The 288,358-nt window shown below is 47.6% G+C and overlaps 3 protein-coding genes and 1 pseudogene across 3 annotated transcripts; 2 read left to right on the top strand and 2 right to left on the bottom strand.

The window, feature by feature from the left end:
- The first annotated feature begins 73,076 nt into the window (after positions 1-73,076).
- On the top strand, positions 73,077-108,366 carry LOC146209810 (decapping and exoribonuclease protein-like). The gene is made up of 6 exons (XM_084603967.1): positions 73,077-73,636; positions 78,784-79,013; positions 79,079-79,322; positions 84,600-84,735; positions 91,902-91,987; positions 99,081-108,366. The coding sequence occupies exons 1-6, from the start codon at positions 73,227-73,229 to the stop codon at positions 99,199-99,201; spliced, it is 1,227 nt and encodes a 408-aa protein (XP_084460093.1). The 5' UTR covers positions 73,077-73,226; the 3' UTR covers positions 99,202-108,366.
- Positions 108,360-153,053, bottom strand: LOC146209809 (tRNA-splicing ligase complex subunit RTRAF). The gene is made up of 8 exons (XM_084603980.1): positions 152,819-153,053; positions 151,822-151,946; positions 130,163-130,262; positions 117,135-117,224; positions 116,142-116,230; positions 112,566-112,637; positions 111,000-111,048; positions 108,360-108,617 (listed from the first exon to the last, which is right to left on the bottom strand). The coding sequence occupies exons 1-8, from the start codon at positions 152,877-152,879 to the stop codon at positions 108,463-108,465; spliced, it is 741 nt and encodes a 246-aa protein (XP_084460106.1). The 5' UTR covers positions 152,880-153,053; the 3' UTR covers positions 108,360-108,462.
- A 68-nt stretch (positions 153,054-153,121) lies between these two features.
- On the top strand, positions 153,122-255,027 carry LOC146209807 (uncharacterized). Its single transcript, XM_084603954.1, has 10 exons — positions 153,122-153,510; positions 168,853-168,947; positions 170,653-170,821; positions 173,409-173,520; positions 190,515-190,660; positions 195,758-195,893; positions 199,670-199,811; positions 218,009-218,114; positions 245,078-245,179; positions 252,097-255,027. The coding sequence occupies exons 1-10, from the start codon at positions 153,321-153,323 to the stop codon at positions 253,863-253,865; spliced, it is 2,967 nt and encodes a 988-aa protein (XP_084460080.1). The 5' UTR covers positions 153,122-153,320; the 3' UTR covers positions 253,866-255,027.
- LOC146209808 (uncharacterized) lies at positions 204,372-206,144 on the bottom strand (annotated as a pseudogene).
- Positions 255,028-288,358: the final 33,331 nt, after the last annotated feature.

Genomic DNA, 288,358 nt, shown 5'->3' with positions numbered 1-288,358 from the left:
CTCTTGAGACGCGCCCTCCGAGTCCGAACCCTTCCCTCCAACATGTCCAAAGAAGACCATAACGGTCGTCGCCAGGTGCGCGCGGAAGCGTTGAAGCGATGCAATGGTCACCAGCAACACGTGTATTATGTGGACGCTGCCGGCCCATACCACGGGGAAAGTATACGGCTGCAGTTGTACACAACACAAACATGGTTAACGGGCTAACTTTCAAAGCCTACAGCACAACTCAATCAGGGGAGACTGCTATCGCTCTGGCTCTCAGCATTCCCAAGTCAAAACACATCCTCACCGACTCGCGTGGGGCCTGTCGGAACTATAGGCTGGGATGGGCTCCCCCGCTTGCCCGGCGTATACTCCAATCTAACTGCCGATACACAGACCCAACTCCGCATAACCTCCTTTGGGCACCCGGTCACCAAGGACTCAAGGGAAACGAACAGGCCGATCAGGCCGCCCGCGCACTCTCTCCCCGGGCTATCTCCCTGTCCTTGGACGACTACTCCCAGACAATCTGGCCCTTACATTCAAAGACATCACCTATTACTACAAGGAGCACAGGCGCAATCCGGCCCTTTGTAAGGGACTGGATCGCACTGACGAGTGCATCCTCATCAGACATTTTACCAATACTGTTGTGTACCCGGTGGTGCCTAAACATTTCAACCCGTCCTTTGATGGTGCGTGTAAGTACTGTGGGGAGGTGGCTGACACCTTTCACATGGTCTGGGCGGGCCAGTCCAACCCATCCATTCCCCCAACCCCAATCCAACTAGAGAGAACTGGGAGGCGACCCTGCTCGGCTGTCAAGACCTCAAGGCTCAAAAGGGCTTGGTTCAACGGACGCGGGCGGCGTTGCTTGCCAAGGGGCCCCGGAATAGGGGCTCCACCTAGTATTGTGAGGGGAGGAGACCGATATGTCTCTAACCTAAACACCTCCCTATATAACCATTTAATTGTTAATAAATGTTTTATCCACCACCATCGTAAGAGAAGGAAGGACAGTGGGAGTGAAAGTGGAGCTGGGGACGAGGGTGTTGGTGGTAATTTTTCTGCCACAGAATGAAAGGTTGGTTGGTTGGTTTGTGGGGTTTAATGGCCCTAAGTGACTCAGGCTATTAGAGACGCCATAGCGGAGGACTCCAGAACTTTCGACCACCTGGGGCTCTTTAACGTGCGCTGACATCGCACAGCACACGGGTGCCTTGCTTTTCGCCTCCACTTAAAAGCGGCCGCCGAGGCCGGGATTCGATCCCGCGTCTTGGGCGCAGTAGTCGAGCGCCGTAACGACTGCGCCACCCCGGCGGGGTACAAAATGAAAGGAATTATTTCGGGCTGAGGCGAGTTCAGGGTGGCGCCAAACAGCTTCCCTCTAAAATGTAGCTTTTTATGTGTGGATGGCTTCGCATGTGCAGATCAGCGCGGCAGCGTAACCACAACAACGGAGACTTGAAAACGGCTTTTTTGTGTCTTCTGTGACACAGTGTTAGCGTTCCAGGTAACTAAAGCCACAGTGCCAAAGTGCGTTTTAGTTTCTTTTCATCTCGAAACGCCACATCCATTTACCACTTTGTTTTTGCCTAAACAAGGTTTTCACCATTACTGCGTGCAGGATAAAACTAAAAATGCACCGCCGCTGCGTTTTGTAGCTTAGTTATTGTACAACTTTTAATTCCATCGGAAAAGGGCTTCCTCTTCCCCGCGGGAAGACGGGGAGTCGTGCGCCCGCGGATTAGAAGCTGGCAGGTAGCCCTTGGCTTGTTGCGGCCTCTTCCGCCAGATGGACGGTGCGGTGCTGGATCGCAGGGTCCGCGCTTCACAGCAGGGTATCCCAGGCTACCCTACTAGTAATATTTTGTCCTATCCCTGGAGATTGTGGGCACTCCCAAATTATGTGGTCGAGGGTCCCTCTCGCCCCACAGTGTTTGCATAGACCATTGTCCCTGAGGTCTGGTAGCGCGTGAAACGCCCGGACTGGGTTCATGAACGTATTATTTTTGTAGCTGCCTCCACGCGACAGCTTCTCTATTATTTAGTTTGACATCTGGCGGGGGTACCAGTCTACGTCCCAATTTATAATGGTCCATGATTTCCCCGTAACTTTGCAGACGCTCGTCGTATGCCCAGTGTTCGGGGGGCTAGACGGTTACCCAGAAGTAGAGAGCTCGGACTAGCTCGTGAGTCGCCTCGTTACCAGGGACGGCATAATGAGCGGGTGTCCAAATTAACCGAATTTTCCTATTCAGCGTTCTTTGGGTGAGGAATTTCGCTGCCTCCGGCGATATCCTCCCCTTCCCAAAATTTTGAATGGCAGTTTTGCTGTCGCTAATTATGAACTTGGCTTCCGTTCCTACGCAAGCTAGCGCTATCGCAACTTCCTCCGCAGTCTCTATGTTGCGGCCTCTGATGGCTGCCGCTGATACCGGCGCCCCTCGGCCATCGACTACAGAAGCTACCGCCTCACCTGTTCTGCCACTTGCCGCATCATCATAGACTACTTCCTTCACTCCCATGTTTTTGAACCGTCGCTCTAGAGCTTCGGCTCGTTTGGCCCTTCTTTCGACATTAAATTCTGGATGCATATTTCTAAGGAAGGGGGGGACTACCAATTCATTCCTGATTTCACTAATAATTCTGACTTTTTTTTGAGCTCCTCTGTCTGGGTTGAGGCCTACTTTTGCAAGGACTACCCTGCCTGTCTCGGTCGTGCTTAGTTTCTCTAATTGGGAGACTCGCACTGTCTCCGCCAATTCTGCCCACGTGGTATGCACCCGAGTTTCGCGATCACATTATGCGAACCAAACTGGCTCAGCAGATGCGACGAAATGGAGGGAGGCATGAATCTCTCCAAAACGTGGGGCATTCTCCGGCATCTGCTGGACCCAACAAACTCAAAAACTCAATCGGGAATAAGATTGGCAAACATCAGACACGTCTTTGAAGGATATGATGTGGCGTTTAGGAATAATTTAGTAAAAACGTACGTTGCAGACAACCAGCGTTCCCCCCTCCCGAGCTACGGTGGAACTCCTAACGAGGCGCTTGACGCCCCCATCACGGAGGCCGATGTAAGGGCGGAAATTGTAAGACTAAAAACTAAATCAGCCCCGGGCCCCGATGGGATCAACAATAAAATGCTAAGGAATCTGGACGATGACTCTATTAGTCTTCTAACGGAGTTCATTGGAAACGTTTGGAAAACGAGCCAGTTGCCTAATCAATGGAAAACGGCAAACATAATACTAATACCCAAACCGGGAAAACCCCCGCAATTGGAAACTTTAAGACAACTTTCCCTAACCTCATGCGTAGGGAAGTTGCTGGAGCACGTAATACAAACGAGATTAACGGAATTCATGGAGCAAAACAACCTGTGGCCGCACGAAATGGTCGGTTTCCGACCACACTTGTGCACGCAGGACGTAATGCTCCGACTAAAACATGATATCATAGACTCGCGATCGAGAGACGCCAAAGTGATCTGGACCTAGACCTCACCAAGGCCTTCGACAATGTCAGGCACGAGGCTATCCTCGAAGGGATGGAAGTGCTCGGAGTAGGGGAGAAAACTTCATCACCATCATCATCAGCCTGACTATACCCACTGCAGGGCGAAGGCCTCTCCCATATTTCTCCACTTAACCCGGTTCTGTGCTAGCTGCATCCACTTGACCCCTGCGAACTTCTTAACCTCATCCTCCCACCTAACTTTCTGCCGCCCCTGCTACGCTTTCCTTCCCTTGGAATCCAGTTTGTTACCCTAAGCGACCATCGGTCATCCTCTCTTCGCAACATGTCCTGCCCATTTCCATTTCTTCTTCTCAATTTCCACTAGAATGTCGGTAACTTGAGTTATTTCTCTGACCCACTCTGCACGCTTCCTATCTCTTAATGTTGCCCCTACCATTTTTCGTTCCATAGCCCTCTGGGTTGTCCTCAACATAAGTAGAGCTCTCTTGGTTAGCCTCCACGTTTCAGCGCCATAGGTGAGTACAGGTAAGATGCAACTGTTATATACTTTCCTCTTTAGCCATACCGGTAAGCTGCTAGTCATAATCTGCGAGTGCTTGCCAAATGCGCTCCATCCCAATCTTATTCTTCTTGTTATTTCCTTTTCATGGTCCGGATCTGCGGTTACTACCTGTCCTATAAGTAGACATATTCGCCTATTACTTCCAATATTTCGCTACCTAACGTAAACTGCTGGTCCTTCCCGAGGCTGTTGAACATTACCTTAGTCTTCAGCATATTGATTTTCAAGCCTACCTTTCTACTTTTCCTGTCTAGGTCATCAATCATTATTTGCAGTTCAACCCCCGAGTTGCTTAGCAAGGCAATGTCATGTCAGAAAACGTACAACTACATAAAAGACTTCTTATCGGGCAGAAAATCCTGCATGATATTTCAAAATTTAGAATCTCCTTTGATAGAGTTAGGAAGCAAAGGCACGCCGCAGGGCTCAGTGCTATCGCTTTTCTTATTCAACGTGGCAATGAGAGGCGTCCCGGGTAAACTTAACCAACATTCTAAAGCTAGGTCAAAATTGTGTTAGCACACCCTCAATAGCCCTGACTAAACACGAGTTAGAATATTTGAACCAGACGCACAGTAGTTTTAATGTTGATTCCGGGTACACTAGCCTCTAGCGGCTTGGCCTTGGTTGTTTTAGGCATTCTGTTTTTAATGCCCTTTTGGTCTTGTAATGCTCTTAATTGTCCTTTGGTTCTTTTATCGCTCCTAATGCCCCTTTTGTGTTTTTTATCGCTCTTAATGCCCCTTTTGTGTTTTTTTCGCTCTTAATGCCCCCTTTGGCTTTTATCGCTCTTAATGACCCTTTTGGGTTTTGTTTTTTTGATTTAAGTTTACGTATCTTCGGATCGTGCCATCTTTAACTGTTTTGCCTATTGGCCTCCCCCTTTTTCGCTTCTTCATTTTTCATAGCCCTGCCGTTCTGCCTTGCTTTGACCTATATTGTTATCGTGCGCCTTTTAACTTGGCGTTCGGTGGTTTACGCCACGTGCAAACTCAGCAGTTGTTATAAATTCTTTCGCGCCCACTCTTCGTACATATATATTGTGTCACTCTCTAATAAAAAACCAGTTGAAGTCAGCGCTGTGTTGTCCTTCCCTTCCTGTGTCTGTGTTTTGAAGTGCGCTAATTTGCTTTCCAAAACTTAACCAAATCAAGGGGATAAATTTTAGCATGTATGCGGACGATATCAACCTCTGGAATAACCATGGGAGCGATGCGAATACGGAGGAACGCCTGCAAGCAGCGACCGACATCATAGTCGATTACGCGGCGTGCTCCCCGCATAAATCTGAGTTGTTTGTTTATAACCCAAAGTACTTCCGCTGCAAGAATAGCGGGGAGTTTCATATTTAGGTGGAGGGCAAGCCGAAGAGCGAGGGAAAGTCTTGCACCACGCCGGGCAGTCTCGAAGCGAGCGAGCCGCGCGAGATAGCAGCGACGCGGTACGTCCCCGCAACCGCTCCGGTCGCCGAAGACTTGTCTCCCCACTTCTGCGCATGAATGTACATACATACATACATACATACATACATACATACATACATACATACATACATACATACATACATACATACATACATGCATACATACATACATACATACATACATACATACATACATACATACATACATACATACATACATACATACATACATACATACATACATACATACATACATGCATGCATGCATACATACATACATACATACATACATACATACATACATACATACATACATACATACATACATACATACATACAACGGAGCGCCTAGCCCAAGAAAAAAACTTAGGGTCAGTGCCGCCTAGACGAGCTAGCCAAAAGCAAAAATTGGAGGCTTATCAAGGTTAAGCCCAGTGGATGCGAAGCATGTTAAGCAGCTGCCTCAGTGTGGATGGGGCTAAGTAACGGAGACGTGGTTTTAGGTTAATCGTCGTACTTTATTCTTTGCAGCCCGACAAACACACTCTTATGGTCCGTAAATGCATGACTCTTGGTTTGCACGTCACTTACGCATACACGCCCGGCGCAAAGACGCTGGGGCGGTTGCGGGCACAGAGACTGACGCGACGGCGGGCGCGCGCCGCTCCATCCCTGGCGTTACGTCACATATCAGGTGATGCAGCGATGGTGGCGCCGCCGCCGCGTCGCGCGCGACGGTGCGAACCGAAGCGTGGAGGCCTCCGCCGGGCGACGTCCGACGGCGCGATATGAGGCCCCATCTGCAGCCGGTGTGACGTCATCACGTGACGTCACATCATGTGATCTCACTTCAAGGTCAATGATGGCCACCGCCGGGAGGCGACCGACGGCGCGATATGACGCCCCATCTGCAGCCGGTGTGACGTCATCACGTGACGTCATGTCACGTGACCCCACTTCAGGGTCAGTGGTGGCCACCGCCAGGCGTCGCGCGAAGGCCCGAAACCTACATTAATATGCTTCTCATAAAATCGTCACGCGCATCTGCTCGCCCCCTGCCGGCGCGACTCTCCCTTTGCTCCGCATGCCTTGTCACCGTACGGGCACGGCCGCTCGATGAAAGTGCACTAGGTGCGGCCTGCTATGTCGCCCGAAACCGGCGGGAGGCGCCTACTTCCAGTCGCCACCGCCGCGGCGCCACCGTTCGGGGACAGCCACGCGCGGAGAGCTGCGCCTGGCTGCGCTTTGAGGGAGGCGTCGGCGTGGTAGAAGCCTTTTTTTTAAGGATATAAGAGCTCCACTTCACACAATTTGGCAACACGAATTAGTATATACTGTCATGTCTAGTGTGACCATGTCAGCACTTAGAGCTTGCTCGGCAAGGATGTATGCTGGAGTGTACCCCGAAAAACTTATAGTGACGGTGGTTCAAGGCCACTCGATTAGAGAGCTCGCATTACCGTGATGTTGCATTCGGATCCAGTTTGTCACATGAAAATGTGACCCGGCTGTGAACAATTTGAAGCTGTTCAGCTGTCATGGTAGCCTAATGCATAACCACTTAATTAACTATCGCGAATTCCGTGTGTCATTTTCATACCATACATACCATACCATGCCTAATGCTTTCATACACAAATTGATGTCAACCTGTACTAAGCTGCCAGCGCTATCCAATAAAAAAATGTCCTACTATGAGCAACCTCTCTGAAAATGCGACATGTAACCAACCTTTCTATCTCATTCTGACAAATGTTACGGCGGAAATATGAAGGTGTTTATTAGGTTAAATCTAGATGATAACCTGGGATCTTCGACTCAGTTTGGAGACCTTAAACTTTGTACGCCAGAAAGCTATCCGTCATGGCTTCCCGCATTTTGCATGACCGGACAAAGTAAGCGCGCTTGATAGAGCCGGTCTGCCTCAAGGTGCTACGGATACGCGCCGAAAGTTTTTATTACTATTTTTATTGGCTGCTCGCAAACCCATACAATTTTGCTGGTTCGTAATTTTCAATGGAAGAACTCGCATTGAGTATTCTTGTTGTGAAACTCTTAGCTGCGATCACAAGAATGTTCACGCTTCAGAGCGCAACTGCAGCCGAGGTTCAGCAAGCAGCCCAGTACGCTTATTTAATGGCCACACAAAAAAGGAAGAAAATTACCAATCGCAGACGGAAAACCTTTCTTGAGAGAGGTTTATGCCATAGCCATAAACGTCGCTCCACTGTTGAGTTGATATTTCCAGCCCAGCTCGCTATCAGGGGGGGGGGCAGCAGTTCAACAATATCTTGCATAGCGCCTTAGCATGGGCACGATCATTGTTTTTGTAGATTAGCTGCAGGCACTGTGTACAGTGAGAAAACAATGATGAAATCAAAAGTTTACACAGCTTCCTACTTCGCCGGACCTCTTCACACTTCATCATCCTGTTAATGAAGGTGCTCGTAAGCTGACAAAGCTTGATTACTTCCTTTGCGGGGTACATCAAGCCTCCATTGTCCTTGGTTTTCATTAACCTGTAACTGGTCCAGTTGACTCATATTTCCTGCAACAGGCTCTTGCACGACTGACATGTCGCCTCAAAACCATTATCAAATATCACATAAATTGAACAACAACCTGGTAGTGATTAACAAAACTTGGGGTTCTTAAGTCTCCTTGAGGAGCCTCGCTAGAGTGCCCGCACTTTGATACCTGCTTATTCACCGTATCCCGTAATTGCTACCTCCGTCGCATATCATTAGAATGCAGCCTGAAGCCACCGCATTATATGAAATAGTACCCTACACATAGCTATATAAAGCCCCTCCTTACCGAAGCCGTACGAACATGCCCTATAGGAGTATACTGTGCCTGACTTGGGATCTAAGGGCCCCGCTTTCAATAATTCCCATTTCATCCTTACATCTTATTGACTCTCTCTGGTTCGGCAGCTCCTGCCACATTGAACATGTAATGTGTTCTCATTGCGCCAAAGGTGTCTGGCCATATCACCAACTAAAGTCCCTCTTACCAGAGAGGTTGTTTTTCGACTTTCCGCCGACAGAGCGGGCGCCGGATTTTCGGTGGAACGTGGCTTTTCATTTGATCGCATCGGCTCAAACAGTCTTAAGAGTATAAACAAATATTGTATGCACAGGCTCCTTTACTTGCAACGCCACTAAGACTAGCGCGGCAAAATTTAAAACAAATTGCATGCTTATATAAAAAAAATCCTTCGTAGCTCTTTCTGATATGTCCTCGCAACATAACCTGCGAGAAAGGCTTCTGGTGCTACCTCATCGTGTTCATCTGCTTCACAACACATCATTAAAAATCCTAGTTCACTGGCCAGCTACTAAATAGCTTAAACAACGTGACGGGAACACAGGAAAAGAGGGCGACACAACTAGCGCGGTTGTGCCGTCTTCTTCTCCTGTGCTCCCGTCACGTTTTTTGCACGGTTAACCTATAATTAATCACCAACAAGTCAAATCTGCTGTCCCTTGTAGCAAATTGAATGGCAGCTGATAGGGCATTATGCTTCAGCATCTGGACTCTTTAACCTCGGCGCCGCTTTCATTTCAGAGGAAGCGAGTGCATTTCCACTCCTCGCTGCTGTCTACCTGAAGCGAGCTCAGCAGATAAAGTTAGAGTCTCTTAAATATCTCTTAAGCGGAGGACGGCGAAAGCCTAACCTTCTCCTATCATTTGCCTCTCATCGTTTACCACAGTTCGTCATTTCAAGTCGTCGTGTGATACGTTGGTCGTTTCCCAGTCATGATGAGCCTGCCTGCATAGTCATTGTAGCCCTTATCACTCATAACTAAGCAGGTTACTCATTTAGAATCAGCAGTGGTCATAACATGTCGTCGTTTCACATATTGGTCATTTCGTAGTCATTAACAGTAATGATCAGTCATGCCTAGCTATTATAGTCATTACCACACATTGCTAAGTACTTTTACTCATTTCTGATCAATTGCGGTCATTACCTGTCGTAGTTTGATATACTCGTCATTATAAAACATTAATTTAGTCATTATTAACCATTATTAGTCATTAGCATTAGTCACTACCTCTATCATTGTCTATAACTTTTATTGATTACCTATCACCATCAATCAATTTCATTCCTAATTTCCCTCCTTGCAAGTCTGCTTTTGCGACTGACACACCAGTGCACAGATGCGACGCACAGATTACAGGCACAGCTTTTGCACACAGATTTTCGCTCCATGAGCCTAGAACGGCTTTCGCTTTAAAAGACAAACGCATCCCGTCTCAACGTTACCGTGCTTGCACACGCGCACAAAAAAAGTTTGCGTTTACCACGCAGACACGAGGCGAACGCGCCAAGAAAGGATGGAAACCGCGCGCTAGGAGCCGGCGACCCCGACGGCGACGTGTCCCCGAACAGTGGCGCCCTCAGCAGAAATAGCGGGCGCAACTGTAAACTTCCCAAGGACGCGCTTGCCCATTGACGGCGGCACGGCGCAGCCGGCCGCACCCAGTGCGCTTCCATCGAGCGGCCGTGGTACGGGCCTCACTGTCACGATAATGATGATCAGGATCGGAGAGTCGCGCTCTTAAAGGCGAGCGAGCATTTAGGGTGCACGGACCGCTGCCTTGATACATCATAACCCGCGGGGGCGGTACTTATTCAGCCGCGTCATTTAGAAAGCGGTAGATGGGCCCGCATGTTCTCAACACTCGCCGCCTGTCATTTGCATCTCGCGGTCTACCTGCTCGAAATACGTGAGGTGCCGCCGCAAATTGGATTCGTTAAATTTGGGGGACCATTGGTTCATATTTGCAGGTAGCGCCCTTAAACATCGAGGGCACCACTGATCTGGCCATTGTGAAATCAGATTGGATACCAAATTTGAAGTTCGAACTAAGTCAAATTTTGAGGCTCCGGTTGGCCACATTATCGGAGTGGCCACATAAATTTGGTACTCATCACTGACTTTACTATAGCTAAGAATGAATATATTGATTAGTAGTTATCGATTAACTCCCTATCGATCTTATTTTTATGCGAACACCTTCTGAGGAAATAATCTGTATACAGGTACTTTCCGCCCCATGGTCGTATTAATGTCCAAGCGTTAACAGTAACTGTAATAAACAAACCCGAAAATGCGCTGGCACGTCGAGGTGAAGCGCATTTCGTCGGCAGCGAGATAAAATGACTCCAGGCAGCAAAAAAAGTTCAAAACAATAAACACGCTGGTATCTGTGGGCATAAATGTCTCTACTACTGTCTGAATGAAGCAGGTTAAACATGGCGTCATCCGTGAGCGCTCTGCTATCAAGGCAGTGGTCCATGGCGAAAGTAGTGGTCGCGCACTTTAAATACCCGGTTCCCTCGAAGAGCACGACCGTTCGATCACGATTATCATTATCGCGACAGTGACGCCGGGACAGTGACAAGGCATGCGGAGCAAAAGGAGGGTCTCGCCGGCGGGGGTGTGCAGATGCACGGTAAGATTTCCTGCTTTCGGCCGGCTCGGCTAGGCGGCGCTAACCCTCATTTTTTTCTTGGGCTGGGCGCTCCGTTTACTTTTGTCCGCTCCTGTATGTATGTATGTATGTATGTATGTATGTATGTATGTATGTATGTATGTATGTATGTATGTATGTATGTATGTATGTATGTATGTATGTATGTATGTATGTATGTATGTATGTACTATCGTGCGCACAAGTGGGGAGACCACGGCTTCGGCGGCCGGAGCGACTGCGGGGACGCACCGCATCGCTGCTATCTCACGTGGCTCGCTCGTTTCGAGAGTGCCCGGCGTGACGCAAGTTGGCGCTTATCATGCCGCACTAGAAGTTTGTCAGTCATGATAAGCGCCATACCGAGGGAAGCTCTTGCGTCACGACGGGTACTCTTGCAGCGAGCGAGCCGCGCGAGATAGCAGCGACGCGGTGGTGCGTCCCTGCAGCCGCTCCGGCCACAGATGCCGTGGTCTACGCACTTTTGCGCATGATAGTACGTATGCCGCTCCCTGCTATTATCCACCACTCTTCCAAAAGTCCCTAGCTAACCTCTATCACCGAGTCTTTCACGCTTCATTAGTTACAGCTAGACCGCAGGGCCTCGGCTAGGGCAGCTATGTCCGCATCGACATTTAGATGGATACTGCCACACTCCAGTGCAATAAGTTCAACTGTTTCTGGACATCTACTGAATATAGCACAAGTTTCATCTTCTTGAATAAACCTAATTTTGTAGCTTCGTGTTCTGATCTCATCTAGCTTCAAAATGAAGGCCGCTGCTCCTGAGTTGTTATAGAAGGATTCCTTCCTAATCCGAGGTTTCCCATTTTCTACATATGTCTAGGGTCGGCTTCTTTTCCACATATACCGGTTTTTAGCCTCTGTGTTCTTTAACTGTCGTTTATTGTTCTTCCTTTCTCTGTCCTGCCTTCCTAGATACTTACTGGTTAGTTTTCTGGCTCTCTTCCGCAACTGAGAGTCAATGCTATTTCGGTATAAGTATTTAAATACTTTAGCAGTCCACCTATTGTCGTCCATTTTCTTGGGGCGTTCTTCGTATAATATTTGCTCTGAGCCCCTAGTGCATCGAATGACTCCCAGCCCATGTTTACCTGTAATGCTTCGTTTGTAGTTTAGCCGTGGGCTCCAAGTGCTAACACACAAATTTCTTTTATTTCTAACCCCGACTGTACTTCCGGCCTTATGCACAAAACCGCGTTCCCGAAGGTAAGTCCCGGCACCGTTATTCCGTTCCAAATACCTTCAAGTATCTGCTATGCCCCCATATTTCCGTCTGCTTCATCATCGCGGCATCATTTCGTCCCTTCGCCCTGGTGGCCTACTCAAATTTTTTTTTATGTATACCTGTCCTTCGTTTATCCATACCACGAGGTATATATATATATATATATATATATATATATATATATATATATATATATATATATATATATATATATATATATATATATATATATATATATATATATATATATATATATATATATATATATATTGACAGTCTTGGCATATCACTCCCTTCTATTGTAAGCCATCAGTGAAATCGTTGAATAAAATCAGACCCGGCTTAACTGCTCTGAAGGCAAAGCCGATTGCTTCTGCGTCGTATCCACATGTATTAACCAATGCTTGTAAACCTTCCTAACTATTGGCTAATAGAACAATGTCGTCCGCGTGCATTAATCTCGGAAGCGCTTGTTCTACGTCTGTTCCACCTAGACAGAATAAAAAAAAGGTTGCTTATTTGCAGACTCTTTTCCATATTCTTCATAAAAATCACGAACAGCAGTGACAGCGAACATCTTTGCCTCAATCCTTTTCGTACCTCGACAGTATACGTACTTCCTAACATCTCCTATACAATCTCAACTTTGTTATCTCTGTATATTTGCTTTAGTAATTCAGTTATTTCTTTAAAGATGCCTTCAGATTCGGCTATGTTCCCAGCAGTTCCCTCTTTACACTGTCGTATGCACCACTTATGTCCAGAAAGGCTAAATACAGCGATCTTTTTCCGCCCTGCCTACTCTTATGCATTTAGTTATTATGAAAATGCTATCATCTAGGCGCCTACCATTTTTGAACCCGTTCTGCAGTATGTCCAGTACATCTATTCATGCCTGCGCACATTCGCTTCCTGCTCATGCCTCAATTATTTTGCAGCGCCGTCATTAAGTGCAGAAAATGTAACGGTAACGCGCTGATCTCGCCCATTTTCACCGTGAAAAAAAATTAAGTTTGCTATATTATCTTTCTTCACGCGCTTTCGAATGTATGGCACTTTTCGTTTGCTAGATGGTATCGCCATCCCCCTTGTGGCGCCCATTTGCTAAAACCTCGCTGATTATCTGGCGTCACAAATCAGTATGACATAATACATTGCTTTCATGCGTGGTTGGCACACACTGCCCAAAAGTTGCCAGCTGGGAACACACATAAACCTATGGCGCAGGTATTCTGTCAATCTAATATTATATGCTAACTGTTCCAGTCTGCTGGGAGCCGCAGTGGCAGTTAACTAGAAATAAATACCCAATAAATTTGCGCAGGCAATTTTCAGGTGCATTCATATTAACCATAAAAATCCAAAAAGGATGAGATGCGGGCGCATATCTATTCGCACACGAGCATGCAACCGTACGTAACCGATAGCACATTATAAGTGTCAATGCGCGACTGAATACAGGTGTATCTCTTACCAGCCGGCTAGATATTTTACTGAAGCTGATGGTAGATCTTGCAAAATTCAGCTATCAAAATGGGCGCAGAGTATTCTTGCGCGCATGCGACATATTCCTTTGGAATGTAAACACCTGTTAGAATCACGGTCACTGTGACCCTGCGCTTGTTTTGCGGCTAATCAGACAAAATGTGAAACCAATGAGCCATCGTATCCCGCACAAAAGCGTTTTCTTTGATAGCACCAATTTTTCCCGCCCGATTATGTGAACTCACGGTGAATACTTAGGACCTACCTGCACTAAGTCACGACATCTGGGGCAAATAAAGTTGTCTCTCTCTCTCTTGCAGATCTTTTTTTTTTCTCTTCCGGAACACAGAAAGCCGGAGAAAACGCCTTTTCTGACTCATTCCTGTTACCACACCCAAAGGCACTGCAGTCAGGCGTGTCACCATTGTCTCTGTGTACACAAACATTTCTATCTTCATCGACGCACAACCGAAAAAAGAGGGACTTCGCATAGGACGCTTAAGGCCCGTTCACACCTGCGACTAGCAGCGGTCGCGCGACCGTTTTGGTCGAAAAGCGACAGTCGCAAATGGTCGCACCGGTCGAAAAGCGACTGCTGCGGGCCGATCGGGCACTGCTCGAATTTCCAGTCGGGCGACTACTAGTCGCAAACCATTTCACCAATCAACGAGGTCCCAGAAGTAGGTCATGCTGCGCACATTCGTTTGTCATCGCCGGCGGCAAATTGGGAATTGGCGGGAAGACAAGAGAAAATGGAGTACTCGGTCGAGCACCTTCTCAATGCAATTAAAGAATACCCCTACATTTTCAATAAACGGCACCCGGAATTCAAAGGCAGGGAGAAGGATATGGCCTGGGAGGAGATTGGAATTCGGACTATCCGGTAAGTACCATGAACTTTAGAGAAATGAGTTTTTCACTCAGGCTCAACATTTTATATTGACACCGTCTATTCGTCGTCGGCGTTCTCCTCGAAACACGAGAACGCGGCATGCGCACGGGCTTGCCCGAAAAAGCTGAAGTGTCTGGTAAGCGGCTGCTACCGACATTCGCTGTTGTCGCCCAGCAGCCCTCCTAATCCCAAACCTGAGGCAGGTGGCGCAAATAGCGCTAAAAATCCGGGTGAAGGCTGCGTGTGAACTTCTTAGTTGCTGTCTCTTTCGACAATTGTGTGTGTGCGCGTGTTGTTGTTTTTTTTTTTTATTGTTTATTTTTTTTTAGCTGGGACACCAATCTGGTGTCCATCCGTTACAAAGGGACAAGCTAACACTATCATCAAGAGTTTTTCAAGGGCCGTTGTGGTTGTTTCTGTGCCGAGCGCGCTGCAACTGCTCGCGCGGCCGCAGCGCACATCAAAACGGCGACGACGTCCTCCTCCTCACTTGAATCTTCAAACATGATGTTTTGCGGGCAAAATTAGAAATATGCGGGACGAGCGCAAGGAAGGCACAAATGTTTCGCGTCGAAGCAGACGGAAAAAGCGCGCGAACGGCGTCATTCCCAGTGGTTCTCGTTCGGAACGAGAACAGAACGAGAAGGCGACAGTCGCAAGTGTGAACATCGGTAGTAGCGAGCTCCTCTAGTCGCGCGACCTCATCTAGTCGCAAGTGTGAATAGACCATTATTCCGCGCGCACGCTTGGAAGGGATATGGCAACGCGAAGTCACGTGACTCGCATCAGCCAGCAGGTGAGCCGGTGGCGCGCGGAAAAGGAATGCGGTACTCAGAAATGTTCCACTGACGCCATTTATAATCTCTTTGGTACGAACCCGTCTCTCTCTCCCTCTATTATTTTTTTACTCTTTAATTTCTTCTCTGTCCACCAGAGGTAGCGGAGGTGGCTCAGCTATAGAGCCAGTAGCATCAGGCCAGTGGATTTTCTTTTTCTTCCTCATATAGTCGCAAAAACAACCTCCGGAGGAGGCTGCGTTTTCATGGGGGCGAAACAGGGAGACGTCCGTGTGCTTTGCGATGTCAATGCACGCTAGATCATCTAGAAAAAAAGGCCTTTGTGCTCCCTCCGGGACGTCACCCACCTTGACCAGCATATCTAGATTGCGTGGCCTTGACCCTGCTGGCGCTCCCTTGCGAACCTCCTGTGCAAGCTGTAGGAGCGCGGTGTGCGTGTAGTACGGGGCACAGTAAATTGTTTTCGGCTCGCAGTTACTTTCACTGTGGCAAAAAGAAAAAAACCTGCGTTGAATGTGCGTGTTTCTTTTTTCTTATATATATTGGAATCACAAATATTGCGTGATACGTTACACACAGTGCATATGCGATTCAAGCTTCAGGTAAGAAAACGCCGTAGATTTAAAAAAGAAAGAGTATACAAAGGACTTTATTTGAACAATTACAAAATATTTGCAGACGCGTCACAAATTTGGTCATGCACACGCTGGCACACAGAATCCTACTGCAACGTTTTCAGTTTCCTCTTTTGTGCTTTTACTGTCGTCATGCTGGTTCTCAAGCTGTCAGTCTTTATTTGTACGTAGTTCTTTAATAATGGTTTTGCGGCATCGCGCAATATGTTGTGCAGCACCTTGTCGGGATGATGCTGCAGATGTCGATACTACATTATCTGAAAGGAGGTGCTTCGTCAGAACAACAAGCATGTCCCTTTGGTTACCTGCCGCATGAAATCTGGTAGAATTTTCTTTCGTAGTAAGCGAGCTACTGAGCATTACATCGAACAGAACCAGCGTTTAGTTAAACGCATCATACTTTCGGGACGATATGCAGAAACGGACGCCTAAGAGCTGCGCTCTAAAAATCTGTTCTATCTCTGAGAAACACTCGTCGCAAATAATGGACAATACTATTACTAATAACTGCCGGTTAGCGCAAATTTCATGATAACATGAATTTTAATACCGCCATGTATCAGAACTTTAGTACCACGATTATGCTTTGTTAACCCTCAATGATTGCTACGGCATGCTGCAGCAACACTCCTTAGAGTCTCGCAGAGTGCAGATGTCAACTTCGTCGCAATGAATTGCACGCTGCACTTTTGCTCCCATCCGTTGTGAAGCCGTGGCTCAGCCTATCGGCTGAACGCCAGCGTCCCACGGCCGAAAGGCTGCTCCCGGCGAACAAGGCAAATGCCAGCCAGCAACGCGGCTACGACCCGGAAGGCATGACATGGACAACCTTGCCGCAGACCAGCCGAGAGCAAGCCTGCAGTGAAAATGTGATCCGGGCTTTTGAAAAGCGAGCCCAGAAACTCCAAGCCAGAGCGCAAAGGAAGGCCACGTCAGCACACGGAGGCTGCCACGCGCAACCCGACTCAGAACCCGGTGAGCACGCAACCGGAGGCCCAACGCAAGTCAGAGCTGCATGGAAGCCCAAGTTTCTGTGCAGATTCAGACCAGACGACGTGGTGCTAATCATCAAACCACTAACGGCCACAAACCTGAAGAACTTGCAACACGGCGAGTTGAGCCTAGCCCTGACAGCGAGTCGGGGAGGCCGAAGCAGACAATTTTTACTTCACAGTGTCCCCGGACCAAAACCTGATCATCGTGGGCACGTCGAGCATCCATGCGGCAGACAGACTGGTCGGGCGGCGACTTTGCAATCCGAACGCAAGGGCAAGACCTCTACCTGCGTGGACACGTCAAGCAAAGTGAGGACAACGTGGTACACGCAGTCATCACTGTGGCCAATCCGGAGACCACCGAATCCTGCGAGGGAAGGTGGGAAGCTTTCGCGGAGAGAGCAAAATCCTGGAGATCCGAAAGTTCGGCACTTCGAACAAAGCAAGGGTCACCTTCGAAGGGAAGTACAAGCCCAGAGCTGTGCTGTACAACGCGCAAGTTATACCGGTTGCCACTTACCGTCGCACCATATCAGCGTGTAACCTGTGTGGCACGGTGGGACATAGCACAGACACCTGCCCGACACCGAAGCAAGAAAACTGCGGACTCTGCGGAACGCAAGCTCCGTTTGTGGAGGGGTTGCGGGCCCCTCACGAATGCAATCCGAAATGTGCGGTATGTGGCGGCGAACACGCCACGAACTCCAGAGACTGCTCTGCGAATTTCCGAAGGAACGAGCACCAACAATCCAGTAACAAGGACAAGAAAAATATCCCGCCCCCTTCGATTAACATGGAGCCAAATTCTAAACAAAACAATCAAGAGAAGAACTGGGCCAGCATGGTCAAGAACGGGAAGCAGCAGATGAGTGTGGTCGCCCCTCCTTCTCCCAATACTACCTCTCCACCTACACCAAAATTGGTAGATATTGAATTAAGAAAACAGATATCAGCCCTAAAAGCGCAAATAGAGCTGCTAACCAGCAAACTAAAAACTGCACTAGCTAAATTCCAGCCGCCTCAGCAAGAAGAGGCGATGGAAAGCAACGCAGAGACTATCATGGAAAGCAAACTAGAAGTATGATGAAGATACAAGAATCCATTCCCTCCATAGTATAACAACAGATAGCGAAAGCGATGACGGTTCGCAAGTATGCTAACACATGGAAGCCCACGAATCCCATAAATCACAAGATTCGTAGGGTGAGAAGCTGCAGCAGCTCCCCCTCCAGAATAACAATCTCCAGGCACAGCATGGCGGGACGAACTAAGGAGAGTCCTATAATTTAAACACAGTGGAATAGTCGAGGCTTTAAATAAGACTGAGAGAGCGGACCTTAGGATGCACCTTTCCACGTAAGAGCATACTCCGGCAGTGGTGGCCGTACAGGAGCCAGGCGGGAACGCGAGTCTCACAAACTACAAAATGTTCCAACTCGCCCACCTAACATGCATCTTCGTGCATAAAAATTTTACAGCGAATTTAATAGATCTGGAATTACAAGCCAGCTTTTCATACGTGATAGTGACTCTCCTGCCCATAAAAAATGATCAACCGCTCCACATCCTGAACGTGTACTGCCCACCTAAAGCAAAAAATGTAACCTTCTCCACACTCCTGAGTAGGGCTATCAGGGAAGCGGGGCGAGATCCGTTACTAGCGTTAGGAGATTTAAATGCGCAGAGCCTCTCATGGGGCTACAACCGAGAGGGCATACGAGGACGGAAGCTAGTGGAGGCAGCGTCCACATTAGGCCTAACCCTACACACCGACCCGGCGTACCCCACACGAATTGGGAACTCGGAGCAGGGGGACACTTGTCCGGACTTAACTCTTTCAAAAAACGCCAGGCGAGTGGAGTGGACGAATACGGAGGAAACACTCGGTAGCGACCACTGTCTGATCTACATAACGATACGCACTAAACCCCTTACCAGACCGACGGGGCAGACTAGGATGCCGGACTGGGCAAAATTCAGAAAAGAATGTAATATTAGTTCTATCCAGAAGCAGGGATACCAAGCCTGGACCAAACAGCTGCTGACCAGTCTCCGTTCGACGGAAACGCGGGTAAAGCTCTCTGAGGCGGTGACAGATGTGGACACCTACCTCCTCCACCTCTTGGAAGCCAGACGCAGCATGGTTAAAAGATGGCGCAGACAGAAACATAACCGCAAGCTAAAAGCCCGGATCGCGGCGATAACAAAAGAGGCGGCAGAATACGCGGCGCAACTCGCGGACGCTGACTGGGTAGAGAGGTGCAACGCGGCGGCTAGGCAGATGTCTGGCAAAAACACATGGCGTCTCTTCCGAGCTCTCATAGATTCAAACCAGATGCGCACCGAGTTGCAGAAAAACCTGCAGAGAGCAATACACGCATTTCAAGGAAATACGGCCCACCTAGCGCTGAAGCCCCGAGACCAGTACTTGAGCACGACCCAAGACCCAAGGGGAGAAGCTTACAGGTACAGTGGAGATGAAAATGTTGAGCTAGATGAACCTTTTAAACTATACGAGCTCAAGGCAGCCCTAGCGAGAATGAAACGCGGGACCGCGCCAGGAAGGGATGGAATCATGGTAAAACTCCTAGCAAACCTACTAGAGCACGCATACCAATCCCTTCTAGAACACTTCAATCTGGACGGGCGAAGTTTCTCCTCCCACCGAATGGAAGACGGCACTCATAACTTTCATCCCAAAGTCAGGCAAAGCCATAGATACGGAACATCAGGCCCATTTATCTCTCGTCGTGCGTGGCCAAATTGATGGAAACAATGGTCAGACAGACTTTCCGTGTATCTTGAAAACACGAGTCTTCGCCAACTCGATGTATGGCTTCGGGCCAAATAAATCTGCTCAGGACGTTCTGCTACAGCTTAGCAGAGAGATATTAAATCCGATAGAACATCCGAACGGGGATGTTCCGAAGGGAGCCTTCAATAATGTGACGCACGAGGCCATCCTGACACACCTTTCGGAGCCTGGGTGTGGAAAGAACTCGTTCAAGTATACAAAACGCTTCCTCTCAGACATAAAGGCCTACGTGAGGATCCAGAACGCAGACCACGGTCCCTATTAGGCACGAGAGGTACACCACAGGGAGCGGTGCTATCCCCGCTGCTTTTCAACATGGCAATGAAAAATCTCCCGGTCCACCTGGAGAAACTCTCGGGTGTGCAATACGTGCTGTACGCGGACGACATCTCAATATGGGCCACGCGGGGCTCCCTCGAAGAAATGGAGGCCAGCTTGCAGGAGGCAGCCACCGCTGTGAATGAGTACGCGAAAAAAATGCGGCTTTCAGTGCTCACCAAAATAAATCCAAATTCGTCCATATTCGTCCCTCCGAAAAATGCACAGACAAGATAGAATTGCGACTTGGATCAGAACCAATACCCGAGAGAGAGGAAATTAGAGTACTGGGTCTTTTAACTCACCAGCGTAAGCTAGCGACGACCACGCTCGACAATCTAAAAAAGGTGGGAGAGCAGGTGGGCCGAACGGTCCGCAGTCTCAAACAAGAAAGGGGGACTGAGGAGCAAAGATGCTCTACGACTAGCCAATGCCTTTGTAACAAGCAGAATCCTATACTCGACCCCTTATCTCTACCTCAAGAGACAGGACGAGAGCACCATCGAGGTCATCACGCGCAAAATAGCGAAAGCCCTCGACCTCCCTATAACCACGTCGAACCTGAGACTCCAAGGTCTGGGTATGACGAACTCGTTCGAGGAGCTGAGAAGCCCTCCTCACGAGCCAATACACGCGGCTATCGCAGACACCGTCGGGGCGTCGCCTATTAACCCGTCTACACATACAACACACGACTGTAACCGAGGAAAGAGTAAGGTTCCCCAGGAGTGGCGATACGCCCTGCACGTAAAACCACTCCCCACTAATATGTCCAAGGACGACCACGAGGGTAGGCGCATGGCCAGGGCAGAGGCCTTAGCTCATCACTACGAAGGGAAACCCGGAGTGTACTGTGTGGACGCGTCCGGCCCGCACGAAGGCGGGTGGTACACGGCGGCAGTGATCCACGAGTCCAAAACGGTAAACGGGCTCACAAAAGCCCGAAGCGTATTACAGGCAGGGGAGGTCGCCATCGCGTTAGCAGCAACACACTCTGATTCCAAAACAATCATAACGGACTCGCGAGGGGCGTGTAGGAACTTTCAACAGGGCTGAGTCCTGTACCTAGCCTACCGGCTGCTAAAAAACAGCTCGGACCATGCCTACCGACTACTGCAAAACAGCTCGTACGTGAAAAGTCCATCCCGCCGCTTCATAGCCTGGGCTCCGGCCCATTCGGGGCTAGGAGGAAACGAGGCAACAGATGCAGCCGCCAGCGCGCTTTCTAACCGGGCAACCTCGTCTCCTTCCTCCTCAGAAGAATTCACACCAGCCTACACTTTCAGAGAAATTACGCAGCTGTACCAAACCAGACACAATATTTACCCCCACCCGTGTAAAGGGTTACCAAGAGCGGAGGAACGCGTGTTTTTTCGCCTCCTTACGAATACCATGATGTGCCCGGCGTCACTGAAACACTTTGACAGTGCCTTCTCCGGGAAGTATGGGCAAATGTACGGGCAAATGTCACGTACGGGCAAATGTCCTCGGACCTTTTCTACATGGTGTGGGCGTCCCCTCCAACCCTGCCTATGCACCTAACCCAAACACCACCCAGGAGGACTGGGAGGCGACCCTACTCGCCTGCTCCGACCTGAAAGCCCAAAAAGCCTTGGTCAAACGAGCAATGGCGGCAGCGGAAGCCACTGGGGGTGGTCGAAATTACTAGCCCTCCACTACGGCTCCTCTTTCTCTCTTTCTATTTCACTTCCAGATTCCCGCGCCGTAAGGGAAGGGACGAATGTTTGAATTAAGCAGAAAGGGAGAAAGAGGAGCCGTAGTGGAGGGCTACGGAATAATTCCGACTATCTGGGGATCTTTAACGTGCGCTGACATCGCACAGCACACGGACGCCTCTTCGTTTCGCCTCCATCGAAAGGCAGCCGCCAAGGTCGGGTTCGAACCCAGGTATTCCGGCACAGTAGACGGGAGTCTTACCACTGCACCACCCCGAATTTGTCATTACCCAATCTGATATGATTTCCGGGTGCAATGACGACCTACAACAGGTAAAAATTTGGTGGCTGGTTAACCCCCACCGCAAGCAGCGTTGAATTACCATGCCAGCCCCATAGGGCCCGGAACAGCCACCCTTCATCACCTCCCTTCCTCCTGAAAAAATCCACCCAGCTACAGAGGCAATAGCGGGCCCGTGCATTTTCTTTTCCTTCTTCCTACAGCCACAGCAACAACCATCGCCATTTGGAAATAGAAACACACGCTATTTCGGTCCGTTGTCATAGTTGCCTCTGCAGTTGGCGTTGTCTTTACATAGTTGCCTCTGCAGCAACCCATTGTATCCACAAAATGCTCAGGCCGCGCACAAATTCACATTCTAAAATCACGCACGGCATTTTCCACTCAGAACGCAGCACTGCATGCTGGTGCATCCGGCAACACGAGGGGACGCACTGCGGACACGTGTAAGGAGGCGTGTCAGTGCCTGTAGAATACAGAGGTCGTGGCTCGTTTGATGGGTCGAAGGTCAAAGTAGGGTGGCGTCACAGGGGAAGAGAAGGAAAGAGCGCAGGCCTTCGCTAGATCCCCATATGGTCGAAATTACACCGAAGCTCTCCACTACGGCGGCACCCCATTCTCTCCCTCTGCTTCCACCCCCCTGCCCCACCTTCGTCCCTTCCCTTACGGCGCGGCTCGTGTATCCCCGGAGGAAGTTCCACATTCGGTGCCTTTACTTTCTTGTAAACAATTACTATAGTTCGCTGACAGCTTTGGTTGGTTTATAGGGTTTAACGTCCCAGAGCGGCTAGGACCTTGAGACGGCGTTGTGGAGGGCTCTTGAAATTTCGACCACCTGAGGATTTTTACGTTGCACTGATATCGCGCAGCACACGGACGCCTTTCCGTTTCACCCCCAATGAAAGGCAGCCACCGGGGGTCGGGTTTGACGGATGATTTCCAGCCTGATTTCGCGTTTCGCGCGCCATATAAGGCTTTCGCTTTCATCATAGTGCGACGAACTTTCAGAAGCTTCTGTACCTCAAAATCAAGGCGCCCGTGTTCTGTGCGATATCAGTGCACGTTGAAGAACCCCAGGTGGTCAAAATTCCCGGAGTCCTCCACTCCACTACGGCGTCTCTCATAGCCTGAGTTGCTTTGGGACATTAAACCCCGCAAACCAAACCAAACCAAACCTCATGAAAGGCGTTCAGTAGGTGCTGCCGTATTGTTTACAACAGTGAGAAGGCAATATGAGCAATTAATATTTTTGTTTACAGCACCGCCGTAACACCGTGCATAATATGAAACAGCCTATCTGTTTTTATAATTTTTGTCGTCCTACAAACCCCACAAACCAACCAACCAACTTGTCCTACAATAAATCATGAAGGCAAAGGGAGCACCACTATAACTTAGCATCACTAAATGGTTCTTAGATGAGTTGTAATCGCGGTAAAGTGCTCAAGAATAGCGGCACCTAAAGCGCACTCGAACAGATTTTAAGATCAGTGCAGTTGGCAACATTTGATTCTGCATAGACATTAACACTGGTCAGATCAGCTGACCGGCTTCACTCAGTTCGTTTACGTGCATAGGTTCCTTGTGGGAAAGTAGTCAGTAAAAAAATGTACATCTTGAGGGGATAGAATTCCTTCCGGCTTCTACCCCTTCAGACTCAAGCAGAGCATCAATGCCGGAACAGCGGGCACGCCGAGTGAGATGCCAGTGCGTCGCCTGGGCGGCAGCCGAAGGCCTCAGTGAAGGTGGGCAAGTTGCGAAGGGGCAGGTTCACTCGTTCAGCAGCGGGCAGCCGGCGCCGGAGCAGCGTTTCGCGGTGGGCTTGGTTTTGGCCACCGCTACCCCGCAGCTCGCAGTGGTCTAAGGCATAGTAAACAAAGAAGAGCTGCGTTGACGTCATGTGGGCAAGGTTAGCGAACCGCTGGTCCAGCTTCCACACGCGTCCAGGTGCTGACAGCATTCGGAAGGCGTGAAGGCCGAGCTCGAGAGCGAGTGTCTGGTCGAACAGCCAACGGCGCAGCCACACATCCCGGCTGCTGCCCGCCGGAGCCGCCCATTGACGCAACCCGCCTCGGTCCATGCACTCCAGGAGCTTATGAGCATTCTTCTCTGAGCGGTCGCTGAGCTGGAAGCTGGTGTAGTAGGCGGAGTCGGCGTGAAGAACCGGTGCAACGGCTGAGTAGAGCCGCACGGCGACCCGTGCCAGGTGGAAGGCGAACAGACTTCCATTTGCAGGCACAGACCCGTTGATGAGACCAGGCGGAACGTGCAGCACTTGACCCGACGGCAAGTCGAGCGTGGGCCACGTTTCCAGTGCACGCGCCGATCGCCACCAGGATCCGATGGACAAGAGTGGCCGTCGTCGAAAGACCTCGATTAGGGCTGCTATAGGCGTGCGCAGAACACGTACGCCAAGAGCAGCGCAGGGAACGTCATCTGTGCTTCTAGTTACACCAACAAAGAAAGCGGTGTCCAGTTGTAGATGCCTAATCCTCTCGGCTACCACCGATACGGAAATATCATCCAGCCACGGGAGACGGGAGAGGGCGCGTAGAAGCACGGTTTCCAGGTCGGAGATCCAGTGTCTCCGCAGAACAGCCGCCCCAGAATGGCGAAGCGGCACAGTCAGAGCTCGTATAAAGCATCCGGGTGCGACACGATCGAGGGTGCGCAGGCACAGACTCATGGTGTCCGGCTTCTCGGAACGACCAGCGGTTTCTAGGAAAGAGAGCTGTCGCAGAAAGCTTAAGCTTTCAGGAAGAAAGGCGGCGAGCCTCACCAAGGCGCGAAAACCGAGATGGTTGAGAAGAGCAGAGGTCGAGAGGGGACGAAGGGAGGTGGTGAGTGCTCTTGAAAACCTTGAGTGAAGTAAAAGTATGCGTCCGTCCGAGACTAGCCTCTTGTCAGGCTGGTCCGCTGTGCTGGTACGAGTGGCATATGTGATGAGCTTCTGGAAGCTCTCTTCAAGTTCAGATATATTTACTATTTCAGTCACATCGAAGCTTCCTGATTGATACAGCGCTTCCACTATGCCAAACACAGCTGATGAGTCATTCAGAAATTTATCCATATATGAGCCATCGGTAACATCAAAGAGGGACAACGCTTCTTGTAAGGCACCCCGCACAAGTATCCACTCCTCTGCACCAAGATGCCGGAAATGCAAGGGTTCGGGCAAGTCGACGGCAACGATAGCACGCTGGTCATCCCTCGGGTCCCTTGCAAGAAAAACGTCGGCGAGGGCAGCGAGTCCAACGTCACGCAGAAGATCGCCGGCTAAGATCCAGACGTCATCCCGCGGTCTGGACGTGTAACCTGGTAAAGGCCACTCCTCAATTTTCCATCGCTGGAACAGCACGCGCATTTCAGCCACTGATGAAGATGCCAGTGGGCGGTCATTACACGCCTGAAGAAGTGCCTGAATGGGTTTCACATTTTCGGGATTGCTAGTAATGTACTTTATGACTTCAGCCTCCATTTCTCCTTCGAGAATAGTGTCTCGTGACCAGAGTTTATCCGGTCGTGACTTTGCTGCGCTGGTTCCGGGTGACCAGCGCTCGCAAACGTAATGGTAAAAGTTAGAGCAAGGATGCTCAGCATCGTTCAGAAGTGCCTTCAAGTATTCTCCTTCACGTAAGCACGGCTGAGTGTTACACAAATAGGCATTGACTCCAGTGGTAGTGCTTGTCGTAGCAGTGGTAGGCTTTCTGGTCGAATGCTCACCGGGGATCGACTGGATGATAGCTAAGACGACTATTGCCCAAAACGCCACCAGGCAGGCTATAGCACACAGAACACTACTGCCAGAGAAAACTTCAACGGGCTCTGGCAATGCGGTGGAATCCACAGCAGGAGCGGGAACCTCTTTTGGGGCAGGTAGAGGGGTAGATAGTGCCTCTTCTATATGTACAGCTTCCTCAGGGGAAGGGAGAGCTGACAGCTTTTCTGACATGGGTAAGGATAAGGGCGAGATGGCGGCAACGACAGCCGTATCAGAGATGATGTTAGTTGCCTCATAATTGTCCGATTTTTCGTTGGAAACCACTTTGCCATCTGCGAGGGATTCCCGGACAGTCTGTGTGCCGCCTTCTTTCAGCGGCTGGCCCTCAGTTCGAGTGAGAGCTTTAGTCTCGGTCGTATGTATTATGCTTTCCCCGGCAGCAGTTTCAAACTGGGTCGAACTGATTGCCGCGGAGCTCTTCGACGAAGACTTTACATTCACAGCAAAACTTGGTTGTTCGGATACCTGAAGGTCTTCTTGGATCGGCTCGCCAGTTTCTCGCATAACATGTCCATCCTCATCAAGTGTAGAACGTAATAATATGGTTGACAACTTCTCTGCTGCCTGGCTGTCAGCATCGGCAGCTCTTCTGTTCTTTTGCTCAGTGCTGCTGCTCTTCCCTGCGAAAAGGCTTTTTAGTGAGTATGTAGAAAATAATGAACCAGGCGTCGTTGAGTGAGACTGGGAATTGGGGAGGCTGGGAACTTCAGCAGGCTCAGACGGCACTTTGGCGTCACTAATCTTTATTGAGGGCTCGGAGGCTGCCACATCGTCACTGTGGGCTGGGCGGCTGATTTCCGGCTGTGATTTCGCGGTCGTGATTTTAACAGACGACCGCCTTCTAGAAGGTGCGCCAGTGTCTCGTAAGGCTGATCTAACTTGTCTCAATTTAGGCCCTTCTATCTCTTCCTGACTACTACGTGACGCTGAGTGCGGCGACAAGTAAGCAGAATTCCAAGAAAACTGTTTTGTAAACGGTCCTGGGAAGAAGCCACCCGGGATGCTCCGTTTTGATTGTCCGTTTTGATATTCTGAATCGTTCACAAGAACACTCTTCGGCACTTGCTTGCTGACACTGATTTCTGGTGGCAGTTGCTGGGCATCTACTGCAGAACAGCGTCTTCGGTGCCATGGCGGCCGCTGTTCAAGCTTCACTTCGTTTTTCTGCACTTCGTCAATATACACTTGCTCGGCACCCGTGAAATCCTGTACGAAAATCACTTCGCTCTTTGAATCTAATGGCTGCAGGATCAGGCGCACAGGCCTATCTCGAGTTGTATCCATAAATACATTGCTGTTTCTTACCACAGTTTCTTCTAGAGGAGGCCAGACACCTTGAAATTGTTTGCAGCCTCTGCCTGTTCCTTCGGCGTTGAACCCAAAATCACGGCGATTGCTTCCTCTCCAAAGCTCTCCAAGGAGCAACTCCTTCTCGAGGCGTGCAGTTTCCTCCTCTTCCTTAATCTCTTCTAAGCACACAATCTCTTCCAACCGGGATTGTTGGTGAATAGCTATTTCTTCTTCAATGCGTTTGATTCTTTCTTCACTGCGCAGTCTTTCTTGGAGTTGATAGCGACGTTGTGCATACGCATGGCAGCGAACAGCATCACACGCTTTGCAGGACACATTTTTATTCACGCCTTGCCTTCTCCGACCATACGTCAGCGAGGCTGGCATATCCTGGGTGGTAGATGTGCGCAGAGACGTCTGCGTGCATCTGCTAAAGGCTGGTGACATGTGCTCGTAGCACGTGCACAGTTGAAGAAGCGACCTTCGAGACGGCGCAATATGTTTGTGCCTTTTAAGTTCTCCAGCCGCCAGCGATGGCCAGCAACCGTAATTACCAGATCGAGGAGGGCCGTGCGCCGCCAAATGACTATTCGCCCATCGTGGTCGCAAATAAAGCGGCACTCCATCTGCTCTCCTAAACCACCGTGCAGGTGGTGACTTCCATCGTCTGCTACTTTCATTCCTTAGGGCGCCGCCAGTTAATGCCTGAGTATCCATATCTTCTAAGCCAGACTCGCTGGATTCTTCCCCGAACTCTTCCACATAGTTTGAGTGTCGAAGGCGATTAGTGAACTTTGATTTCGTCGTCTCGGCCCCCAGTAGACAAGGCTTAGGACCTCGGCCGGTGTTGACAGCATGGGCAGCTTCCGCATTCTCATCCCGCTTACATGCGCCTGATACAAGCTTGGCGTTCAGACTTCTGTTGGTAGTGTGGAGGGCGTGCGGCGCCGCCGTCATGGGCGTCGGAGGAAATCTTCCTTCGGCCGCACCCGGAGAAGCGTTTGTGTTACCAGAACCTTCTGGCTGACAGGGTCGTTGTCTACATCGTTGTGTGCTGAAAACTGATGATGGCTGTTTTTTCTCGGCAGTGTTTTGAAGCTCCTGGCGAGGATACTGCCTCTCGTCAACGTCAGGCTCAGGAGAAAGGCATGGAGATAAGCTCTGACATACTGAGAGTAGTGATCGACTCTGCACTGGTGCATCAGCCGAATCTGCCTCGGTAACCTTACTCTTGGATACGATAGAGCTCTGACGCCGCTGACCGTACGGCTCTGACTTTAAGCGCGTTGTTGAGTCGCCCCCTACGGCGTGTGCATTTGGGCTAGCTCTCTTTTTGAAAATACGTGAAAGCGGCGAAGCAAGAGCGTCAATAAACAGTCTTCCTGAACCTTTTGTAGTCTTCAGCGATGGCTGTCGTGCTACGGATGCAGAGCGTGACCGCTTTCTCTTGGAGCTTGGGAACGTCTGGGAATCTCCCCGAGGAGTCACGACTGGCTCAAGAAGTGTGACAGTTGGCATCGACCCAGGTGGTGCAGGAACAGGTCGGAATACAGCAGATGCCTTCCTGGTTCTGGCGCCCGGTTGCAAAGCCAAAGGGACTTTCGGTGGCTTCGGTGACGCAGCAGGTGGTCCTGGCGACGCCACGGGATTTCTGAAAGGCAGTTGTACCAACGGCAATGGCGCCCATGGGTACCTGACCATACTGAGGTTTCCGGGAGCGTGCCTTTCTGCAGCATGCCTTTCTGTAGCTCTGGAGTTTTTTGACTGCGTCCAAAACATAACAAGGTCCGTTTAGCTGCGCCGCCCTAGGACTTGTGTTGCACAAACGACATGGCAGAGGCAAAAACGAGCGCAATCGGTTGCTTCTTCTTCTCACCTCTATGCATATTGCATGTTGTTATTGTTGTCCAAATAACTTATGGCACATACCCACAGAGGGGGATCGGCCAAGAATTGGGTAGCAAAGAAGTTTTTTTTTATTTTTTCTTATTTTTATCATTTTTTTATTCTTTAAGCATACTTGCATAAAAAATGATTTGAGGGTAGAGGAAAGGACACAAAACGGGAAATGAGTAAAATATAAAATGAAAAGTGGTAACACTCACGGGAGATTGACACAATTGTAGAACAAGTGATGTTTAAATATTTAGCAAGGCAAACGATTTGAGTCCAGTAAAAAATTTTGCATGGCGGTAAAAACAGACCTGTGACTGTGCCCAAGGATGGTGGCGTCAAATGATAACAGTGTCGGGCTGCTTAAACTAAGGCCAAGCTGTTGCAATTGCCTTTCCATCAACTGTTTTCTCAACGTAGTAAAGCGACGGCAAAACAATAAAAAGTGATCTAATGTTTCTTGTTCACCGCAAAATGCGCAGACGGGAGACAGTGCCAAACCAGACCTGTAAAGATAGATATTTAAAGGTGGGATACGGCATCGCAGCCTTGTTAGAGAAATCTCAAGTTGCCGTGAATGACAATTTTCTATTCCAAGAATAATTTAGATGCATGTAGTCATGTACTCCAGAATTGCATGTACTCCAGAATTGGCGAACTGTCCCCTTCTTCGTTCTTTTTCACGCTGCAAAGGCTTGTAGCTGACATAAAGGTGGCCTATATAGCTGGAAGACGCGCAATTTAAATAACTGCAAACATTGCAGCGAACTCATCTGCGGCACATCCCACGGACACCGTCTCCTTACTCATATCATTGACGAAGCAGATCTTCACTTGCACGTATTGGACCACCTTACAGATTGGACAGAAGTTCTCGTAATGGATCAAAACCCCCATACATACCTGCACCAAAGCGTCTGGCAGGGATCACCGGCAACGCCAAGTATGTGATATACAAGACAAGCACACCGGTATTCGCATTTATATCGATGCCACCCTATACTATGATGACGACACTGACATCAGGTTTACAGCCCCTGCCTGCTAACTGGAGGGCTCGCAACTGCTCGTCACGGGGCACAGGGTCTCAAGGCCTAGCTGGTCCGCAACTGAAGTTGAGTTAACAGCCATCGACGCGGCGCTTCAATTCTGCATCAAGGAAACAAACTGCACCATCCATATTCAAGAGGTTATAAAAGATCTGAACGCTTGTTCGTACAAGACATCAGTGCTACACCGCGTCAAAAGCAGTACCGCTACCTGATGGAGACCTCGCATGTCTCCGTTCGCATTCACTGGACACCTGTAGTTGATTTTCAAGATGAATGATGTGGTGTTCCTGATAGTCCGTTGATCCGGCGACACGTTGCAGGAAACGAACGGAACAACTTTTTCGGGCGCTACGGACACTTTATCGCACAGGTCAAAATCACATTTCGCCTCCGCTAACGCAGTCCGGAGCTTCCTACGCCAATTGTAGTTCGGCAGGCAGTTCTCCTTAGCGCCCCCCCCCCCCCCCCCCCCGCCAAAAAAAAAAAAAAATCTCTTGGTATACTTTTTCAGTATCCTGAGGACTGATTTCGCGGCCAATCGAAAAAGAGCTTTTTCGAGCCAATCAGAATGATAAAGCAACATTCGAAATAGCCAGTGGCAAGTTGGCACCTGCGAGATTGGTCCCCCGCAAGCACCATGTGCCTTCCACGCAGTCATTCGACCTTTCCTTGTGTGGAGATGGCGCACAGATACTCTCTGAAAACCAGGGGCGTGACAAAACAAATTACAAAACACATGACCGCCACTTTCACCAGAAATGTGTACACGTGCAAGGGCACACAGGGCAGCAAGATATACGAGGTTGGTGTCCGGGCTCCGATGGCTGTAAGCAGAGCGGGAAAGGAAGAGAATTTATTACTACCACGCTCATCAACACGAACGCCGTGTGCTGTGGCGCTGTTTCTCTCAACATTAGAACCGACCGAGCGGTGTATGCCTTATTGTTCGCCCGCGTCTAGGAAAGATGGATGGATGGGTAAGGATGAACCCTTTGAATCGGGCGGTGGCTTACAGGCTGTCTAGTTGTGAACAGTAATATAATTTGTACCTAATCTTGCCTTGATTTCAGCCACCAATCAGCTAACCCGCGCTTGGTTATTTCTACCCTTTCAAACTCTATTTTTCATCCACTATCCTTAAACCCCAATGCTTTGGCTAAATGTGCCCCGTTGCCTTGCCCTATATATATATACAGGTGTCACGAAATCTGCGCACATTTTTATCAAGCCGGCGCGGCACCGCATGGACGGTTCCACAATCAGTGTTGCCAATTTAGCGGTTTTCCGGCTAAATTTAGCGGGTTTTTACATTATTTAGCGGGCGAAAGTGTTGTACTGCGGCAGGCGGAATTTTTAGCGGTTTTTAAGCCTTTCTGGCGATTTTCTGGTGGTTTTTGGTAGTTCTATAGATTTTATTTCTGAGCCGTAAACGCGTCTTAAAATTCTAGCCGCGTCTGCGAGAAAACGTCACCATGTGAGCGCATGACGTCGCTGGGATGCCGCTATGCTACAGTGGGCAACATTGGAACACACCATGACTCGATTTCTGCGGCACTTTTGAACCTAATCCTCAAACCTGCAGGGTATATGCTGCTCAGAGTACGAACTGCCACCAAATGTAGTTCAAAAGATTGGCACGATGGAGGCGTACGCTGCCAAAAGCGCAGGAAGCCCACCTGTACCAGGTACCAGCAGTACGAATGGTCAGTCGTTTGCAGATGAAGCATCTTTCCGTGATTGTGTTTGCAGTCAGGCAGGACTCAGCAGTGTCTAGTCAGTACTTTCCGTTTCAGAAACTTAAAAAAATGAATATTTTTTAGAACGTTATTGTATATTATCATGTATGCAGCCTCTAGTCGATAAATAATATATTCAATGGTTTTTAGTCGGAAAAGAAAAAGTGCGTTCTTTTTTTTATATTATTAGTTATATTTGTTTGCAAACTGAAAAATTCAGTTGAATGAACTTTTTGGCACAAAAAATACATTTAGCGGTTTTAGCGGGTTTTGGGAGTTTCTTTTGCGGGTTTTTTTATTTTTGAGTTGGCAACACTGTCCACAATGTTCAAACAAAACCTCCTTCCCCACGCGAGAGAGCGCGTGGCTTTGTACGCGTCGCCGTCATCCTCTTTCTCACCACCCGGCGATGAAGGTGACTCCCCAGTTTGGAAAACGCCAGACGTCTCTAGAACATTCTACGGGTCCTAGCCAATGACGACGCGCGGCTCGACGGGAGGAAAAGGGAACGCTCTAACCAGCGAAGGTAAGTGTGTGTGCGCGCTAGCTTTGGCGCGTGTTAACAGACAGACGCGGCGCGCCCTATTTAAAGAGACCGCGCTGCTTGTGTAGTCAGTCAGTCAGCCAGTGGTTGCAGCGTGCTCGCTAGTGCTTCGGCTGGACTCCCGGGGATCGCCCGCTGCTAGCAAGCACACAGACCTGCGAGGGAGCGACGCTCGTCTTACATGGCGGCCACATCGTGACTCTCGAGGCGTCATACTGCAACAGTGCCCGGTGAACAATTTGGTGTTTGTTTATGTGACTCTCTCGTGTTTGATCTGTTGTAAATCCTCTGTGTTATTGAATACCCCTATAATTGCATGCTTAGCGTTCGTTTTTCTTTGAACCTCTCGTCTGTGCAATTTTAGTGTTTGTGCATTCCTCTGTATCGTCTCTTGCTGTGTATAAAGTTTGTTTTGTTTGTTTCTTCTGGCTCCGACCCTTCCTCTGGCTTGAACCGGCGACCGCTGAGCACCAAACGGCCACCCCCTTCTGTCACTACAAGGTAGTTGAATCCGCCTTTTGCGCGAGTTTCCTGCGCATGGGCGAAGTCGTAGCGGCGACCGATGGAAACACATTGGACGGCGTCGACGGCGTTTCTCGGCGCCGCCAGTGCACGGGGGCTGGCGGCACCGGGCGGCACGGGGACCGTCACATGCTTGGCAAAGCGATGTCAACCATATCTGCCGCGTACGGTTGCCACTCTCTAGGCGTGCCGGGATACAAGACGTTGTTTTTCAGGTTTCCTTCGGCGAGCAGCGACCGAGAACGACGTGAAGCTTGAATTAGGGCCACAAAGCGTCAAGACGTGAATGGCCGGCATTAGCAACCGACTGCGTACTCTCGACTGTGCGAAAAACACTTCGTTACAGGTATGTATGCATCTAAAGGAAATGTACATGATAGTAAGTATCTACTCTAGTTTGCACCAAGCCTGTAACCCACCAGTGATAGCCGCTATGAGCATTTGTTCGGCGCGTGTTTTCTATATGCGACGGAGCCTGATGGCGATGTATTTTGTCGTCTGCTTTCTTTATGTGCGAAGGGGCCGAGTAGCGCAGATATCACAGGTGGCTGTGTGCGCTAGACCGTAATATTTAGCATGTTTTATCGCAACTGCCGCCTGACTGAAAAGAAAAAAAGTAGGCGTTTGTTGTGTAATGCACCGCCGTTCGCGAGCCCAGTTGTCGAGCTGGTGATGAGGCTCGAGAACGGCAGTGCATTAAAACGACGTATCTTTTTTTTCTTGTTAGTCAGGTGGCAGTCACGATAAAACATGCTAAATATTACGGCCTAGCGCACACGGCCGCCTGGGATATCGAAGCTACCTAGCCCTTTCGCACGTAAAAAAAACGACAAAATACATCGCCATCAGGCCCCGGCGCAACTAAAGCAAACACACCGAAGAAATCCTCATTGCAGCTATCGCTGGTGCGTTGCAGGCTGGGCGCAAACTCCAGTATGTACTTTTCATCATGCATATTTCCTTTAGATGCATACCTACCTGTAGTATTTGTGTTTTTGCCTCTCGGAGCATATGACGCACTTGACACTCTTGCAAGACGCACAGTATCTTTTTTTTTACCTTACAGGCTCCCCTTCATGCTCGCCAAAGCATTCGGTTTTTGTTACTTTGGTGTACGCAGTCAGATGCCCTTCGTTAAGGAGCTTGATAATCGCCGTCTTCGTCCAACCGTTCGCAACGGCAAGGAAACCGCCCGGCACAAATGAGTCTCCTGGAGGGTTCATGCTCGGTCACTTGCAGAGTGGATCGCTCTGGACGTAGAACAGCGTTGGTTCCTGACCGAGATGCGCATCCGATATGTAGGAGATGCACATGTGTCACCAAGTCGTTGATTCCGCAGAAATCGCGGCGGAGGCAGAAAGGTTGTGGATCCTTTCACAACAGAATGACCATTCTCTCTGCACCGAACCTTTTCACCACTGCGACCACATCCGTTCTGACACCTGAGGGCAGAAACTGGCTACAGCGCTGAATCATCCGTTGCCGAGCGTTTCCTGCATGTGTGCATTCCGGCCGGGACAATGCCCTTTTCAGGGGGTGTGTATAAGTGCCTCTCTGCCTAGCTTCGTAGATGCACGCTTGTAGATGACGCGAGGAGGAAGCGATGCCCATTGCACCATGCCGGCGCCGCAGTGACCGCATTGTGCTCGGTAACTCAAGACACCCCGCGCATATGCGCCGCTCGTAAGTCACGGAAGACGATTCCACCTAGCTCTGCAGCATCAACAAACCGCTGGTTGCTTTGCCCTTTGTGATCTCTCTCTCTCTGCCTCCGCGCTCTCCTCACTACCGAGAACCTGCACGCTGAGAGGATCTCATTCTGTCAGGTCGAACACGGCCCGCGCTACACGCTCTTAAAATACGAAGATAGTATATGCGTGTGTTATGAGCGGATTGTGAAAACGATAATATTCCCCCATACTGCGTGAACATGATATACTGTAATCACTGTCACTACTTTCCGCCCCGAGGCCAAAAAAAGAGGGGAGCTTTCTCTTTCTACCTGCGTTGCCGTGGCCATTTCGTATGGTGCGCTTTCGCGTCGTCTGCTACACTGGCGTCCAATGTGTTTCTCGCCCGCTCCCGCATGATGGCGCCACATCCTCCCGCAAAAGGCGAATTCCGGCGGAGCTTGCCACGCAGGTCAAGAGCATCTCCTTTGCGACCGGAACGGCTACCCCCACTCATTCTAAGGGTGTCTGGGAGTGTACGCACCGTTAAGGGCGCATCGTTAATAATACCTCCCTAATTATTAGCGGGTGACAATAGGGCGGAACCCTTTACAGGAGATTATTAAGTGCGCAGCCGTTTCCTCATCCTCTCCACACGCACCGCACAGCGTTTCTATTCCTTGGTACTTGACTCGGTATGTCTCAGTCGGCAGTACTCCTCTCCTAGCCTCGAACAACAGTGAGCTGCCCCCGGAATTATAGTAAATGTTTTCTTTGGCTATTTCCTGCCTGAAAGTTTTGTACATTTCCAGTGCTGATTTGGTCTCCATCCCTGTTTTCCACAAACCCCTCTCTGTTTCCTTAACCATTTTTTAACTGGTAATACCTGGCTGGTTCCCTACTGCTGTCCAAATATTTGCTTGCCAATTTTCTTGTCCACCTTCTTCATTTTGTGTCAACATTCCTCATGCAGAGATAGCTGAAGACTTTCCTAGCCCACCACTTTTCTCCTTTTTATCTAAATCGCTGCTCAAACGCTATCTTGCTACCAGTTTTCCTGTTCTCAAATGAACATCATCTAGGTCACCTTGCACACCCTGATTTTGCGTATTCCCGTGAGCTCCCAAAGCAAGCCTACCTACCCCGCACTGCCTAATTTCCAAACCTGCTCGGGCCCGTGATCTCATACACAGGACTGCATTGGCAAAAGTCAAACTAAGAACCATCACGCCTTTTGAAATCCCTCGCACCATTCATACCTAGTGTAATTCCATAGTGCCCTGTTTTTCATGATGGCTACGTTCCTACTACCCTTGGCTGCTACATAATTTTCCATCCTCCGTTAGATATTCAGCTCCATTATTTATCCACACCCCAAGAGTGCTTATCTACTACTTCCAGTAGCTCCCCCTGTATTCTATGTTCGTCGGCCTCATTATCATTAAATATTATGACAGGCGATTTTCATTGCTATCCTGCAGACCTAATTAATCTCCCTGTGTACCGCAGATATCCATCAAGACCTGCAAATCTACCCTCCTGTCAGTCAATAGTACTATATCATCTGCATGCAATACACCTGGTAATGACTGTTGGATAAATTCTCCTTGCTTGAAGAAGGATAAGGTTGAAGCCGAGTCCACTCCTCTCTAGTTTAGCCTCTAATCGTTGCAGATACAGCATGAACAATAAAGGTGACAGAGGACACCCTTGTATAAGCCCCCTCTTTACCTCTACAGATTTCGATACTTTTTTACCATTGTATAAGAATCTGGTTATCTTTATAAATAGCTTTTAAAAGATTGGTTGCTTCACCTTCCAACCTAAAAAGGTCCAGAATTCCCCATTAATCTTCTTGAAGTACACTGTTTTAGGCTCCTTTGACATCTAGAAAAGCTAGTCATAGGCGTCTGCATTCCTTTTCTATTCCCTCAATACACTGTGTCAATGCGACCAGATTGTCCTCTAACCTTCCATGTTTCCGCAAACCATTCTCCCCTAGCACCCCCTCGCTCTCTACTCATCTAACTAAAAGCTAAAAGCATTCGTCACTTTGAAAATTTGCTTGCTGTAACCTCTGAGTGCAAACGGAATATAAAGGATGCAAAGGGACGCTATTTTGAAAAACTTGGCAGAGAAATAAAATTGAATGCCAAGGCTTTCTGGAAGTACATGAAAGGATACGGAGCAGATCCAACGGGAATCAGCGAAATAGTTTTTAATAATGAGGCGTTATTAGATGATACTCAAAAGGCTACTTGCCTGAATAACTACTTCCGGTCGGTATACTTACCAAAGCACAGCTGCAGTCCTTTACATCAAATAAGTGCTGTTCAGGCTATGAAACCAGTAGAGCTATCCGTGAATGGAATCAGATCACTAATAAATAAAATTAACGATAATAAGGCAAGCGGACCAGATGGCATTTCTCCTCGAATTATAAAACGTTGTGCTGAACCTATTTCTCTTTATCTCTATGTAATCTACAACAGGTCTCTATCTTGCGGTGCCCTTCCAGATGATTGGAAAATCGCACACATTGTTCCCATTCATAAGGGGGGGGTCAAAAAAAGAAGTCGCCAACTATAGGCCTATCTCACTTACATCCATACCGTTTATATAAAGAACACATTTTATATAAAGAGATAACACTTATCGGCTAACAACTTACTGGCTTCAGAACAACATGGGTTCCGTAAGGGCTTAACTTGCACGACACAACTTATTGAATTTTATCATGACCTTGTATTCAATCTTGACAAGGGTGGCCAAATCGATTGCGTTTTCCTGGATTTTCATAAGGCATTTGATACTGTTTCGCACCCATTGCTTTTAAGAAAACTTGCTGCATTAAACATTAATCCTACAATACTTGCCTGGATCGAAAGTTATTTATCTTCCCGCCGACAGTGCGTGGTATTAAATGGAATGAAATCTAGTTTTGTAGATATAACATCAGGTGTCCCACAGGGCTCAGTTTTAGGACCACTTTTGTTCTTAGTATATATAAATGACATTTGTTCCGGAATCAATTCCAGTATACGGTTGTTTGCCGATGATTGTGTTTTATATAGACAAATTAGAAATCAAGACGACGTTGCCCAGTTACAAAGTGACTTATGTGTTCTTGAATGGTGTTCTAAATGGAAAATGAAGTTAAATACTAAAAAATGTGTTCATGTTACGTTTTCACGTAAAAAACATAAGTTAGCCTCACAGTATAGCATCAGCGGTATTGTAGTGACACAAAAAGTGGCGCATAAATACTTAGGTGTGACACTTACCGCCGACTGTTCATGGAATACACATGTGGATACCGTAGTTGCAAAAGCCGCCAGGACCTTAAACTTTATACAGCGAAATCTGAAACACGTGCCGCCTTGTTTGAAATCAATAGCCTACTTAACCTACGTTCGACCACTGCTCGAATACGCTTGTGCCGTATGGGATCCTTGGCAAATAACACTCAGCAATAAAATTGAAAACATTCAAAATAGAGCAGCAAGGTTTGTCCTTTGTCGGTACTCGAGAACTGATAGCTGCACCGTCATGAAAAATGAATTAGGATGGGAAACCCTCTCCTCTCGAAGAAGGAAATGAAGACTTAAACTGTTGTACCAAATTTACCACAACAAAACAAGCATTCGAAAGGAAATATACTTACATAGGCCACATTATGTTTCTGCTCGTACAGATCATTGTTTTAAAATTTTGGAATACAGTGCCAGAACTAACATGTATGCCAGTTCCTTTTTTGTTCGATCCCTCAGTGAATGGAATCGGCTTTCAAGTCATCAAGTGTGCTCTATAAATGAAGATGTGTTTTTTTCCACTCTGTAACCCCCCTGCTGTAGTGCCCTCGGGCTAAGCGGGGTATTCATTGAATAAAGAATAAATGCCTGCAGTCTGTCGTTTATAATCTGCATCACTACCCTGTAGACCACTGATGTCACTGTTATGAGACGGTAGTTTTTTATGTCAGCTTTGTCCCCCTTTCTCTTATATATCACAACCATCCTACTTAGTCTCCTTTCATCAGGAGCTTTACCATCCATTAACCTTTTGCTCACCACTTCTCACGCCGTTTCCTTAGATTTGGGCCCAATTTCTTTATTAACATAATAGGAATACCACCTGGGCCTGCTGATATGCTACTTGGTACCCTCTTCTGGGCCCTTTCCCACTCTCTTTGTCCAATTGAAACCATCGCATTAGCCGGTATATCCTCCTCTATTAAGGCACCTATGTCATTTCTTTGTTCCATAAAGTTTTCTGGCATCATTAGCACTTTATGTTCTATTGCTTTTTTCCTTATAACCGGATACATTGAACTGTAACAACAAGCCTCTGCTCTAGACTAGTTTAATAACTAAGGGAATCCAGATGTTGCCAGAATTTCTTAGCCGGCTCGCCCAGAGCGCCGCGGGGATATTTATGTTAGCTCAAGAGCCAAAGGTATACGGTGCGCGCCTTTCCGCCTAATTCTCACTCTCCGGGCCGTAGGCACGCCTGGCTTACGCGGATCTGTCTTTTAAGCAACGTGTGTTCCCCGTAAAACGGCCCTGGGCTTCTCTCGCGGCGGCAACACCTGTCAGCACTTCCTCCGGTCGCACAGGCCAGAGGTCACTGCGGTGTGTACACTTACAGGCCTTCAAGTGGCACGAGCAGCAGATAGGGAGAACGGCCTATCCCTGGGAGCCTTAATTGCTGCGTCTCGCCGCCGTGATGCCTGCTCTGTCTCTAGGCCCGACGACTACTTCGCCAGGGCTCGACCCCGCGCTCCCGGCCAAAGATCTTTTCCTCACGTATTTCATGTTCAACGGCCGCCCGTAGGCGTCCTCATAAAAAAAAAAACCCTAACAACAAAGTTAACAATTACACAGAGAGGAACGGAAGAAGCAAGCCACCTGTTTTGGGGTGCTCCCCTCCCTCCTGCGCAACGGCAACTTAACACCACGCACGAATTGTGCAGCGAACATCTTCCTCGTATTTTAAGCGGTAGAGCTGGGCAAGAGTTTCAGAAGAAAGCTCATCGGCTGGAGACAATATGCCCTGTTTGTGTGTCGCTACAGAGAAAACCGTGTTTGAACCCTGGTTACCTCTCTAAAATCGGGGGATAACGAGGTCGAAGGTCAGAGGTGAATACAATAGCAATTTCCACAATGATGAACAGTGTCCACTCATGTGACCCTGGGTGGCAGAGGATGTACTATGCTATGCATGATCTGCCATTGGGCAGACTGTTCGTATGCTAATTTTCGCAATGAACATTGTCAAGGTCAAGTGTCCGACAGAATTTGTCATCGGATTTGATCGCGTGTAGTGCTTCAGCGTTAAAGTCATAGACTATCACCATCACAAGTAGAGTCAAACCAACTAATAATAATACCGGTCAGGGAAATACAGTAGATCGGATATAACATTCAGACTATGGCATCATTATTACCATCATCATCACCCTGACTATGCCCACTTCAGGGCGATGGCCTCTCCCATATTTCTCCAATTGACCCGATTCTATGCTAGCTACATCCACTTGACCGCTGCGAACTTGTTAACCTCATCCGCCCACCTAGTTTTCTGCCGCCCTCTTCTACGCTTTCCTTCCCTTGGAATCCAGTTTGTTACCCTATGCGACCATCGGTTATCCTCTCTTCGCACTACATATCCTGTCCATGCCCATTTCTCCTTCTTCATTTTTACTAGAATGTCAGTAGCTTGAGTTATTTCACTGACCCCCTCCTGCAAGCTTCCTATCTCTTAATGTTACCCCTACCATTTTTGTTCCATAGCCCTCTGAGAGGTCCTCAACTTAAGTAGAACCCTCCTGGTAGCCTCCGCGTTTCAGCCCCATAGGTGAATACAGGTAAGATGCAACTGTTGTATACTTTCCTCTTGAGCGATACTGGCAAGCTGCCAGTCATAATCTGCGAGTGCCTGCCAAATGCGTTCCATCCCAATATTTTTTTCTTGTTACTTTCTTTTCATGGTCCAGATCTGCGGTTACGGCCTGTCCTAAGTAAACATATTCGCCTACTACTTCCACTGCTTCACTACCTAACGTAAACTTCTGTTCCTTTACGAGGCTGTTGAACATTATCTTAGTCTTCTGCATATTAATTTTCAAGCCTACCTTTCTACTTTTCCTGTCTAGGTCACCAATCATTCTTTGCAGTTCATTTCCTGAGTTACTTAGCAAGGCAATGTCATGATTGAATCGCAGATTACTGAGATATTCTCCGTCTACACTTATCCCTAACTGCTCCCATTCCAAGTCTCTGAATACTTCCTCTAAACAAGCTTGCTGTGAATAGTACTATGGAGATCGTGTCTCCTTGCCTAACACCTTTCTTTATAGGAGTTTTGTTACTTTCTTTATGCAGAATTATGGTTGCTGTGCAGACCCTATATATATATCTTCCAGCACTTTCACGTATGGCTCGCCTACCCCCCGATTTCGCCTGCATAGAGATGGGCATGACGGCTCAACTTATTGAGCGGATAAGAGGGGCTCCACTTACTAAAGTGTGCCGGCTCACTTACATCTGTAGAGGTGAGTCGGTCACTCAGGAGTCGGATATATATATATATATATATATATATATATATATATATATATATATATATATATATATATATATATATAGGAAAGAAGCCAACAGTCGGCGAGGCCAAGGAAAGCGTTGGGGATGGTACTTTTATGTCTTTTTTTTTAATGTTTGCTTAGATAATCACAGAAATTAGTAATGTAATCTGTTTAGGGGAAAGATAATTAAACACAAAGTAGAAGAAAAAACAACGTGCCGATGGTGGGATCCGAACCCACGACCTCCGAATATCGCGTCCGGTGCTCTTCCAACTGAGCTACATCGGCCGCTGTTCCCCCTGCTACTTGCTTGGTTATTTATGTTGTCTGTATACTAACCTTGAGAGTGTTCACCAGCGTCACCCTCAGCCATAGCGGCGGACGTAGAACGTCCTTTGTTACTGCCAGCGTCACGTAGAACGTGATCAAGAGCGAGGGCGAAAGCTGTGCTAGAACCCTCTTACGCTACCTATGGCTTCAAGACTGCCAGAACCGAGACCCCCGTAAGCAACAAGCATATCAATTAAGGGGAAATGAGGGTGCTCATTATAATACATGAAGGAAAGAAGCCAACAGTCGGCGAGGCCAAGGAAAGCGTTGGGGATGGTACTTTTATGTCTTTTTTTTTAATGTTTGCTTAGATAATCACAGAAATTAGTAATGTAATCTGTTTAGGGGAAAGATAATTAAACACAAAGTAGAATAAAAAACAACGTGCCGATGGTGGGATCCGAACCCACGACCTCCGAATATCGCGTCCGGTGCTCTTCCAACTGAGCTACATCGGCCGCTGTTCCCCCTGCTACTTGCTTGGGTATTTATGTTGTCTGTATACTAACCTTGAGAGTGTTCACCAGCGCCACCCTCAGCCATAGCGGCGGACGTAGAACGTCCTTTGTTACCGCCAGCGTCACGTAGAACGTGATCAAGAGCGAGGGCGAAAGCTGTGCTAGAACCCTCTTACGCTACCTATGCTTCAAGACTGCCAGAACCGAGACCCCCGTAAGCAACAAGCAGATCAATTAAGGGGAATATATATATATATATATATATATATATATATATATATATATATATATATATATATATATATATATAATAGTGCTAAAAGGTAAAATCAATTTGGCCCTCACGGGACACAGCAAGCGGTGGCATTTAGCATCAATTTCTGCCGGCGGATGTGTTTGCAGTTGCGGTTTCTGCCTGTAGAGACGACTGAGGAAGGTGCTACGAAAGTACGCGAAACATTCTAACCACTTCGCTCGGCGGACGAGTACGAGTACCGGTCTCCACTCGTCGGCATTAAACGAAACCACAAACCTGCAAAACAAAAAAAAAGTGCAAGCATTAGCAACAGTGCGCCTGCGGTAACCGCGGGAAGATCCGAAGGCAATGGGTTGGTTGTGACACTGACAAGGAAGGGCGGTATAGTTGCTTTGGCGCTTTGCGTCTTGAAAAATTTCACCCGGCTCCGACAGTCAAGGCTCACTGAACGAGAGAGAACCGGCTTTTCAAAAGAACCGCCGTTCCAGCCATCTTGCAGATCTCTATCCATAGAACAAAATCAAAAGAACCACCTCACTCGCTCTTCAAAAGAACGATGCACTCCACTCAAAAGACAGCCGAGGGCGAAGACATTATTGCGAATCTTGCGAGAAAGATGTCACGAAATCGTCGCACATTTTATTAAGCCGGCGCGGCGTGAGGCCCGTGTGCGCCGCATCGAACATTCCACAAGGTTCCAAAAAAGCCTCCTTCCCCGCGCAAGAGAGCGCGTAGCCTTGTACGCGTCGCCGTCACCCTCTTTCTCATCACTCAGCGATGAAGGTGATTCATCAGTCTGGAAAATGCCAGCTGTCTCCAGATCCTTCGGCGGCGCCTGACCAATGACGACGCGCGGCTCGACGGGAGGAGAAGGGAGCGCTTTAACCAGCGAAGCTAAGTATGTGTGCGCGCTAACCTTAGAGCGCCTTAACAGACAGACGCGGCGCGCCCTATTTAACGATGCCACGCCGCTTGTGTAGTCTAAAGTCCCTTAATAATTATCAAGGGGCTTTAGGGTGAGACCGTAGTGAGCGTCATCGCATGCAGTGTTGCTAGCCTAGAGCGAACGTGACGGAGTCTCCCTGGACGTCACGGCCAGCGAATAGAGCCTTGACATCCCGGACCGAGGCGTGACAAGGCTATGAGAGATGCCGTAGTGGAGGGTTCCGAAATTTCGACCACCAAGGGATCGTGGTCGTGGTAATAGTTAAAACTCCTGAATAAACTAAAAGTAGTGAAAACCTTTGAACCTGCCATCTTCTCGCGCGCCACTGAAGGACCGAGCCTACCACTGGCTGCGGCGCCCTGGTCACGTGTTAGAGCGTGCTCTTTTTGCCTCGCCACTGTAGCCTCGCAGCGCACACTGGCGCCGTTATCGGATAGTCCACTTTGCTGACGTGCGGGAACATCTCATCGGGAAGCGTTTCCGTGTCGCGGTGATGCCAAGCGTCTGCTGTGCTTTGGCTACAACAATCGGGGTGGCGGGGAGAAAAAATTTTTCGTAGTTCTTGCACCCCCCCCCCAAAAAAAAAAAAAAGAAAGAAAAGAAACGCTGCTCTCCGAAATGTTTTGGGCCACAGGATTTGCCGGGCAACCTGCGGGAAACTGCGGAATCCGCGCCTTGACGTGGCCCTTCAGTTCTCAAACGTGCGTTTTTTAAATGATTCTGTGCGAAGCGCGAACGACTGAAGCCTGAATAGTTCATTCGCAGGCTATGCGTTGATCGCGGTTTCGGCTCGAATGCTCATGTAATTACGCTGCACCGTTCACGCGGCTCGCCGTTGAAGCTGAGTTTCTACATTGTACGCCTTGCCTGGCGTGTATTCATATGGTTGTTCGATCGCAGGCTCACGCCGAAAGCTGTGTTTCCTGTGTACATCCCCAAGCCAGACAAAAAGATAAACACAGACAATTTCAGACCAATCTCTCTCACGCCCTGCGCCGGTAAGCTCATGGAGACGGTAGTGAGGCAAAGGTTGTCCGATTATTTGGAACAGCACGAGCTGCTGCCGCCCTCTATGTCGGCTTCCGACCACATTTATCAGCGCAGGATGTACGGCTCCAAATCAATAGGGAAGTCATTCATCCCCCTTTCGGGAGTTCAGGAGACAGGGCTATTTTGGCCCTGGTTCTGAAGTGGGCCTTTAACAACGTTAAACACGGTAGAATTCTGAAAAATTTAAACGTCACCAATTGCGGCGAGAAAACATTTAGTTACAGAACAAACTTCTTAGGAAATCGGAAATCTTATATCAGATTGGGCAATGAAAAATTCGGACTAGTCGATATGGGACCCGCGGAACGCCTCAAGGAGCTGCTCTCTCTATAATAAATTGGTTCACAGGAAGGGAAAGGCGCAGTAACTGTCACTCTTGCTCTGTGGACACCCGAACCGCGCCGTAAGGGAAGGGAGGAAGGTGGGAATGAAAGTGGAAAGAGAGAAAGAGGAGCCGTAGTGGAGGGCTACGGAGTAATTTCGACCACCTGGGGATCTTTAACGTGCGCTGACATCGCACAGCACACGGACGCCACTTCGTTTCGCCTCCATCGAAACGCAGCCGCCGAGGCCGGGATTCGATCCCGGGAACTCCGGCACAGTAGTCGGGCGTCTTACCACTGCACCACTCCGCTGCTCTTTAACGTTGCCCTCATATCCCTCCCAGAGAGGATGGCGTACGCCACGCCATCTATGCGGACGACATTACCATCTGGTCGTGCCGGGGCAACCTAGGGCAGATGGAGAGGGCCCTCCAAGAGGCCGCCTCGGTAGTAGAAAACTACTAGAGTGCGATCTGAATAAATCAGAACTTTTGCACACTGCAAAGCATAAAGACCCAGAGCAATACATACACATTTACGTAGACGTCATTCCGATACCAGAGGTGAGCACACATCGGGTCTTGGGATTGCAAATTGATAACCGGGGTAACAATTCCACAGCCCTGAAAACATTGAAGTCCACCTGCGAACAAATTAGTAGGATGATTGGCAGGATATCCGGCAAGCACGGTGGACTTCTTGAAAAAGAAACCGTTCGCCTGGTTCAGGCGTTCGTCGTTAGTCGTGTGGTGTACGTGGCGCCCTACCTCTAGGTGAGGAAGAGTGACCGTGACACGCTCGACTCGATGATTTAGGGCGGCGGTAAAGAATGCTCTAGGATTCCCGGCCAGAGGGTCTACAGAGCGCCTGCTCTAACTTGGGATCCATAACACAATAGCGGAGCTGATTGAGGCCCACAGAACAAGCCAAATTGCTAGGCTATCGGTGACCAGCACCGGCAGGCAAGTCCTCCGAGACCTCAATCTAGGGCTTCTCCCCACCACAGAAAACAGAGTGGACATCCCGGAAGTGTGGAAAAATACTTTGACGGTTAAGCCGCTCCCCAAAAACATGAATTGTGAGTATATATAATCAGGGGAGGCGTGAAGCCAGGGCAAAATTTATACAAAATAACTATGGCAGTACGACAGGCATATATTACGCGGATGCAGCGGGTCCCATCGAGGATGGCATCTGCAACATTGCTGTTGTGCATGAAGGAAAGCAGGGTCTAAGTAAAAACTAACGACGCGCTAATGTTGGAGGAAGTGGCGATTGCACTGGCCGCCACCCACTGCGATGCAGCCTACATAATGGGGGACTCGCAACAGGCCTCTTGAAATTACATGCGGGGTAGGATAGCGCCACTCGCCCGCAAAATATTATTGACACAAAAGAAAAATTCAGGTTCACCTATTAGTAAAAAACAGGTTATATGGGTGCCCGGTCACCAAGGGGTGGAAGGAAACGAGACCTCTCACTCGACTGCCCGAGCGTTCCTCCCCTGGGGTTCCGCTCAATCCTCCGGTTCTATACCGAGGCAACCATACCAATCCTGCACATAACTTATGCGGACATCACAAATTATTTACGCTTCTGCAGGAGGGCACTCCCGGGACCCGCCAAAGGTCTCGACAGATCTGAGGAGTGCCACCTTAGACAGCTCTAAACCGGATGTTTTCTAAATCCCGCAATACTAAAACACATGGACCCGACATTCACGGGTAGGTGCAAATTCTGCGGGCAGTATGCTGACTTATACCACATGGCGTGGGCCTGCTAGCCAAATACAAAACTAAAAGCAATAAAACAGCCAACTAGGGAGGGCTGCACGAGGCGGCCCTGTCACGCTCGGAACTGGAGGCCCAGCGTGTCCTGGTACAGAGAGCTCGGGCAGAGGCGGCGGCCTATGGCGTCCCAGAATAGGGTCTGCCACTCAGCTCCATAACGAAACGTACCTCCCTTCCCAAATCATATAATCGTAAATAAATATTTTCTCCTCCTGTGTTTTCGTAGTTAACACTCCATCATTCATGCCCATCCACATTAGATGTATACGCATTGTCGGGCGCTGTCACAAGCTGCCTCACCTATTATACAGCAGAAGTTGCGGGAGCTTCTGCCTCAGATATAGAGCGAAACTCGCGGGACCACATCGCTCCTCTGAGCACGATTTAACACGCCGATGGGGCAGCGACCGCACGTCCTCGACGCGGGCGCGGCGCAGCAAGCCGAGTGTATAAAATGACAGACCGCAGAGCGGCCGCGAAAGAGGCCCGGAAGACTTGCGGCCTGTCATTTTATACACTCGGCTTGCTGCGCCTCGCCCGCGTCAAGGACGTGTGGTCGCTACCCCATCGGCGTATTGCATCCTGCTCAGAGGAGCGGCGGGGTCCCGTGAGTTTCGCTCTAATCTGGGCAGAAGCTTTCGGAATAGTGCTTCGGAATTCAACCTAGGACATCGGCTAATTATAATCGCAATGGTTTCAATGTCGTTGCTGAAGCCGATTATGCTTTTAAATCTGGTGGATTGGAACTTTCGTTACGCGAATGTAGGTGGTTGTAAACGGATGCACTAAAGAGGAAACACGCTCATTGAGTGAGACCACCTTTAACTAATGACAGTTAAATACGTTCTCTGCTTGCGGCGATTTGACGTTATGATAGTGATGGCTTTTTAAAGCTACACATGAAAAATCGTGGTCTATGTCCTGCACCCCGCCGGGGTGGCGCAGTGGTTAGGGCGCTCGACTACTGTTCCCAAGGACGCGGGATCGAATCCCGGCCTCGGCGGACGCTTCTCGATGGAGGCGAGAAGCAAGGCGCCCGTGTGCTATGCGATGTCAGTGCACGTTAAAGAACCCCAGGGGGGAGTTCCACGCCGACCAAGCTGGAGAGCGGACGTGCAATCGATGGGCTTCATCGACCACGAACGCTTGCGCTCTATTTCGGCCACTGGATTTCGGAAATTTTCTGGAATTCGACTCTATTCAGGAAGCGCTCACCGCGGATTATCAAGACTCCAAGGTGGGCCGATTCTTTCGCACATTTTTGAGGCTTTGAAGAACTTCGCAAGCCACGGGGGACACTAGGCCTAGTTAGGCCTAGGCAAACAAAGGCACCCCCGGCCGTTTAGAATTTCGGCGAAAATGATGGAAACCGTGGAGGGAACGAGCATAGACCCTGCGGAGCAGAAAGAACCTGGCCAGTGGTTTATTACCAAGAAAAGAGGAAAGGCGGTGCCACTTGAGAACGAGGGACGCAGCGTCACCGATGATCAAGGGAGAGAGCGAGCCGCGTCCAAGCTCGCCGGGAAGAGATTGGCAGCAAAGTCGGTTGAAAGGCAATCGATCAAGACACCTGACGGAACTGACAAAATAATTCTCCGCCCACGGGGAGGAGTCAGCCGCCTACTTAAGTATGGCAACATTGAACTTGCGGAGTTGATCGCTCGCACCGCAAATATAAACATCAGAGAGGCCGCGGAAGACACCTTCTCGGTCAACACAAAACGGCAGTCTATCCTCATCGCAACAGACAGCGAAGACCGGAAAAGAAAATACGTCGCACTACGCGTCCTCGAATTCGAGGGCCAGAAAATTGAAATCACGGCGTACGTCGCTATGCCCGAAGACTGCGGTAAGGGGGTGGTACATGACATTCCCCTTCGCATCACCGAGGAAGAAATAGTGCAACGGCTACGCACGATCAAAGGCAACCCCCCCGTGCTAGGAGCCAGGCGCCTGGGCAGGAGCTCAACCACCGTGCTCATACTGTTTGAAAAACCAGAGGTGCCGAGGTGGGTGAAACTCTCACTTACATGGCAAAGATGTGTCTTATACAGAAAGAAATACGAGGTTTGCAACGCATGCGGGCGCCTAGGGCACCGCGAAGATGTCTGCCCAGATCCGAATAACGCTAAGTGCAGAGGATGCGGAGAAGAGCGCCCAGATCAGGGACACACTTGCGAAATAAAATGTCAGCTGTGCGGTAAAGACCATCCGCTTGGCGACAAGAAGTGCAGAGAACTCTACAGGACTCCCTACCAGACCAAAAAACGTCAATGGGAGCAGAAAATTGCCGAACAGCAGCAGCAACAGCAGCAGCTGCAGCACAACGAGCAGCACCAATATCCCAACCCCACACCTGAGAGCGGCCGCAGAGGACGCTCGAAATTCAGAAGAGACCACCGTGACCAACGCGGATATTCTCAAGAAAGGGACGGAGGCTTCCGGGCGCAGAGCGGGGACTTCCCGCAGTTGCAGGACGCCAACCGACGTCACCGATCAAGCTCCCGCAGCAGCAGGGAGCGGTCCGGATCCAAGTCCAGGTCGGGGTCCAAATCCAGAGTCACGGCTAACTCCAGGGACCCAAGGAACCCGTCGGCCACCCAAAAGCGAAGCCCGAGCGGGGACAGTAAAACCGTGAGTTTCAGCAGTGGGGTTCCCCAGGCTAAAGATGAGGAAAACAAAGAAAAAGATAAAGAAATAGAAAAGTTAAGAAAGGAAGTTGCGGAACTGAGGGAGATAATTAAGAAACTCACTCAGGACCAATACCAATCTAAATCACAGCCAAATTCCGGGGCTCCCCCGCCTCCACAGGCTCTCCCCGCAAAACAAGTAGCCAAACCGACACCTCCACCTGCGACGCCAAAGGTGCTAACACCACCCGCGGCGTCAGACACGGAGGAGGACGCTATGATCACTGAACAGTGCAGGCCACCTCCCCCGCAGAAACGAAGAGGCGGGGAAACGGATCCGCTGGCGGCAATAGAGCGTAGACTAGACGCCAAATACGGGGCGAGACTCGAGCGGCTTGAGACAGGCATGACCAATATCATAGGCGCCCTAAACCGAATTCAGGAACAATCTAAACAAACAAACGCGGCTCTTGCTGCTATGGCAGAAAGGCAAACAGTGAGAGAAGAGATACTTGACCAATTCCAACATGGGCAAAACGCAACCAAAGATTAATTCGACGATATGGCAGTGGAACTGCCGAGGATTCCCGCGCAAGCGAGCGTTAGTGCAACAACATCTCGAGCAAATAGTTGAAAAACCTCTAGCCGTAGCCCTACAGGAAACTGGCAAAGGAGTAATTAAATTATCAGGATATCAAGCGTTTGCTAGTGGCCGCGGAGAAAAATCCCGGGTCACTACATTCGTCAAAAGGAACGTAGCGGTGATCGAACATGAAATTAGTTCTCGCGACATTGAGGCGGTTTTCGTTGAAATCATCAGGGGCAGGAAGAAGGAACCCAGTATTTTCGTCCTAAACATATATAGCTCTCCTCAGCAGCGCAAAGTTAGGTTCAAGACATTATTTCGCAAAGCAATGAAGGCAGCCGGAGCTAACCCCCTGCTAATTGTAGGAGACTTCAACGCCTGCCACCAAGAGTGGGGATATAATAGGCAAGATCCGAAGGGCAGACAGTTATGAGAAGATTTTCACGAATTAAACCTCACCCTGCAGACAGACTCTGGCTGCCCGACGAGGGTGGGAAACAGTGTGAGCAAAGACACAACCCCAGACTTAACATTTACCAAAAACATAGAGGAGCTTAGGTGGAACAACACAGAGCTCAACTTTGGAAGCGATCATTACGTCCTCGAAATAACGCTTAAACGGGGAGTCAAAGTAAGACGAGAAAAGATCATCAGGGCAATCGAATGGGAGAAATTCAGACAAATTAGGGAATCTGCCAACATGGACCAAAATATTGAAAATATCGACGATTGGGCAGAAACCCTCATGCACCACGTTAAATCCGCTACCATTACCCTAGAGGGGGACGATGCACCGAAAACAGTCGACAGGAAACTCCTACACATGTGGGAAGCAAAAAGAGGTATGGAAAGACGCCTCCGGTGTCAGAGATGGAACCGAAACCTAAGGCGAAAAATAACCAGGCACAATAAGGAAATTGAGGATTATGCAATTAAACTCTGCGAGGAAAACTGGTGTAACAGGTGCGATGAAATGGAGGGCAACATGAGCCTTTCAAAGACGTGGAGCCTGCTACGATATCTTCTTAATCCCGACAGTTCGAAAACACAGTCAAACACGACAATAGCAAAGGCAAGACACGCGTTCGAGGGGACTGACGCGGAACTAATAACTAAACTCGTAGACACATATGTCGGCGATACAACATCCCTCCCTCTTAGGCAATACGCGGGCCCACCGAACGAGGCCCTCGACGCGCCCATCTCAGAAGCAGAAGTTAGAGCCGAAATCCTTAGCTTAAAGACGCGATCAGCTCCCGGCCCCGATGGAATAACAAATAAAATGCTACGAAACCTAGACGACGCTTCCATAACGGCACTCACCAACTACATGCAAGAAGTATGGAGTAGCGGTCGTCTTCCCCAGCAGTGGAAAACTGCAAACGTTGTGCTAATTTCAAAACCTGGCAAGCCCCCGAAATTGGAAAACCTCAGACCTATTTCTCTAACCTCATCCATTGGAAAGCTTATGGAACGCGTAATCCAAACAAGGCTAACTAATTTCATGGAGAAAAACGACCTGTGGCCGCATGAGATGGTCGGGTTCCGACCGGGCCTGTGCACACAGGATGTAATGCTCCGATTACAACATGACATAATTGACTCGAAATCCAGAGACGCGAAGGTAATTCTAGCACTAGATCTAACAAAAGAATTTGACAACGTAAAACACCAGGCAATTCTCGCGGGACTACAGGAATTAGGAGTCGGCGAGAGGACATATAATTACGTAATGGATTTCCTGACAAACAGGACGTTGAAACTAAAGTTTCAGGACCTAGAATCCCCCACTGTCCACCTGGGAAGTAAAGGAACTCCGCAAGGCTCGGTGCTCTCCCCCTTCCTTTTTAACGTGGTGATGAGAGGCCTTCCTGCTGCCCTTAAAGTCATAAAAGACCTGAAGTTCAGCATTTACGCGGACGGCGTTAATCTCTGGATGAACAACGGCAGCGATGGCAGCATAGAGGAACGCCTACAGGCGGCGGCGGACACCATTGTGTCCTACGCGGCCGAAGGGGTCTTTCGTGCTCTCCGCAAAAATCCGAACTTTTCATATATAATCCAAAATCAATGAGGTGCAAGGGCGACTTTAACGTAGAAATAAAGGTCGACGGCAAACCCGTACCAAGAGTCCAGCAAATCAGAATCCTCGGACTTTTTATTCAAGAGGACGGGTATAATGACGGAACGATAAAAAAACTCACTACCTACGCGACGCAGGTAACAGGAATATTTAGGAGGATTGCATTCAAAGGCAGAGGCCTCAAAGAGAGAAGCCTCTTGAGACTGATGCAGGCGTACATAATAAGTCGAATATGCTATGCCACACCGTTCCTCAACATCAGGACCAATGAAAAAGAAAAGATAGACGCACTCATCAGGCGTTGCGTCAAGAGGGCGCTGGGTCTACCCATCTCCTCTTCTACGGAACGCCTGATAGAAATGGGAGTGCATAATAGCTGGACGGAACTTGCTGAAGCGGTAAGAATCGCCCAACATGAAAGATTAAGTAGGTCGAGCACGGGTCGAACCATCTTAGAATGGGTGGGTCGAAAAATAGATAGGGGCACAGCCGACAAGGTTTTCCTACCACCACAATGTCGCGAGAACATCATTGTCCGTCCTCTCCCCCGCAACATGCACCCAGAATACCACAAGGAGAGACGGGAGAAGAGAGCAGAAGCACTGGTTAAAAGTGCAAAAGAATTCAGAGTAAAAGAAGTTGCCTACGTAGACGCTGCAAGAGGCCTATCAGGGGCGGCAGTCGCCGCGGTAGTCGATGGTAGCGGCGCACCAGTCGTCTCCGCCACCATCCGAAGTAGAAACATAGACACGGCTGAAGAGGTCGCAATAGCGCTCGCTTGCGTCGGAACGAAGGCTAGATTGATCTTTAGCGACAGTAAAACTGCTCTCTGGAATATCGGAAAAGGCAGGGTCTCACAAGAAGCCGCCCGAATTCTAAAAGCTGCAACTAAAATTGATCGCAAAATCACTCTAATTTGGGTCCCAGCACACACGTCCGTCCCCGGCAACGAGGCCCGAGATCTCTACTTCCGGGCAAACGCGGAGCCGCCCGACTGCCAGGCGATGGACGAACGTTTGCAAACCTATAAAGAAATAATCGAAAATTATAGATTAGGAAGACGTCTGATGCCGCCACTGGATCCTAGCTTAAATAATAAAGAGGCCATAGCCTGGCGGCGATTACAAGCCGGAAATTTCCCGAACCCTGTCTGGTTGTTTCAAACCCAGATAGAGGAGAGAAAAAACGATAAATGTAAAGCCTGCGAAGCGAGGGGGACCCTCGACCATATAATTTGGGAATGCCCTAAGTCTCCGGGCGCTAGGGACAACATTAAAAGTAGAGAAGCCTGGGTAACCCTGCTGCGAAGCGACGTCCCCGCTGACCAGCAGAAAGCCGTCCGCCTGGCGGCTGAGGCCGCGAATAACCAATGTATATTCGCCAGTCCTTAGTCGCGGAGGTTCCAGCCCCCGTTCCTCAGGCCTGCGTGCCAGGAGCGGGGAGTAGGGGGCCTCCTAAATCGGTGGAAATTAAAGTTTTAATCAATCAATCAATCAAAGAACCCCAGGTGGTCGAAATTTTCGGAGTCCTCCACTACGGCGTCTCTCATAGCCTGAGTTGCTTTGGGACGTTAAACTCCACAAACCAACCAACCAACATTCCGTGTCCTGCATAAAATGATGTACCAAATCTCTTTTGTCTCTTAAGATAACTTTACTGAAGATTCCGAATTACTCCAATCACTTCCTAAAGAAATCAACGTGTGCACTTTGATAGTGCTGAATGAATGAAATGTTTCATTTTACAGCGCTTGCATTTTTTTTTCGTGCGCATGCTACTGCGATCACAAACGACTAAGTTACTGTGACTGTATACGCTTATGATACGTCACGCATGCCAGTTGTATGATATTGTTACGGACGACAAGGAAGAAGAAGCGAGCAGTGGTGCGGGCAGGAGCGCGAGCGCTCCTGCCCGCGATCACCCACGCATCAGACATCGTACCGGCAAGCCGTTCTATTCTTCCTTCTCCTGCCCGCGATCACCCACGCGGATCACCCACGCATCAGACATCGTACCGGCAAGCCGTTCTATTCTTCCTTCTTCCTCTTCTTCTTCAAGCATCCAGACACGCCCATCATCATGCCATAAATCATTAACATTGCTAAACTTCCTCGTCCACGATCGGGACGATCGCTCGGTGGCCCCGGGTCATGTTACGGACGACAAAGAAGAAGAATCGGGCAGTGGTGCGGGCAGGAGCGCTCGCGCTAGGCCCGCGAACATTCATTAAACGTCATCTACCATCGTCATCGGTCATGTTCTGTCTCCTGTCTTCATCGGCTTGCCGCTTCGTAACAATATGAAGGGCGGTTCTCTTACGAACCATTATTGCATGTGGCGATAAAATCATTGAACCCAAAGAGATGGTTTCGAGCCCAGCCGTGGCAGCAGTGTTCCAATGCAGTCAAAACGCAATGCGCCCGTGTACTGTTTGATGTCAGGTGGCTGACATTATCGAAGATATCTACAAGTGAAAATTATTCTACTGCTAGGCTGTAGCTTCAGGCAAAGCATTGCTATGGTGCCTATTTATAAACCAATCGACTTCATTTTGCATATTTTAATCGCAACTATGCAACGGTGGGCAACGAGGTAATCTTTTCCGGCATTCTACACACACACACACACACGCACGCACGCACGCACGCACGCACACACACACACACACACACACACACACACACACACACACACACACACACACACACACACACACACACACACACACACACACACACACACACACATTAAACGACTGCAGCCATTCTGAGTCTCTTACCATTAGGTTGTGACGTAGCCAAAACAAATCTCCAAGAAACAGACGCATGCGCAACTATGCACCAAATACACCAAGAGACGGAATGAACAAACGCGTCATTGAAATACTAAATTTTGGAAGAGCTACACAGCCAGCGCGGTTAATATAAAAGCGTGCAAGTTGCACATCTGCTATATCTAGTCTCAAGCGTTTTGGAGCCACCTCCTATTGGCACCATTGAATTTTAAATGATGTCGCAAGAGGGCGCGGCTAAAACAAAACACCGAGAGCTTGGCCGTGTCCCCCAAGCCAACCTGTACATCGTAATCAGCGCTTGACTAACAAGTTCAACGCGGATTGGGGCGGTTACTAAAGCAACTGATTATTCATTCTCCCACTCTATAGTCTGCACTCAGCGAAAACCGAGGCAAAAAATGCAATGAACAATTCATTCTACCGCGGCGCCTACTACGCGCCAAAGGGCGAGCGCTGGAAGCGTCTGCTTGCTAAAATCCCTTGATTATTTGAAAGTAGCGACACTCTCCTCCGCGGCGCGCTTTCCTCCTCGATTCTCCTCGCGCGGCGGCGGCGAGCGCTGCGCACGACACGCTTTTTCTCCTTGTCGCCCGCCGGCCGGCCACAGCAGTGAATGAAGCGCGAGCTTTTGGGCCAGGTCTGCGCTCCAGGAGTGCACAAAATTTTTGAAAAATTGCGAGAAAAGCATTGAGAATGCCGAAAGTAACGTTCATGAATTGACTGGCTTCTTCATAGAACTGTTTGAATGGGGAATACTGATAAACAAAGCTTTCAGGCGAGTTCTGTGTGCTGCAGACACTTTTTAAGTCACATGATAAGGTGTTTTACTTTGTGCACCTAATCTAGTACTGCCTCTGACTTTGTGTTTGTTTTTTAGAGTGTGAAAGCTGTCACCGCGGTAAAACTTCGGAAAACAATCCAGGCTGGTGCTTTGAACTTCAAGATCAGAGAAGGTCAAAGCAGGACTTAGTCTATGTCGCTACTGTCAAGCTATCTGTCTAAGCATAGCATATGTCACGTGATCAACCATGAGATTGAATTATTGGTTAATTGTACATGTATTTTGATCTATTACTGGGCCAAAATAATTGATATTTAGTAAATTGCAATTAAAATTTAAATTTTAGCTGCAACATCGAACCGTATACCGTTGGAAAGCTTAGGCCAAGTGTAATGGCACTGTGCTAGTTAGCGATCCGTATTAATCTGCGTTAGTTAATTTTGTTTAAAACCAAAATTTGAGCTGTTCCTTGCCTGTTCCTTGCCGCTTCGAGGCAAGGAAACAGGTTTGCCACGGCTGTCTTGATAAGATGCTGATGGAGGAATTAATTAATGTTATGAGTATGCGGCCACTCACTGACTTCGCGTGTGGTTAAAAAACAGCAGGGTACACTGGGAGAAGTAGTGGGCCCTATTGCCGACACACTGAAGTTCTGGGGCAAGCATGCTGTGGCCTCATGCGCTATGTAAAAGAGCGTAATTTCATTGAACGCAACAATTAAATAAAAAAACAGGGGGCACATAAGTCTTCAACGTGTGGAAATGAGAAAGCATATAACTGCCAATTAATTAAATATCGCTGTCCTATCTAACACTATATCTACTAATGCCGTCAAGTGACCTATCATAACTGTCACTATTCGCAACGAACACTATCACCTCACTATCCGGGCCTAATGCTATCATTTACTATTAATATCCGTAACAATCACCAACATTAGCTATCACTATTCATAACCATCACTATTTAATCTGATGCCGTCCCATGACCCATTGATATACTTCAATTTTCATTTACTTACGTTGTCAGTCATATCTCTATTACCTCATATCTGACGAGACAACTATACATTGACTTTTAATTTTTATACTTTCTTATTTTCTCATAAATGAAGGAGGGAAAAGAGCAGGCTACAGAAATAACTGACTACTATCAGCGCGAGGTTCATGTCTCTGTCGAAGAGGCTTCCTTTGCTTCAGGACAGGTCGGTGAGAGAAAATTGGTGGAACTGCGTTGGGCCTCAGTTTTTTTTTTCGAGTTCGTGTAATATTGGCGGCTCAAACCGGTCTTCAGTGAAATGTAGCTAGAACATAGAGCGATGAGTTAATCACTCAGGCTAGGTGAAAAAAAATCTTCTTGCATACAGTTGAAATGAGTAATATGTTACAGTGCTAAGAATTGTTGCTTGCAAAATATTCCCCTATTTTTACATCATAACTATAATCATTGTTGATTGTTTAAGTTTCGTAAATACAGAAAATTGGTGCAATGATTCCGGCTGATTTGATATCGATGGAAAAACGTTTCTCGCAGTAAATGAGTACGCGGAATCGCGGTTTTAGAGCTCCAGCTTTCAAAGCGAAGGTAGCCTGCCAACGCCTAGTAGTCATGGTCAAAGCGAAGCGTGTGTGACCATATAAACACCTCCTGCACATTGGCCGTATCCCTGATAAAACGAACGCATACATTTTAAGTTTTAACCCACGCGTGCGTCGAAGCATGGCAAGACACATTCAAGAATTGGAAAAAAATGCCGTACGACCTAACTAGTGCAGATTACCCGCAATACCTAGGGTTTACTTGCCAAAGAGTTTTTCAGGGCCAGCATTCATTGCTCGCGAGTAACCGACGCACACTACAAGTACAAGCTCGAAAGACTAGCTCCTCTACAAGCCGAAATTTTGATTTTTAGTGAAGGAGGCCAGGAATCCTAGCATAATCGCGACAAATGCAATCGTGAGACTGTAATTTTCCAGTTATCTCTGACAGCAAAAAGCAGATTATAGTGCCCTATTTCTGACTGTACAGAAGTCGACAGCGTGTTAAAGGACGGAGCCTTGGAGCCTCGCAGAATATTCAGTATGCTGCAGAGGACAAGCTTATTTTTATACAATGAACACGTTGCCGCCGCAAAAATATTGAGGAGCAAGAAGGAATAAAAAAAGCAGCGTCAGGTGACGCGTTATTACGGGGAGTGAGAAAGGCACCTTACGTCGCAAGCAACTCTGTTCTTTCTAGGAATAAACTTCTTTCGACTAATCTTGTGAATCCATTGACTCGTGCGCAAGTTGCCTTGAGGTATCATGAGTACCGCATAACCATCTTCCGGCCGCTTGCTGCAGTTGTACGCGCGACAGCCAAGGTCTATGTACAGCACGGCATAGAGCTTGCACGCTGCAATAAAAGCACAGCGCGCAATATTCGCTCGCCGAGAATAGGAGAAGAATGGTGCGAAGGAAAAAAACACAAGAAAAACGCCGGACGCGCGTTGGTTTCCAAGGGCAACGGCAGGGAGACCAATCGTCGCTCAGGAAATCGGGCGGAGAGCCGGCCTTCAGCGAAGGGGCGCGCAAGGGGCGAGGAGGTAGCATGGCGGCGGCAAAGTTCAATCGTTGGCGTAACTTTCAAAGTATCAAGGGGTTTTACTGCTTGCTATCCCCGACCAAGGTGGCGCCATCGTCGGCGCCCGGGAAGAATAGTGCTCTAAAAATAGCTATTCCTCGCTGATCTCGCCGAAAGAGGGCAGTCCTCATTCCCTAGCTTTATGTACGCTAAGTTTGAAATGTGCCGTGAATCTAGGGGCCCATTAGGATTGATTTCCACACTGGCTTGACCCAGCAGTGGTCGCCGCTACCAGCACCGATGTTGCTCGGGACTCAGGCCTACCCCTCAAAGGTGAGCGACACGACACTTACTCCTCCTCCTCCTTCCCCGACTACCAGTCGAGGGGGTAGCTGCGGCGCGGGGTCAACCGGTTATCCCATCCATGGGACTATCCATCCCTCTTTCCCGCTTCTACGAAGGCCCGTACGCGAAGATGGGCAAGACCGCGAAAAACGAACAGGATGGTCCTTCGATTAAATGGGACAGTTGCGACCGCTGGGTTTATCTGGACGATACGCCTTTCGATAGCTTTGCAGCTTTTGTCTGTAAAATATGTCTGCGGATTGAGGACTTCTCAGCTGGACTGATGACACATCCAGTTCAGTTCAGTCGTTCAGTCGTGTCCGACCCTTCGTGACCCTATGGACCATGTCACGCCACGTAGTACCAGCTGATTTCTGTGGAGCTCCAGAACAGGGTGGATACACTGGAAGCTGTGGTTCGGGAACTAGCCTTGAGATAGACGTCACAGTGCACGAATACCATGCCACGACAAACACGGGATACCAGTGGTACACACACCAGCCAGGAGACATCTTCTACATGACAAGGAGGACAAGTTATGAGGGAAGATCCCTCAGTTCACGAGACCAACGACATACCAGATAACCAGGACGAGCGGAATTCGCATAAAATGCAGGACTGTGTGCAAGGCGTGGTGAGTGGCGATGCTCATCTAGAATCAGAAGCCTTTGGCGAGGCATTCAGGTTCGATGGCATTAGACACGCCGAAGAACCGTTAAGCGGCTAGTGAGGTATCAAGAACGAGCGCGATGGCATCTATCGGTAACACCCTTCTGGTCAAAGTGCTAAGCCCAGGCAACGCCCCGACGAATAGGCGCTGGGATGAGAACTATCCCCAAGTAGAGCAAACGGAGCTGGGAGAAGGCACCCCGTAGCCAGAAAAGGTCAGGACATCCACCCTGATACAGTAAACGACGAGCTGCCAAGCAAAATAACTGAGATAATGGATACCCTGCATCCGATGTGGCCGAGAGGTCATCCCTATCGGTGATAAGAACGTGGGTAAACTCTCAACAGCCATGTGGAAAGCGGTCAGTGTCCCGAAAGCACTTGGTTTCCTGTACAGCAAACATGCGCCAACCGATGTAGCAATACAACACATCAATCACTATGAAGACCAGGCCCAAGATGTACCGCGCCGATATTTGATATATATAGGCCTTACGGAGGCACTTCAGCATAAACCGGAGCTTATCACCCAATCCCTGGAAGCTGCCCGGGCGGACCCCGCAGCGGTCATCATAGTATGCTCATTGCCCGAAGTTACCACTCGAGGAGGGGAGATTTGCACCGCTGTACTGACCACTAACGCCCAGCTGAAGAGGTGGTACAAGCGAAGCCGACATTGCTTCATTGACCTCAGCAAGGACTGGACCCCGGTAATGTAGGACAGGAACGGAATTCACTACACCACTGAGGGCGCCCGGTTTGTTGACGAGGGTTAGCGAGGCCACGAAGACATGTTTAGCCCAGCGACCTTGCTACCAACGCAAGGACAGAATGAGACAACCGCAGCGTGCCCGTACACTACAAGCCCGACAAGCCCAACACTACCAACAGGCTCCATCAGCATAATGCGCGAATCAGACAGAGTCGCAGAGAACTCTTCAGCTACCGCTAGCAGTACACCCCCCCCCCCCCCCATCAACAGACGCAGGAAATAGCCACCATTCACTCTCCCGCAATAGGGCGCTACACAAATCCCAATGTGGAGCCAGGCCACAATACCGGCAATGTACGCCGCTGTGGGGGAGTTGTTGAGGCACCACTCGATGCCATCTCGCCGCCTGCCCCAGTAGGGCGCCGACGAAACCAGGCATGTCGCCGCAGACATCCCGTCGCAGTTCACATAGGCTTCCTGAACCACCACGGAGCACGAAAAAAGGCAGTGGGATGAACTTTTCAAGACACTAAACAACGAGGACTTCACCTTGTTCGCGGTAGCTGAGACACATCTTAGGGATTTAGAGGAGCCCTCGGTTCACGAATGCTGACACTGGGCTGGAAACAATCGCGAACGGGGGTCGAAGGAGTCAGTATGCTGTGGAGAAGCGACTCTACGTGGGAAAGGCTGATAGGCACGTGCTGTGAACACATATGGATTACTGGCACCATCTTGGACATGCCCATGATCGTCGGCGTGGTATATCTTGCCGTGGCGTGCGGGCAACACGATTAGAAATCCCAAATGATGCAGTGCCTCACAGAAGATATTCAGAGGTGGGCTTCCGGTAAAGAGGTGCTACTCATGGGCGACTTTAACGGGCGTACTCAGTCCTTGGATGGCTACCTGGTCTACAATGGCGAGATCATGGTCGACTGGGCCCCCAAGCACGGCCTGGAAATTGCCAACCTCCGGGCCGACAGCGAAGGACAGTTCACGTGGAGGGCCCGAAGCAGCTGTTCGACTATATACTATATGCTCGAGTCGCCTAAGCGTGCAGCCAGCATCATGCAGGTGCAAATTGATGAATACGGCCGGCTTAGTGTCAGTAGCGACCACAACCGCATTCGACTGCATATGCCAACCACCCTACACCGCACTTCCAAGACAGAGAACCAGAGCCCGGAAATACACTCTTCGAGTGGACTCATATGAAACTGGCCAATACAATTGAAAGCAGCAGCGCGCGCAGGGAGGCCACCTAGTAAGTTGGAGAGCAGCTGCGTGTCATGAACCAGCAAGAAGTTCGTGCCACTTCTCGGGCGGGGCGCAACGCTCCACGCAAGGTATGGGCGTATGTGGCCTCTCTGGACAGGGAGCCACCATCTCATGTGCTACGGGACACAGCCATAGGTGCAGTGGTCACTGGGCTGGCGCAACATCTCACAGACCACCTCCACTCAGTATACGGGCAGTTTGATCACCGGGAAGAATCCGATGCTGGAGTTAGACATGTGTACCAACATCACGTGACAGCGATACCTCCAATCTCAACTCGCGGTCGGTGATACCCAAGGCGCTTGACCGAGCCATCGCCCACATGGGGGCTAACACAGCTCGACTGTATGGGACGGCATTCCCGCTGGGTTGGTTAAATGCCTTGGCAAGGATACCTGCGAACAGCTTGCTGAATTATACACGGGAGCCATCGCCGGCGACCCTATCCCCGAGGACTGGCTCCACGGCAAGGTATGCCTCCTTCCGAAAAAAGGCGGAGATCGAGGCTTCCTCAGAGTAGTCGCCTCTGACTATCTCTAGCGTACTCTATAGGGTGTTCGCCTAGGTACTGAAGACATGGATAGTCTCATGGCCCAAGGCGAAGGGCCTGCTTTCGGAGCTGCAAAATGGATTCAGACAGGGTCGCCGCCTCGAAGACGACCTCTTTGGGCGGACACAATGCATTGAGATTGCGCGCAAGGAAAATCGAGGGCTTGTGATGTGCTTCCTGGACATAAGTAGGGCGTGTGATAGTGTTCCCCACGAGCTTCTACTTCATCGAATGGTTACTATCGAGTTGCCAAAAAGGTGGATCGAACTGCTACATCGACTATATAGCGACAACACCGTGATGGGGTACTTCGCCGATGCCTGCTCCGACCCTGTCCCCGTGCGTGTAGGACTGAAACAAGGATGCACAATGTCGCCGATCATGCTCTACACAGCTCGAACACCACTTGGTCTGCTCTGGCGTCGGATTTGCCCTCCCATACTTACAAAATGGTATCCCAGAGGCCCGGACACTACCGGGCCTGGTATTTGCGGATGACATCGTACTTTTAGCCGCGGAGGAAGCACAGCTGCAGAGGCTTGTCTCCATCTCCGCTGAACATCTCGGAAAACTGGGGCTAGCTTTCAATGCAAAGAAATCAGCTGTGCTGTACTTCGCGGGCCCCTGCCCCACCCTCTCCAGGCTGCGTCTGCCAAGCGGAGAGCCCATACCTCAGACCATCACCTACAGGTACCTCAGGGTTAACGTCAGTGCCCAGGGAGACGTGTATGCAGTACACGAAGAACACGTGCGATGTTCCTCCCAGCGAGCGTGCTGTGTTTTGCGCAAGCGGTACCTATGGGGATGCAGCCGATACGTGATAGTCCGCGAATTGTGAAAGGCTGTGCCCCCGTTCCGGCCTTGACTTTCGCGAATGATGTGGTATGCATATCGGCCTCCACGCGTGCTTCGCTGGAGCGCGAGCAACACGAGGTTGGCAGGGTGGCCCCGAGGTGTCACGAGTTGCCATTGAGGCAATCCAAGGTGGCCTCGGTTGGTCATCGTAGGCTGAGCGGTGCTGAGCGTAGGCGGAGTGGTGTGGATATTCTGCGGCATTCGCGCTGCCGTGTCGGGTTCATTCGCATGTGCTCTGTGTAGGGCACGTGCTCTCGCCTCCCGTCTGGCCTGGTTATGATGGGGATGCATGTTTTCAGGAACTGGATGGACAGTGAGGTGATCGCAGACTGTATTTCGAACTGCATATGTTTCTTTGGAGCACCGAGCGACCTAAGTTGGAGAGAGGAGAGATTGTGCCGACCATTTGGGGTAGCGTCGAGCGATGCGGCGGGCTCCCGCCAATTCGCTTTTGAGGTGCGTTTAGGTAAGCCGAGGGCTGCCTTACAAATCTGCCTAATGATAGCATCCACCCTGTCTGCCTCTTTTTTGTTAGATATAAGTACGGCAGCGAGTAAGGAATGCGGCTTATGTTAAATACCTGTACTATGCGTCATTCTTGCGCTTTTTTGTAATGCTCGAGTTATACGTTTGATAAGGCGGGTGATCTGACGGGCTGTGGTAGTGAGTCTGGAGAGTATCCGGGTTAGAGCCGTTGCCTCACATGAACATACCTAGTATTCGAAGCTTGTGAACCTGTGGCATTGGCTGATCATCTATGGCGATGTGCATAACGTAGTGGCGGTGCTTCCGCTGCCTTGGGTGAAGTATCAGGAGCTCGGATTTGGTGGAGGAACATGCAAGGCCCATTGAGGCTGCGCATCTCGACCCCATCTATGGCCCCTCCTAAAGAGTTTCTTCCATGCTAATGATATTCCTAGTGATGGTTCACAGGGTGATATCATCTGCATATAGAAAATGGAAGAGGTTTGGGATCTGTGGCAGGTTTGGAGCCGTGGGGATGAGTGTGATGTCAAATCAAAAAGGGGAAAGGACTGATTTCTGTATCATGCGCCTATTTCCAAGGGCAAAGGTGGGGCATTGTAGTGGCGTGAACGGAACTTCTGCTGTACATGCGATCCCGGAGAATGTGTGTATGATTCCCCACATCCAGATTGGATAATGAATCCAATATAGCGGTGTGATAGACATTGTCAAAAGCCTTTTGCAAGCCTAGAGCCAGTAATTGCTCTAGTGCGTTTGCAGTGTTGGGGATGGGGGATGTCTTCGGATATATGTAGTAGTAGTAGTAGTCGTAGTAGTAGTAGTAGTAGTAGTAGTAGTAGTAGTAGTAGTAGTAGTAGCAGTAGTAGCACTAATACATCGTTGGCCTGCTGGACGAGCAGGCGCTGTTCTTCTTCACCCTCAGCACCAAGCCAGTCCACCCAGGTCCAGATAGTATGGGAGGAAGTGGGAAAGAATCCCGATTGCAATGAAACCGGACATGAAAATAGGCAGTGTGAAAGGTTGGCATAATGGGAAGGGTAGTTGGGGCATGATGGATCACAACGGAATTTGTAGAGATATAGCCGTGCAGGGGTTGTGAGTATGTTCAACTGTATTTGCCGAAGGATATCATGACATCTTGGGTGCATGGGGGGCTGTGGAAACCCAGCTTTGTGGGAGGAAAAAGGTCGCGGGTTTGAATGTGAGTATGTAGCCGACTGAAGACAACGCGTTCAAAAAGTTTACCAAGACACAAAGTTAGTTTGATGAATCTAAGGTTCGATAGGGTAAGCGGTTTGCTGGGTTTAGGAATAAAGGTAACCTGAACGTGTGTCCACTCTGAGGGAAGCGTACCCTCTTGCCAGTGTTTGCACAGCACACGGGCGTCTTGCTTTTCGCCTTCATTGAAAAGCGGCCGACGCAGCCGGGATTTTATCTCTCATCATTTGGCACAGCATTAGAAAGCCCTAACCCTAATAAATGCATCAAAGGGGCGGATCATCAAAATTGAACTTCAGGACTGATTTTTATCGTTCGTATGGCACTTTTCATGCAATCTCCAGTTTATCGCCGCTGCCAGCTCAGGTGATGGTTGCCACGTAGGGGAAATAATTTCTCGCGACTGCATCGGGAAAATACAAGAAACTTACTACTAATAATGTTTCTAGTCCTGACATGCCGCAGTCGCCATTACATCGGTTGGAGCTTCGTGAAGATTTGCCGCTGGCATTCCGAATGAAGCCCGCTTTCCAGAACCAATGTTTGAAGGGAAATGCATTGAGCTTGAAGGACTGAGGGAAGAGTAAGAAAAGAAAAGCCGTGCACCTTAGTGACTGACGTAGTTAACGCCGCACGTAACCATCAGAAACGTAGGAGACTACCGAAAGTCTTATTGAACGCTAGCTTTTTTCTTCTCCCTTGTGTCACCGTTAACGTCAACGGTGCACGCCAAGTTTCTATACGTGGTCATTTAATAAATAAATGAATTGGGTGGCAGGAAAAGAGACAAAGGGGGGGGGGGGTTAAAGTGGAAAGAGAGAAAGAGAAGCCGTAGCGGGTGGCTACAGAGTAAGTTTGACCATCTGGGGATCTTTAACGTGCACTCACGTGGCACAACACACGGGGACCTCTCCGTTTTGCCTCCATAGAAACGAAGCCGCCATCGGTGTTTCGACGGAGGCAGGCGAGCATACTGGATTTTGTGTTTCATTTCCTCATTCATACGTTTTCGTATTGTGAGTGTCATTTGTCAGGAGTGTTTGTGGTATTCCGTGTTTTTCTCTCTGATGCTGGCTCTCAGCGACCAGATTTAATCGTTGTAGCCGATAATGACCTACAGTGGAACATCGATAAGGGGTTTATTTAACCATCGAGAACATGAAAAACTGGTGTAGCCGCCATAGTAGGGATGGGTCGCTCCGGAGCGAGCCGGATCTTCGGAGCCGCTCCTTTCAAAAAGCGGGTGAGCCATTTTGCTCCGCAAATTCGGAGCCGGATTCGCCGCAGCCGTCGGATCCGGAGCGATTGGAGACGGAGCGGTCGGAGCCAGAGCCATCGGAGCAGTTGGAGCCGTCGGATGTTTCGGGGAGCTGGTTACTGGTTCTCTCGTTCAGTGAACCCTTCCGTCACATGCGGGTGCGACTTCCGCACCATCTATTAGCGATACGAGAAACATCTTGCTCTTTTGTCACACGTTAATAATTATGAGGTTTATTAACTATGCGCCCTTAACGATGCGCACACTCCTAGACATCCTTAGAATGAGTGGGGGTAGGTGTTCCGGTCGCAAAGGAGATGCCCTCGACCTGCGTGGCAAGCTCAGCCGGAATTCAACTACTTTGTAGTGACAGAAGGGGGTGGCCGTTCCGTGCCCCTGCTGTCGAAGGGTCGGAGTCAGAAGTAACAAACAAAACAAAGTTTATACACAGCAAGAGACGATACAGAGGAACACACAAACACTAAAATTGCACAGACGAGACGAGAGGTTCACAGAAAAACAAACGCTAAGCATGCAACTACAGTATTCAATAAATCAGAGGCTTACAACGCAGAAAAAATACGAGAGAGTCACATAAACAAACACCAAATTGTTCACACCGGGCACTGTTGCAGTCCGACGCCTCGAGATGTGGCCGCCATGCTAGACGAGCGCCGCTCCCTCGCAGGTGCGTGGGCTTGCCAGCAGCGGGTGATCCCGGGAGTCCAGTTGTCGCACTTGCGAACACGCTGCAACCACTGACTGACTGACTGACTGACTGACTGACTGACCGACCGACCGACCGACCGACCGACCGACCGACCGACCGACCGACCGACCGACCGACCGACCGACCGTCTGACTGACTGACTGACTGACTGACTGACTGACTGACTGACTGACTGACTGACTGACTGACTGACTGACCGACCGACCGACCGACCGACCGACCGACCGACCGACCGACCGACCGACCGACCGACCGACCGACCGACCGTCTGACTGACTGACTGACTGACTGACTGACTGACTGACTGACTGACTGACTGACTGACTGACTGACTGACTGACCGACCAACCGACCGACCGACCGACCGTCTGACTGACTGACTGACTGACTGACTGACTGACTGACTGACTGACTGACCGACCGACCGACCGACCGACCGACCGACCGACCGACCGACCGACCGACCGACCGACCGACCGACCGACCGACCGACCGACCGTCTGACTGACTGACTGACTGACTGACTGACTGACTGACTGACTGACTGACTGACTGACTGACTGACTGACTGACTGACTGACTACACTTACACCCCTCATATTTTATGACTTCCTTTCGGCGGAAATAAAGTTTATCCTCTTCCCTGCGGGGTATCTTTTTGTCATGTTCGCGCGTAGTAATGCAGAAAAGACGTACGCGCTACTGTCAACTTTGTTGATTAACCAGACAAGAGGGTGTGATCAGCGTCGGCCGAGGCGAAAGCCGAACTGACCGGTCGAAGAACGGAGAAAAGGGGGGAACGCCCGTCCACAGAGGGGACTTGCTTCCCTGAACCAGGAGGGTGAGGGATCCCGCCGCGGGGCCCATCCCGCTGGGCGCGGACAGGCGTGGCAGGCTATGTCCATTAACGCTCACTGCTCTAGTAACAGAATGGACGAGAACACAGCCCTTCGAAAACAACATTTACTCGCCACTGTCGTGTTTGTGCGTCGTCAATGAAAAAGACGTACGCGCTACTGTTAACTTTGTTTATTAACCAGGCAAGAAGGTGCGACCAGCGTCGGCCAAAGCCGAACTGACCAGCCGAAGAATGGAGGGAACGCACGTCCACAGGTGGGACTTACTTCCCCGCACCAGGAGGGTGAGGGAGCCCGCCGTGGGGGGCCTCCCGCTGGGCGCAGACACGGGGAGTTCTCCCGGCGACGCGCGAAGAGGTGTGCCAGGTATATGTCGATTAACGCGCTCTGCCCTAGTCACAGAACGCACGAGAACACAGCACTTCGAACTCAACACTTGTTCTAAGTGCAGTAAAAGAAAAGCGCCGTGGCCCGTGAAGTAAATGCAGAGGAATAGCTTGCAGGTCAGGCCACCGTATACTTGCAACTTAGGCCATCTCTCATTTGACGTGTCCTTTCAAAAGCTCCGAATGCATTGCGCATCTGAAGCCACTATTAATAACCGCAAATAACCGAGTGGGGGACTTTGATCACAATGATTGACTGATGTTTGATTTATGGAGTTTGACATCCAAAAGAAAGGTTGTTATGATTGTGCTTTTAGCCGCGGGTACCGCGCGGCTCCTGCAGCGGCCGACGACTAGAGTCGAGCGGGCGCGGGCGAGCGCCTGACAACTCTTTACAAGCCCGGTGCTGCTCCGCATGGCACCGACGTACTGAGAAGCCTCGACGTCGTCTGCACTTGTCACAACAGATGCCAGACATTCTGGAATCTTGCGCCACATTTCTTTCCTCCATGTGGCGCCACAACGACCGCTGGCGCCATGGAAGCGCGCCCTCCTCTCCCATCACCTCGCACCGCGGCGGGAGCCAAGCGTGCTCGTTATTAGAGTCCCTAGAAGTATTTCTAGGGACCCTATCGTTATTGGGCTTCTTGGCCCGTGGCCAACTACAGCGTCCGGATTGGGCTTTCTGGTCCATAAAAGAAGGCGCTCGACCGGTGGTCGGGTGAGACCATGGAGGAAGGAAACAACTTAGGAGAAGCCATGGAGGAAGGAAAACTTCTTTCCTTCCTCCATGGGAGAGGCCCTTGCCATTCCCCATGCATTGGAGAACGTGTGGCTATTATTATTAATAATATTGGTTATAAAAATGATATTTTATTGGTACTTCAGTATTGTTACAAGTGGGCTAAGTGAAAGCGTGACATGAACAGAAATAAAGGCGCACCGCACTCAACGACGTCTCATTTCTCCTTCGGCACATCGGCCGTACTGAGAGTTTGAGATGTCCACCAAGAACGAGCTTGTTTTGTGCTTTTTTCAGTTTTGTGAATATTTGTAAATATATAAAGTGGTTTATAGGAAAGGCAAAACGCAGTATATATCTTTTACACTTTTCAAGTGGATACTCGACCTGCGGCGCAAGGGAATTCGAAGGTGGCAGTGAAAAAAAAATAAAGAGGTGCTGTAATCGATTGCTACGGAAACACTTAGAGGTCACTACAGAAACTGCATTGGGACATTGCGAAAGGCCCCGCCGCCGTAGCGTAGTGGCTAATAAGATGCGTGACTATATTGTACTAAAATATACCCGAGTTCGAAATGGACTGCCGGCGGCTGCGTTTCGATGGCGCCGAAACGGAGGGGTGTTCATGTGCTCTGCGATGTCAGTGAAAAAAGTTGTTGTGACTGTAGGGAGAAGAAAAAATAAAAGGAAGAGAGAAAAAGAAGAGGGAGAGAGAAAAGCGTCCGTATATGCGATGCCATGGTGGGAATCAAAGCGTATGGCTTTAATAACCAACCAGAAACTGTGTCCCTAGCTCAGGAATCTATATATACGAAAATAACACATCTGTAACATGATAGAAAGTTGGGCTGGTTGGTGCATGATCTTGTGGCTAAAAACAATGCTAACACGAGACGAAGGAGAGAGGGGTCAGAGTCGTGTCCCCCTCTTTCCTTCGTCTCGTGTTAGCGCTGCTTTAACCACAAGATATAACGCATATGTTCGGTGCTTTCGTATGTTTAAAACGCCGGTAACAGAATGGGTGACCACGATTCTTGACGTGGGCTGCAAGTGACGTGCACTGCAGTACGGTAAAGGCAACTGCATTTGTTTGTCGAAGCGGCGCCATGGAGAAATATGCTACGTATCTTTTTCTATGGCGGCGCAGCGACGGTAGCGTGCTGCGATCAATATAAAACATGCATGTGATCGTTATCCATATTTAGTGCATAGCGCATGTCTCGAGTCCTGAAATTAATTACGGCTCCTCTTTCTCGCTTTCCACTTTCACTCCCACCATCATCTCTTCCTCTACGGCGCGGTTCAAGTATCCACAGAATGAGTGTGACAGATATTGGGCCTTTCCTTTCCAGTGAACCAATTACTGTCAAGCGTCGACGCTTATTGTGAGATTTGATCCAATCACACCTTCATGTAATACTCCTTTCGAGTTATTAAATGTCTTTCTTCTCCTCCTCTCCGAAGCTTCGATGAAAGCGTCGTAGCTGCCAATTGGCTGGGAAGGAATCGAGGCATTCTAGATCTGAACTAGGCGAAGCATGGATCGGGCGGCGACCGGCGACGCCGCACGTTGTGCGCGTCCCTTGAGCGGCCGTGGAACTGGCAAAAGCCCGACTCCGTAAGATGGCACCGGTAGCCCAAAGGGGAACTGCTGGTGGCCAGTAGGCCCCTTAACGGGATGTAACCTGTGTCGGCCTTGAGTGAGTGAGTGAGTGAGTGAGTGAGTGAGTGAGTGAGTGAGTGAGTGAGTGAGTGAGTGAGTGAGTGAGTGAGTGAGTGAGTGAGAAGACTTTATTTACATCGACATGGACCTCAGGGCAGGGGCTCAGCCAGGGGGAGGGTCTCCTTGCCGGCTCTCCTGCGCCGTGGCCGCAGAAAAGGTCTTGGAGTAAGCCTCCTCCGCCAGGCGTAGGACGATCTTTTGTTCATCCGCATTTGGGCTGCGGATGTAGGATTCTCAGGTAATTTGATCAAGGGGATCAGTTTCCTAATTAGCTCCCGGAGAATCGGGGCATTGTCAGATTAGAGTATTTTTACTGAGGTACATTGCAGAGATTGCAAGCCTCTGGGTCCCCTGTCAACTCATTATGCAGAGTAACATAAGGAAAGAAATTATTGGCATGAATTTCTTGCCCGGTCCTGCATTCTGAGGGTATTAGGGACCTGTCTGGTGGTGGATAGATCCTTCTGTTTAGTCTGGGAGTCTCAGATAACTCCTTGTAGGTGATTAGGGGTCTTTGTCTCCGGGTAGCGGGGTCTCTAGGGCTGCTCGGGTGTATATATATCTCTAGCGAGGCGATGGGCAGCCTCATTGCCTGATAGACCCTCGTGAGCTGGAACCCAGATGACTGAAACCTCCCGGTCTAGCGGGTGCTTTCTCGGTAGACTGGTCGCCGGCTTGGAAATTAGGCCTTTGCCGAAGTTCCTAAAAGCCGCCTTATTATCTGAAATGATAGTTTTGGCTTTAGTGCCTGTACATGCTAGCGCTATCGCAGCCTCTTCAGCTATGAAAGCGTTACGCGTATTAATGGGTCCAATTACTTTCTGGGAGTGGTTCCCATCTACCACTGTTATGACCGCGGCCCATTCTAGCCCGCAGGCAGCATCTCACTTGGCTGATTCCTCAGGAGGGTCGTTTATTAGTTTGCTTACAATAAATTTTGCTCTATGCTGTCTTCGTTCCATGTCATGAATCGGGTGCATATTCTTAGGGATCGGTGCAATTTTGAATGGTTTCCGTGTCTCAAGCTCCAGTAGTTCAGCGACATAGGATGGCTCACCTGATTGAAGCTGCAATTTTTGTAGTATTTTTCGGCCAACTATAGCGGAGTTGAGCCGCGAAGTCTGGGCCTCCCTGACCGCTTTAGCATGTCTCTTCCCAGGTATTATGCATTCCCATAGCTAGAAGCTGCCCTGTCGGCGAGTTGGGGGGGGGGGGGGGGGGATGCCTAAAGCCCTTTTGAATGACATTCTGATCATTTTCTCTAACTTCTCCACTTCGCCAGGATTGAGATTGAGAAAGGGGGTGGCATAAGCTATCCTGCTGATTACAAAGGCACGACGCAGTTTTATTAGGAAGTGTTCTCTGAGGCATTTGTTCCTGAGAGAGATTCCCCTGAATATCCCCGTTACCGGGTCCACATACGTCTGAAGCTTTTTCAGGATGGTGGTGTTTTTCCTATTCTGCTGTATGAAATACTCCAGGATCCTAATGGTGCTGACTCTCGGTACCTTGCTCCCTCCCATGTATACCTCCACTGGTTTGTGTAGGTGTGGTAGGTGGGACTCTCTGGTTAGTTGTGCTTTGCTGCACATTAAGAAAAGTTCAGATTTGTGAGGAGAGCAAGATATTCATCTCTCTAGGGCGTAGTTTTAAACTATATAGTATGTCGCTTCCTCCAGCCTATGCGATATATCGGCGCTGGAGCTTCTATCGGTCCAGATTCTTATATCGTCTACATAGATTCCATGTTTGATGCCTTCTATCTTATTAAGATGGGATGAGAGATCTTTCAATGCATAATTGAAGAGTACCGGGGAGAGGACAGATTCCTGGGGCATTCCTCTGCCCCCGGTACTGATGGGCTCGGACCTAAGTCCCACGAAGTTAACTTCAGTTTTCTTGCAGGTAAGGAAATTTTTGACATAGTTGAAGCACTTGCTTCCCACTCCAGCCGAGTTGAGGCCTTCGAGAACCGTTCTGTGCTCAACATTATCAAATGCCTTAATGAGATCAAGTCCCAGGATGGCTCTATATGATGCATCGTCCTCGGCAGCGTCCATGATGTGCTTTAATCTGAGCATGACATCCTGTGCGCTTAATCCCGGCCTGTACCCTACCATCTCCACTGGCCAGAGTTCCTTGGTTTCCATATGCCTAGATATTCTGATTTGGACCACTTTTTCCATGAGCTTTCCCAGACAAGAGGTGACAGACATGGGCCTCATGTTGGATAGTTCAAGTTTCTTGACCGGTTTAGGAATGAGGACCAATCCGGAAATTTTCCACTCTTCTGGAATTTCGGCCCCTTCCCAAATTTTATTCATCACTTCGCAAATGAAGTGTAAAGAGCCTTCTTCCAGATTTTTAAGCATAGTGTTTGTGATATTGTCTGGCCCTGGAGCAGATCTCTTTTCGAGATCCTGCAGGACTGCCCTAATTTCTGCCAATTCAATTGGAGCATCTATGGCCTTATTCTCGAGCCCGGTATAGCAAGCTAGGGCGGGCCGGAATCCTGACATGTATATGTTGTCCTGATTGCATCTAGCAGCTCCTCGTTTCCCCCTTTGAACTTATGCTTGATCTTAATCTGATTTTGTCTGGTCCGTCTCTTAGTGTTATTGGGATCGACGAGGTAGCGGAGGATAGCCCAGGTCTTGGAAAGCCTCATGTTGAAGTTCATCTCATCACACGCACCTCGGCCCAGCTCCTTTCGGACAGCTTGGCTGCATACTGCTCAATTTTCTTATTAAGGTAAGCAACCCCTCTTCTTAGATTCCTGTTCCATTTTTTCGTTTTCCACCTTCCCTCCAATTCTCTCTTGGATTTAAGGAGATGTACGTAGGAGGTGTTTGTCTAATTTTGGAACTTGCAGATTCGTCGCCTGTTCTTCCGTGGCCTCCTCTATATGCCGATTAAATTCTTGTTGCCACTCAGTCAGAGAAGACCAGGACTTATTACCTGCAGCCCCTCTAATTGACCTAAATTTATCCGAATTTATTATTTTGGCTCGTAACACGGCATCCCGAAGATTAAATCTGAGTCGAATTTCTGTGACCAGTATATGATCGCTGCCGTAGTTTTTTCCCGTGTTGCACCATTCAACTGGGCCGCACCTGTGAGTTAGATCGGGCGCGGTGTCTTTACAGACACTGTTACCCATGCGCGTGGATGCATCGCCGCATCCGTTATTGGAGACAGCCCTTTGGATAATTTAGATTCAAGCAGGCCCTTCCACTTCTAGTTTTGTGTATCATATCCCCATTCCTGGTGTTCAGCATTGAACTCCGCGCAGATTAGAAGTGGTTCGCAGCCGGCAACCTTTAGTGCTTTTTTGAATAAGAGCGAGAATTTCGCATTGATTTCCAGAAGCTCATTTTCAATTTTCGAAACTCGCGCTATCGCCTTGTCACCCCAGCACACCGAGAATACATCCACCGGAGCGTTTGGAGCCAAGACTTGCTAAAGTTCGTATAAGCCCGTTGGAAGTAAGGTAGGTGTATTGTAAGCTCCCATTACTGCGTACTAAGCAGTCTTACGCAGCTCAACCATACACTGACCTTGGCTCAACTGCCGTATGCAAGCAATGGTAGAGTTGTGAAGAAAAGCCGAAAAGCAACACTGGGGCCGAGCATTGGCGTCAAGATGGCGCTTAGCGGTAACGCTGGCAGCAAAACACCGGCGCGGGAGCGGCAAAAATGCCCTGTTCCGGGCGATTTCGTCGCGTCCATGAACGTGCTCGAAGCTGTCGAGAATTCAAACGGAAAGTTTCCCAGCTTCCGTGAGCCTCGCGAGATCGGCAACTTCTCGCTGACGGGGGAGCAGCGCGAGTACGTCGACGGCGCCGTGCAGCTCAAATACCTGCGAATGCCGAGCCATCGGCACAGACTCATGTGGGACCTGAACCGCGGATACGAGGTGGCAGTTCGCAGGGACCGTGCGATCAACGAGAGACTGGACAACCTACTTCGCTGGATCCTTCGTAACAAGGACAAGTTTGCTCTGAACCCTGCCGCGCAGCCATCGGGCGAGCCTCCGCCCGCCGAACCACAAAGGCAAGGTACCACTGCATACACTTGTGCGTGACGATTGTCGGTTTGGTCAGCACCGTGAACCGCAGGAGGCATCACTGGAGCGTCCCCGTGGCTCACATTGTTGCTCGCGTGGTGTTTTCGAAGCCCTTCATGGTTACGTCCCGTCTTATCACTGTCGATGCAGCTAGCGCGTGAGGACGTCACTGCCCTGCTAACGTGCGTGGCGGGTGTTCTGTGTAAAAGCACGGAATGCTTCAGTTGATATGGACCACGTTCGTTTAGCCCAACAGCCGCCTGTACAACACGGATAATTTGGCCTGCTTTGTCAGATCACATGATGTGTGAATTAAGCGGTAAGAAAAGCAGCACATCGTGAGACAGGCTGCCACTGCTGTTGCTGACTGCTGTGGTCAGGACAGGCAAACAAAAGGAAGCTGCGTCGCTACAAGCTAGTAGTCTAAAAAAACCTGGTGTTGCATTGCTCTCGCAGGGAGTCAGACTCTAAAGAAACTTGACTGACATTTGAGAATGAACTATCCTAGATGAAAGCCTTCATTGGCAAATTGCTCCTTATGGAATTTGTTGTACAAGTATTGTACTAGTACTAAGTATTGAAAGAGAAGTATGCCCCAAATCGCTTTTTGTCGTCACCCTTTGCCACTTGAGTTCACCTCAAAAAAAAAAAAAAAAAAAGGAGTATAACAGACTGGCCTGGGCAGTACTTATTCTCACTTTGCATTGAGGGCATTAGCCTCTTGCTGTCGCATACTTATTCAGCTGTTTACATTCCCTTTGTTAATTAGAAGCCTTTGTAAAATGTGATGCCAACGATTCATTAATGTAGCATGAAGCTGAACTTTGTTACATTTAGTTGCTTTGGTAAGGGTACAGTGCATCTGAAGAATGTGTGCTAGGATGAAAGGAGTGCTGATGTATAGTCCTCTATCTCGGCAATTATGTGGCTCTGTCATACTAATTGCAATGCTTAATATATTGGTTAATTTGGCTGCAAGTGAAATCAATTTCAAATCTTGCTTCCGTGTGCATAACATTTTGATCAGCCAACAGAATGGAGCACTGAAAATGGATGTGACAGTTGCATGCATGCTTCCATTCTCTTAATGGTAGGGTCTAGCAGAGATGTTGTTTAAAGCCCACCATTCCCATTGCGACTGTGGCACAATGAATTAACGCTGCTTGTTTGAACGCTGGAACATTGGTTCGAATCCACTTCATAGCTTTCTTTATGTACTCCTTTTTTTTTTTTTTCAGTTTGCAATAATCATGTAAATTACTGACATATTTCCTGGTGGCGTGTTGCCCTTTAGGTTGCATTACGTGACGTTTCGTTGAACCTAAATAGCCGCAAAACCAGCCGTGAAAGCCGGGAAGCGACATCAAATGTTTGCGTATGACTACGCTCGAACAATGAAGTTACCTTTACTGTAATCATTTGCCATCCTCTGTGGTTGTGTGTTACCTTTAGGTCGCGTACAGACACGCTTCTGAGCCGCAATCACAGTCTGACTTCCTGACAGACAGCCAGTGAGGAGAAAGAATTTGCAGATCTCTTTTACTGAGAAATCAGAATTATACCATTTGTAGTTTAATGAAAGCTATGATTATATTGCTTCATATTGGAAGCCATCCAACTCCTAAAATAGCGGCCCTTGTGTTTGCATTCCTCGTCGCTTTCATGTTACTACTGCTCCATAGTCTCTGGTACCTTAAAAAATATTTCAGTGCATATTTTATTTGCACATCTCTCCACTTCCACTTAAGGAAATAATTATGAGGCAGATGATGGGGCCATAAAGTACATGAAGATAAGCAAACAGCTGTTAAAACCATCGCAAGCAATATTGGTGCACTGTTTAAATAATATGTGTACAGTAAAAGCAGCTTTAATAAGGTACTGTATGCACCTACACTGCTTTTGATGGTTTTAACAGCTGTTTTCTTATCTTCATGTACTTTATGGCCTCATCATCTGTCTCATAATTATATCTTTAAGTGGAAGTGGAGAGATGGGCAAATAAAATATGCACTGAAATATTTTTTAAGGTACCAGAGACTACTGAGCAGTATTAACATGGAAGTGACGAGGAATGCAAACACAAGCGCCGCTATTTTAGGAGTTGGAGACTACGAAGAGATATAATAGCGGCGCTTGTGTTTGCATTCCTTGTCACTTCCATGTTACTACTACTCCGTAGTCTCTGGTACCTTAAGAAATATTTCAGTGCATATTGTATTGCACATCTCTCCACTTCCACTTAAGGAAATAATTATGAGGCAGATGATGGGGCCATAAAGTACATAAATATAGGCAAGCAGCTGTTAAAACCATCGAAAGCAGTGTAGGTGCATACTGTACCTTATTTGAGCTGCTTTTACTGTACAGATATTATTTAAACAGTGCAATATATGTCAGAATAATTTGCCTGAATTTATTTTCATCTGTAAGCAGTGCCAGCTATGCACTAAAAGCAGTTGAGTCTGAAATCATTCATATACAGACTACAACCTTTTTCCATGTACAGTCTTGGTCAAAACTCTTTAAATGCGCAGAAGACTGTCCAAAATATGTAATGGGATTATGGTGGAAACGCAAAGACCTTGCCTCGTATGCAATAGGTCTTAGAAAAATTTCGCTAGTTTTTGCAAGTGCACAGTGAAGAGTGGTCATGTTGTTTTATTATATTTTGCACACACTCCGCTGTGCCTGTCAGCAAAAACCAGCCTCCTTTTGCATCACCTATGATGTGCTTTTAGCGTTCGTCACCAGATGGCGCCACAGTGTATTGGATTCTTTGGATGAAGCGTGACCTTGGCTCACTAAATCTTATGCGTATGATGCGTACGTTCCTGTGCTGTTAACACCCTTGGGTCTAGAGATTAAGTGATGTTACTGTTTGCTAAAAATGTCTAATTACATGTGGCGGGTGAAAGAGCGCTGAACAAGGGTAGAGGGGGGGAAGCCTCAGTTTGCAGGTCGAGTCAACTTTTCGACAAGTGGACTTGTCTTCATCTGGGCGGGTGAAGTTATAATAGTTTTCGGTGCATCACCTTGGCCAGTGCACAATTGTCATCGTGTTCGATCGCTAGTTATAGTTTCCAGCATCAGACACATAAAAACAGGAATATACATTGACCTAAAAAAATCTTGGTAAAATTTTTCTACTGCGTTTCTGGCAAAATCGTTGTAAAATCGACCACACAGTACAGGAGCCTTTTCATTGCACTGAAAAAAAAGTTGAGTTTAAGAGTGGTGTTCTGTTCCTTTAGGCCAAAGGATTTTCGTCTCAGGCAGAAAATGGAGTTGCCGCGGCACCATTACAGAATGGGGGCCTTGAAGCGCTAGAAGATGGCTTTTTACTGCAGTAAGAAACTATCTTGTTTATTGTGCACATTTGTCTAAACAGTACCCAAAATTTATATAAGCCACCCAAATTCATGCCATTTTGGGGTATAATCAGAGGTTGCTTGTTTAGGCCACTTGTAGATGCAGTTGTAAATGTAGGCAAGTTGTAGTTCCAGTGTGTGACAGCACAGAACATTTCATTCTCTTAATTTTTTCCAAGTTTCTGCATTGAAGAGCTGCCTCCTCATCTGTCATCGTGCAGAGGGGAAAACGCAAAAATAGCACTGCTCCACTGAACTTACAGCTGAATTTTGATAGCATTGAAGCGTGCATGTACTGACCATATTCAAATGTGCTGCCATCTGCCAGGGCTTGAGTATAATTTTCCAGGTAAAAAGGTTTCTCTTGCAATGAGCCAGTGTGAGCTATACGTGGAGCCACTCAAAGCAGGCTTCTTGGCTAATGAAAGAAAGAATTGCTTGTATATCTACAGAAGCTTATTTGGCTCTTGAGCATGGAGGATCCAGGGAGAATGTGCAATGTACCTAATGATCTGAAAAGCTCTTCCTGAAATGGTCACCTTAGGAGCTCCGAGCACACTGCCAGACCATATGCAGGTAGAAATAACTACTGTTGAAATTTTCATGTGTTCTGTAAATTAATCATTCAGAGTGCCCAGCAGAACTATAATTGTGGTTCTCAGTGTATTGATATCTGCTTCTCAGTGTATTGATGTCTGCATTGAGATTAACACTTGTTCGCAACAAGTGTTTGTCTTGACTGTTCACCAGCAACAAGAAGTCGGATGTAAACCTAACTTTGGTTCACTTTAGCTGTGCCAGTGATTGGTTACCGGTTTGCGATCAACAGTCACTAGGCTTGAAAATTGAGGAATGCCCAATCGGCCTGCGATTCTTGCTTCTCAACCAGTGCAACCATTTGCGACAGTAGCTTTTCTACTAAAATGGTTGCACAACCTCTGCGAGTCTCAAGTGTGAATGGGTCTTGAGACAAAACCAAGGCCTTCTTCTGAAAATCTAAGAAAGTGCAAGGCAAGCAAAGCAACAACAAAAGGAAATCACTAAAGCTGCAGCTAAAGACACTTGCATAAAGCAGTGTCAGAACTAGTCTTCTTAAAAATGCTGAGATTAAAAAACATTGTTCGTCAAGCAGGCAGGCACAAATCTCCCACAACAACGGAGATTAGAACTAAGCTTCTGCAGACTTGGAGTCTAAATGGTTCCTAGTCCATGCAGTAAGATGAATTAACCCTTCATGATTCCTGCATCAGTGCATTCTTGAAATCGTAGAATTCTTTCATTTTGCTTACTTGTTCCTTGCGACGACTGCTCGCAGTATTGTATGTGGTGTTTGTTGATGCCACAAGGTGCAGTGAGCGGGCTCTGCTTCAGTGAACATCTCACTTTCTCTCTGATATTTGATGCCTGTTAAGTCATGCAAGTACTTCTCGAACCAATACAATTTAACCCATCTTCTGGCTAACCAGAAAGACCTGTGAGTTATTGGTTAACAATTACTCTAGTCTGCAGCGTGCAACATTATTTTCATTCACGGGGTGCTGCAGAAACACTCCTGGGGTTAGACCTGTAGCATGTGGAGAGTAGTTGTGTCTCCAGTGTTGCAGTGGTTGATGGGAGAATGAGGCAGGATGAGTGCATAGAACGATGGGACACCGGGCAGGCCTATTATTTCCATACCCCTTATGCTGTTCCCACTGCATGAATTGGGCACCCGGTTTTGCTGTCGTGAAAAGCAGAAAACTGTGACAAGACGAAATGCGCAGCCTGCACACGGACTTTGTCTGCTACCGGGGCCAGCTGACGCGGCTCGCCTGCACGGCGTACGAGGCCCGCGAGGACTGGCTGCTGGCTGCCTGCCGCTTCCGGGGCAGCATCTACCTGTGTGCTTTCGAGACGGAGGCTGAGCGGCTGCGACGCCTCGAGGACGCTGCTGACCCTCGACGCGACCGCATGTCCTTCTGGGGATACAAGTTCGAGCAGTACATGGTCAGCGGTGAGTGTGATTGTGGTGATGCCTCTGCTCGGCAGCTGACCAGCCATGGCCTGTGTGTGGCGCAGAGGAGCCTGGTGGTACACCGGACGTGGACGCAGTGGTGAACGAGTGTGAGGAGTACTGTGTGGTGGTGCGTAGCCGGCTCGAGTCGCACTCGCTTGTCTTTGGCGCTGAAGTGGACGGTGTCGACCCCAACGTGCATCATAGGCATGGCCGGGAGTCCCACCAGGCAGGCTCCACAGCCGGCTACGTTGAGCTCAAGACATCTCGGGACTGTTTGTCTGAACAGCAGTACCGCAACTTCTGCAAGTACGATGTTTTTCTTACAGCTGCTTTGGTCTATTGCAGTGAGATATTACGTGTGGCAGAATTGGTGCATTTAAAATGAGAGTTCTGGTTATATCGTAAAACCCTATTAATTAAGTCCCACATTATTTGACAAGGCCGGTAGTTTGTAATTGCTGGCATGGTTCTGACCCAGGGCCATTTAAGTTTGTGCTGTTGGAGGCTTGTTAATTCTGATGACTGCAAATAGTTTTTCAATATGTAAAAACCTAAAGGGAAGGAACAGCGAAGTGCTGCACTTCACCCCCAACATGGAGAGCCTTGGAAATGAGATGACAGTTCATATTGAGGCTAAAGCATTTCTTGGCTGATGGACTCGGAAAATATTTTCAGGAGATGTTAGGAAGTGTCCACAGGAAATGTTCGCATAACTGTTACTTAAGAAAAAAAAAAAAAATGTGTTCCCATTGGGAATCAAACCACTCTCTCTCTGGTCCCCATCTAAGCAAACAAACCACTACTCGCGCCGAGCTTGTGAGAACCTGGTCGTAATTCTCTTTGTCTAGCGTGAAGGTGATAGTAGCGATAGCAGTGACGGTGCTTTTAATGATAATGATGTTAGTAGCAATGATAATGATGCTGCAGTTAGTGGTAATGATAATCATGGTAGTAGCGATTACAATGACGGTGAATTAAGTTGATGATGATGGTAGCATTAGTGGTGAAGGTGATGATAGTAGGAACGACGATGACAGTGCAGTTAAAAAAGTAGTGGCTTTCATCATTTCCGCTTTTAATAAAGACTTAAGCGCAGTCTTGTAAATTTTTATGGCTTGGCTGTGGTTAGGCATAAAACCTGGATTCATTTGTAGCAATACAGAACTTCTCGAAGCAAAACTAAAAGAAATAACCTGAAAGTTCCCGTAGCACCCTAACAGAGTGTTAAATTTATTGAAGCAGTGAAAACCTTCAGATTGATAAATTTTAATCTGTGCACTGAAGAGGACAATGCGATACAGGTACCGATTCCGAGGCAGGATTCAGTTTTTTTTGGCCCCACACTCGGCAAGCCAGATACGAAACCTCATCTTAATGGCATTTTGCTCATAGTATAGGGACCGGGTGCCCGTTGTATGGCGCCACCGTCGCCTCGGTGGAACAGCGCCACCCACGGTGGAGTGCCGAGGCAGCTGAGCAGCGTAGTTGTTTCCGTTCTGTGAGGCGTACTTGAGCATGTTCCTACCCGTTGTTTTGCAGTGCAGCTTTGAGCTACTTTGAGTAATTGCAAGGAGTATTTTTCTACCGGGAAATCATGAAAGTAAAGGGCCGCCCTCGGCAGGGCGTGCGTGATATTTTTTTTTTGTATGTGTGTGAAAGCTCTCGGCGCATGTTATTTCTTTTATAACTCGAAAATGCCGCGCGAGCGATTTCACCATGCGCTAGGAAAGCCTTCATTAGGTGCTTGTAAAGACGACTTCGGAGATGAAATCTACGCCTGCACTGCGCGTTATCTTATTTGTGTTCTTGTTGAAACCCGTCTGAAGATCAAATACCGTCGAGCCATGTAGCCTTGGGGCCGTAGTAGTGGTAGTTGTAATGGTCAGCGTTCATGTAAAATGAAAAAGATGCTGCACCTGTCATTTTTGGTAATAGGCTCAAACGATTCAGAATAAAATAATAGCAGATTACATTCTGCCTTTAACTTTCCAGCGAGAGCTGGAAAGGGATAAAAATAAACAAGCAAGGCAAAAGTAGGATTATCTTTATGGTAGGCAAAGCAAACATACTTCCAGGACTTCCTGCAAAATTACGCTACGGTAGGTCACTGAACCCGGCCTTAGACTATCAAACTTAATCCTAATATAAGAGAAATGAGTAATACCGCCTCAGCATCATTTTTACATATACGGCAATGCTCTGATTGAACACGTCGGAGCTGCTGCAGATAATTGACTTAGAAAATGTTATGCTATAAATATGTTTCTATCGACATGCTGCGGAGGTTGCGAAAAGAAAAAAAAAAATAATTTCCCTGCAATGAGCGGCCTTATTTTTTCACACACCTGCTAGGAAAGAGGGATCTTGGGAGTATTTGGCTTTTGCTTATATAGGAATTTGCCAGTGCAGGAAGTTCAATGCGATTTACCACAGCTGCCTTGAGCACTTGAAGGCAGTAGTCCAGTACTGCCAAACTGTTAAATGCAATCTAAAAAAAAATCAGACAGCGTGGTGTGTTGTAAGATAAGCCACTGACAACTAAGAGGGCGTTCTATTGGTAAAGGAATCCCTCTAATGGCTCGTTCGCTAAGGTGTTTTACTTTCTCAGCATACCACAAACTTTTGGGGCGATACGTGATGAGTGTGAGGGTATACAACCATATATGTAGTTTTCTATTTGCATGTCAAGAATTCCAGATAACCGAAAGCCATTCCTTTTACATACCTTGTCACTGCAGCTTTCCGGACTGCTGCTATATCTGTTTACAGCATTGGCCATACAAGAAATTTCTGAGAGGTAAAATGGTCTTGTCTTACTGCACCATAATCAGGAAATCTCGCGTTCACTGTATTTAGGCGGGCCAGGAAATGGGTGCTGCTGAGAAAATAAGTAAACCAGTGTCAAGTCCAACATGAATGCGAAATAAAAAAAAAAATATTTCCTACTTGAGAAGAAATATGTGCGGAACCTATTAACATGTACTCTAAACTGCAATCTGCGTGCCTTTGAAATTTAAAATAAAATTCAATGTTCATGTTTGTTTCCAACAATTAAAATTTCTTTTTTCGCCTTTTATATAAGGACGATAGCAGATTTTGTGACCATGCGGTATTGAATGAGCTCTGAAATAAGTGATTTTATTAGGCGAGACAGACATGCCACAAACGTCAACAATTTTAAGAGTATCAAAGCAAAACTCTCAGCGCATTTTCATTGGTTGACAAACGAAGCGAGGAAAAAGGACAAGAATATGGTATTAGGAATTGTTCATGGCTCCTATCAGCTCTTTCTGTTAAGAGAAAAAAGAATTCTCTATAACCATGTCAGCAAAAGTAGCTGCACAAACATTGTCTCTGCCCATCACTGAAGATCGTAATGCGGCCCGAAAGACGATGGTGGCTGCCTTTTTTCTTTGTAAACAGGCCAGGAAATGCTAGCGTTGTAACTTACGCTGTCCAGTTCCTTCGATTTCCAATTGTCAATAAAGTGACTAGAGATGAAGGAATGCGACTTCGTCTCTGAGACTCTCGTGCTGTCACTCCTGGGGAATGATTTAAAAATCTGGCACTTTCCACGACCACACAGTAACCAAATAGGTAGATGTATGCCTCTGTCTTTCAATGAACTGTGCTGAGGTCACCCGCCACTCATGCTTGTATGGAAACTCGTAGACATGAATCGACTTCAAAGTGTCCAACAAGTTCGCGTAGCTGCCAGTGCAGCCAACAACGCACCACATTTCACCAGCCTTGTTTGGCCAGATTTCGTTTTACAGAACATATTTACACAACTAGCCAAACTTTCTGCTCTCCTGAGGATATATTCACTCACAACATCATCTAAACGTTAGGATTCCCAGTTTCCACACAAACCAACGACAAACAGCGCGCTCCAATGCGCTGGCGATGCGCCGGCTGGTGCCAGTGCATGCCAGCAATGAGCGCTGCGCCGCACCCGTTCAGCTGTCCGGTTCCTATAGGAAGCTAGTAGAGGCAGCGCCGCCAACTTCTTCTCTAGGTAATATCAAGAATTCTGAACGGTGGCCATCTTGATATATGACCTTCTGGGCCAGTAATATTCCAGATGTCCATCCTTAGGCCTGAATTGCATAATAAATTTTTGACTCACCGTACTGCTTTGCCTGTCAATGTAACTGATAAGTTTTGGAAATCATCTCCAGAGTTCCTTAGTATGGCAGTCTCTTCAACAAATCACATATTGCTAAGCTTGTGATCACCATCAGTTTGACTACACAACTGTAAGACAGGGGCCTCTCCCATATTACTCCAATTAACCCAGTCGTGTGCTAGCAACATCCACTTGACCTGGGCACACTTCATAACCTCATCTGCCCACATAACTTTCTGCCGCCCCTGCTACGCTTACCTTCCCTTGGAATCCAATTTATTACCCTCAGCGACCATCGGTTGTCCTCTCTTTGCACTCCATTACTTGCCCATGCCCATTTCTTCCTCTTGATTTCCATTAGAATGTCATTGACTCGAGCTATTTCTCTGATCCACTCTGCATGCTTCCTATCTCTTAATGTTACACATACCATTTTCTGTTCCATAGCGCTCTTTGTTGTCCTCAACTTATCTAGGACCCTTCTTGTTAGCCTCCACTTTTCTGCACCCTAGATGAGTACCGGTAACAAACAGTTGTTTTAAAATTTCTTTTAAAATTTCTTCTAGAAAGATGTTGATAAACAGCCATTTTTCATCTTAGAGTACCTGCCAAATGCACTCCACCGCATTCTTACTCTGGTTATTGTGGTCTTGTGGTCTGGATTTACGCTCGCTACCTGCCCCATTTCCTAACCATTTGTGGTGTCTCATTGTCATACACTGCAGTTTGTCACCTGATTGATGGTGTCAATGTAATCTGTTGTTCATTAGCCTTTATGAAAGCCTGCCTGGTGTATTGGTTGACTGGAACATAAGGCTTTCCAGATAGCGGACAATAACTTGATCAGTCTAATGTTTCATCTCTCTTAAGGATTAAGATAATGTCCGGTATGACATCGAGGTCATAATGCAGTGCCTACTTTGAGAAAAATTGCAATGAGATTCATAGTTGAAACAGGGGAAATGCATACATATATGCCGTCACTCCCCTTCAGTGGGTGGGTGAGTGAGAGTACCGAGCAGGCTAAGCAACCAAGCGGGGCAACCTGTCTGTAATCCTTTTCTGGCTCACTGTGTTCAATGTGTTGAGAGATAAAACCAGAGTTGTTTTTAGTTGCAGATATCTGTGTTGCTACACAAGCAAGATTAAAGAACTCTGTGGGGTGTCTGTCAGTGTTCCTTTTTTTTTTTTTTACCTTCAGGAACACCGAAAAATTATTGCCTTGTGGTTTTCCTTTTGAAAGCAGGAACACGATTGCCTAGTTTTCCACAGATCAAACTGGCTCGCATAAGCAGTTGATTGGCAGCTGTATCACCAGTAGTTCAACTTTGGTGTGGTTTGGATGTTTTTCTCCTGTCTTTCGAGGTTGAATCAACAAGTTGTTACTGTATTAGTTGATCTAAATTATTTATAATAAGCAAAATGGGTTTGGCTGCTGCTCTCTTCTCCCTCAGGTTCAAGCTGCTCAAGTGGTGGGCGCAGTCGTTTCTTGTAGGCATCCCACGGGTGCTGTGTGGCTTCCGTGATGACAATGGCCTCGTGGGCACACTCGAGGAGTTTGATGTCCGTGAGATGACTCACAGAGCCAAGGTGGGAGCTGGTTTTCTGTGACACTGGCAGAACTGCGTGTACTGTGTGAACTCTTTCAGGACCGTCGAATGAAACAAATCACTCTGAAGGGGCTTTGAAAACAGTTCCTAGTAAATTAATTATTTGTAACATACGGTAAAATGTGGCTATGTAAGCAGTCTTTCAAATTTGTACAAATATTTTGGTGAACTCTATACATGACATGAATAAAAAAAAAAGCTATCTGTGAACTTATGAAAAAATATAGAAAGTAAAAAAAATGTATGTCAATATAAATGCTTCAACAAGAACAATTCACAATGCAAAAAATTGCCCTATTGCCTCTTTTATTACATGTGGAAATTTGGTGCCTTTCGGTAAGGCTGTTTCTTGGGCTAGTTGGTAGAGCTTGCTCATTGTGGCTAAGCCTGAACCGCAAAGAAGATGGATAGGAGAGAGACACAGTGCTAGCGTGCAAGTGAATTTTATTTGGAGCGCAGAACCGTTTATACAGAAGCACATATGCAGTATTAGTATTGTTCAGAAACAGTGGTGACCATTAAGTTCCCACAGCACTTGTGCATCTAATGTACCCATTCTATACAAAGGCCACTATTATCAGAAGCGGGAAAATTAGACTTGAAAGGGAGAGTTTTGAAGCAGCATATATGTGCAGACTTGGGCTCGACATGTGTGTAAGTGAGCCATATACGGCTCTTTTAGGTAAAGAAACCCTGTTTTGGATCACCCGCTGAAGCATGTGCTTTTCTGCAATTTTTCATAGTTACCTCGTCTACTTTTGATGAGTGACCATCTTCGGTTCTTTTCCATTTGTTTTTGTTTTTTCTGTATAGTGTGCGGATGTCTCTTTTTCTGCTTCGGGCATTTTTCTAATAAACCTTAGTTGCTAGTTATTGCGTGTCCCGTCAACATATCATCTCTGGCACTCTCAGAATTTGCAGTTCCTTTCCCCCACAACAATGTTGGACAAACTGGCCCAAAACTTCCCCTTGTTGAACCATTCTCACAACTACACTAACAAAATGCAGTGAAGCCATATTAAATTATGTGTAGTGCTGAAGTCGATTTTGAAGCAATTTGCTAAAAAGTTAACACTGCAGCGACCAGCATTGACGTTCCTTCTCACTGATCACCTCAGTTTGCTTTATTGGGACGGCATACGTTTCTTCTTTCCGTACTTCATGGAGGAATTTGAAGACGTGCCATCTGATGATGCAGATAGCACATCCATACTGCAGCATATCACGTATGCGCAATCACACAGCATGCTGCAACACAGCAGCAAGGCAACGACTGGCGCAATCTAAGTAGAAGTGGAGGCGAAGCGCTCGCTGCTACCTCTCCCATAGCATAACGTTGTACTAAGGCACGCCATAGTATCACAGGTGATGACGTTTTCTTAGAATGCGTCACCCTCTCCCATGACTTTGCGCATTGCTGAGATGCACCATGACGTCACAGGCAGCGTTCCCCACGGCAACCGTGCAGTTGTGACGTCGCCACGGAGCACATCTTTTATTTTTTTCGATTTTTTTTTTTTTGGCAAGTTAAGTCCTAATTATGTATTTTACTTATCTATACTAACTAATAATTTTCTGATTAATTTCAAACTTTCATTTTTCTTGTCCGTGCTTTTACTTTCACAATTTCGATGACTTCCGCTTTGGTGTAACGTCGCTACTAGTTTCCACGTTCCTGCACTATATATAGTCGAACACGGATATATATCTAACTCGATGGGGATTGTGAAATAGTCCGATATACTGATAATTCGATATACAGAAATCTGCTTGAGACGCCGCTTGCAATTGTGAAAAATGATACCATATCTGTCATTTAATTAACCCACTCGCATAATGAACCGACCCTCCCCTCCACTTTTGCCGTTGAGAATTTGACAAAAAAAAATAAAGTGCTAGTCGGTGCCGTGCCCCTCCGTTTAGGCCGCCGCATCAACAGCTCATTTATTGGCAGCGCGCCAAGACGCTGCGCAGCGATAACATCATGGCGTGTTCATCTTGATTATAGTCAAGATAACTTGGGGGAGCGAACTTGGCAGAGTGCCCGTGATGGCTCGATTGCACAAGCCTAGTTTGATTTATCACGCCACGCTTCGGGCTGCCAGAGTCCACTGCCACAATATCATTGGAAAGCATGTTAGCTGCAAATTTCGTTTGAAAGGAAAAATGCTAAAAGCTGGTGTCATGATAGCAGCTGACCGTGTGCATTCGCTAATTCATAGATGCAAGGATGGACGACTCGCAAAAAGAAAAAAAAATTGCCGCTTCTTAACATCTGCAGCCGCCATAGCTTACGCTACACCGCACGTTCAGCATGATGACAGGAATGGACAACTCGCAGAAGAAAAACAAATGCCGCCTTTTAACGTCCGTAGCCGCTATGCCGCACATTCAGCACGACGACACAAGCCGCGCATCACACGTCAGCCGCCCTGCACAGAGGCATTGCAACACACCCTGGAGAAAGCGTGCTGAGCTGGCATGTCACAGTATGCGTAGTGCTTGCTGCTGCGAACGAAAACCGGGGAAGAGAGAGGAAGGGCAGAGAAGGAAAGCTTTCTCAGCAGAAGAATAGGCACAACCTTGCGTTTTGCTCTATCGCATTGTTTTCCCTCTCCCAAACACCACGGCTGCATTGGCTGCGTCTGCTTCATACTGGCCGTTGCTGGTACGAGGGTATGCTGCTGGTATGAAGCTCTCTCGTTCCTTCACGCACTTGCAAACGTCATGTGCTGGAACGCGGCAAATGATCACCGTAGATGCCTTTGGGGAAAGGGTGCGGCGCTGCTATAGACCAGCTATCGCCGAACGGTTCTTTCATTCTGCACGTGGCTTGAAATCGTCACACGGCAAAAGGCTGAGGGTGATGCGATCGTCTTTGGGGAAGTTGCATCTAATGACTGGTGAAATTGGAGTTCGATATATGACGCAGCTTTCCTGCACATTTAGATCGGATATTCCCTCCGAGTTTGATGTAACCAAAATTCGAATGATCAGGGTTCGACTGTAAACGTTCGTGCTATTTCGAAGTCTAATTGACCTTTTTGCCTCTAATTTATTAACTAATCACTCCACATCGACGAAATTTGGTATCTAGGAAGGTTTTTCATCCTCTGCTTCATACAACCATTCTTTTTTTCTTAACTCATTATTAAACAACACAATCGTTCCGACAACATTTGGTTGCATGACAATGCAAACATAATCATTTAATGCTTTTGCGTTAATAACATCTAAGCTGCTAAAAGCATTCAATTTCAGCTTGGCCATCCTCACAGTACAGCTTGCACTTTTATGATTCTATAGGTGTGATGCGTTTTGCAGCATACGGCAGACTGTGGTCTAGTTCGTTATCTAAATTGAAAATATGCTCTAAAAGATGTTTTGTAATCTGCGCACTCTAACTGCATTCGATGTGGCTGACAGAGCTTGTTCATGTTCTGGAGGAGGCACCTCACACACCACAGCTTTGCTTTTCATTCAAACCCTGCCATAGGCTGTTGAAACTGGAGCAAATGTAGATAAAGCTGCGTGAACTCTGAGTGAGCACACACATTTAACTCCTCAAGAGTGAGTTAAATTTGAAGGTACGCCTTTCTTGAACCACGAATTCAAGTTCCAGGCTGATTGTCGATTCATCATCTGAGTTGAAGTCCAAGCTTGTGAAACTGTCTTTGAACTCTTGGCTAGTGATGCCATGAAAGCAATCCTTAGTAGAAGCTGCAGAATCATGTGTATGCCGCCAGATTTGTAGCTTGTCGTGACGCGAGCTTGATGCCATTTTTTTTGCGTTTGGGACCACTTTGCTGTCCATAATCATTACTTCTACATTGCCACCTGGTGAAAAAAAGAATGCACAACATGGAAACCGAAACTAGAGTTGGCATACTATACTAGCTGCCTAGATGGAGACGTGTGTTCCAACATAAGGGAAGTTGTGCTTGGCAGTATGTTAAAAAAATTGTTTGTATACCATTCATATCAATATAAATTCCCGTGAAAAAGTGCTTGTGAATGGACTAGTAGTGCGGGTGTCAGTGTTTTTGCCAATATCAGTGACATTGCCCTTGATATTGGTGAATGCGTAAAAAAAATTGATTTAAAAGAGAATATGTCAAAAGCTGAAGTTTTATTCAACAGCCACTGAAGGGGGGACACTGGTCTTGAAACTATTTTCCTTATTTACCAATCAAAATTGATGCAGCTTGGTGGGTTTGTGTAATTTTTTGTGCAGATTCCAAAACTGCAATTATTTCTTTTGTGATCCAACTATTTCATGAAATAATTACACAAATTAACTCTAATTCTTACAAGAACAATTAAAAAATGACCACTGAAGAAAAACTTCAGATGAACACATTGCTGGACACTAGAAAGAATGAGGAACACAATGTTGCAAGCAGTTTTTTATTGAGTTAATATTTCTTGTTTTATTGCATAACAAAGTTCAAAGTTCAAAATATAGCATATAATGGTCACAAAAAAAAGCCATTTTAAAAATTTTGAACAAGAAATTAAAAAATCTACTCGCAACATTGTGTGCTCCACATATTTGGCTTCATGCTGAAAAAGAAATTATTACTCTGTCTGCAATAGGTGGCGAGATATTAAGGCCGCAAAACTGCAAGTGGTCGACAGTGCATATTTTGAGAAAAGAGCAAAAAAGAAACGGGATTATTTAACAGACATTCACTGGTGCAATGCACACATTTAGAACTTAAAATGGCTAAAAACCTCCAGGAATGTAGTACCTTTGCTTTCCAACGTCCAAGTGTCGCCCCTTTCAGATTTGCAGTTGCAGCACATTCAGTTGGCTGCGCGATACATGCAGGCAGCAATTTTTTTTTTTTTTTTTTTTTTTTTACGGACATCGTTTTGCTACGTCTTTGCATCAAGACCGCGGTGAGGAACGTTTATTGCGGAAAAGGAATGTAATTTGGAGCTGTTTGCTGCTTTCCATTGCTCTGCATTGCACTGGGAGCAAGTGCATCCACTGACTATGAACGAGGACGAGCTCTACGAAGACGACGTGTCCCGCAGTTTATGCATTGGAGAATAGGTTTGACGGCAATTTCTTATCCCCGTTCACTTTTTTAAATGCCAATATCGCCGCCGTATGTTTTACGCTTCGCTAATCTCGGCAAACTGTTCAGATCTGACGATCGTGAACTCCGCCTCGTCAAGCGGACTGTCCGCCGCGCTGCCGTCATCGTCATGAAAACAATCCGTCTACCGCTTCGTTGCTTGAGTTAGCGCGAGTTCGAGCTTTTTCTGGTTTGAGCTTATCTTTCTGCTCATCTGCGGCCTGCGATATCACTGTCGCGGCGGGTGCAACCGCTGGCAGTAGCAGTCTCCCGTGCTGGGGAATGCGCTAGGCCTACTTCAGGCTCGTGCACAGGATCGTTCGGAGCACGACCTTTGTTGGCCTAAGCGTCAGACGGCATTCTTAGCGCAAAAAATACACACGCACACGATAGAAAAGGAGGGACACGGGACAAGCGCTACCTGGATCTAAGGCAAAACATAGACGAATGCCGTCTGAAGCTGAAAAACATTTGTCTGCATCTCAGGGCCCTTTTCTGTGTGAAGTTTCCTCGTCGTCGTCTGTTACGATCAATACGCTCGTGTCGCTCTTAGTTGCATCAATGTGCCGCGCAAGGTACATAGCATTCTGCCTTCGAAAGGGTCTTGTACCACCGGACGTGAGTGCCTTGTTTGGTTCTTTGAGACCGCCACTAGGACTACTCAAGCGTGTTTGCAGGTGCTTGAAATCTGAACTTTGGCGGCAGGTGCGACGCTGTCAAGACATGTTACGAGTTCTATGTTTTGCCTTAGATCCAGGTAGCGCTTGTCCCATGTCCCTCCTTTTCTGTCGTGTGCGTGTGTGTTTCTTGCGCTAAGAATGCCGTCTGAAGCTGAAAACCATCTAGCCCGTCTAAAAGTTCTTCTAAACCATTCGGCCTAAGCGTGCACAGCCGGGGCAGGGCATCACTTGAGATGATTAATCAACTATTTCTTTTTTTTTACTTTTTTCGCAAATTCTTGCCGTGGACGCACCTCGCAGCTCGGAACCAAGCGCGGCCGGCATCGCGTCTTCGCCGTCTCCCCGCGGCTCGGGCGCGTCAAGCAGACGCCGTCAGCCAGCTCCACCAATGCGGCTACGCCTTATCGTCACGTGCACCCCGAAAGCTAATGGGATTGCAAATGCCACATTTTTGTTTTTGATATTTTTTATGCGACCAATGGGCGAATGTAAACAGCAGAGGCGGCAATTTGAAGATGAAAGGCGGCTCTTTCGAATGAGACCAGGATGGCTACGGTGCCACGCACAAAATGGGAGCTACGCCTCGCGGAAAGTGGTTGTTTCGGGGGTCTTTTTCGGCCCAAATTTGGGCGACATCGATTGTATAAATTGGCATTGTGACTAAAATACCGACCCTAGAGATGAAAAACTTAGCAGATGGTAGATAAAGAGCTACTGATCTCGCAATCACATTTTCTAAAAAGTGATTTTTTTTGCGATCTTTTGGTCCGAAAGACCCGTGTCCCCCCTGAAGGGAACAGCATTTTGCGATAGGGAGTGAGGCACTGAAAGTGGTGAGGGTCTACTTAGTACAGGTAGTAGCTGCAGATCCGGACCACAAATTGGAAATAGCTATATGAACGAGACTGAGTTGTAGCGCATTTGGTAGGTGCTCTCAGATCATGAATGGCAGCTTGCTAGGACCCCTCAAGAGGAAAGTGTATAACAGCTGTATCTCAATGGTGCTCACCCATGGGGCTGAAACGTAGAGGCTAACGAAAGGGTTCTACTTAAGTTGAGTGTGCCACAGAGGGATATGGAACGGAAAATGGTAAGTGTAATGTTAAGAGATAAGAAGCGTGCAGAGTGGGTCAGAGAAACAATTCGTGTTAATTACATTCTAGCAACAAGAAGAAATGGTCAGGCCATGTAGTGCGAAGAGAGGACAACGGATGGTCTCTAAGAGTAACCAGTTGGAATTGCGAGGGAAGGAAAGCATAGCAAGGGGTGGCAGAAAGTCAGGCGAGCGACTGAGATTAGAAAGTGTGCAGCAGGGATTAGGCCCTCTCAGCTGGACTGGTTTGGTTTGACGGATGATTGTGGTAATTATTGGCTTTGTGCAGGGCCTGTGGTCTGGTGCGGTGTGCATGAACTTCTGCAACCAGCTGCTGTCCTTCATCAAGAAGCATGTCACAGAGGACGACCCTGGGTTAGTTCATTCACTCACGCCGTGTCTCTCCGCACAGCCGATCTCTGGAATCACTGTGCCGAATGCCTCATCGGGCATCACTCCCCTCTGGCTGGTTTTTTTCCCCTGACCTGGACGGAGACTTCACACAAGGTTCATGGCTGGGTTAAGCAGTATGATATGACTCTTGGACCATTTGCTCACCCTGAGGGCAAATTACTAGTTCGGGTACCTGTACTACAATCCCCCCAATTCAAGAAGCTAGCTCGTGCAAATTAATTCAGCGACCAACATGTGAATGTAGGAGTTTTCTGTCTGTACAATAGCAGCCATTTCCCCAGGGAAAGTCCCTCAGGAGCAGGGAAACCAAATTTTAGCTGTTTGTTCTGTATTTGGAACGATCCTCAAGACATACAAAACATAAATATAAACGGGGGTTAAGTGAGCAGTTTCGGTTCCAACAGCCGCAAGTCAGCTGCAATGCCACATTCAGGTCATGTGAGGTGCAAATAAACTACAAGTATAGCCACTTCTTTGTCCCATTAAATTTGCAACAACTGTTGTCTGTAAGAGCAAGGAGCGCTTCCAAAAGTCAGTGAGCAGTGATTACATGGCAGCTTTTTTCATGACTGACATGGTCTCAACTTATCTGTGACGACGTCACAGCCGGCACTGAGTGAATGGGACCTAAGCTTCACAAGAAAAAAATCCGGTTGTAAGTTATTAAGCTGGCATGTGTAAATTCTGTGTTGTGACTCATTTGCAGTAGTCTTATTTATTTATTTTACCCTCAGGGCCTGAGGGCATTACAGAGGGGAGTGGTCTGGGATTGAATTACCTGGTCAAGGTAACATGCTGATAACGTTTTGCAACATAGCCAACCAGAGCAACAGCACACGCATTCTGATGCTCGACGCAGGAGATGATCCTTCTAGTGTACTGAGAAGTACACTTAAAAAATGAGGAGCAAATCAGCTTGGCTAGGCTAAATGGTTTTAGGTCCGCTAGAATTACCGCCCGGTTTCACCTTTGTTTCGGTTTGAGGCTTGGTTGTAAAGATCGAGAAAGTTTTAACAAAAATCGGAGATCTTTTTTTCTATCAATTGACTGGCCAATAAAAAACCAGTCAGTTGATAGAAAAAATTATTGAAAGGTCAGTAAACGATGCTTTTATTAATTTTTTTTATCAATTGATTGGCCTTTTAATAATTTTTTTTGTCAATTGACTGGTCTTTCATTAGGCAGTCAATTGATAAAAAAAATTATTGAAAGGCCAGTCAATTGATAAAATACGTAAAAGCACAAAATATACAGCAATGATGAAGATAAAAAAATACAAATACAGCTGAACCTTGTTATAAGAGACATGGATGTAACAGACAATCGGGTATAACAGACACCATTCACCCAAATGGTTGGCCGCCCTATGACTTTCATTAATTGGATCTCCTTTTTAACAGACATTGGATGTAGAAGACAACTGGCTATAAAGGACAAATTGGTACTCTGTCTTGCTTGTAACAGACATTTTAACATTAGATGCGGCACCATCCACACCAGGTTCAGTAGCAGCTACAGTTGTCTATTATGTTGCATTTCAGTATGAGCAACAAATCTGGTAAATGCAAAGTAAGTGCTCAGCTGGTGCCGCTAACATAAACAAGTCATTGTGCCTAGAAAGCGAAACATAGCAAAGCCAAGACCAAAACAAATGACATAAGAACAGAAGTGGTTCTGCTCTGGCGAGGACAAATAAACTGCTCTGTTTGCTATTCAACCAGTTTCAACTCCACTCAGAAATGCCTCATTCGCTTTTCATTTATTTTTTGTCTGAGTAGCGACATTCACAGACTTGTTACTCTCAGCTGCTGTTATTCTTCGTCCAGCAACATAAATCTCTGACTGATATGTCTGCTGGTGATGTTTTATACTTTTTGCTACTTTTATGATTTAGTGGCAATTTTTTAACTTGAGTTCTAGTAGTGTTACCGGACACATATTTTGTTGTAAATTGCTAGTTGCGGCACTACGTCACATTGCGATCGCACTTTGCAATCGCTGTAAACATAGTTTGCCAGCATATACAGCTTTGGCACATCAGCCATGAGGCTCTTGGCTTGATTTTCAAGCTGGGAGGGGCTGTGTTGAACTGCATAATGCAGCCACGAAGCAGACCAACATTTACAACTATTTCAGCAGTAAATAAATTAAGAATGTTGAGAGGTGTGGTTAGTGTGGTGGTCCACCAAGCAAATGCAACATGTAAATGAAAGCTATAACAACATTTTTGCGACAGGATATAGCCTTCAATTTGTACATTTTGCCCGTGGTATGCCTGTGCTGAAATAAGGACTGTTTAGAAAATGTAAACGTGGTACCCTGCTTATAAGAGACCTCTCATATAAGAGAGAAAAACTCCTCTTCAGTGCATGTCCCTTATAAAGGGGTTCAACTGCATATAGAAAAAGCCACAAATAAAGAAGACAGATATGTTGAAAATGCCACAGAAATACAGTACAACACAATTTAACAGAGTAAAAGGCAAATACTATTCACATTAGTTGCCAGCATAAAAACATTCAGAGGGAAACAATAGCTTTGTGAAATGCGTTATAATCCGACACACAAACAATATAATGGGGAAGGTGATTCACAAGTTCTGGGTATGAATGAATTGTGAAAACATTGTGTGACAAGATGGAAGCCCAACTTTATGGTGGTGATCAATGTGTGTCGATATTTAAGATGGTCTTGTTAGTAATCTGTCTTTCAGATAGCTGTTGTGATAAATTTTATAAAAAAGGCACAATGGCGCTACTGACCTAAGGTACTTAAGGTGAGATAGAAGTGGAACAAACAAACTTGATTTCATGGAAGCTACACTGTTCACTCTGTGATAGTTATAAAGTATGAAACGGCGGACGTGGTTCTGCACAGCCTCCAAATCGGAAACAAGTGAATCAGTTCCGGGGCTCCAAACAGATGATGAATATTCTAATTTTGAACGTACTAGAGTTTATAAAGCAATAATTTTAATGAATTGGATGAAGGAAAGAAATTTATACCTGCCAATTTTTGCGATTTTATCGTAAAGTGCCAGATTTTCATTGCTTTCTTACGAATATTGTAGTACCCACTCTCATTTTACGATTTTTCTCGATTTGTGTGTTGACTAAGAAAAGTAGCAGCGTTAGACCGAGTAGATGCGTGAAAACGCGTACCCAGCTGGTTTTGTGCCGTGTGCGCCGTCTCATGGCGGGCTGTGTACTCCGCGGCGCAGCTTGTATGTTTTACCAAGATAATTTGTTGGGCGAGTTGGTACACATTCATAAGTGTGTCAGCAGGACTTTTCTTGCTTTCTCAAGCAAAGAGATGTCTTTTTTGAATGACTTTTTGTGCAGCAGGTGAACCCAGGGGTTGTTTCACGTGAATGTTTCGTTTTCGTCATATTTGTTTTTATCTGGGCCTTGAAGTAGAGGCTCAGGCATAGTTGTGAGTCAGCGCTTGTACTGTGACTTCCTTTTACCGTGTCCTTCGTCTTCTTGTTCACGCTGTTTAAATTAATAATGCATCTTATATATTTGCCACATCCCTTGTCGGTGCCTCTACTCCAATCAGATATGCCCGTTCAATAAAGTATACTGCTACATCGTCATCGCAATCGTTGACTTTTCGGCTAGCCGAAGCTGTCAAGCTCTTAGTTAGGCCTACTGTGTTGGCAGCATAGTTGCTGCGGGTGCGACTGTGAGATGTCTACAAGAAGTACTTTCAAGTGTTCATGCCAGAATTTTCAACGGATGTTTTGTGCATACAAAAAAATAGCAAAGGTGAAAGGTATGCTTTCTGCACCTACTGTTGCTTGATGTGAATATTGCGCATGCCAGTCGTCGGGAAATTCTGCTCCATCTCAGTACAAATAAGAATAAGGATTTAGTGAGTATCGTTGACATCAACACGAAGATTAGTGGCTATTTTAATTCTGAAGTGGGCCAAGCCACTTTTCAAGCCAAGTGTCTCTTCACGGCTTTTCTGATCGAGTACAAGTAACCATTCAGGAGTGCATAGACGAGCAGGGCACTTTGTTGCCAGTCTTCAGGACATTGATCGTACTTTCAAGTATGATAAGCTCTCAAAAATTGTTAGGCATTCTCACTCTCCCACGCAGTAATGCAGAGTGTGAAAAAGTGTTTAGCAAATTGAAGAAGGCTTGAACCAGGTTTTGCTCCTCCATGTCAAAAAGGGGCCTAGAACAACTGTCAATTGTCAAATAAAAGGAGCCCGGAGTTTGTCACAATCAGGTGTTCGACAAGGACTTCCTGCAGAAGGCAAAAGCAGTAACCTCTTTAGTACTGTCCCAGCCTTTCACTTCAAATACGTCTTTCTGAATTTTTGTTTACGGAACTCTAGTTTAGACTGCTCTGTTTTTCATCATTCAAAAGAGATTTTTGAGTAATAAAAAGATATTAGTATTTTTCACTGAATCTTAGTATTTTTTTGGCATCCTCTATGGTAGACTGAGCACTGTGCAGTTGGCAGGTCTGGAAATTACTCTGAAAATACACAAGCATGCGGTTGGCGTTACTTATGATGTAGTCAATGTGAGCTTTCCGGGAGAGGTTAGAAGAAACGTAAATACCAAGGCATTTATAAGATAACACAGTGTCAAGAGAAACATTCTTAATGTGGTAAGTACTGGGCAGGTTTGAAGTGCGAGAAATGCGCATATTCTTGCGCTTAGCATTATTTAGTTTCATATTTCATTTGTTGCACCAATTGAGAACCTTGTTAATGTCAGATCAAGGCAGAATACATCATTATCATCCCTAACTTCACAGTAAATACGCAGTCATCAGCAAACAGGTGAATTGAAGAAGAAAGGCAAGCCGGTAAGTCATTTTTATAGATGAGTTATAGGAGGGGCCCAAGGACAGACCCCTGGGGCATGCCAGATAGGATAGGCAAAGAATGTTAGTCAACATTATTTGCCTTTACATATTGTGAACGGTTAGAAAGAAAGCAGTGCAGCCATGCAAGTACATCATGGTCTGTGTAAGGTTACCTAATTTAAGGAACAGAAGCACATGAGGGACCTTGTCAAATGCTTTAGAGAAGTCGCAGAATATGCAATCTGCTTGAGACCCGCGATCAAGGATGCAATGAAGGTGATGTGGTTGTTTGGGATTCGTTAACACCCCCCGGCGTTTCCTCCAACGAGGGCTCTTTGAAAAATTTTCCTCCACCGGCCCTTGCAAAATGCCGTACGAAAATAAGGTGAAGTCCAAAAGTTTACCCAAGAACTGTATTCCGCTAAATGCAGCAAGTGCATTTTGTCATGTCGAGCCTTCCAAACAACCTTCACAAGCAAGGGCAACGTTCATAGCCAAGTAAAGCATGTTTTGCAAACTACATGAATGAAGGAGCAGTGAAATAGATTCTGCTTTTGGCAACAGTTGACGCTAATGATACAGACTGCACGTAGTACACAATGTAGGATGTTCAAAAATGGTGTGAAAATTGTATGCCTCTATTTGGAATTGGTGTGAAATTACTTTCTCCTTTGACCCTCGGGGACGAATGGTGAAAGCCTGTGTTTCTTCATAGCACATTATAGTTATGTACCCATACTAATGAAATCGACTGTGCAGGAGCTTACGGTTTAAAATCAAGCTGGGAGCAATAATCGTAACTGTGCTTACAAAACTATGCCTTCTCCCCGCTGTAGTGGTGCTGTGGTTAGGGCACTCGACTCCTGTGTTTAAGGATGCTGGATCTAATCCCAGCCGCGGTGGCTGCTTTTCGATGGAGGCGAAAAGCTTGCCCGTGTGCTGTGCGATGTCAGTAGACATTAGGAACCCCCAGCTGGCTGAAAATTCAAGAGCTTTAGCTATGGTGTCTCTGAGTAGCTTTTGGACGTTAAACCCCACAAACCAGAACCAAAATTATGCCTTTCTACCGACCATGATCATACCACCCTTGGGTCGAGCGAATTCGCACGCTCCCACCGCAGCACTGGTTCGGGTCTGAACACTCAGATACCCTGCAGTGATAGGCAGGTCATCGATGCGTGCCACACAGATGTTCACACAACTTGATGCCACTTCCAGAACCTGCCCAGCTTCCTGTGTGCAGTTTGCTGTTCCACACAAGTGTGCAAACCAGCACACAGAATGAGCTTGTGACTATCTGTCAAGTGTACTGCACAACTCAGCACACAGTGGACGTTTCCAGTGACGACTCGAATTGTGCACTCACTATAATAGATGCATAGTACGATGGTCAGCTGTAGCACCAGAGTCAGCGACTGCTCACAGTTATCCGTGTTCGGCATTAGCTGCAGGAACATCCGCGGACCAGCCACTGTCATGCTCGTAAAATGATAAGTGGACAATTTTTAAGTTTTTAACAAATTTAAACCATCACTCAACTGACGCTTTGTTGTGTGGTTTTCTGCTTCCTCATTGTATCTACTCTCGTGAGAAGTTTGGTCAATTGGTAGAGCGATTACACAGTGAGCTAACGGTGTGAAATATGCCATGTCTACAAGCAGAGTGGTGGTCCTTGTGGCAATCCTCAAGGTATTCCTCCACTCGAGGAGCAGTTTGAGTGGAGGTTGTTTTTGAAATGCAAAACAGGCCACTTGGAATAGAGGTTGGAGTTGAGGCACATTTATGAGTTTGGCATTGAATGTGGGTTGGGCTTCTATTGATGAAACTGTCAATGCAGCAGAGATTGCAGATATTTCTATTTACAGTCACCTTGGACTGTTTGTTATAAATAATTTGACCGCACAGTATTAGGCTGCATGCTTCTTGCAGTGTCCAGATGATGTCGTGAATGCCGTTTGGGAGATCAAGCATTGGGTCCTTGTGGTGAAGCAATGAGGGGATCGTCTTAGTTATTGTTGCCTAATTTAGACAAATGTTCAACCAGAAGATGCACATTTTTTTCTTTAGGGTTTGAAATGTGTACCCACTCAATCTGTGTGGCAGGGAAGGTTTCTAAACTGCTGCAAGGAGCAGCAACAAGATGGGGGCCACACAAAATGTGAGCACTGCCACTTTTTTTTTCTTGCCACTGCTTGTTTGCCAAGCGGCCCTGTTTGTCACGTGTGCAGGGTGGTCTACCTGTTCCAGTACCTGCCATCATCGCGCGAGATTGTCTGCACGCACCTCGCGGATCCTGGGGAGTTTTTCGTGCTGCCTGACTGGTACCTGCAGGCATTCGATGCCACGTGACCTGTTCCCATGCTTATTGCAATTTAGCATACCTGCCTTCTGAGCACCGCTCTATGAAGCCCTACACACGCGTTGGAGCTGTGTCAGCCCCCAGAATGTTTGGTTGTGGCGGCCATGTATCGCAGATGCATGTGACCAGCCGCGAGTTTGGCATTTTCCACAAGGTCGTCTCCTCCGACAACTGGCTGCCTCAAGCAAGCAGGTAATGGAGATAACCAGTGGTTTGTTGTTTGTGCATGCCGGTTGCAAAAATGAAGAAAGACCTGGTATAAAAATATGCACCCTTTGATGTGGGAGACACAGAGGTGGCGAATGTCATTGCCTGTTGCGTTTTCCAGGCTTCTGGTATGATTTCATGTTAAGAGCTTTGGAGGACAATGCTGCATTGTAGTGAGTAAGCTCTGAAGGGTTGGTGGGTATTTCATAGCTTATAAGAGAGTTGGATCCAAACACTCTTGAGGTTTTCGATCAGTTGTGCTACCTTTTCACTCCAGAGTGTTTGTATGTATAAAACTCTTCTGATGCTGCAAGGCAGCTACACAGTTCTTTTTGTGTACAAGTTACCAGCATCCTTGCACAGGGAACATACCTAATCATGTTCTCAACTGATGGGAACATATTCATAATAAATGGCTTACTGCACGCTATAGGATTTGAACGAACACTGGTAAAAACAAAACTGTTTTGTTTCCCAGTTCTTTACAACAGTCGGCCACCAGCGCAGAAGTCTGGCGCATGTTCCGACCAGTATACTCGTGCAATGTGCTTTCACCTAGTCGTCTTCTGCCTGTCGGTTCTGCAGTTGCAAATGCTTGGCATCACTAGCACTGGTGCGTTGGTGATGAAATTGAGCCCACGGAGTAAGATAGATAGGAGTGCCGACTCCGCTTTTGGGAAGGGCGAAATTTTGCTACATAAGAGAAAGCTTGGTGGCAGATCCGATAAATGGCGCTAGGATTTGTCACTGACACAGTTGAAGCATGCCGCCGCCGAACCACCGCTCCGGCTGTTCTGTGCTGCCATTGCGTATGTCTGCTTCCTGTCGCTGCACTTGCGTATTGCTTGTATCGCCGCGGGAATATATCCCTTGAAATCGCGTTGTCTGCATCCTAAAGCTGCACTGAGGTGTCTGTTGCCGGCTTCATCGCTGGCATATATCTCTTTTGGTTGCGTTGCGCTGGCCTGCTTCATACAGTTCACCTGCCGCGTTCCAATGGCTCCTTCCTAAACGCGAAGATCGCAATTCAGCTAGCGCGTTTTACGTCTCTTTGTTATCTCTGGCGTCCTGTGGATGGAAGTGTTGCATTACGATACGAAAAAATGTGCGTGATGTCAAGTTCACATAGTTCACAAAGTGTGTTCACATAGGCGAAAAATGGACAAAGTGGATGATTCTAAATCAATTTCGGCCACCCAGGGCTCTTGAATGTGTGCTGACGTCGCACAGCTTGCGCTTAATCTGCATGTTTATTAACTTCCCGCACCCCAACATTGTAGATGCACCATCGGTGGCAGAAGGATAGTTCACCGTGGAGTGAACAACTTGGTATGGCTGTAAATAACTGAAGGTAAGTCTTGCAACATAAGGATGAGCAGTTTTTCACCCACGTAGCCAAGATCATATAAACACACACCTGGGCAAAAGTACTTTAATGCAGATCCATCACTGAAAGCTACTGTGAATATTTTAGAAGTTTATTCCAAAAAAGTAACCGGCCACTGCAGTGTGCACTGATGTTCACCCATCATACAAGAACAGCGAGTAGCTAGTACGCTCTAATAGGTTGATATTGTTTTGTGCACTACAAGCACCATTTCATGTTTTCCCCTTACGCTGAGCGCGCAACAGCATTGGGTTCTTGATTTTGGTGAAATACGGTGAGAATTGCGCCCTTGACTAGGTGAGGCATGTTTTTTTTCATCAAGTAATACATTTATTCTATAGCTGCTGTGGTATTTTAGGGAAAGAAATTCATCCTTGAAATGCCACGTACAAACCCTGTGCTTTTCAGTTAATTCTCAGCCAGTCTGGGGAGTGTTTCGCTTTCACAACTCGAAAAGCTTGAAATCACGTGGCAGCCAAAACAAGTAGACTTTTTCGTTTCCTTTGTTGTACCCTGAATTACAGCCAACAACAAGATGCTTCACCGCCTACCCTACCGTCTGCATGTAGTATAAAAAAAAAAAATAAATGCACAGCATGCGCTCCTCCCACGTCTGCCATGCTGCGTGCTGTACCGTCTGTGTACTGGTTATCTCGATGCGTGGTTTGTCATCTGCATGCCCCTGTCGACTCATTCTCAAGGGAATATACAGACGACAAAAAACCGACGCTGGCGGAGCTTTATCTTAAAGTTTTATCTTAAAAAAAATACAGGTTGGCTTACGTGCAATGATGACGACGATTCCACTTGTGCGTTTTCTTGCTAGCAGACGATGTGCATAGCTACCACTCCGTCTGCTCTCCGCCCGTTGTACACGACGCTCGCGCGGTCGCCTGGATAGAGCATAGAGATCGGGAGCATTTTGTTTCGCTACACTGTCGAGAGGTGGCGCACAATTTTGTCTCTTTCTGCAAGGAGGATTGGGGAGGAGGAAAGCGTGACCAAAGCTGCAAAGGGGAGTACAGTCCGAAGCTGAGTGCCTGACGCGGGCTTGGCTTTCGTGTAGCAAAATCGGCCTACGCCGAATGCATTGCAGCGCGCCAGAGTCGGCGCTGCTGTCTTATCTTACTCCATGATCTCACTGTGTTGTCAAGCTTCAGCTTTACATTGCTGCCGCACTATGAGGCTATGAGGCCTGCTAAAGTGGAAGGCTCCAGAAATTTTGGCTACTTGGGTTTCTTTTAAGCACAGCACATGAAGACATTGCTTTTTGTCTCCTTGGAAAAGCGGCTGCCGAGCCTGCATGCTCACGTTCAGCACTACCGAGCCACCGTGGTGGGGCCAAAGAGTAGGCGAGCACCCAGCAATGAAAGCAGTGCAGAGCTTGCTGTCTAACGTAAAGCAGGGAAGAGTGGCTTGTTAAGCCGCCCATGCCAAAGAACACAAGCAGGTGAACATTGTGATCAGAGGACTTTTTTTTGTTTTGTTTTTTTCTAATATAGGTTCAAATAGCTTCAAACGGTCAGCTATAATGTCGCACTATGCTATCTTCAGTAGTTTTAGTTTTGTAATAGTTCACATCTTGCTTGCATGTGGAAAGGCTAGCACAACTACAGTGTTGGCTATAGGTTTGTAAATGGTTTTGGTATTTAATAAGAAGTGTGCTCTAATTGAAGACACTTTTAATTTCTTTTTGAATTTCCCTGTTTATTTTTTAAAGGAGGCAGTATGCGCCTTCTCTAAATATTTCGAATACATCATGACCTAATCACATGTTAAAATTAATTTAATAAAATGTGAGCCTGGATGGTAAATCTGAGAGTGTCTTGATATTAGAGCATATGTCAGCAATTACAACAAAACAAACGGTATTCAAATCCATGCATCCATTGCGGTTCTATGCTTTCCACGAGCAAAGTGATTTGCTTAAAACAAACTTTTGAGAAAACAAGCCTGAAGTTCTAAACTAGCACACATTGTCTATGTACAGGTGCAGACATAAGTAAACGGAGAACACTTTTCCATTCAAATTAAAATCACGCTTTCTGCATTGGAGATAAGAAAACATTATATGTCCAAATGAAAGGGTACTGGCATCTACTACCGGTTTGCACATACGACTGCCAGTTTCAAATATGCTATGCGTGAAAAATTTTAGAAGGAAATTGCATGCTCCGTTTACTTTTGGCCGCACTGGTACACTACATTGTCTGTATATTTATTTGGAGCGTTTATAATTTGTTCTTGGGTGAAATATTTCAGTACAGGAGGGAATTAGTGTTGCGGTTGCCGAAAAGCAAACTTTTCTAAAATAAACATTTTCTTTTTTTCCTATTTTCACAATTCGGTGATCACATTTCCCCTTTGACTAACTTACTTCCATCATGTCGTGACGAACTTGCGTATGCCATTCCAGTGAGCATTGCAGCTGGGTTCTTTGACAGAGTTTCTCCCAGAGTTGGCACAGGTAGACGATGGTGGCAGTGACATAGGGATGAAAGGGGCCCAGTGGTGCCAGAGAAATGTGTATTCTGTCTTTGTACTTGTTCATGCACCTCATTAGGCAGTCGGGTTAATTGGGGATAGCAGCGTACATCCTGCATAAAGCTTCCTTGCTGAGCACAGTGCGAACAATGCTGTCAATTGTTCCCGAGAAGGGTGTCCCGTTTTGAGGTTTCCATATATATAGTGAGTAGTGTTGGGACTGTAAATGGAGCACATTGCTCATTAGCGTGAATGTTACAAGAGCAACGTAGATGTGAAAACCTCGGCTCAAGTGACCACAGGGAGAGTGAAGGTCAGCTCCTTTGAGATACACGCACTCAAGCAGAGAGCCCCTTCCAAGCGAAGAGTTGAAAGCATACCATAATATTCTCAATCATTACAGATTAGAAAGACAGACACTGCCTCGAGCAGACAAAATTCTAAACAGAAAAGAAGAGGTTATATAGAAAAAGTTGCAGGCGGGGGTTTTTCCTAACCCACTTGCACAAAGCAGATAGCATCAGGTGATACAGGACTCGTAGTGCAAACACTAACGAAATTGCAGGTATGATACTCATGGTGTGGACATGCCCTAGATACAACAAACCAGACAGGAATTTAAGAGTCCTGAGAGGCTTTAATGATCAGCTAGAACACAATGTCCACACAAAAATCATTCATCTGGCCCTGGACACCAATGAATCCCAAAGGATTCACGCCTGCTGAAAGGGGAGGTACCTTTTCCTTGACGGGTGTTAATAGAGTTATTCAGCATCATCCCAACATTTCTGCTGTTAAACGTGCTTTCACGTGAGCTGCCCCAATCTATAGCAATGCCACATTGTCCTCCGGTAAGCCTTGTATGAAACTCTGGCCATAGTGCTCACATTGTTCCATTCGAGCAGGGGAGAGAAGCTTTCTAGCTGAAGGGTCATCCATGTATGCAGCCAGTGTCTATTGTTGTCAGTCCACTTGAATGCAGAACATAGCATAGAATGCCATCCTTATCACTGCTAAGAAAAAAAACGATGGCCCTTATCCTTTCTTGAGGGTAATACCAGTTGGTGGAAATATCAAGTAATGATGTTTTAAGCTTTTGGGCGAGAGGTCAGTGGGTGAACAACCGGTAGGCTGGGTGGTCTCCCTTGTCCAGCGCCTTCGATGGTTCTCTCAACAGTCAGCCCATTCTTTAGGATGTGCCTTCAGTGGTTCTGCTCAAACACTACTGCGATGCAAGGCCGACTGACCTGGAAGTGGCCTACCCATGAACACAAGTGTGCACAGTGCATTGTCTCATCTCTTCTTCCATTTTTATTTGTGTTTTCTTCCTTCCAATAAGTCCTGTAATAAAGGATGAAACACCATCCTTGCCAAGGGTGCAGTTTAGATGCAAAGGTGTAATGCATTGTAAATTACGGCCAGTGCCAGTCTTGTGGCCCAGGGGTTCACTTTCCATAAGCTTCCATTTGGAATTCATTTGGTCTTTTGGCATTGGTCACTGTTAGATGATGAAGCCATGGCTTTCAAGCATCTGTAGGGAGTGTGACTAGCAATTGCTGTTGCCGTGGCTAGCGGCCGCTATCTTGTGGCTTCTGCGACTGGTCGCAGCTTTGGTGTGAAGTTGCCGTCATGCTGACATCCCAACAAAATTAAATGAAAAATCGAGGCTTATGGAATATAGCCTATTTCCAATCAGTCGATCACTGTGGATGCTTTAGGGTCATTGTCTGTGGTCAAGCCGACAGGTAATCCTGAAACGCCACTTTGTTCTGTAGACAGCTAATCGCAGTGGTCTAAATAGGCACTGCACGGAGGTGTTCCCCATAGTCCCATGCATCACTTCGGGGTGTGACATCTTGCATGCCACAGTTTGTTTTATGAGCATACGTGCACTCTCAGTCAAGTTGCCTATACATTGGCATCTGTGACTGAGGAAGCACTTTTAATCTTTTTCCAAGTTCCTATAGCTGAGTTTTCTCTGATGCACATCACTGCACGTAAAAAAAAAAACTATTGCTTTGTGTGTGCTTCAACTTTGTCACTGATTAAATGGGTGGTGACATCTGTTTCTTCTGTCACAGAATATGATGTCTTGGAAAGTGGACTGTCTCTGTGTTGTTAGTACTTGGCGTAATTCCGCTCTCTCAGCGGTAGGCTCCCACAATTTCTTTCTTTTCACCATTTATCTCTCAGCCTGCTAAATGGCGATTGTTGCTGATAGGTGTCTCTGGACGCAACCTAAAAGTAACATACACTCACTGAAGGCAGAAATTGATTACGGTGAAGGTAATTGCATAGTGTAACTGTTGGCATACCTCTTGCCTCTGTTGACGGCTGGTTTTGAGGCTATTAAGGATAAAAAAGCATCACATAATGTAACCTGAATAGGAACACACCCCAAGAAAGATGTTAGTAATTTACTTGAATGTTGTGAATTGTAAAAAAATTCAGAAAAAAATTGCACTCGGAGGATTAGAACTGTTATTCCATTGAGTCACAGAAGCAACAGAAATTCCGGGTTTTAAGTGTGCTCTTATTCATTTTGAAAATATTTCTGCCATTTGTCACCAGGTGAGGTTGCTCAGAGGACCCTACCACTGAGAGAACGGAATCATGCTGTTACTTGAGCTCTTGTAAAGTGCAAAAACAATGTAGTTTCTTTTTATCTTTTTAATATCCCTATCCATTTTTAGTTGGACTGTGTTGCAGTTTGGCAATAAACGCTTTCTTTCTGGTTGCCACATTGTGCTCTTTAGTTGGCTCTTTTAAAGGAAGCTTGGCACCTTACTACTTGATGCATCTGCTTACTACTGCTGTGAATTTCTTGTTTCCATCCATCTCTTCACAGAGTCCTGCTTAGAGCATGCCGTCGTTAACCCATTGCTTTGGTGTACAGCGCATTAAGCATTACTGATGTTTGAAAGACTATGAGCGTAGAAAGTAAACTGACCCATTTGTGCAAGAAAATGAAAATCCAAGCCTACTGCTATGTTTCGCCCATTTCACAAGGTTGGAGGTATCTGGTGACACCTGAATAGTACTGCTCAGTGGTCACTTGAAGCATGTGAGCAATGTGTTGGCATTCATTGCCAAATTGTGGTTATGAAAAGTGTCCAATCGTTGGCAAAGAACGATAGCCAAACATGCAATTTCTTAGAAGCTACCTAACCAAACTGCACGGATGGTGCAAACTGCCAAGGCACCCAACAAAACAGGAAACATTCTGGATACTTCTGGATTCTGGGCCTTCAAGTGACCAGACAAAATGTTGGAATAAACCGAGAGTTAAATTATTGAATGGGCCTGAAAAAGCTGATCTGATCACCTGCACAATGGTTGTCTGCATTTCACATGGAACCATAGTGACATCAATTGTTTTTCCCGGTTTCTTCAAGTGCTTTCTTTTGGGCAAACTGTCGGGAGCAGCGAATTTCTCCAGAATCGTACAGGCTTCCACTACCATTTTTGCAGTACGAAGCTCAGCATGAAATGACCCCATCTCGTTCCGAGGATGCTGTACCTGAAACTGCACGTGACCAGCATGCACTTTCCGTGTACAAGAAGCAAAATGTGGATGCACGCAAGGGGACAGTATAGTATGTGGCATAAGCATTAGAACACCTCGATGCCGTCCCAAAATAAAAATCAACAGTAATGTGTCAGAAACAGCCGCGACTGGCTGATGCACACACCCAATCCCAGCCGAGGGATGATGTGACGTTAACGAAAGCGAAATGAAATATGCAACTGAGCTATTTCTCACTAGTGAGAAACTTCCAATCATCACTGTGCCTGTCATAGTGTACACTAAATGCTACTGTGAATTAACCATTGAATTAACCACATCCGAATTAATGAGCATTCGACACCATAGACTTACATGGATGTCAACCAGGACCTATAATAATTCCAGCTGGGAGTGGGTCAAATTAACAAGATTCTAGTGTACTCTGAACGGACTATGGGTTATATTTCTTAGGCTTCCATTTCATTTGGTCAGATGTCAGCATGATGGCTGCAGCTGACAAAAGCAGCGAGCGTCAGTCACGGAAATCACCAGATGGAGGGACCTGCCGTCAGCGATAATCATCGCCACTTTCCGCATGCATTGGGTAGCCACAGACTGCATCATGCAGTCACTAGTCAGCCATTAGTCCGGTCACTTCTGACGGACAATTAAAAGCTGCTGCTTTGTTATCCAACCAGTGCGAGACAATCAAATGGAAAATGGAAGCTTATGGAGTACGACCTCAGATGTAAACTTCTTTCCATGCCAAGGGCAATTGTATTACGTGCTGTATAGAACATAGCAGTATGGCCTTGTTGTTGTACCTTCGACGTGTAGCCAGGTTGATATGAATTTCAGGATGATGCATAGTATTTTCTGACCGAAGTGGATTCCATACAATGGGCATAATTTCAGGTGGTCCAAACATGTTTCTCATTGCTACAGATGATATGAACATGCTCACTGCAACTGCATTCTCGAGCACTACATGTGACTCTTGCATCATCAGCACCTAACCGCCATTTGCATTGCTGGCAATGGTTGCTGGTACACCACCGTAGATAAACCTCTCAGCTATGAGCAGGTCCTTTTGAATGCATTTGCTCGATTCTTCATATGGATTTTAGGGCGACAGCCTTATACCATGCCCAAAAAGCAGTGGAATGCATCCATGAAATGTATGATAGGCACATGGCCACAAAGGTCCATTAGGCAATGAACATGTGCAGTGAATAGGAAACACGTTGGATTACATTAGGGTGGATGTAGTTTGATTACCCTGGCTTAAGTTGCAGAAAGGTGGACTAAGTTTGACTGCAGCGGGTTAAGGGTGGATTGATAGAATGCACTGAATTATGTTGGTTTAGAATGGATAAAAAAATAGTTGATGCTTTCGCTTGCACACTACTAACGACTCTTGGGTGTCCTGCGTGACTTTTGTCTGCTTTAGATCTTGGCCTTGTTAGATTCGTATCACTGAAATCTGACTGTACTGTGCATTTGCCGTTTCTGCCATCTGTGCCCCTCATGGTGGAGGAAAATGAATGACAACAAAGGATGGCTGATATAGTCAACAATAAATTTATGCACACACAGCTGGACATCCATGGTACCAATAGACTTCGGTTGAACAGACGTGTAAATGCAAGTGCCGAATGGAAGAAGCTAGCGTCCAACTTTTCCGAGCCGGGTGTCGGTCTTGGGGTTGGCTGTGATGGCCTGCACAGCTACAATGGCCTCGTTGATGCGCGTCTGCAGGTCTCGCAGGTCCTGCACGTACAGCAGCCGAAGCACCTTGGCTGCCTGGTTGAGCACCACGTCTGCCCCAATACAAAACACAGGAGAGGTGCATAATCTCACTGCCCAGGTTAAAGCACATTAAAAAGACTGCTACACTTTGACCAGAGTCCAATGAGAGCTTCTCTCACGAGACCCCTGGTTGGAGCGCCGCACTATTTACCTCCCAACCAAGCAGGTCTCTGCCAAAATGTTCAAATTCTAAAAACATATTCTGTATGACGGCTGACAAGTCAGAGTCAGCCTGTAAAGTGTGCACCGTTTTACCACTCCAGAAGTATTTCGTAACAATGCATGGCGGTCAATAACACTGCACAAAAATCTTGATTCCAATGGCACCATTCTGATCCTCAGAGGCCAGTCAGAATGTCTAACATACTCTAGACACTTTAAACTCAGGTCATTTAAAGGCGAGCTGCAACAAAATTTCAACCCCATCAACTTTCTCCCAAATTTTTCCTCTATCTGGCCATAGCCAAAGTTGCTTTTGCACCATAAAACCCTATACAACAATTTCAAGTATCTATCCAAATCCAAGGAAACAATAGCACATACTTCGTGACAATGACGGTAATCCATCTGTAGGACATGATTTAACCTTTAGCTCTGCTTAAACCAGAAACTGGACGGTGATCTTTTCAATTTTTCCCTTTGTTTGATTCTCCAACTATGGCTCATATCATTTTATTATGAGGGATAGGCATGAGAGTTAAACAACAATGGTCTTGATAGCATTCTTAAAATGGATGGCGTTAATATGATGCACGGCGTCCTGTGGTAGATCATTTTAGGACACGTACTGACAGCACTAACGCTAACAAGGGTAATTTGGCTAAACACTGGTGAGGCAAACATGGTGATCAAAAAACGACAGAGATAACTGAAGCCAGCAGTGAAAAAAAGGGTGGGTGTGTTAGCACTTGGTCTGTTTCATTTTGTAGGTAGCGCAAAAAAAACGAAGACCAAGAGTAGAAGGACACAACACCCTTTTGTTTCAGTCTGTTTCATTACCTAAAAAAAAAAGGTTATACATAGTATTTTGGATTCAGGGCAGTAGGTGAGAGTGTGGAACATGCTCACAGGCCAGTTGGTTTTTCTTCGTGCTTTTGTTATGTATTAACACACTATGGGGTTGACAAGGTAACCATGTTTGTCACTTTGCAAAGCTGTCAGCGCCAAATAAAATTCGTTTAGTGGAAGCTGGCGGGCTCGTGTTGTGTCCCTTCTGTGTGGTGCACTATGTCACCTCAAACTGATTACCCAGTAGTCCGAACCCTAACCATTTTCTCTTCCTCATTAACTTTAGAAACACAGGGTTGGACATACTTTCAAACTCATCTGTGTGCGTGTGTGTAACATTGTATTTGGTCGATTTTTATTTTATTCATTGTTTTTTCTTCACTTCGTTTTCACCCCATCAGGAGTAGCATGTCAGGCTCACTATCTTCCCTCCCACTTTTGCTTGGACATCTGTGCATTTGCCACTGCTTTTTGTTTGCAGCAGATGCTGCAATATAAATTGCAGTCTACGCTGGCAGTGCAATGCTCGCTGCGGTGTGAGCAGCCGCCTTAACTCAACCGCAGCGCCTGGGGTACCTGAGCGGTTGTGGGTGTGCTCACCTCTAAGCCACCCATTTTCAAGTCTTCCTAATGGTTGCCCCATTTTTTGCAGTCTTAATTTCAATGCCACATTTTTCTTGACAGCCTCCCTTGCATGCTACTAAAGAAAAAAAGGTGAGGGCAAAAAATTTCACTGGTAGGAGTATGAAGACAAACTCCAGTCACTTCTTTCCGAATTTGGACAGAGCTACAAGTAGCCAAGATTTAATGGCAGAAATTCAAGGTTGCAGCAACAAGTAACAATGTACTACAGCAGATTTCGTATTGCATCACACACGTCAATAAATCTGTCAATTTCCAAGACTCTGGCAACACTCTTGCGCTCTAAACCCCAATTGCACATGCAAGTTATTGCTGAGAGAGGAGCGACACCTTTATTCAAATGGTGCACGGTAAGTGGCTAATGTTTCCTCGCGTCTCTTGGTCGGAGCTTTGGCACTCAAGCACTCACCAATGTGCAGCACTAATTTACGACACGGACAGACAGGACTGCAATCAATCAGCTGTACTGTCCTTTGCGTACACGTTTTCACAGTTTACATGCAGACGGCCATTTCGATGCACTATATGCACTGAGTAATGAGCTATGGTCATGTGGTGATAAAGGTGGTTACAGTTGGTAGACCTACGAGGATGGATTTCCTGTGACACATTTTGTTCACATCAGATGGCACAAACTTCAGATGGCACAAACATGGTTCACAACCCCATGAGGCTCAACACTGCACAAGGTTCTACTGCGAGTTGAAACAGTGGACAGGGCAATGCGCAACACACAAGCTCACCTCCAGTGTCGAAGCCCAGGCTGCTCTCCTTGAGGGGATAGGGTTTGCCCTGCACAGAGGAATCAGGATAGCCAAGATCAAACAAAATGTGTGCCTGCATGACACAAGTCCTTCATACAACCGGGGCAGACATTGCAGCTAAAATAAATTTGTTTGGGGCAATTTTTCAAGGTACAAAAGGTTTCAGTGGGGAAATGCAGCAGAGCCTCAAATTCAATGAATGCCTGTTGTGAAATGCAGGCAGTCCTTCGGAATGCTGCCATGGCTATGGCCATCGCCCATTTGCAGAGCACAGTGTTTGGATGCTCATTGATTTAAACATTGATGGACTCGTGCCAGTTAATATGGATGGGCTTCCAAAGCGAGGTCATTGCAGGGCATGGCGCACAGAGCAAACAACCTAATCGAAAATTCCTCCTCGAGCCTGTATGCGCAGCTCTGACATGCAAGCAATGCCAACTGTAGTGGCAACCAGGGGGCTCCCCTGATAGACAGACTGGCTGCACAGCCTCTCACTCCTAACTACACTGCCAGCCAGAGGCAATGGCGGACCAGAAGTTGTGTGCCAAGTCAAGCTCCTCTCATTTCCATCTATGTGGGACGCCGCCACAAATAATTCACCACTGTACGTCGGCACAGTACAACCTACATGATGCAGCCAAGGCAGAGTGTGACAGTCACAATCACAGTCGTGTCCTGTAAATGGGTGTGACGACAACTATGTCAACATAGCTCACATGGGTCACTCGCATTCGTGGTACAAGTTTTGAAGTGAAAGCTTCACTCCGTCATATAAAGCCAAGGTCGCTGTGTGGAGCCGGTACTGCGCATCCGCCGTAACCATTGCAACCAGCTGTGCGCGCCGCTCAACAGGTGTTCCACCACTGCGCTCGCTGTGGAGAGGAGGAGGGTAGCGGCATCCTAGCAGATGCACACGCAGGCACAGAGAGAAGGAGGGTAGTTTTCATACTGTGTATGTGCATGCACCACCACGAAGAGCTGACCGAGCGGAGCAGGAAAGCGTCTGCCGACATCGCATGCGCAGCGCATGAAAGTGGATTCTGCCTAGAATATCAGTGAACTTTGATGCGTTCAACTGAACGCTGGTCGTGTTCGATGAGATGCTCAGTCACCCGCAGCCAAAGCTTTTGCTCCACATTCAGTTCAGCAGAGTTGAACCCCTCCAATTTTCCCTCAGGTTTGTATCAAGCCAACACAGAATTTCGACACACACTGGAAGCACAGCAAAATCTTCATTATATTGAAGCTAAAAATTCTTGGCGTTCTATAGAGGCCATGTTATGAAAACTAACATTTCAGTGCACTGAGGTTTGCTTTACTGGACACCCATTGTACTAGTTATACCAGTCAGTAGACTAACTCTGAGCTTGTTACTGGTGCTGGCCTCAAGTTCCGGACTGACAGAAACACTTTTCTCCAAGCATTAGTGTCGCCGACAGTCACAGGGCTCTTGCAGATTGTGCCGAGGTCAAAGGCCTTCAGTACGTCATCTTGTTGAACAACTGTACCTGATATGAGATAGATAAATGACAGTGTGCCCCTCACCTCCTTGCTGCGCTGCTTCGCTGCTTCTTGGCCAGCCGTGGACAGCCGCTCCTGGATCAAGGCACACACACCCTGCAAAACATGCACCACAAATATTGCACTCACACAGGACACCAATAGCAATTCCTCGATGGGTCACCTCCACATTGATGGACACGTCAAGATGCTCATTCTCTCACCACAAAAGTGGCACCATTGGGGGTGCCTGCACTCGCTGCACCCTTGACCATCAACAACACGCATAGCCAGTAATGACCGAGTTGTCAACAGTCAAAATAGCACTGCAGTTAACAGTACTTATACAACACACAAGGTTGTTTTGTGTGCACCGAAGTAGCAGCAAGGAAGTAACTGGGCACTCTGCCTCCATCTCAATTCACTGCCCTGTACTAACTGTACCAGTGAACTAATGCTCAGCAGTCCAACACTGAGAGCTGCTGGAGCAAAATATAGTGGATGACAAGACAACTACTGTGGCGTGATCCATGAGACTATCAGAGAAATGAAGTCAGACACTTACAAGCCGGTTACATGCCATACTTCAGTAACAGCATTGCTAAATGTTTAGGGGCGTGCGAATATAAAAAATTTTGGATATGAATCAAATATGTTTGTTATTAAATTCTTTTTTATATTTGAAAAACCGATACAGTCATAACAATACCAGTTTTAACAATACATATCGGATATAACAATGGGTGGCCGCTGCACTGTCAGGTTTTCCATGTCTTCCATGGTAAAATAAACAGCTTATTACAATGGTGTCGTATTATATTATCGGTTAAAACAATCAAATATAGTCGCTGAAAGCCAACAAAACGCGGAAATGCGACGACCAGAAAAGACAGCGCATATGCGGAGATGCTGACAACGCTGATGAAGCAACATTATAAAAAAGAAATAGGGACAGAGCGCGTCGAGCCAATGAGTTGGTCGGGTGCGCCGGGTAAGCTTGCATGCCGCGGAGACGAGGGGCAGGACGGAGCGCTTCCTCACGCGAAGGAGAAGGGAAGGCGTAAAATGCTGTGGCCTAGGCAACTTGCGTCCTCTGTGCCTCGGCACAGTGGAGCAGTCCAGTCTGAGGGTGCGCTCACCATGGTGCACTGCACTATTCTGCCCTATTTGCTTTGTCCAGGCTCCCACTTCGCGGTTGCACGTTTTGTGGTAGGCGTGCAGCTTGGTTGATGCATGTGCCTTTCTAGTGTGGTTCTCCTAGTGTGCCATCATCATTGCCACGATCTTGCTGGCTTTGGATTTTCTGTAAACAGCAATGAAGGATCCTCCTTCAGGAAGCGCGACAACAACGGGCGCAGTAGAAGAGGAAGGGAACGGCAATACCACTAGAAGTTAAGCGGAACATTGTACGTGAGTACAAGGATGGCGTAAAAGTGTGCAACTTGGTGCGCAAGTACGGCCTGACAAAACGAACAGTATCGACAATATTCCGCAACGCGCTCAAGATTAAGAACGAAAGCGACGACAGTGCTGCCCATGAAATGGACGACAGCTGGAAAAGGGTTTAACATGAGGCCTACAAAGATTTAAAACAGGCACTCTACCAGTGGTTCTTGAACGCCTACGCAGCAAACCTGCCGATCAGTGGCCTGATCTTAGCGGAGAAGGCAAAACACTTTGCAAACACTGATTGCCGGCCTGGTGGTGGTTGGATTCAACGGCTCAAGGAGAGACATGGAATCGTCTACAAGGCAGTCGTGGGCAAGGCAAGATCGCTCGGTGTCGACGCTAGGAAGAAATGGCTTGAGGAAACACTGCACTGCATCCGAGAAACATACGCGGACCGGGACTTACACAATAGGGATGAGACTGCGCTGTTTCTCTAGATGCTACCATCAGACGCACGCTGTCAAAGGTGATCCTTGTAAGGGCAGCAGGCAAAGCGAATTGCGCGTGACCGTTTTCTTGTATGTCAACATGGGCGGCAGCGACAAGTGCCCCGCCTTCCTCATAGGGAAATCCAATAACCCCCCCATTTTCGTAGTGCCCTGAGAATCCCGGTTCGCAACCATCATAATGGGGAAAGAGTCCTTCTAATAACAATTGACCACAGTGTTTTGTGCATGTGAGGAGGCAGAACAGCAGGGGAAATGGTGGAAGGAGGTGAAATTTGAGTGTTTACATAGCTTATCTATTGGCTTGCTTTACTTGCCTTGTGAGCTCTCCATTCACCTCAACAAAATGGAGTTTGTTTTCAGGCATTTCTGACCAGGTGTGAAGACAGGTGACAGGCTGCTGGGCTACATTTCTATATGCTGGCTTTTGCATTTCTACTCGCGTACGCATGAATGTACCATTTGCAGCTATGGGGACATGGCCCCTAGTTCCTGTCTATGCACACACCCATCTTCTCCCTTCAACCATGCGTCCTTGCATCTCTGCACTGAGGAAGCTTGCTGATAGGTTCAACAGTGGCTTTCAAGCAGTGAGGACTTGCACCCTCACAGGCGGAGTGGTGCAAGGAAATACGCACTGCAAATCAACATGCACAACAAAACAAGCACATGAAGCCGCTGATGCCACAAACTGGACTTATTTTATGGATACAAACAACAGCCACAGCTATGGAAATGGCTCACTGCCAGTATTTGCACAATGTTTAATGAATCTGACTCCAAAGATGCATTCAAGATTACCCCGCCGGGGTGGCGCAGTGGTTACGACGCTCGACTACTGTTCCCAAGGACGCGGGATCGAATCCCGGCCTCGGCGGCAGCTTTTCGGTGGAGGCGAAAAGCAAGGCGTCCGTGTGCTGTGCGATGTCAGTGCACGTTAAAGAACCCCAGGTGGTCGAAATTTCCGGAGTCCTCCACTACGGCGTCTCTCATAGCCTGAGTTGCTTTGGGACGTTAAACCCCACAAACCAACCAACCAACCAACCAGCATTCAAGATTGAGGCAGTGTAAACACAGAATGACTGAAAATATGAATCTGGTATCATTTACAAATAATATCTGGAGGATTTAATAAGCCTGCACACTGACTATATTCCAAAGATACAAAACCACCACCACGTGAATTTGGTGCAGGACTGTTAAACATTCCATCACTACCCAGAATAAAAGTAGATGCTAATGGTTATGGACTTTTATAAGGCAATAACACTGTGAGCTAGGGACGTAGGAGAAGGATTTGGCTTAATTTTTGCCACACGGTTCTTTACTGTGTACTGAAACCTGAATGTGTGGGCACTTTTGCAATGGTAACATACAACTCATGATCTCAGTAAACTTGGGAACCCAGACATGCAGCTGACTGCAACAGTGTGTAACCTAGCTTGCCTTTTGGGTCAGAGTTGACCAATTACACCCTGTAACGTATCCTGGTACGGCTCACAAGACGTCTTCAACTGCCACGTGGACTAACACTGAGTGCCGATTGAAAGTGCACCACCAGCCGAAAAACTTGATCACAGATTTTCAGTCACAAAGATGTGACCTAGCGCCATCTGGTCTTTTCAAGAGGCACTTCCTTTCCCTCCGTGCAAGTGATGTGCCCATCTCAACTGTAGTTGCTGCATGTTTAGCATAAAGGGAACACAGAGGGTGCCTTGTGCCTCACCTGGAGGGTGACCAGGTGGTCTGGGTGTTGGGTGACTCCCAGGTACTGGGCCAGGGCCTGCACCCCCTGACGGAACTCCTGACAGTCAACTGCACAGAAGCCATAGTGACCACAAAGCCAACACCAGACACAGCCTAACCACCTCCCGTGCTCCTTTTCTTGCATGCAGGAACACACACATTGACATAAGTAGTCCATCCAGAAGCACACTTCACCTATAACTATTATTCTGAACCTGGTACACATCCATCAACATAATTCTTCATGCATTTCATCTAGTACTGTATGGTCAGGGTATCAAAGCAAAGTGAAAAAAAAAAAAAAAAAAAAAAACAAGAATGTGTGGAACCACTGTGCAACAGTGTTTCTGATAACTGCAGCTTTTTTTCTTCTTTTACATATATGGTTTCTGTCCTTGTCAGTACCACCAATTAAGTTGCACTAGCCCAGCTACACATCCTTTCTTGAGTAGTGCTCAATGACTACTGGGCTAAAGAAACAGTGTGCAATGAATGTGGTGGGATCCACAATCGGTACAAAATAAATGGCAAATGTAGCACACTCAGAAGTTCATATAAGTCTGCGCATTCACTCTCAATATGCCAACAACAGCCTCTGAACGTCTGTTGCCACCCGTTGTCCGTGTGAACACTGCACTGTGAAACCGCCAAGAACTAGAATGAGCACAAAACTGCTGAACCCTTCCTCCACTATAGCGGAAATCAGAAGTTTATGAAAAGTGACTTTTTCTATAGGGATTGACTTTTCAGACTGCATGATTTTTCAAAATTTCCACAATCACAAGTGAGTCTGAAAAATCATTCGTGGACTGCATACTGGTGAGTACTACTCTCTATGCACAAACTGCCTGATTAAAAAATAAAATAAAAAAACGTTGCAAATTTGTTAGCATCACATCTCGGGATGCATGAAAAAAAGAGGCAGTAAGGCCATCAAACACAACCTGCGCTGCATAATGCCAACTCCACTCACAGTCGAGGTCGTCCAGCGGGTTAGCATGCACCATCTTGGGGGCGCCCGTCTCCGCCTGGGCCTTCTTTGCTGCTTCAACAAACTTGTCCGCTACATAGAAACGAGAGAGAGAGGAGCACATTGAATGGGAACGCTCAAAGACCAGCCCAAAAAGAAAAGCATGAAGGCATATGCTGACAACAAAAGACAACAAATCCTGCACGCACTGCCCTGATGAGTATTTGAAAGGTAGATGCACAAGCAAGAGCACCCTTGAGTTTCACTAAAGTAAATTTCGCTCATATTACTGCACGCCATGGATTTAGGTCTTTAGCCACTGACCTTCTACTGGGGGGAGTTTCCTTTCAGGAAATTAGAGAAGTAAAATTTAGCAAAATATTTTTTTTTTTTAACAGTTTCAGTTAATTTTACGAACTGAAGCTGCACCACTTTTTTTCTGCATTGCCAGTTTTCAAGCTGCTGCACAGGAAAAGGGGTTGAAATACAGATTTTGGCATGTAACTGAGATAATTTTTGGTTATGTAACAGAACACTCTCTTACGCTCACACTTTGAGCTGGTGACCCCAGCCATTATGTATATGATTTGGTTGCCCGAACTACTATATTTCAGTATCCTACTGATTGATAGCCAGGGGTTGTCTTCATCTGTCTTGCTTGGCACCAATATGGCTATTTTTTTTGCCAGCAACATCATGCAATTTTCACACAGATCTTACTAAAATGGTAATTTTATCACTGAAAACAAGTAACAGCAGGACATTTCTCAAGTCATTTTGGCTTCGATTCCACTGCAGAGTGAACTGCAATGTCGATAATGCACTGCTTTGCTTTAAATATGTACAAACACTCAAAGCCAATTTGAAAATGCTAAAAATATGAATTATCCCTGATAACACCTGGCTACCGGAAGTTGATTGTGGCCGCTACTTGGGCTTCACAATCGCAGAGACCGAAGCAGCAGGGCCGTAGCCCTACCGCATTTGGCGTGCGAACTGCCTCGGCTTTAAGAGTTGCATTAACACTAACCAACACGGAGAGAAAAGAAGCAAAAAGGTTAGTTGAGGTTTAACTCTAGTTAACCCCAGTTGAATTGTGATAGCAACGGCAGAAAATTCTTTTGCCTGCTACATTATTTCCCTATCAAGCCCTATCAGTGTATTTAATAGTATGACGTGAAAGCGTAAGCTACCAGCCCACATGTGAATGAGAAGGGTTCAAAGCTGCTGAACCGAATTAAGAGCGAAAGCCTTATCTGCCAGTGATCGTGCGTTCTCCTCTCCTCCCGCTCATCCTCCCCTCCCACTCCTCCCTCTTCTCCTCCTTCTGCTCATCCTCCTCCTCCTTCTCAGCTTGAAACCTGGCACTCTAATTCTCTGGGAGGGAAGGAGAGTTCTAATCTGGCACTACATGTGCAATCCCGAGAGTGTAAGTTGGAGGATGACCCATCTCTTCGTGCTCCTGATTTTTGTAATACAGGTGTAGTTTACAGCAATGGTAAACAATTCTGTCGAGAGCTGGTTGAAACATATTACATTGCTAAGACTGAGGACAAGTGTGTGGCTAAGGCATCGGTTAGCCTTCATTGTAAGGAATTCGCTCTATTAGAAAACTCAATAGTTAGGCCTTGACTTTAAATTAGCTTTGAATTTTCTTCTTCATCTTCTTCTAAATTTCCTGCCATTCCACCAGTTGGGTTGTGCGCATGCTTTTCGGAAGAAGTCTTCGTTGTTTTCTCCCGTTCAATAAACATTCAGTTGCTAGTCCAACCTTGTCCTGTCCTCTTCTTCCCTGTGTCTCATCCTTTGGCTGGTTAAATATGAGCAACATTGCTATCACAATAAAAAATGGAATACAACCGAAAGTTGGAACAGTAGCAGCCAAGCTCCCCCGTTAAAGACACTAACTAAAAGAAACCAACACGAATCAATGTACGGTCTGGAAAAAAGGAAGTCAAAGTTATACACAAGCTCAAAGGGCTCCATCCATGCTTCTGCAATCGTGCGAACTGCAGATAATTTTCCTTTGTGAACCTTTGGAGACAAATTAGGCTGCCAAAAAGAATGCGAGTGGAGAGCCAAGTAATATCGCTATTAGTCCAAGAGCTTTTTCCACTTGGATCGTAAAGGGGCAAAGCATACTCCTTGCCCCAAAGGCCACTCTGTATACTTGAAAATTTTTGCCTTTTGGAAAATTGGAGCCAAGGATTGAATACTTAATGATCTTGTGCCTACACTTGGTGAGAACGCCCTCGTTGGCATCTCATGCTACTACCACATCAACTATGAGGGTTTCTTGAGGAGTTTCTACTATATTAAGTGATTTCAGCCAGCCTGAACTGGTCATGAAAACAGGCTCTTCTTGGACTGCAGCACATGAAAGTTTCTCCTGCGACAAGCGTGTCACCTGCTTCGCAATGCAATTATGCCGCTTATTCCTTGGAAGGTCAATTAATTCGCGTTCCTGTAATATTTGAAAAGTGGTTTCCTTACAGAGACCACATCGCCAGCAAAGCTGATCTGTGGGATCGGTACTATGTTTATTTGTTAAAGACTTGGTCGTGTGTAGATTGGTTCTAAGGCGAAGGGCCTTAATGCGGTCATCACAGAGAAGTTTAGAGTTGTAACCAAGCCAGGCGTTGGTCAGGGCTTGGTGCTGGTGTGAAAACAGATCCTTATTTTCATATTAAAAAATGTAGTAATTCCACCACCTATCGGCGCCACGTTTTAGTGCCAACTCTAGGGACTTTTCATTGGTAGTTCCATTTGTTATCTCGAACACTTCATTGAGGAGCCGATAGCGGGGCTCCAGAACCAGATCAAACAGTTTAAAGATGAAAGGCTCGTTCAACCGAAGCATTCTGTTAGTGATTTGAGTTGGACGGATTGTGCAGTTCGTTCAGGAGAAAGTAAACATCTCCTCCCTCACACTTGGTGGACGACCAAATGTGGGAGTTGGAAAAACTAAGCGGAAGATGAAGGGTACGTCTGACTTTGATTCGTATTAGCTTGTACAAGCGACAAGTTTCCTGTTTAACCATGAGAGTGTTTGAAGAAACATAAAGAAAAGCAGGGAGAACAAGCTGTTGCCAACAGTTCGTTTTTGAAAAGGTTTAAGAGAAGATTTTGACATAAGTTCGAGAAGAGCAGTGGCCTTCTCCAACTCAACTTGAGGGCATTTATTGACAAACAGGGAAAGACCAAGGTATTTAATTGGTTGATTCGACTGTTTACTATGGATTGTATAGCTATAGAAATTGCTGGAAGGTTATATTGTAACCATTTCTTTTCATGATTTATACGCCAACCAAAATACTGAGTTATTGCAGGATTTATTTCGGGACTGATATTGGGAGGTATGGTTAATGAGGGCCTTGAGGCCCTCCGAGCTATCGGACATTAATAGCAGATCGTCGGCAAATGCTAAGGCTGAAAGAGTGGCGCCGTCCAAATGGATTCCAGCTGGGATAGAATTTAGTTGATCTAAAAGAGGGGAGATCCAGGTTAAAAAGAAAAGGCGAGAAAGGGTCGCCCTGCTTAATTCCTCTTCTAAGGGGAACTTTCACGTTCTCGGTAGGGCCTGAACACCAAAAGTTTGTAGAACAGTTAGCATACATTTCCAAGAGAAGAAGTTGAACTTTAAAGGGGCTGCTAGGGCAGAAGAGAAGGCATGATGAGAGATGGAATCAAATGCTTTTTGGAGGTGAGACTGATTACAAAGAAGGGAGGCTTCTCTTTTCTGAAGTGTTTAAGGTCAGTAGTAGTAGGAGATTAGCTGAGATTAAACGGTCTTCAGAGAAACCACACTGAGAGGAACTGAAGGAGTTTGAAGCTTCCAGGCAAACTAGAAGTTTAGAAAAAAATTCTGAAGAAGGCAGGAGAGATTGAAATAGTAGGCCTAAAATTGGAAGCGCCTCTACGTTGAGGACACTTTGTGATGAAAACAGTATGGATCTCCTTGCGTTCTCAGGAGAACTCTGAAGTAGAACCAGTTATTGAGGATTGCAACTAGAACAGGGATAGGTACTTTAGAAATCTCGAGGAACGAAATGCCATCCAGGCCAGGACCAGAGTTCTTTGAAATGGACTTCAAAACTAAAAATACTTCTTCTTGAGCAAAGAGGTTGTCGTCAACATCCAGTCTCTTTTCAGACGATAGAAGAGTTGATATAGGAACAGAAGGGCTACCAAAGATGTCATAGAGGGAATGGAGTTCTCTCATAGTACAGCTGCCTGTTGTCCCTTCAAAAAGCAGATGGTTGCCCAAGACCTTAGGGCCAAGTGAATGAAGTCGCTGGTGCTCTTTGTAGAGAGTTCGATGCTAACCACTTTTGTTGGATGTTTTAGACAAGCTGGTTGGAAGTTCCTGTTTAGGTTTAAATAGTTTTGATTTCACAGCAAAAGCCTTGTGTATAACTCTTTATTTTTTTTTTGTATGCAAGCTTGCCTAAGCATATTATAGAAACTCATGTAAATGGTTTTCCGTGAAGAACCGGAGCAGGCTCCCGCTCTTAGCGTTGTCGGTGAGCCATTTAGAAAAGTCCTCTTCCCTTGTTGTGGTTAGTCCCACTTCGCGCAGAACCTGTGTCCTTGATGCCCTTGTCCCTGCACAAGTCCATATCAGGTGGCGAACATCCACTTCTGCAGCTGGTGTGGAACACTTCGGGCATGTGGTTGGTCCGATGTCTGCTTGCGTTTCCCATCGGCATTTTACCGACGGGGTAAGTGCTGCCTCAGCTCTTATCCTTCTAAGGGAAACCTCCTCCAATCTCGTTAAGTTACGAGGGAGTGGGAATGTACACGGGGGAATGAGGGCACGTGTACTTTTCCTTAAAGAGGATGCTAAGATGGGAACAGCGCAGTGGGCATCGAAAGGGAGCGTGGTGGGGGGGCGCATTAGTGTTTGGAACTTCGTGTGTGAGGTGGTTAACTTTTCTCTGCTCAGCGTTCTCAGCATCGTCTTGTGTCCAATGTATCTGGATGCTTATCTTTGTTTTTTTTATTGAGTGCGTGGATTTCCTGGGTAACAAATAGAGTCTTCGTCACTTTCTTTAGTTGTTTTATGGCGGCTAAGGAGTCTGTATAGATGTGGGCTTCTGTTATCGAATCTATTTTATTTATGGCCTCCATAGCATCGCGGATTACATAGAGTTCTATCACAAGCAGGTCCGGGTATTCTGAAACATATTCTTTATGTACCTTTAGTTCGCTGTGTGTTGGACTAGTAGCTGCTGTTCTACCGCCATTTTCTATAATTGATGCGTCCGTATATGCAATGCAGGTACCTGGAAGTGCATCAACCAGAGGTCGAGATGCCAGCTTTTCTTTGCGACGAAGCCGAGTGGTCTTGTTTGTCATAATAGTCGTGAATTCCCACGGAGAGGGATCAGCCATTGGTGGTGTTTGAACTGCCACTTCGTTGTACAAGGATGCTATGGGCGTAACATACTTTCGCTTCATATCCCTTGTTGCCTCTCGTTGTTCAATTAATTCTGTCAACGTATTTATCTGTGCAAACTCTTGGAGAATAGGGATAGGGGTAAGTTTTGGTAAGGCCGTGATAGTGCGCATTGCGTTTTTATTTATTGTTTCCAATTTCTTGTTTCCAAGATTCTTAGCAACATGGAATGTATGGGCATTCCCTTGCAGGTCATAAAGCAGTACATAATCTGCTTAGGGACAGGACGTTTTCTATCCGGATAAACGGAAAACAAATTGGCAATTACACCTCGAACAGAGGCGTGCCACAAGGGTCAGTGTTAGCACCTTTATTATTTAATACAGCACTGATCCCATTGGCGTGGAAATTAGCTACAATACCAGAAGTGCGGTTCATGATATACGCAGATGATATCACGATTTGGTCTGTTCATAAACAACTTGAGAGACAGAATCGGTATCTGCAAGAGGCTTTAAATACCATAGATGAGTACGTCCAAGATGCAGGTCTGGAATTATCGCCTCAAAAGTCCAGTTACATTCATGTTGCCAACAAGAATGGAAGAAAACAATTAGCAACGCACAGAGTTACCCTAAAGATTGGAAATCAGGCATGGGAAGAGGTGGACGAGTTGAGAGTTCTTGGCTTAGAAATTCACAAATCCGGCAAAGGAACAGTAGCTGCGACTTCCTTAAACTTGATAAAACGCATTTCGTCTAGGGGAGGAGGAGCTCGAGCGGACATGCAAGACGTCTTGTACAATCGGTGTTACAGCCGAGGATACTATACCAGGCCCAATTCCAAAGACGGCAGTGGGCGAAATTGTATATAACTTTAAAATCAGAAAAGGAAAGAGGTCCTACGGTGAGTGCAGAAGGCACACACTCGTCAACTACGCCAGATTTTTACTCAATAGACAAAGGAGCAAGAGCAGAGTTCGAAAGAGCAGACTGGGAACCAAGGAGAAGAGGGTGAGGAATCAGGAGAAAAATGGGGCGGGGGGGAGGAGGCTGTGGAGGAACAAAGAGAAATGACTGAACACGAGCAAAAGACATAACGGAAGGCTCTATTTTTCATTTACTGTTGGACCCAGTTTAACTTCTGCAGTGGGCAGAGTCACTAGATTGGACTTGGTCCACCGACAGTGATAAGATTTAAGAAATAATGTTCTTGTCTATGACATTCTAGTGGAAATTTAAGAAGAAATGGCCATCGCCAGGGCATATGTAGTGCATAGAGAGGACAACCTATGGTCGCTTTGGGTAACAAACTGGATTCCAAGGGAAGGTGAGAGTAGCAGGTGGTGCCAGAAAGTTAGGTGGGCGGATGAGGTTAAGAAGTTCGCAGGGGTCAAGTGGATGCAGTTGGCACAGGACCAAGTTAACTGGAGGAATATGAGAGAGGCCTTTGCCTTGCAGTGGGTATAGTCCAGCTGATGATGATGATGTTCTTGTTTCGCACTACTGCATTACTCTGGAGAAAAGTGTACAAGTTAGTGCAACCTCTGCTGACAATAGCCCTATGGTGCTCAACCGCCAAGTAGACTCAGAAGATGGAAAACACTTCCAAAGCCCTTTACTAAGAAGACGTTGCGGACCAACTGATGCAACTCAAATGTACCATCTGTTGCAGAAGTTTGCAGCCCAACACGCCGGGCGGAGGAGCAGTATCGCTCCCGAGAGGCGGCACTGCGCCCGCCGGCGCTGCCTGGTGACATAGCTTTAAAGAGTGAGGAGGCTTGTTCTCTTCCCCTCATCCCTTGGTTGATATCGCACATCTTTGCTCTCAGCCGTGGGATGAGGGGAAGAGAGCAAGCCTCCTCACTCTTTATAGCTGCATCACCAGGCAGCGCCGGCGGGCGCAGCACCACCTCGCGGGAGCGATACTGCTCCTCCGCCCGGCACGCTGGGCTGCAAACTTCTGCAACAGACAGTACATCTTGCTAATGAAGGAGCACTATAGTTGCTTTTCACCCTAAGAAAAGGGAAGTAAAACCTTTGCCTATAAGGCACTCCCAAAACATGTTCTATCAAGGCATTCCTTTCTGGCGCTCCGTCTCCAGTATCATCATGGACACTGTGTGAGATGCTAATCAGGTACTGCCTTTTACTTTCATCACAACAGCTCGAACAGTACCTCTGGTTTGAGGAGTGCCTGGCACAGGAACAAAGGAAGAGCAAGGGCACAAGCACACAATTCAGGAGTGCGTGTTGCACATGGCACACTCAGCTATCAACCAACCATGCAATGTTATCGTGAGAGCCCCATCAGGAGAAGCACTCCTTAAAGTGCACAGTGCGCAGCTCGATATCAAATCAAATCAAATTCATTTTTCAGTTTTCTATACAAAGAAAGTGAGGGTGGCAAAAAACACGCCTCGCCACCCCAACAAATATATATTTACGTTCCATTAATGGGAGTTCATCAAATGAGAACATTGCTATAATTTTGCATGAGATTTTCGAGGGGGTATAGAGTCAGTTCAATTTAAGCAATAATTTGATATACCAGCAACCGACTGCATAACTAAACTGAAATGCATACAGCATTCCTGTTGGGGAAGCAGACTTCAAAATATTTGTGCTACAATTTCCACGAGTATAGAAACCCAGACATAATGCTCAAGTCTCAAATTACGGCATAATCTGCGTGTTTGCCACAACACGGGGCATTGACAAAAATGAGCCAGCTTCCTTTAAGTTCAAAAACAGTTCGAACTTTAAAGGAATACTAAAGAGAAAAATGAAGTGGGCTTGAATCGATAAAATGCCAGTTCCTGATTACAAAAAAACCACTCTTAATGAAAACAGAGCTGTTATAAGGTAGTAAAAAGGAAGAACAGAATTACAAATATTGCTGTCACAGCCGAAACGGCAGAGACTCACAACTAGAAATTACGTGACGCGCAAGGGATCCCGGAGGCTGACAAATGCAAATTACGTTGCCTGTTTGAATGCGGTAGTCGGTTTTGTCTTGAACATAATGACATGCTTTTATCACACGTAAACGATGGCGAAACGACAACGCAAATGCTGCAAAGCAAATATAAAAATATATGTGGTGGTGCCACAGGTGCCCACTTAAGTTTCAGTTATGTTCCAGCTCAGGCACTTTGTGCGTGCTCGGATAGTTTCGTTTTGCCCCTGCGGCGCCTGAAATATGAACTCGGAGCAGCAGATGCGCCTACCCTAAGTGCTTATTGAAGGAAGATCCTGACTCGGCACAATGGAGAAAGAAAAAAAACCATGAGGGAGCGCCGCGGGCTGGGAAGGAAGCCTAGTCATAAAAAATATAATGGAAAGCATCATGGGAATTTCGCCGTCATGTGACACGGCAAGGGATTGGCCTCGAGATCGAGCAGAGTCGCCATCTTGCGGCTCAGCAGCGAAACCTATTCAGTGTGGATGCGTTTTCGCGTCGCGTCGCGTGCCAGCCCGCAGGGATTTACGTGCGCGCATGCGGCATGTACAGGAGTGTTTTTGTTTGTTTCGCGGTTCCTGTGAGCTTTTGCTTACCTATATGCCTCTTGAAAAATAAATATGAACAGTCTATAACCCTACGCTTCATTAAAAAAATATATACTTGTCCGTATCGAGCATGTCATGCTTGGATAAGGACATCATCCATCGCGGTCTTCGGCGCTTGAGATCCTTTGACATGCAATGTTTCAAACGAAGTGGTACTGTCGGTACCCGCCGTGTCAAAGCAAAACAGGTCGTTGCTGTCAATAAAAGTTAATGCAAACGATCAGAAATCGCATATTCCCATTCGTTTCTGTTTGGAATACAGTATTCCAAACAGAAACGAATGGGAATATGCGACTTCTGATCGTTTGCATTAACTTTTATACCGCAGCTACTAAAACATATGCCACCGCAGACTGCTTCATATAGCAGAATGCAGTTTGAACAGACCACTCTATGCTTACTATGCCGTCTGTATGCACGATAGAGTTGTGTGAGTAGATTTTTTTTTTTTTTGCTTTTAAACCTCTGTTGCGGTGTCTCAATGGTAAGGGTGCTTGACTGCTGATTTCGAGAAAGGGGAATTCAATCACAACCGTTTCGAAAGGCGTTCCTCTGCTGTGGGATTTGACTCCACAATAAACAATCCCACGTGATAAATGTGGTGTTAATAATGAAAAAAAAAAAAAAAAAAAAAATATGACACCAAAGCCAGCCTCTGCAATCATCCGTCATAGCCGATGTCGCTTTTATGCGTTAAACCCGGGCCAATATGCACTTCTTTTCTTTTCTTTTGTTGTTGAATGCTTCTGTGCATCCGTAAAAGTTTTAATGAGCACATTTTGCTTTAGAGAAATGCTCGAATGTTTGGGAAACATTTTCCTGCACCTAATTGTTACCCTAAATATTACATAATACACTTAGATCAATGTACTTAACTGGTAGCCTATTATAATCATTATAATCCCTTTTCGTTCAAGTGCTGTCTTCCGACAAAACTCGTCATTTCTGACAAGGGGAGTAAAACAGCTTCATGCGGGCTTAAATATCAGTGTTTAGTTCGGGAATAAATACATTTTTATAGTCACATGATAAGATGACCTCCATTTCTTTCGGAATAGTTTTATATCCGGCATCTGTTTTGGAAGCAACCCTAATATTTTACTTCGCATAAGATTTAGTCACTGCTAAATAATTAGTGATAAAGAAATTTTCAGTCTGTAAAATTGCTTCCCAGAACATGACAGTGCCCATGCGCAGTTTATAACGATGTCTTCGCAGCGATTAATTCGTAGCTTGCACTTTAATGTTACTGAAAATTAATTGCTGATTATTGTAAATTCTGTCAAGTGTGTAAAAGTTCTCTCACACGGTGAAATTTATTCGCATTGAAAAACAAAATAATTACACTACTAATTTACCATTATATATTAACATCACACACATCAGAAATCCCTTATACTTTCCTCAGTTTCAGGGAATCATTTACAGTTAGTGGCGCATGCATTAATACACTATAACATTCTATGACAGTAGCCGCAAAAAGCATCTCGACAAATTCAATCCACTCAGCACTGTACGTGTGAACAATCAGCTTTCCTGTGCGGCAAGGTTTCCTGTATACTGTCGGCGTGATCTCATTTTGGGGAATACTTGTGCGTCGTTGTCTAGCCAGAGTTGATGTGCACCCAGTCTAAAGCAACTCGCCATGCAGTGCGCTGCCAATGCTACATTTAACCTGCTTAATCCTCGAGTCAAGTATGATATAATGATCAGGCTTTCTCGATGCAATCTAAATTACTGCAGGTCAGAGCACGAACCTTGTATCTGCGTTAGCTTGACACTAAATTCGCCGGTCTCACTTGCATGAGACACGCGCAAACTGTTTAAGAGTCGATAAGAAAAACAAAGCTGTCATTAGGCAGGCCCAAGCATTAGGCGCGTGAGCGCGGTACAGCGCAAGAAACGTGCAAAGTAAATCTAGAAGACTGGTGGTTGCGTGCCTTGTTTTCCAAAAATCCGGTCTTCTTCTGCTGCATTAGCAAAATCCTTGGATTTTTTTCTGCAATATTGCAGAAATACTGCAGAGGACACGTTTTCATCGCCAACAAACTTGCCGTAAACTTGGAAGCAGACCTACGCAGCGTGCGTTTCTGCGAGCGCCGCCGGCTGCCGATCCACACTACCAGAGTGACGGTGGCGCCACCTCTAGGTCGATCTCGCGGCGAATAGAGGTAACTGGTTTGGGTTGGGGTTTCACACGCTCTGCTCTGAAGGAATGCCTTTGCTACGGGATGCCTGCGCTAGAAATCTTAGGCACGCACTAAGCGCAGACGATGGATGGAACGTTGGACCTTTAGACCTGCCGATGACCTAGAAGCTGCCGCTGCCACAGTACACACGTGTATTTCGCGACGTGCAGGGCTCAGCGCACAAAGTCAAGAACAAGAAGGATGAAGCACTGATCCGCTTCGTCCAGTTGTCCTTCGTGTTCTTGTGTTTCGCGCTTTGCCCTTCTTATTTTTGTGCTTCGCCTTTCTGCGCTGAGTCTCGCAAGCATGGAATCAAACCAACTAGCCCAACAACAAAAGCTGTCATATGAAATGTTGCATGCTGGGATGCTAGATGGATATACCGCAAGCAAAGCAGCAATGGGGGCTAGTTGGTTTACCATTTCATGGCAGCCTTAACTGCCTGGAAGAATGTATTGATCAGTTTGGTGCCGTCAAGTTCTAGAATGAGTACTGTATTAGTGTCTCTGGTTTTCTAAAATTGTTGGTAAAATACCTTAGTTCATTAGTTGTAAAGGCGCTCTTGTCCTGTGTACGTGGTTCCTGCTTTCTTGTGTATCTGTGTATATCGTAGCGCGAGAATTCTTGAAAAGGTATATACTGCCCGGGGCTGTCGCTCCAATGGTGAGTAGCCTGTTTGCGCACTCCTCGAGAAACGAGGCGTTTGCTTGTTAGGGTATGTGCATGTATTGTTCGAGACGAACATCATCTGCTTCATTTATGAAACGCAGACCTCAAATACATGTACTGCTGCAGCCAGCATGCAACGTACGTTATTTCGAATCCGTAGTCTTCCTGACGGACCCGTGGTTAAAAAATCTACCTGAGGTTCTCACCAGTGTGCCTATAAACACGCGAGTACAATGCAACATTTGTAAACAAAGTAACTCATGTGCTACGACGAGACACGCAACTTGCAGTAGTCCATTCCTGTAGGCTTTCCCCTGGGGCACCCACAGTCACTATAAAATACCATGCACCCAGCTGCTTTTGAGTCTGGCAACTATGTTGGCTAAATTCCCAAGAATCATTGCGCGCAGGAGAAAGAAGGGAGCAGCGTCAGAGGAGGTTGTCTTGCGGAGGCTGCGCACGCTGCCTCCTAGCTTTTTCTTCCTCCATGCTCGTCAAGCACCTGCGAATTATTCTCCGCTCCCCGCGCGCCAGCAATCACGGAGTCTACTCTTGCGTCATAGTGTGCATCATTCTACCCTACTACGTAGTAGGAGAAAACCAGTTTGAATTCGACCGGCGGGAACAAAAGAAAACCTCAACTTCTTATCGCAATATCTTGGCAATAATTAGAATTTTTACTATGGAATATGAGGTGCCAATGTCACGAAATGCCGTTCATCAGATTTTGATAGCATATTTGGGCGTCTTTAGTGTCCCTTTAAGATGAGTGAAATGGCCTTGCAATAAATACTCAACCGAAGGACACACGGAAAGGCATCACACATTGAGGGTAAACAGCGCAAAAAAGACGAGGACGAACGAAGTACACAAACGAGCGCTGACTTTCAACTCCTTCGTTCGTCCTCGTCTTTTTTGCGCTGTTTACCCTCAATGGATTACCAACTTGCCCAAGCGTCTGTTTCATCACACACAACTGTTCAACTGACATGAACAGCTACTGGCCCACATAAAATCAACTTACTATGACTAAAGCAATAATCTGGTCCCAAGAGGCAAAGAAAACAGTGCTCCAGAAAGGACTTCAGTCACTGAACACCTCAGAGGCAGGGATTAGTAACTGGAGATAATTGTACAGAAGATGTGTATTCTGAGGATGGAAGGCCTGAGATGTTGCAAAGCCATTCCATGATGAGGGTCACTCACGGTCGTCAGAGTACTCGAGGTGCACGGCCATGCCCAGCAGCCAGTCGACCACCGTCTTGATGTCTGAACTCTTGTGTGGACAGCCCAGGTCTTGCAAGTACTGCATAACAACAAGGCTCAGTCAGAGGTGGTCAATCTGTGTTCCGGGGGACTTGCAGGGACAAGCAATGTTACCCAACCTGCAGTCTTCCAGCATACATACACACCACAAAAGCTCTTCTGGTTCTAAAGCTACTGCTTTGTTGTTCAACGGTCAACGGTGACAGAAACCAAGGAAGCTACCATGGTTGAATATTTCTATATTTACTTTAATTTGTTGTGTTGATCAGTGGGAAAGTTGGTAGTGTAATCATTTTATGACTTATAAAATGGCTGACCACAAAGTACAAGAAAACACTAAGTCCATCTTCTCATTAAGATTGTACGTAAGCATGAAATGCATTTCTGAAAATGCGTATTGGATTCCATGACACTTTATAGATGATGGTAGCCACAGTCAAGTTTGGAGCCTCAGTCATCCATCACCCACTGTTCTTAGCTTTTCACAGAGAGTGACTATGCTACATTCATCACTTTTGGTGCATGGAACCCTTAGAAGTGGCATTAGCTACAGATGGTGACCACAGCATGACGACGACCGCTCTAAAGGCTCCATTCTGCACAAAATGCAGCACTGGTTTCGCTCACAAAAAAGTTGGTTGAAGGCTTAGCTTGGTTAAGCCTGGAAGATAGATTGCGAAAGCACGGCGCCGCCGCTTGGCCGCAGCAGATCGTTCCAGCCTCGCCTTATACACATTATCCGACACACTGTAAGGCTGCGCCCAGACTACTGCGAGGAGCCGAGCCACAGCCCCATTTATCCTCCTAGCGCGAAGTCACAAACAGCGAGCGCCCTCTCTCGGCTGCGACACAGCGCCATGTATGGACTCGCCGCCACTATCCGATGGCGCCAGCTGGGGCCCTGCTCTCGGTCTGGCGTGACGTCCCACAGTCACGTGAAAGGTCATGTATGGAAGCGCCACGACACGCCAAAGGCTCGAAGTGCTAGCAGTATTGCTTTCGCAATAAAACAACAAGCATGCCTCTGGCAGGTGGCAGTTGCCAGGTTGAGATGACCAGGCATGTTGTGATATACCGCAAGCCACATGAAAAGACTCTGCAGGAGCTGTCGACTCGGTCAGCTCCTTTGAGATGGAAGCATGGTATAGGAATCAAAACCTTCAGGACCCTTGGATCCCGAGATAGACATGGCACCCACAAGCCTTGCAGGTACATTTGTATAACTGGGTTACTCCTTTGGGTGCTACTCCCAAGAGTTCTCACGAGACCCACACCACGGCCGCTCAATGGAGGCGCACTTGGTGCAGCCCGTCGCGTCTCGCCTCAATGGCTGGGGAAGCGCGTATTGGGAGAAGTTAGTTTCCGCCGTCATTCTCCGTGGGGGCGCCACCACTCTATGACGAGGCGCCGCCGGCACGGACGAGCAGACGACGCGGAAGGAGTGCGCTGGCTGTGTTGGCGCGTGCTTTCGTTTTGACTACTCAGCATAACCGCGTGGTTCTGATAGTTCTGCATGCGTGTCATCGGTGCCTGTGTCAATAGCGTCCTAAGCGTATGCAGCACCATGCCAAGCAACTGCTGTGTGCCGCTGTGCACCACGGATGCAAGAAAAAAATCTGAAGATCGGTTACCATGAGTTCCCATGCGATTCACAACGTCGAGCAGCATGGCTGAAAAACATATCTCGGGAGGGCTAGGACGGAAAAGGAAGCCGGTGGGAGCCGAGTGACAAGTCCCTGGTATGCTCACTGTAGTTTACAGGTGACGATTACAGGAAGAACATAAAACTGAAGATCCTGCTTCCTTCAGCTGTCCCCTCTGTGTTCCCGAACTTCCCACATTACAAGTTAAGTAACTCACGCGGGCTCATGTTGAGCCAAACAACCTTGAAAAAATGAAGGTGTGCAGGCCAATAGATATATTTACCCCACTTGTTATAGCTACGCTTTATTTCCTCCTGGACAATCCCCAGTGTCATCCTGAAGCATGTGAGTTTCAAGATAGCTCCGCCACGATCACTTTTATGACAATGATATAAAAATGGTATGCCTTGCACAACATCGCATCACTGAAGCCATGGAGACACCAAGAGGAGCCACTCTATTTTTCAGATGAAGAGCAATTCTCTTGGTTAGAGTTGGACTTTACCATATTGAAGACATTCAGGTCCAAGGAGGCACGTCGAACCAAAGGCTAACCAAGCAAACGTACGAAGCAACAATCATGGCAATCAGATCAACAGTGGCGCTAATTAAGTACCTTCTTGATCACATCAAGTATCTTACAACAATGTCTTCTGTGTGCCTTACTAGTGCATTGCATTTAACTGAATCTTATTTTCAGCTTCCGATACGTCCTAAAGCAGGCCCCCACCGCGGGCCTGTAGTATCGCTTTTTAGCAGCCAAAGACAATTCAATGGCGGGAATGACAGTGTTGACACAAGTGCTGCAGTTTCCACCTCGGAAAAAATATTGAAGGTACCACTAGCGAAAAAAGAATATCGGCTGTTATTATACACATTTTGCCATGCTTTGCATAGGTTGGCATCTTGCAAGCATCAAAGTCTGCAGATGCACCTATCAACAATTAGGCAGCTATAAAACTTGGCATTCGTGATTACGAAAGTCGTACCTTGCCCACTGCCATCACGACTGCTGCGAGAGAGTTTTCGAGTCAGCTTGGATTCATTCATGTGTGGTGTGGACCAGCAGCTGACATAGGGTTAGCACCAATTGAATTCTTGGCTAAGAGAAGGTATGAATATTTTTAATCTCATGAAACATTTTTATTTATTCTGTTTTCAGTGCCTGCCCTTGTTTTCATTATTTATATATTACCAAAGTTTAAATATCTTCGAGTGCTTACTTTAGTGTGTCCTTAATTTTTATTTTATTAGTCCCCATCCTTTCATTAATTTTGTGCCCTGTGATTCCTGCAAAACGCAGGACTTATCAAAATTCTTGATAATGGATGCCTAAGGTATCTGAAAATCACCATGCACCTTTGCTAGCAAGGTGATGAAGTGCCCGGAGGTAAGAAGCAGCAAGCTGTGCAACATGTTGGTTTCACCCCTTCTTCTCTATTTTGTGCAATGTACAGAGTTGATTTGCGAGAGAGAAGACTGCAGCCGCACTAAGGACCTAACCAAATTAATGCGACCACTGCTGACCAGCTGGGCAGGCAACATTAATCTGACAGTGGAAAAAATCACCCTTGCACATAAATCTCTTTCTGTGCATTACGCGGCTTCATAATCAAACGAAAAAAAAAAATGCCTGAGCCTGCGGCCGAAACGAAAGCACAGCCACGGCCGCTGCGCGCAGCTCTCCGCCCGGACTAGTCATGGAGCTGTGGCGCCGCGGCGGTGGCGATGAGAACTAGGCGCAATATGGCTCTTCCGGGCGACGCGACGAGCCGCACCCAAGTGCGCCTCCATTGAGTGGCCGTGCCCACACGCACGCCCCCTGCCAATCCTAAGTATACTCGCGCTGCCTGTGCAACTCAATCCCTGCCAATCCCAATGCTACTTGTGTAAAAATAATGTTGCGGGCATGTCGTGCCATCTGTGCAGACGCCCTATAAATGCATAAACTTGCTGGGTAAATTTTAAGTAACATATGGAGAGGATCTTTATCCATCCACATCATCACCAACAAAGTGTCACTTCCTCATTTTCAGCAGTGCAGCCATGGCGAGACAGCATGCCACATGCGTCCGCAGTTTGACGGGTGAGAAAAATGAGGAACTGCTGATGAATTCTGACTAAGATTAAAGTGACAACGATGAAGCAGTTCATTCAAATGGCTTTTTGAATGAAGACAGCGAGGAAATGTCCTTGTTGTCTACGAACTGAGCCAATTAGAGGAAACCTGCAGATCAGAATAAAAATATTCAAAACGTCTCCTGCAGACCATCGTAGTGCATTACGAGCATAAAATTTCCATGGAATTAATGTGTAAAAGAAATCCTGGCTAACATGCAAGAATACATGGTAGTGAAAGGGTGAAAGCAGAACTATGTGTGTGCGTGCATGTGTATGAATATATACATATATATATATATGTGTGTATGTGTGTGTGTGTATTGGGTGGTGGTCATTCATATAATTGACAGTTTATGACCATGTGATGCTTTGGATGTATGAGACAATAGAGGCACAAATTAGCAAAGTGCATGTTGTATGGAAAGAAGATCCACAAGGGAACCCACACTATTGCATTTGCACATGAAAAGGCAGGGCTTAAATGTCCCCCATTCTTTTTATTTACATTTGTCTCTGCACTGAACATCTTGCGCGATCTTGTGCAGAATGCTACCACAGCTCAGGAAGCAGGTTGGCAGAACTGGAATTAAACTGACATCTAAAAAATGTGCACTTGAGAAGTCAGGGCCAAAGGCTGCAGAATACATCCGAGATTGTTTTGCATTGCAGCTCCATCTAGCAATGCAACCGGAGCTCAAGTTTCACCAATGCCAACATCAACAAATGTGTAGATCTCCCCTCTCTCTCTTTCTCGTGTACTCTCCGTTTCTGCACTCCTCTCTCATTGCTTTCGCTTCCAACCTCGATGCTTTTAAACCTGCAAAACTGTGTCTAGCTAGGCCAGAACTAATGTGTGACCTTTCTTTCTATCTTTCTTGTGTGTGTTTCACGAACATCGAAAATCGTTGCGCGAACCCTCTGGGGTTCCCAGATCCCTGTTTGAGACACACTGCTCTAAAGTGCCAGCATCATAATTAAGCTAAATAGGTGGTAGAAGTGTACAAGCATACGCGCCTACATGTAGCTATGATGACCAGACAGTAGAAAGCTTCTATAAAGATGTAGAATCGGCAATGGGGAAAGTAAAAACGCATTATATAATGTACTGATGGGCGACTTCAATGCCAAGGTAGGTAGAAAGCAAGCTGGAGACCACGCAGTGGAAAACTATGGCATTGGATTAAGAAATAGCAGGGGGGAGTTACTAGTTGAGTTTGCTGAATGTAATAACTTGCAAATCATAAATACCTTCCTCAACAGAAAGTGGACATGGAGAAGCCCCAATGGGGAGACAAAAAATGAAATTGGTTTCATACTGTGTCCTAAACCTGGAATTATGCAGGGTGTACAGGTAATCGAAAAGGAGCGTTGTAGTGACCACAAGATGGTAAAGTCTCGAATTAATCTGGATTTGAAGAAACAACGGAACAGATTAGTGAGGAAGCCCATCAACGAATTAGCGGTAAGGGGAAAAGTAGAATTCACATTGTCGCTGCAGAATAGACACTCAGTGCTAACTGAGGAAGCAGACCTTAGCCTAGAAGCCCCAGCTGATGTCCCTGTTTTCCCATGGATGACGACAGAAATTCTCAAGAAAAGAAATTCTCAAAAATTCTCAAGAATTCTCACGAAAAGAGAAAACTGGTACCACAAATGGAAGCAAACTAAAACAAATAATTACTACTTGACCCAGTTTAGGCATTTGCGAAATCTTTCAGTTTTTTTAATGCGGAATAGGAAACAAGAGTCTTACTCATCACTCATTCAAAGGGCTCAAGGACACACACAAAAGACGTGGAACATCGTAACAGATGCCCTAGGGCTTCATTCTGAACAGCGTATATTACCTGAATTAATCGATCAGGATACCGCAGATGAGTTTAATGAATACTTTACTAATACTAGACCGCAGCTTCCCGCGCAACTGCCTCCAGTCCCCGAATGTTTGTAAGTAGCTATCCTTGTTGTAAATAGTTTTGTTGTCGAGGACATTACGATGGAAGAAATAACAGTCAAAGCATTAAGAACAAGTAAGGCAATGGGGCTTGGTAAAATTCCTGTCAAACTTGTTAAAGACAACATTGATATAATAGGACCTCACCTCCTTAATCTATATAATCATTCTCTAGAGAGCGAAATATATACTGATGAACTTAAAGTAGCCAAAGTAGTACCGATATATAAAGACGAGGATCGATAAAAACCGATAACTTACAGTACAATATCAATAATTAGTGTTACTGATACTATTTTTGAGAAAGTACTCTGAATTCACATCAACAAATTTATAACCAAATATAGTATCTTGAGCAATCACCAACATGGTTTCCGGTCCGATAAATCTACTTCTTTCGTGGTACTCACATTAACACAAATGCTCAATACCGCACTACACAAGAACAAAATCGCCCTCGTTTTGTACTTTGATATCAAACAGGCTTTTGACACTGTTAACCTAGGGATATTTTTAAATAAGCTCAACAACTATGGCTTTAGAGGAAAGATATTTACTTAAAAGTTACCTTCATAACCTTAAACAACAATACTTGGTAGATACATGTCTACTTATCAAACTGTGGTAACCGGTGTGCCGCAAAACTCAGTTCTCGGGCATATATTGTTTTCAGTTTATATCAGTGATTTCCCCACAATTCTTAAGCACTCACAACCACTAATACATGCTGAAGACACAGCTTTGGTCTTTGTTGGAGAGAAGTTGCACGAAATTCAAGATAACATAAATACCGAACTAAGCAATGTCTTCAGGTGGTTCACAGCTAACCCTCAACATTAATAAAACCAAGTATACAGTGTTTCATTCATGGAAAAAACAGGTAAATAGTGAGGAATTACTTATAATGTTACATGGCTCTCAATTGCAACAAGATGTGCTTCACAAATACTTAGGAGTCTCTTTCGATTCAGATATGCACTGAAAAACCCATATTAAACAACTCTGCTCAAAGCTTGCATACAGCTGTCACATTTTACTTAAGGCATGTGAATGTTTCAACTATAATATTTTACGGATTCTTTATTTCACTTTCTTTAATAGCTACCTATGTTACTGTATAAAGTCATGGGGTTCAACATATGTCAGTTACTTAGAACCAGTTATCCGTCTACAAAAGCACGCACTGAGAATTATTACGTTCTCGGGGTATACTCAGTCTCGCTTACACCTATTTAAAACAGTTCGCGTGCTATCAGTGACCACAGTGTATCAACTAAAAACCGCCGAAATTATTCACGCAATAGCAAAAACAAATCACCCATTTCCTATGGGCATATTTAAAATCCTAACCCGAAATACAAGAGCTGCAACCAACCTGAATTTCAATCTGCCAGCAACACACAATGTATACAGTAAAGGGCTTGTAGAATTTAATGGTGCATAAATCTGGAATTCTCTCCCAGTACATATAGAACAAGCCATTAACGTAGCAGCCAAGATGCATCTTTTATTAAACATTAAATATATTGTTACACGATAATGACGACAAAGTGTGTCCTTTTCTATTGTCTCGTGAAAGGGACAAGGTGATGACGATGAATTGGTGCTGGTTCCGTGTTGCTGCCCACTTCTACGCCAGTTCAAGCTGTGCTGTAAATATACTGTAAATACATCGAGTTTCCACATAACATCTTGGTGGAGGTGCGGCCGTTGATTCCGGTATCAGCCTGCTTTCCTGCCCAAAGATGCCTCAAGATACCGACCCCACACCAACGGGGGCCTTGCCATCGGTCATCCTCACCCACCCGCACGATCCTGGCAGTTTCACTGGTACCGGCACTACGAACGAGGACGAATAGATATGCAAGTACGAACGTGTGAGCTCCTATAACCGCTGAGACCCCACCCTCATGCTAGCGAATGTTGTTTTTTACCTCGAGGGCACTGCGCTCGCCTGGTATGAGACTCATGAAGACCAGCCGCCCAGTTGGGATATTTGCAAAGACAAGCTCCGCGAACTCTTTGGAAAGCCCCTTGGTCAAGAGCTTACCGCACAGCGAACCCTCAAGACCCATCTCCGGACAGCTACCGAATCACATGTGGCCTACATCCAGGACGTCCTCGCCCTTTGCTACAAAGTAGACCACAATATTTCGGAGTCCGCCAAAGTTGGTCATATCGTGAAGGGCATCGCAGACGATGCATTCAACCTGCTTGTGTACAAAGACTGCAACACAGTTGATGCCATCATCAAAGAATGCCGCCGTTTCGAAGACACCAAAAGCTGTTGCATAGCCCACTCATTTGCCCGCCTTCCAAATACTGCTCCGACTTCTTTGTGTAAAGACTTGCCGTCCCAACACCAGCCAACGTCGACCGAAAATGTAGAGCCCGTACCATCCGCCGCGAACTCGAGGCCATCGCACCTGCTACCTTGAGCCACATTTGGCCGATGGCCACCACCCGGACGTTCCCCTAATTCAGGCCGTTGTCCGTCAAGAGTTTGCCACCTTGGGATTCAACTCAGTTGCTGCCTTCAACTCGCCCCATTGCCGACATTCGCTCAGTTTATCCTGGTCGACCTCCTTACGACACTGACTTTCGCACAGTTTAACTTGGCCGACTTGCTTATAACCCCGACGTTGGCAACCTTTATTCTGGCCAGCCTGCCTATGTTGCCCAGCGTCGACGTAATCCAGACGAATGGCGCACATCCGATACCCGACCTATTTGTTTTACTTGCTCCTGCGTCGGCCCTATCGCTCGCTGTTGCCGAAATGATTGGTTCCAGCCACAAAGGTCCCACCTGCCACTTTCCTCTATCTATGATGACCACTCTCGTCCCTTCTACCTCGTCACGACCCTTCAAGCACAGCCGCTGAAACCGAGTCTTCACGCTTCAACCAATCACCCTTCCACCACCGCCATCAGTCCCGTTCGCCCCAACACTGTCGCTTTTCATCTCCCAGTCTATATGGCTGCTCTCCGACAAAAAACTAGGCGCTGCAGCGTCTAGAGGTGATGCTGCAGTAGGGACCATGATCTGAAATCCTCGTCTAGCTCTTCGTGCGCGCCGTAATTTGCTCACCGTGCTCGCGGATGGCACAGTCGTTCAAGCCCTCACTGATACTGGTGCGCAAGTTTTTGTCATGGGCCCAGAACTCCATGCTCGCTTGCGAAAAGTGCTTATCCTTGCCCCTATACAGGTTGTGCATGTTGCAGATGGAGCAACGTCAAAGGTTATTGGCTTGTGCGCTGCCCGCGTAACGATTTCTGGCCGCCATATTATGGTCCTCTTCACAGTTATGCAGCGTTGTCCTCACGACGTCATTCTTGGCCTCAACTTTCTTTCTGAACATGCAGCCATTATAGACTGTGCTACCAGCGTCGTTGAACTTGACCTTCTCTCTCCTTTCGACCCACCCACTCCTGTTCTGCACCGCCTTTGAAGTGTTGACTTTGTCCGCCTGCCACCTGAAGCCGCAACTTATGTTATGTTCTGCTCTGTACCCTCTATTTCTGATGGGCACTATATCGTTACCCCAACCCTTGATGCTCCCCTAACCCGACGTGTTGCCCTTGCTCATACCGTCGTCACAGTGGCCGCGAACCAAACATGCCTTCCTGTTCTGAACTTTGTGTCGCAAATCCAGCCCCTCCCGCAAGGTATCTCGCTCGCCACTCTGTGTCCTGTAAATGAATGTGATCTCTCTGCTGTGACCACCGGTTTACCGCCCTCCTCTGACTGCTCTTTATCTGAAGTTTCCAATCTCCTAGACTACGCCAAGATGGTCGCTCCAGACCTTTCTCCTCCACAAGCTCATGCACTCCGTCATCTGCTGGCATCTTTCAGAGACATTTTTCATTTTGATCAGTGCCCATTGTCTTGAACTGCTCTTGTGCCACATCACATACACACCGGCGACGCTGCTCCTATTCATCGCCATCCTTATCGCGTATCCGGTACTGAACGCCAGGTAATCCAAAAAGAGGTTGACAAGATGCTCGCTCAAGACATCATCGAACCCTCGACGAGCTTGTGGGCGTATCCAGTCGTTCTGGTTAAAAAGAAAGACGGCAGCTGGCGATTTTGCGTCGATTATCACCACCTCAACAGTATCACTACAAAAACTGTGTACCCTCTTCCCAGAATCGATGATGCCCTAGATGGCCTCCATGGAGCTAAATACTTTTCTTCCATCGATTTACAGTCCGGGTATTGGCAGATCGCTGTTGATGAGCCAGACCGTGAAAAAACAGCCTTTGTCACACCAGACGGCTTGTACCATTTTAAAGCCATAAAGTCATGCCGTTTGGTCTCTGCAATGCACCGGCGACCTTTGAATGAATGATGGACTCCCTTTTTCGCGGATTTAAATAGACAACCTGCCTGCGCTACCTCGACGACATCGTCGTTTTCTCGCCGACCTTTTCTTCGCACTTTGAATGCCTTACCAGCATACTCAATGTGTTTCGTACAGCCGGCCTCCAGCTGAATTCACCGAAATGCCAGTTTGGTCGCAGCCAACTCACCATTCTTGAACACATGGTTGACGCCTTCGGAGTACGACCTGATCCGGCTAAAATTCAAGCCGCCAAAGACTTTCCGCGTTCCCTGTCTTCAAAGAATGCGTGCAGCTTTGTTGGCCTCTGCTCTTACTTTCGCCGCTTTATCAAAGATTTTGCCTGTTTCGCTCGTCCTCTCACTGATCTACTTAAGAAAGACACTGCTTTCACGTGGGGGCCCTGACCAGCAAGGTGCGTTTTCAAGGCTTATAAACTTACTGACGTCTCCCCCCCGTCTTGGCTCATTTTGATCCCTCAGCTTCCACTGAAGTTCGAACAGATGCCTGCGGACATGGGATTGGTGAAGTGCTGGCTCAACACCAACATGGCAATGACTGCGTCATCGCATATGCTAGCCGCTCCAACGCAGAATGCAATTAGTATTCGATTACTGAGCGCGAGTGTATCGCCCTTGTAGCTGTCGCTAAATTCCGACCTTACTTATTCGGCCATTCTTTCTCAGTTGTCACTGACCACCACGTGCTTTGTTGATTGGCACCTCCGAGAGATCCCTCCGGCTGTCTGGGTTGCTAATGACTGCAACATTGCAACCAGCATTGAAAAACACAAAGGACAGCGACAGAAGGTAACGATGAGACAGCACACTAGACTTCAACTGACGTTTAATGCACACGTAACAAAATTTTATACACTCGCATTGGCACATGCTCAGGAGACTGTCCCCCCCCCCCCCCGTTTCTTTATCAAGAAGCATGTTGTCATAACAAAGAGTAAAAATTTAAACCAAATTGACGCGCAAGTGTTTTGACAAATAGATTATCTTTTTTCTCGTGAGGGCTAGCCCAACTTTCTTCCATGATCTTGGTCGCTGGGCTTTGCGCCTTCAAGAATACTCCTACTACAACGTCGTTTACAAGTCAGGGCGCTTTCATCAAGATGCCGATTGTTTGTCTCGCTATCCTGTAGAGGCCCCTGAGAGCCCCCTGATCTCGGTGACGCAGAGGCGATTCCCTATGTCTTCGCCCTCTCCAATCTCGCCAACATAGCAGGCGAGCAGTGCAACGACCCATCTTTAAGAGCCATCATTGAAGGCCTGGCATCTGGAAGAACAGATTCTTCTCTGCAGCTTTTTGTTGTACAGGATAATATCATCTACCGCCGTAACTTTCATAATGACAGTTCCCCCCTCCTGTTGGTGATCCCGAAAAGCTCCGCTGCTCTGTTATTGAAGAACTCCACGACCTGCACACAGTTGGCCATCTCAGCGTGTCTCGCACTTATGACCGAGCACGGTGTCGCTTTTTTTGGCCAGGACTATACCGCAGCATCCGGCCACTGCATCACAGCCTGCGACACGTGTCAGCGGAGGAAAAAACCATCGCGATCACCAGCTGGCCTTCTCCAACCTATTGACGTGCCCTTGAAACCATTTTATTGTGTTGGGCTTGACCTTTTTGGTCCCTTCCCAACGTCACGGTCTGGTCACAAATGGATCGCAGTGGCAGCCCATTATGCAACACGCTATGCCATCACCCGAGCTTTACCCACAAGCTGCGCTACGGATGTCGCTGACTTTCTTCTACACAGCGTCATTCTCCATCATGGCGCTCCTCGTCAATTAACCACCGACCGCGGTCGATACTTTTTGTCCCGAGTTGTTGAAGACATCCTGCGTTCATGCTCTAAGAAGTGTAAGCTCGCGACTGCGTACCATTCCCAAACCAACGGCCTTACCGAGCGCTTCAACCACACACTTACGGACATGTTATCTATGTATGTGTCACTTGATCACCACGACTGGGACCTCGTACTGCCATATGTGACCTTTGCTTACAATTCTTCCAAGCACGACACGACGGGTTATTCAACCTTCTTCCTGCTCTTTGGCAGGCACCCCGCTTTACCTTTGGACATGCTGGTTCCACCTGCTGGCCGCCCCATAACTACCTACGTATGTGACGCTATTGCGCAAGCCACTGAAGCGCGCCAAGTAGCTCATGTCAAGAAGTCAAGAGGCTCCTCGTTTCTCAGACTTCTGAGAAGTCTGCCTACGATAGGCGACACCGCCACATAACCTATGACCCTGGGTCCTTGGTTCTTTTGTAGTCTTCTGCATGCCGCATTGGTCTCTCGGAGAAACTTTTGTGCCCCTACAGTGGCCCTTATCAGGTGGCGCGCCAAGTCACTGATGTGACGTATGAACTTGCCCCTCTTGCGCCAGCATTCTCCTCCTCTCGCCCCACTACTGACATTGTCCAAGTTTCGCACCTGAAGCCATACGAATTCATGCCTTCTTTGCCAGTTTAGCGCCAGGATGACGCTTACACCACCGTGGCGCCATGTTATGCGGTGATGACGACAAAGTGTGTCCCTCTCTTGCCTCGCGGAAGAGACAAAAAAATGACAAATTGGTGCTGGTTTCGTGTTGCTGCCCGCTTCTATGCCAGTTCAAGCTGTGCTGTAAATATACTGTAAATACATAGAGTTTCCACGTAACATTATATAGCTCATCTTACAATATACTGCAAAAAGAATGTAATCTTTGACTTCATCAAGTGGATTTTTATTCAATATGCAATACCTGTTTTGAGGGGGGGGGGGGGGGGGGGGCTGGTATAGCTCCAGGAATGTTGTATTTCGTAAATTTCTGAAATCGCTTGCTCACTGGAAAAGAACATTCTGCACCGACATTTTTTGTTTTGTTGATGCGCTTGACCTGACATGGGATATTTCTTGTGTATAATTTGTTTTGCTGTTTGCTACTGCTTAAAATTGAAACCCTTTTCATTTGGACTCACAACTAGCCTTTGGCTATGGGTCCAACAAATTGCTTTGTATTTCCATGATACACTTTAAATAAAAAAAAACAATAATTTGATAGATATCATTACTAAGTGCGCGGTAGAAGTAGGCATAGAATTGTTAGAGAGGATACCAGTAAACCATGTAAGGAGACCAAAGATTCGATTAAGAAACGCCAAAGCCTGAATGCCTCCAACCATACAGACTGAATAGAACTGATAGAGTTGTTAAAGCTAATTAACAGGCCCAAGGTGGCTAACATAAGAAAGTATAACATGGGGAAAATTGAGCATTGAAAATTGAACTGGGTCATAGCCTGAGAGTGGTAAAGAGGAAAATAAGCATAAGCAAAAATGAGATGTATGCACTGAAGGACAAGGTAGGCAATATTATTACTAACATAGACAAGATAATCAACGTAGCCGAGGAGTTCATGCGGACCTCTACAGTAGCCATAATAGTCAGGACAAGAATGAAATTGGCAAAAATGAAGAGCAATCAGACGTCCTTCCAGTAATGAAGGACGATGTTAAGAAAGCCTTAGAAGCTATGAAAAGAGCAAAAGCAGCTGGGGAGGATTAGGTAACTACAGATTTCTTGAAGGACGGAGGGGATATCGTGCTAGAAAAACTGGCCACCTTTTAAACGCGATGCCTGATGACGTCGAAAGTATCTTAATTCATAAGAAAGGGGACACTAAGGACTTGAAAAATTACAGACCAATTGGCTCACTATCAGTTATGTACAAGGTAGTTACCAACGTCATCGCTAATAGGATCAGGACAACCTTAGACTTTAATCAACCCAAGGATCAAGCAGGATTTTGGAAAGTGTACCCTACCATCGATCATATCCACACTAAACCAGGAAACCTCAGCGGCCATGCAGGCATCGTGAGATCAGGATGTAGGTGAGCCATATATGAAAGTATCTGCATAGCAACCATAGTTCTGCATAAAGAAAGTGATAAAATTCCAATTAAGAAAGGTGTTAGGCAAGGAGACACAATCTCCCCAGTGCTATTTACAGCTTGCCTAGAGAGTGTATTCAAAGGCATGGAATGGCAGCAGTTAGGCATCAGGGCTGATGGAGAATATCTCAGTAATCTGCTATTCGCTGATGACATTGCTTTTTTAAGTAACGCAGGGGACCAATTGCAACTAATGATAAATGATCTAGACATGCGAAGCAGAAAGGTAGGCCTAAAGATTAATATGCAGATGACTAAGCTAAGGCTGAACAGCAGTTTAAAATAGGTAGTGAAGCGTTGGAAGTGGTAAGCGAATATGTATAGTTAGGACAGGCAGATCCAGACCACGAAAGGGAAATAACTAGGAGAATAACATTGGGATGGAGCGCATTTGGAAGTTACTCAAATATTATGACTAGCAGCTACCAGTATCACTCAAGAGGAAAGTATATAATAGTTGCATCCTACCGGTACTGACCTATGGGGCTGAAACATGGAGGTTAACGAAAAGAGTTCTACTTGCAGAGGGCCATGGAATGAAAAATGGTAGGTGTAACATTGAGATAGGAAGCGTGCAGACTAGGTGAGAGAAATAACTCAAGTTACTGACATTCTAGTGGAAATCAAGAAGAAATAGGCATGGGCAGGACATGTAGTTCAAAGAGAGGGTAACCGATGGCCTTTAGGAGTAACCAATTGGATTCCAAGGGAAGGTAAGCGTAGCAGGAGGTGGCAGAAAATTAGGTGGGTGGATGAGATTAAACCCTGTATACATGGACTTGACAGCACCGGGTTGGGTAAGTGTCGAGTAAGTGAGGTCACCATTACTCGACCCGATTAGTGTCTACATGAACTCGCTTTCTAGCGAGTGTGTATCGCAGCGGCGCATAGCGTCGTGATTTGAAGTTATTGTGAAAGATTCTTACTTGTATTTGATTCTGTTGCCTTTTACTATCGAGAGCTTCGATTATTATTTTTTACCGTTGATGAGGGCTAAAAAGCATTCAACTTCGCTGACGCTCCTCGCCCCTCCGGTTGCTTTTTAATCCCAGAGGTCACCATAAGTCGACTCCCTGACTCGACAGCGTCTACAAGCTTTTAGATAAGCGGGTCAAGCGAGTTAACCTACACCCTGCAAGCGAGTTAACACGACCCGCTTCGCGGCTATTTTACTCGACCCGACTGTGTATACATGAGCCCAACAACTGGTTTTTTACTCAAAAGGCTTACTCGACCTGACTCTGTCGAGTCCATGTATACAGGGCTTAAGAAATTCGCAGGGGTCAAGTGGATGCAGCTAGCACAGGACCGGGTTAATTGGAGGAAAATGGGACAGGCCTTCGCCTTGTGGTGGGTATAGTCTGGCTGATGATGATGATGCTCTAAGGTTTGCTTGAGAGCTTTTGTATTAAACATCATGTGACCTAGATTTGATTAAGCAGAACATCAGCTGAGGCCTACTATTATGTCCTACACTTCCTGAAGGAGTTGGATGAGCCAGGCTCATCACAAGTCGACTGTACATTCTGGCTGATGAGTCCAGCTCTATGTGGGTTTTGTGGCACTCTAGTATGGTTTTCAGAGTGTAAGCGCCCAGTACAAATTTTTGTTCATTTTGCCAATGGTCGTATGGGTGCTAAAGGTTAATTTTGGCTCAACTTTCATGCAGAAAAAAAAAAAAAGATCCTGATACGGCGCTGGTATCTCTTGCTCCTCAAACTATTGAAGCTGCTTGAAAGAAAACTTCCAGGTAAGCAGGACATTTAAATACAATCAGTGTTAATAAAAAAACAGCGCAAACAGGAAGACACAGGGCAAGATAAAAGGAAGCTACAGGTACAAGCGCAAACAGGAAGACACAGGGCAAGATAAAAGGAAGCTACAGGACAAGCGCTGTTCCTGTAGCTTCCTTTTTATCTTGTCCTATGTCTTCCTGTTTGCACTTTTTTTATTAACAATGGATATTTACCAACTCGCCCTACAAAATATTGTCATGTCTCGACAGAACGCCAAGGAGGGTCGAAATATAAGACGGTTTGATTAGTGGCCTAGAACGAGTCTTGCAATCAAACTTCCTCCTTCTTCTTTCAGCTCGCGCTTGTGTTTCCATAGTCGTCATCTTTTGCGTCGTCTTCTATGCGGCATTTGCCCCCCTCCTTAGGAAGCATCGTCCCGATGAGAACAAAAGGAAGTAGGAGGTTAAGGTCAGAGTGAGTGGTATGGCTTCATACGCACGACGTGGACGACGTCAGCTTGGTGCTGGCGTCGCTTTGATGTCGACACCCCGTCTGGCATCACCTCATAAGTGACGTCGATTAAACGTCGCCGAACAACATAGGGTCCAAAGTATCGCCGCAATAGTTTTTCGGAGAGTCCACGGCGGCGAATAGGCGTCCAGACCCACACTTTGTCGCCAGGTTCGTACATTACATGTCGGTGTCTCTGATTGTAGCGTCATGCATCATGCTCCTGCTGATTTTTGGTCCGCACACGCGCTAGTTGGCGAGCTTCCTCTGCACGCTGAGCGAATTCCTCGGCGTCCTGATCGAGATCATCGGTGTCGGCATTCGGGAGCAACATTGCATCCAGCATAGTTGTTACTGGTCGCCCGTGAAGGAGGCTGAATGGTGTCATGCGAGTGGTGTCTTGGCGGGCCGTATTGTAGGCGAACGTGACGTAGGGAAGTATTTCGTCCCAATTCTTGTGGTTCACGTCGACGTACATGCAAAGCATGTCTGTGAGGGTCTTATTGAGGCGTTCCGTCAACCCATTGGTTTGAGGGTGATAGGCAGTAGTTTTACGGTGACTGGTACCACTGAGGCGAAGAATGATTTCCAAAAGTTCGGCCGTAAATGTAGTTCCTCGGTCAGTTATAATAAGTGCCGGAGCGCCATGCCTCAGGACAATGTTCTCAACGAAGAACCCAGCTGCTTCGGCGGCGGTACCCCTTGGCAGAGCCTTGGTCTCCGCGTAGCGGGTTAGATAATCAGTGGCTACAATTATCCATTTATTCCCGGCTGTAGACGTCGGAAATGGTCCCAGGAGGTCCATGCCAATTTGCTTAAAAGGTGTCGCTGGCACTTGAAGAGGGTGGAGTAGGCCAGCTGGTTTTACAGGGGGTGATTTACGGCGCTGGCAGTCAATGCACGTATGTACATAGCGTTTCACTGTCGCCGGCAGTTTTAGCCAGTAGTATCCGTGCTGTACTCTAGCCAACGTGCGGGTGTAGCCTAGGTGACCGGCGGTTGGCTCGTCGTGGCACGCTTGCAAAACTTCAGTGCGGAGAACCGATGGGACGACGAGCAGATGACTGTTTCCCCCAGGACGGAAGTTCTTCTTGTAAAGTATGTTGTTGCGAATAAAGAATGAAGGGATTACTCGGGCAAAAATCTTCGGAACAACCGTAGTTCGCTTCTCCAAGAAATCAATAAGAGGGAGCAATTCCTGATCCTCTCGCTGCTGTTGGGAAAGCGTTGCGTCATCTATGACACCTAAAAACGCAGTGTCTTCATCGGTCATAGTGGAAGGTTCGACCGGCACTCACGAAAGGCAATCCTCATCTGTGTGCTTCTTTCCAGATTTGTAAATAACTGCCATGTCAAATTCTTGTAATCGAAGGCTCCAACGCGCGAGTCTCCCTGAAGGGTCCTTTAAGTTTGTCAGCCAACAGAGAGAGTGATGGTCGCTGACGACTTGAAAGGGGCGGGCGTACAAATAAGGGTGGAATTTCATAACCGCCCATACCACTGCAAGGCATTCTTTTTCGGTTGCCGAGTAGTTCGCTTCTGCTGTAGATAGGGTCCTGCTGGCGTAAGCAATTACCTTTTCCACACCATCCTGGCGCTGCACCAACACAGCACCTAAGCCCACGTTGCTGGCATCCGTATGAAGCAGTGTAGGGGCGTCGTCATCAAAGTGCGCCAGGACAGGTGGTGTCTGTAGACGCCTCCTCAGCTCATTGAAAGCTTGTTGCTGTTCTTCACCCAAGCGAAAGACAGCGTTGTCACGCGTCAGTGAAGTTAATGGCCAGGCTATTCGTCAGAAGCCAGCAATAAACCGACGGTAATAGGCGCAAAGACCCAAGAAGCGCCGCAATGTCTTTTTGTCCGTAGGTGTTGGGAACTTGGCGACTGCGGAGAGCTTTTCAGGATCCGGCCGAACACCTTCTTGGCTGACGACTTGGCCTAAGAACTGCAGCTCCTCGTAACCGAAGTGGCACTTCTCGGGTTTTAGTGTGAGGCCCGCAGATCGTATGGCCTGAAACACAGCTAGCAAACGGAGTAGATGCTCTTCAAATGTAGCCGAAAACACGATCACGTCGTCAAGATACACCAAGCATGTTTGCCACTTAAGTCCCGAAAGCACAGTGTCCATCAGTCTCTGAAATGTTGCTGGCACCAAGCATAAACCGAACGGAAGGACTTTAAACTCATACAATCCGTCGGGAGTGATGAATGCTGTCTTCTCCCGATCCCTCTCATCCACTTCGATTTGCCAATATCCACTTTTCAAGTCCATCGACGAGAAGTAACGTGCATTTCGTAGGCGATCCAAGGAGTCGTCGATGCGAAGGAGAGGGTACACGTCTTTTTTGGTCACTTGGTTGAGCTTGCGATAGTCTATGCAAAATCGTAAGCTGCCGTCTTTCTTTTTAACAAGTACCACGGGGGAAGCCCAGGGACTCTGTGACGGCTGGATAACGTCGTCTCTAAGCATTTCGGCCACCTGGCGCTGAATGGCTTCACATTCTTTCGGAGCCACACGGTAAGGATTTTGTCGCATCGGGCGAATCGAGTCATCCGTGATAATCCGATGCTTTGTCAAAGGCGTTTGGCCGATCCGCGATTCTGAAGCAAAACAGTCTCGAAATTGATCTATGAGATCCAAAAGGCGGTCCTGCTCTGAAGAAGACAAATTTGGGCTCACATCAACGATGGTTACGGGTGTCTTGCACACTGATCCTCTCTGCTGCAGTAAGCAGCAGTGCTGCGCATTTGGGAGGCTGTCGAAAAAGGCCACAGTTGTGCCTTTCGGAATTTGCTGACGCTCGTCGCTGAAGTTTGTCAGCAGCAATTCGGTATGCCCATTGGTCAAGTTGACCAGCCCTCGAGCTATAGAAACACCTCGGCTGAGTACCAGGGTAACTGCCCGTTCGGCGACGCCATCGCCTGTATGCGCCATGTCGCATTTCACTTCAACAAGAGAGCATGATCGCGGAGGTAACGTCACCGTCTCATTGGCGACGCGTAAGGGCAATAGTGGTACTTGCGCATAACCAAGCTCTTCATGGTTATTGGTGAAGGCAACGATGCTGTCACGGATGCTGATTACAGCCCCATGAAGACACAGAAAGCCCATGCCCAAGATGAGGTCTTTGCAGCAGTCAGGGAGAATAATGAAGCTGCCAACAAACACGGCGTTTCCTGTTCCTATCCGGGCAGTGCATTTCCCTGTCGGTGCCAGTAGCTGACCCCCAGCACTTCTTATTACTGGCCCAGTCCATTCAGTTTTTACTTTGCGCAGCGTGTCGGCCAGTTTCTGGCTAGTAATTGAAAAATCTGCCCCGGTATCCACCAGAGCATGTACCGCCAGCCCATCAATGGAAACGGCGAGGTCAGCGCTAACAAAATTGTCTGGGTTGATCGTCCCTTTCGGCATTTCTGGCGGAAGCGCGGTAAGGTCGGCGCTGTCAGCTTCGTCGTCATGGCTGATCATCTGGTACGGCATTTTCGGCGGTAGTGCGGAAATGTCAATGTTAGCGGCGGCGTCAGAAGCACGGGTTGTCGGCAATTGCGGCGGTGGTGAGGGTTTCGACACTTTTAGACTGGTTGCAACCTCCATTCGCGAGGTTGCAGCTCTTAGTTTCCCCGGTGAGGGCTAGGGGACCGCCTTCTGCTAACGTCAGTAGTGTTGCGACGCTCCGGCGAATAACGCTGTGGCGATGGGGAGGAGCGGCGGCGGAAGCCCGGGGATTCGGTTCCCCTGCTGACCGGAGGGTCGTTGTCGATTTGGGCAGAATCAGTGTCGAAGCGGCGGCGAGCAGAAGCAAGCGGAAAGGACTGCCCCTCTTCGCGGTGGCGGCAGTACCGATACACATGGCCAGGTTGTCCGCAGTAGAAACAAAGTGGTCTGCTGTCATAACTGCGTCACCTGTCAGTTCGGCGCAGTTGAGAGCGCCTGGGAGGCGCCCACTGAGGCCCCTGGAGGAACCGAATCTCCTGACGGTTCGGTGAGCTCGGTGGGGCGTGGTCTGGAGGTGGGCGACGAAGGACCGCAGCATAGCTCTCGGGCTGCGGCTCGAGGTAAGGTGCAGGAATGTTGGCCGTGCAGCTGATCGGTTTTGGAGCGTGGTATGGTTCGGAAAGGGGTGCCGCGTTGTCGACTGGATGAGACTCGTTGCATGGTGTAGACGGTGATAGGGCGTACCGAATTTCATTCCGCACTGTTTCCATGAGGGCCCCTGACGTCTGAGCCTTCGTAGTCGTAATTCGCTGCAGCTCCTCAAGGCCAATGCCTCTAATGATGTCCCGAAGAGTGGTCGTATCTGTTGCAGTCAGCGCCGCCGCAGTTGTCGGGGCACAGTTGACCGGTCGGTTGTACTGGCGGCACCGGTCTTGGAGGGCTCGTTCGATAGCCGTAGCGTCCTTAACGAACTCACTCACGGTTTTAGGGGGGTTGCGTACCAAGCTGGCAAACACCTGTTCTTTGATGCCATGCATGAGATGCCGTAGCTTCTTTGGTTCACTCATATCAGGGTCGGCACGGCGAAAAAGGCGAGCCATGTCTTCCGCAAACATAGCCACGCTCTCATTCGGCTTCTGGATGCGCACTTCAAGCAGGCGCAGTGCATTGTCTCGTCGATCCGTTCTCGCAAAAGTATCTACCAGCTGGCGGCGGAAGTCATTCCATGTGGATAAGCTGGTCTCGTGGTTTTCAAACCACGTTCTAGCATTATCCTGAAGGGCAAAATAAACATTGGACAGCTTCTGGTCTGCGCTCCATTGATTGATTTTGGCCACTCGCTCAAACTGGTCAAGCCAGTCCTCGACATCTTCAAACGCGTCCCCGCGAAAGCACTCTGGTACCTTGGTGTTCTGAAGAGTCACCGGCGTAAGGTTGGTATGTGCCATGGCTTGGGGGACCTGACGAACTTGGGCATTTGAAGAGTCGTTCGGCAGATGGCTGTACTCCGGGGCTAGGCCTAGAAGGCGGCGGCTAGTGCGATGGACAGGAGTGTCAATGTCTGGGATCCGCTGTGGACTGCCGGAAGGAGCCTTATGCATACCCCAGCGCGCTCCACCAGTGTCACGTCTCGACAGAACGCCAAGGAGGGTCGAAATATAAGACGGTTTGATTAGTGGCCTAGAACGAGTCTTGCGATCAAACTTCCTCCTTCTTCTTTCAGCTCGCGCTTGTGTTTCCATAGTCGTCATCTTTTGCGTCGTCTTCTATGCGGCAATATATTGGTAAGCCATATCTAAATACTAATTTAGGTAAACAGAGAAGGCCAAACTTATCAAACTAGACAACAAACAAATGAAGGAAAGAGCACAGACATAATTGCACAGAAAAATCGGTATACCGTCTCAAAGGCCTGCATCCAACCTGGGGCATCGATGGCTCGCAAGCCGGCCCGCTCCTCGAGCTTGTAATGGCGAATCTTCTGGTCCTCGAGCCAAGCGACGAGGCTGCGGAGCTCTCCTTGACCTGCCACGAATGAAAACAAACATCCAGGCATTGACGTGATCCACGACCGACTGATTTTGCATTCGGCTGAATAACCACGGCAATACTGTTATGCACGAGCTATTAGTAGCAGTCGTGGGGTTAGATGTACCGTGAACCAAAGCCCCAAGATATTAGTGATAAACATAATGAGAGAGGTACGGGGATCGATACCCCGCACCTCCACCAAGATGACACGTGGCAAGAAGGTTAGTTCGAGAACGCAACGGCTGACTTGAGTGAATGTTCGGGTAGGCGCCAACCTTCTCGTAGTACCAGCTACCGTTGCTACAGATTCGTCTACCTTCCGTGCCACTACTGTCGATCGTCGTCTTCTTAACGTCCAGCGACGCAGGTCATATATGTAACAATATACACCTCAAGTACCGTGCGGCGCAGCTGCTCATGGTTTATACAACATACGGCTGTCAAAAATTGTGATCTGAGGTTTGTCACTCAAAAGTTATAGTGCAAACGCCAAGTAGAATGTTATGTCAGGAGAGTGCCTCGTACTTCCAAAGGGTGGCTGCCAACCGCTGCTAACGTCCAAAGCGAGAAAACTAAACCGAGTTTACAGCAAGCAGATGTGCTTCGCCTGTTATAAGCTCGTTATGACTTTTCAGGATGAACTTAGACCCGACGAGAAAAAAAAGTCGGCATGAAATATGCGCCCATCAGTGCGGAGCAGGAGAAAAATTTGACCCCATAACATTTCAATAGCACGCCAGTCCCAAGTTCGGCCCCCATGCATGAGCTTCCTTACTCAAACCATACAAGATGAGCACAGAGAAAGTGGCATAAATTCTTGTCAATGAACTGAAACTTGACACAAGCCATCGGCAACGTGCACTTGCTTTGAATGTTGAAATTGTCCGCGTTGTTGAATCCAAGCGCTGTCAACTTTCGCTTGAACATCTTGCACTGAAGGCAAAAGTCTGGCCACCTACACTTTGGATGAATATGAAAGCAGCACACTCAAAACACCCCTCAACTACGCACAACACGACAACGCGAGGCGAGAATCATAAACCAACACTGTAACAATGAACCGAGGCCGGCGAACTAGCGACCGCGCCTTGTCTTGACAGCGTCTGACGACGGCTAAATACGGCTTCAATTATTGGCTAGGAATTGTTGCAAGTAGCCGAACCAATCCATTTGATACAAACAAAACGTAATAGCAGCGTTAGCAGCGTGCAAACAGCGTGCTGTATGTTGTTTGTGGCGCACGTTCAAATGTGCGCAAGTGGAGCTTGTTTAGTTTGCAGCAGCAAGTGAATTTCTCTTTGGCGTTTGATCCTTTGACAACAGTGGCCAGGCTGAAAATGGCTCCGTAGTTTCAATCTTGTATGCAATATGACGCGCCGATTAGCGCACAAGTTGGAGTCCCAGTGGCGCTCCCAGGATGTTCTCCAGTCCGAGGAGAAGGCTACTTTCGACGAGTTCCTGCTCTCCCAGCGGGTTCTAAGCGGCCTGAGAAAGGCAGGCTTCATCAGGCCGTCGCCCATTCAGCTGCGTGCTATTCCCCTGGGCCTGTGTGGTTTCGGTGAGCGCACTGCAGTCCATCATTCAAAAGCGTAATTGCCGCCTCTCAGTTCGGTGTAAATTGTGCAGACGGTCGCCTAGAGCGCCAGAAGATGCTCATCCATATCTGATCTACATTTTATAGATGCGATTGGGGCTATCAACTTGACCGGTAGTGCACTGTGAGAAATGTAAGCGCACATTGAAGAACCCCAGGCAGACGAAATTTTTGGAACCCCTCCGCCCGAGTCTCTTTGGGACCGTATAACCCGACCGAAACTGTAATCCCAATAGCTGCAAGTTTATGTTCAGGCTTGAAATTAGTGGAGCCTTGTGGAGGGCTTTTAGACATGCTTTATTTATTGCCGTACGCAGTTCAGAAACTATATAGACATCTAAAGAATTCGCTTGCATATTCTTTAAAATATGCATTAGACATTAGTATACATGGCCCGCTACTGTGGCGCAGTGGCAACTTGGGTTCGTATTCCGAATTTGCGTCGCTATCGAAAGTGTCGCGATCTCCCTGACCTTGAGTTATCTGATTGATCGAAACACAGGAACCAGCCAGAAAAAGTAACAGGAGTGGAAGTGTTGCTCCATTCTGGTACAAACTGCTTTTCTTGCTTCATCCTACTCCAAAATGCAATATTGCTCCAAAAACTGCTCCAGACCGGTTGCCTCGATGTTCTGCCATCAAATTTAGCAGAACACGAATTTTTGCGGCACAGGGGGGCTATTAATGATATTTCCCCCCAAAATGTGATTCGATGCAATTTGATTAAATGACAGTGCGAAGCACAGGGGTCAGTGACATGCTGCGAGCTCCAAAGAAATCGGGAACAGATTCAAGATGACGAGGGAAAAGGGAGGCAACGCTGGGAATATGTTACATCAGTTATAGCGGAGTCATTTAAGAGCGATGATAGGGTAATCTCTGCAAATCAGGGAGTAACACAAGATAACCGGATACAAAGCAGCTTAGAACTGACCAATCTAAACTGGCAGAAAAGGCAGAAAAAAAATATTCCTAAAAGCACATCTACAGGAATAGAAGAAATTCCGAACAAGCTGATTAATTAATACAGTCCAAGAAGTAAGGAAACATTATAAAAAGCTTTGGAAACAGTCATAACGAATAAGCAAATTCCAGACAGCTGGCGGCAGAGTAAAATGAACTTGATTTATAAAGGGAAAGGAAATAGGGTGCACATAAAATCCTACAGGCCGGTTACGATAACATATGTTATATACAGATTGGCCATGCAGGCGGGGAAATTAAAAATTCAATCATGGGTAGAAAGTAAGAAGATACTCGGAGAACTTCAGAACGGGTTTAGAAAAAATATGTGCTTATATGGTAGCCTATTCGCGCTTACCAGTGCATCGAAATAGCTAGAGCGGAAAACGGAAACAGGGAACTTCTGTGGAACATACTAAGAGAAGAAGGTATTGGTAATGAGATAACAGATTTCCCATGGGAAATATACTGGGATAACAAAGTAGAAATTACATGGGAAAGGATAAGAAGTATGGATGCTGTCAAGGTATACAAAGGATTAAGACAAGGTTGTCCTCTATCACCACTGCTGTTCTTGCTTTATATGATAAATATGGAAGGGAGGCTACAAGACAGTAATCTAGGTTTTAGCCTGTCATATAGTCTGTGCACCAACCACTACTGCTGAAGAAGCTTATGTTGAGAGATTTTATGCTGGCCTGCAATGCCTTTTAGACCGCACTCCATCATCAGACGTCCTTTTTCTCATAGGATACTGGAATGCTAAGGTGGGGAGCGAAGAAATATCTGGAATTACAGGCACGTTCGGTCTTGGTGAGTCAAACGAAGCTGGGCAGAGGCTAATAGAGTTTTGTCAAGAAAACAACCTGACCATAGCGAATACTCATTTTCAACAGCACAAGAGGCGCCTGTACACATTGACTTCACCGGACGGTCTGTACAGGAATGAGATTGATTATATTCTTTGCCTGCAGAGATGGAGAAGCGCTATACAAGCAGTAAAAACAAGGCCTGGGGCCGATTGTGACATCGATCATCAGCTTCTTGTTGCCAAATTTAAACTTCGATTGAGGAAAACACAGAAAACTAGAAGGCCTTTTAGGTATGATCTGGATCAAATTCCACCAGAATATGCTGTGGAAGTGGAGAATCGATTTCAAGAATTAGATCTAGAAGACAGAGAGCCTGAAGAGATGTGGACTGATATTCGTGATATAATTCAAGAAGTTGCTACTAAGGTAGTTCCAAAGAAAAAGAAACGCAAGAAAGCAAACTGGTTATCTGAAGAGGCTTTGCAAATAGCCGAGGAAAGGAGGATGGCAAAAGTTATGGGGGAAAGAGAAAGATACAAGGTTCTCAATGCGGATTTTCAGAAAATAGCAAGGAGAGATAAGAATGCCTTCATGAACATACAGTGCCAATCAGTTGAGGATAACAGCCAATTGAGGAACACAAGAGCTCTGTATAAGACACTCAAAGGTATTATAACGCCCTTAGCATCGCTATCGAGACGTTCTAGCCGGTTCAGTACGCTAGGTACACACGGCCAGCGGGAACGACACAGGTGCCACAAGACAAAGGTCGAATGGGCGCGTACACTTCTTCCTCTTCCTTCTTTTTTCCTCTGTGCTCTGTTTGAGAACAAGTCCGTAACACTTCCCCCGTCGCAGGCGAAGCCCTCCGGGTGAGTCAATTGTCAGCTCGAGGATGACAGGGTTTCAGACGCGCGACGTGATCAAGCTCAGTTCGTGGAGAACGTCGGCTACTTTTGGTAAGGCGCGCAATCCGATAGGTGAGGTCACTAATTGCCTCGAGGATAACATAGGGACCGATATAGTGCGCGAGCAGTTTCTGACTTAAGCCACGCTTCCTTAGTGGACGCCAAAGCCAGACCATCTCGTCAGGGAGGTAGGTGACGTGGCGATGGTGGTCGTTGTAGCGGGATTTCGAGCGCTTTTGTGAGGCGAGAGTTCTCAGGCGGGCTATCCGGCTGGCTTCCTCAGCCCGGCAGAGGATCTCAGCAATCCCAGGATCGTCGGCTGTGGAGAACGGGAGGATGGTGTCGAGGGTGTGTCGAGGAGACCGGGCATAGAGGAGACAAAATGGACTGTAACTTGTTGTTTCCTGTTGGGCGGTATTGTATGCGTATGTTATAAATGGTGGTAGCACAGAGTCCCAGTCCTTGTGGTCGGCGGCGACGTAGATTGAAAGCATGTTGGTGAGTGTCCCGTTGGTTCGCTCGGTCAACCCATTTGTTTGCGGATGATAAGGGGTGGAATGTCGGAAATGTGCTTGGCACAAACAAAGGAGTTGTTCGACAACATCAGCGGTGAACTGACTCCCTCGGTCGCTGACCAACACTCGGGGAGGCCCATGGCCCAGTATAACAAAGTGCAGCAGGAAGAGGGAGACTTGGTGTGTAGTAGCCGGTGGAAGGGCTGCCGTTTCACAGTAACGAGTGTGGTAATCAGTGCAGATGACGATCCAGCGGTTGCAAGAATGAGACTTGGGAAAGGGTCCCAAGAGGTCTACCCCGACCTTCTCAAAAGTGGATCTTGGAGGCGTCACAGGATGAAGGAGACCAGGAAGAGTGCCGGCGGGGTGTTTGTGACTCGCACACTGAGCACAGCTAGCCACAACTTCTCAGTGGTTTCACGCATCCGGGGCCAGTAGAAACGTTCTTGGATGCGATAGAGCGTCCGCGCAGATCCCAGGTGTCTCGAAGTGGGGTCGTCGTGCATAACGCGCAACACAGAGGAGCGTAGGCTGACGGGCACCACCAGAAGGTAGCGGAGACTAGTGGCAGAATTGTCCTTTCTGTACAAGAGACCATCCCGTATACAATAGGGACTGAAAGATGTAGGGTCCCCTGCAGTGGTAAAGAATGGTTGGAGATTCTCATCTTTCCTCTGCTCGGTGCGGAACGTACGGGTATCGGGGAATGGAGGTAAAACCGCAGCGATGTAATGATCAAAATTGTCGGCGTCACATTCCGTTGTAGGAAGCGGTAAACGTGAGAGACAGTCCGCGTCAGCGTGCCGGCGTCCACTCTTGTACGAAACTGTGTAATCAAACTCTTGTAAACGGATCGCCCACCGTGCAAGACGGCCAGATGGGTCACGGAGGTTTATCAGCCAGCACAGGGAATGATGATCAGTGACCACTGTGAAGAGCCGCCCGTATAGATAACAGCGAAACCGCTGAACGGTGAACACTACCGCGAGGCATTCCTGCTCAGTGATTGTGTAATTGCGTTCAGGTTTGCTTAAGGAACGACTGGCGTAAGCAATAACATCTTCCTTGTCGCCGTAACGCTGAATCAGCACAGCGCCAATGCCAACACCACTGGCGTCTGTGTGCAGTTCCGTTGGAGCAGAAGGGTTGAAATGCCAGAGAATCGGATGTGATGCTAGTAAAAACTTGAGCTGGCAAAAAGAAGAGTCACACTCTGATGCCCATTCAAAGGGAGCGTCTTTGTGGAGAAGGCAAGTAAGAGTGTTAGCGGTGTCAGCAAAACGGGGAGTGAAGTGGCGGAAATATAAGCACAGCCTTAGGAAACTTCGAAGTTTCTTCACGTTCTGAGGTGTTACAAACGATGCAACGACCACGGTCTTTTGAGGGTCCGGTCTGACGCCTTCGCGATCGACGAGATGTCCTAGTACCAAAATCTGACACTCACCTAATCGACACTTCTTCGAATTTATTACTAGACCGGCATTTTCGAAGCAGTCCAGCACGAGAGCGAGGCGTTCATTGTGCTCATTGAATGTCCGGCCAAAAATGACGACATCATCGAGGTAGCGCATACATATATGCCATTTTAGTCCCCGTTAGGATAGCATCCATAAATCTCTCGAAAGTTGCAGGAGCATTGCAAAGCCCGAAAGGCATTATATTAAATTCAAACAGGCCATCGGGTGTGATAAAAGCCGTTTTTTCCTTGTCGTCACAGTGCATAGGGATCTGCCAATATCCCGATTGCAGATCGACGGATGAAAAATATGATGCGGAGAACAGACAATCTATGGCGTCATTGATCCGGAGAAGGGGATACACATCTTTCTTTGTTGCAGCATTCAGGCGGCGATAGTCGACGCAAAAGCGCCATGTACCATCTTTCTTCTTCACCAGAATTACAGGGGCGGCCCAGGGACTGCATGACTCTTGAATAACACCCTTTTCCAGCATATCCTGAACCTGCTCACTGATGACCTGGCGGTCTGTTGGCGACACTCTGTACGGCTTCTGTCGAATTGGGTGTGAGTAGCCTGTGTCAATGCGATGCCGGGTACGTGTCACAGGAATGCACCGTGAGCCGCTGGGCTCCGAAAAATCAAATATGGAAGAATACTTGACTAGTAAGGCCTCCAAAACGTCACGCTGTTCACTGGTTAGAGAGCGGCTGATCATCCGATGCAGTTGTGAGTCGGGGGCTGGAGCGGCAGCACTTTCGCCAGGTGCATCAGTAACCAACGCCACCAACGGGGCATCGTCCTGGCTGCACGTCGCGATCTTCATATTCACAGGCAGAACTACTGGTTGCGAAGAACAATTGATGGCCCTCAGCCGTGAGCAGCCCTTGACCACCGACAGTAGGCAATGAGGAACCAGAATGTATTTCTTTGCACAGTTAGAATGAAGCGGTGCCACTGTAGCGTCGAAGGTGTCGGAAGCACGGCTGGGGCACAAAACTAGGACACGCACCATAGACAGGGCTGGCACATTGGTATCCTCTGTTACGCCAAACACATCCTCACGCACGTGTGGCTGCTGCTCTAAATGTCCAGAAGGAAGGAAACCATCAACGCAGAGTTCCCCAGAGCGGCAGTCGACCGTAGCGCCACACATTCTCAAAAAGTCAATAACTAGAATTATGTCATGCGTGCATCGCGAAAGCACTGCAAACTCCGCTGTGAATACCGTTCCACCCAGGGACACCGAAGCACTGCACATTCCCAGGGGCACAACACCTCACCACCCGCGCCATGAAAATTCGTATTCCTGTCCCAAACAAACATAACTTTGCATCCTAACCGCTTCTTAAACGATAAACTCATTATTGAAATGGTTGCCCTGGTGTCCACTAAAGCCATTGTCGCCACACCATCCACAAGCACATAGACCGTGTTCTTTAACATAACAACAGATGGAGGAATTTCTTCAGGCAGGGCACAGTCTCCAGTGACCTGACCTCCAGCGGCCGCGCTGACTAGTTTTCCGGCAATGGCGATGTCGGCCGCCGCCGTGGCCGGTGGTGACAGAAAGCAGCGCGCAGAAGAGGCAGGTGGTGGCGAGAAAGTTTGGTCGGAAGCAGGAGAGTGGCTGCGCGGTCCATTGGTCTGGGGATATTCATACGAAGATGGGGGCCATTGCCAATTAGAGTCGTAGAAACGGTTACGTGGCGGAGCATTTTGCACGGGCCGATCGTAACGGGTGAGTGGGCGCCTGCGGCAGTATCGAGCTATGTGCCCCGCAATGCCGCAGCGGCGGCACACGGGGGTTGTGAGACGAAAACCTTGTTCCCTGGAGGGCTCCGAGGAGACAGGGTGCATTGGTTAGCGAAACTTATCTTCAGGCCTTCGGGCTGGACGCCGGAAATAGCGAGCAGGTGGTGGTTGAGGATGGCACTCATAGGGCTGATCATATTGCGACAAGAAGTTAGTCAGGCGTGAGTCGTAGCGCGGCAGGTGACCAGGGCTATCGAACCTTGGCGTCGGGCTGTTGGAGCAAATGTCCGCGTGTGCCGTATTGATAGAATTCATAACGGGCATCGAGGGGAGCTAGGAGGGAGGCCCTCGAGAGCCGACAACGTCAGAGGGCAAAGATGATGGAGACCTTACAGGGGGCTTAAACCGCTGCAGTTCCGCGCGAACTATTTGCCGGATGGTTTGATGACAAGTCCATGAAGCTGTCTTCAATGCTCGCCATAGATGGAACGTTGGCGAGCCGCCCAATTTTGGTGTTATGCGACGAGTCTTCAATGTCTCGAATGTGCGAACATGCCAAATTACATCACAGACGGCTTTCAGGTCACCTTCTGCAATTAGAAAATTATAAACATCATCTGCGATGCCCTTCAGAAGATGTCCTACTTTATCTTCCTCGGTCAAAGGAAGCTGCTGTGCCAAGCTGGGCGTGATAAAGGACGAACGAGGCAGGGACCTCACTGAAGCCTCAGAGATAAAGAAGAGGTGACAGGAATACACAGAAAAACTGTGCAAGAAGGACCCGGATGTGCAAACCCAACATAAGCCGGTTGTGATTACCGATCTCGCGCCGGGCATCCTGAAGAGTGAAGTTGAATGGGCCTTAGCCAGCCTTGCTAAGAACAAAGCTAGCGGAATTGATGGCATTCCAGCTGAGTTGCTTCAAAACCTTTGTCATGACGCTGCTAACATTCTGTATACATTATGTCAGCAAATTTGGACAACCCTGCAGTGGCCACAGGATTGGAGGAGGTCAGTTTACGTCCCCATTCCAAAGAAAGGCAGTGCCAAAGATTGTTCCAAACACTGCACGATCGCGCTTATTTCGCATGCTAGCAAGGTGCTGTTGAAAATCATCCAAGGTAGGCTGCAGCAGTATGTGGATCGGTAGCTTCCGGACATGCAAGCTGGGTTTCGCAAGGGCAGAGGAACTAGAGACCAAATTGCCAACCTTCGCTGGATCATGGAAAAAGCAAGAGAGTTCCAGAAACTCATCTACTTCTGCTTTATTGACTATGTGAAAGCGTTTGACTGCGTAGATCACAACAGATTGTGGCAAGCTCTCCAAGAGATGGGAGTTCCAATTCACCTCATCTGTCTCCTCAGGAACCTGTATGAAGGGCAAGAGGCCACAGTCAGAACTGGGCATGGTCTTACTGATTGGTTTCCGATCAAGAAAGGAGTTGGACAAGGCTGCATACTGTCGCCCTGCCTATTTAACCTATATGCTGAGTGCATCATGAGGAAGGCCGGTCTGGACGAGTCTTCAGCTGGAGTGAAGATTGCTGGAAAACGTATCAACAACCTTAGATATGCAGATGATACCACTATAATGGCAGAAAGTGAGGTGGAACTCAGGAGACTTCTGATGCGCGTACAAGAAGAGAGTGAGAGGTTCGGGCTTAAACTGAACATTAAAAATACAAAGATCATGGCATCTTGCCCGATCAAGTCCTGGAGCATCAAGGGACAAGAAGTGGAAGCTGTGACAGATTTTCTCTTCTTGGGCTCCAAGATTACCCCGAAAGGAGACTGCAGCCATGAAATTAGGAGACGCCTACTTCTGGGGAAGAGAGCCATGGCTAGCCTTGACCACCTAGTAAAGAGCAGACACATTAGACTGCCAACCAGAATCTGTATAACTCGTGCTATGGTCTTTCCAGTTGTGATGTATGGATGTGAAAGTTGGACTGTAAAGAAGGCTGATCGCCGAAGAATTGACGCGTTTGAATTGTAGTGCTGTTAGAGACTCTTGAGAGTTCCTTGGACTGCCAGAAGATCAAATCAGTCGATATTGTCGACCATAAACCCTGACTACTCATTGGAGGGTCAAATTCTAAAGTTAAAGCTCAGCTACTTTGGTCATCTGATGAGAAGAAAGGAGTCGCTGGAGAAAGATTTGATGTTGGGAAAGGTTGAGGGTCACCAGAGAAGGGGTAGGCAGCGAACGCGGTGGTTAGATGGCATCCCCGAGGCGCTGCAGATGAAGTATGTGATGTTAGGAAGATAGTGAGAGACCAGAAAGCGTGGCATGATATGGTCCTTAGCGTCACGAAGAGTCGGACACGACTGAACGACTGAACTGAACTGAATAGTTTAGAGGGAAAGGTCGTAGAGCAGTACCTCACCGGTTTAATGTATACAGACAATATTGTGTTGTTAGCAGATAGCCAGGAAGACTCGCAAACTCTTGTTAAGTATTGCGGAGACAAAAGGGATGCTGTAGGCTTCAGGTTTAGTGCAGTTAGGTCAGGTCTGATAATTTTCAATGGCTCAACTGATCAGGGTTATAATATACAAGGGCATGAAATACCCAGAGTGGCAGAATATAAATATCTGGGGGTATGGATCAACAAAAGATCAACATTCATTGAAAAGCATGAGCAATCACTTAGGGCAAAAGGGCAAAGAGATGCAATTATAATAAAGCATAGGGCATTGTGGGGATACTATAGGTATTAAGTGCTGATGGGTATTTGGAAAGGAACTATGGTGCCCAGGCTTACTTTCGCAAATGCTGTTTTGTGCCTAAAAGCAGAAGTACAGTCGACATTAAAAATAAATTAGAGAGCTGTCGGACGATTGGCACTTAGTGCCCACGGCAAAACCACAAATCAGGTGGTACAGGGAGATATGGGCTGGGCATCTTTCGAAGCACAGGAAGCACAAAGTAAAATATTATATCAGGAACGCCTGAGGAAATTGGACAGTAACAGGTGGGCAGTATTGTGTCCGGACAACGGCTTCAGCGGGACATCGCGGCCGCCGGGAAGCCCAGTCTTATTTTAGATTCGGATAAGACTAGACTCGGTATTAAGACTGGACTTATACCCTCACGTTCGTGCAAGCGGGCCCTGGCCAAGTGCCTTTCCAAGAGGCCACAGTGAACGATTTCCTGTGCCGCGCATTCTCTTCAGTCCTTGTTTCGACATGTATCGGGAATTTATGACTGTCTGCGCCTTCTCCGCCCAGAAAGAGAAACACACAGAGCAGTTAGCGCCGATCTCACAAGAACTGCGTTTACGCTGTGCTGTCTAACTACTCTGTTTTTGTCACTTCGCGCCACGGCCGAGACGCGACTCCGGGGCCATTTGCCGCGGAACGGGCGGAGCCGGCGGCGCAGCCCTTTCCGACATCACCTCCGAAGAGCAGCCGCTTCTGCCGCGGTCATAAATTTCAACCCACGCCAAGCTGCCCTTTGACCCTGGGCGTTCCTCTGGATTCTTTCCCGCAGTTATGTCATATGACATGCGTGCCTAGGGACTCGTGTGGGGACCTGGAGAACTTTTTTGTAAGAAATACAGAGCTCCATCTTATGCGAGCTCTCTTCCTCTTCTCCTCTCAACTGAGCCTTTCGCTTCTTCGAGCACGACACCAACACCGGAGGAGCCGATGGCGTCGCTAACCAAGTCCCAACAGCAACTAAACTATTTAAATACTTATAGCTAAAAAGCGTTGACTCACAATGGAGGAAAAGAACTAGGAATCTAACCAGTAAGTATGCTGGTCACAAGGACGAAGAAATAAAGAGAATTAAACAACAGATGAAGAACACAGAACGTGAAAATTGGATAAATTTTATGGAAAAGAAACAGAGTGTAGAACTATACCGAAAGTGGACAAGGCAGATCAGGAAGGAAGCTTATTTTGATAAATCAGGAGGCAGTGCCATACTTTTTGAAGCTAGATCAGGGTGCCTTAGAACACGCAGCTACAAAAAGAAATGTAACCAAGAAGATAACATGTGCAGTATATGGTAAATCCATAGAAACAATTGAACATCTTATACTCAAATGTGGTGGTATCCATCCAGATGTCGATGCAGGTGCAGTCACTCTTCCTAGGGTTTAGAGATAGCACTGGTCGGGTGAATGAATCCGCAGTGGAAGCTAGCAAAAAGCGATTGGAAGATTGGTGGCTTTAAAGCAGGAAAGTGGCATAAGGTCAGTAATGTAGGAATGAATGAATGAATGAAGCCTTTATTGAAAGGAAGGGATGGCTCTCGGCCGCTGTTTGGGTTCTCGGGGAGTTAGGAGGGATGGGAGTGTAACTTCTTCGTCTTAACGGTTCTTCAAGCTGTTGCTTGTTGCTTGCCATGCGGCCGATCTTCGCGCTCTAAGTCGACCTCTCTCACACTACTCGAAGCAGGCCGCTCTCACTGCCGTATGTAGCAATGGAGTGTTGTATTTCGGTGCTTGATATAACCTGACCTGCTAATGTGGGCATGTCGTCGTGTGGAATATGCGTAATTTTGTTTCTTCCTTGTGAAAACGATGGACATTGCCATATAAGATGTTCTAGGTCTGCTGTACACTGTTCCTGACAGTGCGTGCATATGTTGTATAAAAATTCAATAACTGGAATAGTTAACCCATCTAAAACAATATTCGAGACATAGGGGAAAAACGAGCCTCATGGAGGAAGGAAAGAACTTAGGAGAGGCTCTGACGCTATGTTTTTGAAGCTGGCGTGGCCGCGCCACGACCGGACGCTGCAACGTCTCTCTTCCTCCTTTACCCTCCGCATTCTCTTTCTCCATGACGCTCACGTACCTAGGGCCCTTAGCAACGCTGTTGCTAGTGGCCCGAGTTATCATAGCAACAGCGTCGCCATTGCTAATGGCCCAACTTGGCTAACCCTGTATTTTGACGTCACTTCCGCCACACTTTCTCCAATGCATTGGGAATGGCAAGGGCCTCTCCTAAGTTGTTTCCTTCTTCCATGACGAGCCTGATAGCAACTGCTACCACCCCGTTTCAAAGAGGACACTCCTATGTTCCACCCATCCATCCATCCTCCATGCACACACTCTAGGGGCCCCTTTAGTCGAAACAAAGGCAGCACAACGGTGACAGTTATAATGCACCTCGTGCTGAGCTTAATACCCGGTTGATCCTGCCAGTAATCATATGCTTGTCTCAAAGATTAAGCCATGCATGTCTAAGTACATGCTGAAACAAGGCGAAACCGCTAATGGCTCATTAAATCAGTTATTGTTCCTTAATCGTTTCTTTCTACTTGGACAACTGTGGCAATTCTAGAGCTAATACATGCATTGAGCCTGAAGGCCTTTGGCTGACGGGCGCTTTTATTAGAGCAAGACCCATCGGGTTCTGCCCGTACTTGGTCTCAAATAGTTGATCCGATGTGGCAGTGATCAGTTCCGCCATCAGACAACAATAAGTCCGCCTTGTGCAGCAAAAGCCCATTATGATTATAAACTAAAAGCATAGAGCATAAAAAATTTGTGACCAAATTTGAAAACGTCGCAACAAGCGATTGGAGGGAAATAATTAACAAAACACGTATCTTTCACTTACACAACACCTTCTCCAACCCCTTTGAATTGCCGGTGATGAGAGAAGTGAGCGAAGCAGTCATGGTGGGTACCTCAAGCTGTTAAAAAAGGTGATCGACAGCACAGAACAACTAGAGTTGTTCTATGAAAACAAGCAGGTTCTTCACCATTGTGCCTTTTTGCTAGTCCTACTTCAGACAAAAGCATACTTGAAGCATAAAGGGTGACACCACTAAGGGGCTATTCACTAGACACATTGCTATTCACTAGACACATTCTCAAGAGTGTTGGAAAGCCATACAGGGCTTAATGCACTTCCAGTGTTGTTCAGGTGAAAACAAGAGCCACTGGCAGAAGGATACGAAGCAAAGGAATCTGGAGGAGGAGAAGTCTACCTTTGAGTGCAGTCTATCTTTCCTGAAGATACTACTAACCAGTGCCCTGGAATTTTTCAATATATGCTAGGCATAGGGCCAAAAATTATATGCACAAGGAGAGCGGAAATGTGCTGGTCATTGATCTGAATTCCAAAATTGTGGTAGTACTTGAGCACGCCAATGTGATAGACTCCACATTTCGATCCATCCTGTCAAAATAGCCAGACTTAATTCAGTTATGATGTGCAGAAGCAAGCATTTGGTTTACTGCTAGTCTTTTGCGAATTGTTCCACACGTCACTTGTGTTATTTTAAATATTTGTACGTATTGGCTTTTTGTCTTCTCAGAGGTGCAGGTGTAGTCAGCAAAGCATTGAACGTTGAATAGAAAGGAATCAAATTTTTGTCTGTCAGAAACAAAAACTTGCAAATAATAAAAGCTCTTGACCCTAGAAACATGCTGCAAAACATAATTTGAATGCTCCAAACTCTCACTTTATTGCTTTAAAGATGCTCCAAATTGGCGTTATTACTGCTCCTTGAGCTGCTCCAAAATGTTCGAGCTTGCTTCCACCAACTTTTGGTCTGGCGCTTTCACCAATCAGATGACTCGAGGTCAGGGAGATAGCGACACTTTCGATAATGGCGCAAACTCTGAATATGGACCCTTTATTTGATCCCCGCTGTGGTAGCTGTGTTTCGATGGAGACAAAACGCAAGGCGCCCCTGTACTGTATGATATCTGTGGTTGAGATTATTCGGAGGCCTCCACTACGGCAGCAAAGCGACTCAAACTCCACTACGGAGTTTGAGTCGCTTTGGGAGGATATGTTAATTAAATCGCCACTTGGTATTCCCATGTAGCCACTAAATAATTTATAAGCGATGTTCTTCCGATGCTGTTTCAGTTTCAACAACCAAACATTGGCCTTGATGCATAAGAGATGTTTACGTCACGTGAGGCATGGAAGAAACTTCAATATAATCACTGATAGGCAGTTTTCACTATGAAGCATAAGCCAGCTGCTTTGAGAGCTTGAATGACAGGGAACAACATATCAGCAGCTGTGTTGCACTATTTGATAGCCACATGTCCACCTGCACATCACAATTAGTGTTTGGTTGATGAGAGGAAAACAGCATGAGAGAAGAAATTTAGCGGTCACAGACAAATGCTGCGTGGCAATCAATGTAGTCTAATGTCTTATTCATCATTACAGAGAAGAAAACGCACAACTGGAATCTGGTGTCTCTAGTGCTCCAAATTTGTCAAACATATGGCAGAAATGCTTGGCATTGGGCTAGTTGGAACATTTTAAACAAAGGTACATTTGTTGCTCGGGATTTACAAGGGCGGGGCTAAGAGATGACACAAATGTTAAAGTGCAGTCCTTAGGAGAGCACGGCACCACATATATGGGCAGAAGTGCCCACTGCAGGTCTTGTGTTTTCTACACATAGCTGTTTGAGCATGTGATTGTTAATGTGACCTGAATACAAAACAGTTTTCATTTCCAAAGTCATGTTTCGCCAACATGATAGTGAGTTGTGTGTCACATAGTGCCTGTTAAGAATAAGAGGAGGAAAGTGTGCAGAGAAATGGTTTATTAAAACTCAACATGCAAAGCCATGTCTACTTGGTGATGCCTCATAAGAAAAGTGCTTCTATTACTCTTTGGGTTTTCTTGCTTGAATGTTGGCCAAGTTTTATTGCTATACTAAACTTTATGATATATGCACAAGGACGCAAAAACAATCTAGGGGCACTTTGGACCACTAAAGTGCGATGAGGCGAAAGACATTATAGCGCAGTACTTGTTGAGTCTTCAGAGCAATGCTTGCTGTCATGCTTAAACCTGCACCTTCTGGACCGAATGGAGATGCTGTGTAATGTCAGCGTACATTAAAAATTCCCAAGCACCACAACAATTTATTTTAGTGATGTCAAAGCTTTGTTCGTGATAGTTACAGCATTAAAGAAATCAATAAAATAAACATTGAAACCAGCCCTGTGTTTCATAAGCAGAGCTCAGCAGTGTTGAACATTATCACATGTTGGAGCACGGTGGCTTTCGATCTCAATGCGACCTCACTCACTAGCCCAGCTGGTTCACAAAATAACTTGAGCATCTGAACACTAGTCTAGTCTGTAGCCAGGCTGGCAAGGTGCAGAACTGGTGTTTCATGAATTTTTCTCTTCACAGTGTGCAACACATAGTGTGCATAGGCATATAGCTCTGCAGCATTATTGTGGGGCTTGGCACCTGTGAGAAGACTCGTCACACAGCGGGAAATGATAAAAAAGAAAAGAAGCGACACTCATGCTCATGAATATTTTCGCACAGACGACACTTTGTTTTTATTCAAAGCCTTCAAATCCATCATCTTTGAAAGCACTATCAACAAGTTTGTCGATTTATGGTGGCAAACATCTCTTCATGCTAATAATCGCCGGTAGGATCGCCTCCATGCTTGATTGCCATCACTCTTGGTCATACATGGTGCAGCACACGTGGGAAGTAGAAAACACGTGCAGTAGCCATCAAACTCAGTTGCAAATGACAACTGAAAAAGTGGCTCACCTTGTCATGGCTTGTCTTGGCAGTGTGGACGGAGGAGGGCAGTGGATGTCGTTATGATTTGGCATTTCATATTAGTGGTATTACTAACCCCTGGGGCCTGTGAGACTGCAAAGAAAAGATAAAATGCATATAAGACACACACAATATTTGTAGAGAACTGTGTCTTATGCGCCAGAAAATGTGGTATGCTGATATCTTGTTGCGATTTCTTGAGTTGAAATAACATGAACCTCGTGTACCTTGTCTTTGTGCTTAAGGTACTGTTGCTCAATATATTACATCTGTAACGTTATGCCTCTTCCCCCCTTATATATTGTTCTAATATTAGGGTCTTTAAGAGTAAATAACTGATGTTTTGACCTTGGCCTTTCTCTTCCCAGACATGGTGGTGCAGGCCAAGTCTGGCACCGGCAAGACATGCGTCTTCTCTGTGCTGGCTCTGCAGGCTATCAACACTGCCAGAAATGCAGTCCAGGTGAGCCTCAGCCATTGCCAGCTGCTTGGCCAGGCTGCTGTCACTGGTGTTTGGGAATGGCTACCCAGTCTGCTGCAAACAGGGCTCGCTGTTGGCCATGAACCCCACAGATCGTGCAGTGGTACCACAATGGCCTCACTGAGAAATAATTATTTCCAAGAAAAATGGATTTGATGCATTCTACAAGCTGATCAGAATAAATCTGCTGGAAAACATTCAATGTGCATGCTAGACAGACAATCGTGTATACGTATATTATGAAAGCATGATCATGGTGCTTTACTGAATTCTCCCGTCAGCCAGTGGTTTTGATTACTGGCACATGCAGAGCTCTGATTCTGGAAGGAGGGAGCATGAACAAGATGCAAGATGAGAATTAAAAGAATTGTCGCATACCCCCTTTTGAATTAACACTTATCTGTCATCTGTAGCCCACCTGCAAGCTTATCTGTAGCCTCGAACCCCAAGAATACCTTGCACTCACGCTGGCCCCTCAATTATGCCGACATTGCTTGTCCAAACGTAATTCGCATTCTAGCCGTAAAAGGCAGTGGTGGTATCAGAATAGCCTCTGTCTGCCATAAGATGCCTAATGCTGTTATAGTTAAATAGAATAAGTGCTTGGCAAAGAAAACACATCATGTGTGCGCCTTAGTAACTTCGTTTTGTTTCACTGCACGACAGCAATGTGGCATGCAAAATGAGTGGAAGCGACCGACGGCCACCCTCAAGCGCACTCCATGTTCACCCTGTCCCAGGGTTTCTTAAAGCCCCAGCACTACCAGCAGGTTCCCAAAGGTGCCTGCTCCATTTTCATATATGTGAGAGTCATTAGGAGAAGTGCCAATTATTTAGGAGAAGTGCAAGTTGTAGGGGTGTCTTTCGATGCATTTAACCACCGGTGAAATTGAGGTGCACACTGCACAACTTTCCTGTGGCACTTCTGAAGAGGTTTTTTAGGAATGGTTAATATGGCCTGTAAATAAAAATGACTCTGTTCAAAATATATTTGTGAAAAACTGTTACGAATGGTTATTCTGTATATAGAGCACGTGTTAACAGGATTAAATGTCTTATGACAAGCAATGGCTAGGTGCAGACCTCAGTATATTGAGTATGGCTCTAAGAATTATAAGGCATATCAGTGCCTTCCAAATTATTTCATACAAATGTGAGCAAATCTTCATTTATATGCTGAATGTACTTAGCCACAAAAGCCACATGTCAGCATAGCTAATGGATTGCCGTAGCAGGGGTATTGGTATCCAAATACAGTAATTTTGGTAGGGCATGCCAGTTTTTGTCGGAGCACTGTGTGTTGCAAGGAAGCCCCATAGCTGATTTTGGTCCGCCAGTGCTGTTTGCAGGGGGCGCTATGCAGGGAAGCCAACCTAAATGGTGTATGGTTTCTTGCCACCTCTACAGTTGGCAAATGAGTGGTCCACGTGGCACTAAATATTCCGGATGTAGAGTCGTATGAGTTTCTGTGTGGGCTAAACTGTGCTTCTTTTGCATGCTTTTTTTCTCAAGAAATATTGCCTGTATAGTCTTACATTTTGCAGCCTTTTTGCTGTAAGGCAGTTCTTTTCATTTCCCTATAGATGGAAGGCATGCAATTCCTCTGTGCATCAAAGAAAGATATGCCTGCTTCCGTTTCTTGCCCTTTGTGTCGTTATGATGCGTTGGTCACCACTGCTCTGCTCAGGTGCTGATCCTGGCGCCGACGCGTGAGATAGCTGTGCAGTCCTGTGACACGGTGCGCTGCCTGGGCTGCGACACGCCGGGCCTCGAGGTGTACGCCTTCATTGGGGGCTTGTCTGTGCGGGAGGATGTGCGCAAGCTGGCCCGCTGCCACGTGGCTGTCGGCACCCTGGGTGAGTGATTGACGATGCACACGCCACTCAAGTACTGATTATAGCATGATTGGTGAATACTGGGTGTGCACAAGGTTTGCCCTGGCATCCACCATTGGTGGTGCAGCGATTGGTGGCAAAGTTTGAAAGACCAGTAATAGGTTCGAAAAGCAACGCCCAGCTTAGCTGTGCTCTGTCACACATTTTGTCCACCCTCATGGAGATGCTGCATTTGGCATCAACATTTCTGGACTTGGAATGCTCAAATCCGCTCGCATACGATGGCACTTTGAGGTCGGCTCGTGCCCATCACACCAGCCATCTGAGTAGCTCTCTGCACAATAATCGAAGTGCCCATGAAATCATGGGCAGCGTGGACAACTTCAAGAATTCAGCTCCTCATTGGTTGACACAAGCTGTGTAGCTCACTGCCAGAAATTCAAGGTACAGTAAAAGCTCTTTTATTCGAACTTCATGGGACCTGGAAAAAAAGTTGAATTACCAAATGGCCTGGAAAAACTGACAAGAACCACTTGCATAATAGCCAATTTATTGGGTGAAAAATTTAGCAGTGGTGCCTGCTTTTTTGACGAGAACAACGCAACGGTGACTATTTTTTGCATTCTTTTAATGCTTTATTGCATGCACACTTGCGGAGGCACCCACGCAAGACTGCTTGAAAATGTTCAGAGCCTCCCTGGCATCCTACACGGTGGGATGCAGTAGCATACCCTCGCAAGCAGCCTTCGTAATGTGTGAGGCTTCACTGCAAAACATGCTAAACGGTATTTGACGAGCAGATATTTTTGGAGCAGCGGAGGAACCACGCAGATGGGAGTGCTGAAAATGCCCTGTACCTCCAATGATCGTCCCAAACATCGTGCAGCTGTGATTGGTTAGCTGGCTGATGCATGGCTGATAGCCAGCGTCGCTGCGGGCCGGCACGAACTGTGCAGACCTCATAAAAGCAAAATCAGGACTGTGTTGTCTGCCTATTGGAGACAAGGCTGATTATATTTCATCACGGTTGGCATTGTGCGCAAGTCAAAGGTGCGCGGTCATCTCAGCAACATGTAGTTCAGGTTTGGGGAGTGCTATTTTGATGGTTGCTTACAGCGCCAGTCGTACCTGGGCGTGGGCTAACCAGATCAAGACCCATAGCACTTGTCCAGTACCATAGCTTACGTAGGCATTGGCAGGAACATAGATTTCTGTGGAGCTAGGCTGGACCAATTAACGCAGTTATAATTATTCTAAAATTGGAATTATTGAAATTCGAATCGACGAGCCACTGTACAGTGTTAGGAACAGCAGACACAGCAACACTACTGCTTCTTCCCACCTGTGTGGCTAAAGTGAAACTTGAATGAAGGAAAAGAACTGAGCACAATGCCCATGTGTTGGACAAAATCTGTGCTCATTAGGGAACCTCCGATGATTGGAAGTATAATCTGAGCCCTCCACTGTAACATTTCTCATTGCCAATATGCAGGTGTGGGTTGTTGAATCCTATGTAGGAATACTGTACCACGCACCTTTTGTGTGAAATTGCTGGGGAGCTGTATATATGACATCACAGCACAGCCAGTCTCCTGATGGTAACCAGGCTCCTTGCATCTCTCTGCCCATAACGGGAAAGGTTCAGTGCACGCAGTGAAGGCTGCACTCATTCACTGTTGACTGTCAATGCGCACCAACTCCATGTGATAGACGTTATTTGAGAGTCTTCCACCATGGCATATGTGGTGTTGCACAGTGTTGCTTTAAAATGCATTATTATAACTGCATGGACCCAGCCGCAGAAAACGTGGCAGTCATGCAGGCATGGGGGCAGCACAGCATATGCCGCAAAATGTATGGCCATTCCAAGGGAGAGGAGTTCACGGAAAAAATGGTGCCACATCAATCACTTAACTTTATCCATGCTGAGCCAGTCATGACCCGTGCTTCTGGAGAAGTGTGTGTGGCTCCGCTGCTACTGCTGGTTGGTAGCCTCCGGTGGAGGCCAAGAGATGGCAGCACTGACGGTCGCCGTGGGACTAATCCAGCTGCGCTTAATTGGTCTCCCCATTTCGGGATGCATGGAAAGCCACAGAAAATGGTCCCAAGAGCTGTTTGTTGCACAGCAGAAAGACCAGTCACCTGGCACCTTTCGCAGCTTGAATTTTACTGCTGGCAGCACACCATGCACATTCTTTTACTGGTGTGCTCATGGCTTTGGTCATTGGATAGTGAGACTTCACCTGTGCTCTTAATATACACTCGTACCAGGGACTCTGAATCTTATGTATGCTTGGCTGCTCAAATGATCAACAACCAGCCTAAAGAAGTTGGGAGGCCATAGCAGGAAAAAAGATATCTTGAAACACAGTATTGCTCATTAAATGAAGGTTGCTCATTTTAATTTGCTTTGAAAACACATGAAAATATGATTATACTATCACATATGCGGTTGAACCAGGGTGTTGAGGAGCTGCATTTTGGGTAAAGTACCTGTCACCTGTCTATTCACGGTTTCGTTGCTGCCTGCGTGTCTGTCTTATGTGCAGAAGTGGCTGTTCTTTGTTTCCTTTGAGCCATTCGGTGTGTCCCCCCATGTTGTGTGCAGGGCGCCTTCTGCAGCTGGTGGAGCAGGGCCAGTTGTGCCTAGACGGAGTGCGGCTCCTGGTGCTGGATGAGGCAGACCAGCTGCTGGGGGAGAGCTTCCGGGAAGGGCTCAGGTAGCCACTCCTCTCGTCTTCTCTCTTCCTGATGCGCGCGTCAGTTTTCTATAGCTTGCTCATGGCCCATCACATAGACACCCTTGTTTCTGTGGCCATTGAATGACCCCAAGCTGTTAGCATATGTGCAGACACTCAGGAGTCTGGGGGTAAAGCCTACTATAGCCTTCTTGAGGAGCAGTAAGAAACAAAAATACACTGGCACCTAGGCTCCATATAAAATTCAGGATGCATTCCTGAAGTGATCAACTAAGGAGAATAAACCTTGCAGTTAATCATGTAGACACGATAAACGGCTGATGGTTTGAAAAAACTTTTAGACGGGCTAGATGGTTTTCAACTTCAGACGGCATTCTTAGCGCAAAACAACACACACGCACACGAGAGAAAAGGATGGACATGGAACAAACGCTTGTCCCGTGTCCCTCCTTTTCTCTCGTGTGCGTGTGTGTTGTTTTGTGCTAAGAATGCCGTCTGAAGATAACTGGCTGGAATTCATAGTGCTATTTCACATGTCCATGATGTGCATAGACTTATTACTCGGGTTCATAAGCAGAATCACACAAGATGGCTGTTCGCAAGCTTTGCATCACGGTTGGCCTGAGGAGCACAGTGCCAATGATGGGCCAGCTTTGCTGTGTTTGAAAAGTGCGCTTTCAAATAGTAGAACCCCTGTATAGTAAAGTCACTGGGACTGGCAAAAATCTTTACTACAGGCTCCCAAAGCGTCGCTGGGTGGCACTGCGGCTCCTAGAGTCACTGGAAAATTTTCAGAGTACCGCAAAGGTGCCCGCGGGCGCCATTTCCTTTCCAGACCGCCGGGACTGGCCGCTGTCTGAACGGAGAGTGACCGCATCCGTAGGCTTGGCACGTGTTTTTAAGCTCAGCAAAATGGGAAGGCTTTGGTACATTTATTCAGACAGTGCCAATTGTGCGGTCGCTAACTTTAATACCGTAGTCAACAATCGAGGGAAAAAAATAAGTGTGTGGGTGGATCGGCGAAAACTGCAGGTCGCCTGCTATTGCAAATCCTCGGCCCTTTGAATCGACTTGTTTTCTATGTGCAGTGCTGGGGCGTTACAACATTATAAAATGACGGAGTGCGAAATAGCATGTCAGCGAAGGTCGCAGGAACGAATATGTATATTGTTAAGTCGTGGAGAATGCAGTCCGTCGGCGCCGCGGGGCCGGACATAGTAAAACACGGAGCGAGGTGCGGATCGTTATCACGCTCTGAAACAATGAATTGCTTTGTATAAGCAACATAAAGTGAAGCAGCAGGTTCGTCGAGACAGCGTAAACAAACTAACATAAGCGCCGTCGCTGCGCCAAGAACGCCAAGCAGGCTTTGTTGAAGCATATTGTTTTGTGCGAACTTAATTTTTTTTTTTTTTTTTTTCTTGCGGTGCCGTCATTAAGCGAACGAAAACTAAAGCACTGGCCTCGCCCATTTTCAGCATGAAAAAAACAAACAAAACATGGCTCACTATATTATCGCCATCACCGCCCGGTTGTGAATATTGTACTTTTCCTTGTTTCATGGTATCGCCTGATGTTTCATCGCTGTACACCTTGTGCCACCAATTTTCCAGAACCTCTCTCATTAACTGCCATCAAAAATTGAAATGACATCAACATTGTACATTGATGGTTGACACGCAATGTCCAGAAGTCGCCAGCTGCGAACACACAACAAATATGGTAGGTTGGTTTAGTTTATGGGGTTTAACATCCTGAAGCGACTCAGACTATGAAACACCGTTGTGGAGAGCTCCGGAAATTTCCACCACCTTGGCTTCTTTATCGTGCCACTAGAAATAAATAACTAATAAATCTGTGCATAAAGCTTTATGTACCATATTTACTCGCATAATGATCACACTTTTTTTTTTTAAATACTGACGCAAATTTCGGGGTGCGATCATTACGCGGGGTAAATTTTCTACAAAAAATTTTTGAGCACCGAAAACGCAAACAAGTTGCAGGTCAGACGTCTTAGAACATATATCTCGATTACAACCAAAAATAAAAGCTGAGTAAGGCTTACCTTTGCAATAAACACGCACATTAAGCATCACATGGAGTGCACAATGCCCATTTATTTTTTTTCGTCAGTACTCTAATCAAAGTCTGAATCCTCGCCATCCTCACTTTCACTGCTGCACGACTCATCGGAAACGGCAGTGTCGTCGCTGGGAGCATCTTCACAATCCCACAGGAAGTCATCTTCCGTTCCATCCAAAGCGTTAGATATGCCTGTCTTTTTAAAACTCTTAGCCACTACCTCGTCGGGGATACTGCTCCACGCTTCTGTGATCCACGAGCACAGCATCTCCACGGATGGCCTTCTAATCTTTCCGCTCGGCGTCAAATCATGCTGGCCCATCGCCATCCACTCAGCATAAAGTCGTCGAACGTTGGCCTTGAACGGTTTGTTCAAAGACACGTCGAGAGGCTGCAGCAGCGAAGTCAGGCCGCCAGGAATGACTGCAATGTCCGTGCGCAGCTCTTTCAGCTTGGCACGCACGCTGTCCACAAGGTGACCCCTAAAACTGTCCAAAACCAGAAGCGAGGGAGGCAGAAATGCTCCTGGTCTTCTTCCCCAAACAGTCTTGATCCAGTCGACCATCAGGTCTGCAGTCATCCACCCTTTCATCTGTGCACGTATATGGATGCCACGGGGAAAGTTTCCCTTCGTTTCACGTATGGTGGCAGCTTCCGCCTGTCGGCCGTCACAGCAAGCATGACTGTGCATCGCTGTTTTTCTGCGCCAGACGTCTTCACGAGGACGCTCCGAGCACCCTTCTCGTTCACAGTTGTATTCCGGGGCATGTCGAACGTCAGTGGAGTTTGATCGGCGTTTCCAATTTGCGACATGAGGTAACCGCATTTTTCGCGAAGCCTAGTGAGCTAGCGCGGAAATCCTTTGCGGCGATTCCCAGCTTCCTGGCAGTTGTGCGCGCCTGCGTTTGTATCATTTCTAATGACACTGCACAACCGTCCTTGCGCAGGTCCCTCACGTATTCTAGGACTGCCTCCTCAACACAAGGGAACTTGCCCGTTTTGGGTCCACGGAAAGCCCGCCGTGTCTTGTTCGTAGCCATCAGCTTCTCGCGCTGCTTCTTCCAATAGCGTATTCTCATTTCGTCCACGCCGAAATGCCTACCAGCAGCGCGGTTGCCATGCTCCAGTGCATAGTCGACAGCCTTGAGCTTGAACGCGGCGGTGTAACTGGCATACCGCCCCATGGTGAAATGGCATAAACTCGCACAAAAACACAAAGCACGCTACTATGCTGCCGAATTGCAAAATGGCGAATGCCACAAAGCATGGAATCATGGGAACTCCATCGTTACTAGACTAGGTTGGGAACTCGTCGGAATGCATTCGCTGCGGGATGACTGCAGATCAACCACCAGGCGGCTCCATGTTCGGGGTGCGATCATTACGCGGGGAATTTAAAAAATGGAATTTTGACCTCAAAATTCAGGGGTGCGATCATTATGCGAGTGCGATCATTATTCGAATAAATACGGTACGTTTACATTAGCAATAAAAGTAAAAAAGGAAGAGGTGCGTGCGGTGATCGATCCGCACACGAACATGCGCCCATACGCATGCATGCACGAGTATAATGTGTGATATCGCACAACTGAATATTGATGTATCTGCTGCCAGCTGGCTAGATATTTACCCTGCTGTGAGGATAGCTTTTGCAAAATTCCGCAAGTAAAAGCGGATGCTGCATATTCTTGTGCTGGAAGGTAAACTCATATACTGCGCGTGAAGGTAAACACATGTTGTGATCAGGCGCACCATGTTCACGTTGAGTATTTCCTACGCTTCTTTCACGGCTAAATGAAAATAATTTGAAACCAATGAACCAGTGTATCTAGCACAAGGTGTTCCTTGAGGCACAAATTTTTGCCGGTCGGTTCTGTGAAGCCACACTGATCAGCAATGCAGATCACTTTTTTTCGTTCAGGCACAGAGAGCACACCTTTCCTAACGCAGGCCTGGTGCCGCACCCAAAAGCCCAACATAATCTCTCACGTGTACGCTGCGAGAAACAATCGAAAAAAGAGGAACTCCGGCACAAGACACTTATTCCGCGCGCGCTTGGTAGAGATATGGCGATGTGAGGTCACGTGACGCGCATCAGCCAGTAGGCGAGCCGGCGGCGCGCGGAAAACGAATGCGGTACTCTGAAATTTTCCAATGACTCTAGCGGCTCCTGATGGGCAGCGCCATCTGTGACAGAAATGCGCACACTGGGCCGCCGGCAGAGCTCGCTTCCGTCCCGGCATGCGCCGCATTCTTTCTCTGGCATGAGCACGTGCCCTGACGCGCCTCCGCAGGTGCATCGCGACATGCCACCTGCATTCCATCTTGATGATTGGGCAATCTTCCGCGTACTTCCATGGAGGAAACTTAACTAAAGGCTAGAAACTTTTTATTCATGTCTGCACTGTAGAGCAGACGACAGACAGCAATGAGTAAATATTGATTGTGAATGCGTTTCCCACGTTAGCGAAAATGTAGGAAGCGCATCTCGAGGTAAGTCCGCTATGTAATTATATTGTCGTATATTATATGTTCAAAAACAGCGAAAGTATTATCAGTACTGTGAAATGAAGTGGCTCGCTTGTTGACCATCGTTTTGACCTGCAGCACGGGCTCTATATATGGTTTTGTTTTTATTACAGTCGAACCCAGATATATCGAACTTGAAGGGGATCGCGAAATAGTTCGATAATTTGATATACAGAAATCGGCTTGAGACGCCACTTGCGATCGTGAAAAATGATATGGTATTTGTCGCGTAGTCAACCCACTTGCATAATGAACTCATTCCCCATTTTTACCCTGAGAATTTGCAAAAAAAGAAAAAAAAAAAGAAGCGTTCGGTGGTGAGTTCCTCCGTTTCGACTGTCGCATACACAGGTTTTATTGGCAGCGCGTTAAGATGCTGCGCAGCGATAACATCATGACGTGTTTATCTTTTAACTATACTTTTCATAGATCCTGCGTTTGCAGGGAGCGAACTTGGCAGAGTGCCCGTGTGATGGTTTGATTGCACAAGCCTGGTTCGATTTATCGTGCCGCATTTGGGGTGGGGAGGGTGTAATTCACTGCTACAAAATCATTGGCAAGCGTGATAGCTGCAAATGCCGTTTGGAGTGATCAATGCTAAAAGCCGGTGGCATGATAGCAGCCGAGCACGTGCTTTCATTGATTTATAAATGCAAAAATGAACAACTTTCGCAAAAAAAAAAAAGAACTACTGCTTCTTAATGTCCGCAGCCGCCATAGCTTACGCTGCGCTGCACGTTCAGCCCGACAAGAACAGCTCTCGCAAAAAAAAATAATAAATTGCCGCTTCCTTAACCTTTGCAGGCGCCATAGCATGCGTTCAGCACGACGGCAATGAACGACTCTCGCAAAAAAAAAAAAAAGATATCTGCCGCTTTTCAGCGTCCGCAGCCGCCGTAGCTTATGCGCGTTCATCACGACGACACGAGACGCTCATCGCACGCCAGCCGCCGCGCACAGAGCGTTCACAACACACACTGGGGAAGCAGCTGCCACGGGCTGAGCTGGTTTGTCTGCGCATGCATAGTGCATGCTGCTGCGAACGAAGACCGGGAAGGAAAGAGGAGGGGGAGAGATAAAGCTCAGCAGAAGAGTGGGCACACCCATGTGCTTCGCTATATCGCATTTTTCCCCCTCTCCCGAACACCACGGCTGCATTGGTGCCCTTTCGTTTCTTCACCTACATGACTTGCAAACGTCACGTGCTAGCGCGGCAGCGATCGCCACAGATGCGCGCGCCTTTGAGGGAAGGGCGCTGCGCTACCCTAGACCCCTTCCTCCGTGCCTAGACCAGCTGTCGCCGAGCTGTGCCCCCTCATTCCTTGCGCGCGTGGCTTGAAAACGTCACGCGGCAAACGGCCGAGATGATGCGGTCGTCTTTAGGGAGGCGCATCGCACCGTCCAATGCGTGGTGCGGAGTTCGATATATCAAACGACCGGTGAAATAGAGTTCGATATATGATGCAGCTTTCCTATACTTTTACATGAAATTTTCAAGGGCATATTCCGTGAGTTCGATATAACCAAAATTCGAAATATCTGGGTTCGATATATCCGGGCTTGACTGTATTACGACGTTACTAAAGCAAATCGTGCAGTAAATTAATAATTATATAGTCGACGACCGTTTTTTCGGACTCTCAACGGACCGCGATAATGTCCGAAAGATCGGGGAGTCCGAAAAAACAAATGTGCACCAAAAAAGCTCAATTTATTGCCTATTATTGACTTGAGGCCGGAAAAAGTCATAAATGCACGCTTCGCTTCTGTGCTAACAGGTACACCTGAATTTCGGCGAGAGTCGTAGTGTCACCGTAAGCCGACAAGAGGGTTGCGACAGCTTGCATCAGCTCAGCTTGCGTTAGCTGCGCTGCTGCAGGTGAGTTGTCGTCGTCGTCGCTTTCAGACTCCGCAAGCACTTGGCAAATAATTTCTGCATCTGTGAGCCCAGCGCACAGTTCCCACTCGTGGTCCACGTCTGTGAACTCTGAAAATGGGTGCGAAGGTTGTCCATGAGCTACTCACTGCCTGACAGCTGCTCGACGACGCTCTCCTCGTCCAAGGCAGCCGACTCGTCATTCAGCACAAATCCCGCGTGGCGGAAGCAATTGCACAGCGTTGTGGGTGCCACTGATGTCCACGCATCGGCGAGCAGACTAAGTGCTCCGGCTCCGAGCAAATCGGCAGAGTAGGTTTTCCCACTGTCGAGGCACACCACCACCACAAACCACTAGATCACAACATCGACTCCATTCAGTGCATTTTCGATGCTGCGTTGCACGAAAAAAAATTGAAAAGCTCCTTATAAAATCCGGAAATAGGTTCTTGAAGAGCTGAAGCCGATTCATTTAAACACGAGCCACAGTAGCGACAGAATGCAATTCTCGCATCAGCACGACCACGGCTAGGCCTACTCGCTATTCTTGGCAACGCACGGCAAACACACAGAGGAACAGGCAGTCGAAGCAATAAAGCTAAAAGGCAAAAAAGCACTCCGGCAGCGTGCAGCGGTGTTGTTCCAGAAGCGGAAGCTGCTAGGCAAATAATTAGCCTCGATCCAGCGTCAGTTTAGCTGAGGAGCGGCACGCAAGACCGGCACCAGTTTCGAGGCTATCAGAGGAAAAAGTAAACAAACAAGATGGCGGCGACACCGCTCAAAATGTGTAGCAGTTGGCCCGGCTGATGCTTGGAATGTCCGAAAAATCGAATAGCCCTCCCTAGAGTGTCCGAAATTTTGAGCCGCGTAATGCATTGACTTTATAAGGAGTGTCCTGAAGCCGGGAAAAAGTCCGAATAATCAAGCATGTCCGAAAAATTGGGTGTCCGAAGAATCAATCATCGACTGGAGTCCGAAGGAGGTGTTTCTCAAAAGGCACGAACGCTAGCAGTCTCAAAAGCACATGAGTGCTCCGTGCGCTGCATGCGGCATAACCTGCTCGCTGACTTGGAAAGAAGGTGAAATCCATTTCTGTGCGAGTATATGTCAGTGAAATCATAGCTATAGCTAGGATCGCTTTTCTATTACACTTCTGACATATTTTCATTATAATAATATAATAATAATAATTGGTGCACTTATTGGCCAATTTGGGGAAATCTGTAAAAGCGTCTCAGCAAGGTGAGTTTTCCAACCCCCCCTCCCCCCCCCCCCCCCCTGACATTTACCAGAAATGAGAGAAAATCAGCTACCTGCGAAAGTATTTTGTCAAATGAAGCTGAATCTCACTTTTGTTAAATACTTATGCCTAATGGCCTAATCACCTCAGCTGAAACTTGGAAGAGAATATCGTTTTTAGAATGACCAAGAAAATATCTAGGAATATCTATTCAACCCCCTCCCCCCCCCCTCCAGGAGGGGGGGGGGGAGGGGGTTGAATAGATATTCCTAGATATTTTCTTGGTCATTCTAAAAACGAAAAGGCAGGTGTGAAAAGGACACTTAGGGCACATTCGATCGCGGATGTCGCATGCTGGATATCTGTTGATTTGGTTGTTTTCAGAGCACTTGCAAAGCAGAAGGAGAGCACGGAAAATCGGCAAAACGAGACACATGGGAAGTGAAGAGAAGGTCAATCCACCCCCTTCACTTTGCATGCATGGTGTTAAACCATTGTACTCTTTCGATGCCTCTCCAAGCCATCTTTGTCAGCTGTCAACATTTCTGAGTTTACGGAGAAGGAGGAAATTGGCTTTTTCTGCTTCCACATAGAATGCGAGGCTGCTCAGTACTCTGTCATGCGGTTGGAAAACAGGTCTTTTGGAGACACTTCCAAAGGAATCTGCAAAGTTTCACATGTGAGCCTTGTCTTTTGCCACTTTGCCTACTATTGTAGCTGCCCATGACACAGTGCTACTTAGTACCTCCGTTTTGCATCAGCGGAAGCGTTATTGTATCGCCAAATAACCGCAAGGCGCAACTCGACCACTGCACATGCACAGGAATCTAGCGGAGCGTCTGCTTCGGTGGCGTCCCATAGTTTCACACTTTGCCACCACACCATGAATGCGGCGCTGCAGTTGCATGGCGCAGCTTGAGCTTGGGTTCCCTATACAGCAGAACCTCAGGGATACGAATCTCATGGGGGTGCCAAAAAATTTGTATCATAAAAACGAACGAAATTATGTATGCAGAAGTATGGGAAAGGCAGTCGCGCAGATCTGCTTACATTCGAGAAGGTTTATTATGGTCGCACGGTCACAGCTTGCCACTCGCGGCGCACATAGCGCTAGCGGCGACACGTGGGACACGTGCCTCCGCGGACTTATCGCGCCACGTACAGCACAACAAGAAATGGCGACGTGCCAGCCGCGCGGGGCCTCAGACTGCTCGCAATGTGTACAGCGCAATTAGCGATCGCAAAGTCTACGAAGTGCAGCCTGTGCGCTGCCGACTACTACCCATGGCCGTGCGCCGCTGCAAACCTTTCGTGGCATGGAAAACGATCACGGTGCCAAAGAGGTGCGATCCGCCTGCCTCTGCATACTTCTCTCGGCACGTACAGCATGACGAGATGGCGACACCGCAAACTGCTCTCGGATCGTGATTGAGGAGTCAGCAATGTCCGATGCGTGCGCACCCGCCACGTACGCCGCCACCAAATACGGCTGTTGTGATGTCTGCAGTTTGTCGGCCACGCGCCGCTGAAAGCTTTTCGCGGCGTGAGCCCAACAAAAAATCGCAAGATCGGTGAGGTGTGGACCACGCGTCACCACGAAGTGCTCGTGATGCGTACATACAGCATGGCCGGTGATCGTGGAGTCAACAATGTGCGTGCAGTGCATAGTGCTCAAGGTTGTGGTCACAGTTCGCGTGTTCGTATCATTCGTCGTGGTGCGGGAGAGTGTTCAGACCTGCCAAAATTTTGCACATTGTACACAATGCACTCTGGCCATTGAATTTCACGAATTCATATCATCCTGAAATTTGTATCAACCGGATTCGTATCACCAAGATTTTACTGTATCGGGGTCTTTTTTATATATCAGTGGTCGGTGATCACATTGTCATAAAGATGCCCTCTTATAATTAATGGTAATTAAATGCCTACTTACTGAACGGGTCTTGTTGCTTAGTGGAAAGCACTATAAAATATTTTGCATCTCTGTCTTACTGTCTCTTGCCGTTTTTTTCAGTTACAAGATATTTTGTTTGCATCTCATGGAAGTGCCTCTACGATTGCAACAGAGTTTTATTTCATGTGGAAACCAAAGCCTTGCATGAACACCGCATCGTCTCTCACTGTTTCTGTCTTTTTAAAAGGCAATAGATGAGAAATAGCACGACATTCAAGCGCTGCAGAGCCGCACCTCCAGTTCTTGCCACTGCTGCCTCAGTTGTGCTTTGTGCTGCGCAGTGCTGCGAACGTTCGGCTGTTCCCTTCCCTATTTCTTGGTACACATTTCAGTTCAGTTGAGTCGTTCAGTCGTGTCCGACTCTTCGTGACCCTATGGACCATGTCACGCCACGCTTTTCGGTCTCTCACTATCTTCCTAACATCACATAACTTCATCTGCAGTGCCTCGAGGATGCCATCTAACCATCGCGTTCGCTGCCTACCCCTTCGCCGGCGGCCCTCAACCTTTCCCAACATCAAATCTTTCTTCAGCGACTCCTCTCTTCTCATCAGATGACCAAAGTAGCTGAGATTTAACTTTAGAATTTGACCCTCCAATGATATTATTTCTTGAATGGACTGCATTGCCTTCTTTCCAGTTTGTACTCTGGTATTTTTTTTTTTTCCCCTATGCCCTGCATGCTTTCGCTCATGGCTTCAAGAAATATGTACAGTCGAACCCGGATATATCGAACTCGAAGGGGAGGGCGAAATAGTTCGATATATCGATAATTCGATATACAAAAATCGGCTTGTGACGACACTTACGATGCGAAAAATTGATACCGTATTTGTCGCGTAATTAAGCCGCTCGCATAATGAACCCACCCTCCACTTTTGCACCCGAGAATTTGAAAAAAAAAATGCGTTAAGGCCAGCTCGCTCACATGCAAGCGACTGAGCGATCTCAGCGACGAGCGGCAGCGACAGAGCGCAAATTTTCAAACTTGTTGGAACTGCGTCCCTCTCGCCGCTCGAGCCACCGCTGCAGCTGCGACACAGAAACCCGGCGGCAGAAATCGCGAGCATTTTCGCTTGCTTGTCGATGGCGCGCGTCAGTCCGTTTCGGTCGTCTCATCCACAGCTCATTGGCAGCGTGACAAGATGCTGCGCAGCGATAACGTCGGGGCGCGTTTATCTTTTGATAGCTCCTGCGGTGGCAGGGAGCAAACTTGGCAGAGTGCCCGTGATGGCTTGATTGCACAAGCCGGTTCGATTTATCACGTCGCGCTTGGGGCGGGCGTCATGATCGCAGCAGCTGACTGCGTGCTTTCGCTGATTCATACATGCAAGGATAAACGATATAAAAAAAAATAAAATAAACATCCCCGCAAAAAAAAAAAAAAAACCTACCGCTTCTTAACATCCGCAGCCACTATATCTTACGCTACGCCGCGCATACGGCACAACGATAAGAAAGGATGACTCTCGCAAAAAGAAAAAAGAAAAGCAGAGCTGCCGCTTTTTAACATCCGCAGGCGCCATAGCCACGTCGTCAGCCGCCGCGCCGCCGCACGCAGAGGGTTCGCAATACACGCTGGAGAAAGCGTCCGATGTCTGCTGAAAACGGGCTGAGCTGGCTTGGCGCATGCGTTGCGCGTGCTGAAGGAGAGAGATAGCTCGGCAAAAGAATGGGCACACCCACGCACATGGTTTGCAAACGGCATGTGTTGGCGCGTGGGAAACGACAACTGCAGATGCGCGCGCCTTTGGGGAATGGGCGCGGCGCTGCAAAGACCAGCCGTCGCCTCTCATTCCTTCCGCGCGTGGCTTGAAAATGTCACACGGCAATCGGCCAAAAGTGATGCGATCGTCTTTGGGGAAAGCACACTTTCCAGTGCGTGGTGCGGAGTTCGATATATCGAACGACCGGTGAAATTGAGTTCGATATATGACGCGGCTTTCCTATACTTTTACATGGGATTTTCAAGGGGATATTTCATGAGTTCCAACCATAATTCGATATTTCCAGGTTCGATATAACCGGGTTCGACTGTACTAGTTCTGCTAAGCCTTGTGGTAACTCATTTTTTGTTTTTCAAATAAAAAATTTGTCTTGCAATCCTCGGCAACACGCATGCCACATTGTCATTTCGTGGGAAGTCACTACTACTACAGTCGAACCTGGATATATCGAACCTGGATAATTCGAATTTTAGCTATATATATCAAACTCACGGAATATCCTCTTGAAAATCCCGTGTAAAAGTATAGGAAAGCTGCATCATATATTTCACCAGTCGTTCGTTATAGTGAACCCCGCACCACGCATTGGATGGTGCTGTCCCCAAAGATGATCGCATCACCTTCGTTAGTTTGTCGTGTGACGTTTCTAAGCCACGCGCGGAAGGAATGAGAGGGCACAGTTCGGCGACGACTGGTCTAGGGTAGCGCCGCGCCCTTTTCTCGAAGGAGCGCGCGTCTCCCATGATCGTTTGCCGCGCGCCAGCACGTCAAGTTTGCAAGCCATGTGCGTGAAGGAATGAGAGAGAACCAATGCAGCCGTGGTGTTCGGGAGAGGGGAAAAACACAATAGAGCGAAGCGCAAAGGTGTGCCCATTCCTCTCTCTTTCTCGGTCTTCGTTCGCACCACTGTGCATGTGCGGACAAGCCAGCTCAGCTTGTGGCAGGTGCTTTCTCCAGTGTGTGTTGTGAATGCTCTTTGGTGGCGGTTGAGAATTGTTCATTTTTGCAGTCGTGCTGAACGTGCAGCGTAGCGTATGCTATGGATGCTGCGGACGTTAAGAAGCAGCATTTTTTTTTTTTCTTTTGTGCAGTCATCCTTACTTGTGTTGAACGCGTGCGGCGCAGCGTAAGCTATGGCGGCTGCAGGCACGTTAAGAAGCGGCAGATTTATTTATTTTTTATTTTTATTTATTGGGAGAGTCGTCCATTCTTGCATCTATGAATCAACGAAAGCATGCGGTCAGCTGCAATCATGACACCGGCTTTTAGCATTGTCCGCTTGAAACAGCATTTGCAGCTATTACGCCTTCCAATGATTGTGGCAGTGGACTATGCCCGCCCTAAGCGCGGCGTGATAAATGGAACCAGGCTTGTACACTCAAGCCATCACGGACACTCTGCCAAGCGCTGCCTGCCACCGCAGGATGTATCTAAAGTATAGTAAAAAAAATAAACACGCCATGACGTTATCGCTGCACAGCATCTTGGCGCGCTGCCAATAAATGAGCTGTGGATGCGATGGTCGAAATGGAGGGACGCGTCACCGAACGCTTTTTTTTTTTTTTTTAAATTCTCGGGGGCAAAAGTGGGCGTTGGATTTATTATGTGAGTGGCTTCATTATGTGACAGATACAGTACCATTTTTCATGATCGCAAGTGGCGTCTCAAGACAATTTCTGTATATCGAACTATTTCGCGATCCCCTTCGAGTTTGATATATCCGGGTTCGACTGTATAACCAATTTTTAGCAAAATATCATTACTATAAAGAAGGGGGAAATTATACAGTCACCGTATTATAGGTCGTATGAGAATATAGGTTGACCCCCTTACCGTGAAGTGAAAAAAAAAAATTACCTGGGGTTTAGCTTTAGCTAAACCCCAGGTTGCATAAGCAAAGCCGACGTAGCTTCTCTTTCTGTTCTTTCTGCTTCTTCTTTTTGCTGCTGCTGCTGCTGCCGTCATCTTTTTCTTCGTGTTCTTCTTCGGCGTAGCTAACGACCAGGTTTACTGGCCGGGTTTACGCAACGGGCTGAAACCTGCTGTAGTATAGGCCTTATGCAGAATTGCTGCCATCTATCGGCCGCCGCGCGCGTTTCCGCCATGTTCAAGGGTAGCTGCATTGAGGAGCGGCAAGCGGCATAGGGGGTTGCGCAGCCGGCTGCATTAATGCTAGTTGTTGCCGATAATATTGACATACTGTTGTGCCCCTTGTTGTACGCAAAATTAAAATAAGGGTGTAGAAGAAAAGAAGCAGCAAGTTACATCTCTTGAGTTTTTTTTTTTTTCTTGGGGCTTGTGTTAATCTGCTCTCGCGTGGTTGTCACGCTAGGCGCACTTTCGATCAACGGTGCGCCTGAATTGTAAAATATCTTATTTAGCGTTCATTAGTAGATTGCAAATCAGTACCCGGTGCTAAGGCAGATGAAATATATCGCCCACGGTGTGTTAAATTTGCCTGTAGACTGACTTCGCATCGCCTTTTCGCATAAGAGATGTGCAAGTGTTGTTCCTGATTTCCTTTTTGCGCCAATTCATCTCAGCTTTTAAGGTTTCATGCATACAAGCTGTCAACAGATTTGACCCGTATGTATACGTCCAGGTATCCAGATGGAACAGGTTTCGGCACTTCAAAGGCGCTAGACTGCTCTCTTAAATTCCAGCGCGATATTCTAACGTCTTTATGCATCCTATTCATCGATGAATTGAATATAGTCGACTATGTCCAGACTTCATTTGCTAAGATTCGTCTCCAGAACATGACTTGCAAAAGAAATGACTCAGAGTATATACGTGGCAGCCACTGCCCCTACCGTTTAGCTGCTCTCGTCTACCGCGAGTTCGCATGATTGTTGTTGCTATAGTGATAGCGATCACTACGCTGCTTTTTTTTATTAGTCGAGATTTTTTTTTTTTTGAGTTGTGTGAGGTGCATCGAATAGGAGGTACGCCTCAATTTGGACCACGCCAGGTTTCTTTTCTCTCATCCATATCACTGAATAATGCCGTTTCTTCGTTTAACCTTCATGGCGCGCCATGGAAACAGTGTAATGAGGTAGGGATTGAAACTGCTAACCATTTGACACTATCCACAGAGCAATATTGTTTGTAGCGAGCCTTACCGCGCTTAGCAGTGAGGTTTGTTACTGCGGCTATCGCAGTAGAAGCAAGAATGAGCGCACACATGTCTTTCAACTTTATTTTGTCTAAACGTACCCAGCCCTATACATGTATGCATCACATTTTCTGTATGCCCATTGCTTGGTAAACTCTACTACTTTGCTGAATTGCTGCTGGCAAATAATGTTTGTTGTCTTGCAATATGGCAAAAAAAAAATCCCATGCATCACAGCTCCACACTGAAATATTTGTGTTCTTTCAGGTATCAACTGATTGGACACCCCATAAATTCGGGCTTTGCAAAATATGTTCAGCAGCTATAGAAAGAATACCGCCATTTAACATTAGACTGCCCGTATAGGTTTGCTACTTTTTCGCAGAACGATTTATTGAAGAATGTCGCTAGTGTCACATATTGCACGAGAATATAGTGCGATTAGTTTTTTCGTTCAATATCTTCGCAAGCAAAGAAAGCCATTAAACCTCGTTTGCCCCCCCTCTCTCACTACTGTGCTCATCTCTGACATGGACAACGAAAAACAATTGAAATATTTCAGTTTCGTCAAGAATTACGGAAAGAAAAAGAAAAAAAATGCGGTATTGGAGAGGAGAAAGACTTTTCTGCATAAACTGCGCATTGCACAAATTAAAGCACTGCTCGAATACGCGTCCACGAAGGAGCTTGACATTGCGTCTGGATATAAGGCAGACCTCTGCTATGTGACTTCGCAGGCAGCAGTATCTGCTATATATTGATTTTCATGAAATAGAACTACGATGTGATGGCAACAGGAGCTACATACATGAGGAGGATCCGTGCGCACGGAATCGCGTCGTTGACCTGTCGCGTTTCGCCGGAAAATTCATGTGGTTGGGGGTTTTAGCCAGTAACATACAGAATATGGGATCTGCTATGTGGTTGAATACACGCCAACGAGATACATCAGCTGCTAAACGTTCAGACAGAGGATGGGAACAATAGTGCGCGTGCTTCACTAGGAACTGTGAAGGTCCATCAGAGCGCAGTGTTTATTAGGCATCAGTCCTATATTAAAACAAAAACAAGAAACAACATTAAGGTGCTTCATGTACGCGTAATGACATCGCAGACATGTTTTACACCCTGAAGCAATATCAATATGTTTTGCACTTTCATGGACGCGTATTTGAGTAGCGTATCAAGGAATGCCTCGTAGCAACAACGAATGTTTTGCCATTTGTAGCTATGCTGTTACCACCGTTCGCAAAAAGTTTTGGCAGTGCAGTATCGCTTCACGATGTAAAATTGGAATGTAGGCGGCGTGGACAAGTCAATCGTCTATTATTCCGTCATTTTTTTATTTGAATGCGAACAAATACACGGAAATCACAGCACAAAGCAGATGCAGCTCACGCAATGGCAGCAGCCGTAAGCGCAGCCGACGCACTCAAACCTTGAACATGGCGTCGCGTAGCGTGTTTCGCTGAAGGTCCTATAGATGACTGCACTTTTGCATAAGGCCTATTGCTTACGCAATAAAAAAACATATATTTACAAAATTGGCCATATCCCTGCATCACTGGAGCTTTGATCTCACTCCAAGGATTCAGCAGCATCGTCCGATGATTCTTTGTTGCCCTCCACCTCCCAGAGCGTGTCATCTATTTCCATCAAGTGTGTTGTTTACGTAGCATTTATTGAAAGGCTGCATGAGAACAGCTGGTCTTGTCCACGGCATCATACTCAGAACTGTTGCTAAGAGAGTGGCCATGTTGCTGATCCATCACTTTTTCTGGAAAGCCACTGTAAACTGACTTCACACGCTGTTATTCATTGCTAAATAGGCATTTTATACCTTCGTTGGTCGAAAGAGAGAGCGCACGTGAAGATAAATGCACTTGGGACAGAAAAAAAAAAAAAAGAAAAAAGTGCCAGGAACTGTAGGATGTCGATGTGGTTTTGGCTGTCCGTTCATGAGCAGGTACGCCACGTGTTGTCAGACCATGCCTCAAATTTCGTTAAAGACCGCTATATAAGATGAGGGGCGACTTTAGCTTTCTTTTTGTTTTCAGAAAAAATATCAACCTATATTTCAGTTTATACGGTAACCTTTCTGCCGTAGTCGAATCTGGAAATGAGTGTTTTGTAGCTGTTTGAAAGCATTTCTTATTTGTCTGAACTTTAGGCAGCCAGTGCGTAATGCTAGCTCTGGGTAGAAGTGTGAAAAATTCATCACAGCCCATATGGCATGTCTTTCCTTGCTCAGAATGGGACTTGTTTGGTGTTTCGTGTTCCTTTATTTGGTTGACGGGAGCTGGAGGTGTAAGGCTGCATGGCCGAATGCAGTCTCGCCGGCATCCGGGAACAGAGGATTTTTTTTTCTTTCCTTGACAAATTTGTAATCAACCTTTGCCAAGGGAAGCCTCAGGTAGTACATGACAACAGTTTTCTTTTATTTCAAAACTGCATGCCGTGTCCCATGGTTTCACTTCTCTCTGCAGGCAGCTGTGGGTGAAGTTGCCAGCGAGGTTTCAAATTGTGGCGACCAGTGCCACCTACCCGCCCGAAGTAGCTCGCACCCTGGAGCAAGAGCTGCTGCACGATCCAGTTGTTGTGCGTCTCGGGGATGGCACACCCTCCTTGCTTGGTGAGTGCAACACAGACAGGTGGTCCATAGATGGGGCAACAGATTTGGCATGCTGTGTCCAAATGTCTTCGGTGGTCAAATGCGCCAGGTTTGAATGGTTGTGGGTGCTGTTGTACAACACAGAGGTGCTGACGTGACAACCGAGCAATGCCTATTAGTTGCTTCGGAAATTACTCTCCGATGTTTCTGTGATGAATGCTGCCATAGTAACAGTGCACCAGATTGTGCTGCAAACAAAAACTGCCTATCACATGCTTGAGCTGATGGCTTCTACTTAGCGCTTGCTGAGCGGCCTCCTGTCCATCTGATGGTAGCAGACATTAATTGGCCACGTGATGGGAGAATGCTGTTGAAGCATCTTGCTGCCTTGCAGTGTGCAAGGGACTTGGACAATGCAAAAGTAGAACCAGCTGCTTGCATCGTTTTATTGGTGCAGTGAGAAAAACGTGAGGGTAATCGGGAATGCAGATGTCCTTGTCCATCCTGCTCTGCTTACATTCTTTATTGATTAACGGAATATAGTCCATACCAATATTTTAGGTTTCACAGGTAAGTAACATAGACACTAGCGTAAGAAGCACAGTTTCATTTCAGGTCTGTCGCTTAACGAGATTGGCCTCTCTCAATCCAGTCATGCACTTCATGCATCCAGTGCCAACCCTGCATGCGCTTCATGCAGGGTTGGCACTGGATCAGCTTGGCTAGTTGATATTTTGTAAGGACCCCCAGTGTGCCACCTACTCCTCTCAGGAGTTTCCATAACCTTCAACCTCCTTAAGGAGGCTACCCTTGAACACCAACTTATTTATTTCTTGAGATACAGTAGACTCCCTTTAAGACAAACTCTAAGGGACCATGAAAATTGTTCGTCTTATCAGAAGTTTGTCTAATCAGGAGTGCTTCCAAAGATGATGTTTGAGCATGTAGTGTGGGTCCAAATACCTCGTATATGAGAACAAATGAATAAAATGGCCTTTCAGGAAAATAAACTGCAATACAAGCATTTATTGGACTAATGATTGTCTACTACACTTTGCAGTAGTAAGGCATCAGGCATTGTTGACTGTTACCCAGTCTGTTACTTTTTTGTGTCTGTCGTGAAAATCGACGGCCTGCTACAAAAGCAGACATCTCGCTTAACTTTTGAAGATACCCTTCAGTGCCCTCACACTGTTCAAAAAACTACACTAAAGTGTCTAGGCAGGCATCAGCTGCATCACAGGTAACTAGTGCAGATTCAGGCATAATATTCAAGCTGTCATCTTCAGCAGCAGTTTCCGATGGTAGGTCAATCACTTCTTCAATCAGAGCGTCCAGTGTGTCAGCCCTACACATTTCCACACTTTCGTCAATGCTGACATACGCACTGATGTCAATGAACACACCCTTACTCCTCAGCGCAGAAACAATGCTTCTATCCTCCAAGTTCGCAGTGTGGTCCTCATTCGTAGTATCGCAGTCATTCTGCACTGAGCAATCACTAAGCGCCACAAATCCTGCATGGCAGAAGGCGTTGGCAATAGTGGCTTGAGTAACTTGCTCCCAGACGCTCGTCAGTAAGTGGACAGCACTTAACAGGTTAACTGTGTACTCCTTACTGCCCTCCATGCAAATCAGCATCCTTTGCATCAGAGAGCGACGATAGTGCCTCTTCAAGCTACTTATTACTCCCTGGTCCATAGGCTGCAGCTTCGTCGTTGTATTCGCTGGTAGAAACTCCAGTCGGATGGCATGAAGTCCGGCGACGTGGCCGTGTCCGGGACAGTTGTCAACAACAATAAGAACTTTTCTCTTCTGTCTCTGGAAGTGGCGATCCATTTCTTGAAGCCATTGCTCGAAAAGTGCCTGCGTCATCCACGCTTTTGAATTAGCCATGTACGTGACTGGCAGCGTTTTTATGTCTTTAAAGCAGCGTGGTGCTTTAGATTTACCAATCACCAGCAACTTTAGTTTGTCAGTCCCAGTCATATTTGCGCCCACGAGGACCGTTACTCGAAGCTTGCTCCGTTTGTCCGCCACACAGTCATCACCAGCAATTGCTAGCATTTTATTTGGGAGTAGCTGGTAGAAAAGTGCAGTTTCGTCCACATTGTATATGTTTTGAGGGTCATATTCGTCCATGAGTTCATTCATCTTGTTCTGCCTCCAATCGCTGCAGACCGTTTCATCCACTGCAGCGGCCTCGCCGACAACACAACGAAAGGCCAGTTTATGTCCATCCATCGCTACACGCAAACTCGGCATTCAGTCGCAGGGCAATTTCTTCCGCCTTAGCTTTCAGTAGCACTCCATCCACTGGCAAATTCGCACTGTGCGCTCTCTTCACCCAGGCAAGGAGAACGTCTTCAAGGTCTTTGTGCATAGCTGTGCGCAACCTCTTCCGCTTCGGCGCAAACTCACCATCTTCCAAAGCACTGGTAATCCGCACTTCGTCCTTCACGATACCGCTCACGATATTTTTCGCGATGCCGAACTTGCGCGCTATTTCAGTCTTTGAAAGCCGGCCGGCACGAACTTCAGTCAAAACTTCGGCCTTCTCACGAAGCTCAAGCGGCTTTTTTCGAGTTGTTGGCCGACTAGCCATAATAGCAACACGGCAAACACGGCGTGCACAAAAACAAACAGCGCTCACCACGAGGTGACAGCGTACAGCCTGGTAGAAAATTGCGAGACACGACGCGCACACCCGCCACAAACAATGGATCTGTGCACTGCGTAGTAGGCGTCGTTAGCGGTCAGCAAAGGCGCAGAGCTCGGTAGCACTGGCATGACGACACTACCACGTGATCACCATTCGGAAATGTCATTGGCTGCTTTTTCTTCTCATCGTTTTTTTCCCCGCGTTTCGCTACTTTTGCTGGCCGGGCCGCGCATGCTCTTTTTTTTTTTTTTTCTCTCTCTCTTCCTCTCTGCGCTCTGTTTCGTCCTTGCACGAGGTCATATCAAGACAGCCGGCGCGACGCGAAACGCGAACCTACTGCTACTGCGGGGACAAAAGGAGTGAGCGGGGGAACGGTGGGAGAGGACGAGCAGCGGCACTCTTCCGCCTTCGTAGAATCGCATTTCCGACGCCGACGTGCTTGGGTCTGCGTGCGTCGGCGGCATGGATGGTCGTGGCACTGAAAAGCTTTTTTTTTTTTTTCTTTCCGCTGAAGCGCTGCTCGGACGGCCGAGTAAGCTGCGCGGGTGGGCTGCGGCCGGCTGTGAAAATTCATCTTAACTGATTAGCGATTGCAAAGTGTTCATCTTAAGCGGATATTTTTTGCATTGACTCTATGGGGAACCAAACAAACTGCCTCCACTGTTCATCTTAACCGAGGGTTCATCTTAAGCGAGTTCGTCTTAACGGGAGTCTACTGTATTTGAATGAAATTTTCAGATTAGGCTCATCGTATGAACATGTGAAAAACTATGAAGCTTCATGGAGCTGGGCTCATTGGTTCTCAAGTTAGAGGAGCATATCAGGATGGTTTACATAGGTTCCTTGGGGCAGGCCTGGAGAATTAGCAAAAGGTGCTGGCACTGTGAAATTCTTTATGGTCATTCCTAGTTAATTACCCCAGGGCAAGACAATTCCCTTTTTCCGAATTTCCTCGCTGAAAAATTTTAGCACAGTCCCAAAATCAGTGTTATTAATCAGACCTTCATTAACCAAATTTAAATTTTTTCTCCTTAATTCCAGACACAATATCTTGAAAAAAATGAAATTGTTTTACCCTCACGAAAATCTGATAAGCGGTTCCCGAGATACGGCTGTCCTAAGCAACCACACTAGGCAAAAAAGTGATTCTGAGAAGACGGCCCTAGAAGGTTGAGAGGACGCTTACTTTTTTGTTTCCCATTAATTACCTATTAATTTGTTACCTATTAATTTACAATGTTTACACGATTGTAAGTTGACCCCTTTTTAAAAATTGAAAATCCGAAGTGGGGGTCGACTTACATTCCAAACCAAAGCATAGTACTGTTAACAAGAGCAAGAGAAAAACCATATTGGGAGGTTACGGCGAATTTGTTTGCTCTATGGCTTTAAGTGCAACATTCAGTTACTGCGCGTGCTTCTCGGGGAGAATTTTTCATTTTCCTTTTTTAACTTACTGCACAGCATAAACTGCACCTGCGGGAGTGTCGATAGTTTACGGAAGAGCTGCTATTCGAATTGCGGCGACGCTCGCTTTTTGAACGTCAGTCGCAACGGGTCATGTGACACGGTGACACTCCAAGAGTGTCGATGGCTGATGGAAGAGCCGACATTGATCGTTCCTTGAGTTCGCGTGTTTGGATTTTTGGCTTTACGACCAGCCACATTCTTCTTCATGAGCTCTCCATTCCAAAAAGCATTCAGTGCCTGTTGCGCGCAGCGTTCAAGTAGGTGGTATCATTTATGTCGAAAAAACAACTGCGTTGTGGGCTGCATGTTGGAAGCTTCTAAACGGGTTATGCGAGAGTGGTGGCAGTTGGCAGCAGCGAAAAAAAATTCTCAACTGTGATGCCAAGTGAAGTGGCTTTCAAGGGATACATTTGGTATGCTATCCAGAGCTGGAGGCCAAGCTTGGAGCGTATATCACCAAAATACTTGATTTGAAGTGGAGACCAGTAGTACAGCCAGGCAATAAATTTTCGTTGTCGAAAGCATGCACCGGAATGTTTTTTTTTCTGGACATGAGATTTCCAGGGTCGACTTACAATTGTATAAATACGGTATTAATTACCAATTGATTACCATTAATCATGGTCATTTATTTTAAGTCAGACACAATTAACTACAACTTATTATGACTAATGATCATGACTGTATTGATTAATCACTGCTTTATGTACTTCACCATACAACTATTTGGATCATGACTGGTAACGTCACCAACTGATGATGTCACATCTGTCGACGCATTTTATGGATGCTTCATGTCCTGACACAGCGTAGTAAGGCTTTAACCTTAATTATGTAATTAATGTGGCGGTGATTGATTAGCAAGTAGAAGAAAAAACAACCTCGGGCTGTCAGTGGGATCCGAACACGCAAATGCTCAATTTTGCGCCTGGTGCTCTGCCACTGAGTGCACATGAGGGGTCGTTTCATTTCCGTCTGCTGTGCAGGGGTGTCCCAGTGGTACTGTGTGGCCGAGGGCGCGGATGAGGCAGCTTGGTTTCCCCGCAAGGTGCGTGCCCTGGAGTGCGTCCTCCGCCGCCTGCCCTTCTCTCAGTGCCTCGTGTTCCTCAACTCACAGGCCAGGTGAGAGCATCTCCTGCTCTGTCATTTGATGGCTCCCCAGGCATCCACTCTCATAATCATATCACATGCAACTGGAGTCTGTAATTCGACAGTATTAACCCTTTCGCTGTCGGGCATTTCTGGCTGTGACGCACCCTCAGTGTCTTCTTGGTTTCAGGGAATGAGCATAGCAATTTATTTTTGATTGTGATTGCTATACAAATAACATAGTCAACGAAATATGCATATTTCAGTGTTCTGCATGTGTTGTTATTTAACATCATCATTATCATCCTAATTATAAATTAGGTAAATAAAGGTAATATAAGAAAAAACTGCTTGATACTTCTAAGAGTCTGAATCTGAGCTCGGCTCCTATTTATAATAAAAGAGCCGTCATTCCAGTCCTCAGTCAAAGGTCCCGCCTGGTCAGTCATCCGAAAGTAACTGTGCGTACGGAGGGCCCCCGTTTCGATGACTCGCACAACGAAGAGAAATGGCACGTTGTGAAATCAAGATTACAGAGGGAGATGAAAAGAGGCTAAAACAATCGTGAAAAACCTCCTTTGCCACTGTTAGCCACAAGCAAGGGCGCGGCAAGAGAGAGCGAAAGCAGGGATCGAGTCGTGTCAACGGCGCGAGCCCCTGAACGTGAAGCGGTGTCATAGCAGACACGCCAGCAGAATAAAAATAAAAACCTGCAAACCTGTGGCAGATGGCAGAACAACCCTTGAACCCATAACCGCACTCACGTGCCACGTTTCTTTGCTTAGTGCAATAGAGTAGCGTGCACTGAGCGACCGCGCCCCCCAGCAAAGAAGGTGGCAGGGGTGGGCGCAGTCGTTTCATGCTCTTCTGTATATAGGTATCAACACAACGCGGGGTGAAAATGCGAACTTATAGAAAAATATTGCAGATAGCGCTGCCTGCCCAAGCGCACCAGCTTCGCGCTCTGGCGCGAAGTTTTGAACGCACGATAGAGAACATACTGGTACTCGGTGACACTGTAGGGGGGGGGGGGGAGCAAAAACGTACCGGTACGTTCGTGACAGCGAAAGTGTTAAGGACCCCATTGTGCAGAAAAACCAATGTTGGCATTGTCATCTCTGGTGTTGAGAGTGAAAAATCATGTGTGTGCCTCTGGCAGGTGCCGCTTGAGGTGTTGAGGGTTCAGTGGGTTGTGCGGGTCACAAGATGGCCAAGGTGGCTGCCCAACTTGGAAGCTCCTTTGAGTTGGAAGTGGAGTCAAGTCCTTTGGGGCCCTCGAATTCGGGGTCATACACACTACTCCTAGGCCATGCATGGAGGCACATTTGTACGGCCTGGTCAAAGCGGCTCTGTGTCAGGTGCTATTTCATATAATATGGTAGCTTACCACCGTAAGCTACTTAGTGTATGTGAGATAATACCGGCACAAATTGAGGGATTAGTTTTTGAGTGAATAGCAGAGGGAATTTACAGTAGAATACAACAGAAAACTAAGCGGGCGAGTTGGTGATACATTGTTAAAAATAAACTGGCGCGAAACACAGATGAAAGAATAGAAACACGCACCAGTCTTAAAGTCTTTGTTAAAAGTTCAGAGCTCAGGAGGTTTGCTTTTAAGCCATCATATAGCTCATAATGAATTTCCAGTGTTCCATATCTCTGGATAGTAAGATTTTTTTTACCTACCCTCTCCAAAGGGCAGGACTTCTACGAATGCTGGAGGAGCGCAACTACACGGCTTAGAAGTAGACTGTACATGCATAAGGTTCCATAATGGGAACGGCAGATGGGAGCCATTAACTATCAAATCATACTCTCACAGGCAGAGCTTAAGTGTCCCCTTCATTCTTTGACAGTTACACCACACCTGAAGGTTCTCGAGTTGTTTTCAGTCACCTGGGCTACATCAAAGTGTGGTGGTGTGGTATAGCATGCAAGTGTTTTCATTAACTTTGCTTCTGGCAGTTGCAATGGCCAGGACTCAATCTGGAGATGTTAAGGTTATGCTAGCAGATGGCGCGCAACTCCAGTTGAAACAGTGGTCATTGCCAGCTAAGTGCTGTTTCAATGTCTTCACTCACATCTTCTGCACCTTTCAAACCCACACTGTGAAGGAAAAGCTACGTCTGTGGATGCCTGTATACGCATACCAGTAGCCACTCCAAAAAGGGCACAGATGGCGGGGTAAACCATGAATGGGCGGCTGAGGCAGCCTCTTGCTGCTCGAGTGGTTGCGAACAGAACTGCAGGACACATTTTTGTACTCTTATTCGAAACAGAAGCTGAGGTCATAGGTTAGACATTGCCTCCAGGCGATGTTGGGAACGGGAGCAGGTGGAGCGCCACCTGTGAGGCACACTGCAGCCACTCGGAGTTGTGTATGTTCTTGAAACTTTCTGTGAATATCTATGATCAGCTGTGACAACACATGCTTCTCCTTGTTTTAATGTTAAATATTTTGCACCGTTGCTTACCGAGTCAGCAAGAAGAAAGGGGACTGTTGATGGGGAAGTGGCAGGGACGTGGGTGCTTGGATTTTTTTTTTTAGTGCATAGCACTACTAGCCGCAATCACGGATTTCGCCAATGTCTGTCCGAAGCCGTTCACTCTCTCCCTTTTTGTGAAATTGAAGTGGAGAAAGAGAAAGTGACAACGCGTGCATAGCGCGGCTCAGCATTGAAGAGGCAGGGCGGCCGCACAGCTGCTGCAGAAGCCGCTCTCTCTCTCTGTCCATCTGTCTCTCCGTGAACTTGAAGAGGAGGAAGGGAAAGTGGAGCGGCCGCATAGATGCACCCAGTGAGAGAGGGGTGTGCCTGTTGCGGGCGTGGCGCCCGTTACGGCAGCATTCCACAAGCGTGCGTTACTCCGAAGTGAGTAGTCGTGTCTCGCTCGCACGTCTTCAACTTTGGCATTTCTCCCCTCGCATTAGTCACTCCTCAGCCTTCATGGACAGCAGACGGCCACGCGCGGTGCTCCCTGGATCTTGGCTCCGAACTACTCGCCACATTGTGAAGCTGCTTGTGCTCACCTCCGCAACGCGCCTTAACTGGCGCCCGCCTTCAAGCGCGTTTCCCTCTCTCTTCTCTCTCTCCCCCTATGATCCCACCCCAGACCTTTCGGCCGCAGAGCAGTGCATTGTAAAGGGGTACATTGTGCCTGTTTTCGCTCATTTCTGAAGGTGGTGCAAGGAAAGCTGAGGACGCGGCTGCGCCATGTGTTTGCTTCACGCCGCAATGGATAAAGCCGGGCCGTCTGGCACTGCAGCGCAGGTTTGCCGTGCTCGACGCGCTGATGTACAACGGTTACGAAGGCAGTGGGATCCTAAGTCTACTGATTCTGATATTACAGCTAAACGGTGCAAGAATCTAGAAGCACAATGAATGAGGAAACATGCCGAGCGTGCTCGGGAAACTGCTCAAGACACTGAGCGTCATCGTGAAACGGATGCCAAAGCGAAGAGGAAGAAACGTGCGGTAGAAACTCCAGGGCAACGGGATGCTCGACTGCAAGTGATGGAAAGGTATAGCAGGGTTAAGAAGTGCTACGTACCTACTTCGCATTTGATTATTGTCACTGTCTTAGCCTACTGCACTGCAAACATTAAAAGTCACTTACCTGCCCACCAGCGTAGACCTCAGTCTTGGGATGCCTGTCTTGAATGTTAAAAGAGCCTAGACTCCCGAGTGTGGCAGGCGTACTGCGAGGGAAGAGAAGCACTATGCCACGGTTGCCTCTTGTTATGTGACTGTGCTTGTGGTGTTTGACTAACAGAATCGTCACGGGACCTTGTGGCATGTCGTATGGTGCAGGGCCCAGTCCCTGGCGGAGCGGCTGACGCATGCGGGCTTTGCAGCCCAGCTCCTGAGTGGAGCCCAGGACCAGGAGCAGCGGATCAGGGCCCTGGTGCAGCTCAAGGCCTTCCGATGCCGCATCCTCGTCTCCACTGACCTGGTACGGACACCTGCACATAACAAGGAAGTCCATGCACACTACAAGACTCCATCAGAGTGGGGAATAATCATTGTGCAGGGAGCCAACTTCAGCACAGACTCTGCTTGGAAAGGCCAGTCAAAAATACTGCATTGAATTACAGGTTATTGGCTGCATTAATATTAGTATTGGTAAATGGGGGACAGGTATGCTTTTATACTGACTGGCCTGTTCTCAGCCCATTTGAGTGAACATAAGCACGTGATTTTTCAAATATGTTCTTGATGGCTTTTTGTCACTTTCCATGTGAAGCATTGTTGTCAGTGTGCAACCACTCCGGATAATTTCCGCGACCCTTACACACACCTTTTCTACATCCTTGTCCCACAATGCCTGCATGGCTGCTTGGGTTCACCTGGGTCAAATGCTCTCTCATAATCTGTAGAAGCTATACAGTTAAAACTCGATTTAGCAATGTTCAGGGTAGCTGCGAATTATTTTGCTCAATCGAGAAATTCGTTATATGGAGGGAGGCATTTTTGGTCACTTAATCCGATACAGTCGATTATTATGTGGTGTAGCGGCATCAAGGAAGTACTGCAGCATCCTATTTGCGAAACATGAATTTTATGCAAATGAAATTGTGTTCTGAAGGATGTAACAACGCAACCTAAACGAAGGACCAGGGAAGTCCTACTGTTTCGTCATTTTGAAATGCAATACCAACTTGCCCACTATGATTATGTTGCTAAAATGATGGCGGTCCCCGTAAATGACTGACACCAATAGCACATATTAAAAGAAGCAACGAAGGTTTTACCTTCATTGCTTCGTCGCTAGCATTTGCTTGCTTGCGGTGTAACCAAGAACTGCATGGATTTTTCATGTGTTCCTTCCTTGTGTGTTTTGACAGACTGACGTCGCAGATCAAGGGCATCCAAAAACTGGACACTGTGTTGGCACCGCTGTTGACACCGGATTGATGGACAGGCTTTTTATCGTTGGTAAAATCTCAGGAATTCAAACCAGTAAATCTCCCGTCTTGTGCCGCACAGTTTGACAAAAGTGGGATGAAGTTCCTCCGCGATGTTACTGTTGGCTCGCAGTCAATACATTTTTGGGCGTTTTCTGCAAAATAGACCGAAAATAAACTTTTTGACCTTCATTTTTTAACAAAAAGTTCGTTAAGTTGAGATAGTGAAACCAGTTTGGTTGTTTCGAGTTTACCAGAATAGCGGATCATATGGGCACCCGATGGGGGATCGAAATGTCTTCATTAGACCATGTGGGCATTTGAAAAGGAATTCAGATACCTTCATTAAATCGTGTTATGACGTTGTGCATGCGTCTATTGTGTTGCGTGGTTCATGCAAAGGAGCAGACAAGTTTCCAGGGGCGAAACGATGTTTATAGTCGAACCCGGATATTTCGAATTTTGGTTATATCAAACTCACAGAATGTCCCCTTGAAAACCCCATGTAAAAGTATAGGAAAGCTGCGTCGTATATCGAACTCAATTTCACTGGTCGTTCGATATATCCAACTCCGCACCACGCATTGGACGGTGCGTCTCCCCCAAAGACGATCGCATCACCTGGGCCGTCTGCCGCGTGACGTTTTCAAGCCACGCGCGGAAGGAATGAGAGGGCGCAGCTCGGCTACAGCTGGTCTAGGGCAGCGCCGCTTCCTTCCCCTAAAGGCGCTCGCATCTGCGGTGATTGCTGCCGAGTTAGCACGTGACATTTGCAAGTCATGTGGGTGAAGGAAGGAGAGGGCACCAATGCAGCCGTGGTGTTCGGGAGAGGGGAAAAACCCGATACTCTTCTGCTGAGCTTTCTTTCCCCTTCCTCTCTCTTTCCCGGTCTTCGTTCGCAGCAGCACACACTACACATGCGCAGACAAGCCAGCTAAGCCCATGGCAGACACTTCTCGAGTGTGTGTGAACGCGCTGCGCGCAGCGGCTGGCGTGCTATGAGCGTCTCGTGTCGTCGTGCTGGACGAGCGTAAGCTACGGCGGCCATGGACGCTAAAAAGCGGCAGATTTTTTTAGTGCATAGCACTACTAGCCGCAATCACGGATTTCGCCGGGGTCTATCCGAAGCCGCTCACTCTCTCTCTCTCTCTTCGTGAACTTGAAGTGGAGAAAGAGAAGGTGGCTACGCGCGCGTCTCAGCATTGAGGAGGTTGAGCAGCCACGGAGCTGTAGTAGAAGCTTCTCTCTTTCTCTGTCCATCCATCTCTCCGTGAACTTGAGAGGAGAAAGGGAAAGTGGCGACGCCTACATCCCGCGATCTAACACTGAGGAGGTGGAGCGACAGCATGATGCACCCAGTTAGAGAGTGAGACAGTGAGAGAGGGGCGTGTCAGTTGCGGACGTGGCGGCCGTCTCAGGGCAGCGTTGCACAAGCGTGTGTGCGTTGCTTCGCGTCGCAATAGACGAAGCCGGTCCATCTGGCATTGCGGCGCAGGTTCGCCGGGCTCGACGTGCTGAAGCACAACGATTACGAAGGCAGCAGGAACGTGAGTCTACTGAATCTGGTGTTGCAGCTAAACAGTGCAAGAATTTAGAAGCACAAAGAACGAGGAAACGTGCTGAGCGTGCTCACGAAACGGCTCAAGACACTGAGCGTCGCCGTGAAATGGATGCTGAAGCGAAGAGGAAGAAACGTGCGGTAGAAACTCCAGGGCAACGGGATGCTCGACTTCAAGCGAAGGCTGCTGCCGGAAAGGTACACACCGCTGAGAGGCTCGCGAAAAATCAAGCTGCGACAAGGATATTTGAACGCGATGTTCTTGGCAACCGCACAACCGCCGGCGCTGTTTGTTGTTGTTTATTGCGGAGTTGTTTATTGTCATCGTGCTGTACGTATGCTATTGCGGCTACAGAGGTTAAGAAGCGAAAATTTTTTTTCTTTTGTGAAAGTTGTTCTTGTCGAGCTGAATGTGCGGCTGCGGACGTGGCTGCGGATGTTAAGAAGCGGCAGTTCCTTTTTTTTTTTTTTTTTTTTTTTTCGAATTGATCAACGAAAGCATGCGGTCGGCTGCTGTCATGCCACTGGCTTTTAGCATTGTTCGCTCCAAACAGCATTTGCAGCTACAGTGAAATCTCGTTACTACAAACACCACATTAACGAACTTTTCAAATTAACGAATTTTTTAAGAATCCCCGGCAGATTTGCCATGTTTTCAATGTAAAAATTTCAGAATTACGAATTTCGAAATAGCGTATATTTCAGAATAACGAACATATTTTATTTCTTGTTCTATAATTTTGGAACATCAGTATTACGAATTTGGCTAAAACTAACAGCACCGCAGCTTGCAACTCACGCGTGAAACGAAACAGAAATCGCCGTTTCTGTGTGTATGGTCCGTGGGCTGCAGCTATCATCATCAGGATATCTAGGACCAGCTCTTAGCGCCACCATGAAGCTATGGTTTATTACGCAGTAGCCGGCAGGCCTAGCTGCCTGCGTTTTTTTTCTTCCTGTGTTGTGTGCCGTACGCGACTCGGTCGTTCGTGCATTCGCGCGTGCGGGACGGTATTTTTTTTTTTTGCCGCTGATTATCTTATTGTGAAGTTTGTGCGAGATTGGCGATGATATTAGCCAGCGAAGTGCCAAGAAGATATGAACGCAGCTGCTTTCACTGCAAGAAATCGACGCAGGGAAAAAGCGATTCGGCCTCTACAGACAGCTAGCATTGCCCCATCGACTGCCGCGATCATTATGAAAGACCGAGACAAGATTTTCAAAGCTCAGGGAGCATTGAAGATGGGGTCATAAAAAACTCCGATTTTTTTTTTTTTTTGTTTGCACATGGACAAAATCCGTACTTTCATCGCTCGGTGCAATCACGCACGCGATGAGGTGTTCCGGAAAGTGGAAGGTGTATGTGCTGTAGTGGTGTAATGTAGTGCGCGGTCGTGTTTGCTGCACGGGGCAGAAGAAAATAATGGATTTCTTCAAATAAATCAGCTTTGGAGTTAGTGCAACCTTTTCACTTGAGGTTTTGCTTGTCTACACACGTGCCTACTGCCAAGGTACGTCATTTTCATACCTAGGTTTGACCACTGCCTTATAATCGCAGATTTTTTTATTACACCGATATTTCAAAATAATTAATGATTTTTCTCGGTCCCGCGGGATTCGTTATATCGAGATTTCACTGTATTAAGCTTGCCAATGATTTTGTAGTAGTGGACTAGGCCCAGCACTCTGCCAAGTTTGTTCCTGCCACCGCAGGATCTATAAAAAGTATAGTTAAAAGATAAACACGTCGTGACGTTATCGCTGTGCAGCATCTTGGCACGCTGCCAATAAATGAGCTGTGGATGCGACGGTCGAAATGGAGGAACGCGGCACCGAACATTTATTTTTTTTTCAAATTCTCGGGGGCAAAAATGGGGAGTGGGTTCATTATGCAAGTGGGTTGATTACGCGACAAATACTGTATTATTTTTCACAATCGCAAGTGGCGTCTCAAGCCGATTTCTCTATATCGAATTATCGATGCATCAAACTATTTCGCGATCCCCTTCGAGTTTGATATATCCGAGTTCGCCTGTATTGCTACATGTGCGTCTGTGCGTGACTGGTCGAGATGAGCGCACGAGCAGGTTGCGGCGCACGCCTTTTATTCATTCTGTGCGCATGCGCATTAGCAACTGTGGCAATAAGTCGGGTAACACAGCCATCCCCTTTTAGATTGGCTAATTTAACAAGCTAAACTTTAGCTTGATATCTGTCTGGTGGTCGACGGTCTCTAGTGAGGTAGCGTCTTGCACCTGCCATCTGGATCTCTTGCAAAGTGGCAGGACCACTGGTGGTAAGAGAGGAAGATGTCACTAGGTCGACACATGGTGGAGACGCCAGGAACTCGTATCCATCCTGGTCAGATGCCTCGTGATCCGGATCCATGGTCCACGCAAGCAGCTGGTCCTTGTGACGACACCAGGTGAAGCTGCCTCTGCGTGTGGTAGCACGAACGTTAAAATACAGAGGGCTGGACTGTCGCACAACACCAGGGACCCAGTTCGGTCTGCCTCGATAATCATGAGCCATTACTTGGTCACCGACTGCTATGTCACGACCACAACATAGGCGAGCCACGGATTACTTGAACTGATTATAGGTAGTCCTTCCTCCCACCGCTGGCTTGACAACATCGTCGATTTCGCAGCCAGCATTCTAGTGACAAGTTTGCTGGTGACTCACTTGTTTTCGCATGAGGCGAGTTGCAGTAACTAAGCAAGAGCTTGTGACGCTTCAGATGTACGGTAATGTGTCTGCTCCACTAGATTTATGAAGAGCATTTTTAAGTTTCTGAATAAAATGCTCTGCAAGCCCCTTCGAGCTGGGATGATACGGTGCTGTAAGCGCGTGACGACAGCCTAATTCTTTTACAAAAAGCTTGAACTCTTCAGAAATAAACTGCAGGCCGTTATCAGTGACAGCGGTTTCCGGGAAACCAAAACGCGCGAACAGCTTTCTCAATTTGTCAACTGTAGCATCCGACGTCGAGTGCATAAAAAACAATTCCAGCCACTTGGAGTGCGCATCCACGACTACAAGAAACATTGCACGCAAAAAGGGGCCAGCAAAACCTATATCTACGCGCTGCCATGGTGCTGTTGGCCAAGACCAAGGATGCAGGAGCGCTTTGCATAGCTCGGAACGTTGTCCTTGACAACTTACCCAGCAGTGGCCTTGTGGTAGAGCATCCGCCTTGCATTTGGGAGGCACGGGGTTCGATCCCCAGTGCCGCCGGGTACCCACCGGTTCCCAATGGGTACAAGATTTCCCCCGGCCTGGTGCTCGGCTCTTCTGGGGTGAAATGCTTGGGAAAAGGGGCCATGAACCAAAATGTTGGTTCATGATGCTCGGGGTCCGCCTCGATAGACGGCCACCACACGTAGCTGCGCGCTAGATGTTTGCTAGCACGATCACTCGCATCCCGAACATGATGCAGCCTCGGTGAACTGTGAGCTCGTTTTGTCTGTCAAAAACAGGCTTCAAATCTTTTTCAGTCACCGACGCCAGCCACCCCACATTTATGAAATCTATCACTTTACAAAGCATGGGGTCCCGAGATGTTGTTCGAGCAATGTCCTGGCTTGAAACTGGCATTGATTTTAACTGCAATGAATAAAAAGTTTCTTCACTTTCTTGTGTTTCGTCTTTCACTACTGATAACGGCAGGCGCAAACAGAAATCGGCTTCAGCATTCTCGCTTGATTTTCTGAAGATAAGCGAATACCGGTAAGCTGACAATGTGACAGTCCAGCGCTGCAAACATGCTGCTGCGATAGTCGGAACGCCGGTTGTTGGGCCCAAGATTCTTTGAAGTGGTTTATGGTCGCTCACTAGTGTGAACCAACGACCTTAAACGCAGAAATGAAACTTCTTAACTCCAAATATTATCGCAAGGGCCTCTTTCTCAATCTGGCTGTATTTCTTTCCGGCATCGATCAAGGTACGCAATGCAGAAGCCATTGCCTTTTTGCTGCCGTCATCCAAAACATGAGAAAGAACCGTGCCTAAACCTTAATGCGAAGCGTCGCATGATAGCTGCAATGGTTTGCACAGGGGGTAGTGTGCCAAAATCGGCGGAGAGGCTAGCACGTTCTTTATTTTAGTGAACGCTTCCCTGGGAACGCTCATCCCAGCACCATGGGGCCTTTTTACATAGTAACTTGAAAAATGGTTGCGTCACCGTTGCTAGGTTAGGAAGGAACTTGCCGTAGAAATTGATGACTCCCAGGAACGACTGCAGCTGCTGCCTGTCTTTAGGGGCTGAATCCTTTAGGAGTGCGTCAATCTTCTCCGTCATTGCAGAGATGCCTTATGCAATGATTCTATGTCCGAGGTAGCGAAGGTCCTGTTGAAAAAAAGCGAACACTTCTCTTTCTTGACACGAATGAACGACACGCTCTTCAGTTATCATGCCTAACTCGTCTTTGAAAAGGGGTTGGTACTTCGGCAGCAAGCCGTCAAGCCTCTTTTTTACGCTGATATGAGTAGGAGAGTCTGACATTGTAATGTTGTTCAGGTTCCAAATTTTCGTCCACTGCAGCCGGACTGGCTGGAGTCACTTCCGGCCCAGTAGAGGTGGTCCCTTGTGGTCTACGACATAGAGTGGAAGAATTGCACAATGGTCGCCATGCTGCACGTTGACCCAAAAGACCCCCTGGGGCCGTACCAGTGCTCTTGTGTAGGTACGAAGTTTAACTGCAGTAGGCTTCATTAGTAGGAGCTTACTGTAGTAGGAGCTCACAGAACTGAGTCTTTGACGTGACGGAAACAGCCTCTCCCGTGTCTAGCTCTATGTTCACCAAGATGCCGTCGATGGTCATCTGTACGGTGACGGGGCTGTGCTGAGCTGCCGAGACGCTGTTTAGACCGAGGGTCGAAACTTTCCGTGACACAACCGTCAGCATCTTCACATTCCTTTTCATCTGCTTTTTCTTCTTGGCACTGCTTCGGCAGGCTCTCTGGCCATGCCCTTTTTTTTGTTGCAACTGAGACAGATTGCATCTGAGTGAGGGCATGCTTCACCCGTGTGTTTTGGAGAACCACAGCGGAAACAGCTTTTGAATGTTTTCTTCGTCTCAGCATGCGCCGAGCACCCTACCACTGAGACACCGCGACAGAGGTTTAAAAGAAAAAAAAAGTATTCGGACAACTCTATCGCGGATACAGAAGGCACAGGGTGGCTTATTCAAACTGGATTTTGCTATGCAGCAATCTGCGGTAGCATGTTTCAGTATAGTTGCGGTATTCCAAACAGAAACGGGAATATACGATTTTAGAGCGTTTGCATTAAGTTGTATTGACGGCAGCAACCTATTTTGCTTTGACACAGCGCCTAACTACAGCAGCGCTTCGTTTGAGACACCTCTTGTCAACGAATTTCAAGCGCTGAAGACCATGACTGAGGATATGTCCTTTGCAGCGTGACATACTCGATATTGTCGTTAACACACGTAGCAAGCAGCAGAACAACCGAGCTGGCCCTTTTAATGAAATGAAGCTCAAGACAGACAAGGACGACGCTCAGCCACGCGCCAGGACATTTAGCCACTTGGTGGCGCCAGAAAATGGACAGCGCTGTGGCAGTGCCCCCCTTCCAAGAGGCATCGACCTGATGCCGCAAACGTAGGGGAACAACAGAAAAGCGGGGCATGTTATACAGGAGTCTCTGGCTCTGGTTTGGACCCTAAAACGGTTTAACGATTGTAATATGGCTTCATTCTGACGATGTGAACTATTTCAGACTTCGGCTGCCGAGAGGAGAGGACAGTGCCTTGTGGTAGCACTTCGTAGTTCACCACGCTGAGGCGGCGGAGCACCACGTAGGTTCCAAAGTAATGTCACAGAAGCTTTTCAGAGCGCCCTCGCAACCGTATTGGGCTCCATACCCAGACTTGGTCGCCGGGCGTGTAAGTCACCTCTCGGTGTCGCAGGTTGTAGCGCTGGGCGTCGTGTGCTTGTTGGTGCCGAATTTGCTGTCGGGCAGGTTGCCGTGTGGCTTCTGCGTCACGAATAAATTAATCAGCCTCCACGACAGTGGAGGGAGCAGAATCCAGAAGCATGACATCCAGCATAGTCAAAGATTCGCGTCCAGGGACCAAAGGAAATGGAGTGAAGCGTGTAGTTTCCTGAAGCACAGTGTTGTATGCGAATGTGATTAACGGCATAATTCGGTCTCAATTCCCATGATCGTCGTTTACATACATAGAAATCATATTGGCAGTTGTCTTGTTAAGCCACTCAGTCAGTCCATTGGTTTGAGGATGATAGGTAGTTGTCTTGCAGTGAGTGGTGCCTCTGAGTTGAAGGACCTCACTTGTGAGTGCCGACGTAAACGAGGTTAACCTGTCAGTTAAGACGACTTTTGGGGCACCGTGACAGAGTACAGTGTTATGAATGAAGAAATGCGCAACTTCCTCTGCAGTACCACGGGGAATGGCCTTGGTCTCACAGTAGCGGCTGAGGCAGTTAGTGGCAACCGCTATATACCTGTTACCCATGGAGGACTTTGGGAATGGGCCCAATAAGTCCATGCTGACCTGTTGAAATGGGAATTTGGGGGATCGATAGGCTGCAGGGCTGCAGGAGACCAGCTGGTTTAATGGGCGGTGTCTTCCGCCGCTGGGACTCACGGCAGGTACGGACATAGCTGTGCACAACGGCAGCTAACCTGGTCCAGTATTACTTTCGACGTATCCGTGCCAATGTGCGAGAAAAACTGAGATGGCCGAAAGAAAGGTCGTCGTGGCACACATGAAGAACTTCGTCATGAAGCGTTGTGGGTACTGCAAGCAGGTAAGCAGTTTCTGTTGGACCGTAGTTCTTCTTGTAGTGCACACCATCGCGCAAGCAAAATGACGACAGTCCGCGCCTGAAGAGCTCAGGAGGAGATGACAAGGTTCCTTCGAGGCTTTCGATGAGGGGCAAAGGTTCAGGGTCAGCCCACTGCTTTCAGGCTAAGGTGGACGGCTTGATAACACCGAGGAAAGCGGAATCGTCGTCCGAGCCATTCGTGTGGCAGGGAGTAGGGGCGAGGGACAGACAGTCAGCATCACTGTTTCTTGCCAGACTTGTGCACGATAGTAACATCGAATGCTTGCAACCGAAGGCTCCATCGCGCAAGCCGACCCGATGGATCTTTCAGGTTTGCCAGCCAACACAGCGAGTGATGGTCGCTCACGACACGAAACGGATGACCGTACAAGTACGGAAGAAATTTTATGACTGCCAACAGAAGAGCGAGGCACTCCTTTTTCATAGTTGAATAATTAACTTCGTAACGGGACAAAGTGCGACTGGCGTAAGCAATGACATGTTCTGCACCCTCCTGCCACTGAACAAGAACCACACCGAGGCCAATGTTACTGGCATCCATGTGCAGTTCCGTGTCAGCCTCTTCGTCGAAGTGACCAAGTATAGGCGTACATTGGAGACTGCACTTGAGTTCCGTAAATGCTTTTTCCTAGTCGGGGCCCCAAACGAACGGCTCGGCGTCTTTTGTCAGGCAGGTCAGAGGCTCAGTGATCTTGGAGAAATTGTCGACAAAGCGACGATAGTATGCGCAGAGACCGAGAAATCGACACAAGCTTCGTTTATCGGCTGGTTTGGGGAAGGAAGCGACAGTAGCTGTCTTTTCTGGGTTTGGGCTAACACATCGAGCGCTGGCAATGTGGCCGAGAAATTTCAGCTCATTAAAAGCAAAGTGGCATTTTTCGGGTTTGCGAGATAGACCGGCAAATCAGATGGCCTCGAAAATAGTGCACAAACGTTTCAGGTGCTCGTCAAATGTGTCCGAGAAAGTCACAACATCGTCGAGATATATGAGGCGTGACTGTCACTTCAGGCCAGAGAGTACGGTGTCCATAATTCTTTGAAATGTGTCGGGGGCAGAGCACAGGCCAGACGCGAGCACTTTAAACTCATACAAACCGTCCGGCATAATAAAAGCGGTCTTCTCACGGTCTCGCTCGTCAAGCTCTATTTGCCAATATCCAGTGCGGAGGTCAAGTGGCGAAAAGTAAGTGGCATGGCGAAGGCGATTGACGGAGTTGTCTATGCGTGGCAAAGGGTATACATTCTTTTTCGTGACGTTGAGGCGTCTGTAATCCACGCAGAACCTCAAGGTTCCATCCTTCTTCGCGACAAGGACAACAGGCAAAGCCCAGGGGCTCGTCGACGGTTAGATAATGTCGTCCTGGAACATTTCTGTTACTTGTTGGCGGATGGCGTCACATACATTCTTTTCAAGACACCCGGTAAGGACGCTGACATAGTGGACGTTGGTCGTCGGTAACTATAATTTGGTGCTTCGTTCATGGCATCTGTCGGACCTTGAAGGTTGATGCAAAACAATCGCGGAACAAATTGACAAGATTCTCTATGCAGCATTTCTGACTGGACAAGAGGTGCGGGCTCACATCGTTCTGAATGGCTGTAGACGTCGCAGTGTCGAGGTCTGACGTGTTAGATAAAGCGTACTGGCCTGTACATTCTCCAAGTTCTTCAAAATAAGCGATCGTCGTGTTCGCTGTCAAATGTTGGGATTCACATGTGAAGTTTGTCACTAGCACTTTGGCTTGCCCACAGACAAGTTCAACAAGACCCCGAGCTACACAAACTTGCGGAGTGAGAAGCAGTGACATGTTAGCTTCAGCAATGCCGGTGTTGTGATCGCATTCGACTGTGACGAACTTGCTCGCCTGCAGAGGGATCATTATCTGGTCGTCACATCGCTCAACATCGTTTTCCGGAAGTCTGTGTTGCTATCAACGGCTCACTTGGTTGAAAACGATACCATGGGCTGCTCCCGAAGGTCTATAACAGCACCATACTTTTGAAGAAAATCCATGCCTAGAATCAGATCTTTGCAGCACTCTTGTAATACGGGAAAGGTGCCAGTGAAAGTAAAACTGCAGATCTCTATGCAGCAAGTGCACATGCCAATCGGCATCATCACGTGGCCACCGGTGGTGCGCATCATTGGCCTAGACCAAGGCCTCAGAACTTTACGGAGTGCCGTGGCTAGCTGCGTGCTCATGACGGAAAAATCGCCGCCGGTATCCACAAGTGCGGTTACATCACAATTGTCAGCGGTTACAAAAATTTCCCCGGAAACAATGCGCTCGCAGCACGTCTGTAAGTTCATCGGATCGGGTCGTCGCCGCTCGGGCCGTCGTGTCAAATCGTCGGGTGAAGGCTGTTTAATGTGAAACGTAGCGGCGGCCTCACCCCCGGATGTCGCCGTGTTTAGTTTCCCCAACGAGGGGACCTGCCTCTGAGTTGCCCAGAGGAGGAGTATCGACTGGGTGAAGCAAAACGCCTCGGGGATGACGATCGTGACTGCCGTTGTGGTGACGTCGGGTGCATCTCGTTAGCAGCCAGGTATTCCTCAATCTCCTCTGGTCTTTCGCCATAGCAGGGTCAAGGTGCGTTGGGTGAAAATCCTCTTAAACCTATTCTCCAGTATGGGCAATTGCGAAGAATGTGGCCAGGCTCGCCGCAGTGATAACAGAGCGGCTGTCTGTTGGGCGTTCGCCACAAGTGCGCCTTGCTGATAGCGGGACGCTGGTCTTGCTGCGGCTCGACGGGGCGCAGACCTTATTTGCTGCTCGACAGGGCGCAGGTAGTGAGGCGGTGGTCCAACAATGGGGCAGGTCGACGAAGGGCATCACTGTAAAGTCATAATGCACGGCCCCAGTTGTGGTGGTGGTGGTGGCTGCACTGCTCACCAGATTTCATCACGGATGAAGTCCCCAGTAGAATAATTCATTGCAGGTGGAGCATTCAAGTGGAGGTTCTGCAGCTCTTTGCGGACAATGCTCCTCACAAGCTCCCGCAATGCCTCGTCGCTGGCTGCTGGCACGGACATGCAGTAGGGTGTGGCCACTACGCTTGCCTGACGGGCGTATTGGGTACTTCGTTCCTGCTGTAAACGTTTCACGCTGGCAGCTTCTCCCGAGAAATCTGCAACAGTTCTTGGAGGGTCGCGAATGAGGCCAGCGAACACCTGTACCTTCACCCCACGCATGAGGTGCCGTACTTTCGTTGCCTCGGGCATGGTAGAGCCGGCCCGATTGAAAAGTCGTGTCGTTTCCTCTACAAACATGGCCACGCTCTCATTTGACTGCTGAGACCTCGAACAATTTGCAAATCTGTTTTCTTTGTGTGCACTCGAGCTGAATGTTTTAGGCAACTCGCGGCGAAAGGATGCCCGGTTGACAAAGGACGCCTCGTGGTTCTCAAACCACGTCTTGACCGAGTCTTGCAGCGCGAAGTACACATTCATTATCTTCCGCTTGTTGTCCCAATGGGGAGTTCAGTTCAGTTTAGTCGTTCAGTCGGGTCCGACTCTTCGTGACCCTATGGACCATGTCACGCCACGCTTTCCGGTCTCTCACTATCTTCCTAACATCACATAACTTCATCTGCAGTGCCTCGAGGATGCCATCTAACCAACGCGTTCGCTGCCTACCCCTTCTACGGCGACCGTCAACCTTTCCCAACATCAAATCTTTCTCCAGCGACTCCTCTCTTCTCATCAGATGACCAAAGTAGCTGAGCTTTAACTTTAAAATTTGACCCTCCAATGAGCAGTCAGGGTTTATGGTCGACAATATCGACTGATTTGATCTTCTGGCAGTCCAAGGAACTCTCAAGAGTCTTCGCCAGCACCACAATTCAAACGCGTCAATTCTTCGGCGGTCAGCCTTTTTCACAGTCCAACTCTCGCATCCATACATCACAACTGGAAAGACCATAGCACGAGTTATACGGATCTTGGTTGGCAGACTAATGTCTCTGCTCTTTACTAGGCGGTCAAGGCTAACCATTGCTCTCTTTCCCAGAAGCAGGCGTCTCCTAATTTCATGGCTGCAGTCTCCTTCCGAGGTAATCTTGGAGCCCAAGAAGAGAAAATCTGTCACAGCTTCCACTTCTTGTCCATTGATGCTCCAGGACTTGATAGGGCAAGACGCCATAATCTTTGTCTTTTTAATGTTCAGTTTAAGCCCAAACTTCTCACTCTCTTCTTGTACGCGGATCAGAAGTCTCTTGAGTTCCACTTCACTTTCTGCCATTAAAGTGGTATCATCCGCATATCTAAGGTTGTTGATACGTTTTCCAGCAATCTTCACTCGAGCTGAAGACTCGTCCAGACCGGCCTTCCTCATGATGCACTCTGCATATAGGTTAAATAGGCAGGGTGACAGTATGCAGCCTTGCCTCACTCCTTTCTCGATCGGAAACCAATCAGTACGACCATGCCCAGTTCTGACTGTGGCCTCTTGCCCTTCATACAGGTTCCTGAGGAGACAGATGAGGTGAATTGGAACTCCCATCTCTTGGAGAGCTTGCCACAATCTGCTGTGATCTACGCAGTCAAACGCTTTCGCATAATCAATAAAGCAGAAGTAGATGGGTTTCTGGAACTCTCTTGCTTTTTCCATGATCCAGCGAAGGTTAGCAATTTGGTCTCTAGTTCCTCTGCCCTTGCGAAACCCAGCTTGCACGTCCGGAAGCTCCCGATCCACATACTGCTGCAGCCTACCTTGGAGGATTTTCAACATCACCTTGCTAGCATGCGAAATAAGCGCGATCGTGCGGTAGTTGGAACAATCTTTGGCACTGCCTTTCTTTGGAATGGGGATATAAACTGACCTCCTCCAATCCTGTGGCCACTGCAGGGTTGTCCAAATCTTCTGACATAATGTATGCAGAATGTTAACAGCGTCATGGTTGAGGTTTTGAAGCAATTCAGCTGGAATGCCATCAATTCCGCTAGCTTTGTTCTTAGCAAGGCTGGCTAAGGCCCATTCAACTTCACTCTTCAGGATGCCCGGCTCGAGATCAGTAATCACAACCGTCTTATGTTGGGTTTGCACATTCGCGTCCTTCTTGTACAGTTCTTCTGTGTATTCCTGCCACCTCTTCTTTATCTCTGAGGCTTCAGTGAGGTCCTTGCCTTGTTTGTCCTTTATCACGCCCAGCTTAGCACAGAAGCTTCCTTTGATATCTTTGATTGTCTTATACAGAGCTCCAGTGTTCCTTAATTGGCTGTTGTCCTCAACTGCTTGGCACTGTATGTTCAGGAAGGCATTCTTATCTCTCCTTGCTATTTTCTGAAAATCCGCATTGAGAACCTTGTATCTTTCTCTTTCCCCCATAACTTTTGCCAACCTCCTTTCCTCAGCTATTTGCAAAGCCTCTTCAGATAACCAGTTTGCTTTCTTGCATTTCTTTTGCTTTGGAACTACCTTAGTAGCAACTTCTTGTATTATATCACGAACATCAGTCCACATCTCTTCGGGCTCTCTGTCTTCCAGATCTAATTCTTGAAATCGATTCCTCACTTCCACAGCATATTCTAATGGAATTTGATCCAGATCATACCTGAAAGTCCTTCTAGTTTTCTGCGTTTTCCTCAATCGAAGCTTAATTTTGGCAACAAGAAGCTGATGATCGGTGCCACAATCGGCCCCAGGCCTTGTTTTTACTGCTTGTATAGCGCTTCTCCATCTCTGCCGGCAAAGAATATAATCGATCTGATTCCTGTACAGACCGTCCGGTGAAGTCCATGTGTACAGGCGCCTCTTGGGCTTTTGAAAATGAGTATTCGCTATGGTCAGGTTGTTTTCTTGACAAAACTCTACTAGCCTCTGCCCAGCTTCATTTGGCTCGCCAAGACCGAACTTGCCTATAATTCCGGATATTTCTTCACTCCCGACCTTAGCATTCCAGTCTCCTATGAGAAAAACGACGTCTGATGATGGGGTGCGGTCTAAAAGGCATTGTAGGTCCGCATAAAATCTCTCAACGTCAGCTTCTTCAGCAGCAGTGGTCGGTGCATACACTTGGATAACTGTTATGTTGAAAGGCTGACCTTGGATCCGAAGTGAAATCATTCGGTCGTTTTTGGGGTTGTACCCTAGCACTGCTTTGCCCATTCTTCTGTTTACTATGAGAGCGACCCCATTCCTTCTCTTGGATTCGTGCCCAGAAAAAAAGACATAATGGTCGCCGGAGTTAAATTCTCCCATTCCGGTCCACTTGAGCTCGCTGATACCCAAGATATCAATGTTCAATCTGTCCATTTCTCGCTTGACGACATCCAGTTTACCTTGCGTCATAGATCTTACATTCCATGTTGCTATGTGATATATCTCCTTGCAACATCGGACTTTCCGGTCGCTTCCCGACACATCCACAACTGAGCGTCCTTTTGGCTTTAGCCCAGCCGCTTCATTCGTCCTGGAGCTACTAGGAATCGCCCTTTGTTCATCCCCAGTAACATGTGGGACGCCTTCCAACCTGGGGGGCTCATCTTCCGGCGCCATTAATGGTATTGTGACTGGCCATAGGGTTTTCTTGGCAGGAAATACTGGAGTGGGTTGCCATTACCTTCTCCAGTGAATCACATTTTGTCAGAACTCTCTGCCGTGACCTGTCTATCTTGGGTGGCCCTACACAGCAGAGCTCACGACTTCATCGAGTTTCGCAAGCCCCTCTGCCACGACAAGGCAGTGATCCATGAAGGGGAAGAAGAGTTTTAGCTCGCCAACAAGTATCCCCCAGGCTTACATGGGATCGCCCAGGCCGAGCCCCTTCCCAAGAGCTAAGTCCCACAAATTGGCGGACACCCACGCCGGGGACCGCTCTTGTCCCAGTTTACGTCTGGTCATCGTCGAGCTGAAAACGAATCCTGCAGCTCTCCCAGCGCGCGTGGCGGACTTGTCAACTACTGCCACCGCGTTGGTCGTGTTGTGGGTCGCACCCACGTGCTCGGGCAGGCGGGATCGCAACACCCGTGGTACACTCCCATGACGTGTACCCCTGCCAGACGCCTTCGCGCCCCCGACTTCGGTAACTCTCTTCGTGCTGCGCTCCACGCGAGAGCCCGATTCTACCAAATTTTGTTAAGCGTCTTGGATTGGACGCCGGCCCCGTATTCCAAAACCTTTGGGACCTACCGCCTACGTACCGGAAGCGCGAGTGGAGGCTTCATCCTCCACCCCTCTGGTCTCACACAGCCACAAAGTCAAAACTAGCCAACCAGTCTTCGACATACTCGAACCGGTCACCGTGGAATGATGGCGGGGATCGAGGTGCGAGAAGGACGAATGGTGGGGCGTTGCTGGAATGCTGACTTGTCTGGCTGCCCATTGTAGATGTCATGGCTCGCAGCAGTGGGGCCAGTGATTCGAACTCAGGTTGTAGGCCTCGGAGGCGACGGGGTGTCCGCGCATCAATGAGCAGCGTCAGTGACGTCTTTGGGGGCAACGTACATGGGATTTTACCGTGCACAATCCACCGAATGTCACCAGCTCACGTAACAAGCAGCAGAACAACCGAGCTGGCCCTTTTAATGAAGTGAAGCTCGAGACAGACGAGGACGACGCTCAGCCACGTGCCAAGACATTTGGTCACGTGGTGGCGCTAGAAGATGGAGAGCGCTGTGGCATTATGGACAAGTAGTATTTTTTTTTTTTTTTTGTTGTTGATATCCTGTTCATATTTCTTTTGCAAGAGGCAGCTAAGTAAGCAAAAGTGCACAGGAACCGCAAAACAAACAAAAAGCATTCTTATACACGCCGTACGCATGCATGTAAATCGCTGCGGGCTGGCACGCGATGCGAACATGCATCCACACTGGGTAGGGTTCGCCGCTATGCCGCTAGGTGGTAACTCTGCTCGGTCTCGAGGCTGATAGGGGGGCTAAAAATACATTGTGTTCTATGTGCCTAAAGTTGCAGAAACTGAACTACTTCGTTACATCGGGGATTTCGTTAAATTGAAGTTACATCGAGGTTGCGCTGTAGTTGGAATGTTGAGTAGCCCTTAGGAAAGCCTACCTGGTCCTTTGGTTGATTGAAATTCTAATGTTATCCCGACGGTATTAGAGATTACCCCTAGCAAATACCTCATAGGCATGAGACAGTGGGTTGACTGGCCTGATTGGGATGATGTTGGCATTGCTCCCAGGTTCTGGTGCTGTTGAGGTCTTAGCACTGCATATACAAGCACTGCATATCCAATGTTTTGGATAAGGATTGGCTTTACCGGTGACGAAAAAAATTGGGGGGAACTCGTGGTCACCAAGATTGTGTTATTACTTATTACTTGGACTGTGTAATTATTGAAATCTTTCAATATAAATTTAACTGCAGTGGGGGGTTAAAAATGCCTTAATTTGAATTTGAGTATCTGATCGATAAAAAAAAAGGGAAATTTATAATTAGAAAACATTTTTGTCTTGTGTATCTCAGAATTCACATGGTACACTTGAATTTTATAGTAAGTCTTTATGATGTTATTTGTTGTTAATTTGTGCTGTATTCTGTGTAACAGATTCTTGTACAGGAAGGATTTGCATGAGACCGGTTGGAGCTGTCATATCGCTATTGAATATAGTAAAATCGCTTTAACTGAGCCTTGAAGGGACCAGATAAGAACATCAGAATGAACTGAAAGCTCAACTTATTCAATTGACCTGAAAATCTGCTGAAAACCATTTTTATCGTAGTAATTTTATCTGACAAATACCTGCACGGTGCTTGTCTGCAGTCTACCATATAAACGTGTGTAAGGGCCGCACCTCCATTTCTCGAAGCAGACATAAAAAAAAGATAATAATCCATGTAAGGGCCACACCCAAACTTCTTTTTGCCTATGAGTGAGTGGATACCATTGCAGGGAGCTCGTGGCATTGATGCCGAGCGGGTGAATCTGGTGGTGCACTTTGACGTGGCCCGTGACTTGGAGACGCACCTCCACCGGACAGGACGCGCTGGCCGTTATGGTGAGCATGGGAAAAGCATCCCCATTTTGTGTGAGAGACATCGGGTTTGCTTCCCAGTGGCTAGGAAGGGGTACAAAGCGTGGAAATGCTGTGGACTGGTTTCTGACCAAACTTTACGTCCATCCAGCTGAGCTCTCACAGCTGTTTCTTTTCCCGATGTTACAAATGCATTTTAGTACCAGGTTTCCATGCTTGCATTTGGGTACAGTAGACCCTAATTGGTAGTATGTGACTTTCAGGGACCATGCAAAAACATCATATAATCGATGTGTCATATGATCAGAAATCTTGCAAAAAGTTATGCGTTTGCATATTGAGTGCACCCACTACCCTTGCTGCTAAGATTAAACATAATTCTTTTCTCCATGCATTGTGAAAGGACCCTCATTTTCATTCTGCAGGAGCTAACTACTTTACCTTCCTTATTTGCACAAAACTAGACCAATTTTGTTTTCAAGTAAGATAATGTGAGCTGATTTCATGCTCTGTCTTGGGCTCTTTTATTAATTGTCTAATGCAGTAAATAGAATAATTGGTCTAATTAGCAGTAATCCTATCTTTTAAAACTATTTTATTTGTTCCTTTCTTCTAAAGATTATATGTAGGCATGACTAGCTAACAAGCTTAGATGTCTTTTGTGTGCTTTTACTTTGTCTTTTATTTGTTTTCTTGTGTGTTCAGAAAGTTTCAAATAAGATGAAAATATTTTCTGGTCTGTTTCAAGTTCTTCATAAAGGGAGTGAACTGTATTTATTCCCAGGTATTCAATTCAGTTCAGTTTTTATTCCTTAATGCCTTTATTTCTGGAGGAGTGGGAGTGGGAACACACTTGAAACACAAAAAAAAATAGCGATGGTTATTTAACATTTCAGGTGATTGGTTGCACATTCATGACAAGCAGATGACGATGCAATGGCTACGATGTCACAGGGAAGGCCGTCCCAGTCTGTAGCTGCTCGAAAAATGAGCAAAGAAAAGGTGGTAGTGTGTGATTGTGGGCGCGCAACTTGAAGTGGATGACTTGTGCGGTGAGATGTGCGCCCTGCGGCTTTGATGTGTGGTGCTTGGCTCAGAGGTGAATAAAAAAACTCGTGAAAAAGAGCAAGGCTTGCAATGCAGTGACGAAAAGAGAGTAGCGGCAATCCGGATCTTGCTTTCAGGGTCGAAACACTAGTGTCATATGGGTATGATGGATAAATGAACCGGGCGGCACGATTTTGAACAGATTCCAATGCAGTGATTAGATATGCTTGATGTGGGCTCCAGGTAGCAGATGCGTATTCTAATTTGGGTCTGACAAGCGATTTATATGCGAGCAACTTTACCTGAGGTGGAGCAAGGTGGAGGTGGCGTTTAAGGAAACCTAGTGCTTTGTTTGATGCTGCAATGATGTTGCTAACGTGATCGTGCCATGATAGACCGGAAAAGACAGTGACTCCTAGGTATTTGCATGATTTTGTTAGCTCAACTTGTGTATTAGAAACTGAATAATAAAAGCGATAGGGATTTTAACGATGAAAAAAAGACATTAGCTTGCATATAGTAGGGTTGGGGGGCATTAACCATTTACTGCACCAATTTATTACGCTATTAAGATCTGTCTGAAGCGTGTATAAATCATAACAATTGCTAATGGTGCAATAGGTGATGCAATCATCTGCGAACATTCGAATGCTACAGGAAACAGGCAGGGGCAAGTTGTTAATATATATTAAGAATGGAAAGGGTCTGAGGACTGATCCTTGCAGAACGCCTGACGTAACAGGGATTTAGATAGGTGTCAGTTAACATATACTGACTGACAGCGATTGGTTAAAAATTATTCAATCCATTTTAGTATATTAGGACGTAAGTTTAGCTGTGCATGTTTTAGTAATAGCTGGCGGTGAGGAACCTTGTCAAAAGCTTTTACGAAATCTAGAAAAATGGCATCTGTCTGCATGTTACAGTCAAGTCTATGTGCTTGTGGATGGTGTGGCGACAATGGCTTTAGTGGACACCAGGGCAACCATTTCAATAATGAGTTTATCGTTTAAGAAGCGGTTAGGACGCAAAGTTACGTTTGTTTGGGACAGAAATGTGAATTTTCATGGCGCGGGTGGTGAGGCGTTGTGCCCCTGGGTATGTGTAGTGCTTCGGTGTCCTTGGGTGGAACGGTATTCGCAGCGGAGTTTGCAGTGCTTTCGCGTTGCACGCATGACATACTTCTAGGTATTGACTTTTTGAGAATGTGTGGCCCTACGGTCGACTGCTGCTCTGGGGAACTCTGCGTTGATGGTTCCCTTCCTTCTGGACTTTTAGAGAAGCAGCCACACATGCGTGAGGATGTGTTCTGCCTAACAGAGGATACCAATGTGCCAGCCCTGTCTATGGTGTGCGTCCCAGTTTTGTGCCCCAGCCGTGCTTCCGACATCTTTGACGCTACAGTGGCACCACTTCATTCTAACTGTGCAAAGAAATACATTCTGGTTCCTCATCGCCTACTGTCGGTGGTCAAGGGCTGCTCACGGCTGTGGGCCATCAATTGTTCTTCGCAACCAGTAGTTCTGCCTGTGAATATGAAGATTGCGACGTGCAGCAAGACGACGCCCCGTCGGTGGCGTTGGTTATCGATGCGCTTGGCGAAAGTGCTGCCGCTCCAGCCCCTGACTCACAACTGTATCGGGTGATCAGCCGCTCTCTAACCAGTTTTGGAGGCCTTACTAGTCAAGTATTCTTCCATCTTTGATTTTTCGGAGCCCAGCGGCTCACGGTGCATTCCCGTAACACGTACCCGGAATCGCATTGACACAGGCTACTCACACCCTATTCGACAGAAGCCGTACAGAGTGTCGCCAACAGAACGCCAGGTCATCAGTGAGCAGGTTCGGGATATGCTGGAAAGGGTGTTATTCAAGAGTCATACAGTCCCTGGGCCGCCACTGTAATTCTGGTGAAGAAGAAAGATGGTACATGGCGCTTTTGCGTCGACTATCGCCGCCTGAATGCTGCAACAAAGCAAGATGTGTATCCCCTTCCCCGGATCGATGACGCCATAGATTGTCTGTTCTCCGCATCATATTTTTCATCCGTCGATCTGCGATCGGGATATTGGCAGATCCCTATGCACTGTGACGACAAGAAAAAAACGGCCTTTATCACACTCGATGGCCTGTTTGAATTTAATATAATGCCTTTCGGGCTCTGCAATGCTCCTGCAACTTTCTAGAGATTTATGGATGCTATCCTACGGGGACTAAAATGGCATATATGTATGTGCTACCTCGATGATGTCGCCATTTTTGGCCGGACATTCAATGAGCACAATGAACGCCTCGCTCTCGTGCTGGCCCTTCACAGTGGTCACTGATCATCATTCCCTGTGCTGGCTGATAAACCTCCGTCACCCATCTGGCCGTCTTGCACGGTGGGCAATCCGTTTACAAGAGTTTGATTACACAGTTTCGCACAAGAGTGGACGCCGGCACACTGACGTGGACTGTCTCTCACGCTTACCGCTTCCCACAACGGAATGTGACGCCGACAATTTTGATCATTACATCGCTGCGGTTTTACCTCCATTCCCCGATAGCCGTACATTCCGCACTGAGCAGAAGAAAGATGAGAATCTCAACCATTCTTTACCGCTGCAGGGGACCCTACAGCTTCCAGTCCCTATTGTATACGGGATGGTCTCTTGTACAGAAAGGACTATTCTCCCACTAGTCTCCGCTACCTTCTGGTGGTGCTCGTCAGCCTACGCTCCTCTGTTTTGCGCGTTATGCACGATGACCACCATCGCCACGTCACCTACCTCCCTGGCGAGATGGTCTGGCTTTGGTGTCCACTAAGGAAGCGTGGCTTAAGTCAAACTGCTCGCGCACTATATCGGTCCTTATGTTATCCTCGGTGCAATTAAGGACCTCACCTATCGGATTGCGCGCCTTACCAAAAGTGGCCGACGTTCTTCATGAACTGAGCTCGCTCACGTCGCGCGTCTGAAACCCTGTCATCCTCGTGCTGACGATTGACTCGCCCGGAGGGCTTCGCCTGCAACGGGGGAAGTGTTACGAACTTGTTCTCAAACAGAGCACAGAGGAAGAAGTGTACGCACCCGTTCGACCTTTGTCTTGTGGCACCTGTGTCGTTCCCGCTGGCCGTGTGTACCTAGCATACTGAACCAGCTAGAACGTCTCGGTCGCGACACTAAGGGCGTAACAATATGTAAGGCATGAAGAAAGAAGGCTAGTTGGGTTTCGCAGAAGCTCTTGCGAAACCCATGTTGCGAAGGGTGAAAATATTGAGTCCAGGAAGTTTATAATTTGGGAGGAAATGACGTGTTTCATTATTTTGCAAGGTACACTAATTAATTAAATGGGGCGGTAGTTCAAGGAGGAGTCTTTGTTACCTGGTTTGTAGACTGGAACGACCCTACCATCTTTCCAATCAGTTGGAATGGTTCCTGAGTTGAGTGACTGTGAGAGAAGACATAAATATGCTGCACAAATAGAATTCACATTTTTCAAGATTTTGAATATTTAATATTATGAATTATGGATGAAGTGCCCTCTTCGAAGAAGGTGACAGCTGGCATGAAGGATTCTATTTGAAAGGGTGGTAATTTTGAAGGCACGTCAAGCTCAGTAGTGAAGGCAGATGTAAATGCAATATTGAACATCTCTCCACAATCCTGATCTGTGACTGGTTCATGCACGTCGTTTATTAGTGTAATATTAGGATGATGCGTGGAATTTAAGACATGCCAGAATTGTTTGGGTTTGCTAATTAGTAGGTTTGGTAGATCGTTGTGATAGAATGAGTGCTTGGCGGTGCGAACAGTATGTAAGTATAATTTTTCAGCTTCGTAGTATCTTTCCCATGCGGCAGGCGTGTGGATACGTTTGGCAGTGCGGAAAAGTCGTTTCTATTTGTTTTCGAGCCATTTTAAGTGCCGGGTAAACCAAGAAGTATTGCGGTTAGTTTGAAAGGTAAACTCTGGGCAAACATATCAGTTAAGTGGTTCAATTTGTTTTTGAAGATTAACCAGTTTTCATGGATCGAGCGAGTGTGAAATGCGGATTCATATTCAGGAAAAACGATTTTAAGATCTTCAGCTATTGCATTATAGTTGCCATTAACGTATTGTAGCCCTTGCAGAGGTCCAAATTTTTCTGTATTTTTGTTCCAGTTCTTCTTGCCAGGTGGCTATGAGTGTTGCGAAAGCCTTATGAGGTATCAGTATCTGGTGTTTGGTTCTTGATCACCATCATCAGCCAGGGTATACCCTCTGTGTAGCAAAGGCCTCTTCCACATCCCTCCACTAAACCCGACCCTGAGCCAGCTGCATCCACTTGATTTTTGGCGCTGAGGGGGAAATTCTTGTGTGCGTGCATGCATGAGTGCATGTGTGTTCCATGCTGGCTGTGGCCCATTTATGGAGGCAGTGTGTTCTGTAGGTGAGATTCTTTGCAGTTCAGTGCAGTATGCATCTTAGAATAGCCTTCACGACAATTCTGAAGTACCTGCACAAATAAGTTGTGGTCCGTGCATTGGTCGGTGTTGTTTTTATTTGGCTACCATCGATTAATATTTGTGTATCTTAAGGCAAGAGCCCTCAATTGCTAACTTTCAAGGTTACATTGTGAGGTGCAGCAAATGAATGAATTGTGTCCATGCCAGGACTTGGACCACCATGAGCAGCCGAGCGTGCTAACCAGTATCTCTTGCTAGGCTAGTTGGTGTGACATTGCGTTAAACCAAAGGAAATACAGCGCTAAGTTTTAGACGAACCACGCAGAAAGACGGACGGGACAGGCGCTAGTCCCGTCCGTCTTTCTGTGTGGTTCGTCTAAAACTTAGCGCTGTATTTCCTTTGGTGCTAACCAGTCTGCAGTCAAACTTGGATAATTCGAATTCTGGTTTTATCGAACTCCGCACCACACAATGGAAGGTGCTTTTTTCTCGGAGACGATTCCATCACCCTCGGTCGTTTGCCGCGTGACATTTTTAAGCCACGCATAGAGGGAATGAGAGAGAACAGTTCAGCGATGGCTGGTCTAGAGCAGCGCTGCACCCTTCCCCCAAAGGCGTGCGCATCTGCGGTGATCGTTTGCCGCACGTCAGCACATGACGTTTGCAAGCCATGCGCGTGAAGGAATGAGACGGAACCGATTTAGCGGTGGCCAGCACGGAGCAGACGTAGGCAATGCAGCATTGTTGTTCGGGAGAGGGGAAACGACATGATAGAGCGAACCGCAAGGTTGTGCCAATTCTTCTGCAGAACTTTCTCTGTCTGCCCTTACTCTCCCTTTCCTGGTCTTCACTCGCAGCAACTCGCATTACGCATGCGGCGACAAGCCAGCCCATCTTGTAGCAGACAGAACGTCAAACTCTTCTCCAGTGTGTGCTGCAGACCCTCTGTGCGCTGCGGCTGATGTGCGATGCACGTCTTTATTTTTTTGAGTGAATCATCCATCCTTGTCATTGTGCTGAACGTGCGGCGTACCATGAGCTATAGCAGCTGCGGACGTTAAGAAGCAGCAAAATTTGTTTCTTTTTCTTTTGCTAGAGTTGGCCATCCTTATCGTGATAAACATGCAGTGTAGTGTAAGCTATGGTGGCTGTGGGCTTAAGAAGCAGCAGAGTTTTTTTTTTTTCGTGAGTCATCCATCTTTGCATCTATGAATCATCGATAGCATGCGATCAGCTGCTTTTAGCATTGTTCACCTTTAACAGCATTTGCAGCTATCGCGCTTTCCAATGATTTTGTGGCAGTGGACTTCACCCGCCCCAAGCGCGGCATGATAAATCGAGCGAGGCTTGCGCAATCAAGCCATCACGGGCACTTTACCAGGTTCACTCCCCATCACCGCAGGAGTTAAGCTAACATCAAAAGTATAGTAAAAAAATAAACACACCATGATGTTATCGCTGCACAGCATCTTGGCACGCTGCCAATAAATGAGCTGTGGATGCGGCGTCCGAAACAGAGGGACACGCCATCGATTCTTTTTTTTTTTTTTCAAATTCTCTGCGGCAAAAGTGGAGGGTGGGTTCGCTATGCAAGTTGGTTGATGACGCGACAAATATGGTATCATTTTTCACAATCGCAAGTGCCGTATCAAGCTGACTTCTGTATGTTGAATTATAGATATACAGTCGAACCCAGATATATCGAACTCGAAGGGGATTGCGAAATAGTTCGATATATCGATAATTCGATATTGTAACGGTTGTTACACTAAAGAATTGCTGCAACCGCTGAACAAGAGCGCCGAGAGAGCTGAATCAGGAACGCGGGCAACAGGAACGGGCGGGCACTTCAACATCCTTTACTGCGTCCCATTTCGCTCCTTCTTCTTGTAGCTCTAATGCACATGTCACTATGTCACTACCCCCTCCTCTGGAGCATCGCCCCGATGCGGTGTTACCGTCAGACAGAAGAGCAGGAAGAAAAAGCGTTCAAGAGTTACACCAATAGTCTGGCATCACGGGATAGACTACATGCAGCCTGAAAGTCAGTCAAGGGTTCGCTCGTAGTAGGGCTTCATTCGCACCACATGCACAACGTCACTGCGCTTGCCGTTGTGCGATGAATGAGCCGGCAAGGTTGGTACAACTTCATACGTTACGTCGCTGAGGCGGTGGACAACAAGGTAAGGGCCGAATTAACGGCGCAGTAACTTTTCGGACAGCCTGCGGCGACGAACGGGCGTCCAGGTCCACACATAGTCGCCCGGGTTGTAAGTAACGTAGCGGCGTCTAAGGTTGTAGCGGTCAGCATCGATCTGCCGCTGGCGGTGAATACGCTGTCTGGCCAGTTGCCGCGCTTCTTCCGCGCACTGAGCATAAGTGGCGACATCGACGTCAAATTCAGTCTCACTGTCAGGGAGGTCCACAGGTAGCATAGCATCCAGGGGGGTGGTTACGTGGCGACCGAAGACTAATTCAAACGGAGCGAACCGCTTCGTTTCTTGTTAAGCGGTATTATACGCGAATATTGCGTATGGAAGAATTTGGTCCCATGTTTTGTGCTCAACATCAACATACATGGAAAGCATGTCGGTCAAAATCCTGTTGAGGTGTTCCACCAAGCTATTTGTCTGTGAGTGGTAGGCTCTTGTACGTCTATGGCTGGTGTGCGTGAGCTTCAGTACAGTTGAACCCCGCAATAACGAAAACCGCAATTCTCGATGGAACGAATTTCTCGGGATACGAATTTCTCGATGGAACGAAATAGTTTAGTGGCCCCGGCCAACGTTCATAAGATTCAATGCATTTCATCTCTCTCAACAACGAAACGCTTTCAGACTTCAATCCCGCAACAACGAAGGTTTCTCAAGTAGCATTCCACACATTTTTTTCTTGCGTAAGCCATTGCAGGAAATTAAATCACTGGAATGCGTTTTAGTACACCAGTTTTAACATTTTTGGCGCTTCCACGCTACCAACAAGCACATTTACGCACACAGCCATGTTTGTTTACAAGTTGCTGATGATGATGACTGCGCACTTGTCGTTTGAAAAACAAAAAAATTAATTTGGCGGGCTATGATTTGTTGGCAACCAGTTCTAATGGGCATGTCCATGATAAGTTATTTTTTTGTTGCCAAAATTTTTCTGTACAGTGCGATGATGGGCAATGGTTTTTGTTTCTTTAAATTTTTTATTCTCTTATGTTTAACTTGTGGCTTTGCCGCGCCAGAGGGCAGCGCCACCATCACCATCATCGTATCGCCATCATGGATGTTTGTTGTTTTCTCCATGCCAGCAGGCCACGCATTCACTGTTTCTTTGTCTGGCGAGCCGACGTTGCCGTACCGACTTGCTGACAAGATGCCTCCTCCGACCAAAAAGCAGAAGTTCTTGACGCTTCAGGAGAAGGCTGAACTCATCGCACAAGCTGCCAAAGGAAGGAAGAAGATGGATATTGCGGAAGAGTTTGGAATTCCGTGCAGTTCGCTGTCTACAATACTGAAGTGCAAAGACAGCATCTTGGCTGCCCTGAAGAATGGAGCACGTGCGCAGCACAAGACGGTAACAACAGCGACTTTTGAAGATGTCGACAAGGCTGTGTATGCCTGGTTTTTAGAACAGAGAGCCAACAACGTGCCGCTGTCCGGGGCCTTAGTGCAGCAAAAAGCCCTCGGCTTCGCTTGCCTATTAGGGCACGACAATTTCAAGGCGAGTGCCGGTTGGCTGAGCCGTTTCAAGGCGAGGCATAATATTGTTGCTAAAGTGCTTTCGGGTGAATCTGCAAGCGTCGATGCGGAATCGGCATCAACTTGGATGCGAAAGACGTACGAAGGCATTGAAGCCGAATACAAGCCCTCCGACATTTACAACGCCGATGAAACTGGCCTGTTCTATGAAATGCTGCCATCAAAAACATTGGAACTAAAAGGGCAGCGATGCAATGGTGGAAAGCAAAGCAAAAAACGCATCACGATTTTGTTGTGTTCCAACATGGACGGCTCCGATAAGCGTCCGCTCCTCGTCATCGGCCGCAGTAAAAAGCCGCGTTGCTTTAAAGGGGGTCGCAGGCTGCCCGTGCAATACACAGCCAACCATAAATCCTGGATGACCCGCGCCATCTTTGGGAGTTGGCTGGCCGCCTTCGATGGAGATATGCGAAAGGCAGGAAGGTTTGTGTGCCTGTTCTTGGATAATTGCAGTGCACATTACGTTGATGACACAGCTTTGACCAACATCCGCCTGATATTTTTTCCCCCGAACTGTACCTCCGTGATTCAGCCCTTGGACCAAGGTGTGATACGAAGTGTTAAGTGCGCGTACCGAGGGAGGCTTCTTCAACGGCTGCTCTTGAACATTGAGATGAAGCGCCCGTTGGAAGTTGATTTGTTCATGGCCCTGGAAAGTGGCCGCGGCGTGGACGGCAACAGGAGCAACTATTGTTCAAAACTCGTTCCAGCACGCGGGGTTCGCTACTGAGCAGCTCGCACCCGCCGCATCGCCAGGGTCGCAGCTGCCAGAAGAAAGGGCCGCGCTGGTTAGCGCATGGCAGGAGCTGCGCGGTGTCGACGAGACTGTGCCGGAGGCGTTGGACGACTTCCTCTTTGTGGATGAAAATGTAATAGAGGCTTTACAAAAGTTAGCGCCATCTAGTGAAAGAAACAGAAACTCTGCGCGGCGGCCATGCTTTGCTCAGTCTGCCCGCGCCTCCCATCGAGTACGCTGTCACGTGCGCCTTTGTAGAACCCGTGCATGCACCGAAAGCTGCATTGGAATGCTCACAAGTGATTGTTTCATTTTTTAACATCACAGCAGTCGATGTTAGCTACAAGCTCTATTCGGAATGATGCCAGCATGTTGTTGCGTGCCCTTCTGCAGGCAGCGCACCGTTGTAGACGCGCACGGAATCAAGGTATACGCGTGTATGCGACCGTTCGTTTGCAGTCCTAATCGGCTTTACAAGGGTCATGTAAAGCATTACTACACGTCCCTCAGACTAGGAGCTAGCTCACAGAATGTGCTATCACCTAAAACAGCAAGGTTGTTTTGCGCGCTATGGAGCCTTCTGAACTTGAAGGATAAGCTTATGCTGCGATGGAAGACACGGGAGAAGGAGCAATTCATGTATAACGAACGCTATTGTGCAAATACGTTCTTTGAAACATTTTGTACGTAGGTGGCATTTACCATTGTGTATTGGATTTAAGACACGGGCATGATTACCGAAACTACTTTTCACAGTCGTACGAAATGGTAGTGCTTGGTGCAGAGAGCAATATGGTTGTCTAGTGTGCCCGAGGTGCGTGTTTCACGCTGCAAAAGCAAGCGGCTGCCAAACCCGCGGCGTCTAGAAAAGCAGGAAAAGATGACATCCCACTAGTGTGTTGTAATATGCTCACGTGCAGCCCGTTTCGACCGGTCCACGTCCATAGCGCGCAGCTCAGGTTTTGTACCTGCCAGCGCGGCCGATAAAATAACAAAGCGTGCACTTCGTTTTTGTGCATTTTTTCGAGTCATCCGATGGTTCGCTAATTCACAGCTACCTGAAATTCACTGGAATTTTTAAATATGTCGATTTCTTGTTTATTCCTTCTGTCAGAAAGTAAACATTTGAAGCCGTAATCTCATATGAAAGCGCTGACATTGGAAGCTTCGAGGAATTCGGAGGAGGAGGAACTCGGCTGAAACGAAAAGAAATTTGAAAAGTCAACTCACATTACTGCGAAGTGTTTGTGCCTTGTGCAACTGGCTGTGTTCATAAAATCAGATTTATATTATATCATATCGTTATAAAAAAATTAGGGGGTCACTTAACTCCACCGTTAAAGGTATAACGCGATAGTGTCTCTCTTTCTCATACACACACACGCACGATTTTTTCTTTGTTCACGTGTTATATTTTAGCTCTCTTATTTATTTATTTATTTATTTTATTTATCAAATACTGCAGGTCCTAACTGGGCCCTAGCAGGAGGGGCGAAAAGAATACAATGCAGTGAAATATGAATTCATCAAAAGTAACATACTACACACAAGTGTAGTATGTTATATGTTGTTATGTATGCTATATTTCTATGTTATGTTCATTTCTATCATTTCTTTCTTTATTTTTATTTTATTTCACGTTTTATATTTTTATACACCAGTACACATGTGTCAGCAACAATCGGCTTTCCATTCTGAGCAATTTGACACTTTTGAACACATTCTTCAATTATTTCAATTGATAAATTACACATTCTAAATTTTCTTCCTTAGCATCACCAAGCACTGGTTCTTCATTGTCACCTTTAAACCCTTGCTTTCCAATTTTCCATTTTTTTAGTTTCTTTATTTCATCAAGTAATCAATTATTTACAAAGATTTTATTAACCCGTCATCACCTATTGCACACCAATCAATATTCTATCACTGGAAGCACAAATTACCATGGCACTTTTTTTTTTACGCAGACCCCGATTATTTCCGAGACTAATGCCAACTACTGCATCGAAGGCATGGGAAGGAAAGTGCTAAGCGCCAGTCCAACTTACGTAAAATTACGCACGATCCTTTTATCATAAAATAAAATGCATCCTCGCTCATTTCACCAACCAAGTATCTTCCAGTGGGATGAGCGACGGTGATTGCGCAAACCAAGCAAACATACTCGCGATGATCTCTCATAGGCGTTTAAGTAAACAGCAAAGGCGCACAGATAAAAAAAAATCCACATTACAGAACTCTGGATACTGTACCTGGATAGGGATGACGCTGCGGATTGCCGAGGGGCTCATACACGACTCATAGAGCAATTTGTAACTGCGCTCGGCAGTGCGGCCGGTGGGCCCCGCCACGTCTCGGCTGTCAAAATACGCTTCTAGGCGTCGCTAACAGAAACCGCCAGGGACCGAAGAGAGGTCCAAGCACAGCACACTAGGTTGAAACGTGAAAAGCGCGAACAGAACGGCAAGCGCTGACGGACGGACACGAAGCGAACGGATGAAGCGAACAAAATATGGCGGCCAGAGCGGGATCAGCGTGCCGCTCATGGTTGCCAGACGTACCTTTGTAAACCCTCTATTGTCCATGAGGAATTGACAGATGACACCATCATCAAGAATGTGTGCAGCATAACTGAGGAGAGTGACGACGAAGGCGACGACGATCAGCTCGAGAAAAAGGAGGCAAGTCCGCGGGATGTGCTCGATGCTCTCGACACCTTACGTTCATTCATCGGTGCTCACGATGACGATATTGCAATGGAAAGCCTGCTCAGTTGCGAGAGCAGAGTTTTGACGCTGCTGCAAAGCAAGAAGAGGCAAACGTCAATTACAGACTTTTTTAAATAAAGTTGCGCTTCCGCAGGTTCAGGTTCGTACTTATTCATCTGTACAGTCCCGTTTTCGCGATAACGAAATTCTCGCGAGAACGAAAAATTTTCTTGCCCCCGGTAATTTTGTTATTGCGGGGTTCAACTGTATAGCCTGAGTGAATCGAGCCGTAAATGCAGCTACACGGTCGGTAACGATGGCTGCAGGAGCCCCATGGCACAGGACCATGTCGTGGACAAAGAATTCAGCGACTTCAGCAGTAGTAACGTTTGCAAGTGACGCAGTTTCAGCGTACCGCGTCAAATAATCCGTCGCGACCACAATCTACCGTTTTCCAGTGGACGACTTCTGAAAAGGGCCGAGGAGGTCTATGCCAATTTGCTGAAAAGGGGTCTTTGGGGGTGCTATAGGCTGCAGAAAGCCAGCTGGTCTCAGAGGAGGAGATTTGCACCGTTGGCATTCACGGCATGTTGCTACGTATTTACGCACTGATGGTAGTATATTGGGCCAGTAGTACTTCAGCCGAATCTTTGCCAGTGTGCGACTGATCCCCAAGTGGCCGGCGGATGGTTCGTCATGACAAGCACTTAAGATTTCGGGCCGCAATAGGGTTGGCACAACAAGCAGAAACGTCTCCCTGGTGCTGTCAAAGATGCGCTTGTAGAGCACTCCACGCCATAGAGTGAAGGACCGTAGCTCACGATGACACAAACGGGGTACACTAGCATTAACACCCTCCAGGTACTCAATGAGTAGCGACAACTCAGAGTCGGTCCGGTCCGTTGAAGTTGTGCCATACAAGAGATGCTAACGGCACAAAGAATAGGACAATCTTCGGTGATGTTTTAGCCGGTTCCACAGGTGCTCGTGATAAACAGTCTGTGTCTTGGTGCTGCCGGCCTGACTTATAGACGACTGTCAAGTCGTACTCCTGTAACCGGAGGCTCCACCTGGCCAACAATCCAGAAGGATCATTAATGCTGGCTAGCCAGCATAGCGAGTGATGATCACTGACAACACAAAACGGTTGCCCGTAGATGTACGGTCGGAACTTACTCAGAGCCCAGATGACTGCAACACACTTTTTCTGTCGTCGAATAGTTCCTTTCCGGACGAGAAAGTGTACGGCTCGCGTAGGTGAGGACTCGTTCTGCATCATCCTGCCACTGTGTGAGGATCGCTCCGAAGCCGACATTGCTGGCGTCAGTGTAGATATCTGTGTCTGCATTCTCGTCAAAATGAGCTAGTATCGGTGGACTTTGCAGGCAGCGACGGAGTTTCTTTAAGGCTTCGTCTTGGGCACTCCCCCATAAAAAGGGTGTGTCACCTTGAGTCAAGGCTGTCAATGGCTCAGTTAGGAGAGAAAAATCTTTAACAAAGCGGCGGTAATACGAGCAGAGGCCCAGAAAATGTCGGAGGGCCTTCTTGTCGGTTGGGCGTGGGAAACTGGAAACGGCGGAAGTCTTGTCGGGATCTGGGAGAACACCTTGTGCGCTGACCACATGTCCCAAGAAACGGAGCTCCTCGAAGGCAAAATCACATTTCTCTGGCTTGATAGTTAATTGTGCAGACTGGAGAGCTTGAAGGACAATGCGCAATCGCTGCAAGTGTTGTTCAAAACTAGACGAAAATATGACCACGTCGTCCAGGTACACAAGACATGACTGCCACTTCAGACCAGCTAAAACAGTGTGCATCATGCATTGAAACATGGCCGGCGCAGAGCAGAGTCCAAATGGGCGCACCTTAAATTCGTACAGACCGTCGGGCATCACGAACGCTGTTTTCTCGCGGTCTCACTTGTCCACCTCGATCTGCCAATATCCGCTTTTCAGGTCTAAGGAAGAGAAGAACCTGGCGTCTCGGAGTCGGTTAAGTGCATCATCGATCCTGGGTAGTGTGTACACGTCCTTTTTAGTAACCTGATTCAGTTTCCTGTAATCGACGCAAAATCGTAACGTGTTGTCTTTTTCACCAAGACGACTGGCGACGCCCACGGACTTGTTGACGGCTGTCTAACATCGTCTGCAAGCATTTCATTGACTTGCAGTCTAATAGCCTCCCGCTCTTTACGCAAAACACGGTATGGACACTGACAAACTGGTGGCATGGCTGAATCGATGACGATGCGATGCTTGGCTACCGGCATACGTCCGACCTTGGAGCTCGTCGCGAAGCAATCTTTAAAATCTAGTAGCAGGGATGAAAGAAGGTTCTTTTGATGAGGTGACAAAACCGGGTTGATTTTAATCCTCTGAAGGGCGTTGTGTGCTGCGGCATCGTCATGAAGATTCATTTCCACGGGGCACAGATCCGGCAACCCATCTACATCGTGGAGGAAGGCGACAGCCGTTCTCTTCGTGAGGTGTTGAATTTCATTGGTGAAATTCATCAGGAAAACTGTCGCACAGCCGTCATTCAGGTTGACAAGACCGCGTGCAATAGCCACTCCCTTCTTGAGCAACAGCGAAGGGTTACTGTCCGCAATACCTTCATATTCGTGAAACCAGTTGTTCCTAACACCAGCACACTGGACCGTGGTGGCAGCATTACGTTGTCTTCGACAATACGCAGAGCGTTGACTCCTGGGTCTTCTGTGTCACTGTGCGCCAAGGCTTGCTTTGTCGAGGCTTACTCGCGCCTCGTGTAGGTCGATCACAGCACCGTTTGCCTGTAGAAAGTCAAGGCCCAGGATCAAATCCCTCGAACACTCGCGCAAAACGACGAATTCACCGACGTAGACGAAACCGCGGATGCTGATTCGGGCTGTGCACCTTCCGGCCGGGCTAATGAGGTGACCTCCAGCCGTGCGAATGCTAGAGCCCAACCACGGCGTCAAAACTTTGCTGAAGTCCTGGGCGAGGGCATGGCTCATCACTGAATAATCTGCCCCAGTATCAAGCAAAGCGACAATGTCAGTATCGTCAGTACAAATCAGAGGTAGCACGTCGGATGCTGTCGCTACCCTGCCCCTGTGAGAAATCAGCGTTTCGCCGTATCGGCAACGGAGGATCTTTGGTTTTCCCGACAGCAGCGGCCTTGCCTCCGGAGACCCCTGGAATTAGTTTTCCCGACGTAGACTGGGAGAACGCTGCTCAGGATAGCCGGTGTCTCGGCGAGGACTTGGGGAACGGTAACGCAGAGGAGACGATGATCTAGAGTCATAACGGCTGTATGTTCCAGGCCTCTGACGAGCCTACAGGTGAGCTTTGATTTCGAATGGTCGTTCGCCGTTCCGTGGGCAAGGGTCATCGGGCGCGAAACCACACAGGCCCACTCGGCGATATGGGCAGGCCCTGTAAAGATGACTTGCCTCACCACAGTGGTAGCAGAGGGGCCGCCGGTCCGGTGTACGCCACACATCACATTTCCGTGGCCGCTGATAGACTGGTCGAGCAGGCACACTGGAAAGACCAGGCTGTTGCACTGCTTGAGTGGCGGTATTCACATCGTAGACTGGTGCTGGCGCCTGACAGAGGACAGCTGCATATGTCGGTCTGACCTCAGTCTGTCTAGGAATCTCAGAGACTTGTTGCTGCTGCGATGCCAGGCGCACCTCGTCCCGGACGACTTTAGACAGCGATGTAACAGACGGCGCGCTGGGAGACACCTGGAGGGCTTGCAATTCCTCCCTGATGATTGACCTGATTAGGTCACGTAAAACAGCTATGTCACTCCCTAGCGGCCTCGAAGAAATAGCGGGCCCAAGCGGGCTTACATCTCGATTGTATTGCCGGGCTCGTTGCAGGAGTGTCGCCTCCATGGTGGTCGCTTCAGTGAGAAATTCGGCAACAGTATGTGGTGGACTGCGTCACCAGACTGGCGAAAAGCTCCTGCTTGACACCGCGCATGAGGTGGCGAAGCTTCATCTCCTCGGCCATGGAGGGGTCAGCACGCTTGAAGAGGCGCGTCACGTCCTCCACATACATGCATGCAGACGCTTTCGTTAGTGCGCTGGTTACGGGAGTGAAGCGCAGCTTCAGCTTTCTCCCGGCAGTCGGCGTTGGGGAATGTAGCTAGGAGATTTTGGCGAAATGTCTCCCAGGTGGACAGGTTGCTCTCATGGTTCTCGTACCATGTCCTTGCGGAGTCCTCAAGTGCAAAATACACGTTATGGAGCTTACTGTCGTCGCTCCAACCGTTGTAGCGGGCGACCCGCTCGAAAGTGTCAAGCCAGTCTTCCGCATCCTCGCACACGTCGCCGTGGAAAGATGGCGGTGTTCGCTCGTGTGGTAGAGGATGGGCGCCGTGGACCTGCTATCTGTGGTCGTTTCTGGTGGAACAGGCAGTCGAGGCAGCGTCGTCCTCGTTGAGGTGGTAAGAGGCCCGAATTCAGGTGACTGGCCGCGGCTTGGGCGCTGATGGACCGGTGTGAGATCCGTGTTTCTATCTTGTAGACTTACGCAGGTTGGGAAGCTTGCCCAGCTCGACTCCACCAGATGTGTAACGGTTGTTCACTAAACAATTGCTGCAACCGCTGAACGAGGGCACCGAGAGAGCTGAATCGGGAACGCGGGCAACAGGCACGGGTGGGCGCTTCAAAGTCCTCTACTTTCGTCCCATTTCGCTCCTCCTTCTTCTCGCTCTAATGCACGTGTCAATATACAGAAATCGGCATGTGACGGCACTTACGATGTGAAAAAATGATACCGTATTTGTCGCATAATCAACTCACTCGCACAATAAACCCACCCTCCACTTTTACACCTGAGAATTTGAAAAAAAAAAAACGTTAAGGCCAGCTCGCTCACATGCAAGCGATTGAGCGATCTCAACGACAAATGGCAGCGACAGAGCGAAAAATTTACAACTTGCTGGAACTGCGTCCCTCTCGCTGCTTGAGCTACCGCGGCAGCTCAAAACAGGTTTCTGTCGCCACGACAGAAATCTCGAGCGTTTTCGCTTGCATGTCGATGGCGCATGCCACTCCGTTTCGGTCGTTTCATTCACAGCTCATCTCTTGGCAGCATGCCAAGATGCTGCGCAGCGATAACATCATGCCGTGTTTATCTTTTGATAGTCCCTGGGGTGGCGAGGAGCGAACTTGGCAGAGTGCCAAGCCTGGATCGATTTATCACGCCGCGCTTGGGGCGGGCGTAGTCCACTGCCACAAAATAATTGCAAAGCGTGATAGCTGCAAATGCTGTTTGAAGCAAAAAATGCTAAAAGCCGGCGTCATGATCACAGTTGACCGTGTGCTTTCGTTGATTCATACGTGCAAAAATAAACAACTCCGGCAAAAAAAAGCTGCCGCTTTTCAACGTCTGCAGCTGCCATATCTTACGCTACGCCGCGCGTACAGCACGATAAGAATGAACGACTCTCACAAAAAAAAAAAGAGAGAGAGAGAGATATCTGCCGCTTCTTAACATCCGCAGGCACCATAGCCACGTCAGCTGGCGCGCGCAGAGAGTTCGCAACACACGCTGGAGAAATCATCTGACGTTCAGTCTAAAAACGGGCTGAGCTGGCTTGGCGCATGGGTAGCGCGTGCTACTGCGAACGAAAACCTGGAGAGAGAAGGAGAGAGATAGCTCGGCAAAAGAATGGGCACACTGTTGTGCTCGCTGTATCGCGTTTTTTTCCCTCTCGTTACCACTGGTTCTGTCTGGTTCATTCACGCACATGGCTTGCAAATGTCACGTGCTGGCGTGCGGGAACGGTAACCGCAGACGCGCGCACCTTTGGAAAATGGACGCTGCGCTGCCGTAGACCAGCTGTCGCCGAGCTGTTCCCTCATTCCTTCCGCGCACACTTGAAAACGTCACGCGGCAAACTGCCGAGGATGATGCGATCGTCTTTGGGGAAGGCACAGCTTCCAGTGTGTGGTGCGGAGTTCGATATATCGAAGGACCGGTGAAATTGAGTTCGATATTCGTCGCGAGATCGACCTAGAGGTGGCGCCACCGGTCAATCTGGTAGTGTGGATCGGCAGCCGGCAGCGCTCGCAGAAGCGCACGCTGTGTAGGTCTGCTTCCGAGTTTACGCCGGGTTTGTTGGCGATGAAAACGCGTCTTCTGCAGTATTTCTGCAATATTGCAGAAAAATTCCAAGGATTTTGCCAATGCAGCAGAAGAAGAGCGGATTTTAGGAAAACAAAGCACGCAACCACCAGTCTTCTAGATTTACTTTGCACATTTCTTGCGCTGTACCGCGCTCACGCGCCCTATGCTTGGGCCTGCCTAATGACAGCTTTGTTTTTCTTATCGACTTTTAAACAGTTTGCGCGTGTCTCATGCAAGTGAGACCGGCGAATTTAGTGTCAAGCCCACGTAGATACAAGGTTCGTGCTCTGACCTGCAGTAATTTAGATTGAATACAGAAAGAGAGAAACGGCGTCACAGCTTTGCTCAATTCCTGGGCGAGGGCGTGGCTCATCACTGAATAGTCTGCACCGGTGTCAAGTAACGCGATCGTGTCAGTTCCGTCAAGTGTCATGCACAAATCAGAAGTAGCGCGTCGGATGCTGTCGCTACCCTGCCCCTGTGAGAAATCAGCGTATCGGTGTATCGGCGGCGGAGGATCTTCAATTTTTCCGACAGCAGCGGCCCTGCCTCCGGAGACCGCTGGAATTAGTTTTCCCGGTGTGGACTGGGAGAACGGCGCTCAGTATTGCTGGGGTCTCTGCGAAGGCTTGGGGAACGGTACCGCAGCGGAGATGACGATCCTGAGTCATAGCGCCTGTATCTCCCAGGCCTCTGACTGGCCGACAGATGAGCTTCTATTTCGAGCGGCCGTTCGCCGTTTCGTGGACAGGGCGCGTCGGGTCCGAAGCTGCGAAGTCCCACTCGGCGATACGGGCATGCACGGTAAAGGTGGCCGACCTCCCCGCAGTGATAGCAGATTGGCCTGCGGTCCCGCGTACGCCACACGTCCGACTTACGAGGGCTTGTAACAGGCACCATAGCTTGAGCCGATGCTTCATATGGACTGATGTGGCTAACCACCGGTGTCGGGTCAATAGGACCACAGGCAGCTGCTTGACGTGCAACGCATGCGTATGTTCGTTTGTCATCGACCCGTGGAGGCATGGTAGCGACAGGATCGTAGGCAGCTGCCTGACGAACATCGGATGTGTGCGTGGGCATTTCATCGATGCGCTGCTGCAGTACGCTGGTGACCAGGAATTCACGAGCAGCCTGGCGTACTTCATCTCTGACGACTTCGGTCAGTGATGTCACTGGCGCACTCTGAGGCAGACGGAAACGTTGGAGTTCCTCTCGAACAACCGACCGAATGAGGTCACGTAAGGCGTCCGCACCGCCTCCATGGCACGACGAAAAAACATCTGGGGCCAGGCTGCTGACATCTCGGTTGGAGCGTCGTTTCCATGGTTGTTGCTTCCGCGAGGAATTCTGCAACGGTACGCGGTGAATTGCGAACGAGGCCCACAAACAGCTCCTGCTTAACTCCACGCATGAGGTGGCGAAGTTTCTTCTCCTCTTTCATATTGGGGTCTGCGCGCTGGAAAAGACGGGTCATGCGTACACTATCATTAGGCCGCTGGTTTCTGGACTGAAGTGCAGCTTCAGCTTTCTCGCGGCGATCATGGCAAAATGCTTGCCAGGTGGTAAGGGCGCCCTCGTGGTTTTCGAACCACGTACGCGCAGATTCTTCTAGGGCAAAGTGAACATTATTGAACTTTCGCTCGTCACTCCAGCCGTTGTACCGAGCCACTCGCTCGAAGGTAGCCAGCCAATCCTCAGCGTCTTCGAAGACGTCGCCGTGAAAAGATGGTGGTGTTCGCGGCGGGTGGCAAAGGATCGGAGCTGGGAGCCTGGGATCAGTGGCCATGTCGAGGTGGCTCGAGATTTGCGGCTGCGTGATCCTCGTAGGGGTGGAAAGGGGCCCAACCTCAGGCGACTGTCCGCCCGGAGTCAGATCCGTCGTGAAGCGTGTAAACGTGGAAAAATGTACCCAGCGCACTCCACCAGACTGTAACGGGTATTGTGCCAAACGTCCAGGCAACGTCCTGAGCCTAGAAGACTGCCGAAGTCCGAGAGCGGTCCGAGCAGCGGTATGAGCGCGGTTCCAGGCAACTAACTTCGTCGTCTACGCCAACTAGCAACCACTTCATCGTCTACGTCAACTAGCCACTGATTGTCTCCGCTTCGTCGTCGACTATAGTTTGTATGAATATTGTGAAAGAAGGCTAGGTTGAGACGGCAAGGTCGTGACGGCAAGGCCAGCGATGCCTTGTCTAGCGTTTTAATCCGGTGACAAAAACCCAGGCGCGTGCCGGATCCGGCGCCACGGGACGATGATGATGGTATGTACAAATGAAAGAGGAAAATCATGGAATGAACAAATTAAAGAACATCCACGGAAGGCTCACACAATCTGCCCGGGGGGTCGGAAGCGGCCAGCCTGGCCGCTTCTAACTAAGCGATGCATTGCAGCTCACAAACGGTTTCATGCGAGACACATGAACAATTTCAGTTCACGGTGGCGTCGATCAGCGGGGGGATCAACAGGCATCACTTTGTAATTCACTGGGGAAGTTTGGCTTATGACCTCATAGGGACCTACGTAGCGGTGGTGGAATTTGTCACTAAGGCCAGGGGTGCGCAATGGTGTATAAAGCAGTACTTCGTCGCCAGGACGAAAAGAGACCACTCGATGTGTAGAATCATAGCGAGTCTTGCGGTCTTCCTGGCACGCTGCCGTGTTGAGGCGGGCAAGATGACGGCATCTGGCCACACGAGATAAAAAATGGGCAGGTACTGATGTGGAGTAGTCGGGCGTAGAGAAGGAAGCGTCGAGAGTTGTATTGGGAGGACGGCCATAAACGAGGAAAAATGGAGAATAACCGGTAGTCCGTTGTACCGCTGTGTTATAGGCGAATGTGACAAATAGTAGAATAGTGTCCCAATTTCGATGATCTGGTGTGATGTACATGGATATCATGTCTGACAATATCGTACTTGACTCGAGGATTAAGCAGGTTAAGTGTAGCATTTGCAGCGCACTGCATGGTGAGTTGCTTTAGACTGAGTGCACATCAACTCCGGCCCAGACAACCACGCACAAGTATTCCCCAATAATGAGATCACGCGACACCATACAGGAAACCTCGCCGCACAGGAAAGCTGATTGTTCACGTGTACAGCGCTGAGTGGATTGAATTTGCCGAGATGCTTTTTGCGGCCACTTTCATAGAATGTGATAGTGTATTAACGCATGCGCCACAAACTGTAAATGATTTCCTGATACTGAGGAAAGTATAAGGGATTTCTGATGTGTATGATGTTAATATATAACGGTAAATTAGTAGTGTAATTATTTTGTTTTACAATGCGAATAAATTTCACCCTGTGAGAGAACTTTTACTCACTGACAGAATTTACAATAATCAGCGATTAATATTCAGTAACGTTAAAGTGCAAGCTACGAATTACTCGCTGCAAAGACATCGTTATAAACTGCGCATGGGCACTGTCATGTTCTGGGAAGCAATTTTACAGGCTGAAAATATCTTTATCCCTAATTATTTAGCAGTGACTAAATCTTATGCAATTTATTACTTATTTATTTATTTATTTATTTAATATACACCTAAGGGCCCTCTGTCGAGGGTATTACACAGGGAAGAGCATTGACACACAAGAATGCAAAACAAGAATGTGTAAGCACCAAGCTGCAAATACATAAATACAGAACAAAACACAAGTATAAAACAAAAAATAACCTGTAATATAGGTTATAATTCACACGAAAAGAGAACAGAAAGTGCATTAGAGGCTTAATATAACTGCTCTAACAATACAAAATAGCAAAACAGCTGAATGCAGCATGTGGCACGATCAATGAGTAATGCTAGACAGACATTTGGGTTAATAGGTCCTGAAACTTGTTCAGGTTCCTTTCTGAAGCGATGTGTGATGTTCGATTATGATAGTCGACGATAGTACGAGGTATGAAGGAGTCCGCAAAAGAAGTGTGGCATGATATGCGTTTAACTTTCAACGCGTGGTCGCTACGTGGAAAAAATGATTGAGTTGATTAAAAAAATCGTCATGCAGCCATCATGCAGCAAAACATGATGATTTATGGAAAGAGCCAAGCGTGTTAATTTGTGACGATGTGATAACATATCAAGTTCGGCGCGAGCCTTTAGTGCGATGACGCTAGTGTGACGAAAATAATCCGAAAATATGAATCTAACGGCCCGGTTTTGCGATGCTTCCAACTCATCTATAAGGTCTGCTTGATCTAGGTCCCAGATAGCCAACGCATATTCGATTTTAAGCTGTATTAAGGTAACGGCAGTGCAGCGGTGGCGTAGCGGTAGAACATCCGCCTCGTATGCAAGAGGACCGGGGTTCAAATCCCGGTGCCGCGCAATTCTCCACCGGATGAAAAAAAAAAACACGTGTCGGAATTGCATAAACAGGTTTGGGGTGTGACCTGATGCCGGTGAACACTTCTGGCAACGCACTCCCTCACCAGAACAGGAGTTGGCCACCCTGGTGCAGTAATTGGCCGCAACCTCTCATGATAAGCTCCACAAAACCCCGGCCCTCAGTCACCAGCGGCAGCGGAACAACTGACCACGGCGGTGGTCAGACCTGTGACGCAGCGGGGGGTGCTAAGAATCTCTGGCTCCGCTGGACAGGCCGCCATTGGAAACTGACCCTGGCAAAGTTTAATGCTAGAACCCTAGCTAGTGAAGCTAGTTTAGCAGTGCTGTTAGAGGAACTAGAGGGTATGAAATGGGATGTCATAGGGCTTATTGAGGTTAGGAGGCCAAATGAGGCATATACTGTACTGAAGGATGGGCATGTACTGTGTTATCGAGGTTTACCAGAGAGGCGAGAGCTAGGAGTAGGTTTCCTTGTCAATAAGCATATAGCGGGCAATATAGATGAGTTCTGTAGTATTAATGAGAGGGTGGCAGGCATCGTAATTAGGCTTAATAAGCGGTATAAACTGAAGGTTGTACAAGCCTATGCACCTACATGTAGTTATGATGACCAGGCAGTTGAAAGCTTCTACGAAGATGTAGAATCGGCAACGCGAACAATAAAGACGCAGTACACTGTACTAATGGCCGACTTCAATGCCAAGGTAGGGAAAAAGCAGGCAGGAGACAAGGCAGTAGGTGACTATGGCATTGGTTCTAAAAATAGCAGGGGGGAGTTACTAGTTGAGTTTGCAGAGCGCAATAACTTACGAATCATGAACACCTTCTTCAGCAAACGGAAGAATCGGAAATGGACATGGAAAAGTCCTAACGGGGAGACTAAAAATGAAATCAACTTCATAATGTGTTCAACCCCCACCATTATGCAAGATGTAGAGGTAATCGGGAAAGTACGATGCAGTGACCACAGGATGGTGAGGTCCCAAATTAGCCTAAATCTGAAGAAGGAACGCAACAGATTAGTAAGAAAGAAACCCTTCAATGAATTAACGGTGAGGGGAAGGGCAGAAGAGTTCAGGATCTCGCTACAGGATAGGTATTCAGCTCTAACTGAGGATGGCGACATTACCCTAGAGGCAAGGAACAATAATTTCAGAGATATACGGTGGCATATACGTAACAATATCATTACTGAGTGCGCAGTAGAAGTAGGCGGTAGGATAATTAGAGAGGATACCGGTAAGCTGCCTAATGAGACGAAAGATTTGATTAAAAAACGCTGAAAGCTTCCAATCCAACAGACCAGATCGAATTGGTCGAGATATCAAAGCTAATCAATAAGCGCAAGGTGGCCGATATAAGGAAGTATAACATGGAGAAAATTGAGCATGCTGTAAAGAACGGGGGAAGCCTTAAAGCGGTAATGAAGAAATTGGGCATAGGCAAAAACCAGATGTATGCGATAAGGGACAAGGCGGGCAACATCTTCACGAATATGGACAAGATAGTCAAATTAGCCGAGGAGTTCTATACAGACCTCTACAGTAGCCAAAGTAATCAGGACCGTAATGAGATTGGCGGTAGGGAAAAACAGTCAGACGTTCCCCCAGTGACGAAGGACGAGGTCAAGAAAGCACTAGAAACTATGAAAAGGGGGAAATCAGCTGGAGAGGATCAGATAACTACAGATTTGCTGAAGGACGGGGGGGATATCGTGCTAGAAAAACTGGCCACCCTGTATACGCAGTGCCTGGTGTCATCGACGGTACCGGAACCATGGAAGAATGCAAGCATTATCCTCATTCATAAAAAAAGGGGACTCTAAGGACCTTAAAAATTACAGACAAATCAGCTTACTGTCTGTTACGTATAAGGTATTTACTAAGGTAATCACTAATAGAATCAGGACAATCTTAGACTGCAATCAAGCAAAGGATCAAGCAGGGTTTCGGAAATGGTACTCTACTATCGATCATATCCATACCATCAATCAGGTGATAGAAAAATGATCAGAATATAACCAGCCCTTATACATAGCATTCATTGATTACGAAAAAAGCATTTGACTCAATTGAAACCTTGGCGGTGATGCAGGCATTGTGAAATCAGGGGGTAGACGAGCCGTACGTGAAAGTGCTGGAAGATATATATGTATAGTGGCTGCACAGCAACCATAGTTCTGCATAAAGAAAGTAACAAAATTCCCATAAAGAAAGGTGTTAGGCAAGGAGACACAATCTCCCCAGTACTATTCACAGCTTGCTTAGAGGAAGTATTCAGAGACTTGGAATGGGAGCAGTTAGGGATAAGGGTAGATGGAGAATACCTCAGTAATCTGCGATTTGCTGATGACATTGCCTTGCTAAGCAACTCAGACGATGAACTGCAAATAATGATTGATGACCTAGACAGGAAAAGCAGAAAGGTAGGCTTGAAAATCGATATGCAGAAGACTAAGGTAATGTTCAACAGCCTCGGGAAGGAACAGCAGTTTACATTAGGTAGCGAAGTACTGGAAATAGTAGGCGAATATGTCTACTTAGGACAGGTAGTAACCGCAGATCCGGACCATGAAAAGGAAATAACAAGAAGAATAAGATTGGGATGGAGCGCATTTGGCAAGCACTCGCGGATTATGACTAGCAGCTTACCGGTATCGCTCAAGAGGAAAGTATACAATAGTTGCATCTTGCCTGTACTCACCTATGGGGCTGAAACGTGGAGGCTAACCAAGAGAGTTCTACTTAAGTTGAGGACAACCCAGAGGGCTATGGAACGAAAAATGGTAGGGGTAACATTAAGAGATAGGAAGCGTGCACAGTGGGCCAGAGAAATAACTCAAGTTACCGACATTCTAGTGGAAATTAAGAAGAAGAAATGGACATGGGCAGAACATGTAGTGCGAAGAGAGGATAACCGATGGTCGGTTAGGGTAAAAACCTGTATTCCAAGGGAAGGAAGTTGTAGCAGGAGGCAGCAGAAAGTTAGGTGAGCGGATGAGGTTAGGAAGTTCACAGGGGTCAAGTGAAGGCAGCTAGCACAGAACCGGGCTAAGTGGAGAAATATGGGAGAGGCCTTTGCTCTGCAGTGGGTATAGTCAGGCTGATGATGATGATGATGGATAAGAATAAAAGATGCAAAGTGTTAACCAGGCCAAATAGGCTTTTGCTTTCACATTCTTAGAGGGGTTCTAAGCACCCCCCGTAATTTTCTTTATTAAGGTGAAAGCCTTTAATGGCTTGTACTGTCATGTACAAAGTGTGTCCCGTTTTGCGGCGGGTTTCGTGTGGCGTTCCTTGGCGCACGTTCAAGTGCAGGATTGCAGATGGCAGGAACGCTAGACAAGATGAGACTTCTGGAGAAAAGGCGCAATATCTGTCACACTTTCTCCGACAAGTGTGCGTTTGGATGGTATGCCATCCCTCCTGTCGCGCGTGGTGTTCTTTGGCGCGCGTTCAAGCGGGGGATCGCAGATGGCAGGAACGCCAGACAAGATGAGACTTCTGGAGGAAGGGCGCAGTATCTGTCCACTTTCTCCGACAAGTGTGCGTTTGGATGGTACGTCATCGCTCCTGTCGCGTGGCGTTCCTTGGCACCCGTTCAAGTGTGAGATTGCAGATGGCAGGAACGCTAGACAAGATGAGACTTCTTGGGCTTTTGCCTTTGACTACCTTAGTCGCTAAAGTCCCTCATAATTTTTGTCCTCCCTCCATAGCCTCATGCAGAGCTGGAGCACGTAACAACGAATGAAATAGCCCTCTGCCGACTGAAAATGGAGCACATTCTGTGTGTGTGTGTATGTTGGAACCAGTTTGGTCTGCTCTGTTGCAATGCAGGTACTGCAGGCCAGGCCGTGACACTCGTGACGGGGCGTACCGAACTGAAGCAGCTGCGGGAACTCTGCTCGTCCCTTGACTTGCAGATAAAGCCACTTCCAGGTAGGCCGGCCTCCATGAACTTGTGTTGTAGCACGTGATACCCAGAGGTGGTTCGGTGTATGAAGGATTCCGTAGTGGAGGGCTCCAGAATGGTTTTGATCACCCAGGGATCGATGTACTGACTTGGTATAGACGTTTTACAGTGCGAGGGATTGGGCATTGCCATATTTGCTCATGTGACTCTTTCGCTATCGCCGGCCTTCCGACCTTGTGGTTTTGATGGCTGCCGGCATGCTGGCACCTGGCTGCAACGTGATACATTCCCACTATCACTGGGAGCAGCAAGCTAATAGATAGCACAAGAACTTAGCAAGAATGCGTGTACAAAATGTGATAGCATACAAAAGTGCTACAAAATGTTTAATTCAACCACCTAGTTCATTTACTGCGTCCGTCTGACTATCTGCCTGCATTGGCCAGAACTTGACTTGTCAACAAACCCGCCAGCCGTCTGCACTTATTCTTTTTTAATCAATTCCCTCTCTGACACTTTTTGTACAGAACATAATTCACTGTCAAAATGAATAGATTGCAAGCCAAAACCTTTCTTCCCTAAAGGGCAAAAGCGTGTTTAGACCATGCTGGTTGAGACCTATTAAATATCTTCACTGTTCAGAATCCTCTAAATATTGGCCACATATTATTTTACCTCCTGTATACGTCCTGGCTTGAAAAGAGCATTGCGCTGCTCAAAGGCCGCGTCAGGCGCTCAGCAGCGTTCGCCTGCGATTGAGTGAAAGTAAGACTGCAAACTGCACCAGAGTTCAGCATTTGCTGATGTAGACAGTGTGAACAAGCGAAAATATAAATATTTAATCTAATTATTATCTAATTGTCGTGATGAACTTCTCCATTGACCCGTGCATTAGTTTGATAAAAGCAGCAAATATTACATGTATTGCCTCAGTGCATTTCTCAGCTAAGCAGGTTCGCAGGCATGCATGCATTGACCTCCCCCTCTACACATTGAACTCATTATGAATGCATAGACATTAATAGTCGCACGTTACTTTTTAAATCCTGCAAAAATAACCTGGAATCATTACGAAGACTCGGTGTATAACTCTTAGTTGTGTAAAGATCACAGTTGTCGTTCTCACATTTCCACAGCTTACTGGCAGTGCTGAAGTGAGCAGGAGCTTGAGGTTTATGATAGTCCTTTCCCTGCAACTCACAGGCGCTCTCTTCTCCTAGAAAGAAACATTAACACGTTGTACACGTGGTACACATCCAAGAAAAACAGTGGCCTAGACCACGATGTGCACCATATGAAAAAAGTGTTACCTATTTTTCCGCCAATAAACCACTGGGTCATTATCTCTAATTCTCCAAAAGAGATGACAGCTGCACCAAAGCAGTGTTTTTTAAAATTAGTCGGCATTCTTACGCCACGGCCGCTCGATGGAAGCGCACTGGGTGCGGCCTGCTGCGTCGCGCCGCCGTCAATGGGCAAGCGCGTCCCTGGGGAGTTTACAGTTGCGCCCGCTATTTCTACTGAGGGCGCCACTGTTCGGGGACACGTCGCCGCCGGGGTCGCCGGCTCTGAGCGCGCGGTTTGCTTCCTTTCTGGGCGCGTTCGCCTCGCGTGTGCGTGGTAAACGCAAACGTTTTTGTGTGCGCGTGTGCAAGCATGTTAATGTTGAGACTGGATGCGTTTGTTTTTTAAGGCGAAAGCCATTCTAGGCTCATGGAGCGAAAATTTATGCATAGAAGCTGTGCCTGTTATCTGTGCGTCGCATCTGTGCACTGGTGTGCCAGTCGCAAAAGCGGGCGTGCAAGGAGGGAGATTAGGAATGAAAATGATTGATGGTGATAGGTAATCAATAAAAGTTAGACATTGATAGAGGTAATGACTAATGCTAATGACTAATAATGGTTAATAATGACAAATGATTTGTAATGACCAGTATATCAAACTACGACATGTAGTGACCGCAAGTGATTAGAAATGAGTAAACGTGCTTAGCGATGTGTGGTAATGACTATAGCTAGGCATGACTCATCATTACTGTTAATGACTACAAAATGACCAATATGTGAAACGACGACATGTAATGATCACTGCTGATTCTAAATGAGTAACGTGCTTAGTCATGAGTGATAAGGGCTACAATGACTACGCAGGCAGACTCATCATGACTGAGAAACGACCAATATATCAAACGACGACTTGAAATGACGAACTGTGGCAAACGATGAGAGGCAAATGATAGGAGAAGGGTAGGCTTTCGCAGTCCTTCACTTAAGAGACATCTAAGAGACGCTCTAATTTTATCTGCTGAGCTCGCTTCAGGCAAACACAGCAGGGAAGAGGGGAAATGCACTCGCTTCCTCTGAAATGAAAGCGGCGCTGAGGTTAAAAAGTCCAGATGCTGAAGCATAATGCCCTATCAGCTGCCATTGAATTTACTACAAGGGACCGCAGATTGGACTTGTTGGTGATTAATTATAGGTTAACCGTGCAAACAATGTGAGGGGAATACAGGAGAAGAAGACGGCACAACCGCGATAGTTGTGTCGTCCTCTTTTCCTGTGTTCCTGTCACGTTATTTAACCTATTCAGTTATCAGGGAGCTGGCCAATGAACTAGGATTTTTAACAATGTGTTGTGAAGCAGATGAACACGACGAGGTAGCACCAGAAGCTTTTCTCGCAGGTTATGTTGCGAGGACATATCAGAAAAAGCTACGAAGGGTTTTTGTTTTATATAAGCATGCAATTTATTCTAAATTTTGTCGTGCTAGTCTGAGTGGCCTTGCAAGTAAAGGAGCGTGTGCATACAACATTTGTTTATACTGTTTGAGCCGATGCGATAAAATGAAAAGCCACGTTCCACAGAAAATCCGGCGCACGCTCTGTCAGCGGGAAGTCGGAAAAAAAACCTCTCTGGTAAGAGGCACTTTAGTTGGTGATATGGCCAGACACCTTTGGCGCAATGAGAACACATGACATGTTCAATATGGCAGGAGCTGCCAAACCAGAGAAAGTCAATAAGATGTAAGGGTGAAATGGGAATTATTGAAAGCGGGACCCTTAGATCCCAAGTCAGGCACACTATAATCCTATAGGGCACGTTCGTACGGCTTCGGTAAAGAGGTGCTTTATATAGCTATGTGTAGGGTGCTGTTTCATATAATGCGGTGGCTTAAGGCTGCATTCTAATGATATGCGTCAGAGGCAGCATTTACTGGATACGGTGAATAAGCAGGTAGCAAAATGCGGGCACTCTAACGAGGCTCCTCAAGGAGACTTAAGAATCCCAAGTTTTGTTTATCACTACCAGGTTGTTGCTTAATTTATGCGATATTTGGTAATGGTTTTGAGGCGACATGTCTGTCGTGCAAGAGCCTGTTGAAGGAATTATGAGTCAACTGGACCAGTTACAGGTTAATGAAAACCAAGGACAATGGAGGCTTGATGTACCCCGCAAAGGAAGAAATCAAGCTTTGTCAGCTTACGAGCACCTTCATTAACAGGATGATGAAGTTTGAAGAGGTCCGGCGAAGTAGCAGGCTGTGTAAACTTTTGGTTTCCTCATTGTTTTCTCACTGTACACTGTACCTGCAGCTAATATAAAAAAACAATTATCGTGTCTATGCTAAGGCGCTATGCAAGATATCGTTAAGTTGCTGCCCCCACTGATAGCGAGCTGAGCTGGAAATGTCAACTCAACAGTGGAGCGATGCTATAGCATAAGCCTCTCTCAAGAAAGGTTTTCCGTCTGCGATTGGTAATTTTCTTCCTTTTTTTGTGTGTGACCAATAAATAAGCGTACTCGGCAGCTCGCTGAATCTTAGCTGCAGTTGCGCTCTGACGCGTGAACATTCTTGTGATCACAGCAAAGAGTTTCACAACAGCAACACTCGATGCACGTTCTTCCATTGAAAATTACGAACCAGCAAAATTGTTTGGGTTTGCGAGCAGCCAATAAAAATAGTAATAAAAACTTTCGGCGCATATACGTAGCACCTTGAGGCAGAACGGCTCTATCAAGCGCGCTTACTTTGTCCGGTCATGCAAAATGCTGGAAGCCATGACGGATAGCGTTCTGGCGTACAAAGTTTAAGGTGTCCAACTGAGTCGAAGATCCCAGGTTATCATCTAGATTTGACCTAATAAACACCTTCTTATTTCCACCGTAAAATTTGTCACAATGAGATAGGAAGGTTGGTTACATGTCGCATTTTCACAGAGGTTGCACATAGTGGGACATTTTTTATTGGATAGCGCTGGCAGCTTAGAACAGGTTGATATCAATTTGTGTATAAAAGCTGTATGCAGGAATGAATAAATGGTATGAAAATAACACATGGAATTCGCGACATAATTAAGTAGTTATGCATTAGCCTACCATGGCAGCTGAACAGCTTCGAATTGTTCACAGCCGGGTCACATTTTAATGTGACGAACAACTGGATTCGAATCTTAAAACAGCGCGAACAACGGTATAGGCGAGAAAGACACAGGAACGTCTACCAACTTGCCCAATTGAACATTCTGGATTCGAATGCAACATCACGGTAATGAACGCTCTCCAATCGATTGGCCTTGAACCACCGTCACTATATGGTTTTCGGGGTACACTCCAGTATACATCCTTGCCGAGCAAGCGCTAAATGCTGACATGGTCACACTAGACATGACAGTATATACTAATTATTGTTGCCAAATTGTGTGAAGCGGGGCTCTTATATCATTAAAATAATAAACTTCTACCACGCCGACGCCTCCCGCAAAGCGCAGTCAGGCGCAGCTCTCCGCGCGCGGATGTCCCCGAAAGGTGGCGCCGCGACGGTGGCGACTGGAAGTAGGCGCCTCCCGCTAGTTTTGGGCGACGTAGCAGGCCGCACCTAGTGCGCTTCCATCGAGCGGCCGTGCTTACGCAAGCTGCGCAGTAGCACTCCGTGCAGTGCAACGGTGCATTCCGAAGGCCAGAGATAACGACCGTCCTAGTGGTGCCACCTGTTGGGGATAGTGGAACTACTCTCTGTAAGCATCTGGGTGATTTTTGTGTTTGAGCTTCATCCAAACGGGACCACCACAGCTGGGTTTGAATGCAGTTCTTCACCTCGATAGCCAAGAATCTTTACCACTGAGCCTCATATTGTGGAAAAGAATATAATTTTAACAGTATGCTGTATCGGGATTTTATTAGCTGCCTGACATTGGATGTTTAACGCCCGTATTCACAAACGCGCCTCGACTCGACGCTCCACCTCCACTCCTTGGAGCGGAGAATACAGCCGCTACCCCACTCCAGGGCCGATTCGGATTCAAGAATGCCCCTCGGCGTTTCCTCCGACAAGTTCTCCTCGAGAATACCTCCTCCATTCGGAGCAGCGCAAGTGGAATATGGGGACGAGATTAAGACGAACTTTTGGCCCGAAAACTGCTTGCTGAACTGTGTAACATGCTCAGTTTTTCATGTCAAGTCTTCTAAACAACTTTCGCAAGCGACCTCGATGTTAACAGCATAGTGTAACTTGTTTTGTGAGCGGGATGAAAAAAACGGAGGACAGCTGTGAAAAATGACCGAAAATGTTTTTGCATCTGGCAACAGTCGCTGTTGGTGACGTAGGCTTCGAGAAATGGTGTGAATACTTCGGTTTATTTTGTGGTGTGAGATCTACGCTCGGCCTTTACCGCTTTGCCTTTTTGTTATTGCCAGGCTTTGACAGACTTTTTTTATTGCCGGGATTTGACAGATGTAAAAGTATATTGCAGGAAAAAACAAAAAGTACAAGCCGCGAACTCCTACGGGCATACTTCTGCATACTTATGCCCGTAGTCGCTACCCGTACCGGTTAAAATAAAACTGGTTGACGTCTACAGTAGCTTCATGAAAGGCTATTTACTAAAATTATAAAATGTGCACGAGCAGTAGGTATCCCATTAGTAGTCTCCGCAATGGAAAAACGTTTAATCTAGCTTTATTGGCACCGAACATATGGGTGATCGAAATTGATTCTCAACTGGACCCATGGCTGCGCATAAGGATAAAAAGATAAGAAAAGAAGTCACGATGGCACCCCGTCCCGCCTGCTTAACTTGAGAGCATCCAACGAGCGAGCGCACCCAGCAGCCCCAGTGACGTCATTGGGGAGGTTTGCGCATGGAGATGTGTCGCCCTAATCTGCAGAATGGTCACTAGGAGCACTTTTATTGCGAAAGCAATACTACTTTCACTTTCAAGCCTTTGCGGTGCGATGGTGGTGCACATGAAATGACCTTTCACATGACGTCTGTGTGCGTCACGCCTCAAAACTGGGCGACCAACTTGCGCCATTCATGAGAGACAGTGGTGCGCATGAACGGCGGCCTAACTCCCGCTCTCATCGCCAGGAGCGCCACAGGTGTTATGACGTCACGCCTCAAAGCTGGGCGACCAACTCGCGCCGTCCGTGAGAGACGGCGGTGCGTATGAACCTCGGCCTAACTCCCGCTCTCTCCGCCAGGAGCGCCACAGGTGTTGTGACGTTATACAGCTGTATGACAGTAGCATTGATAATGGCGGTGCATTTAGTTGATAATAATGATGAGAGCAAACGTAATGCACCGTATGCAGCACCAAAACTCCAGCTTTCGCATTTCTGCAGTGTAGATTCCACAGTGCTCTCAATTTTTTTAAATATTATTTTTAAATTATCTGTTCCACACAAAGCTTTCAAATTTGACACAAATAAGAGACTGAATTGCACACATAAGTGTTTTACCCCAAGCGGGCCCTTTAAAGTATGAGGGACATAATGTCCATTTCCTTAACCATAGGATTACTGCCATTGTTGGTGTGGGTGTTCCTTTCTTGACTGTGTGTTGAATGAGAGCATGCACTATGTTCTCGCATTTCTTGTGTCCAGGGCATCTGCTTTGCTGAAATGCAAAACATACACCTTTGTGGGTCGTATTGAACTTTGCAGGGTTTCCAAGCCTTGACGATGGGAGCAGCGAGTGCTGGGTGAATGGTGGTGTGGAAGCCAAAAGGATCTCCAAAGAAATGTGCACGCAGGCCATGGAGTCATCTCTGGACATGGTTGGAATGCCACGAACTGAAGACGCGGGTCCGAGTGAAGGCGGTGTTTTGCAGCTGACAGGGATTGAAAGCAGTCATCTGGAACCAGGGTTGAATGAAAGCAATCTTCTCGAACCAGCTATGACTGAAAGTAGCCAGCTGCAACCAGTGACTACTGAAAGTACTGCTCTCAAGCAGGTGATTGCTGAAAGTGATCTTTTGCAATCGGCTCATATTGAGAGCGATGAGCTGTGCTTAGCAACGACTGAAACCCATTGTCTGCAACAAACAATGACTGAAGGTGCCTTGCTGCAACCACTAATGAGTGAAAGGGCTCAGGTGCAACCCACAATGACTGAAAGGGATTGCCTCCAACCAAATGGTGTCGAAAGTGGCCTTCTGCGACCAACGATGGGCCCTCTGCTGACATTTGAGGAAGCCCTGAGGGGCAAGAGGGCAGGTCCGCCTGTTCGTCCCATCCTTCCTTGGCCACCAAATCCATCACTGGGCCAAGACCTGGCCGTTCGCATTGCAGAGGAGAAAGAAGCATTTTGTAGGACCTACAACATCACCCTCAAGCCCGGAAGAATAATGGGGCTTGCCACAAGGCTGTCGAGTGATGGTAGTTGCAAGCTCCATTCATGTTCTGAGGCTGGCACACAGAACTTGCATGGTAAAACAGAGGTGGGAGAAGACGGCTGTGCGCTGCAGTCGTACCCTGACCAGAGCAAACGCCAGGAACGGCAGCTGGGAGGCATTGTTGCTGAAGAGGCAGGAGAGGCCAACGTTGTGCTCAAGCAAAGCACTAATGCTCGACAATGCACTTTACAGACACAGCAGGAAACAAGTGGCTTTGCTTTGGCATCAGAAGTCATGGGCACAAAACGGGCAGGTATTAAGGAGCTGCCCAAGGCGTCTACCCCACCGCTACAGGTAAGAAGCATAAATTTGGAATCTGAATCAGCGGTGCTGAGAGAGGCACAGGGTAAAGAGAATGTATTCAAAAGCTCTTCAGGTGAACGTACTGGTAATTTGGGCTGGACACAAGCAATGGAAAACAAGGGCCACGTAGGGAACCGGTCTTTGCGGGAACAGGGCAGCATGTTCTCAGAATCACAGCTGGATGAGAAGGAAAAAGGAAAAAGCAAAAGTAGCGACAGATGCAGTCTCCAGTTGAAGCCCAACATTGCTGCTGCAGAATTAAGACCAGGGAAAATGAGATGGAGGAAAAACGTGAGCTACCAAGACCAGCAGCGACTGAAGAGCACCAGTTCTGAGGAAGCCGATGGTGAGGACAATGTCGTAGCTTGCGCCAGATGGAGCAGGAGGCTTGAACAGCAACCGCCCTCAAGGAAACCAGCCTGCAGTCCTCGGTCTTCTGCACCACCTGTGATGCCACACCTTTCCTTGACAGGGGGAGACAGTAATCTGCCTCAAACACATCCAGCTACAGAGGAAGGCCTGTGCTTCGAGTGTGCGCAAAAGTGTGATAATATTAGGGCAGCGTGCTACAGTGGCCGCCATTTGAAGCGGACAGTAATGGCAGATACATGGTTCCCTTCTTGGACACACCTACAGCCTAACGCTGCTACTGCTCTAATGGACTGGTCTCGAAACTGGTTTAGATGGCATCAATGGTACATTAGGAAAATGCTAGAAACGAGTGGCAGGTATTGAAGTGTCACACGTGGACAGCTCTGCGTGGCAAGGGCTGTTTATTTCCTAGTGTTTGTTAAAAGTTTTGCAAGATGTCAAATGCCAAAGTATTATTTCTTTTCAAAAGTTAGTTGTATAAGTTGAGTAGAGATTGCATGCTAATAATTTTGCAGCCTGCATTTGTTCTAAATTTCTTCATTGTGGCCTTGTTGATCTGGTTTAGCAGTATTCCTACTGGTTTCAGGTTTCAGCTAGTGCTACGTATTTTTAACCCCCTTTTATGTTAGTGAGCGAGACCCTGGGGGTAAAGGATGATCTTTATTTGTAATCCTTTCTTCACTACGGTTTCGTAATTTCATACAGGAGGGTTGATTTGCTGATAATCAGCCTTGAATAAGACATCATGCCAACAAGTGGCTTATTTGAAAGGATAGTATAGAAGGCTGTGATACAAAGCATAGAATTTTTGCTGTAGGTCAAATAACAGTGTCGGGGCACTGTAGAACTTTTTGCGTACTAATGATAAAATGTTCATGTTTGTTGAGGAACATACTCTCTGCATCCACACAAACCTCTATTATAAAGCTGGGCAAGTCCTCAGCCCAGTGATTTCACACTTATGCACTTTTTAAACCCCGCCATCCTGATCAAAATTGGGAAAACTGCAAACCGTGCGACAGACTGAGCTGTGCAATTCACAGGTTACTCAGCCAGACGTAACCTTGGGTAATGCTGCTCTTTCACAATGTGGAACTCCATCAACGGCAATGAATAAAATGCAATTGCCACACGGCATTCATCCTCGGTGCTGCAGTGTTTGCATGCAGTAGGTGTGCAAACAGACTTGTAGCATAGCTCGAAATGCTACTGCATACTACGCGCTATCAGATTGCATGTGCCAAATGCCTTGAGAGTGCCATATATTGCTACACACTGGCCAGCTCAAAACATGCCGTTCATACTGGGACCAGTTGGTGTGTGTAGACTGCTTGCTTGCAGTGCACGATAGTCATATGTTCTATGCTAAGTCTAAAAGAGCACCGTTGCATGTACTTCCATGCTAAAGGCCTTGTGCTGTGTATGAACGAGTTGCTATCGCTTCAGCAAAGTGCATTTTCAGTTGGAGTTAAAAATGGCACTTGTATTATTTTTCAAAATAACAGCTTGAGGGGCTAGTTGATGCTGCATAATACCCAGAAATGTGGTGCAACAAACACAATCACTTACGAAGAGACACTTGTGTCTCTTCGCAAGTGATTGTGTTTGTTGCACCACATTTCTGGGTATTATTTTTGCCTCTAGCTCCTTTTAGCAGACAGGATTAGTAAAACTTGGAAAGTGTGCCGAAGGAGAGTACGACACGTTATTTCAAAGGAATATTTTTAAACTGATCCGATAAATGTGTGCTATGATGCCGGGCACACCCAAGAGGCTTGTGATCTGCTAGGTGTATCTCCGAATAGCGTAAGCTTCTCGTGTGGTCCAGCTTGCTTCCACACATGGTACATTCCCTCGCAGTACTGCCAATCAAATAACCTAAACGTTAAGCCGAAGGCAGTCTTCACACAATATGATAACGAACTGCACACCTTTTCAGAAATATGCACAATAATATTTACACGCACAGGTGGCGCTTGTCGACGTCAGAGCCGACTGTGCTAGAATCAAGCGTGTCATCTGTGCCACCATCTGCAGTGCTACAGTGTGCCGTTCTCTTTTGTTCTCTTGCTGTGGCGTTTGAGAAGTAAGTCGAACCCGGATAATTCGAATTTTGGTTATATCGAACTCACGGAATATCCCCTTGAATATCCCATGTAAAAGTATAGGAAAGCTCCGTCGTTTATCGAACTCAATTTCACCGGTCGTTCGACATATCGAACTCTGCACCACGCATTGGACGGTGCACCTTCCCCAAAGACGATCGCATCACCCTCAGCCATTTGCCGCTGACGTTTTCAAGCCACGTGCGGAAGGAACGAGTGGGCACCGTTCGGCGACGGCTGGTCTAGGGCAGCACCGCGCCCTTTCCCCTAAGGCGCCCTTTCCCCTAAGGCGCCCGCATCTACGGTGATAGCTGCCGCGCACCAGCACGTGACGTTTGCAAGCCATGTGCGTGAGGGAACGAGAGGGAGCCAATGCAGCCGCGGTGTTCAGGAGAGGGAAAAAAAGGCGATAGAGCAAAGCGCAAGGGTGTGCCCACTCTTCTGTCGAGCTTTATCTCTCCCCTTCCTCTCTCTTTCCCGTTCTTCGTAGCAGCACGCACTACGCATGCGCAGACAAGCCAGCTCAGCCCGTGGCAGCCGCTTTCTCCAGTGCGTGCTGTGAACGCTCTGCGCGCGAAGGCTGACGTGCGATGCACGATCGTGTCATTGGGCTGCACGTGCATAATCTACGGCAGCTGCAATCGCTAAAGAAGTGGCAGCTTTTTTTTTTTTTTTTGCAGGAGTCGCTTATTAATGCCTCCATTCTGAATGTGCAGCATAGCGTATGCTATGGCGGCTGCAGACGTTAAGAAGCTGCAATCTTTTTTTTTTTCTTTTACGAGAGTCAACCTTATTTGTGCTGAACATGCAGCACAGCGTAAACCTTGTCGGCTGCGGGCGGACATTAAGGAGCGGTAGGCATATTTTTTTTGTGAGAGTCGTCTATTCTTACATCTATGAATCAATGAAACCACACGGTCAGCTGCGATCATGACACTGACATTTAACACAGTTCGCTTCAAACGGCATTTGCACCTATCACTCTCCCAATGATTTTATGACAGTGGACTATGCCCGCCCCAAGCGCAGCGTGAAATATCGAACCAGGCTTGTGCAATCAAGCCATCACGGGCTCTCTGCCAAGTTCGTTTCCTGCCACCGCAGGATCTATCATAAGTGTAGTCAAAAGGTAACTCACGCTGTCACGTTATCACAGCGTAGCATCTTGGCGCGCTGCCAATAAATGAGCTGGGGATGCGATTGTCGAAACGGAAAGACTCACGAACACTTTTTTTTGTTTTGTTTTAAATTCTCGGGGGCAAAAGGGGGGGGCTGGGTTGTTCATTATGCGAGTGGGTTGATTACGCGACAAATACAGTATCATTTTTCATGATTGCAAGTGGCGTCTAAAGCTGATTTCTGTATATCGAATTATCGATATATCGAACTATTTCGCGATTCTCTTCGAGTTCGATATATCCAGGTTCGACTTATATATAAGCTGTACAGTTTGAACTACAGAGTTAGTAGCCAAATTAACGTATACGGTAGCGTGTAAGACTGTTAAAGAAACTTGAGCTATTCTGTGAAACACCCAGCGGGTACAAGGACATGTCTGGCTTCCCAACACACACATTTTAGGACGTGTAAATGTAGATTACACTGAAAATGACGTGCGCATATACTTTGTCGTTGCCTTCGTCGAAGCGCTTACCAACTTCCGGCCACCAGCCGCCTCCATCGGTTCACTGTGAAATGAGAAATATTTGTCAGTAATGTAAACCATAGTTCTGTATAAAGAAAATGATAAAATTCAAATTAAGAAAGGTGTAAGGAAAGGAGACGCAATCTCCCCAGTGCTTGTTACAGCTTGCTTAGAGATTATTCAAAGACATGGAATGGGAGCAGTTAGGCATCAGGGTCAATAGAGAATATCTCAGTAATCTACGATTTGCTGATGACATTGCCTTGTTAAGTAACTCGGGACCAACTGCAACTAATGATAAATGATCTAGACAGGGGAAGTAGAAGGTAGGCCTAAAGATTAATATGCAGAAGACTAAGCTAAGGCTGAACAGCCTGGGAAAGGATTAGCAGTTTAAAATAGGTAGCGAAGTGTTAAAAGTGACAGGCGAATATGGGTAGTGACCACAGATCCGTACCACGAAAGTGAAATAACTAGGAGAATAAATATGTGATAGAGCACATTTGGAAGCTGCTCAAACATTATGACTAGCAGCTTGCTGGTATCACTCAAGAGGAAAGTGTATAACAGTTGCATCCTAATGGTACGCACCTATGGGGTTGAAACATGGAAGTTAACGAAAAGGATTCTACTCGAGCTGACATGCAGAGGGCTATGGAACGAGAAATGGTAGGTGTAATGTTCGGAAAATTAGGTGGGTAGATGAGATTAAAAAATTTGCAGGGGTTAAGTGGATGCAGCTAGCACAGGACCGGATTAATTAGAGGAATATGGGAGAGGCCTTCACCATGCTTTGGGTATAGCCCGGCCAATGATGAGGAAATTTGCTTACATGTGTTTCTACGTTCCACGGTCCCTCCGTGCTCGTACCCCCGTGCATTTCAGGGTTAATTTAAAAATATTTCTGCTTTGAAATGGTTCATACTTCACATTCTGTGCTATGATGTTCATGGTCTCGCTGCATAAAAAGGCGACTTCATAGGCGCCTTGTAAAACCAGAAAACTGATTTGAAAATATTGGCTTCTATGTGTTCCTGTGACTACTTTCTGACCCCCAATTTGCTGTGGTGTCCGCGAGCACCCCATCTGTTTGTAAACATGGCGTTCGTCTATTCCACGCTGTAAAAGGAAGGCCTATTTCTTGCTTTTATATGGGGAAGGGACGAAATGAGGCATTCATGATGCAATACTGTTTCCCGTTTACATCCCTCCTACAAGATAAGCGCAAGTGTTCGCTAGATGCATGCAGGATGTACTTCTAGCTACATTCGTGTAACACCTACCATTTTGACAGTGTATGTACAAATGTGATAATGCTCATCTTAGCTGCATAGCAACTAAGCAACTATATTCTACAAATGCAACGAGAGTTTTGTTTGCACCTTATCTGTTTGTTTCATTTGTGAAACATGATAAACCCAGCACTATGTCTTTCGCTCAAAAATTGAAGTCGTTATGGGATGCCACAGGTGTACACACTTCTGGAAAAACTGTCGGTGGCAATATTTTAGCCAGTGCACAGAAATTATAAACATGTAGGGACCGGGACTGATTAGTTGCTTTTTAGTGAGGCTGGCTTATCTAAGGTATGACAGGACTGGTTGATATAACTGAACAAAAACATTATTGAAGTACCTAATTATTATTAGGCAACGAAAATCTGTCGGCAGCAGGTCTTTGCCTTCCTTATAATCTGCCTTTTTCACAAAGCCGCACTGTACATGCTTGTCTCTCTCCTGGTTGCAAAGCGCAGTTGCACATGCGCAATTCTTGGCCTCCATAATTGGCACAGCCGGAGCTGGTCTCGGGGTGCGCCATACGGAGTTCATATTCGTAACAGGTGTATGCGCCATTTTGCAGGCCGCTGCGCCTCCCAAAGACATTTTCAACCAGTAGCAAATGAATTTTCAACCATTCCTTAGAGGGCGCTACATCCTGTGAAACAGGTGGATTGCTTCTAGCACATCTTTCCATGCTAAACCCTGCACATGGTCCATAACTGTGGTTTGACAGGTGCTGCATTAAATGGTGCCTGGCATGCTCAGGGCCAAAGCAGGGTTGTTACTTTCTGGGAACTGGGCTTGCTGCTCTGCAACTTGCCACAATTCTCCACAATAGCCGCCTCTTATCCATCTGCCTTCCTCTGGACGGAAGTAAATTATGCCAACCAAGAGCAAGGAACATGATCGAACGATGATTTGGCTTCCCTGCCGAAGCCTTCTACACATTAACACAAAATGTAGTGGCATCGGTTTCGAAATACAGCAACTGATCATACCCAAGCACCTTGCAGAAATTGGAGACCAATCCCTGTCATTGCATGCAAGCACTTGCCTGTTTAGACTATTTATAAAGATGGAGAGCAGGGGGCGGCAGAAAGTTAGGTGGGCGGATGAGATTAAGAAGTTCGCAGGGGTCAAATGGATGCAGCTAGCACAGAACCGGGTTAAGTGGAGAAATATGGGAGAGGCCGTCGGCCTGCAGTGGGTATAGTCAGGCTGATGATGATGATGAAAGATGGAATCATGTTTTTGTTTCTATGACCACACATACCTCTACTCACTTTATATTGTTTAGCAGGTAGCAAGTGTTTGGCATGTGCATTTTGATGTATGCTCTGTCTGGTTCATGCGCACAACTTCACCTAAAATCACTCTTCACAAGTATGCCAGTAGTGTTGGCAGTGGAAGTCTGCACCACTCTACTGTCCTTGAGGCCGACTGAACATTAGTCAGTTGTTTTTTGGCCCATAAGCAACTGTGATTATCATCAGTTCAGGCGTTCAGTCGTGTCCGACTCTTCGTGACCCTATGGACCATGTCACGCCACGCTTTCCGGTCTCTCACTATCTTCCTAACATCACATAACTTCATCTGCAGTGCCTCGAGGATGCCATCTAACCATCGCGTTCGCTGCCTACCCCTTCTCCGGCGACCCTCAACCTTTCCCAACATCAAATCTTTCTCCAGCGACTCCTCTCTTCTCATCAGATGGCCAAAGTAGCTGAGCTTTAACTTCAGAATTTGACCCTCCAATGAGCAGTCAGGGTTTATGGTCGACAATATCGACTGATTTGATCTTCTGGCAGTCCAAGGAACTCTTAAGAGTCTTCGCCAGCACCACAATTCAAACGCGTCAATTCTTCGGCGGTCAGCCTTTTTCACAGTCCAACTCTCGCATCCATACATCACAACTGGAAAGACCATAGCACGGGTTATACGGATCTTGGTTGGCAGACTAATGTCTCTGCTCTTTACTAGGCGGTCAAGGCTAACCATTGCTCTCTTTCCCAGAAGCAGGCGTCTCCTAATTTCATGGCTGCAGTCTCCTTCCGAGGTAATCTTGGCGCCCAAGAACAGAAAATCTGTCACAGCTTCCACTTCTTGTCCATTGATGCTCCAGGACTTGATAGGGCAAGACGCCATGATCTTCGTCTTTTTAATGTTCAGTTTAAGCCCAAACTTTTCACTCTCTTCTTGTACGCGCATCAGAAGTCTCTTGAGTTCCACTTCACTTTCTGCCATTAAAGTGGTATCATCCGCATATCTAAGGTTGTTGATACGTTTTCCAGCAATCTTCACTCCAGCTGAAGACTCGTCCAGACCGGCCTTCCTCATGATGCACTCTGCATATAGGTTAAATAGGCAGGGTGACAGTATGCAGCCTTGCCTCACCCCTTTCTCAATCGGAAACCAATCAGTAAGACCATGCCCAGTTCTGACTGTGGCCTCTTGCCCTTCATAAAGGTTCCTGAGGAGACAGATGAGGTGAATTGGAACTCCCATCTCTTGGAGAGCTTGCCACAATCTGCTGTGATCTACGCAGTCAAACGCTTTCGCATAATCAATAAAGCAGAAGTAAATGGGTTTCTGGAACTCTCTTGCTTTTTCCATGATCCAGCGAAGGTTGGCAATTTGGTCTCTAGTTCCTCTGCTCTTGCGAAACCCAGCTTGCACGTCCGGAAGCTCCCGATCCACATACTGCTGCAGCCTACCTTGCAGGATTTTTAACATCACCTTGCTAGCATGCGAAATAAGCGCGATCGTGCGGTAGTTGGAACAATCTTTGGCACTGCCTTTCTTTGGAATGGGGATGTAAACTGACCTCCTCCAATCCTGTGGCCACTGCAGGGTTGTCCAAATCTTTTGACATAATGTATGCAGTGTGTTAACAGCGTCGTGGTTGAGGTTTTGAAGCAACTCAGCTGGAATACCATCAATTCCGCTAGCTTTGTTCTTAGCAAGGCTGGCTAAGGCCCATTCAACTTCACTCTTCAGGATGTCCGGCTCGAGATCAGTGATGACAACCGTCTTATGTTGGGTTTGCACATCCGGGTCCTTCTTGTACAGTTCTTCTGTGTATTCCTGCCACCTCTTCTTTATCTCTGAGGCTTCAGTGAGGTCCTTGCCTCGTTTGTCCTTTATCACGCCCAGCTTAGCACAGAAGCTTCCTTTGATATCTTTGATTGTCTTATACAGAGCTCTTGTGTTCCTTAATTGGCTGTTGTCCTCAACTGCTTGACACTGTATGTTCAGGAAGGCATTCTTATCTCTCCTTGCTATTTTCTGAAAATCCGCATTGAGAACCTTGTATCTTTCTCTTTCCCCCATACCTTTTGCCATCCTTCTTTCCTCAGCTATTTGCAAAGCCTCTTCAGATAACCAGTTTGCTTTTTTGCATTTCTTTTGCTTTGGAACTACCTTAGTAGCAACTTCTTGTATTATATCACGAACATCAGTCCACATCTCCTCGGGCTCTTTGTCTTCTAGATCTAATTCTTGAAATCGATTCCTCACTTCCACAGCATATTCTAATGGAATCTGATCCAGATCATACCTGAAAGGCCTTCTAGTTTTCTGCGTTTTCCTCAATCGAAGCTTAATTTTGGCAACAAGAAGCTGATGATCGGTGCCACAATCGGCCCCAGGCCTTGTTTTTACTGCTTGTATAGCGCTTCTCCATCTCTGCCGGCAAATAATATAATCGATCTGATTCCTGTACAGACCGTCCGGTGAAATCCATGTGTACAGGCGCCTCTTGTGCTGTTGAAAATGAGTATTCGCTATGGTCAGGTTGTTTTCTTGACAGAACTCTACTAGCCTCTGCCCAGCTTCATTTGGCTCACCAAGACCGAACTTGCCTGTAATTCCGGATATTTCTTCACTCCCGACCTTAGCATTCCAGTCTCCTATGAGAAAAACGACGTCTGATGATGGGGTGTGGTCTAAAAGGCATTGTAGGTCCGCATAAAATCTCTCAACGTCAGCTTCTTCAGCAGCAGTGGTCGGTGCATAGACTTGGATAACTGTTATGTTGAAAGGGTGACCTTGGATCCGAAGTGAAATCATTCGGTCGTTTTTGGGGTTGTACCCTAGCATTGCTTTGCCCATTCTTCTGTTTACTATGAGAGCGACCCCATTCCTTCTCTTGGATTCGTGCCCACAAAAAAAGACATAATGGTCGCCGGAGTTAAATTCTCCCATTCCGGTCCACTTGAGCTCACTGATACCCAAGATATCAATGTTCAATCTGTCCATTTCTCGCTTGACGATATCCAGTTTACCTTGCGTCATAGATCTTACATTCCATGTTGCTATGTGATATATCTCCTTGCAACAACGGACTTTCCGGTCGCTTCCCGACACATCCACAACTGAGCGTCCTTTTGGCTTTAGCCCAGCCGCTTCATTCGTCCTGGAGCTACTAGGAATCGCCCTTTGTTCATCCCCAGTAACATGTGGGACGCCTTCCAACCTGGGGGGCTCATCTTCCGGCGCCATATCGATAATGGTATTGTGACTGGCCATAGGGTTTTCTTGGCAGGAAATACTGGAGTGGGTTGCCATTACCTTCTCCAGTGAATCACATTTTGTCAGAACTCTCTGCCGTGACCTGTCTATCTTGGGTGGCCCTACACAGCAGAGCTCACGACTTCATCGAGTTTCGCAAGCCCCTCCGCCACGACAAGGCAGTGATCCATGAAGGGGGTGATTATCATGGCAAATGTCAAACCATTGTGCATGATCTGACTCGATTTATGTTTCTGACATTTAAACACAGTACAATCCTGTTAATTCATATAATTAGAACAAAGACTTCGGTCCCAGCTAACGTCCATGTAAGTATGTGGCATTGGTTGCTCATTAATTCGGACATGAGCGGCATTGCTGCACTATAAGCCGTAGATTATATATGGCTCTATTATATATTATATTGTTACGTGGTTTATTTACATGGCGGGTGTTAGTTGCGCTGGATGTTATGGGGGTTATTCTCGCAAGAATGCGCCACGGGGGGACTAGACACTACAGTCGCCTTCTAGCCCCGAAGTGCTAGCCTTAGCAGACAGAGCTGTGACCCCCAACCCACGGTGCGAGAAGTTGCTACTGCGGCGGGTTCGGGCCAGAGGGGACAGACACACCGAGTTACGTACTGGAATAGTTTATTGTGCTCGAGTAACGGCAGAGAAAATGCACTCAAGTACAACCGCCTTGTAGCGAAATAACGCCGCGTACGAGGGTGAAATCAAACCACCTAAGGGGCAAGCACGCAAGAGAAGGTGACAGGTAGTCTGCTCACCTGCGCGGCTTCGTGCTCACAGCCCGCGGCGGTAAGTGCGCGCTGAACCGGGAGCAGAGGGTGAAGGCGGCAGTCTCCCCGACGGAAAATGTTGAACCGTGCCATAGGGGAGAAAACCTGGGCCAGGGGGCGCTGCTCCGCTTTGTGCGTCAGCGCCCTCCATGGAGACCCCGTCAAAACCTCCGCGCAGTGCGGCCGCGTCGTCTGCTCCCCGCCGCATAGAAAAGCATGCTGTCGTCTGCTCCGCGCTGCTTTCCAGCACGTGTTTGCACGCGCGCGCTCGGTTGTTTCTCTCCTCCTCCGGCCGCATTCTGGCCGCCGTCGCGCTCAAACAAAGGGGGCAAGAAAAAAAAAAAAACGAATGAAAAAGTGACGGCGCGCTTTTTCGCAAAACTCGTGAAAGTGTTTTTCTCTCTTCTCTCTTTCGTGTTGAACCGATAGTTGTCGGTTTTTTTTTTTTAGGTATCTCGTAGCGCTCGTATCTCGCACCTCTGTAACTGGCGGTGCCGCAGCAGCCATCGCGGAACCAAGTCTGCCTCAAGAAACAGATATATGTCATTAATGCCATCACTCGGCGCTTATAAAGGAAAAACATACGTTAATCGTTCTATCCTCATACGCGATCCTGCTTCGGAAGCTCAAAATTTCGCATTCGCTAGAGCAGATAATTGAACTAGGGATTGCACAGCGTAGCTGTGGAATTAAGAAGACAAAGGTTTGCTTGGAGAGATGTCCCCGCCTGCATGGAATGTCGTCAGGCATTTCCTCGCTCTTCGTCTTGCGGAGAGAGGAAACTGCCGAAAAAATTGCATGCCTCGGCTTCTCGTCAGTGATCCAGGTCGTTAAGAAACCTCTCATCGTTAAAGGTAGATAAGTCATTGATTTCGGGTGGCAGCGCCACAGCAGCGAACTCCTCCTGACCGCTTTCAGCAGGAACCAAAGGGTAAGGCGGCATGCTTTGTGCCTTTGTAGGGAGCGCGTCCTAAACGCGCCGAAAGCAGGCACCACGGCGCCGGCAGCATCGCCTAAAACGTCTGTCCCCAAAGAGTTGAATAGGACGCCCTTTTCAAGTGAGCAGTCACAAATGGAAAGGAAGCTCCCCAACCAGCGCCCGGAACACTCGTCGCTGTGTACACGCGTATCAATTCTCAACGAGAAGGCTGGACCCTTCATTCTCTGAACAACATGGAAGAGACATCAAGAGGTGCCGCCTCAAGTCCTTCAAAATACCTGTCGCTTGCCTCTGCCTTCGAGTACCGAATTCGCGTTCATGTTTTTTTTTTTTTTTTTTTTTTTTTTTGCCTGAGCTTGCCAACAAGCGCTCTTTGAAAACAATGTCCGCGGCGATCAATTAATCATAATTTCTCACTTTCGAAAGCACCGATAAAGAGCGTGCCTCCAGCCAGCCTCTATGTCAGCCGGGGCACAGAAAAAAGCAAAAATAAGAAACACCACTGGCAAAGAGCGCCGGCTTTGCGCGCACAGACGCACGACCATACCCCCTCGTCCTCACTCTCCTCCCGCTCCGCGTGCACGTGCGGCTGCCTGTAGCACGCGCTCCCGATCGAGCGGGCTGCGCAGACTCCGCAGACAGCCGTGCGCAGCGGGGAGAATGTTTTTGCAGATCGACGATGCGCAATCACGTGACACATGGGTGACGTAGCCTACACGTCACGTACGCGTATCTCGCGGAGTCTTTCTTTTCTTTTTTTTTTCCTTGTAAGAGGAAGCGCTCGCGGCGGTTTTGTTGAGGGGCTTTAGTTTTGTCCACGCCATGGCTCCTCCTTCAACACAGTCTTCTCCCCTCCCCCATGGCTCCAAGCAGTAAACAGAAGTTTCCTCCCCCCGGGGGAATGAGTGAGCGCAGATTTTGTGCGTTCGCAGTCTTTTGCCTTCGTTCTCTTTCTTCCGGTGGTCTGGCGGGGTTAGAGCTGGTATTCGAAGCGACGCAGGGACTTCCGAGTCGCGAGTCTGCTTCTTCGCAGCGCGCTGCAGGGCTACAGTGAAAACGTGCAAGAGTACTGACCTTATGCGGGGCCTCAAATATATTGAGTACCTGCGCATCAGTTATTTGCACACACGCGCACCCACACACACGCAGCTTTTTAGTGGCAAAAAGCAAATACCTTTACAGCATCTTGCGGCGCGTAAACGTTGATGTTTGGAATTAAGCTGTGAAATTATACAAGATGTTACTTAGCTTACGGATACGTCACTACATTATATATATATATATATATATATATATATATATATATATATATATATATATATATATATATATATATATATATATATATATATATATATATATAGTTGTATGTACATAATTGAGGCGTAACTTTTAAGGTGCAAAAGCGGCTGATTGAGCCAGGTAAACGATAGCAAATCTTCAGCACTCCCTCCGCTGCCTCTCAAGCCAAACCAGCCCATACCTCACAGCTAGCGAAAAAGAAAAAAGGAAGCAAGCGTGCATACTGCTTTACCGAGGGCAGCTCCAAGCCGTCACTCGTTTGAAACCACGCTGTCTACGTTGTCTAGCCTGCCCGCCCCTAAATGCCTAAAGCCCCTTTATTGAGGGGCTTTACCCGCCCCTCCGTTCAACCTCTCCCTACTAATAGGAAAAAAAAATACAGAAGAAAGCGTGCGGACGGCTAGATGCTCTCCCTCCGCCTGCTCGAAGCCGCGCTCCAACGGCGAAGCGCTTTTCTCGCTGCCCCAGTACAATAAAAAAACAAACAAAAAAAAAAACGTCGACAGGACACGCAGAAGTGACGTAGTAGCTCTACGTCACTTTTGTGTCACGTGATTCGCGTTCACGACCGGCAAAAATACCCTCCCTGCGCAGCGCGGGCGCGGATGCGCGTAGGTTTTGTAGTTCCTCTCCGCTCCGCTGGAAACCGAGCGCTGGCGTCGCGGAGCAAACTCCAGCTTTGGTTCCCTATACCGTGCGCGTGCACGCTCAGTCGCCGAAAAACGCCCTGGGATTTATTTGCGAAGACGCACTGGTCGCCTCGGGTCGGGGAGAGGAGGTTTCCTGGGTAGGGCGGGAGTAGAGAAGGAAACCCGCGCGGTGTCGCCGCGGCAGCCTGGTAGGTTGGGAGGGTGGTCAGTGTGCCCTCTCCTCGCGCTCCTCCCAAAGAGCGCGCGTGTTAATTACGAGCGGCAGGGGATTATGAATCCCCACATCCCCCCTTCTTAAAACCGCCGTACGGCTAAAAGTAACCGCGTTCACCCAGGAATATACCGAGTGGGGCCGGCTACGTTTAACTTTTGAACCCAAAGTGCCAATATATATAGCTCACAGCCACGGGTGTCGGAGGGGGAGTCAAGGCCGACGACCACAGAAAACGACGTTGGAGCTGGGGGCACACGTGCGGCGGCCGCAGCAACCGCAGGCCCCGCTCCTTCACCGTCAGTCGGCCAGATATGGAAGTTTCGATGGCCGCAGGCACGCCACTGCATTGATCGTCGGTCATCCAGGGCAGCCTGTCGGGGGACGGGCAGGAACTGCGTCTTCACGTTGTGTAGCCTGTTGCAGCCCCCCCCCCCCCCCCTCAGCGGGTCGACCGCTCGCTCCTGGCCTGCCTCTTGTCCCTCCGTCGTCGGCGGCGCCGATGGCGAGCGCAGCGGGATGCAAAGCTGCTCCCGCTGGTGAAGCTACGGCCGCGAGCACCGAACGGTGCCAATAAGGCGTCCCCTTTGCAGCAGCTTTCACTGTCTGTAGGCGCAGAGGCCCGTTCCACGTTACTCCGGCTCGCTCGCTCCGTGGTTGACCGGAAACGATTTTTCTTTTGGCCTGGCTTACGGTTACAGCAGGCTCTGGGTGCAGGAACGCGGTCACTCCTTGGATGGCTAGCCCCTTGGTACTGCAACGGTCGCCGTGGCCTCCGCCGGCTCCCCTCCTGACTGGCTGCAAGGCTGTCTTTTCCCTAGTTATCATCATCATCATCATCAGCCTGATTATACCCACTGCAGGGCGAAGGCCTCTCCCATATTTCTCCACTCAACCCGGTTCTGTGCTAGCTGCATCCACTTGACCCCTGCGAACTTCTTAATCTCATACACCCACCTAACCTTCTGCCGCCCCCTGCTACGCTTTCCTTCCCTTGGAATCCAGTTTGTTACCCTCAGCGACCATCGGTTATCCTCTCTTCGCACTACATGTCCTGCCCATGTCCATTTCTTCTTCTTAATTTCCACTAGAATGTCGGTAACTTGAGTTATTTCTCTGACCCACTCTGCACGCTTTCTATCTCCTAATGTTACCCCTACCATTTTTCGTTCCATAGCCCTCTGGGTTGTCCTCAACTTAAGTAGAACTCTCTTCGTTAGCCTCCACGTTTCAGCCCCATAGGTGAGTACAGGCAAGATGCAACTGTTGTATACTTACCTCTTGAGCGATACCGGTAAGCTGCTAGTCATAATCTGCGAGTGCTTGCCAAATGCGCTCCATCCCAATCTTATTCTTCTTGTTATTTCCTTTTCATGGTCCGGATCTGCGGTTACTACCTGTCCTAAGTAGACATATTCGCCTACTACTTCCAGTATTTCGCTACCTAATGTAAACTGCTGTTCCTTCCCGAGGCTGTTGAACATTACCTTAGTCTTCTGCATATTGATTTTCAAGCCTACCTTTCTACTTTTTCTGTCTAGATTATCAATCATTATTTGCAGTTCATCCCCCGAGTTGCTTAACGAGGCAATGTCATCAGCAAATCGCAGATTACTGAGGTATTCTCAATCTACCCTTATCCCTAACTGCTCCCATTCCAAGTCTCTGAATACTTCCTCTAAACAAGCTGTGAATAGTACTGGGGAGATTGTGTCTCCTTGCGTAACACCTTTCTTTATGGGAATTTTGTTACTTTCCTTATGCAGAACTATGGTTGCTGTGCAGCCACTATATATATCTTCCAGCACTTTCACGTACGGCTCGTCTACCCCCTGATTTCGCTATGCCTGCATCACCGCCGAGGTTTCAACTGAGTCAAATGCTTTTTCGTAGTCAATGAATGCTATGTATAAGGGCTGGTTATATTCCGAGCATTTTTCTATCACCTGATTGATGGTATGGATATGATCGATAGTAGAGTACCGTTTCCGAAACCCTGCTTGATCCTTTGCTTGATTGCCGTCTAAGGTTGTCCTGATTCTATTAGCGATTACCTTAGTAAATACCTTATACGTAACAGATAGTAAGCTGATTGGTCTGTAATTTTTAAGGTCCTTAGAGTCCCCTTTCTTGTGAATGAGGATAATGTTTGCATTCTTCCATGCTTCCGGTACCGTCGATGACACCAGGCACTGCGTATACAGGGTGGCCAGTTTTTCTAGCACGATATCCCCCCCGTCCTTCAGCAAATCTGTAGTTATCTGATCCTCCCCAGCTGATTTCCCCCTTTTCATAGTTTCTAGTGCTTTCTTCACCTCGTCCTTCGTCACTGGTGGAACGTCTGACTGTTTTTCCCTAACGCCAATCTCATTACGGTCCTGACTACTTTGGCTACTGTAGAGATCTGTATAGAACTCCTCGGCTACTTTGACTATCTTGTCCATATTTGTGATGACGTTGCCCGCCTTGTCCCTTATCGCATACATCTGGTTTTTGCCTATGCCCAATTTCTTCTTTACCGCTTTAAGGCTTCCCCCGTTCTTTACAGCATGCTCAATTTTATATATATTTTTATATATATATAGTTATATATATTTTTTTAATCTACCCCCACTCGGTCTTTTCCAAACAGAAAGCGCGTGCTTGCTCCGGAAGCAAAATGCGCTGAATATCGTCAGAGCGTCCCATATATATCCAGAAACTACTCCCTGCGCGTTGGTCAGAATTACGTCTGCCGTAGGCTCAAGTTGTAACGAGGCGCGATGCTCGAAATCCCAAGCCTTGCCTCTATGCAGCTGCCTACTGGTGGGGGAGTGCGTCCTCCGCGGGCCACGCAGCGGGCCATGCAGCAGGGCTCAAATTGCGGTGCGGTTTGTGTAAATTCTAGCTCCGCCATCTTCGCTTGGTGGTGGTGGTGAAAACATTTATTATAATACATAGATGTATATACACTAGGTGGGATGCCTAGACAGGCACTCCATTGGCGTTTGCCGCAGCCCGGGCGCGCTGCGTTAAGACCTTTTGGGCCTCTAGGGTGCAGCAGCCGGACCGGGTCGCCTCCCAGTTCTCTCGGGTGGGGTTGGGGACAGGGGGCAAAGATGGGGTTTTCTGGCAGGCCCACACCATGTGGTAGGTGTCAGACAGTGCGAGCACAGCCCGTCGAATTGCGGATCAAAATGTTTTAGAGTAGCCGGGCACAACATTGTATTGGTGAGCAGGCGCAGGAGCACCCGCTCGTTAGCCTTCCCCACCCCTTTGCACGGGGTGGGAAGAGTTTGGTGAGTAGATCTGTAATAACCACATATTTCTTTAAATTTGTAAACTGGGCTGAAATCAAAATCCGGGTCCGCGTCGGATCCCGTGGGAAATGCCCGGAGAGAACGCGCGGGCGGCGGCGTCGGCTGCCTCATTCCCTTGGAGACCTTGGTGACCTGGAGCCCAAAGGAGAGATCGGTACGCGGGATCCGAATCTCGACTGCAATTTTGGTATATGCGGTAAGCTAGGGGAGCAGTCCACCCTTGCTGGACGTTCCGACAAGCCCCTCGCGAGTCGGGTATGATGTATTTGGAGGAGGAGTCAGAGGCTGCGATGGCGATGGCAACCTCTTCTGCGTGTGCTAGTGACTGGGTCTTGAACGTAAGGCCATCTACTGTTTTGCCCTTGTGGATGACCGCGGCTGTGTACCAACCCCTTGGGTTTGGGCCAGAGACGTCCACATTGAAAACTCCTGGTTTGCTTCCATAATAGCGGTCCAAGGCTTCCGCCCGCGCCAGGCGCCGACCATTATGGTCTTCGTTGGACATGTTGAAGGGGAGAGGCCGCAGCACATGGAGGGCGCGTCTCCATTCTTCGGGAATGCGACATCTCTGTGAGTTTTGTGTGTTGGATGTGAAGTCGGGCAAGAAGACGGCGACCCGACTCTGTCTTTGTTAGACGCGTGTACTGATTGATGAGGTGGGCCTCCCGAAGCTCCTTGAAAGTATTCACCACACCCAGCGTCATGAGACGGCTGGTAGAGGTGGAGAGCGGGAGGTCCAGTGCTCGTTTCATGATTTTACGGAGGATAGCTTCGAGAGTATCCTCCTCCCGTTTCCGCAGGTGGAGGTAGGGAGTCGAATACAAGATTCGACTGGTCACGAATGCGTTCGCCAGCCACAAGGCGTCCTTGCATCGTAACCCACCGCGCTTGTTGGAAACCCGGCGGACCATGCGGCCCACCTGGTCCGCCACCTGCCGGAGCTTGGTGAGTATTGTGTCGCATCGTCTCTAGTTGTGTATAAAGAGCCCAAGAACTCTGATTTCCTTAGATTCTTGAATGGGATCGCTTTGCAAGGTGAGATTGATTTGAGTCGAGCATGAGCGCGAGGGGCGCAGATGCACGAATTCAGACTTCTGCGGTGAGCATTGGAGACCACAGCCGCGGGCATAGCGGTCCACTATGCTAGCAGCCGTTTGCAGGCTGGTCTCCATGTCCCCCAGACGCCCTTGCGTGGCCCAGATGGTGATGTCGTCGGCGTACAGCGCGTGCTGCACCCCTTCGACCGCACCCAACAGAGCAGGTAAGCGCATCATTGCAACGTTGAATAGCAGAGGGGACAGCACTGCGCCTTGCGGAGTGCCCCTCGTGCCGAGCAAAAAAGGTCCGTGTTGTTGATCCTGTATTCGGATATAAGACAGTCTGCCTGTGAGAAATTGTTTGATGTAGTTGAAAGTGTTTGTGCCACAGTGCGTTTGACTGAAGTGCATGAGTATGACCTCGTGTGTTACATTGTCAAATGCCCCTTTGAGATCCAGGGCGAGGACGATTTTGTCGTTTCTTGTGCATGTGATGGGGTTCAGTATTTCGCGGTCGAGTTGGAGCAGGACATCCTGTGCGGATCTGTGTGGGCAAAATCTGAACATGGTGTCCGCGAAAGTGTTGTGTTATTCAAGGTACTCAGACAGCCGATCCCGCACCATCGTCTCCATCAATTTGCCCACACATGAGGTGAGAGAGATTGGTCGGAGGTTGTCCGTGTCGACTGGTTTCCCAGCTTTGGGAATAAAGGTGACGAGAGCCGTCTTCCATTCAATGGAAATGGGGGTTTCCCCTTTCCAGATTGCATTGATATAGTCAAGAAGGCACTGGTGCGCCGCGTCAGGGATGTTCGCCAGAAGTTTAACGGTGACCTTGTCCCTGCCTGGCGCAGCTAGTGCCCTTCTTCATTTTGGCCAGACTGGTCCGCAGATCGTGGAGCCGGAATGGTTTATCCAACTCCGAGTTTTCCCTGCCTGCATAGGAATAGGCAGATCCGTGGGGGTCCTGATTTGTGCACAAGTAGTGATCGCGTAGCGCCACTGCCAGCTGCATTGTGTTTCCTTGGAATGAGTGCATGGCTTTGTGTAGGTGTTTTTGCGTTTCCGTGCGTGTCTGTGTTGGATTGATGAGGGCTCGGAAGAGCCGCCACGTGTTGCGGCTCGACATTTGCCGCGCCGCCGTGTTGCAACGGTAAGTCAGCGAGTTGGGCCGCGTACTGTGCTGCCTGCCGGGTGAGATCCGCAATGCGAGCTTTCAGCTTCTTGTTGTGTTTCTGATGCTTCCAGCGGCGCGTGAGGCCACGGCGTGCTTCCCAGAGATGCAGGAGGTGGTTGTCCACGTCCTAACTACCTCTGTGAGCTGTATTTGTTTCTCATGGGAGTGAAGGTGCGCCATGACTGACTGGGACCAGGTCGTGTAGCCCTGCTCTGTGATGTTCGTGTTAGTTTCTGTTGGGAAATTTTGGCGAAAGGTAGTCCAATCGGGGATGCGGGCTTTCGTTGTGGGACGCTTCATGGGGCGTGTGTAAACTGTTGTGTTGAGGATACAGTGGTCGCTACCGAGGGTCTCCTCTGTGTTGATCCAGTCTGCGTGTCTTACGTTGCGAGTGAAGGTGAGGTCCGGGCATGTGTCTCGGGTCACCGAGTTGCCTGCGCGGGTGGGAAATTCTGGGTTGGTGTGGAGGGTGAGGCCCAATGTGGACGCCAGTTCTGCCAGCATGTGTCCACGCACTTCCTCCTTACGATAGCCCCATTGCTGGCTAGGGGCGTTGAAGTCACCCACAATCAGCAGGGGATCACGACCCGCCTCTTTAAGCGCACGGCTAAAGAGGCCCGCGAAGGTCACTCGCTTCATTTTCGGGGAGCAGTATACGTTAAGCACGTGCAGGGCAGGATCCGATCGCCTAAGAGGGAGGATCCTCACCATCATGTATGAATAGGGTATGTTGAGATCGAGGTCAATTTCGGTGGCTGTGTATGATTTGTGCACGAGGAGACACGACAAAGGGTCTTGCTGGAACGTCGCGTAATTAGTCAACTTGGCTGCCGCTCCTGGCTCTTGGAGGGCGACCACGGCGGGCAAAGCCTCGAATGTTTCGAGGTAGAGACGCAGGTTCGCGCGTTTCTGCCGAGCCTTAAAGCCTCTACAGTTCCACCGCGTTACGGTTACGGAATTGAGAGCTTTGAGAGGAGAGGAACGCGTGTTAAGCCGTCCTGCCATGATTAGGGACGGAAATGAGAGATTGGGGGTTATGAGACTCCGACCCAGAGCCAGCACCGGGTGGGGGTGCGGGTTTGGAGTCCTCTGATTTCGCTTCTGTGGGATTGACGACAATTTTCTTGTGCCTGTTGAAGGCTTGGATCCCTTCGAGCCGATGGCTCGTTCGGGTGGTTGATTTCATGCAGCGCGTGATGGCTGCAGGGACCGATGCCCTACATTTGGTATCCAAGCAGCCCATGGCCGCTTCTACCATATTCTGGAAATGGGAGGTGAGGCGCGCCTCCATCGCGGCCATTGCCGACGGGAACGCGGCGGCAATTCGGGCTCACTCTCCATGACGTCGGGATTCGAGACATCTGTCACAGTGGATAGTTTTTCCTCTAAATTTTGAATTTTGGCGAGCAGTTGCCCGATCTGCGCCTTAAGCTGCTCATTTTGCCTGCGGCTTTCGACATCAACGCCGTGTATCGAGGAAGGGGAAGCGAGTGAGGATGAGGGAACGCAGGAGGCGGCCCGCGTCCAGCTGCTCACCTGAGTGTTTTGTTGCTGCGCCGGGGCCCGGGATCCGGCAGCCCATCTGGTTTGAGGGCGGGGAAGTGCTTGGCATCGTCTCCGTTGGGGGCAGTGGCGGCGTCTGCTACAGAAGCAACAGGTTAAAAACACAGAAGATGAAAATTGGATAAATTCGATGGAAAAGAAACAGAGTGTAGAATTATACCGTAAGTGGAAAATGCAGATCAGGAAGGAAGATTTCTTTGATAACTCAAGAGGCAGTGCCCTACTTTTTGAAGCTAGATCAGGGTGCAGCTCGCAGCTACAAAAAAAAAATTAACAATGGAGATGACGCATGTGCTGTATGTGGAAACTCCAGTGAAACAATTGACCATGTTATTCTCGAATGTAATAGTATCCATCCGGAAGTTGATGCAGGCGCAATCCCTGTTCCTGTATCAGGAAGGAAGATTTCTTTGATAACTCAAGAGGCAGTGCCCTACTTTTTGAAGCTAGATCAGGGTGCAGCTCGCAGCTACAAAAAAAAAAAATTAACAATGGAGATGACGCATGTGCTGTATGTGGAAACTCCAGTGAAACAATTGACCATGTTATTCTCGAATGTAATGGTATCCATCCGGAAGTTGATGCAGGCGCAATCCCTGTTCCTGAAGCTCTGGGGTTTAGAGATACCAGTGGCCGGGTGAATAAACCGGCGGTGGAAACTAGCAAAAAACGACTGGAAGATTGGTGGCTTAAAAGCAGAGAAGTGACATAATGTAAGTAATGTAGGAACAAAAATTTAATAAATAGAATGATGGTTTAGTTAACCAAATGAGCATGATAGCTACTGCTACCACCCCGTTTCAAAGGGGACGCTCCTATATTCCATCCATCCATCCATCCATCCATCCATCCATCCATCCATCCATCCATCCATCCATCCATCCATCCATCCATCCATCCATCCATCCATCCATCCATCCATCCATCCATCCATCCATCCATCCATCCATCCATCCATCCATCCATCCATCCATCCATCCATCCATCCATATTTTTCTTGTTTTTCTTCTTCGATCTTCCCCTTCTTCCCAGTTGACGACTGTAAGGGAGAGGAGGAGTCTGTGTTCACGTCACTGTGGTGTGAGCCGGTGGTAGGATCACACCGTGGCGCTCTGCCACTGGTTCTGCCGGTGGAGTGACCTTGCTTGCTTTCAGACGCTGGCGTCTCAGGTCCTTCAGGTTGTGAAGGTCTGGCTCCGGCAAGGTGGAGTCGGCAAATTTTGGCCGTGCAATCTCTCGATCCCGTGGGGTGGGCTAATCCACAGATTGCACAGGTCGAGTTGCATTTGTGTGGCGCAGGACCATCCTCCGTCACAGTCACAGTTTGGCCGCAAAGGCCGCACCTTGGCGAGTTCGGCGTGGGGCAAATGTCCGAGCGGTGTCCCACAGCACCACTCTTTACACATGCCGGCACAGTTCGCTTATATTCTAGGACGGGGGTAAGTTCCCCGTTGTAGTGGACGTATCGCGGGACCACCTTTCCCACAAATGTGATGAGCACGATGGTTGATTTTCCGAGCCGGCGGATGCTGGCGATCTGGCCTCCTCGCCAGACAATTTGGGCAGTGAGCGTTGCGCTTGTTTCATCGTCGGCGATGCCCCCGATGATACCGCGGCACACGTCTCCGGTAAGCTTTAAATTCCCGTGCACTGGTAGGGGGCCTTACCAGTTGGCAAATTAAATTCGCCAATGAGGCGATCGGCAAGGTCTCGATTTCGTGTCCCTACAACAAGCAGATTCTGCTCCCATGCGGGTACAATGTCGAGAACGTTGTCGGCAGCAGAAATGCCTAGGTGCGAGTTCAGTGCCTTGCCTAGCTCACCGCGTCGGAAGGTGTTCCTCAGCTCCGCGGTGACCCTGGGCTTGATGATGACAACATAGTCTTGAGGGTGCATCCGTGGCATAGGACGGGGCTTCCACAGACCCGGCTTAGCTTGGTTTCAAAGCGATGAGGCAGATTCGTGCGCTGGCGCTTGCTGCTTGGTTTGAGACGCCGCCGATGTGGCAGCCGCTGTGTTGGAGCCGGCTCTGGAACGCCGGCTGACAAGTTGAAAGAGCTCGTGCTTGAAACGGGCAGGTACGTTCCATCACAGCTTCAGGTTGGACAGTCGAAACAGTCTTCCAGACCATTTCGGAAGGGTCGTATCCCCTCAGAGAAGCTTGAGAAGCCATCTTGATAGGTGACGAGGGTGAGTCACTGCCTCCGGGAGCGACGCAGCCGTTAGGCCGAGCGCCAACTCCTCGTGGTAGAATGAAAATCTCCCCTCGCTAAATGAAAATTGGGCCACCTGGCTATATTTGGCGTTCACGGTATCCTGATGATGTTAGGAATACAGTAGCACAAATTTCAAGAGAGCCCGAGTTGATAAGCCGCAATAATTAGCGAAACTTGACGGAGCCGATGTGGCATGCGTCCGCTCGCAGTCACAGCAGCAGGATCTCTCTCATCTGCGCTTTCAGCTCTGTCGTGTGCCCAACGCAGTAACCGTGGCGTTGTTGCGAACTTATAAAGTTCTACCTGTTCGACAACGTCACCGTGCACATCACTATGCAGCGAAATGATACAACTTGAAATAAATCTTGGGCCGCTCGCATGCTCAGCGATGCACATGCGCGATATAGCTCGTCTCAGCGTGGCGTGACCAACCTCGAAGGACTCATGTGTATCCTTCGCGTGGGGAAAAACGATTGCGCACGGTGCTTAGGAGTACAGCGAGCATTGATCCACCGCGCTCACAGCAATACAAGTTGTGTAGCGCCCGCACAGGCAGCAATACCAGCATGCCTATGTGCGCCGCGGCTGCGCTGCTCGGCTCCCAGAGCCCGCCGAGCACTAGTCGAAAAAAAAAAATAAAGACGAAGGATCCTACCGCTTTCTTCCTAAAGCTCCCTTCGGATGACTAGGCTACCCACTGCACTGATGCAATTAAAATGGTCACCACTTAAACTCAGAGAAGCCGGGTAGGCCGCCCCTTCTCTGAGGCTGCGAGCTGTCGCGACGAACTGGATAACGGGCGCGGCACAAAGGATAGTAATAATACTTCTCATGCTATCAACGTGCGCGTGCAAAATACATACGCTACAACGTGTACCGTCCTCCCGTAGTGCATGGCAAGTCAAAACACTACGAGAGTATGCTCATCACACGTCCGCGCGTCACCCTGCTGCAGAGCGGTGGAGTCGTGTGACCTCCTGCTCTCGCATAAAATTACAAGTTCATAGTGGCTAGCGTCAGCTCCTGAGCTCTCGCAATAAAAACAGTTAAGATTGTGTTGCTTTCTTGCCGCTGCGCAAATCACCACTGCAGTATTAGAAGAGACTGAGAAGTCAGCCCTGCTCACTCCCATGGCTAATCTGTGTCGGTAGTCGTACACACACAGACACTCGATTTGTCACACCTCTGGCCCACGTTGGGCGCCAAGAATAGGGGGGGTTATTCTCGCAAGAATGCGCCACGGGGGGGGGGGGGAGGGGGGGGGGGGGGGGCTAGACGCTACAGTCGCCTTCTAGCACTTCTAGCCCCGACGTGCCAGCCCTAGCAGACAGAGCTCCTATCCCCAAACCGCGGTGCGAGAAGTTGCTACTGCGGCGGGTTCGGGCCAGAGGGGACAGACACCGAGTTACGTACTCGAACAGTTTATTGTGCTCGAGTAACGGTAGGGACAATGCACTCAAGTGCAACTGCAGTGTAGCGAGCGAACTCCACGTACGGGGGTCAAATCAAACCACCTAAGGGGGAAGCACGCACAAGGGGGGGAGGGGGGGGGGGTATCGAGGTAGTCTGCTCACCTGCGCGGCTTCGGGCTCGCGGCCCGCGGCGGTAAGTGCGCGCTGAACCGGAAGCAGAGGGTGAAGGCGGCGATCTCGAGCCCGACAGAAAATGCTGAACCGTGCGCGCGCCCAGGGAGTTGCGGCAGACACTCTCGTCGCCTCGGGTCAGGGAGAGGTTTTCCGGGAAGGCCGGGAGGAGAGAAGAAAGCCCGCGCGGTGTGGCCGCGGGAGCCTGATAGTTTGGGAGGGTGGCCAGTGTATCCTCTCGTCGCGGTCCTCGCGCGTGTCAATTACCCGCTGCCCTTTATAATGGGGCAGGGGATTATGAATCCCCACAATGTTAGCACACCCAGTGCGGACCGACCCAGCTTCCTCTTCAGCTTCTCCCGCCATGCCTAATCTTCCTCCAATACAGGATAGCGGGACGTGCGTCACACTGCCCCTTCGCAGACGATGCATGCCCGCCGGGCGAGTCAAGGTTCGTCACGCTATTAAATAAAAAATCTAGCGCAAATAACATAGACACAGACATAGGAGTAGACTCCTATGTATGTGTCTATGTTATTTGCGCTAGTCTTTTTATTTATAATGACGCACCAACTAGCCCAGCTTTCTGCTTTGAGTTCGTCACGTTGATAGCAGTGCTTCATGCGGGCCACGTGAACTACTCGAGTCTTCCGAGAACGACGACCGTGGGTGGTCAGGCGGGAGACTACGAAGTTGACTGCGATGATGCGTTCCGGTACAACGAAAGGGCCTGCATACTGGTGCAACAGTTTCACGGACAAGGCGTGCTTGCACAACGGCGTCCAAAGCCACACCAATTAAGTCACCAGGGGCATAATTAACATCATGACACTTGTCGTAGCGTTGCTTGTAGCGTTGTTGGGAGGCTAGAGTGCGAAGTCTACAACGAGTCGGCGAGCTTCTTCAGCCAAAGAGAGAGTATGCACTAATGAAGTTTCAGCCGGGAGTGAGAAAGGTACTGTGTCCAGAGTACTTCGTGAAGAAGAAAGAACGGACTGTAGTCTGTCGTTTCGTGCTTAGCAGTGTTATATAATTAATGCGTATGTTATAAACGGAAGGACTTATTCCTAGTTTTTGTGGCGGAAGTCGACATATATTGCGAGCATATTGCTAAGCGTGCGATTGGTGTTCGGTAAAGCCGTTTGTTTGTGGGTGGTAAGGAGTTGAATGGCGAAAATGGCGCAGAGACGAATGAGCAGAAACAAAGTTCTACAATGTCTGCCGTAAACTGTCGTTCACGGTCACTTATTAGCAGACGAGGAGGCCCATGTCAAAGAATGATAGACCGTAGGAGGAAGGCCGAGACATCAGAAGCAGTGGCTGACGGTATGCAGCAGTTTCACAGTAAGGCGTAAGATAATCTGCGCACACGATGACCCCCGTTGGTGGAACGGGGAAGCGGTCCTAGAAGGTCAATTCCCGTCTGTTTAAATGGGGTTCGGGGCGGCGTTACGGGCTGATCATGACCCGGCGGAAAGCAGGTTGGATGCTTGAAGCGCTGGCACTGGAGGCAGCTGGCCACATAACGTTGAGTAGTTAGACTCATCTTCGGTCAATAAAAACGTTCCTTAGTCATGTGCAATGTCCTGGCAAAAACCAAGTGTCCAACCATGGGATCGTCGTGCATTACCCGAAGAACCTGACACCGAAGACTTGTAGGAACTACCAGTATTCCGATTCCATGGCACGCGTTTGGGGTGCGGCCACTCCTCAGATAGATGACGGGTCGCAGAAACACAAAGTAAATCCGTGCATTTTACAACTTGTAAAAACGCGGTGCTGCCGCAGTCGCGCAGCGCGGTTAGAAAACCAAAAGTTTCTCGCGTAAGATGAAACTTGGAGAGGGAGGTTTGAGATAGAGAGGGAAAGCACAAGGGCGAGAGAGAAGGCACGTGGGGAGAAGGAAGTGAAAGCGCGTGGAGAGAAGTCCAGTGTTTCCAAATGAAGGTTGTGCGCGGCGGGAAAATTGAACCAGCACAACCAGAAGAAACCGTGCACCTACTGACGAGTAGTTCTTCTTGTATAGTAGACCGTCACGAATGCAGAATGAGGTCGCAGGGCTCCGGTAAGTTGCGGCATCAAAAAGCGGCGCCAACCCCCTGTCGTTCCACTGTGCAACCTTGAATTCACCAACATCGGGGAAACTTGGAGAGATAGCAGTTATATATTCATCCAAGATCTCGCTCTCGCAATCAGTAGTTTCAAGAGGCAATCGTGACAGGCAGTCAGCATCACCGTGCTTACAACCACTCTTAAAATACACAGTAAAATTGAACTCTTGGAGGCGCAAAGCCCACCGCGCAAGGCATGGCGCAAGGCGTCCACAGAGGTCACGAAGGTTTACAAGCCAACATCAGGAATGATGGTCCGTCCCATTTTTAAATGCACATCCATAAAGATATGACCGAAACCGTTGCACACCGTGAACGAAAGCTAATCATTCCTGTTCAGTTACTGTGTAAATACGCTTAGCCTTATTTGAAGAACGGCTTGCATATGCAACGACATGTTCATTGCCATTGTGGCGCTGTATGAGCACTGCACCAGCTCCGACTGCACTGGCGTCAGTGCGAAGTGCTTTTGGAGCTGATGGGCAGAAGTGGTGCGTAGTACAGGTCCTGATGCCAAAATAAATTTTAACTGACGAAAGGCGGAGTCACAATCAGTAGTTCACTTAAAAGGCACATCTTTTTGTAGAAGACAAGTAATTGGATATGCTAGGTCAGCAAGCTAGGTCTGCAAAGCCCCCAAAAACGCCTTAGCTGTTAACGATTTTGGTGGTTTAAAACCAGTGACAGCTTCACATTTTTTCGGGTCAGGCCTGACTCCATTCTTGTCTAAAAGATGTTCAAGTACTACTGCCTGGCGTTCTCCAAAACGACATTTCTTGGAATTGAGTACCAGACCAGCTTTCTCAATACACTCCAAGACAATCTCTAATCGACTGTTGTATTAACGAAAGGTAGTTCCGAATATTACGATATCGTCCAAATAACACATTCCACTTCAGTTCCACTTCAGTCCGCGCAAAACTGTATCCATGAATCTTTCGAAGGTAGCTGGAGCGTTGCATTATCCAAACGGCATCACATTAAATTCATACAGTCCGTCTGGGGTGACGAATGCCGTCTTTTCTTTATCTTTCGGGTGAATGTGGATCTGCCAATAGCCTGATCGCAGGTCAATTGAGGAAAAATAGGAGTCAGAATGCAAACAATCAATGGCGTCATCAATAAGTGGCAGAGGATACACGTCCTTCTTAGTAACAGTATTCAGCCGTCGATAATCGACACAAAATCGCCATGTGCCATCTTTCTTTTGGCTAATACCACAGGGGCAGCCCACGGACTAGATGATTCCTGAATGATGCCCTTATGCAGCATATCACGAACTTATTCTTCGATCGTCTGACGCTCTGATGGGAATACACGATAAGGCTTCTGACGGATTGGATCAGCAGTCCGAGTATTGATTCTGTGTTGAGTAGGGGAAATGGGGATCCGTGGTGGCGAGTCCGAGAGAAATCGAATGCTTCAGCATGTTTCGACAGAACTTCCACTAAACTGTGACGGTCGCTTGTTGGCAGGAATTTGTCAACCATGGCAAGAAATTTTGTCTTATCTATTTCTGAGCATGCGGTAGGCTGGGAATTTTCTGTGCTGAGCACTGCCACTAATACAACGTCTTCATCAAAGTTAACAAGTTTTAGACTACGTGGTAATTAAAAGGTTCATTAAAGCAGTTATAGTCGTCCGCAAAGAAGAATGGCAATTCCTGACTGAGATGATGCAATGAGAATCAGAACATTTTTCTTCGGGCAGTTGAGAGTGAGTGGTTCAACTACAGCGTCGAACGCATCACTGGCACAGCTTGAACAAACAACTTGAATAAACTCTGCTGACATTGCAGGAATAACTATGTCGTCCGAAAGCGTGCTAAGATCGGTCAGCGAATTTTCACTCACAGTGTGGTAGACGTAGCCGGTATAACAAGCAAAGCTGTTTATTTATACATCAGGTAATGGCGCCCGTTTTCACTCTGCTTGGGCTACATTGCCTAGAATATACTGGCTAGTGTGACGAGCGCCCGCGCTTCCCTATGGGCGAGGATGGCGATATTTGCAATGAAAGCCAATCGTTAGCGGCAGAGGGCGCTGCTTGTCGGGAGGGTGCCACCTGAGCAGACGACGCAGTTTTCTCTCTTCAGAATACGACAATCTGTTGGTGTTGTGCGTGCGTGTTAAACCTGCTTCTGCGCGTCTTTTGCTTTCACGAAGCTGCAGTAGTTTATTTACGGTGTAGGTGTTTGCTCATGCGAGTCGTTCCGCACTTCTACCTGCTCGGCGACGATTGCATCGGTTTTTTTTTCTCGTTTTGTGCGCGCATTCTGTGCTCGCCTGTATCCCTTCTTTTTTTACTGTGTCGCCAGTGGTGAAGCGCGGTTCCCGATTGTTGTTTCCCCAGTGCCTCTCACTAGACTGCAGAGAAAAATGCCAAAGAGAAAGCGGTGGTGCATAGAGAAGACTTGCTTTTTTGGCAAACGGGGCTACCGCTAGAACAAGGAGCGTACGTATTACTGTGCTATCTGATGCTACGGAAGTACGCATTCTGTACAATGGGAACGAAGCATCGATAGAAATGACGGAAGGTAAACGGCAGCTGCTTTTGTTGGCGAGAAACATTTTTAGAACATGGAGTTATATTCACATGGATGGAAACTTGGGCGAGTCGGTAACGGTCCTCCATGACAGTGTGTAGCACAGAGTGTACACAATCAGGCGCTACAGACAGCACCTGTGTTGTGTACCTTTTCTGTGTCCCTCGATTGTCCTTTTGCGCTACACATATGTCATATGGATGCAGTTATATATTAGGCGCATGTTTCACCGTAAGCGCGGCATTACCAACGAGCTTCATCGCGATGAACCGACCGAGTCTCGTGCATATTGTATATCTGAGAAAAAAAAAAAAAAAACTTCGTCAGCAGCTTCATTCAAAAGATGGTGACTTCGGCAAAACCTTGTGCAATCGCAGGCCGCTTATATCTTAGCCGCTGTAAGTAAAGGTTCCTCGTTTGTGTTCTGCTGTTTTTTTTTATTTGTTTTTTTTTTTTATTCAAATACCTCACGGGCTCCGATTGGAGCATTATGTGAGGGGGGTTACATAACTGGGGTGCGAAACAGAAGCATGTAGAAGGCGGTTATTTTAACATTGTTATTTTCAAGAGGTTAACATTATACAATGGTTCATGCAATTCTGCCATATGTGCCTGTGTTTGTTATTACATATACATAAGAGGAGTGTTGCGTGACTTTGTTTCCTGTGTTGTTCGCATATACAATATATAACTGCGCGTACGTGTTTACTTGTCAGCAAGTGTATACGGTGCGCAGAAACAACCTATGTCAATAAAAATGAAGCATTTCACTTTGTTCCAGAGAAATAAATGCCTATGCTTTAATTGTTGTTAGAATAGAAATTCAGGGTTTCCCTTTGTGAGCACGGGATGTCCGGGACTAAGATGCTCAAACTTCGCAGAAGCCTTCGCAAGCAAGAAGCGTTAAATACGTGCACTGCTTCCAGTCCAAGACAAAACACACACCCTGAAACTAGTAGCTAGCGGCTTCAGTTATAGCTGAGGTCGGTTGCGACTTAATGAGAGCTGAAATGCAGTGTAAGCAGTCCTCTTGCCGAAGATGTGAGAGCGCGGTAGGCAGCAGACAGCGCTGCTGATACCCACCCAGTTTGCAGCGCTTCTGGCGGCGGCCGCCGGCATTCATCGCTCATGGTGCCACCCGGGAGGCCTCGGTCGGCACACTAGCCAGTATATTCTAGGCACTATACCCAGAGTGAACCGACCCAGCTTCCTCTTCGTCTTCAGCTTCTCCCACCACACCTCATCTTCCTCCAATACAGGACAGTGGGACGTGCGTCACAATATATATATATATATATATATATATATATATATATATATATATATATATATATATATATATATATATATATATATATATATATATATATATATATATATGAAGGAAAGAAGCCAACAGTCGGCGAGACCAAGGAAAGCGTTGGGGATGGTACTTTTATGTCTTTTTGTATATATATATATATATATAGCTCTATTAGAATGACATTTGGAGGGGAGAGGCAAACAAATGACAAATTACACAAAAACTAGAATACAAATACAAGATAAAGAATACGAATATAAAAAATACAAAAACAAAAAAGGCGAACAAAAAAATCAATGCTTACAGGAAGATATGTATTTATTGTCCCGTGTTTCACATGGAAGTAAGAGCAAAATGGTACAAAATATAATGTAAGTAACCAAACAATACACACAGTAAATCATTTATTACATTAGTTTACAAAATAAGACCTTGGAGGACAGTTTTAAAGTTATCAGTGCTGATAATGCTTGTAAGTGACGCAGGTAAGTTGTTCCAATCTTTGCTAGTTTGGGGAAGAAATGAATACGGTGTTACAATGAGGAATATTCCCTTTTTGGCAGTGGTTTAGGCGAGATGGTTTAGGGGTTGAACCCAAAGAAGACGTAAGTATGAATTGTACTAATATATTTTATGAAAAAAAAAATATAGGCGAGGTATTTTTCTGCGAATTAATAATGGCTAGAGGTGTAGGAATGATTTCATAGTAACACTGGAAGTGCTTTAGTAGTAGTTTAGGAGGAATCGGGCAGCGCGCTTTCGAATTGCCTCTAGAGATAATAAGTTGGCATGCCCGGGGTCCCAAACTGATAACGCATATTCAAGTTAGGGACGAATATAAATTATGTATAATAATAGTTTTTGTGATGATGGAGCCAGTGTGAAATTCCGATGAATATATCACACTGTTCCTCTAGCCTTAGAGGTTATATGGCTAATATGTGTTTTCCAGCATAGATTAGTAGCAATATGAACCCCTAGGTACCGGTAAGAAGTTACGCTTTCTAATGTATTGTTCTTAAACAAGTATATTGGACACGTAATGTTAGTGTGAGATATCTGCATAAACTTACAGTTTTTGATGTTTAATTCCATGCGCCATGTGCGACACCACTCATTAATGTTATTAAGGTCCTGTTATACGCATAATACACAGTCGTCAGCAAACAGACAAATTTTTAATGAAACACGAGTGGGCAAGTTGTTAATATAAATTAAGAATAAAAATTAGTTGTGGTTTAGCTCCGTTTAACCCTAGTTTAATTGCGAAAGCAACGGCGGAAGCTTCTGTGATGTTATATATGGGCCCAGGCCCGTTCAGGAGCTCTGGGCAGGTAGCAGAGCAGGTTCACAGACACACGGACGCTTTTCTTTTCTTGACCAATTAACGTAACTGGCACAGACATGCATACAGCCTAGCTTATCCCAATAGGATATGTCCCAACACAAAACCGTCCTACTTCTGGTTTGGGACTTCCAGTCGCCCGAGGACTCGGTAGCGCGGCAGGCCACGCTCCGGCGTCTGTATCCGGCGTCAGCTTCACAGTCCGGGGTACTGCGGTGTACCGCGGGGTACCGCGTCACGCCCGGGTACTGCAAAGTGCGGCACCAGTGCGGCAGCACAAGTGCGGCGGCCAGGCACGCTGGAGCGGTTGAGCTGTCTCCGCAAGCTGTTCGCCGGATGGCGAAGCGCTGGGCAGTACCAGACCTCGGACCAGGTGCCCGACAGGTGCTGGCGAGCCGGCCTTGAACGCCAGGCACAGGACGATGAACTCCGCCGCCAGCGACGCACAGGAGCGTCCGGCCCGTTCGCTTGCCGGAACAAACTCACGCGCACTGGCACGCCCCGCACGCGGCCACACTTCACTTCCTTTCGAGCCACCCGCACACTCGCCACAATCACCATCATCACAGCTTCTTTTGCCTGCTAAATTATTCCCTTATCACGCCCCGTCATTGTAAGTGGTACATTACTGGGGACACTTAAGCTCATCCTTTAAGGGTATGCCGCGAGAACATAAGCTACCAGCCCACATATAAAGTCGCACTTGAACCAAGCCGTCATGGACGGGCCTGCGTTGCTTAGCGGTAACGAGAATGCAAACGGTTCTGGCAGGCTGATTCTGATATCACCTTCCCACATGAAAGGGCCGGGTGACCCGAGTTGGCGGCTCCTGCCCGTGCCATAGGGGTGACGTGAATTCAAATCTCATGGCAGGCTGATTTTTTTTATGAGAACGTAGCTACGCCTTTTCACGGTGTAGCTGCGGCCACCCGAGGTCTCGCTTTGACTGTCGGACTATTGCTTTCGCAATAATAAGGGATCAAGTACTGAGCCTTGTGGAACGCCGGAGTCAACTGGGGCTGAAGGCGAGTTAGCATCGTTAGTAGTTACAAACTGAACACGTGACGTCAGAAAAGCACGGATCCAATCAATTACGGCAGGGTCTATGCTTAAAACGCTCACTTTATGAAGAAGGATTGCGTGGTCAACTTTGTCAAATGCTTTTGAAAAATCGAGGAATATGCAGTCAGCGAGAAAACCAGAGTCTAAACTGGCATGCAAGTCATTAGTGAATGAGATGAGCTGGGTGTCACACGGGAAATGTTTACGGAATTCATGCTGCGCAAACTATGAAAAACTTGTTTTTAAGAAAATTAACTAGGTTATATGTTCCATAATTTTGCATGGTACTGTAGTTATGGGGATCGTGTGTTGGTCCAGTTTTGTGAATGGGTATTACTTTGCCAGTGTTCCAGTCGTGTGGTATAATAGTGGAGTTATATGATTGTAAAAAAATACAATTGTGGTATAATTGAACAGTATTCCCAGTATTCTGTAAGAAAATATTATTGATTTCATCTACCCTACATGATGCTTTAGGCTTTATAGTTTGTTTCTTAGAGCTTTGATGCCGGTTATATCGAATATGATGGGATCCATGAGATGATAGTTGGTGGAAGTTATTGTAGGCTTCTGATCATGGATCTTAGGTGATGAGAATGATTGAGTGAATGTATTGTTAAGCACAGTGGCACACAATTGTACATGCACTGTTTCTCCTGAACTTGTAGTAATGACATTACGGATTTATTAGTATTCCCTCATACAGTGTTCCAAAATCTCTTGGGGTTAGTTTTCAGTAGATTAGGAACTGTACATTTGAAAAAAGATGATATCCGGCTGACTTCAAGGCACCAAGATATGTGCTTGCAGCTTTTTTATATGCACGCCAATGTGTTAGTTTTGAAAAATGTTTCGCTGCTCGGAATAAGCGTTTTTTGTTAGATAACCCAGTCGGAAAAAACTACAGAAAATCTTTTGATGGTATAACAGAATTTCTGTGCGGTTTTTGACGGGAAACCTATTGTGACAACAGAACATTCTGTCGTAACATAAGAAATTTCTGTAGTTACAACATAAAAGTGCTACAGAACTGCAGACAACAAAAATATACTACAGAAAACCTATAGAACTACAGAAAAGTACTACAGAACTACAGAAACTTGTGATGGTTACGACAGAACTACAGGATATTTTGTCGTATTTTTGACACAGTTCTGAAGTTTTTTCGTCTGGGAATCTATTAAGTTATGAATTATACCATATAAATTTATTGCTAGCCTATACACAGTTCGTAAAGGAACGGATTTGTTGATTAACTCAGATATTTTATTTTTAAAAATGGACCACTTTCCACGCAGCGTTCCAGATGAAGTGATAGGGAGGTGTCAAGAACGGAGCAGAGTTTTCTGTTGATAGCGGGGTAGTTAGCTTTTTTTTTGTAATCTCGATACTTCTTTTTTCGTTGACATGTTTTGGTTGTGTTATTGTAAGCCTGAAATGTGTAATGATCGCTCAGCCCGGGCACATGCGTCACTTATTTATCGGCTGGAGTTTGTGTGGACGAAAGATTGCGTCGAGACCCATGCAGCCAGCGATCACCGAAATAAACCTCCCCGAAACGCAACTGCACAGAACAATATGGTGTTCGTGCTCTTCGTGCGCGCTATGGCAGCCACGGAAATAATCCAGTTTTCCATTTCCGAAATATAGTTCAGTCGCAGTATCGGTTTCGCTTTTAACGTTTAAGATCAGTTCGGGAAGCAGAGTGGAGCGCGGCGCTTCTTAGCAGACGACGCTCTTGGAGCGCCGGCACTCCGCCTTGAGAGCGAACTGACGCGGTTCACCTCGGCTCCGTGTTCTTCGAATTGTGTATGCGGATTTTAGACCCGATATGGGCTGATCCCACTCGAAACGGTCAGTGAAGGTGTTTGGCACCTGTCTGCAACAATTTTATTTTCGGCTCGCTAGTCGATTCGAAGCTTTCAAGGACCAGGCGTTACTGACGGGCTAAGCCTAATCGACGCTCTCGGGGGCCCACCACGACCACGGCTGCTCCCGGGCCACAGTCGGGCGACGCTGCCGCCACAGCGCATCCGGAAGATGTGACCTTCAAAATTTTACGTCCGGTGACCTTCACTTGAGCCAACCACGGACTACGACATCACAGTGAAGCCAATTGTTACAAGGCGTTCCAATTATCCGCCCTTACCGGCGGGGCACGAGCAGATGGA

The sequence above is a fragment of the Amblyomma maculatum genome, chromosome 1 (genome assembly GCF_055883805.1).
Source record: "Amblyomma maculatum isolate TAMU_Amacu chromosome 1, ASM5588380v1, whole genome shotgun sequence".
In the NCBI taxonomy this organism is placed as follows: domain Eukaryota; kingdom Metazoa; phylum Arthropoda; class Arachnida; order Ixodida; family Ixodidae; genus Amblyomma; species Amblyomma maculatum.
The sequence above is the reverse complement of the archived record's forward strand: the minus strand, read 5'-3'. Positions and strand labels throughout refer to the sequence as shown.

Bases quoted from the DNA above. Each gene is read 5' to 3' on its own strand.
- LOC146209809 (XM_084603980.1), bottom strand. From the start codon at position 152,879: ATGTTCAAGCGAAAGTTGACAGCGCTTGGATTCAACAACGCGGACAAT. The intron at 112,638-116,141 runs GTGAGGCACAAG...CATGTTTTGCAG, and splicing joins ACCACCTGGTCACCCTCCAG to GGTGTGTGTGCCTTGATCCA. The intron at 111,049-112,565 runs GTGAGGGGCACA...TCCTCTGTGCAG, and splicing joins CGAAGCAGCGCAGCAAGGAG to GGCAAACCCTATCCCCTCAA.
- LOC146209810 (XM_084603967.1), top strand. From the start codon at position 73,227: ATGGCGCTTAGCGGTAACGCTGGCAGCAAAACACCGGCGCGGGAGCGG. The intron at 84,736-91,901 runs GTGGGAGCTGGT...GGCTTTGTGCAG, and splicing joins AGATGACTCACAGAGCCAAG to GGCCTGTGGTCTGGTGCGGT. The intron at 91,988-99,080 runs GTTAGTTCATTC...TCACGTGTGCAG, and splicing joins GTCACAGAGGACGACCCTGG to GGTGGTCTACCTGTTCCAGT.
- LOC146209807 (XM_084603954.1), top strand. From the start codon at position 153,321: ATGACGCGCCGATTAGCGCACAAGTTGGAGTCCCAGTGGCGCTCCCAG. The intron at 170,822-173,408 runs GTGAGTGATTGA...TGTTGTGTGCAG, and splicing joins CGTGGCTGTCGGCACCCTGG to GGCGCCTTCTGCAGCTGGTG. The intron at 245,180-252,096 runs GTAGGCCGGCCT...TGAACTTTGCAG, and splicing joins GCAGATAAAGCCACTTCCAG to GGTTTCCAAGCCTTGACGAT.